This window comes from Oncorhynchus nerka, linkage group LG28, assembly GCF_034236695.1.
Source record: "Oncorhynchus nerka isolate Pitt River linkage group LG28, Oner_Uvic_2.0, whole genome shotgun sequence".
NCBI lineage: Eukaryota > Metazoa > Chordata > Actinopteri > Salmoniformes > Salmonidae > Oncorhynchus > Oncorhynchus nerka.
Genome location: NC_088423.1, coordinates 31507712 through 31717764, shown reverse-complemented (window position 1 = coordinate 31717764; position 210053 = coordinate 31507712). Strand labels below are relative to the sequence as shown.

The window sequence follows — 210053 nt, the reverse complement described above, 5'->3', positions numbered from 1 at the left end:
CACGATTTTCATTTACGCAAATATTCGTAATCAAAATGGGTATTTGCCCTCCAACATTTCCATGCAAATAGGCGGTATGGTCACTACAGCTTCTCAGTCATTACTGCTACTCATGCACTGCACTATTATACCAACTGTTCAAATATTGTTGTAAATAAACAATAGGCTATTCAGCTAGGTGTCAATAGATGTCCTCAAATCACGAACAGCTGAGGTACAATGACCACCACAAACAGATTGCTGATGTGAAATCTCTCTGAAACTCTCAATGCACCCATAATGATAACGATTTTACCTTATTTGATTCAATAGGCTACAGCCTCTATTATGAGTCAGACTCTTTTGGCAGCATGCATTTGACCCTCAAGCTCAGAGCACTGCTGTGACATGCCTCTCTCACACTGTTTCAAAAAAAAGGTTGGAGTAAGAAATGATAATGGAGCCTCCTCTCACTGTCTCTGGGGGTTGTACAATTGTGCTGTTTATCCTATGGTCTCTGTGGGTTTCCTTCACTTCTTGTCTCATCCACTGCCGTCTGACACTCACTGTTATAAACCACACCTCATTCACACCATCGTCCTTGATATTAGATGCTGTGTAGGCTACCAGAGGGAATATCCGTTAGAGTGTGTTGCATTAGTCAAACTGATCATGATGAACATCCTGAACATCCTCAGATTGTCATGTTGTTTGAAACCCTTTGACTCCCCCTGGGGTACTGGATAGGGGGTCTGAGGGTAGTGTCCCCAACCTGTTGGTTAGCTGTTGCAGGTATATTCAGGAAGGAATCAGACTAGTTACACACCCACACACACACGTTCCACACCCTTCTTTACCCACACACTCTGTTATGTTAAGACAGAAAAAAAAACGGATTTCATAGATCTGATAAGCCATTCAATGGGCATCGGGCAGGAATGTCTTGTTAGAGGCTGAGATTGTGTAAGGACAATACCCATATATAGTAACAGGTGGGTGGAGTGAGTGATACACGAGCATGGATTAAAGCTATACTCAGTCAACCCACCCACCAAAGTAAGCCTTTCACACTTGACTGCCGTTGTTTAAAGCTGAGATATCAAAACGTGTGTGAGACATGCTAGTCACACTTGTTGAGATCTACGTGGGAAGAAGTGAGACACATCAAGAAAAAGCATCTGAGCATGTAAGTTTGATAACGTTATTCTAACGTTATTAACGGGTATCGTTATTCAAAGATCTTGAAATATCTTCAGATATGCACATCTCAGGTTGACATGAAGGCATATAATCTATGCAAAAGTTAATATTAGGATTTCGGCCCTAATGTTTAAGTCATCCAACTGAGGAACTGCAACTGGATGAAAAAACATCTAGCACACACACTGAAGAGGAAGTGAAGAAATAGATGTCTTCACCGTGTGTATCTGTGGTATCGGTATCTGTGGTATCTGTTTCTGTGTGTGTGTATTGTAGCACATTGTGATAAAACAAAGTTCACAACTCAAACTGAATCTTTCCGCTGCTCTATGTTCTCTACATTCTTCAGTCTGAAACTGCCATCATTGAAGTTGTTTGTGGTGACGTCAAAATTAGGGGTGTTGTACAACACAGTCATCAGCGATTGGATCATCTCTAACCAATCAGAGTATCAAAGCCAATGATGAATTTTCACAATGCCACTTTACCCATTTGTCTTCTGGCTCTGGCCCAAACCATTGGTTTCTGGGGCCAATCAGAATGGTTAGAATGTGTTTGCGTTCTAAAAATCATTGAGTAGGTACTCAGACCCAGACTCATTGAGGAGAAAAAACTAACGACTGTGGGCATGGCTTAGCGTTTGGCCAGAACAAAGAGTTTGGGTAGCCAGGCAAGACTTCAAGGTCCTAAGGTCACACAGTACTCTGACGCATGCAGCTCGATACCTGACAAGTATCTCAAGAGGGAAGAGAAACAGGTGGACCATAAACGAAAAAGAACATGCGGGAAAGAGAGAGTGGGTGTAAACAGGCATAAGAGCTTTAAATATCACACTGTAATATTGTTTGGGTTTTTCTGACAATAGACCTATGTGTGTGTAAAAATCAAAACCTCAAATTTGTGGAGCACATTGTGCTGTTGAGGAACAATGACAACAAGGATTAAAGCTTTGATCTTGAAGATCTTGAATATCCTTTCAACGGCTCCTATATCAATGAGAGGAAATTAATTGTACAGACCTTTCATACAACATTTATATGTAGTTCCTCTAGCCTCCACGCTACCGCCCCTACAATTTAGGCCTATATAACAGAACAGTGCTATACAATACATTTCAATGCAACACCTGCTTCCCTTTGTGCTAAGGTGTAACTCCACACTGACCCTGATTCTCAGGTCATGATGAGAGTTGGCATCAGAGCCAGGACTGAGAGACTGAGAGACGTGGTCCTGGCATCAGAAAGACTGAGAAACTCTATCACTAGGCCATCAGTGTCACGTTCTGACCTTAGTTCTTTTATTATGTCTTTGTTTTAGTATGGTCAGGGCGTGAGTTGGGTGGGTTGTCTATGTTCTGTTTTCTATGTTGTGTTTGCGTTTGGCCTGGTATGGTTCTCAATCAGAGGCAGGTGTTGTTAGTTGTCTCTGATTGAGATTCATACTTAGGTAGCCTTTTTCCACTTGTGTTTCGTGGGTGTTTATTTTCTGACTTTGTGTATGTCACCAGACAGGACTGTTTCGTTTCGTATCATTCTCATTGTTATTTTTGTTTTAGTGTTCTGAGTTGAATAAATATCGTCATGAACACGTACCAGGCTGCGCTTTGGTCCGATCCTTGCGACTCCTCGTCAGAAGAAGAGGACGAGCGTTACAATCAGACTGTTGAACAGCCATCACTAGCCAGCTACCTGCCTGGTACTCAGCCCTGCACCTTGAGACTAATGCCCCATGTATATAAAGTAATTGAACACTGGTCACCTCATATTCTGTTTATACACTGTTTACTCACTGTGTACTGTATGTATATACTGTATTCTCGACATAGGTCATCCTATTATATACACTAGTGTACATACCATTTTATTTTCCAAATGACATTTGGTCTATACACACCACATTTATATTATCGCTCTAATATATTTAATTGGAATGTTATTTCTTGTTTAAATTTGTTTGATTATTGTGTATTTGCGAGACATTCTACTGCACTTTTGAAGCTACAGTAGTAACATAAGCATTTCACTGCACCTGCAATAACACCTTAAAATCTATGTACGTGATCAATCAACTTTGATTTGATTAAAGCGGTTTTGTTTGAAGAGATAAAGGAAACACCCAGTTGGTTGGCTCCTCTGTATACAGGGCCATAGGATGCATTTGATGAGGTGATATCTCTCGCTTTAACAGGGTCTACTGGAGAGTGTCTCAGGGGTTTCAACATGACCCAGTTTATCACACTGAAGCCTCTGAAGCTTAAGAAGCACTGCTTCCATGTCATCCTGGGACAGCTAGGCTTTCTCTGTGAAGAAGATAGGGTGGACATTGAATAAACATAAGGCATAGATTGGCAATTGAAACTAGTGTGTTTAGCCTACCGGTATTACTGAGGTGGGCAAATAATCGAAAGTACACAAGGACAGCATATAAAACTGAAAAGGTGAGGAAATATTGGGTTTCATAATGTTACTGTACATGTGAACTGGACACACCCAAGCTTGAAGCATAGAGAGTCTGAATCCTTCTGTTTAGAGCTATTGATTTTGCAGAGGAGGGCATTGGTAATGTGTGTTTCAGCAGAGCAAAACACCTTGGACATGTTCAGAATCAGGAGGCCCAATATCCAATTTAAAACATTGGTTAGATAGACAAACAGAGACCTGCCACATTTACTAGTTTAGTACTGAGGGAAGCACAGGTGCCTGGTGCGAACTTAATTAGGGAGGAAGGGATCATAGTAATGGCTGGAACGAAATGATTGGAATGGTCTCAAACACATGGTTACTCTTCACTTCATTCCAGCTATTATTTAGAGCTGTCTTCCCCTCACCAGCCTCCTGTGGAGGGAAGGCTTCCGCCTGACTGTAGTTATGATTCTCAGTCAATAATACACCACTGTCTATAAGCCTATGGAGTGGAAAGCTGTTCGACTAAGCTGGAGGACCTTCTCAGCTCTAGGATGAATTCAAGTCTAGCATCTTAGTGGGAACTTTAGAGAACTAGATAACAGACTAAAGTATGCAACATATAGCAGGGGCCTTACAAATATGTGAACTCTAAATCGTGTGCTGTGGTAACACTTTAGGAAGTTTTGAAAATGGGTCCCAGTATGGTGCCTGAGGCTCCGTTGGAGATTGGTTTGGTAGAAGGCCTGTGGTCTACCAGGGGAGGTGGATGGTGCTGTGATCGTTATCTCTCCCCAGCTGGGGGAAAAACAGCTTCTTCTGACACTTTTAGGAGATTCTCATCTCTGCCGCTATAACTTGGGGCAGGAGAGTTGTGTCAGGACCTCAGATCTTCTATCCCATCTGTGAAAGGCCCAAAGAATCATCACTGATTGCATTATGGCCGCTGGATTTCTAAATGTTTATCTTGTTAACAGCACCGACTTACATATACAGTATATCCCTGACAAATGAGGATTAAGTCAAAAGAGAGCAGTTACTGTTTCAGTAAGTGTGACATCATTTATGGTCCCCAAACAGTTACTCATACTGACCGCACAGTCAAACATTATATGAGTTAGCTGTTAGTGAAGGAGAAGTTTTAATCTTCTTCTAGAAACGCATATGTATCTGAAGGCCACCGAGATCGAATTGGAATATTGAAACAATGTTGCAAATGTCGGAGAGACAGACTGAGGTTTATACAAATCTCTGCTGTAGAAAACTACATGTTAGTCTAACAGAAATGGGAGATAATGTCTCGATGCTTTTATAGTGGCGATCAAGTTTATACCTTCCCTGCCGGGGCTGATGAGACAGTGGATTGCGCAGTTAGTAAATAGGTATTTTCTGACTTTATTGAACAGATGACAGTGGGGAAAGATAGAGACAGGTTGTGTCAAAGAGCAGTAGGCCGGATTCAAACCTATGCCGACCGTGTAGACGTGCCGCAGGCAGGCGGCTTAGACCGTTGGACCACCGTAGTCCATGAAAGTAGTACACTTAGTACATTTAGGATGCCTACATAGTGAAGAAAATGTATAGAAAACTTGTCTATTTATTTGACCAAAGAGACAATAATTCCCTCATAATTCGTTATATGGAATTTTACTAGACTATCTAGGTTATGTATGTGATTATCTTCCATATTTCATATATCGTGACTCTATACCATGGGTCATCAGTCAGTTTTATGTCAGTCAGGGGATTTTTTAAATGTGTTCAAACAACATATCCAGTGACAAACTCTCTTTCTAATCCCCTACACCTCACCACCAGTGTGTTGATGTGGTTCCTATAGTAACAGCTGTCATTTTCAAACTTCCACTGCCCACTCATCTGCTTTCTGAATAGTCATTTAAATATACAGTACCAGTCAAAAGTTTGGACACACTTACTCCTTCAAGGGTTTTTCTTTATTTTAATTGTGAAATAACACATATCGAATCATGTAGTAACCAAAAAAGTGTTAAACAAATCAAATATATTTTAGATTTTAGTTTCTTCAAATAGCCACCCTTTGCCTTGATGACAGCTTTGCACACTCTTGGCATTCTCTCAACCAGATTATTTTCCAACAGTCTTGAAGGAGTTCCCACATATGCTGAGCACTTGTTGGCTGCTTTTCCTTCACTCTGCGGTCCAACTCATCCTAAACTATCTCAATTGGGTTGAGGTCGGGTGATTGTGGAGGCAAGATCATCTGATGCAGCAATCCATCTCTCTCCTTCTTGGTCAAATAGCCCTTACACAGCCTGGAGGTGTGTTGGGTCATTGTCCTGTTGAAAAATAAACGATTGTCCCACCAAGCGCAAACCAGATGGGATGGAGTATCGCTGCAGAATGCTGTGGTAGCCATGCTGGTTAAGTGTGCCTTGAATTCTAAATAAATCACAGTGTCACCAACAAAGCACCCCCACACAATCACTGCCTCTGACCGCAAGGCACTACAGAGCGTAGTGCGTACGGGCCCAGTGCATCACTGGGGCTAAGCCCCCTGCCATCCAGGACCTCTACACCAGGCGGTGTCAGAAGAAGGCCCTAAAAATGGTCAAAGACCCCAGCCACCTCAGTCATAGACTGTTCTCTCTACTACCGCATGGCAAGCAGTACCGGAGTGCCAAGTCTAGGACAAAAGGCTTCTCAACAGTTTACCCCCAAGCCATAAGACTCCTGAACAGGTAATCAAATGGCTACCCAGACTATTTGCATTGTGCCACCCCCCCCCCCCCCCAACCCCTCTTTTTATGCTGCTGTTACCCTCTGAGTACCATATATGCATAGTCACTTTACCTATAGATTCATGTACATACTACCTCAATTGGGCTGACCAACCAGTTCTCCCGCACAGTGGCTAACCGGGCTATCTGCATTGTGACTCACCACCCGCCAACCCCTCTTTTACGCTACTGCTACTCTCTGTTCATCATATATGCAGTCACTTTAACCATATCTACATGTACATATAGTGTCTGTATGTAGCCTCGCTACTTTTATAGCCTCCATACTGTATATAGCCTGTCTTTTTACTGTTGTTTGATTTCTTTACCTACCCATTGTTCACCTTATACCTTTTTTGCACTATTGGTTAGAGCCTGTAAGTAAGCATTTCACTGTAAGGTCTACACCTGTTGTATTCAGCGCACGTGACAAATAAACTTTGATTTGATTTGATTACCTCCTCCTCCATGCTTCATGGTGGGAACCACACATGCAGAGATCATCCGTTCACCTACTCTGCGTCTCACAAAGACACTGTGGTTGGAACCAAAAATCGCACATTTAGACTCATCAGACCAAAGGACAGATTTCCACCAGTCTAAAGACCATTGCTCGTGTTTCTCGGCCCAAGCAAGTCTCTTCTTCTTCTTAGTGTCCTTTAGTAGTAGTTTCTTTGCAGCAATTCAACCATGAAGGCCTGATCACACAGTCTCCTCTGAACAGTCAAAGCTGTGTAGAAATTATAATGGACCTTTGCAGCTCGCTAATAATCACCAAAATTAAAGATAGACAGTCAGGGATTATTGAAAATTCCACAATTTATGGATTAAGGACAATCTTTTGCAAATTTTGGCTGTGAGGATAAATCAGTGCGGCCCTCCGGACCTTGTAGAAGACCAAATGCTGCCCCCGAGCAACCTTCCACCCGACTGAATAATATACTCTACAAATCTTGCCATTAGCCCGATGCAATAAAATATATATAGGTTCAAGAACAAGAATGTTATTCTCATCCAATTAAATCCAGCCCAACCACACACACCTTGTCTTCCTCCATGCTAGGAAGATGAACAGTGAAGCAAAAGTAGATTTAGCAACCTGTTAAAATTCAACACCCCCATCTCTCCAAGAGACTAAAAAGGCTTAGGACTGACTTCAGAATTAAAAGTTTTTGTAAATTGAACCAAGGAGAGTTACTATAGCAACACTGCTGCCAATGGCCTTTGACTTGAGTCTCTTAGCAGATTTGACAAAAGGGTAGTACTCACTTGGTTCAGATGAGAATGAACTCACACTGCTTACAGCTAGAGTAGCCACAAATTGAAATAGGCCACGTGAGATGAATCCAAAAGTGTGACAGGCGCAGACGGAAAAAATACTATTGGGATTTCATTAGTATTCAATGATGTGCTGAAGGACGTTAGTTTGACAGGCAACTCATTTAGGATGCCACCCTTTCCATTTTGTCCATGATGGTATGGCACAATGAAACACTCCACCCTATATCTGAGGAGACTCGCTGACTTGTATTTGCTCATTGGTTAGAGTGCCTTGGTTCAGCCTTTGCCTAAGATACACATCTGGTTATTTTACTTGTGGTAGAAAACAAACACAAGTAGCCATTCTTAGGCCAGATAGGCAGGTGTTTTCTCCTGATTTCCCCAACAATTCTCAACTTCTCCTGAGGCTTTTTCTTACACAGCCCATCACTGTAATACAATTTTCAAAACAAACTACAAGCACCAGACAGACCTGCCGTGGTGATATTTAATGTTTTCCAGTTGAACGAGGAATAATTCATGTTTTCTGCTCTGACAATGAAGAACTCCAATTAAAAGATTGTAGCAAGTGAATGTTAAATTGTAGTTCTAGAAATGAGACAAATATATACAAACATTGCTATCTACAGTATATCAAATTGAGCTTTTTAAAATTGTATAAACGGTCTCTCTTGCCAGACAGTGACTGTGGGAAGAGAGACTACACTAGGGCTCTCCAACCCTGTTCCTCGAGAGCTACCGTCCTATAGGTTCACTCAAACCCTTATCATCACACATTATTCTAATAATTAGCTGGTTGATAAACTGAATGCTGTTAGTTACAACTTGGGTTGGAGCGAAAACCTACAGGAGGGTAGCTCTCCAGGAACAGGGTTGGAGAGCCCTGGACTAGACAAGTACTGCCATTCAGAGGAACAAAACACAAAACGTGTCATTCTCTGCAGACTCCCAACAGTAGTTTGATATGGATTCATTCAGAATCATTCAGTTAAGAAATACTGCAACCTGATTTACCATCCATTGATTATATGGACCCCTACACACTGGTTATACAAATGCTTAGAAGTGTATTCTAGTTCTATTGCCCAAAAACAGTACTTTCTTTCCTTTGTATGGGCATTTATCTGGTCTCTGGACTAAATGGAGAAGTCAGAGAAATTTTGAAAAGGGGAAGGAAAGGGAAACATAACGCTCCCACAAACCTGATTGTTCATTTACTAGAACGTGCCTTCAGAAAATATTCACACCCTTGACTTGTTTCACATTTTGCTGTGTTACAAGTTAGGATTAAAATGTATTTAATTATAATTTTTTGTAAATGATCTACACAAAATACTCTGTAATGTCAAAGTGGAAGAAAAATTATAATATTTCTATTTCGTATCTTTATAATATATATATTTTTTAAGTCCTAGTCCTTGTCGATGACAAGCATACTCATAACATGATGCAGCCAACACGCTTGAAAATAAGAAGAGCGGTACTCAGTGACACTCAGTGTTTATTTTATTGAATATATAAAACATACAAATCTACTTGCAGTGAAGCCACTCAATATATACATCACATTAGTCATCAACAGTGTCCCATCCAGAGCGACCCACAGATGAAACCAGTGTCAACAATGCAAAAACCAGAGGACAACAAAAATCATAACAGCAAGGCCAACTGAATATGTTTGAGTGCATTTGTGGCACTATTTACATGTGTGCACGTGTTTGCATTTGAATGAGTGTGTGTGTATATGCATGTGTACAAACACCTGCACGGTATCAGCCTCAGGCAAACAGGCATTAACTCTAACAATACTGCCCCTCAGTGTCATTCAAACATATTTTTTGTTATGTTTTATTTTGACTTTATTTTTGACCGTCATTCTATCCCCCGCCCAGCAACTCCACTCCCACTTGTCTCCAGTTCCACATCCCAACCCTCAGCTTCTCTCTGCCCATCCCATCTATTTCTGCTGGCCACCCTCTTCAGATTTCTTCGCACCACATATATTTCAACTATGCTGTGATGTTTAACATACAATTTGAATCTAATTTAATAGAATCCACAGACTGCAAGTTAAAGATAAATACTTTCACTAAGAGTATTAGTATATTAGTAATTGACTGGCCCGGTCTCTCCAGATCTCACAACTATTTCTACAATTCATTTTAGATCAATGTTCCTGAACCTGAGACCAGAAACAGGCTGAGGGCAGTACCAAAACAAATGGTCTATTGATTCTGTATCCTCACAACAAAATCTGCAGAGCTGCGATGATTGTATGCCACAAATATTCAACATTTTGTTGGTGGCAAGAATTCTGTACAATAATTTTAGCTGTAAAGCAAAGTCTTGAATCTTGTGTCGTACCTGTACCATGTAATTGGTTCATCAAAAATCTCTTCCCAACTATTTTGCAATCTGTATGGCACAGCTGTCAACATGTGTTGTGTTGAATTTACCCCAAATATAACCCTTTGTATTCAGGACATCAAGTTAAAAAACAAATTGCCACATTTTTTGAAGTTTTACTTTAGTCCCTTATTGCAAACGGGATGCATGTTTTGGAATATTTTTTATTCTGTACAGGCTTCCTTCGTTTCACTGTCATTTAGGCTACTATTGTGGAGTAACTAAGATGTTTCATTTTTACCCATCTACCAATAGGTTCCCTTCTTTGCGAGGCTTTGGAAAACCTCCCTGGTCTTTGTGGTTGAATCTGTGTTTGAAATTCACTGCTCAACTGAGGGACCTTACAATTATCTGTGTGTGTGTGTGTGTGGGGGGGGGGGGTACAAAGATGAGGTAGTCATTCAAAAATCTTGTTAAACACTTATTGCACACAAGTGAGTCCATGAAACTTATTAAGCACATTTTGACTCACATACTTATTTAGGCTTGCCATAAAGGAATTGAACACTTGTTGACTCAAGATATTTCAGCTTTCATTTTTTATTAATTTGGAAAACTTTCTACAAACATAATTCCACTAACATTATGCGGTATTGTATAGGCCAGTGACACAACATCTCAATTTAATCCATGTTAAATTCAGGCTGTAACGCAACAAAAAGCGTAAAAAGTCAAGGTTTGTGAATACTTTCTGAAGGCTCTGTACGTCAAGGTAGAAGAGGTAATATAATGGGTGTTTTCATTGAATTGCAAGAGTCCAATATTGAGTCCCATAATCAAAGATCACTCCAGTGAATACCAATGAGATACACAATTAATACATTCCAGGGAGTTGAATACATACAGTAGCTGCCAAATAAATTGTCACCCTTGCACTTTTCCTAAATAATTCTCTATTTAGTTAGTTTAGTTTTTGGACGCTGGGTTGAACATTGGACTCAAACACCTGATAATCTGCTGATTTCATGATGCCATGCGCACTTTCAAGGCCCCAGTATCAGAGGCAGCAAAGCAAACCCACAGCATTATCAAACCACCCTCATCTTTAATTGTGCTCTTTTCATTGAATGCTTAATTTGGTCACCAATAAACACAGCACTGATCTGTATTGCCAAAGAGCTTTAAATTTGTTTCATTTGTCCACAGAACATTTTCCACAAGATTAAGGCTTGTTGAGATGGGTTTTTGAGAAATTCAATCAGGCTATCTTGTGTCTCCTTCAGCAGTTTAGTCTTCCTATTTTTACCTATGACCAAATGAAGCTTACAAAGAAAAGAACACCCTCCCTACAATCAAACATTGGGGAGGTTTGATAGTGCTGTGGGGTTGCTTTGCTGTCTCCGGTACTGGGGGCCTCGAATATGTGCAAGACACAGTATCATGAAATCAGCAGACTACCAATGTTCGACCCAGGGTCCAAAAACATACTCTGTTGAAGGTTGTGGGTCTTCCAGAAGGACAACGGCCCTAAACACACATCAACAACACCATGGAATGGTTTAAGAAGAAACACTGGACTGTTCTAGAGTGGCCAGCGAAGAGATGAGGTCTGAATCACATCCATAACCTATGGCGAGAGCTGAAAACAGCAGTTGGTGGAGGGCATCCCTCAAACATTGAAGAATTAAAACAGTTTTCTGCTGAAGATTGGGCCAAATTGCCAGTAGAAAGGTGCAGCAAGCTCATTGATGGCTACAATAAGCATTTGTTGGCAGTTATCAAAAGTTATTCTAAATGTAAAATGATTTGATAAGAAATAGGGAGAAAAAGTCCAAGGGTGACAATATTTTGGGCCACAACTGTAAGAGTAATGGAGCAAAAGAGACCCTGCCTACCCAACAACAAAGGAAAGTGGAAACTAATTTACTTATGCATGTACTGTACTATTTATGTAAGTTTAAAGCCTAATTTGAACAGGGCCCAAAGCCAACTTCAAATGGTAGTTTGATATTACAATGTTTAATGCAGTAAAAGTCCAGCTGTAAAGAGGGGAACAAAGCAATGTGGAGGATATGAACTCATCACCTCTAATCATGTCATCATCATCATCATTTTCATTTCAAAGTCATTACCTGTCCATCTCAGATTGGTTCTTGAATACTACAAAATCAACCTTCTGATTTGAGTGTAAACAACTCCTGTTCCGTGTTGCTCCATCCTTTCATCAGCAAAGGATCAGCTCTGATCAGCGGCTGGGATTCTGATTGGTCGATCCCTGCATGATGCTGACCCCTGATTCCCCACCCCCCTCCTCTCCGTCAGGCGGTGGAGAAGGTGAAGCGGGTGACGTGGCGGTACTGCTCCCCTGGTCTCAGCAGAGCATCGGGGAAAGAGGCCTGTTCATAAACATAGGGTCACAACGTCAAGGTCCCACCCGAAGAACAGGACACAGGAGGGTCACATTGAAGACAGAAGCAAGGTTTCTGTCTGTGTCGTCTTTTGGAAGACTCATTGGCAGGCTAAAACTGGTTGCTAGGTACATGCAACTGTAGAATTGGTTGCTAGGAGGTTAGGAGTGAATATGGAGGAGGTCTTTCTGTTGGCCCAATGTGTGACATGACAGACAGCTACATTGAGTCAGTATCTCAATGTGAGGTTCAATGGATGTGCTGAACGAACAAACACACCCCAATTCAACGTGTATTCCACGTTGGTTCAACCAGTGTGCGCCCTGTGGGACACAAACAAACGTACACCCGCACACATGGTGTTTCCCATCACATGGACACGGTCAGGTTTAAGGAATGGAGAAGTATCTGAACAGAAAAAGGGAACTGAGGTTAAAACATGGACTGGCTGACATTGTTCAGTCTGAAGAAGACAAGAGGCAGAGTTCAGTTCAAACCTCTCCATGTGAGGGTGTGTGTGTGTGACTACCACTCTCTCCTCATCTCCTGTTTTGACTCATCCTGCACCCTGTGTTCCCACCCACACTCTCCTTTCCTCCCCCTCACCCTGTTTGCTCCAACTGCAGTGTTCTCTGGCTCCCGTATGCGCAGCGGTTTGATACTGTATGTATGTATGCATGTATGCAAATGGAAGTGCTTCTCAATCTGTCATTTGCCTGTGCACTTTGTTCTTGAGCTCAATCCAATGCAAATGGCCGTATCTCTGCATGGGTCCCTGCCTCTCCTACAGTACAGAAGGGCAGGGGCCAGACCTGGCGCTAGCGAACTCTGAATGTGACCCACGTAGCGGCAGGCAACTCAAATGGCTGTAATTACCGGACAGCAAACCCACCAGCAGCTGTTAAAATCTCAAGCTGACAGCACTTTTGCACTGTTTGCACTGTAGCTGTATCCAATCTACCAAGACGGCAATATTTTAAGGGTACTGTACTGTACATAAGTCCTCAACTGGCAGCTTCATTAAATAGTATCCGCAAAACACCAGTCTCAACGTCAACAGTGAAGAGGCGACTCTAGGATGCTGGACTTCAAGGCAGAGTTCCTCTGTCCAGTGTCTGTGTTCTTTTGCCCATCTTAATCTTTTATTTTTTTGGCCAGTCTGAGATTTTGGCCAGTTTGAGATATTTTTCTTTGCAACTCTGCCTAGAAGGCCAGCATCCCGGAGTCGCCTCTTCACTGTTGAGGTTGAGAGGGTACTATTTAATGAAGCTGCAAGTTGAGGACTTGTGAGGTGTCTGTTTCTCAAACTAGACACTAATGTACTTGTCAACTTGCTCAGTTGTGCACCGGGGCCTCCCACTATTCTTTCTATTCTGGTTAGAGACAGTTTGCGCTGATCTGTGAAGGGAGTAGTACACAGTGTTATAAGAGATCTTCAGTTTCTTTGCAATTTCTCGCATGGAATAGCCTTCATTTCCCAGAACAAGAATAGACTGACGAGTTTCAGAAGAAAGTTATTTGCTTTTTGCCATTTTGAGCCTGTAATCGAATCCACAAATGCTGATGCTCCAGATACTCAACTAGTCTAAAGGCCAGTTTTTTTGCTTCTTTAATCAGAACAACAGTTTTCAGCTGTGCTAACATAACTGTAAAAGGGTTGCTGATAATGGGCCTCTGTATGCCTATGTAGATATTCCATAAAAAATCTGTAGCTTCCAACTACAATAGTAATTTACAACATTAACAATGTCTACACTGTATTTCTGATCAATTTTATGTTATTTTAATGGACAAAGCTTTTCTTTAAAAAACAAGGACATTTCTAAGTGACAACAAACTTTTGAACGGCAGTGTATGTATTTAGGGATGTGTGTGTGTGCATGCCTTCATGAGTGCTTGTGATTCCCTCTGTTTAAGCTAGCCTTGTTAGCCAGGTTTCAAACACTCTTCTTGCCTATATGCAAATACCCACATGGAGTACGTAAACACTTGGAATGACAGAAATGGGGCTCATAGACCTGTACAGATCAAATCAAATGTTATTGGTCACATACACGTGTTTAGCACTCATGAAGGCATGGCAAGTGGTACCGGAGCACCAAGTCTGGGTCCAAGAGGCTCCTAAACAGCTTCTACCCTCAAGCCATAAGACTCCTGAACATCTAATCAAATGGCTACCCAGACTATTTGCATTGTTGTTTAATGGCTTGTAAGTAAGCATTTCACTGTAAGATCTATCTATACCTGTTGTATTCGGCGCATCTGGCAAATAAAATTGGATTTGTTATTGTGGGTGTAGCGAAATGCTTGTGTTTCTAGTTCCGACAGTGCAGTAATATCTAACAATTTCACAACAAATACCTAATACACATCTAAGTAAAGGAATGGAATTAAGAATATCTAAATATATGAATGAGCAATGTCAGTGCGGCATAGACTAAGATACAGTACATAGTATAGAATACAGTTGTACTGGTCCTTCCTCCTGCTCATATTTAATTCACTCTACTGACACTGTGGGCAAGAAGAGAAGCTGTGAAACTAATCTCCACAAGGCTAGCACAGCAAGAGGAATGGAGGAACAGGATTTATGGAAATCAACCTCATGCAGCCTTCTCCTACTTAAAAGGCCAGTCTTCCAGCCCAGAATTCAATTTCTCAGAGTTTGATATGGATGGATGTTAAGACAAAGAGAGCCTAGAGAGAAAGATGGATAGAGGTGAGGCAATAACGTGCAGGGCAGGCGAGAAAGGACAGAGAGAGAGGGAGAAACAGTGATGGAGAGAGAAAGAGAGAGATGGGGAGGAGAGAGAAGAGACAGTCCAGGCGAGGGAATGAGTTACAGTGAGGACAGAAGAGAGGAGTATACAGTGCTCAGTAAATCTTTCATGGTCTCCATAGCAGGCACTCCCGTTATAAGCTGATGCTGTGATTACTCAAGCAACAATTACTGCCATATATCTGCTGGCAGCACAGGGGGCCAGCAGAAAGAGAGGGGCAGAGTGCATTATAACTACAGAGGAGGATTGGACAGCCTTCACATTTTGCTGCCTTAAAATGAAATCTAATAAGGTATTACATTATATTTTTTGTCCTATAGATTTACACAACCTACTCCACAAGTGAAAGAAAGTTAGAGAACATTTTCCACTTAATAAAATAAATGAAGATGTCTTAATTGCGTATGTCTTGATGTCTTCACGCCCCAGAGTTAATGGTGGAAGCACCTTTGGGAGCCATTACAGCTGTGAATCATTTTGAATCAGATTCTACCAACTTTGCCATTACAGCTGTGAATCATTTTGAATCAGATTCTACCAACTTTGCACAACTCTTAGCTAGGGCTGTTGCAGGCATGAAATTGTCAGCCGATGATTGTCAAGCAAATAACGGTCGGCCTCACGGTAATTGACTGCTAATTAACATAAACACATAAGCTTCTCCTGGCTTCTACACATTAGAGTTAAGTGAATGCCAAGAGTGTACAAAGCTGTCAAGGCAAAGGGTGGCTACACTGAATGATCTAAAATAGATTTAGATTTGTTTAACACTTTTCTGGTTACTACATGATTCCATGTGTTATTTCATAGTGTTGATGTCTTAACTATTATTCTACAATCTAGAAAATAGTAAAAATAAAGAAAAACCATTGAATGAGTAGGTGTCCAAACTTTTGACTGGAACTGTATATTCCTGACGTAAATCTGATTAAAACAAATGGAAGACAAGCTTTGCATATTGCTGTCCATCAATGATTCCCAACCAAATTTACTGAGCTTGAGCAATTTCTACAAATTGTGCCTTCAGAAAATATTCATACCCCTTTGACTTATCCCACATTTTGTTTTGTTACAAAATGGACTTAATATATGTTTTTCTCACCCATCTTCACACAATACCCCAGTGAAAACATGTTTCGACATTTTTGCAAATCTATTTCAAATTAAATAAAGAAACATCTCATTTACATAAACATTCACACCCCCGAGTCAATACTTTTTATTAACACTTTTGCAGAGATTACAGCTGTGAGTGTTTCTGGGTAAGTCTTGGGTAAGAGCCTTCCACACGGATTGTACAATATTTACCTATTATTCACATCAAAATTCTTCTGTCAAATTGGTTGTTGATCATTGCTAGACAACCATTTTCAGGTCTTTCCATAGATTATCATGTAGATTTAAGTAAAAACTGTAACTCGGCCACTCAGGAACATTCACGGGTCTTCTTGGTAATCAACTCCAGTGTAGATTTGGCCATGTATTTTAGGTTATTGCCCTGCTGAAAAATAAAATAAATGAATCTCCCAGTGCCTGATGGAAAGCAGACTGAACCAGGTTTTTCTCTAGGATTTTGCCGGTGCTTAGCTCCATTCTATTTATTTTTTATCCTGAAAAACTTCCTAGTCCTTAATGACTTCAAGCATACCCATGTAATATGTTCTATTGGATTTGCCACAAACATAACACTTTGTATTCAGGACACAAAAATATGTATTGCTTTACCACATTTTTTGAAGTATTACTTTAGTGCCTTGATGCAAACAGGATGCACGCTTTGGAATGTTTATATTCTGTACAGGCTTCCTTCTTTTCACTCTGTCAATTAGGTTAGTAATGTGGAGTAACTACAATGTTGTTGATCCATCCCAGTTCTCCTATCACAGCCAATAAACTCAGTAACTGTTTTAAAGTCACCATTGGCATCATGGTGAAATCCCTGAGCGGTTTCCTTCCTCTACAGCAACTGAGTTAGGAAGGACGTCTGTATCTTTGTAGTAACTGGGTGTATTAATGCACCAGCCAAAGTCTAATGAATAACTTCACCATGCTCAAATGGATATTCAATGTCTGCTTTTTTTAACCCATCTACCAGCAGAATACCACCCTGTATCCCACTGCTGGCTTGCTTCTGAAGCTAAGCAGGGTTGTGGTGGTTGGTCCCTGGATGGGAGACCAGAAGCTAAATACCCAATCTAGCACTCATATGGTCACCTAATCATCCCCAGCTTACAATTGGCTCATTCATCCCCCTCTCCCTTGTAACTACTCCCCAGGTCATTAATGTGAATTTCTTCTCAGTCAACGTGCTTGGTTAAATAAAACTCAACCAATAGGTGCCCTTCTTTGCGAGGCATTGGAAAACCTCCCTGGTCTTTGTGGCAATCTGTGTTTGAAATTCACTGCTTGACTGAGGGACCTTACAGATAATTGTATGTGTAGGGTACAGAGGTGAGGTAGTTAAGCCAGCACCATCCCACTGCTGGCTTGCTTCTGAAGCTAAGCAGGGTTGGTCCTGGTCAGTCCCTGGATGGGAGACCAGATGGTGTAGGAGGGCCAGTAGGAGGCACTTTTTCCTCTGGTCTAAAATAAAATATCCCAATGCCCCAGGGCAGTGAGTGGGGACACTGCCCTGTGTAGGGTGGGATGTTAAAACAGGTGTCATTAAAGATCCCATGGCACTTATTGTAGGGGTGTTAACCCTGGCTGAATTCCCAAGCTGTCCTCCAGACCATCGCAGTCACCTAATCATCCCCAGCTTACAATTGGCTCGTTCATCCTCCTCTCCCCTGTAACTATTCCCCAGGTTGTTGCTGTAAATGAGAATGTGTTCTCAGTCAACTTACCTGATAAATAAATAATTCAAAAATCATGTGAAACACTTATTGCACAAAGAGTGAGTTCATGGGACTTCTTAAGCACATGTTTGCTCTAACAAAAGGGGTTGAATACTTGTTGACTGAAAACACTTCAGCTTTTCATTTTTAATTCATTTGTACAAATTTCAAAAAACATCATTCCACTTTGACATTATGGGATATTGCGTGTAGGGCAATGACAAAAAAGCTCAATTTAATCAATTTTAAATTCAGGCTTTAACACAACAAAATGTGGAAAAAGTCAAGGGGTGTGAATGCTTTCTGAAGGCACTGTATGTTGCCCTAACAGTTGTGCAAGGTTGGTAGAAATGGATTCAAAATGTTTCACAGCTGTAATGGCTGCCAAATGCGCTTCCACCAAGTATTAACTCTGAGTTGTAAGCACATATGCAATCAATACATCTTTCACTTTGAAAATGTGAACTAGGTTGTGTAGATTGATAAAAACATTTACTGTGCAAGGGGTTTGTTGACTTTCACTAGTGACTGTATGCGGTCTACAGTGCCTTGCGAAAGTATTCGGCCCCCTTGAACTTTGCGACCTTTTGCCACATTTCAGGCTTCAAACATAAAGATATAAAACTATAAAGGGGCTGAATAATTTTGCACGCCCAATTTTTCTGTTTTTGATTTGTTAAAAAAGTTTGAAATATCCAATAAATGTTGTTCCACTTCATGATTGTGTCCCACTTGTTGTTGATTCTTCACAAAAAAATACAGTTTTATATCTTTATGTTTGAAGCCTGAAATGTGGCAAAAGGTCGCAAAGTTCAAGGGGGCCGAATACTTTCGCAAGGCACTGTATATGGGCAGTATACATATGGGCAGTATATCAAACATTAGCAACGCTTTCCCTCACAACAGCTTTAATTCGTTGGGGTATGGACTCTATAAGGTGTCGAAAGCATTCCACAGGGATGCTGTCCGATGACTCCAATGCTTCCAACAGTTGTGTCAAGTTGGCTGGATGGCCTTTGGGTGGTGAACTATTCTTGATACACATAGGAAACTGTTGAGCGTGAAAAACCCAGCAGCATTGCAGTTCTTGACACAAACCGGTGTGCCTGGCACCTACTACCATACCCGGTTCAAAGGTACTTCAATATTTTATCTTGCCTATTCACCCTCAATGGCACACACACAATCCATGTCTCAAGGCTTAAAAATCATTCTTTAACCCAACTCCTCCCCTTCATCGACACTGATTGAAGTGGATTTAACAAGTGACATCAATAAGGGATCATAGCTTTCACCTGGTCAGTCTATGTCATGGAAAGAGCAGGTGTTTTTAATGTTTTGTATAATCAGTGTATATGATTTGCTGCTTTCTGCAGCACACAAACACAACCTCATCAGATTTAAAAGGTATATCAATAACAAATGTCTGGTTCTTTAAAATGCATGATTACAGGGGCCAAAGTGTACATGTACAGAGCAAGGGCAAATGTTTCAATAATAATGCCATAAAGTCCATGAGGCGCTCATCTCTCTATACTGTATTTCCAACCTATGTGTAAAACTGTACTAGTGAACTGCTGGTCAGCTCAGCCATGCAGGAGTGTAACTCTAGCCAAGGGCAGCCAGCTCACTGATAAGCAGAAGGTGCCCAATGAATCAAGAGCACAAGAAGTCAAAGCACTCTATTACATTGCATGCTACAGGGATTAGGGGCTCTGGCGACAAGGAGAAAACTCAATACTTGGGCTGTCCCCGACTAAACATTTTTTTTTTATTGTCGTCCAGTTCTTTCGACCAATCGATTGGTCGAAATGTTTAAACTTATTTTTGTGTATATAGGCAGACACACTCTGTGTTTGAATAAAATCAACTACATATGCACTGAGCTTGTCTGATGCTTTAATAAGCACACGGTTTTTATCAAATAATTAAGACACACAAATGACTCAAGAACGAGCCCAACAGTCACACCGTGTTAAAAAAATAACAGTGAGTCTGCTCTAACGGGAAAAAAATTATAGCATATCAAATATTAAAAACAGCCAAATCTGTGACATTGCTTTATCCGACATTTTGACGTTGCATGCGGCTTGGTGCTCACAGAATCACTAGGCTGTTAAACAAACACTCAAACAGGTAACAGAAGCTAGCCTTATTTCTATAGATATACATGGATGATTTATAAAGCCATGCACATTTAACAGAAAGTCTATTGATTATAGACATAATTAAATTGGGGTTACCTCTCTCCTCAATTGTCTTAGACAATTAGGCTAAGGCCAGGGCTGTTTCCTCGTCTCTGCTGCCTCCACCACATTGTTCTCAATCCTAATGTGCTGATTTGTTATAAAATAATATTCGATTTATTAGTGTTGAACAATTATTTTGCATAACACACCCAGTCACACACGCGCACCTACACACTTTCCACCCGTTCTCCATTCCCCCTCTCCTTCCATCTGTAAAGTGGCCTCTTCCCCTCCCACACACTTCTGACCACAATCAATTTCCCATGATTCCAATCTGTGCTCTTACAAAATCTCCATCAACTCACGGAACCTGTCCTCTGCTCTTACACAACCTTCCTAAACTCCTTTACATCAATATTATATGCACCACGCCCTTGAATCTCTTCTATACACCAACTACAATCTCTACATTATGCTTTTACTGCCTATACACCAACTACAATCTGCATATTATGCTTTTACTGCCTATACACCAACTACAATCTGCATATTATGCTTTTACTGCCGATACACCAACTACAATCTCAACATGATGCTTTTACTGCCTATACACCAACTACAATCTCTACATTATGCTTTTACTGCCTATACACCAACTACAATCTGCATATTATGCTTTTACTGCCTATACACCAACTACAATCTGCATATTATGCTTTTACTGCCTATACACCAACTACAATCTGCATACTATGCTTTTACTGCCGATACACCAACTACAATCTCAACATGATGCTTTTACTGCCTATACACCAACTACAATCTGCATATTATGCTTTTACTGCCTATACACCAACTACAATCTGCATATTATGCTTTTACTGCCTATACACCAACTACAATCTGCATATTATGCTTTTACTGCCTATACACCAACTACAATCTGCATATTATGCTTTTACTGCCTATACACCAACTACAATCTGCATATTATGCTTTTACTGCCTATACACCAACTACAACCTCCACATTATGCTTTTACTGCCTATACACCAACTACAATCTGCATATTATGCTTTAACTGCCTATACACCAACTACAATCTGCATATTATGCTTTTACTGCCTATACACCAACTACAATCTGCATATTATGCTTTTACTGCCTATACACCAACTACAATCTGCATATTATGCTTTTACTGCCTATACACCAACTACAATCTGCATATTATGCTTTTACTGCCTATACACCAACTACAATCTGCATATTATGCTTTTACTGCCTATACACCAACTACAATCTGCATATTATGCTTTTACTGCCGATACACCAACTACAATCTCCACATTATGCTTTTACTGCCTATACACCAACTACAATCTGCATATTATGCTTTTACTGCCTATACACCAACTACAATCTCTACATTATGCTTTTACTGCCTATACACCAACTACAATCTCCACATTATGCTTTTACTGCCTATACACCAACTACAATCTGCATATTATGCTTTTACTGCCTATACACCAACTACAATCTGCATATTATGCTTTTACTGCCTATACACCAACTACAATCTACAATCTATACACCATTATGCTTTTACTTTTGCTGCCTATACACCAACTACAATCTGCATATTATGCTTTTACTGCCTATACACCAACTACAATCTCTACATTATGCTTTTACTGCCTATACACCAACTACAATCTCTACATTATGCTTTTACTGCCTATACACCAACTACAATCTCTACATTATGCTTTTACTGCCTATACACCAACTACAATCTGCATATTATGCTTTTACTGCCTATACACCAACTACAATCTGCATATTATGCTTTTACTGCCTATACACCAACTACAATCTGCATATTATGCTTTTACTGCCTATACACCAACTACAATCTGCATATTATGCTTTTACTGCCTATACACCAACTACAATCTGCATATTATGCTTTTACTGCCTATACACCAACTACAATCTGCATATTATGCTTTTACTGCCTATACACCAACTACAATCTGCATATTATGCTTTTACTGCCTATACACCAACTACAATCTGCATATTATGCTTTTACTGCCTATACACCAACTACAATCTCCACATTATGCTTTTACTGCCTATACACCAACTACAATCTCTACATGATGCTTTTACTGCCTATACACCAACTACAATCTCTACATGATGCTTTTACTGCCTATACACCAACTACAATCTCCACATTATGCTTTTACTGCCTATACACCAACTACAATCTGCATATTATGCTTTTACTGCCTATACACCAACTACAATCTCTACATTATGCTTTTACTGCCTATACACCAACTACAATCTGCATATTATGCTTTTACTGCCTATACACCAACTACAATCTGCATATTATGCTTTTACTGCCTATACACCAACTACAATCTGCATATTATGCTTTTACTGCCTATACACCAACTACAATCTCTACATTATGCTTTTACTGCCTATACACCAACTACAATCTCTACATTATGCTTTTACTGCCTATACACCAACTACAATCTCTACATGATGCTTTTACTGCCTATACACCAACTACAATCTGCATATTATGCTTTTACTGCCTATACACCAACTACAATCTGCATATTATGCTTTTACTGCCTATACACCAACTACAATCTGCATATTATGCTTTTACTGCCTATACACCAACTACAATCGAGTTACGCCATTCGAACCGTGAAACGTTTCTGCTCTCATGTATACCATCTTCTAACTGTAACTGACTGCCATTGCCTTTAGGTTCTGCTTTACACGGAACCCAAACCGGCTGTGCGCGTGCGACATCGTGCATAAATGTATTTTGTCCCCCCACACCAAATGTGATTACTTCACGCAGGTTAAAATATCAAAACAATCTCTGAACCAATTAAATTAATTTGGGGACAGGTCGAAAAGCATTCAACATTTATGGCAATTTAGCTAGTTAGCTTGCTGTTGCTAGCTAATTTGTCTTTGGATATAAACATTGAGTTGTTATTTTACCTGAAATGCACAAGGTCCTCTACTCCGCCAATTAATCCACACATAAAACGGTCAACCGAATCGTTTCTAGTCATCTCTCCTCCTTCCAGGCTTTTTCGTCTCTTGACTTCATATTGCGATTGGCAACTTTCATAAATGATTTGCATTACCGCCACTGACCTCGTTCGTATAACCAATGAGGAGATGGCACATGGGTACCTGCTTCTATAAACCAATGAGGAGATGGGAGAGGCAGGACTTGCAGCGTGATCTGCGTCAGAAATAGAACTGATTTCTATTTCAGCCCATGGCAACGCAGACGCTCGTTGGCGTGCAGCCTGTTAGACTTCAACTCACCCGTTACAGCTCATCAAAGCATTACACATAATTACAAAGCAAGTATGATGAGGATGATTCACCATATGAAGGTCTGTTGATCAGTATAAGTCCATTTGATTTTACTTTCATGAGAAAAATCTGTATGTAACTAAACTGCTGGGCATTTGCAATGTTAGATACAAAGATAATCTAATGAACTTCTAGGCTTAATTTTTCAGTAGCAGTGTCATTTATCATTTAGTTAATGGACACATCATTAATGTCGTACCTTAACAGTAGTTATTCAAAAAAATACTAGAGTGGTGAATGAATAAGTCAAGTCTTATTAGAGATAATGGGCTGTGAGGAGAAGGCTCAGGAACAATTCAAATGTGTGTGTGTGTGTGTGTGTCTTAGCAGCCTGCCTTGCACTGATTAAAATACATGTCGACCCACCAGACTTAAATAGGAGAAGAGTACTGACAGTGTGTAATGTTCCTTGTCAATACAAAGTCTACAGCAGCAGTAGTTAAGCCCATAGGCAAACCACGAATGTGGCTAAACATCAACTTTCATTCTGCAAGTATTTCTCTATGGTTCCTGCCTACACAGACTACTATTATTGAACCATGGCCAAGTTAGCTGGCTCTTGCTCTCCCCTCTACCGCTGATCTACTCCATGCATTAGTGAAGGACTACCTTAAAGGACAGCGTACCTGGTTGACAGCGTCAGGCCAGTTCTGTGTCTCCAGGCAGAAGGCACTGTGTTTAGGATAAGAGGCCCCACCCTTTCCTTTAAAAGAGCCATCCAAGAAGTTGGCTGTGTAGAACTGGACGCCGGGCTGAGTGGTGCTGACCTCCATAACACACCCACTCGCTGGGTGAAATACCCTAAAAAGAGAGAGGGAGGGCAGAGGTGAGGGTATGGTAGGAGACAGACAGTCACTCAGTTTTCAAGGTTGTAGCTCAGGCACTGTGCAGTGTTCATGCATTTCTATGCTCTGAAAGAGCACTACTGATGCTTTATCAAGAAAACAGCAAGACTGAACTGTACAGCCCAACATAGTTTGGCCTCACCTTGCACACATGCGCTCTGTCCAAGCATCTCCAGGGGATGACAGACAGAAGTTGTGGTCGAACCCAGGCCCAGGCACTTCTTTCAGCCGTGGTCCAATCAGAACTGGCCTCCGAAGGTCAAAGGGTGTGTGCTCCACTGGTCTGACCTCGCCTGTAGACAGAGCAGGGATAGAGCTGGGTATGACAGTTTTGACATGAATAGGGCTGAGGACCTGGACACATCACCTAAATTAACTGGCAAACATCCAACGCCAATAGGCTTTCAAATTCATTAGCAAGGAGACAGAAAATGAACTGAGAAAGACACACATCACTATTGAAACAGTGACGATATTTGATTATGTCAAACCATCTAAAATAAACCGACATTAAGCTCCCAATTCCATTGAATGTATTCTCCCTTTCCTTTAGGAAATACCTTTGTAACATAGAGAGTGACTTTAGGAGGTGGTATGAAGGACAAACAGCCCCTTTCTCCTTGACAGCATACTAATGTCAGATCACATTCTCGGTCTTATTAAATGCTGAGCAACTCAAAGGCTTCTCAGAGAGCCTGCCCACCCCCAAACCACCTCCTTGTTGATCCCCTTGCAATTTCACAGGCCAAAAATATCGCCATGACGAAAGTGGCTATCAATCAGATCGGCTTCCTCATTTATCCAGTGTCTCAACAGGAACTGAGACAGGAAATTAAACTAGTGACATGATACAGAGGGCCTTTCACATGCACAACAAAAAACTATCCAAACAGACAACACAGAGGAGAAACAAATACAACCACAAAGATGACTTAATTAAGTGATTACCTATGAAGAAAAATAACGTGAAGGTTCCTCAAGGTTCTATCAAGTGGCAAACTGGTTTGTGGGATGTATTCTAGTCTGGATCAGTGAGTTGTAAACTGGTTTAGAGTGTTTAGGGGCTGTTGGTATAACGCTTGATGTTCTGGTATGGTAAGAAGCATCTTAGTACGGACTAGAGGGCAGCAGGTGCATTTGTGTGGTGGGAGGGGGGTTGGAAGGGATAATGGATTCTAGATTAGTGTCTGGTTTTCCATTCCGATTTCGATGCATTTTATGTTTTTGCAAGGACACAATCGTTCATTTTCTCTCTCGATCTGGAGGTATCAGTCTGGGTTCGCATCTGACCACCTGACCTCTAACCCCTGGGCCATTCAAAATGAAAAATACACAGGTGCTCCAACAGGCTCTTACTATCAATTTCAAACAAACAAACAGAGGCATCAGCTGGAGCAAGCAGAACATGTATCTAGAATCTCCATGGACTAACATTTACTCTAAATCCCAAAGCCCAATTTACTGCGGCTCCAAAACCGACTCTAAAAATAAACAGTCATTAACTATTCTGTCTGCACCATTAGGCCATCCCACGGGGCGGACTGGTAATTGAACTGTAATGAATGTGTTTATTTAAAGGTCTGCGAGAGCTTGGATAGGTTAATCTGGAGTACGTTAATGATTATTCTAAAACTCAACAGCGTTAGACCTCTGTCTAGTAGTGATAGTCTCATCTTTAGGAGAGGAGAAAGAGAGAGAGAGAGGGGAAAAGGAGACTGACATTGATAAAGACAGACAGAGTCGGTAGAGAGAGATAGATGACTCCTGTATTTAGGAGAAGAAGAACTGGCTGTCAGTCACTCTGCTATAATGGCCATTTATCCCTTCTACAAACAAAAAAAAGACTAGGATTCACCATATAGTCCTCCATATGTGTGGTATTACCATTCAAATGACCCTGGCAACATTAACCAATAGGCCAAAGGCCTAACCAACTTCTATTCTATCCGTTCCTAGAGAAAAGATGACTGTTCTGTGCAAATCATTCACATTTTCATTGCGGACTGTTTTTGTGTAATTTAGGCACTCTAGGAAAAGATGGAAAAATCATTATTTCACACTACATTTTAGGCAGTGCTGTGGTCCCTCCACTCATGTGGGTGAAACATATCCGTTTCTCTGTGGCGTAACGTCATGCAGACATTGCTAATGGAGCGACGCTTGGACTCCCTACTAAATTATTACTGAGTCGTGCTGCTCTCCCCAGCTGCTCTCGCTCTGCTGATTAAGCCTGATGGAAGATTACAGCCTGAATCCCATCAATCCACTTCCATTATGTTGCACTGTGTCAAGTCTTTGACATCCAGTTAACAATCTATAGTCTTATTCAGGCGATCTAGTATTGTCTAGCCTCATGCTGTGCCCTAAATGTTATACTAAAGTCAGAGAGAGGGAGAGAGCGAAAGATTACATTTTGGCTGAAATTGCTTTCTGCTATATAATCAATTCAGTCAACTGATAAAGTAGGGGGTTCTTATCAGTGTGTGTTGATGCAGACTTTTAAGGCCTTAACCTAAATCTTTCCCAACAGTTGTTTAACCATTTTTTTTGTTACTCTTCTACAGATTATAATTTGTAGAGCGAGAAACAGTGCGAGGGTCCTGGAGCACACTCAATCTGAAGACTGAAGGGAAACAGTTGTCTGCTATTTGATGCATCTGACTCTAACATGCATCAGTCAGAGTCGTATTTCTGAGTTTGGAGAACATTGTTATCACAAATTTGCTCTCCTAGAACAGAGGCCCACAGGTTGTGTCTGTCTGTCAGTAAGAACATATAACCACAGCTTCCTGACAGCTCAGTGTGTCTGTCTGCAGGGTGAGGGTCACACAGACAGGTCAACACCTCATCCTCATTATACACCTCAACAGGGTAGGAGACGTGATGCACACAGAGTAAAGGCTAACTTGACTAGTGCAAACATTCTCTCTTTAATACAAACTTATTCCAATTAAAAATCATTCAGCTGAGTCATGTTGTGTATGTCTGACATGCTCACTTCTGAGAGGTTGGGGTTAGGATAGGGCAGGTAATATTCTATCCATGTAATTATCCTATCTGGTATTTTACTCCAGGAGCTTTTGAGACTATTCTATAAAAAGCATTTTTTTCCCCTTGTGATACAAATATAATTTATTTAAAAGAAAAGTGTATTTTTCTCTCTTACCAGTGGGGATCATGACGTCATCTACAGGCAAATATGTCGGAGCGTTGATGGACACTTCATGGTCGTATATGTCAGCTGAGCCCTGCGCGCGCGCGCACACACACACACACACACACACACACACACACACACACACACACACACACACACACACACACACACACACACACACCTTGTTACCATGCTGATGGATGCTATTAAACAAAGCTCAGTTAGCGTTAGACTAAAAAGCACCTCAATCTCAGCCCATGCACACTTCTGAGACACTGTCACTCAGAACGTGCACTCTCTTGAAACACTTTCATTCAATAACCCTGTTACCACTCCGTTGACAGCAGAAGAGACAAGGAGATACTGAGGAGGAGGTGCGTATGTGTATTCCACAACATAATGCCTGTGGGCAGTCAATAACCAATCACACTGCAATCCCAAGATGACGTCTGATTTAAATACTGACACAGAATAACACAGCTAACAATATAGAAAGCGTCTGCTTTTCTCAGCCACCAAGGAGCCTTACCAGTGATTGGCTGGTTCTATCCATACATTTTTAACATGATTTCACTGCATAATTGTCTGACAGAGGACAGCTCCTCCTCATCGTCCTACCTGTCCAGCCAGGTTGAAGTAAGAGTGGTTGGTGAGGTTAATGGGGGTGGTTCTAGTGGAGCGGGCCTGGTACTGGATGCTCAGTGTGTCCCCCTCCAGGGTGTAAGTGACAGAGGCCTGCACCTCCCCGGGGTAATTCTGGTCTCCGTCTGGGCTGGTGAGGGTGAGCCGCACCCCACCCTCCACACCCTCACTTCCCCATATCACCTGGAACATAAACAGCACAGGGGCAAATCAATAAATCAATTACATTTGAGTCCTTTAGCAGACGCTCTTATCCGGAGCGACTTACAGGAGAAATTTGGTTTAACTGCCAAAAAAGTGATTCCCCAGTTCTGCCTCAAATCCATGAGCTAATCCTGTATGAACTAGAGCTGAATTCAAATCTTACAAACAATGGAACACCTTTGTTATCATCTCCCAGCATTATTGTGTTTGACCTTAATCCACCGTCTAAATGTTCTGAAAGTGTTCTGATCCTCCATGGCCCACACTGCAGCTGAATGTTATAATAGGCACGTTCAGTTACTAGAGAGAGGAAGGGAACGAGAGGAAGGGAGGGACAGAGACACAGAGAGGAGAGAAAGGGTGCGATGGGAGATAGACAGCTAGAGGGAGAGAAAGAAAGATAAGAGACAGCAGTAGAGGGGTATAAAGGGGGGGGGGGGGGACAGAGTAGGGTGAATTGGTCATAGGAGGAACCTGTCAATAGGGAGCCTGAAGCGCAAGGACAAGATGTACTAACAACAAGCTAAAAATGGGGTAGCATGCATCTGCAAGGCTCTGATACATCTCCTGGAGCTAATCTCTCTCCAGCCTTCCTTCTACCCCCCTCCCACACTTTCTGCATGCCCATTCTCTCCCTTGCTTTCTTTCTGTACCACAGCAATTCTTCCACCTCTCTCTCAGTGGAGTGCACCGTCAAATCTCCCCAGCAGCGCTTATAAAAATAAGTATTTGCTCCACTGACAGCAGCCAATGTCAAACACTGCCTGCAGTTAATGTGAAGCCCCTTTGATTGACAGCTGGCTCTGGCCCTCTGTAGCTTACTCTCAGCTTGAAATAGGAATGTCATCAAGACTTAAAGTATGATGCAATTTTCTGTTTGCCGCTCCTTTTATAATCCATCAGTTTGTCATCTCCATCATGGTGCTACCAGTGCTACCTGCTATTTACAACTAGCAGCCCTTCAGGGTGCTAGGGGATGAGTCATGGTGTGATCTGGAGGACACCTGTGGCTTAGCAAAAAGAACAAGAGTGGCCTCTGCATCTGTCTGTAAACAAATCTTTCCATGCTAATTGAGAATGCGACAGTTGCTAAGTGACCACAGTCAGGCCTGGTTGCCATCTCTCTTCAGCGATTACATTCCACTACTTGCCACTCCATAACAGAAGCCCACCATGTCATTGTCGTGTGGCCTTGGTTTCTATCTACAACAGATGTGAATGAGATCAATCTGTGGTCCAAGACAAGCGTGTGAATTGAATGGTGACACTGATTTGTAACCAGAGGACTTCTAGCTGAGTTTAAAAGTGTGGGCTCAGGATTTTGGGCTCATGAGTAATCAACTTGACCTGAAGAAACATTGGGCACTATGGGGTCTATGGGTGTATGAATAAAAAAAGCCTGGATGAGACATGATATGAATAATTCATGATGTTATCTCTTGTATCCTTGGTGATCGGAACAGGAATGACGACAATTTGAATTTATATCATGCAATTGCAGTGTTCTTGGCGCCGCATGGATAATAGAGTCCGACCCCCGAGGTGAAAATGGAATGATGAATATGACTGATCTATCACAACTCAGTCTGAGCTCTGGTTTATCAAATATCACTGCTCTTCTCTGGATAAAACAAAATATATTATTTTAAAAGTTGTTGAAAGAAAACTAGGACTGCTTTTGACTTTAACAATATTTCTGTTGTTATACCACATTTTCACACTTCTGATACAATCTCCCGGGGAGATGTAATCAAAGAGAATAATCTGATTGTGAATATTCGCAGCAGACTTCAAAGGCGCTAATGTTTGATCAAATCTGGGAAAGATGGAGCTGAATCTGCTAAAAGACTATCCCAGACATCTCACCAGCCAGATGGAACTATAGAAAGGCTGTTGTGTCTGTCCTCTCTCTAGCTGGAGAGTGCAGGGGCTTAGATAGCTTTCTCTTTATGGAGCAGTTAGCAGATACTATAGCCGAGTGCTATTTCCGGGGGCCATTAGCCGAGTTTATAATGCCTATAATTGATTCAGTTGTAATGACGCAGTAGTGAACACTGAGGCCTACGGTTGGATGGTAACGGTGTTTTGTGCAGCACAGCTTAAAGTGGATCCATCCATGGCTTCCATACAGGGCTGATTAAAAGGCATGTAGTGTGACCGACGGGGGAGAACACTCATAATGTGCTGACCACAGAGAAAAACACAGGAAGCATTTTTGTCTAGCAGATTATTGAACTCCTTCGTATAACAACAACATACAAAAAATATATGATTTATTTAAAAAAGATTGATCCTACTGCTGCAATAAGGCATTTACAGTCGTTCCCTTTGGGCTCTTTATTCCTGTGTATTCTCCTGAAGTCACAGCGCAGCGCCGAGATATGAGGAAAATCAAGGTAATCATTGAGAATGGACTGCACCTCCTACACACTGCAGAAGACGGATTATACCCAGGTCCTCTAAAGAAAGGTTAAGAAAATGTCTCCTGCCCAGTCATTCAGGCTTTTAACAGCACCAGGTTGCTGTCATCATGACAGACACTACTTAGACACTTCAATTGCTCTTTTGCACACTTGTCCAGCACTGTCGTTTTTTACTTATTTTCATTTGGGGGTAATCAAGAATGATCTCAACTCATCTGTGTAAGAGAGTTGTCAATACAGTAGTCATGTTGACGTCTACACTACGGTACTTAAATAGTGTTAGTGAATCCCGTCTTAGTATGCAAGTGCATTCCATCGAGATACTTCAACTTCCATTTCTATGCTGCAGTCTGTGTGTTTCCATGGTTCTGTTGGTTGTTTTTACCTTGCTGAAGCCCCTCAGTCCTCCATGGAGGGAGTTAGGTCCATTATTGATGGCCAGTTGATAATCCTTCCCGTCGACCACAAATCTGCCCTTGGCGATCCTATTGGCTACCCGGCCGATAACAGCACCAAAGTACTTGGGGTTGGCCAGATAGCCTGCAATAAAACAGTTGAGCCGTGTCATTGTTTCTCATTCAAGAGTCACACAGATATCGCACATAAAACAGCACATTGGCTCAGTGTTTACCATGCGCATCACATAAAACACTCTAGAGACTTTAATATTTGTAATAAAACTCTTAGCAATAATCAGCACAAGCTACACACTCTCTCTCTCTCGATTGGTGCAGGCTCTTTGCTTTTAGTTGTCATATCATTTCACCATCCTGTTATCAATTCCTCCCACCTTTCAGTTTTGATGAAACCATCCATTTTTTATTTTCAGAGGCTGACTTCTGTGTGTCTCCTGCTGACTTCAGTATGTCAGAGACACACTCACATTAGCACTTTAAAACTAATTTTAAGTCATCAGGAGGTCAGTAGGTCAAAGGTCTGATTATGCCCCCACTCCCAGTTCAGAGACTGCATGTCAAACGATTTACCCCTATTGAGCATAGCTAACATATGTCAAACACCGACCTGGTATCGGAGCATTTTGTACTATTCTGTACGTAAATCCAAAACACGCCTTTAGTTTCTGTACGTCCATCACCCATTTCATATGATATGTTATGAATTACAATTTGTATTATATGTTAAGAATTAGCTAAATGTGCAATATGTTCTGAATTCTAGCTTGGTCGCTAGGTGGCTAACGTTAGCTAGACTAGGGGTTGGGGTTAAGTTTAGGAGTTAGGTTAAAGGGTTAGGGGGTTAGCTAAAAGGGTTAAGGTTAGGGGAAGGTTAGCTAAAAGGGTTAAGGTTAGGGGAGGGTTAGCTAAACGGGTTAAGGTTAGAGTTAGGGGAACGGTTAGCTAAAAGGGTTAGGGGAAGGGTTAGCTAAAAGGGTTAAGGTTAGGGGAAGGGTTAGCTAAAAGGGTTAAGGTTAGGGGAAGGGTTAGCTAAAAGGGTTAAGGTTAGGGGAAGGGTTAGCTAAAAGGGTTAAGGTTAGGGGAAGGGTTAGCGAACATGCTAAGTAGTTGCAAAGTAGCAAGTAGTTGAAACGTGGCTAGTTAACTAAAATTGTCCTTGATGAGATTTGAATTCGCAACCTTTGGCTTGCTATATGTATTAAGTAGTTTAGGAGTTAGATTAAGGATAGCTTAAGGTTTAGCTAACATGCTAAGTAATTGTAAAATAGATTTTAAAATGTAGTTGAAAAGTTGCTCAAATGTCCTTGAGATTTGAACTGGGCGGTCGTTGCTAGAAGTTCGCGTTATACACCAACCCTTGTTTTTCTATTAAGTAACCATCTGTCCTATGTAACCATACCAAACATAACAAATCATTCAATTGAGTGTCCCGGATTTACATTTACTATGTTACGTCTAGTCTATGAGACCAGGCTGCGAACACTGGAAACTTCCAGTTATTGCGCTAACATTAGTTAGCCATTGGCTCGCTAAACTACCTCTAACTTCCTTCATACTGGACACAGACACATAGAAATGGTATCTACGATGTCATCTGACTCTGGAGAAGTAGATAAAGGAATCATTGGCAAAATCCCGAAGTATCCCTTTAAGTCAGCTAAGCATGGAGGAATTCAAGATCAGCACTTACCCTCAAGATCATCATAACCCAGAACGATGTCATTGACCTCTCCATTCTTGCCTTTACACTTGATGGCTGTTATGATGCACCCTAGTGTTATGATTTCCACTGTGATGTTAGACGATTTCAGAATCCATTTCTGTACACGTCCTTCTCCCGGTACCTCACCGAATTCCTCCATTAGTACCAGTGCCATGTTGCCTCAACGTCAGACTTATCTTTGACACGATTTCTCACTTTGATCATATGAACTTGCACGCGGAAATGGTAAATTGTCGTCAATGGGCAATAAAGAAACAATAGGCTTGTAACATTCTCACGTCACAAGAAACTTTATTGCAAGTTCCAAATGAAATCACGTGCGTAAACTGCTACACTAGAACACAAACCATGGACTTTGCAATACAATGTACAAATGTTCAATGTTTATGATATTTGCGTCCGTATTTTATGACGTAATGATTGATGTCATCAGAAGAGGACAGAATATTTGTAGTTCTATACATTAACAGGAGCGTGAGGTTATTGCAGTATACCTACAATACATATCAGTATATGTATTAGTAAGTAAACGTAACTGTTTTCACACGATTAAGTAGACCCACAATAAATGTAATAATATACATCTTATTCAGAGATTAAACTGACAGAACCAAGAAATTAATCAATTTGATCTGTTTTCCAAGTTCTCCATTCCTGTAAATGATCTCATCAGTCGTTTGTGTGTTGCGGTCCCAGATGCCCTTTCCTGATGGCCATTATGGCAGCACATGTTTTAGGCAGCTGTGCTCTTGCAGGATCTAATCCCATGGTCCACTGCATCTGATGATCTACTTTCACTGTTGCTCGGCCATGCCTTCAGTAGAGGGCACAGAGGGCAGATCCAGTCATCTCTCCCCAGAGAAACAGACAGGGTGTTGAGATGCCATGAACAACAATGGGTTTTGTCATCTGGTGTGATGTAACAATGTTAACTCCACATCCACTGGAGATGTCATGTCACACCTGAGGGGCTTTTTCCTACCCACATGACAAAAAAAAAGGACATTCCTACCATTCAACAACACATGGAAGCATTCTGAAGGTGGAGCACAGTGAGTGATGTTTTTTTTAAAGCTCCCCCTCTTCCCTTCCTATCAGCAGCCGTGGTGGAGACCGAGGCCAAATTGGTTCAATTAAGATAATCATTATTTTAATCAGGTAGCAAACCACTCAAACAGCCTCCTGAGACGGACAAAGACTAAAATAACCTTCAGTCAGAGAAAGAGAGGGGGGTGGGGAAAGAGAGACAAAACGAGAGGGAGGGTTATATCTGAACTCTGACAGAACAAAGCATCAGGCTGACCACTTACAGATAGAGAAATTCATTGCTGATTTATAATTATGTCAAATGCAATGCTTTACTCTTCTACACTGTGCTGATAACCACAATTATTCCATCAAAAAAGTGTGTGTGTCTGTCTCTGTCTGATGTGTGTCTAACTACAGATATCTGTATGGGAACCATCAAAGAGCAAACATTCCCAGAATTGAGCTAGCAGCTGAATCACAGTCTGAACTGCAGCCCCTGCCATGATGTAGCCTGCTAATCCAATATTCACTGGCAGGGATGGTGTATCAAAGGTGCACAGTGACACCTTAATTTTCACATCACATGGATGGAGAATAATAATGTGTTGTGATTCAGCTATACCTACAGTGCCTTGCAAAGTAATCATCTCCCTTGGCTTTTTTCCTATTTTGTTGCATTACAACCTGTAATTTAAATGGATTTTTATTTGGGTTTCATATAATGGAAAATAGTCCAAATTGGTGAAGTGAAAAAAAAAAAAAAAACTTTACAAAAAAATTATACAAAAGAAAAACAGAAAAGTGGTGCTTGCATATGTATTCACCCCCTTTGCTATGAAGCCCCTAAATAAGAACTGGTGCAACCAATTACCTTCAGAAGTCACATAATTAGTTAAATAAAGTCCACTTGTGTGCAATCTAAGTGTCACATGATATGTCACATGACCTCAGTACATCTACACCTGTTCTGAAAGGCCCCAGAGTCTGCAATACCACTAAGCAAGGGGAAACACCAAGTAAGCGGCACCATGAAGACCAAGGAGCTCTCAAAACAGGCCAGGGACAAATTTGTGGAGAAGTACAGATCAGGGTTGGGTTACAAAAAAATATCAGCAACTTTGAACATCCCACGGAGCATAATTAAATCCATTATAAAAAAAATGGAAAGATTATGGCACCACAACAACCCTGCCAAGAGAGGGCCGCCCACCAAAACTCACGGACCATGCAAGGGGGGCATTAATCGGTGAGGCAACAAAGAGACCAAAGATAACCCTGAAGGAGCTACAAAGCTCCACAGCGAAGATTGGAGTATCTGTCCATAGGACCACTTTAAGCCGTACACTGCCCCAAGCTGGGCTTTATGCAAGAGTGTCCAGAAAAAAAATCCATTGCTTAAAGAAAAAAATAAGCAAACATGTTTGGTGTTCGCCAAAAGGCATGTGGAAGACTCCCCAAATATATGGAAGAAGGTACTCTGGTCAGATGAGACTAAAATTGAACTTTTTGCCATCAAGGAAAATGCTATATCTGGCGCAAACCCAACACCTCTCATCACTCAGAGAACACCATCCCCACAGTGACGCATGGCGGTGGCAGCATCATGCTGTGTGGATGTTTTTAATCGGCAGGGACTGAGAAACTGGTCAGAATTGAAGGAATGATGGATGGCGTTAAATACAGGGGAATTCTTGAGGGAAACCTGTTTGTCTTCCAGAGATTTGAGACTGGGATGGAGGTTCACCTTCCAGCAGGACAATGACCCTAAGCATACTGCTAAAGCAACACTCGAGTGGTTTAAGGGGAAACATTTAATGTCTTAGAATGGCCTAGTCAAAGCCCAGACCTCAATCCAATTGAGTATTGTAGTACACCAGCAGAACCCATCCAACTTGAAGGAGCTGGAGCAGTTTTGCCTTGAAGAATGGGCAAAAATCCCAGTGGCTGGGGGGGGGGGTGAATATTTATGCACGCTCAAGTTCAGTTTTTCTTGACTCATTTCTTATTTGTTACACAAAAAATATTTGCCATCTTCAAAGTGGTAGGCATGTTGTGTAAAATGATACAAACCCACAAAAAAATCTATTTTAATTCCAGGTTTTAAGGCAACAAAATAGGAAAAATGCCAAGGGGGGTGAATACTTTCACAAGCCACTGTACCAACAGGGGAAAAATGTGTCTGAATCAGTGTTTCAGATACCTACTGAAGAAGTTCTGGCACTGGAATTATGTGACAGAAAAGCGAGTGCCCTTTATAAAATACAGTCCGCATAGGAATCTGTTGTGCACTTAGCAGACTCTACATCAGTTTCTTTCATATTGGTTTTTGATACATAGCAGCAAGCTTATTTCAAATAAATTCATACATACTGGACTGCCAACAGTTCCATTATCAAAATATGTCTTCATCAAAATACACAGAGGTTGAAGTCTAGTCTGTGCGGTTTTGAATGGGCTGTCAGAGGAAATCATATTGCTGCATCGACCATTAATTAATCAGCACACAGATCTCTTAAAACTGACACTTAAATGGGTGAATAGACAATGTAAAATATGTAATACCCACATTTATAATATGGTATGTTGAGTCAAAATAACTTTTATCAAACATTTGAATAAAGCAGATGCTGTGTTTTTGAACTATGTTCAAGTGACTTTACATTACCATGGAAAAAATGATTCAAATCAAATTTATTTATATAGCCCTTCGTACATCAGCTGATATCTCAAAGTGCTGTACAGAAACCCAGCCTAAAACCCCAAACAGCAAACAGCCCCAAACAGCAAACAATGCAGGTGTAAAAGCACGGATTAATTGTATGTTTTGGTCACAATCATTATTTTAATGCAAATGCTTGAGAACAAGTACCTGCACTGGTATCAGTCAGTGGTAAATGAGAGCCAACCCAGAGTTTAGTTCAATAGCTCCATCTGTTGATGGGATGTGTTCATGACAAAACAACCCCCTGGGTATTTTGTTGCCGTAGGCTATCAATTTCACATTCTGTTTCCACTACAAGACCATGGTACTTGCCTACGGCGCAGCAAGAGGAACTGCCCCTCCCTACCAGGCTATGCTCAAACCCAACACCCCAACCCGAGTACTCCATTCTTATAAAAACATTTTAACCGCTTTTTGTCCCCAATTTCGTGGTATCCAATTGGTAGTTACAGTCTTGTCCCATCGCTGCAACTCCCATACCGCCTTGGGAGAGGATAAGGTTGAGAGCTGTGCGTCCTCCGAAACACAACCCAGCCACTGCTTCTTGACACAATGCACATTTAACCCGGTAGTCAGCTGCACTAATGTGTCGGAGGAAACATCGTACACCTGGCTACCGTGTCAGTGTGAAATGCAACCGGTCCGCCACAGGAGTTGCTAGTGCAGGATGGGACAAGAACATCCCTGCCGGCCAAACCCTCCCCTAACCCAGACAACACTGGGCCAATTGTGCGCCGCCCCATTGGTCTCCCGGTCGCCTGCAACAGAGCCTGGACTCGAAACCAGGATCTCTAGTGACACAGCTAACACTGCCCGAGCACTGCCCGAGCTCCCGCTCAGCCCAATCAAAGCTCTTCTCCATCCTGGCACCACAATGATGGAACCACATCCTTAACAGTTCTGCCAACAAGAAATTCTGCTCCCAGACATTGATACAAAGCAACAAAACAACTAGGGCTTTACAATGACGGTGAAGACATAGGAAAATCTTGGGGTTAAGTGCATTAAAATCTTCCTAGAATTTGGACGTACATAGTGTTGGACATGCCACCATTCTCAGAAAAAATAAATATCTTATTTGAATGAAAACACACTGCTATTGGAAATTTTAACATAGTTTAGTTAAAGCATCGGTGTATGTGATCTAACTGCTAAAATGTTTGATCAAAATGTATACACATATAATGTCTAGGGACATAAAATACTATTTATGGAATGTCCCAGTTGATTCCATACCTTTCCAATAACAACTAATTCTGATCCCCTTTCATTTCTTTCTGAAACGTTCACACAAGAGACAATCGTAATGTCCATTTTTCATCTGCACGACTGAATAATAGGCTACTATATCTATCTCTGAAATACAACTTGAAGAGATTCAAGACATTGGCAAAAAGTTTTGAAGAATATGGAAACACGGTAGTACATTTCTTGGAATGATTTCCGTCCCTTGGCTATGAGCCACTGTCGCATGTCTCCTACACAGGCATTGGGTGGAAGTAAAACACCTGCTGTACATAGTGCTCCTTAACCAAAGATCAGTAGTACTGATTTTATGTAGCAGCTGTAGACAAGGTACTCTTTCCGGGGAGATGACGAACTCTCCCTTCTGCAGCTCCACGTTAACCTGTCCCCCTCCGAACAGAACCAGGGTGTACACTGACACCATGCTGCAGTCTCTGATGAACACATGGCTCGTCTTCACCTTCTCATGGTACACCATGTAGAGGCTGTCATAGTGGCCCCGGAAACCACCACTTAACCAATAAACTAAAGCAAAACAAAAAAATAGCTTGTGTGGTTGTTTTGGATTAACTTTTTAGTTACTGTAAAATAGTATTGGTTATGTCTCTGTAGTTTATTCTCACTGTGCGAAAGTTGTAACGTGTAGTTGATGGAGGAGGGGTGTACGTGGACACAGCCATCATTCTTGGTCATGTAGTGCAGCTCGTCTTCATCTTCACTGCGCCTTTACTGGTCTGTTTGAACTTCTCATGAGGAGACCTCACCTAGCACAGTAATCAATGGCTTAGCTAAGGTACATATACTGAGCAAAAATATAAAACGCAACATGTATAAAGTGTTGGTCCCATGTTTCATGAGCGGAAATGAAAGATCCCAGAAATGTTCCATATGCACAAAAAGCTTATTTCTCTCAAATGTTGCGCACAAATTTGTTTACATCCCTGTTAGTGAACATTTCCATTTTGCCAAGATAATCCATCCACCTGACAGGTGTGGCATATTAAGAAGCTGATTAAACAGCATGATCAGTACACAGGTGCACCTTGTGCTGGGGACATTAAAAGGCCACACTAAAATTTGCACTTTTCTCACACAACACAATGCCACAGATGTCTCAAGTTGAGGGAGTGTGCAATTGGCATGCTGACTGCAGGAATGCCCACGTGAGCTGTTGTTGGCTAAAGCTTAATGTTCATTTCTCTACCATAAGCCGCCTCCAACGTAATTTAAAAAATGTGGCAGTACATCCAACCGGCCTTACAACCGCAGACCACATGTAACCACGCCTGTGGGATCGTCTGAGACCAGCCACCCGAACGAACAGCTGAAATAAACTGTGGGTTTGCACAACCGAATAATTTCTGCACAAACTGTCTGAACCCAGGGTCTTAACCTGACTACAGTTCGGCGTCGTAACAAACTTCAGTGGGAAAATGCTCAACTTCGATGGCCCCTGGCACGCTGGGGAAGTGTGTTCTTCACAGATGAATCCCAGTTTCAACTGTACAGGGCAGATGGCCGACAGCATGTATGGTGTCGTGTGGACAAGCGGTTTGCTGATGTCAACGTTGTGAACAGGGTGCCCCATGGCCCATGCCTGGAAGCTGAAAATGTCCCAGTTCTTCTATGGCCTGCATACTCAGACAAGTCACCAATTGAGCATGTTTGGGATGCTCTGGATCTACGTATACGAAAGCTTGTTCCAGTTCTCGCCAATATCCAGCGACTTCGCAAAGCCATTGAAAAGGAGTGGGACAACATCCCACAGGCCAGAATCAACAGCCTGATCAACTATGCAAAGGAGATGTTCAACTGTTCTGCCTTATTATTATTCGACCATGCTGGTCATTTATGAACATTTGAACATCTTGGTCATGTTCTGTTATAATCTCTACCCGGCACAGCCAGAAGAGGACTGGCCACCCCACATAGCCTGGTTCCTCTCTAGGTTTCTTCCTAGGTTTTGGCCTTTCTAGGGAGTTTTTCCTAGCCACCGTGCTTTTACACCTGCATTGTTTGCTGTTTGGGGTTTTAGGCTGGGTTTCTGTACAGCACTTTGAGATATCAGCTGATGTACGAAGGGCTATATAAATACATTTGATTTGATTTTGATTTGATGTGTCGCGCTGCATGAGACAAATGTTGGTCACACCAGATACTGACTGGTTTTCTGATCCATGCCCCTACTTTTTGTTTAAGGTATATGTGACCAACAGATGCATATCTGTATTCCGGTCATAACTTGCAGGCTTGTTTTCGAGTTGCTGTGCGTTTTGTTGCCAACCTATTTTTGCTACCTGACAACTTTACGGTTTTCACTTTTTAATTACCGTTCATATATTTATTTATTTTTTCCTCAACTTTTTCACTCCGGACGCTTTATCTGGACACGATTCGTCAGGACCTCCAACAGCCGAAGCTAAGTAGTAACATTAACATGATGCCTTCTAATTGCAGCCGCTGTACTCGCCTTACGGCGAGGATAGCTGTGCTGCAAGCCCAGCTTCAGACGCAATCGTTAGGCAAGGGTAATTTCAGTGTAGGAAAGGATGAAACAGCGTCTGTGCCACCAGTAAGTACAGATAGTAGTATAAATCCCCTGGCACAGTCCCCGCAGCCGGACAACTTTCTCACGGTTTCTGGAAGGAAATGCTGTAGGAACGCTCAACCGGTGTCGCTCATTCAGCCGACAGAAACTTTCAACCGGTTTTCCCCATTAAGCAGCGGGTCGGAGTCAGAGGCCGATTCTTCTCTGGTCTCTACTCCTCCCGTTACGGGGTCTGAGATGCCGAAGCTTCCCACCATTAGCTCTGACAAATTGAAAACTCTAGTCATTGGCGACTCCATTACCCGCAGTATTAGACTTAAAACGAATCATCCAGCGATCATACACTGTTTACCCAGGGGCAGGGCTACCGACGTTAAGGCTAATCTGAAGATGGTGCTGGCTAAAGCTATGCCACTAGCACAGTCAGTGTAGTCAGCTCAGCTATCACCATTGAGACCGTGTCTGTGCCTCGACCTAGGTTGGGCAAAACTAAACATGGCGGTGTTCGCCTTAGCAATCTCACTAGGATAAAGACCACCTCCATTCCTGTCATTACTGAAAGAGATCATGATACCTCACATCTCAAAATAGGGCTACTTAATGTTAGATCCCTTACTTCAAAGGCAATTATAGTCAATGAACTAATCACTGATCATAATCTTGATGTGATTGGCCTGACTGAAACATGGCTTAAGCCTGATGAATTTACTGTTTTAAATGAGGCCTCACCTCCTGGCTACACTAGTGGCCATATCCCCCGTGCATCCCGCAAAGGCGGAGGTGTTGCTAACATTTACGATAGCAAATTTCAATTTACAAAAAAAAAATGACGTTTTCGTCTTTTGAGCTTCTAGTCATGAAATCTATGCAGCCTACTCAATCACTTTTTATAGCTACTGTTTACAGGCCTCCTGGGCCATGTACAGCGTTTCTCACTGAGTTCCCTGAATTCCTATCGGACCTTGTAGTCATAGCAGATAATATTCTAATCTTTGGTGACTTTAATATTCACATGGAAAAGTCCACAGACCCACTCCAAAAGGCTTTCGGAGCCATCATCGACTCAGTGGGTTTTGTCCAACATGTCTCTGGACCCACTCACTGTCACAGTCATACGCTGGACCTAGTTTTGTCCCATGGAATAAATGTTGTGGATCTTAATGTTTTTCCTCATAATCCTGGACTATCGGACCACCATTTTATTACGTTTGCAATTGCAACAAATAATCTGCTCAGACCCCAACCAAGGAACATCATTAGTCGTGCTATAAATTCACAGACAACACAAAGATTCCTTGATGCCCTTCCAGACTCCCTCTGCCTACCCAAGGACGCCAGAGGACAAAAATCAGTTAACCACCTAACTGAGGATCTCAATTTAACCTTGCACAATACCCTAGATGCAGTTGCACCCCTAAAAACTAAAAAAAAATCTCATAAGAAACTAGCTCCTGGGTACACAGACAATACCCGAGCTCTGAAGCAAGCTTCCAGAAAATTGGAACGGAAATGGCGCCACACCAAACTGGAAGTCTTCCGACTAGCTTGGAAGGACGGTACCGTGCAGTACCGAAGAGCCCTTACTGCTGCTCGATCATCCTATTTTTCTAACTTAATTGAGGAAAATAAGAACAATCCGAAATTCCTTTTTGATACTGTCGCAAAGCTAACTAAAAAGCAGCATTCCCCAAGAGAGGATGACTTTCACTTTAGCAGTGATAAATTCATCAACTTCTTTGAGGAAAAGATTATGATTATTAGAAAGCAAATTACGGACTCCTCTTTAAACCTGCGTATTCCTCCAAACCTCAGTTGTCCTGAGTCTGCACAACTCTGCCAGGACCTAGGATCAAGAGAGACGCTCAAGTGTTTTAGTACTATATCTCTTGACACAATGATGAAAATAATCATGGCCTCTAAACCTTCAAGCTGCATACTGGACCCTATTCCAACTAAACTACTGAAAGAGCTGCTTCCTGTGCTTGGCCCTCCTATGTTGAACATAATAAACGGCTCTCTATCCACTGGATGTGTACCAAACTCACTAAAAGTGGCAGTAATAAAGCCTCTCTTGAAAAAGCCAAACCTTGACCCAGAAAATATAAAAAACTATCGGCCTATATCGAATCTTCCATTCCTCTCAAAATTTTTAGAGAAGGCTGTTGCACAGAGACTCACTGCCTTCCTGAAGACAAACAATGTATACGAAATGCTTCAGTCTGGTTTTAGACCCCATCATAGCACTGAGACGGCACTTGTGAAGGTGGTAAATTACATTTTAATGGCATCGGACCGAGGCTCTGCATCTGTCCTCGTGCTCCTAGAACTTAGTGCTGCTTTTGATACCATCGATCACCACATTCTTTTGGAGAGACTGGAAACCCAAATTGGTCTACACGGACATGTTCTGGCCTGGTTTAGATCTTATCTGTCGGAAAGATATCAGTTTGTCTCTGTGAATGGTTTGTCCTCTGACAAATCAACTGTAAATTTCGGTGTTCCTCAAGGTTCCGTTTTAGGACCACTATTGTTTTCACTATATATTTTACCTCTTGGGGATGTTATTCGAAAACATAATGTAAACTTTCACTGCTATGCGGATGACACACAGCTGTACATTTCAATGAAACATGGTGAAGCCCCAAAATTGCCCTCGCTAGAAGCATGTGTTTCAGACATAAGGAAGTGGATGGCTGCAAACTTTCTACTATTAAACTCGGACAAAACAGAGATGCTTGTTCTAGGTCCCAAGAAACAAAGAGATCTTCTGTTGAATCTGACAATTAATCTTAATGGTTGTACAGTCGTCTCAAATAAAACTGAAGGACCTCGGCGTTACTCTGGACCCTGATCTCTCTTTTGAAGAACATATCAAGACCATTTCGAGGACAGCTTTTTTCCATCTACGTAACATTGCAAAAATCAGAAACTTTCTGTCCAAAAATGATGCAGAAAAATTCATCCATGCTTTTGTCACTTCTAGGTTAGACTACTGCAATGCTCTATTTTCTGGCTACCCGGATAAAGCACTAAATAAACTTCAGTTAGTGCTAAATACGGCTGCTAGAATCCTGACTAGAACCAAAAAATTTGATCATATTACTCCAGTGCTAGCCTCTCTACACTGGCTTCCTGTCAAAGCAAGGGCTGATTTCAAGGTTTTACTGCTAACCTACAAAGCATTACATGGGTTTGCTCCTAACTATCTCTCTGATTTGGTCCTGCCGTACATACCTACACGTACGCTACGGTCACAAGACGCAGTCCTCCTAATTGTCCCTAGAATTTCTAAACAAACAGCTGGAGGCAGGGCTTTCTCCTATAGAGCTCCATTTTTATGGAACGGTCTGCCTACCCATGTCAGAGACGCAAACTCGGTCTCAACCTTTAAGTCTTTACTGAAGACTCATCTCTTCAGTGGGTCATATGATTGAGGGTAGTCTGGCCCAGGAGTGGGAAGGTGAACGGAAAGGCTCTGGAGCAACGAACCGCCCTTGCTGTCTCTGCCTGGCCGGTTCCCCTCTTTCCACTGGGATTCTCTGCCTCTAACCCTATTACAGGGGCTGAGTCACTGGCTTACTGGGGCTCTCTCATGCCGTCCCTGGAGGGGGTGCGTCACCTGAGTGGGTTGATTCACTGTTGTGGTCATCCTGTCTGGGTTGGCGCCCCCCTCCTTGGGTTGTGCCGTGGCGGAGATCTTTGTGGGCTATACTCAGCCTTGTCTCAGGATGGTAAGTTGGTGGTTGAAGATATCCCTCTAGTGGTGTGGGGGCTGTGCTTTGGCAAAGTGGGTGGGGTTATATCCTTCCTGTTTGGCCCTGTCCGGGGTGTCCTCGGATGGGGCCACAGTGTCTCCTGACCCCTCCTGTCTCAGCCTCCAGTATTTATGCTGCAGTAGTTTATGTGTCGGGGGCTGGGGTCAGTTTGTTATATCTGGAGTACTTCTCCTGTCCTATTCGGTGTCCTGTGTGAATCTAAGTGTGCGTTCTCTAATTCTCTCCTTCTCTCTTTCTTTCTCTCTCTCGGAGGACCTGAGCCCTAGGACCATGCCCCAGGACTACCTGACATGATGACTCCTTGCTGTCCCCAGTCCACCTGGCCATGCTGCTGTTCCAGTTTCAACTGACCTGAGCCCTAGGACCATGCCCCAGGACTACCTGACATGATGACTCCTTGCTGTCCCCAGTCCACCTGGCCATGCTGCTGCTCCAGTTTCAACTTCCACCTGACTGTGCTGCTGCTCCAGTTTCAACTGTTCTGCCTTATTATTATTCGACCATGCTGGTCATTTATGAACATTTGAACATCTTGGCCATGTTCTGTTATAATCTCCACCCGGCACAGCCAGAAGAGGACTGGCCACCCCACATAGCCTGGTTCCTCTCTAGGTTTCTTCCTAGGTTTTGGCCTTTCTGGGGAGTTTTTCCTAGCCACCGTGCTTCTACACCTGCATTGCTTGCTGTTTGGGGTTTTAGGCTGGGTTTCTGTACAGCACTTTGAGATATCAGCTGATGTACGAAGGGCTATATAAATAAATTTGATTTGATTTGTATTCCCAGTCATGTGAAATGCATAGATTAGGGCCTAATTTCCTATGAACTGTAACTTTGAATTTGTTGCATGTTGCATTTATAATTTTTGTTCAGTGTACATTATACAAGTACTGAGCTGTTGATCATACTGGATGGGTAAAGGCTCACCTGAACTAAATTGGGATAAAGGGCAGCACAGAGCAACCTGATGTTGTCAGAGTTGAGGTTGGCCTGTGGAGAGAAAGAGTGAAATGATTAACTTGCAAGATTTATGAACAGATTTTATGTGACAATGCAGCATTTAAATTAATCATTTGCAGCTCAGGAACGAGTCGTTCTTTTTGAACTACTTTTTACTGACTTGAGTCACGATTCCTTTTTCTGAGTGACACATTCATTTTAGTTGTTCATTTAACCTGCTGGCTGCAATGAATCCTACAGCAGGATTAATATGCGCTCCCGGCTAGGCGGCTCCGGAGACCACCGACTGTCTATCTCGGCAAGCGGTACCAGTACACCAAGTCTGGAACTAACAGGACCCTGAACAGCTTCTACCCCCAAGCCACAATACTACTAATCAAATGTCTAACCGGACTACCTGCATTGACCCTTTTTTTGAACTAACTCTCTTACACGGACTCTATTCTATGCACATACACACTGCAACACACACACACACATAACATGCACACATATGCGTACTGACACCACACAGGCTGCTGCTACAGCTCAGTCTATTATCTATTTAGTTGTCTAGTCACTTTACCCCTACTGATATGTACATAGCTACCTCGTACCCCTGCACATCAACACGGTACTGGTGCTCCCTGTATAAAGTAATTTCATATTTTACTCGTTATTGTTAGTCACTGTGTACTTATTCCTCGTTTTACTATTTATATATTTTTTTTATCTTTAACTCTGCATTATTGGAAAAGGACCCGTAAGTAAGCATTTCACTGTTGTTTACGAAGCATATGACAAATAAAATTGGATTTGATTTTACATGTGGGCGCAGGAAAATAGATCATGCTCCAGGCAGAATAGAGAAGACCAATACATGTTTTGATAATTGATGGCATGGTTCAAGAACGAAATTGCAATGAATTTATTGTTGAATGTTATCAATGAACACAGCTTTGCAGAACCAAAACATACACAGCCTGCCTCTGCTCAAAAAACGTGAACTTGGGGGCTGCTGCAGTTTGCGAATGATGTTGTGCAGAAGTCAAGCAATGGCATTCTGCCATTGAGTTGTTCACAATCTAGTCCGGTTGCGGCAGCAACTAGACCTTGTTTCAAAGGTATACATGATGTTATTTGTATGCCTAGCAATCAAAAATGTACATTGCTTGAAGCACACTTTTACAAGTCTCAGTCACAAATGACAGCTCCTATAAGCCCCTACGGTGAACGAGAGGCTTGAAGAATCCTAATTATTTGGTTTATTATTCATTGTTCGCTGGTAGTGTCCTGGGCGCTATGGGCATTACAGAATCCAATGAACTAAATGAGTCTAAAGATTTGTTTGTTTGACTGAACGAGTTGAAAAGATCCAAGTCAGTAAAAAGAACCCAACTTCCTATCACTCATTTCTATCATGGATATATCTTAGGTACTGTATAATTCTGATTGAAACATAAGTGTGTGTGTGTGTTCTACCTCGCAGCCCCTAGCCTCCAGGACACCCTCAGTCCATTTGGCAGCCATTCTCTCCATGACTCTGGCCCTCCGTCCCTCCTTGACAAAGACAATGTCAGACAGCAGCTCCGTAAACTGCCTCTTCAGACTGGTTATCTCCTGCAAACCACAAAGCACATCTCAGACTCTTGCAAGTACCGTACAATACAACACTGTAATAATGCCACCTGTCAGGAAAGATGCCACAGAACAGTATCTGACCTGTAAGGCCCTGCCAGGCAGGAAGTTCTCTCAGCAGTACTGAAACCAAGCCTGGTTCACGTTCTTGGCTGCACCACACCAGCCGTGTGCAACAGCAACACATTACATTAGACAGTCACATGTCCACAGCAGATCATCTGTATTCTACCCGGTGTTTTAGTTGGTTCTACATCTTGCATTGCCACTCAGAACATGTACATCGGTGTCTCAAGGCAAATGCAATTTTTCATAGCTGGTTCAGGTATCATTTCAGTATTTCTGGCATTAGTGTTATAGTGCTAGCGTGTGTTAATATTCGTGACATGGCTAGGGGATAAACAGTAGAGAGAGGTTCAGGTCTGCCCAGTGTGCCTAGCCCCAGTGTGTCAAGTACAGTACCTTGTATCCCTGCAGCAGGGCCAGATGGTCACTGTTAGCCAGGGCGTAACTCAGCTTATTCTCATTGGCCTCCTCCCTCTTATCCCAAGGAGACACCTGGCCACAGGAAGAAAACACTGCAGGAGAGGAGAAAAAGAAGATAGTGAAACTTGTGACCGTCTGTGTGAAAATGGAAAGCCTCACGGGATTTCACATTTCTACTCATTCCAATTCAACCCAAAGGCTCTGATAGACTGCCATTAGTAAACTCAGGCTGGCAGCGTCTGTGAGGGCAGGGTCCAGGCAGCGGGAGATGGCACCAAACAGCATGAGTTTGCTAACAAACGTCCATGGGCAGACAGGCCAGGTGGGAGTTCAGAGGGGTGAGCTTCTCGTCGGCCGTCAGAGCCCCCAGGTCTTGCAGACATTGCTGGGCCGCGTCCAGACTGCCCATGGCTAGGGGCATCCTCCGAGAGAACAGACTCCAACAGCCGCTCCACAAACACACGCAGGGTCTTAATCCTGAGAGAGAGAAGGAAAGTGGGGATAGAGAGAGAGGTGGAGAAAAGGGGCAGTGTTGGGAATTTCAAAGTGAAAATATGTTTGCATTGGTGACAACATGTCATGAGTATCTACATTGAAAATCCAGGGAAGGTTCAAATGAATGTCAGTGGTTAAATAGAGAGACAGTGCCTGGTACATGAGTAAATAACACAAATTGGTCACTTAAGAGCACCATTGGCACAGTGCTGTAGTTAGGTGATATTAGAAATGATTTAACTATTATTTAACCAGGTATGTTGACTGAACACATATTCTCATGTACAGCAACAACAGGGGATGATTAGGTGGCCATGATGGTATGAGGGCCAGATTGGGAATTTAGACAGGCCATCGGGGTTAACACCCCTACTTTTACAATAACTGGCATGGGTGACCACAAAGAGTCACGATACCCGTTTAACATCCCATCCGAAAGACAGAACTCTACACAGAGCAATGTTCCCAATCATTGCCCTGGGGCATTGGGATATTTTTTTAGACCACAGGAAAGAGTGCCTCCTACTGGCCCTCCATCACCACTTCCAGCAGCATCTGGTCTCCCATCCAGGACCAAGCCTGCTAAGTTTCAGAAGTCAGCCAGCAGTGGGATGCAGGGTGGTAATGCTGCTGGCAAAGGATTTTGACTAAGTTGTTTAAGTTGACAATTATTTACTGGAAGACTGGAATTGGTCAGTAGCGCAGTCCTCAGTAGAAAAGGAGCGGACTTTGGTGAGAGCAACAGTCAAATTTTCAGTGTCAATGGTGTATAAAATTCCTTCATAGTGAATCTCGGCCTTCGAGATTAGGCAAATTTTACTCCCGATGTAGGGAGAGTCCTGTAATGGTCTGCTTGCCTGAGGCAGAGCTGCTCCGAGGGGGATCTCTGGCAGCTCTGTTCAGCCAGCTGGTGTTGGAAGCAGTGGATGGTGAAGAAGTAGACCCCCGAGGCCAAATGGCCTGCTCACCCCCCCCTCTGCAGGGCATTGGCATGGGTCACTCACGACTCCTCCAGGCTCCCCAAGCTCTTCGAAGCGTTGTAACTGAGGGGAAAGACAGCGAAATAACACTCACATGCCGTCTAGCTCAGTGTGTATTATAAGCAGCCAAATATGCACTGCTATCAATTCATTGGTTCACTCCTTATAACAGGTTAGTATAGAAAATATATGTGTTGTACACATTAATATAGTTTGCACTTATCGAATGTGCTCTCATCAGAACTTGACAGTTATGGAAACCAGTTGAGAGTATTGAAACACGGCCCCTGTCTGCAGAGACATCCGAGGGTTTAGAGGTCAGAGGTTACAGTACCTTTTCTCCTTTATCTTCCCCGAGTCGACCATGTCATTGATAGTGCAGGAGGTCTCTGCGAAGTTGGTGGTGATGATGATCTTGGTGACCAGCTGAACACAGCCTGCTGCTCCTCGTTAAACAGGGGCGATTGGACCTCCCGAGTGATGCAGGGGTTTAAGCGTCACTACAAACCCGGGTTCGATCCCAGGCTGTGTCACAGCCGGCCGTGACCGGGAGGCCCATGAGGCAGTGCACAATTGGCCCAGCGTCGTCTGGGTTAGAGGAGGGTTTGACTGACAGGGATTTCCTTGTCCCCTCAAGCTCTAGTGACTCCTTGCGGCGGGCCGGGCGCCTACAAACTGACTTCGGTCGCCAGCTGGACGGTCATTCCACCGACACATTGGTGCAGCTGGTTTCTGGGTTAAGTGAGCAGTGTGTCAAGAAGCAGTGCGGCTTGGCAGTGTCGTGTTTCGGAGGACGCATGACTCTCGACCTTCACCTCTCCCGAGTCCGTAGGGGAGTTGCAGCGATGGGACAAGACTAACTACTAATTGGATATCATGAAATTGGGGAGTAGAAGTACAAAAAAAAAACTAAAATAAATAAATAAATACAAAAAATGTAAAGAAAAGAAAAAGATAGTGATGAGTAGAGCTGGTACATCACACACCTGACACACAATCACACGCACTTTACTACACACACACACACACACACACAAACACACAACTATCACAACCACATATTTATGCAAAACTCCACAACTCATAATTCTAGCAATCCTGCAAATTCATCCAGAACACACACCCTGTATTTAAAACCTGGCTCCCATGTTGAACATCCTGTTTCTGCAAAACTCCACAACTCATAATTCTAGCAATCCTGCAAATTCATCCAGTACAGTGCTCCCTGTATTTCCCTACCTGGCTCTGTTCCAGTTGTTGAACATCCTGTTGGTCTGGAGCTGCTCATAGAGCGTTTTAATCTCAGCCAGGCCCACCAGCACCTACATACACCAAGATGCTTGAAGGATGTGGATGGTGTGTGGTGGGGTAGATAGTGTGCATCGGTACCTGGTATGTGGATGGTGTGTGGTTGGGTAGATAGTGTGCATCGGTACCTGGTATGTGGATGGTGTGTGGTTGGGTAGATAGTGTGCATCGGTACCTGGTATGTGGATGGTGTGTGGTTGGGTAGATAGTGTGCATCGGTACCTGGTATGTGGATGGTGTGTGGTTGGGTAGATAGTGTGCATCAGTACCTGGTATGTGGATGGTGTTGCAGTTGTTGTAGTACAGGGAGAAGCAGTCAGCTTTCAGGGTGGCACTCATCAGGATGAACTTCAGTTCTGGGCTCTGGACCATCAGATCCTTCTCCACCAGCAGGAGGAAGTCACTGAGGGAGAGGGATGGAGAGAGAAATCAAGATGAGACAACTGGCACAATAGTGAATGAGTCTATATGCTGTTGGCTTACGAGGGGGCGCTTATGCATACTCATAAAGGAGGCGCTCGGGCACCTCATCCACTATGATACGAGAGATCCCTGTGAGGTCTGCGTCCCCTCCAGCCTCCTCAGCAGCATTCCTGTGGTGCATTACAGCAGCCTGGTAGAGGGAGGAAGGAAGGAAGGGGGAGGCATAGAGTGAGTGAGAGAGAGAGAGAGAGAGAGAAAGAGAGAGAGGAGAAAGAGAGAGAGAGAGAGAGAGAGAGAGAGAAAGAGAGAGAGAGAAAGAGAGAGAGAGAGAGGAGAAAGAGAGAGAGAGAGGAGAGAGAGAGAGAGAGAGAGAGAGAGAGAGAGAGAGAGAGAGAGAGAGAGAGAGAGAGAGAGAGAGAGAGAGTAGAGAAAGAGAGAGAGGAGAAAGAGAGAGAGGAGAGAGAGGAGAGAGAGAGAGAGAGAGAGAGAGAAAGGGAGAGAGAGAGAGAGTACAAGCTTAATTGAAGTTCAACAACAGCTTTAACTGGAATGCCAGGTTATGTGAGCGTGTGAACAACATTGAGTTCCACTGACCCCGATGGTCTCCAGACGGATCTGGTAGCCCCTGAGTTACCGAGGCGTTCTATACCGCTCCTGTGCCACCCTGTCGGCCACAGAGATGGCAAAGATACAGCAGGGCTGGGTGCAGATGATGCTAGCCACCTGGTCGGCAGGCCCACTCAGAGACGCATCCAAAGTGAACTAACGGATCTGGGTGGTCTTACCACACCTGTAGAAGACCAACACAAAGACATCAGATCTTAACACCAAGTTAACATCAAACATAGAACACTGCAGCATGCAACACATCTAATACCATCATTTCACATCAGCAGGTCCTTCTCATTCCAGTCAGCCAGCTTGAGTCTCTGCTGCACGATGGAGGTGAAATGCCTGGATGACTGGCAGAGAGAGGAACAGTAACAGGGGATTAGGTGGAGCAAACAGACATTCCAATATCATCACCAGGGACATGACCACTTATGATTTTAGCTGTAAGGTTTACAGGCATGACTACCGGTAGTATTGGACAGGACTGATAAATCGCAATTCCCCCATAACACCAATAGATGGCGCTAAATAGCTGCTTACATTTCTCTCTTGTTCTGTAGTCAGCCTTAGTGTTTTTTCGGGTTGACTAAGTCTCTCAGCTGCATGGGAAAATGTGTCGAATTGCAGGAAATTTGCTTAAAACGACAAAAACGTCTCTCAGCTACATGGAGAAATTATATTAATTACAGAAAATTGGCCCTGCTACGCCCCCACCACCTAAACTTTTTACCCCTTTTCTCCCCAATTGGTAGTTTGTCTTGTCCCATCGCTGCAACTCCCATACGGACTCGAGAGGTGAAGGTCGAGAGCCATGCATCCTCCAAAACACGACCCTGCCAAAATGCACTGCTTCTTGACACACTGCTTGCTTAACTCACCAATGTGTCGGAGGAAACATCGTCCAACTGGCGACCATATCAGAGTGCATGCGCCCGGCCCACCACAGGAGTCGCTAGAGTGCGATGAGACAAGGACATCCCGGCCAGCCGAACCCTCCACTAACTCGGATGACGCTGGGCCAATTGTGCGTCGCCTCATATCTCTCCCATTCGCGGCCTGCTGCGACACAGCCCGGGTTCGAACCCAGATCTGTAGTGACGCCTCTGCAGTGACCTAGACCGCTGCGCCACTCGGGGGGCCCTAAGACCCTTTTTTGATCCAGAGAAAACCCTGGTAGTGACAGCCCAGAATGAAGTACACTCTCTACTCTACCTGTTTTCTCCTGAATTCTCGACACAGTTTGATGTTCTCTTGCTGATGGCCCTCTGTCTTCTCTTCATGCCTTTTCACCATTTTTTCCTCCGGTTGACATACAATGCCTTCGGAAAGTTTTCAGACCCCTTGACTCTTTCCACATTTTGTTATGTTACAGCCTTATTCTAAAATTGATACAAATTCTCAGCAATCTACATACAATACCCCATAATGACAAAGCGAAAACAGGTTTTTAGACATTTTTGTTAATTTATAAAACCATAAAATAACAGAAATACCTTATAAGTAAGTAAGGTATAATACTTATACTTATAAGTATTCAGACCCTTTGCTACTCGAAATTGAGCTCAGGTGCATCCTGTTTACATTGATCATCCTTGAGATGTTTCTACAACTTGATTGGAGTCCACCTGTGGTAAATTCAATTGATTGGACATGAGTTCTAAAGTCACACACCTGTCTATATAAGGTGCTCCAGCTCATACTCTGTAAAGCTGAATTCAGGCTGGCTCGCACTGGGTCTTGGGGGCCCGAGGCGTTCCCCTTGGTGGGCATCTGGTGCTTATACTTGCACTTGGTTCCAAATCTGCAGCCAGCAGATGTCCCGAAAGTGAACGGGGGCCGCCGGTGATAGTGCAGGAGGTCTGGGTCCAGAGTGATGGTCCACATGCTGTTGGCAATACGCTCGGTGAAGCGGTTGCCGTAGATGGCGGTGAGGGCCAGAGACTCCTGCTGATACCTGCAGAACTTTCCTATGGCAAACAGTCCTATGACTGGCTTGGGTGTGGGCCACCGTTCGTCCTCTGAGTCAGGATCATAGACAGGGCTCTCCACAGGCTCATTAGGTTCCAGAACTGCACTTCCTCCTGGTAATCCAGCTAGTCATACTCTTCCTCTTCATCATACTCCTCTGCTTCTTCACTGAGAAAGAACAGGTGTGTTAAGATTATGTGATGTTATTAGTCTGTTCCAGTCAAAAAGGTGAGTGACACCTGATACATCACAGTGCAACTACACAAACCTCTGCAGAGAAGAAAACAACAACCCCTGAATACCAACACATTTTCCAATTCTTCCAATATTATACAGAGACCCCAGTATTCTGAAGGCACTCCAGTATACAGGCTCTCTTCCTATGTTATGAGAACGCTCACTCATAAGGCTTGTTGTCATAGTCCTAGGTCTGCAGCTCTCTCAACAGCTCCTTCACCTGCTCCTGGTTCTTATTGGTAATGAAGATCTTCTGCATGGGCAGCTTGCCCATCATCTCTGCCAATGCCCCTTCCGACTCTGCTAAACGGGCCTGCACCACCGCCACCCATTCCTCTGCCTGAGGTGGGCCTGTGGTGAGAGAAAGAGAAATGTGTTTATTATTCAGGTTTATTCCACAGTTTAAAGGATAAGAGCTAATATCTAACTAATTATTTTAAGAGGAGTGCAGTATAAAACCTGACTGACTATTCAATTGCACAACGCATTGCCAGCCAAATATGTTATGTGGATTATGCGTCAGACATACCACTTGCATTACTGTAGCACTAGGTTCTTTTGCAGTTGCTCATTTCACTTCCTAATCTGGATTTCAGTTTTCAGTTCAGATGACACATACAGTAGAGCAGGTGGACATCATTTTTGTAAGGCACGGTGTCGGTGCCTTGAAAGTAGTAGGAACCGGCTAGCTAAAATGTTACTTTATGGCTGACGAGACACACGTTTACAGCGTGTTTAGTTCATAACACTTCTTGGGTTGTCGGCAAACTAGATAATTGACCAGAATGACCACTCAACAGTGCATTGTCACAGCCAGCTAGGACGGAGGATTGCTAGCCATTAGCCATAAAATAGATATCAGTAGGTCGGGAGGCACATTGTTTCTTTCTGTATGGGCAAGAGGACAATTAGTCAATTATTTTGCTATTCAAAAAACAATTTACTATCGAGAAAAATAATGCATAAGAGAAACGGATAGCAGGTTATTTATCCAGAGACCAAGACAATTTACAACTACACCGTCTTTCTCATTGGTTAATCAATCAGAGGTCAAAGTTTATTTTCCGGGTAAAGGCTGTGTAGAGTTACCATGGTAATATAACGTTTAGGAAATGCATCGTAACAACATCAGCTAGACCAGCACGAAAAAATTGAATAAGATATAGCCATAGTCATGTTTGAACTAGCAACAAATCCGAAATGTATTGACTAGCTTGACAGCCAGCTAAAGTTAGTTAAAAGCTCTAACTATATTGAGTAAATTCAATTTGACGAAGCATTACTAAAATGTCAGGTGAGTAACGTTAGCCAGTTACCGTACTGTATAGCCAGCATAATACAGAAATAGCATAGCTACAACATAATGTCATTATTAAAGTGTTTTTCCTGCAGAGAAGAAAAAAGGAAAGGTCACAGAAAGCGAAGGTAGGCAGAGACCAGACTTGGACATCTCAAGATATCTGCTTTTTTTTGGTGTGTAAATATTGTATGTTTGTGCTTAAGGCGAACTATTAGCCATATGTCGCAGTCTTAAACTCCACTCACATATTTATTTTCAGATGAAGGGAATTTGCAAGTATCCTACATTTTCCCAAATGGTGACAGATATGGTAAGTGCTCATATTGACACAGTAACATTAAATGAATGATTCTAACTGTTATAACGAGCTGCATTACTGTGGTCATCACCAGAAGGAGAGTGCTGCGGGTCCACAGAGGGAGTCGTGGTGAGGCGTGGTATGGGCAAACACACCTCAGCCAGTGGTGTCACCTACACTGGAGAGTGGCATGATGACAAGGTATGTGTGTGCGAGTGCATGGTCGAGTGTAGGCCTATGTTAGGACAGAATTGATAGGGATTGGTATTTGGATTAGCGGGTCATAGTTTTTGTGATGTCTGCTGTGAGTGACCAGTGCTCCCTCTATTCCAGATGAATGGCAGAGGGACTCTGGAGCATCCCTCTGGGGCCCTGTATGAAGGGGACTTCAAAGACAACATGTATCATGGCACAGGGACATACAGCTTCTCTGATGGGACCAAATACTGCGGCAGCTTCAGCAAGAACAGGTGAACCCATTACTTTAGCGTGTTAACTTTTTCCTGTCATATTTTGATATGATAGTGAATAATAGTTTAGGCCGATGGCTAGTGAATAATAGTTTAGGCCGATGGCTAGTGAATAATAGTTTAGGCCGATGGCTAGTGAATGATGGCTCTATTGGGTTTTTTAATAGGTTGGAGGGTGACGGGGAGTTCATCGACTCTCAGGGACTTGTTTGGATTGGAGGCTTCCACAACAAGGCAGCTCCTGGATTGAAACTTAAACTCAGCATGTAACCCATGACATAATGTGAGATAACAACTCTAATTTATCTTACATTTATGAACCTTTATTGAATATAGATAAAAAATATATATATATTCAAAAGAACAAAATTAGACTCCAGTAAGAGATTTTAAAGGCACCAAATGAAATGAAACACACAATGTCCATGTTCTTCCCATAACACTCCTGCAGTGACACCTGGTCTCTTTTACTTGTAGGAAAGACTTTAGTAGTCAGCGTATGACAGTGTGGTGAACACACCTCATGGCATCGTGCAATGAATGAGTCATTGCTTTGAGTCACACAGCCAAGAGTCCTCTTTGGAGGTGCTGAAACACAGTCTGTGTGTGTGGCTGTGTAAGCCTCAGTTAAGCTAAAACTATTTCTACTACAGTTTATTTGGAATCTTTTAACTCTTCATAAACAGCGTACAAATCTAGATCGGTGGAGGAATCCATCAATGTTCTGTTTCTTGAACGCCAACAAGAATGTCTCTTTACTACCACTGATGTCACTATAATGTGTGTGTGGTATAATTTATATAGTTCTTTTGCTTAATGTGTTCATCTGGTGTTAACTGAATTTGTTGAACAAAGTTATGTGATGAATTCCTCAATAAGATGTGTGGTGGTTATGTCCATAAGTGTCTTCAGTAAATCATCAAACATCTGCCGAGAGCATAGAACTGTGTTTCCTTTTCTTTCGTAGTTGTGTATTTTGAGTAATGTCTTTTACATTTTACTTTTTTTTTTACCCCTCTGACTAAACAAGCAGAGGTCAGAGCATCGCCTGGCCTTGTCCATTTGTTGTTCACAGATGTTGGTCCTTCCCTCTCCAACCCAAAGCTAGCCTGGAGTGCTGGGGGTGGTTTTGTATGGTTGGAGGTAGCATGGCGCATGTACTGCATCACGCAACCAGCGTATCAGATCGGTGGAGAATATTCCCATATGCTTATTAGGGCACTCCACAAACACACAAAGAATCAGAACATTGTTCACAGGAAGGCCTTGATTTGTGGGAATAGTATGCTCTTCATTGAAACACACATCCTTTTGTTGAGCATCTGAACTAGCTTTTCATCCCCAGTGGACCTGTGCTGCAGCCATCCAAGCACAAGGCCAGAACTTGTGACACTGGTAATAAGGCTATGCTACATAAGGAGAGGCAACACACACAACTTCCTGTTTTCTTGGAAGACCGCAAGCTGTGGAAGGAGTGATCAGTTCAGAGATTTTAGAAACTGTGCCCGCTGGCATCATAAGGCACGTAGTCCTCTCCTGCAGTCAATGACCAAAAGTGCCATTATTCATATTTTTTGTAATTACATAATGAAGTTTTTTTTTTTTTTTACTGATGAAAATCCTGTGTTTCTATGTCAAACAGTTGTTATATTTCAGTCTTCTCTGATGTAAATAAAGTTTAATATTGGGATGCAAACTCCCAATTGAATGCATTTCAACTCTATCTGAAGTGGAACAGGTGTCTTAAAAAAAAAAATAAATAGGCCCATAATCATGTATGTGAGGTGTGTCAATTTGTTTAAGACAAGCTCCCGAGTGGCGCAGTGGTCTAAAGCACTGCATCTCAGAGGTGTCACTATAGTCCCTGGTTTGATTCCACGCTGTATCACATCCGGATGTGATTGGGAGTCCCATAGGGCGGTGCACAATTTCCACAGCATCGTCCGGGTTCTATTTTTAAAAGACTACCAAGAATCACTGTGTGACCCTGATTTAGCCTACTGCAGTAAAAGGCTAATCACACTGACTCACTCACACAACGCTGACAGAATATAATGTATTACATTTGTACAGTACAAGAAAAAATGGACACAACTAGAGAGGGCAACTGACACAGAACACAGCTGATGCTAAAAGGGACAAGGAGCACAGCTATCAACAAGCCTTTCTAAAGAGAAAAGGGCTGAAAGCCTGATTCCCCCAGGGAGCTGAACTTGGTCCTGGGGGTGTGGAGGAGCGTAAATGCCATCACTATATACAGTATTAACATTAACCCTACTAGAGTCTGATACCAATAACACACTCATTCATAGAGACCCACACAGTTTTAAAAAAACATTGGGGAAAGGTGAATCCTTGTGTGTATCAGTGAATCCAAAACACATACCCACTATACAGTAGAAACACTGCACAAACATGCTGATGTAAAAATATACTACAGCATCATATGCAATAGGCCTACTTAATTGTGTTCATAACACACAACACACTGAAGCACATCACACATCACTGTTTCTAACAGTAACATACAGACACAGTCATTAAGGAAACTTGGCCAAATACTGTATGGAATCACATAGAAAATGTACAATGACTAAAATGGCATCATATCCTGACTACCTTTTGCATGTCACCCGCCTGAGCTGACCAGATCCTGTGTCACAGTTCTGTTTGATCTGTTCTATGAAATTGGGCATTCATGTTAAGGGGAAAATTGAATCAGCTGTCCAATTGTCTCCTCATGAAGGAGTGTCAAAAGCCCTCAAGCTCTACCCCTCTCTTCCATCTCTCTCCCTCTCTCTGTCTGCCCTCTCCCACCATCATTCCACTTACTGTACACAAGGGCCCTTTTTGTGTGGAAGATCATCAGACTCACATGGTTTAGAGCGAGGGTTCGGCAGGACAGTGTTCAGAGGAGGACAGAACAGAGGAGTGCCTTGAACACTAAAACTACACAATCCTGTTTGTGGTCTAGGTAGGTGGGCACAGGAACTATGGAAAACAGCAAGACAGAAGGTAAATTCTGGTTCTATAATCAAGATGGTGATGGTTTTGTGTTTTTATGATTTGTTGGTAGTCACATGGTTTATAGAGATGCTACAGTAAAGAAAAATAATTGTATTGTTGATGTGGAATATCTTTGGTGTGCTGTGCGTAACAGATTGTTTTATGTGTTTGAACTGGTTACATGGACAAATACGCTTTTTATGAAACCTGTTGTTGATGGACAGTTATTGGAAAAATATTGAAACAAAGTTGGTATGCTTGAATTTCTCATTCAATGTTCTTCGGCATTACATGACTATCTGACTATCCAATGTCTTAAGAACTGGTTATTAAGTGGCAAAACTCTGACGCATGATACAACCATTGGAAGACTTGAAATTTGGTCCAAATTAGTTGTCTTTGAATGATCTTTTACATTGTTATTTTTTCAGGAAATTTGCTATACATGTATTCCTGTTCAGAATACGTCCTTCCATCACAAGCTCAAATGCATAATGTATGATTAAGCAGACATTTAAAATGACCTTTAAATGCTGCTCGCTGATTGGACATTTGGCATTTGAACAGAAACAGATTGAGTTCAGTAGGGTATTTCCACTATGGTACAACTGTTTGATGACACAAGCCTTGTGTACCTTAACATTACATGTATAATTTCAGTGTTTGGGTAACTTGTAAGGGTTCACTCTTACATTATTTACTGTGCATAGGCTGCAAAATGAGACATTGTGTTGGACATACCACATGACTATAGGATTTGTCTTTATCATAGTCTATTTGGTTCTGTATCTCCAAATAATGGTCTGTCTGAGTAACTGAGGATTTTCTCCATAGTGATGTGTGAGTGACAGGGAGATACAGTAAATCCATATTGATGTGTGATTAACTGATGGCCTTGACTTCTAGAACAAAACCAGGAAATGGAGGAGGCCAACCTAGAGATTTTTCAGGTAACCAGCTCTATAGTCAGTCCCTTTGCAAGAGACACACTGCCAGAGAAATGGGAATAGCCTCGGCTACGGCCTGTCTCTAATCTTATTATATGTAAATGCACGTCAATGGACTGGTATACAGTATGTTCTAACAAAATGCTACAGATATGTAAAAATATCGTAACAGTACAGCTGTAAGGTACAATATAATACACAGACGTTGTTGCACTGCTGTAAGGTACTGTATGTGTTGCGTATGTACTGTATTGTAATGCACTCTAAAGTAGTGAGCAGAGGCAGGGTATTGCACAGCAACACAGAGATCACATCTGTACATCTGTAAAGAAGGGCAGCTGCCCTAATGAATCTGCAGCCTGATGGCTTTCACATGACCGTATCCACAGAGTAGAGGAGTGAAGAGAAGATGACTGGGGCTGGCAGCAGCCTGAACCCCTGTCTGTTCACATGAGCTGATTCACTTATCTCTGCAGACTAAATTCAATAACCCAACATCCTAAGAACGGCAGCTACACCAAAGGAGAGAAAAAATGGAATCACTGCTGGCATATAACAGAAGGGGGAAAAAGAGAAATTGGGACACTCCAAACGACAACAACAATGAAAAAGATAACGAGGATATTGTGACTCAGTGGGGAGCGTTGTAGGAAACAAACCCTGTGGCAAAATGAGCTGTGACCTAGCTGACCTCTGATACACTCTTAGAAAAAGGCTTTTTGGGGTGTCCCCATACGAGAACCCTCTAGAGTGTTGGGCCAGTAACCAAAAGATTGCTAGTTCTAATCCCCAAGCCGACATGGTAAAAAAAAAAATCCATGTGCCCTTGAGCAAGGCACTTAACCCTATTTTCTCCAGGGACGCTGTTGATCATTTCAGATCCTGGCCGTGACTCCACTCTCCGAGGGTGTCTCAGGGAAAAAAACATTTCAGATCCTGGCCGTGACTCCACTCTCAGAGGGTGTCTCAGGGAAAAAAACATTTCAGATCCTGGCCGTGACTCCACTCTCAGAGGGTGTCTCAGGGGAAAAAACATTTCAGATCCTGGCCGTGACTCCACTCTCCGAGGGTGTCTCAGGGGAAAAAACATTTCAGATCCTGGCCGTGACTCCACTCTCCGAGGGTGTCTCAGGGGAAAAAACATTTCAGATCCTGGCCGTGACTCCACTCTCCGAGGGTGTCTCAGGGGAAAAACATTTCAGATCCTGGCCGTGACTCCACTCTCCGAGGGTGTCTCAGGGGAAAAACATTTCAGATCCTGGCCGTGAGGGTGTCTCAGGGGAAAAAACATTCCTGACTCCACTCTCCGAGGGTGTCTCAGGGGAAAAAACATTTCAGATCCTGGCCGTGACTCCACTCTCCGAGGGTGTCTCAGGGGAAAAAACATTTCCGATTCACGCATGCGTATTAATACACACTTGTACATGTGTAAAGTAGGACAAATATAAGCACCCACAAAAGTATTACTACTATGGTTAAAACAGCTAAGTCATTTATTCACCCACTCATATGGAACCAATGTAGCATTTCACAGTTATGTTCTGGACATTTTGGAGCCATTAGCAATGTCACAAACAATCATATCACTGTAGTAACGGTTGTTACATCCTGACTGCTAACCTCTGACCTGGTGCTCCAGCTGCAGTCCTTGGTGGCAGAGCTGCGTACGTTGCTGCAGGGGGTGTTACAGGACATGGCTGCGCTGCAGCAAAGGGACAGCAGTCTGGAAGAGAGGGCTCAGGCACACCAGAGAGACCTGGATGACAGGATCATGGGAATCAGGAACTCGCTCAACACGTTTAAGGTACCGTACTCCCCACATGACTTGATGCATCCTCACTGATATCTGAAACCAAAAATGTGCCTGTTTGTCATTCTGCTGTTTGTCATTCTGCTCATACCATACAAGTGGACTACAGTAAAACCAGTAACAGTTTCTAGCAATTCAAGCAGGATGTTTAACACACAAAATAAGTGTTGCAGTATGTAGCTATCTGGTACATGGTACATGTGAATGTACATTGTGAATGTAGCTAGATATCATAGTGATGTGATTGTGCTATACACAGTGGCCAATTTATTAGATACACCCATTTACTACCGAGTCAGACCCCCTTTGCCTCCAGAACAACCTGAATTCTTTGGAGCATGGAAACATTGCTCAATTGGTATCAAGGGACCTAACGTGTGCCAGGAAAACATTCCCCACACCATTACACCACCGCCACCAGCCTGTACTGTTGACACCAGGCAGGCTGGGGCAATGGACTCATGCTGCTTATGCCAAATCCTGAATCTGCCATCAGCATGACGCAACAGGAACCAGGATTTGTCGGACCAGGCAATGTTTTTCCACTCTTCAATTATCCAATGTTGGTTATCACATGCCCACTGGAGCCACTTCTTCTTGTTTTTAGCTGATGGGAGTGGAACCCGGTGTTGTCATCTGTTGAAATAGCACATCTGTGACAATGATCGATGAGTTGTGCATTTCGAGATGCTGTACTGTGCATCACTTGCATGATTCTTGCCATTCCCCTTTGACCTCTCTTATCAATGAGCTGTTTTCGCTCACAGGACTGCATCTGACTGGATGTTTTTTGTTTCTCGCGCCAATCTTGGTAACCCTAGATACTGTCGTGCGTGAAAAGCCCAGGAGGCCGGCCGTTTCTGAGATACTGGAACCGGCGCGCCTGGCACCGACAATCATACCACGTGAAAAAGTCGAGAGTTCACCCATTCTAACATTCAATTGAACAGTGATTAAATGCCTTGATGCCTGTCTGCCTGCTTTATATAGCAGTGTGACTCACTGTCTGTAGGAGCGAAACCATTTTCGTGAACGGGGTGGTGTACCTAATAAACTGGCCACTGAGTGTATGTCCTGGTTGTGCTTAGGAGGACCTGAGCAGTGCTCTAACCCAGATAAAAGAGGTTAGCAACAGACAGAAAGAGCTACAGGATGGCCTGGAGTTCCTCCAATCAGAGAACAGCAGAGAGATCCGGCCCATTCAACAGAGGTGTGTGACACACACGTAGCATGCACAAACATTCACACACATACTTTCTTCACCTGAAATGAACTCACCATTCCCCTTGGTTTTGTCAGAAAAAGTTCCAAAGGGGACTGCCATGGGGAGGGCCATGAGTGTCTCTCCAACCAGACAGAGCTCAACGTCATCCAGCATTACTTCGCCAGCCTGCCCAGCATCTCTCCACACAGGAGCATAGCCTCGACACAGAGTGAGTTATACCTCTGAGGGACAGACAGAATCCATAGCAGATCCTGTATGTGTGTCATCGATGTACTGACTAGCTGGTCCTTACCCATTGGGCACAGACGTCAATTCAACGTTTATTCCACGTTGGAAAACATTGCCTCAACCACTGTGTGCCCTGTGGGTTATGGTTAGCCATTGAACATACTTGCTTTAGCTGAATCAAATACCCGGCGGCTGTATAGGGATGTTACAGCACATGAAATCAATCAGAGACAGCGGAATCGCATTGACAATGCTTGTGTTTTCTCCCTGTGTGTGTACTGTGTGTGGTGCAGCCTCTAACTCAGAGCAGGAGGCAGCCAGTGGCCTGCCCCAGAGGGGTCAGTCTAAGTCTCCAGTGTGGACAGAATCGAAAGAGAGCCGGGACGACACGGATGCACAGAGTGCCTCAGAAAACAGTGAGGCACATCACCACTGACGTTACACACAGTGACTTATTCCCTTGTTACATTACAGAGCCCTACATTAAATTATTTTGTAGTCTATAGACTTATTCTCATTTAATATGTCACAGCTGTGTAAAAAGCACACTTATTTTATTAACCTTCATTTCCAGTGGTGGCCTGAGAACAACAATTCAAACAATGTGAGCCACACATTCAGGAATGATCACTACAAAATTACAGTTACAACATTTCAAATAAATTACATTACATTCAGAAAGGGTAGTGGAAACGAATATATACAATCAATCAATCAATATACTATATATATATATATATATATTATCAGAGCCCTGAATTCCCCTTTTGGGACCAAACAAATCTAGTTTTAAAGTGAACTGTGGGGCATAGTAACTGAAAGCAGTCTTCCCTAACGCAGAGATCATCAGTGGAACCTCTAGTACCAACCAGTCTTGAGAGCGAGTATCATACTTACTCAGTTTAGAAGTAAGGTGAGGTAGTAAGGGAGTTTATGGAGAAGTGCTTTATATACGAATCATAGCCAATGTTGGACCCTTCTGCTAGTCAGAGACACCCAGCCAACAGAACTACAGTATATACAGTTGAACCGGTTCAGTTGAACCAGTTCAACCAGCCTGATCTCACAGACTAGAGGTAACATAGTACATGTAAATCTGGGACACTGAAATTACATTTGGTATGGTTACATAAAACAGATTCGTTCAGGGTGGATGGGTGGGCATATAACACAAACATCTAGCAATCTAGCAAAGGCTAATTAGCAACTTTTCAACTACTTACTTATTTATAATAATGTAATAGGAATTGAAATTCGTAACATATCAAAAGAAATGGGCGATGGACAGCCACAAATGAAAACAGTTGAAGTCGGAAGTTTACATACACCTTAGCCAAATACATTTAAACTCTGTTTTTCACAATTCCTGACATTTAATCCAAGTAAAAAAAAACTGTTTTAGGTCAGTTAGGATCACCACTTTATTTTAAGAATGTGAAATGTCAGAATAATAGTAGAGATAATGATATATTTCCGCTTTTATTTCTTTCATCCCATTCCCAGTGGGTCAGAAGTTTACATACACTCAATTAGTATTTAGTAGCATTGCCTTTAATTGTTTAACTTGGGTCAAATGTTTAGGGTAGCCTTCCACAAGCTTCCCACAATAAGTTGGGTGAATTTTGGCCCATTCCTCCTGACAGAGCTGGTGTAACTGAGTCAGGTTTGTAGGCCTCCTTGCTCGCACTCGCAAATTTTCTACAGGATTGAGATCAGGTCTTTGTGATGGCCACTCCAATATCTTGACTTTGTTGTCCTTAAGCCATTTTGCCATAACTTTGGAAGAATTCTTGGGGTCATTGTCCATTTGGAAGACCAATTTGCGACCAAGCTTTAACTTCCTGACTGATGTTTTGAGATGTTGCTTCAATATATCCACATCATTTTACTGCCTCATGATGCCATCTATTTTGTGAAGTGCACCAGTCCCTCCTGCTGCAAAAGCACCCCCAAAACATGATGAAACCACCACCATGCTTAACAATTGGGATGGTGTTCTTCGGCTTGCAAGTCTCCCTTTTTCCTCCAAACATAACGATGGTCATTATGGCCACACAGTTCTATTTTTGTTTCATCAGACCAGAGGACATTTCTCCAAAATGTACGATCTTTGTCCCCATGTGCAGTTGCAAACCGTAGTCGGGCATTTTTATGTTTGTTTTGGAGCAGTGGCTTCTTCCTTGCTGAGCGGCCTTTCAGGTTATGTCAATATAGGACTTGTTTTACTTTGGATATAGATAATTTTGTTCCTGTTTCCTCAAGCATCTTCACAAGGTCCTTTGCTGTTGTTCTGGAATTGATTTGCACAAATACATTTTCATTTTCTGGAATTTTCCAAGCTGTTTAAAGGCACAGCCAACTTAGTGTATGTAAACTTCTGACCCACTGGAATTGTGATCAAATCAAATCAAAGTTTATTTGTCACGTGCACCGAATACAACAGGTGTAGATCTTACAGTGAAATGCTTACTTACAGGCTCTAACCAACAGTACAAAAAAGGCATTAGGTGAACAATAGGTAAGTAAAGAAATAAAAACAACAGTAAAAAGGCAGTGACAAATAACAGTAGCAAGGCTATAAAAGTAGCGAGGCTATAAAAGTAGCGAGGCTACATACAGACACCGGTTAGTCAGGCTGATTGAGGTAATATGTACATGTAGATATGGTTAAAGTGACTATGCATATATGATGAACAGAGAGTAGCAGTAGCGTAAAAGAGGGGTTGGTGGGAGGTGGGTGGCGGGTGGTGGGACACAATGCAGATAGCCCAGTTAGCCAATGTGCGGGAGCACTGGTTGGTCAGCCCAATTGAGGTAGTATGTACATGAATGTATAATTAAAGTGACTATGCATATATGATAAAGAGAGAGTAGCAGCAGCGTAAAAGAGCGGTTGGGGGGGCCACACAATTCAAATAGTCATTTGATTACCTGTTCGGGAGTCTTATGGCTTGGGGGTAAAAACTGTTGAGAAGCCTTTTTGTCCTAGACTTGGCACTCCGGTACCGCTTGCCATGCAGCAGTCTATGACTGGGGTGGCTGGGGTCTTTGACAATTTTTAGGGCCTTCCTCTGACAATGCCTGGTGTAGAGGTACTGGATGGCAGGTAGCTTAGCCCCAGTGATGTACTGGGCCATACGCACTAGCCTCTGTAGTGCCTTGCGGTCAGAGGCCGAGCAATTGCCGTACCAGGCAGTGATGCAAGCAGTCAGGATACCTCTCGATGTTGCAGCTGTAGAACATTTTGAGGATCTCAGGACCCATGTCAAGGACCCATGCCAAATATTTTTAGTTTCTTGAGGGGGAATAGCCTTTGTCGTGCCCTCTTCACGACTGTCTTGGTGTGTTTGGACCATTCTAGTTTGTTGGTGATGTGGACACCAAGGAACTTGAAGCTCTCAACCTGCTCCACTACAGCCCCGGGGCGTGCTCGGTCCTACTTTTCCTGTAGTCCACAATCATCTCCTTAGTCTTGGTTACGTTGAGGGATAGGTTGCTATTCTTGCACCACCCGGCCAGGTCTTTGACCTCCTCCCTGTAGGCTGTCTCGTTGTTGTCGGTTGTGTCATCTGCAAACTCAATGATGGTGTTGGAGTCGTGCCTGGCCATGCAGTCGTGGGTCAACAGGGAGTGCAAGGAGGGGACTGAGCACGCACCCCTGGGGGGCTCCAGTGTTGAGAATCAGTGTGGCAGATGTGTTGCTACCTACCCTCACCACCTGGGGGCGGCCTGTCAGGAAGTCCAGGATCTAGTTGCAGAGGGAGGTGTTTAGTCCCAGGATCCTTAGCTTAGTGATGAGCTTTGAGGGTACTATGGTATTGAACGCTGAGCTATAGTCAATGAATAGCATTCTCACATAGGTGTTCCTTTTGTCCAGGTGGGAAAGGGCAGTGTGGAGTGCAATAGAAATTGCATCATCTGTGGATCTGCTTAGGCGCTATGCAAATTGGAATGGGTCTAGGGTTTCTAGGATAATGGTGTTGATGTGAGCCATTACCAGCCTTTCAAAGCACTTCCTGGCTATGGACAGTGCTACGCGTCTGTAGTCATTTAGGCTGGTTGCCTTTGTTTTCTTGGGCACAGGGACTATGGTGGAAGAGGATTACAGTGAATACACTGATATAGTGAATTATAATCTGTCTGTTAACAATTGTTGGAAAACTGACTTGTGGCATGCACAAAGTAGATGTCCTAACCGACTTTCCAAAACTATAGTTTCTTAACAATAAATTTGTGGAGTGGTTAAAAAACAAGTTTTAATGACTCCAACCTAAGTGTATGTAAACTTCAACTGAAAGTCAGTGTGTTGCTTCTTTTGCGTGTGTGTGTGTGTGTGTGTGGTGTGTGTGGTGTGTGTGTGTGTGTGTGGTGTGTGTGTGTGTGTGTGTGTGTGTGTGTGTGTGTGTGTGTGTGTGTGTGTGTGTGTGTGTGTGTGTGTGTGTGTGTGTGTGTGTGTGTGTGTGTGTGTGTGTGTGTTAGATAAGAGGCAGATAGCTGCCCTGGAGCTGTTGGAGTCAGAGAGGGTGTATGTGTCGTACCTGTCTCTCCTGCTGAAAGCCAACATCACCTTCAACAGCACAGAGGACCTCCACACCAAAGACAAACGGTACTGTACCACTGACGGTTATTATTTACACATGTATGTGAGATGTACAGTGCCTTGCAAAATTATTCATCCCCCTTGGCGTTTTTCCTATTTTGTTTTATTACAACTTGTAATTTAAATAGATTTTTATTTGGATTTCATGTAATGGACATACACAAAATAATCCAAATTGGTAAAGTGAAATTTAAAAAAATAACCAAAAAATTCTCCAAAATAAAAAACGGAACAGTGGTGCGTGCATATGTATTCACCTCCTTTCCTGTGAAGCCCCTAAATAAGATCTGGTGCAAGCAATTACAGTGGGGCAAAAAAGTATTTAGTCAGCCACCAATTGTGCAAGTTCTCCCACTTGAAAACATGAGAGAGGCCTGTAATTTTCATCATAGGTACACTTCAACTATGACAGACAAAATGAGGAGAAAAAAATCCAGAAAATCACATTGTAGGATTTTTTATTAATTCAATGTGATTTTCAGGATTTCTTTTTTTCATTTTGTCTGTCATAGTTGAAGTGTACCTTTGATGAAAATTACAGGCCTCTCTCATCTTTTTAAGTAGGAAAACTTACACAATTGGTGGCTGACTAAATACTTTTTTGCCCCACTGTACCTTCAGAAGTCACATAATTATCTAAATAAAGCCCACCTGTGTGCAACCTAAGTGTCACATGATCTCAGTATATATACACCTGTTCAGAAAGGCCCCAGAGTCTGCAACACCACTAAGCGGTACTATGAAGTCCAAGGAGCTCTACAAACAGGTCAGGGACAAAGTTGTGGTGTCACGGTCGTCATAATGACCAAGGCGCAGCGTGATAAGCGTACATAACTCTTTTAATGAAAAGAACGACCACTGAACAAACTATACAAAACGTGAAGCTATATGACTAGTGCAAACAGGCAACTAAACATAGAATAATAACCCACAAACTATGCAAGGAATATGGCTACCTAAATATGGTCCCCAATCAGAGACAACGATAAACAGCTGCCTCTGATTGAGAACCAATCTAGGCAACTATAAACATAAAAACATGTAGACTAGGAAAACCCCATAAACATACAAAAACTCCTAGACAATACAAAACTACACAAACCACCCTTGTCACACCCTGACCTAACCAAATAATAAAGAAAACAAAGATAACTAAGGTCAGGGCGTGACATGTGGAGAAGTACAGGTCAGGGTTGGGTTATTAAAAAAATATCAGAAACTTTGAACATCCCACAGAGCACCATTAAATCCATGATTAAAAAATGGAAAGAATATGGCACAAAAACAAACCTGCCAAAGACACCAAAACTCATGGACCAGGCAAGGAGGGCATTAATCAGAGAGGCAACAAAGAGACCAAAGATAACCCTGAAGGAGCTACAAAGCTGATGTGTTTTATATCCATCTCCTTTGTCTCTCTCCAGGCCATTCCCCAGTTCTCTACGTTTCCTCATCCAGCAACACCTGGAGCTGCTTCACACCCTGCAGGAGAGGGTGCTCAAGCGCCAGTGGCAGGGCATCATGGGAGATGTATTCATGAGGCTCACCAGCAAAGAGGTATTCATTTTTTCACAGCCACCAATGACCCATGAAGTCATGGAAAGGAGCCTTCAAGGGTTTAACCCAGACCAGGTAAACTGACCTAGAGAAACTCAGGGCTCTACTCTAGTGATTGTGCCACAGTCTGGCCGCAAACTACATTACCCCTCACATACAGTATCCAGTCTATTAGGTGCTTATTGTATTAGGACCAATGTGATTTAAGTGGGTGGGACTGATTGAACGAGGGAAATTAATTGATTGGTGGCGTTAGCAGTTAGGGCCCCCAGAGGAGACTGTCCAGGGGAAAGGCTGTGACTCAGATCTGGCGCTAGGATAAAGTGACTAAGGGGGGGCAGTTGAATTCGGTGAGGCGGCACAATTTTGGGGGGTTCTTGCATTGGAATTATATTGAATTCTGCTTATGTCACACTAAACATAAAGTGCCAAGACTCTAAACATTCAAATGCCAAGACTCTGAGACTATTGATTGAGTGCTTGAGTGGCAGGTTTGGCGCTTAATCTGTAGCCTATCACCCCTGCACTGTATCAGCACAATGGACAGCGCCTTACACACTAAAGTACGTGTCAAACTCATTCCACGGAGGGCTGAGCATCTGCGGGTTTTCGCTCCTCTCTTGCACTTGGTTTAGGAATTAAGGTCACTAATTAGTAAGGAACGCCCCTCAACGGTTGTCTAGTATTAAATTGAAAGGAAACACTAAACACTTGCAGACACTTGGCCCTCCGAGGAATGAGTTTGACACCACTGCACTCAAGCAAGTACATATTGGTAGTGAATACAGGCTACAAGATAGATAAGGTAATTCACCTATTACAAACAGCCTATGTGAATGCAGCCGTACACACTGCTGTCTTACCAAAAATAATGCAAACTAAATGCTGAAAATAGTAGCCTAGTCATTTATGCATGAAAACAAAAATACTGAATAGCAGTTTGCCTTAGAATACCGACAACTGTGAATGCAAACCGAATAAAACAGCGGTGCCAAGTAGTAGCGGTGCCAAAATATCAGATCAAAAAGGCATGACAATCTATATTTAGGCTAGTTACATTAACAGTAAACAAACACAGTAAACAAAAGGTGAATGGAGATCCAAATAACCAAAACATAGTCTACAGTCTACTACAGTGAGATGCAGCCTGGCTTGACTAACAAATAACCAAAACATAGTCTACAGTCTACTACAGTGAGATGCAGCCTGGCTTGACTAACAAATAACCAAAATATAGTCTACACAGTCTACTAACAAACACCAAAAGATAGCAGCCTACAGTGAGATGCAGCCTGGCTTGACTAACAAATAACCAAAACATAGTCTACAGTCTACTACAGTGAGATGCAGCCTGGCTTGACTAACAAATAACCAAAACATAGTCTACAGTCTACTACAGTGAGATGCAGCCTGGCTTGACTAACAAATAACCAAAACATAGTCTACAGTCTACTACAGTGAGATGCAGCCTGGTCTACTACAGTGAGATGCAGCCTAACAAATAACCAAAACATAGTCTACAGTCTACTACAGTGAGATGCAGCCTGGCTTGACTAACAAATAACCAAAACATAGTCTACAGTCTACTACAGTGAGATGCAGCCTGGCTTGACAAACAAATAACCAAAATATAGTCTACAGTCTACTACAGTGAGATGCAGCCTGGCTTGACAAACAAATAAGCCTTCAGGCCCGCTTCAAACATGGAAAACCATGTCGCTCATGAGTAAAGCAACACATTGTTATATGGCACAATACACTTCTGTAATTCAAATTTGACCCAAGTAATCAATTAAGCAGTGCTAGCCTACCTTAAACATGTTTCCAATACATACAGTTCCATTTACAACCATGAAAACCAATAGGCTACCAAGAAATCCATAATAGAATGTATCTATTTCTATGTTGAAACATACCGATATGTAGCAATACCCAGGGGCATCATTCAGCAGTAACCAAGTATTCCAGCCCTCTCAAGGGTAGCAGGTAGCCTAGCGGTCAAGATTGTCGTGCCAGTAACCAAAAGGTCACTGGTTCGAATCCATGAGCTGGCAGGGTGGAGAAATCTGCAGTTCTGCTATGTGTTTCTAGGTTTTGTAGTGAGGTAGATAAGCGTTTCCAATGACATCATCAACCAATAAGTAGGCAATAATTGGTTAAAATCACACAATGCACACCAATGATGTCAAAACACAGAAACACACAGTTTTCACATATATTGATTACATTTACATTTACATTTAAGTCATTTAGCAGACGCTCTTATCCAGAGCGACTTACAAATTGGTGCGTTCACCTTAAGACATCCAGTGGAACAGCCACTTTACAATAGTGCATCTAAATCTTTTAAGGGGGTGAGAAGGATTACTTTATCCTATCCTAGGTATTCCTGAAAGAGGTGGGGTTTCAGGTGTCTCCGGAAGGTGGTGATTGACTCCGCTGTCCTGGCGTCGTGAGGGAGTTTGTTCCACCATTGGGGGGCCAGAGCAGCGAACAGTTTTGACTGGGCTGCGCGGGAACTGTACTTCCTCAGTGGTAGGGAGGCGAGCAGGCCAGAGGTGGATGAACGCAGTGCCCTTGTTTGGGTGTAAGGCCTGATCAGAGCCTGGAGGTACTGAGGTGCCGTTCCCCTCACAGCTCCGTAGGCAAGCACCATGGTCTTGTAGCGGATGCGAGCTTCAACTGGAAGCCAGTGGAGAGAGCGGAGGAGCGGGGTGACGTGAGAGAACTTGGGAAGGTTGAACACCAGACGGGCTGCGGCGTTCTGGATGAGTTGTAGGGGTTTAATGGCACAGGCAGGGAGCCCAGCCAACAGCGAGTTGCAGTAATCCAGACGGGAGATGACAAGTGCCTGGATTAGGACCTGCGCTGCTTCCTGTGTGAGGCAGGGTCGTACTCTGCGGATGTTGTAGAGCATGAACCTACAAGAACGGGCCACCGCCTTGATGTTAGTTGAGAACGACAGGGTGTTGTCCAGGATCACGCCAAGGTTCTTAGCGCTCTGGGAGGAGGACACAATGGAGTTGTCAACCGTGATGGCGAGATCATGGAATGGGCAGTCCTTCCCGGGAGGAAGAGCAGCTCCGTCTTGCTGAGGTTCAGCTTGAGGTGGTGATCCGTCATCCACACTGATATGTCTGCCAGACATGCAGAGATGCGATTCGCCACCTGGTCATCAGAAGGGGGAAAGGAGAAGATTAATTGTGTGTCGTCTGCATAGCAATGATAGGAGAGACCATGTGAGGTTATGACAGAGCCAAGTGACTTGGTGTATAGCGAGAATAGGAGAGGGCCTAGAACAGAGCCCTGGGGGACGCCAGTGGTGAGAGCGCGTGGTGAGGAGACAGATTCTCGCCACGCCACCTGGTAGGAGCGACCTGTCAGGTAGGACGCAATCCAAGCGTGGGCCGCGCCGGAGATGCCCAACTCGGAGAGGGTGGAGAGGAGGATCTGATGGTTCACAGTATCGAAGGCAGCCGATAGGTCTAGAAGGATGAGAGCAGAGGAGAGAGAGTTAGCTTTAGCAGTGCGGAGCGCCTCCGTGATACAGAGAAGAGCAGTCTCAGTTGAATGACTAGTCTTGAAACCTGACTGATTTGGATCAAGAAGGTCATTCTGAGAGAGATAGCGGGAGAGCTGGCCAAGGACGGCACGTTCAAGAGTTTTGGAGAGAAAAGAAAGAAGGGATACTGGTCTGTAGTTGTTGACATCGGAGGGATCGAGTGTAGACATATATTTATTATATTACATTACATTACATATATTATATTAATATATATATATATATTGATGTTGGGGTCATGCTGGAGATGATCAATATGAAGTTGAACTATAAAAAATGTCCCTCTAACCCCCAACAACAACTGCTACCCTGGCGGCCGATGACAATTAAGGCAGCCCCCGCACCTCTCTGATTCAGAGGGGTTGGGTTACATTTTCCCGGTTTTCATGGGAACCCAAAGGAGTCATACCTAACCACACCGGTGGCTTTACATAGCCCCCCCTACACACATTCTGTCCATTGTGCTGAAACAGTGCAGCGGAGATACAGATTTTGTGCCTACCTTCATTTAATAATTTGTACTTTTTTGCCATTTTAATGTAGGGACATTAAACTAAAACTGAGGGGTCACAAGTTTCAACTAACGGGTCTAAGCCCCCTTTTTTACCCATCGTGGAACCACAGTGCATCTCCTCACCAATTACACCATCACATGTTGAGTCCTTAAAATGAATCACAAGATCACATCTGACACTCAGGAGAGACATGGGGATTGGGGAGAGAGGATAGATTTAGTCTCTGTCTATGTTCCAGATCATTTCTCTGTCTGTCTACACTCTATGACCCTATCTACTGAGTTTCAGTGACTGACTGACTGTGTCTGTCTACACTCTATGACCCTATCTACTGAGTTTCAGTGACTGACTGACTGTGTCTGTCTACACTCTATGACCCTATCTACTGAGTTTCTATGACCCTATCTACTGAGTTTCAGTGACTGACTAACTGTGTCTGTCTACACTCTATGACCCTATCTACTGAGTTTCAGTGACTGACTGTGTCTGTCTGTCTGTCTGTCTGTCTACACTCTATGACCCTATCTACTGAGTTTCAGTGACTGACTGTGTCTGTCTGTCTACACTCTATGACCCTATCTACTGAGTTTCAGTGACTGACTGACTGTGTCTGTCTACACTCTATGACCCTATCTACTGAGTTTCAGTGACTGACTAACTGTGTCTGTCTACACTCTATGACCCTATCTACTGAGTTTCAGTGACTGACTGTGTCTGTCTGTCTACACTCTATGACCCTATCTACTGAGTTTCAGTGACTGACTGTGTCTGTCTGTCTGTCTACACTCTATGACCCTATCTACTGAGTTTCAGTGACTGGCTGAATGTCTGTCTGTCCACTCTATGACCCTATCTACTGAGTTTCAGTGACTGACTGTGTCTGTCTACACTCTATGACCCTATCTACTGAGTTTCAGTGACTGACTAACTGTGTCTGTCTACACTCTATGACCCTATCTACTGAGTTTCAGTGACTGACTGTGTCTGTTTGTCTACACTCTATGACCCTATCTACTGAGTTTCAGTGACTGACTGTGTCTGTCTGTCTATCCACACTCTATGACCCTATCTACTGAGTTTCAGTGACTGGCTGAATGTCTGTCTATCTACACTCTATGACCCTATCTACTGAGTTTCAGTGACTGGCTGAATGTCTCTCTGTCCACTCTATGACCCTATCTACTGAGTTTCAGTGACTGACTGACTGTGTCTGTCTACACTCTATGACCCTATCTACTGAGTTTCAGTGACTGACTAACTGTGTCTGTCTACACTCTATGACCCTATCTACTGAGTTTCAGTGACTGACTGTGTCTGTCTGTCTGTCTGTCTGTCTACACTCTATGACCCTATCTACTGAGTTTCAGTGACTGACTGTGTCTGTCTGTCTACACTCTATGACCCTATCTACTGAGTTTCAGTGACTGACTGACTGTGTCTGTCTACACTCTATGACCCTATCTACTGAGTTTCAGTGACTGACTAACTGTGTCTGTCTACACTCTATGACCCTATCTACTGAGTTTCAGTGACTGACTGTGTCTGTCTGTCTGTCTGTCTGTCTACACTCTATGACCCTATCTACTGAGTTTCAGTGACTGACTGTGTCTGTCTGTCTGTCTACACTCTATGACCCTATCTACTGAGTTTCAGTGACTGGCTGAATGTCTGTCTGTCCACTCTATGACCCTATCTACTGAGTTTCAGTGACTGACTGTGTCTGTCTACACTCTATGACCCTATCTACTGAGTTTCAGTGACTGACTAACTGTGTCTGTCTACACTCTATGACCCTATCTACTGAGTTTCAGTGACTGACTGTGTCTGTTTGTCTACACTCTATGACCCTATCTACTGAGTTTCAGTGACTGACTGTGTCTGTCTGTCTATCCACACTCTATGACCCTATCTACTGAGTTTCAGTGACTGGCTGAATGTCTGTCTATCTACACTCTATGACCCTATCTACTGAGTTTCAGTGACTGGCTGAATGTCTCTCTGTCCACTCTATGACCCTATCTACTGAGTTTCAGTGACTGACTAACTGTGTCTGTCTACACTCTATGACCCTATCTACTGAGTTTCAGTGACTGACTGTGTCTGTCTGTCTGTCTGTCTGTCTGTCTACACTCTATGACCCTATCTACTGAGTTTCAGTGACTGACTGTGTCTGTCTGTCTACACTCTATGACCCTATCTACTGAGTTTCAGTGACTGACTAACTGTGTCTGTCTACACTCTATGACCCTATCTACTGAGTTTCATTGACTGACTGTGTCTGTCTGTCTGTCTGTCTGTCTGTCTGTCTGTCTGTCTACACTCTATGACCCTATCTACTGAGTTTCAGTGACTGACTGTGTCTGTCTGTCTGTCTGTCTACACTCTATGACCCTATCTACTGAGTTTCAGTGACTGGCTGAATGTCTGTCTGTCCACTCTATGACCCTATCTACTGAGTTTCAGTGACTGACTGTGTCTGTCTACACTCTATGACCCTATCTACTGAGTTTCAGTGACTGACTAACTGTGTCTGTCTACACTCTATGACCCTATCTATTGAGTTTCAGTGACAGACTGTGTCTGTTTGTCTACACTCTATGACCCTATCTACTGAGTTTCAGTGACTGACTGTGTCTGTCTGTCTGTCTACACTCTATGACCCTATCTACTGAGTTTCAATGACTGGCTGAATGTCTGTCTGTCTATACTCTATGACCCTATCTACTGAGTTTCAGTGACTGGCTGAATGTCTGTCTGTCCACACTCTATGACCCTATCTACTGAGTTTCAGTGACTGGCTGAATGTCTGTCTGTCCACACTCTATGACCCTATCTACTGAGTTTCAGTGACTGGCTGAATGTCTGTCTATCTACACTCTATGACCCTATCTACTGAGTTTCAGTGACTGGCTGAATGTCTGTCTATCTACACTCTATGACCCTATCTATTGAGTTTCAGTGACTGACTGACTGTGTATGTCTGTCTGTCTACACTCTATGACCCTATCTACTGAGTTTCAGTGACTGACTGTGTCTGTCTGTCTGTCTACACTCTATGACCCTATCTACTGAGTTTCAGTGACTGGCTGAATGTCTGTCTGTCCACACTCTATGACCCTATCTACTGAGTTTCAGTGACTGACTGACTGTGTCTGTCTACACTCTATGACCCTATCTACTGAGTTTCAGTGACTGACTGTGTCTGTTTGTCTACACTCTATGACCCTATCTACTGAGTTTCAGTGACTGACTAACTGTGTCTGTCTACACTCTATGACCCTATCTACTGAGTTTCAGTGACTGACTGTGTCTGTCTGTCTGTCTGTCTACACTCTATGACCCTATCTACTGAGTTTCAGTGACTGACTGTGTCTGTCTGTCTGTCTACACTCTATGACCCTATCTACTGAGTTTCAGTGACTGGCTGAATGTCTGTCTGTCCACTCTATGACCCTATCTACTGAGTTTCAGTGACTGACTGTGTCTGTTTGTCTACACTCTATGACCCTATCTACTGAGTTTCAGTGACTGACTGTGTCTGTCTGTCTGTCTACACTCTATGACCCTATCTACTGAGTTTCAGTGACTGACTGTGTCTGTCTGTCTGTCCACACTCTATGACCCTATCTACTGAGTTTCAGTGACTGGCTGAATGTCTGTCTATCTACACTCTATGACCCTATCTACTGAGTTTCAGTGACTGGCTGAATGTCTGTCTATCTACACTCTATGACCCTATCTACTGAGTTTCAGTGACTGACTGTGTCTGTCTGTCTGTCCACACTCTATGACCCTATCTACTGAGTTTCAGTGACTGGCTGAATGTCTGTCTATCTACACTCTATGACCCTATCTACTGAGTTTCAGTGACTGGCTGAATGTCTCTCTGTCCACTCTATGACCCTATCTACTGAGTTTCAGTGACTGACTGACTGTGTCTGTCTACACTCTATGACCCTATCTACTGAGTTTCAGTGACTGACTAACTGTGTCTGTCTACACTCTATGACCCTATCTACTGAGTTTCAGTGACTGACTGTGTCTGTCTGTCTGTCTGTCTACACTCTATGACCCTATCTACTGAGTTTCAGTGACTGACTGTGTCTGTCTGTCTGTCTACACTCTATGACCCTATCTACTGAGTTTCAGTGACTGACTGACTGACTGTCTGTTTGTCTACACGCTATGACCCCATCTACTGAGTTTCAGTGACTGACTGTGTCTGTCTGTCTGTCTACACTCTATGACCCTATCTACTGAGTTTCAGTGACTGGCTGAATGTCTGTCTATCTACACTCTATGACCCTATCTACTGAGTTTCAGTGACTGGCTGAATGTCTGTCTGTCCACACTCTATGACCCTATCTACTGAGTTTCAGTGACTGACTGACTGTCTGTTTGTCTACACTCTATGACCCTATCTACTGAGTTTCAGTGACTGACTGTGTCTGTCTGTCTGTCTACACTCTATGACCCTATCTACTGAGTTTCAGTGACTGGCTGAATGTCTGTCTATCTACACTCTATGACCCTATCTACTGAGTTTCAGTGACTGGCTGAATGTCTGTCTGTCCACACTCTATGACCCTATCTACTGAGTTTCAGTGACTGACTGTGTCTGTCTGTCTGTCTACACTCTATGACCCAATCTACTGAGTTTCAGTGACTGGCTGAATGTCTCTCTGTCCACTCTATGACCCTATCTACTGAGTTTCAGTGACTGACTGACTGTGTCTGTCTACACTCTATGACCCTATCTACTGAGTTTCAGTGACTGACTAACTGTGTCTGTCTACACTCTATGACCCTATCTACTGAGTTTCAGTGACTGACTGTGTCTGTCTGTCTGTCTGTCTACACTCTATGACCCTATCTACTGAGTTTCAGTGACTGACTGAATGTCTGTCTGTCCACTCTATGACCCTATCTACTGAGTTTCAGTGACTGACTGTGTCTGTCTGTTTGTCTACACTCTATGACCCTATCTACTGAGTTTCAGTGACTGACTGTGTCTGTCTGTCTGTCTACACTCTATGACCCTATCTACTGAGTTTCAGTGACTGACTGTGTCTGTCTGTCTGTCTACACTCTATGACCCTATCTACTGAGTTTCAGTGACTGACTGTGTCTGTCTGTCTGTCTACACTCTATGACCCTATCTACTGAGTTTCAGTGACTGGCTGAATGTCTGTCTGTCTACACTCTATGACCCTATCTACTGAGTTTCAGTGACTGGCTGAATGTCTGTCTATCTACACTCTATGACCCTATCTACTGAGTTTCAGTGACTGGCTGAATGTCTGTCTATCTACACTCTATGACCCTATCTATTGAGTTTCAGTGACTGACTGACTGTGTATGTCTGTCTGTCTACACTCTATGACCCTATCTACTGAGTTTCAGTGACTGACTGTGTCTGTCTGTCTGTCTACACTCTATGACCCTATCTACTGAGTTTCAGTGACTGGCTGAATGTCTGTCTGTCCACACTCTATGACCCTATCTACTGAGTTTCAGTGACTGACTGACTGTGTCTGTCTACACTCTATGACCCTATCTACTGAGTTTCAGTGACTGACTGTGTCTGTCTGTCTGTCTGTCTACACTCTATGACCCTATCTACTGAGTTTCAGTGACTGACTGTGTCTGTCTGTCTGTCTACACTCTATGACCCTATCTACTGAGTTTCAGTGACTGGCTGAATGTCTGTCTGTCCACTCTATGACCCTATCTACTGAGTTTCAGTGACTGACTGTGTCTCTATGACCCTATCTACTGAGTTTCAGTGACTGACTGTGTCTGTCTGTCTGTCTACACTCTATGACCCTATCTACTGAGTTTCAGTGACTGACTGTGTCTGTCTGTCTGTCCACACTCTATGACCCTATCTACTGAGTTTCAGTGACTGGCTGAATGTCTGTCTATCTACACTCTATGACCCTATCTACTGAGTTTCAGTGACTGGCTGAATGTCTGTCTATCTACACTCTATGACCCTATCTACTGAGTTTCAGTGACTGACTATGTCTGTCTGTCTGTCTACACTCTATGACCCTATCTACTGAGTTTCAGTGACTGACTGAATGTCTGTCTATCTACACTCTATGACCCTATCTACTGTGACTGGCTGAATGTCTCTCTGTCCACTCTATGACCCTATCTACTGAGTTTCAGTGACTGACTGACTGTCTGTCTGTCTACACTCTATGACCCTATCTACTGAGTTTCAGTGACTGACTAACTGTCTGTCTGTCTACACTCTATGACCCTATCTACTGAGTTTCAGTGACTGACTGTGTCTGTCTGTCTGTCTGTCTACACTCTATGACCCTATCTACTGAGTTTCAGTGACTGACTGACTGACTGTCTGTTTGTCTACACGCTATGACCCTATCTACTGAGTTTCAGTGACTGACTGTGTCTGTCTGTCTGTCTACACTCTATGACCCTATCTACTGAGTTTCAGTGACTGGCTGAATGTCTGTCTATCTACACTCTATGACCCTATCTACTGAGTTTCAGTGACTGGCTGAATGTCTGTCTGTCCACACTCTATGACCCTATCTACTGAGTTTCAGTGACTGACTGTCTGTCTGTCTGTCTACACTCTATGACCCTATCTACTGAGTTTCAGTGACTGGCTGAATGTCTCTGTCTGTCTACACTCTATGACCCTATCTACTGAGTTTCAGTGACTGACTAACTGTCTGTCTGTCTGTCTACACTCTATGACCCTATCTACTGAGTTTCAGTGACTGACTGTGCTGAATGTCTGTCTGTCTACACTCTATGACTATCTACTGAGTTTCAGTGACTGACTGAATGTCTGTCTGTCCACTCTATGACCCTATCTACTGAGTTTCAGTGACTGACTGACTGTCTGTTTGTCTACACTCTATGACCCTATCTACTGAGTTTCAGTGACTGACTGTGTATGTCTGTCTGTCTACACTCTATGACCCTATCTACTGAGTTTCAGTGACTGACTGTGTCTGTCTGTCTGTCTACACTCTATGACCCTATCTACTGAGTTTCAGTGACTGACTGTGTCTGTCTGTCTGTCTACACTCTATGACCCTATCTACTGAGTTTCAGTGACTGGCTGAATGTCTGTCTGTCTACACTCTATGACCCTATCTACTGAGTTTCAGTGACCTGAATGTCTGTCTATCTACACTCTATGACCCTATCTACTGAGTTTCAGTGACTGGCTGAATGTCTGTCTATCTACACTCTATGACCCTATCTACTGAGTTTCAGTGACTGACTGACTGTCTGTCTGTCTACACTCTATGACCCTATCTACTGAGTTTCAGTGACTGACTGTGTCTGTCTGTCTGTCTACACTCTATGACCCTATCTACTGAGTTTCAGTGACTGGCTGAATGTCTGTCTGTCCACACTCTATGACCCTATCTACTGAGTTTCAGTGACTGACTGACTGTGTCTGTCTACACTCTATGACCCTATCTACTGAGTTTCAGTGACTGACTGTGTCTGTCTGTCTGTCTGTCTACACTCTATGACCCTATCTACTGAGTTTCAGTGACTGACTGTGTCTGTCTGTCTGTCTACACTCTATGACCCTATCTACTGAGTTTCAGTGACTGGCTGAATGTCTGTCTGTCCACTCTATGACCCTATCTACTGAGTTTCAGTGACTGACTGTGTCTGTTTGTCTACACTCTATGACCCTATCTACTGAGTTTCAGTGACTGACTGTGTCTGTCTGTCTGTCTACACTCTATGACCCTATCTACTGAGTTTCAGTGACTGACTGTGTCTGTCTGTCTGTCTACACTCTATGACCCTATCTACTGAGTTTCAGTGACTGGCTGAATGTCTGTCTATCTACACTCTATGACCCTATCTACTGAGTTTCAGTGACTGGCTGAATGTCTGTCTGTCTACACTCTATGACCCTATCTACTGAGTTTCAGTGACTGACTGTGTCTGTCTGTCTGTCTACACTCTATGACCCTATCTACTGAGTTTCAGTGACTGGCTGAATGTCTGTCTATCTACACTCTGACCCTATCTACTGAGTTTCTCTGGCTGACCCTATCTACTGAGTTTCAGTGACTGACTGACTGTGTCTGTCTACACTCTATGACCCTATCTACTGAGTTTCAGTGATGACTGTGTCTGTCTACACTCTATGACCCTATCTACTGAGTTTCAGTGACTGACTGTGTCTGTCTGTCTGTCTGTCTACACTCTATGACCCTATCTACTGAGTTTCAGTGACTGGCTGAATGTCTGTCTGTCCACACTCTATGACCCTATCTACTGAGTTTCAGTGACTGACTGTGTCTGTCTGTCTGTCTACACTCTATGACCCAATCTACTAAGTTTCAGTGACTGGCTGAATGTCTCTCTGTCCACTCTATGACCCTATCTACTGAGTTTCAGTGACTGGCTGAATGTCTGTCTGTCCACACTCTATGACCCTATCTACTGAGTTTCAGTGACTGACTGTGTCTGTCTGTCTGTCTACACTCTATGACCCAATCTACTAAGTTTCAGTGACTGGCTGAATGTCTCTCTGTCCACTCTATGACCCTATCTACTGAGTTTCAGTGACTGACTGACTGTGTCTGTCTACACTCTATGACCCTATCTACTGAGTTTCAGTGACTGACTAACTGTGTCTGTCTACACTCTATGACCCTATCTACTGAGTTTCAGTGACTGACTGTGTCTGTCTGTCTGTCTACACTCTATGACCCTATCTACTGAGTTTCAGTGACTGACTGAATGTCTGTCTGTCCACTCTATGACCCTATCTACTGAGTTTCAGTGACTGACTGTGTCTGTCTGTCTGTCTACACTCTATGACCCTATCTACTGAGTTTCAGTGACTGACTGTGTCTGTCTGTCTGTCTACACTCTATGACCCTATCTACTGAGTTTCAGTGACTGACTGTGTCTGTCTGTCTGTCTACACTCTATGACCCTATCTACTGAGTTTCAGTGACTGACTGTGTCTGTCTGTCTGTCTACACTCTATGACCCTATCTACTGAGTTTCAATGACTGGCTGAATGTCTGTCTGTCTACACTCTATGACCCTATCTACTGAGTTTCAGTGACTGGCTGAATGTCTGTCTGTCCACACTCTATGACCCTATCTACTGAGTTTCAGTGACTGGCTGAATGTCTGTCTATCTACACTCTATGACCCTATCTACTGAGTTTCAGTGACTGGCTGAATGTCTGTCTACACTCTATGACCCTATCTACTGAGTTTCAGTGACTGACTGACTGTCTGTCTGTCTACACTCTATGACCCTATCTACCGAGTTTAAGTGACTGACTGTGTCTGTCTGTCTGTCTACACTCTATGACCCTATCTACTGAGTTTCAGTGACTGACTGTGTCTGTCTGTCTGTCTACACTCTATGACCCTATCTACTGAGTTTCAGTGACTGACTGACTGACTGTCTGTCTGTCTACACTCTATGACCCTATCTACTGAGTTTCAGTGACTGACTGTGTCTGTCTGTCTGTCTACACTCTATGACCCTATCTACTGAGTTTCAGTGACTGACTGACTGTCTGTTTGTCTACACGCTATGACCCTATCTACTGAGTTTCAGTGACTGACTGTGTCTGTCTGTCTGTCTACACTCTATGACCCTATCTACTGAGTTTCAGTGACTGGCTGAATGTCTGTCTATCTACACTCTATGACCCTATCTACTGAGTTTCAGTGACTGGCTGAATGTCTGTCTGTCCACACTCTATGACCCTATCTACTGAGTTTCAGTGACTGACTGACTGTCTGTTTGTCTACACTCTATGACCCTATCTACTGAGTTTCAGTGACTGACTGTGTCTGTCTGTCTGTCTACACTCTATGACCCTATCTACTGAGTTTCAGTGACTGACTGTGTCTGTCTGTCCGTCTACACTCTATGACCCTATCTACTGAGTTTCAATGACTGGCTGAATGTCTGTCTGTCTACACTCTATGACCCTATCTACTGAGTTTCAGTGACTGGCTGAATGTCTGTCTATCTACACTCTATGACCCTATCTACTGAGTTTCAGTGACTGACTGACTGTCTGTCTGTCTACACTCTATGACCATATCTATTGAGTTTCAGTGACTGACTGACTGTCTGTCTGTCTACACTCTATGACCCTATCTACCGAGTTTAAGTGACTGACTGTGTCTGTCTGTCTGTCTACACTCTATGACCCTATCTACTGAGTTTCAGTGACTGACTGTGTCTGTCTGTCTGTCTACACTCTATGACCCTATCTACTGAGTTTCAGTGACTGACTGACTGTCTGTTTGTCTACACGCTATGACCCTATCTACTGAGTTTCAGTGACTGACTGTGTCTGTCTGTCTGTCTACACTCTATGACCCTATCTACTGAGTTTCAGTGACTGGCTGAATGTCTTCTACACTCTATGACCCTATCTACTGAGTTTCAGTGACTGGCTGAATGTCTGTCTGTCCACACTCTATGACCCTATCTACTGAGTTTCAGTGACTGACTGACTGTCTGTTTGTCTACACTCTATGACCCTATCTACTGAGTTTCAGTGACTGACTGTGTCTGTCTGTCTGTCTACACTCTATGACCCTATCTACTGAGTTTCAGTGACTGACTGTGTCTGTCTGTCTGTCTACACTCTATGACCCTATCTACTGAGTTTCAGTGACTGGCTGAATGTCTGTCTGTCTACACTCTATGACCCTATCTACTGAGTTTCAGTGACTGGCTGAATGTCTGTCTGTCCACACTCTATGACCCTATCTACTGAGTTTCAGTGACTGGCTGAATGTCTGTCTATCTACACTCTATGACCCTATCTACTGAGTTTCAGTGACTGACTGACTGTCTGTCTGTCTACACTCTATGACCCTATCTACTGAGTTTCAGTGACTGACTGACTGTCTGTCTGACACTCTATGACCCTATCTACTGAGTTTCAGTGACTGACTGTGTCTGTCTGTCTGTCTACACTCTATGACCCTATCTACTGAGTTTCAGTGACTGACTGTGTCTGTTTGTCTACACTCTATGACCCTATCTACTGAGTTTCAGTGACTGACTGTGTCTGTCTGTCTGTCTACACTCTATGACCCTATCTACTGAGTTTCAGTGACTGGCTGAATGTCTGTCTGTCTACACTCTATGACCCTATCTACTGAGTTTCAGTGACTGGCTGAATGTCTGTCTGTCCACACTCTATGACCCTATCTACTGAGTTTCAGTGACTGGCTGAATGTCTGTCTATCTACACTCTATGACCCTATCTACTGAGTTTCAGTGACTGACTGACTGTCTGTCTGTCTACACTCTATGACCATATCTATTGAGTTTCAGTGACTGACTGACTGTCTGTTTGTCTACACTCTATGACCCTATCTACTGAGTTTCAGTGACTGACTGTGTCTGTCTGTCTGTCTACACTCTATGACCCTATCTACTGAGTTTCAGTGACTGGCTGAATGTCTGTCTACACTCTATGACCCTATCTACTGAGTTTCAGTGACTGACTGACTGTCTGTCTGTCTACACTCTATGACCCTATCTACCGAGTTTAAGTGACTGACTGTGTCTGTCTGTCTGTCTACACTCTATGACCCTATCTACTGAGTTTCAGTGACTGACTGACTGACTGTCTGTTTGTCTACACGCTATGACCCTATCTACTGAGTTTCAGTGACTGACTGTGTCTGTCTGTCTGTCTACACTCTATGACCCTATCTACTGAGTTTCAGTGACTGGCTGAATGTCTGTCTATCTACACTCTATGACCCTATCTACTGAGTTTCAGTGACTGGCTGAATGTCTGTCTGTCCACACTCTATGACCCTATCTACTGAGTTTCAGTGACTGACTGTGTCTGTCTGTCTGTCTACACTCTATGACCCAATCTACTAAGTTTCAGTGACTGGCTGAATGTCTCTCTGTCCACTCTATGACCCTATCTACTGAGTTTCAGTGACTGACTGACTGTCTGTCTGTCTACACTCTATGACCCTATCTACTGAGTTTCAGTGACTGACTGTCTGTCTGTCTGTCTACACTCTATGACCCAATCTACTAAGTTTCAGTGACTGGCTGAATGTCTCTCTGTCCACTGTGAGTTTCAGTGACTGACTCTGTGTCTGTCTACACTCTATGACCCTATCTACTGAGTTTCAGTGACTGACTGACTGTCTGTCTGTCTGTCTACACTCTATGACCCTATCTACTGAGTTTCAGTGACTGACTGAATGTCTGTCTGTCCACTCTATGACCCTATCTACTGAGTTTCAGTGACTGACTGTGTCTGTCTGTTTGTCTACACTCTATGACCCTATCTACTGAGTTTCAGTGACTGACTGTGTCTGTCTGTCTGTCTACACTCTATGACCCTATCTACTGAGTTTCAGTGACTGACTGTGTCTGTCTGTCTGTCTACACTCTATGACCCTATCTACTGAGTTTCAGTGACTGACTGTGTCTGTCTGTCTGTCTACACTCTATGACCCTATCTACTGAGTTTCAATGACTGGCTGAATGTCTGTCTGTCTACACTCTATGACCCTATCTACTGAGTTTCAGTGACTGGCTGAATGTCTGTCTGTCCACACTCTATGACCCTATCTACTGAGTTTCAGTGACTGGCTGAATGTCTGTCTATCTACACTCTATGACCCTATCTACTGAGTTTCAGTGACTGGCTGAATGTCTGTCTACACTCTATGACCCTATCTACTGAGTTTCAGTGACTGACTGACTGTCTGTCTGTCTACACTCTATGACCCTATCTACCGAGTTTAAGTGACTGACTGTGTCTGTCTGTCTGTCTACACTCTATGACCCTATCTACTGAGTTTCAGTTACTGACTATGTCTGTCTGTCTGTCCACACTCTATGACCCTATCTACTGAGTTTCAGTGACTGACTGACTGACTGTCTGTCTGTCTACACTCTATGACCCTATCTACCGAGTTTAAGTGACTGACTGTGTCTGTCTGTCTGTCTACACTCTATGACCCTATCTACTGAGTTTCAGTGACTGACTGACTGTCTGTTTGTCTACACGCTATGACCCTATCTACTGAGTTTCAGTGACTGACTGTGTCTGTCTGTCTGTCTACACTCTATGACCCTATCTACTGAGTTTCAGTGACTGGCTGAATGTCTGTCTATCTACACTCTATGACCCTATCTACTGAGTTTCAGTGACTGGCTGAATGTCTGTCTGTCCACACTCTATGACCCTATCTACTGAGTTTCAGTGACTGACTGACTGTCTGTTTGTCTACACTCTATGACCCTATCTACTGAGTTTCAGTGACTGACTGTGTCTGTCTGTCTGTCTACACTCTATGACCCTATCTACTGAGTTTCAGTGACTGACTGTGTCTGTCTGTCTGTCTACACTCTATGACCCTATCTACTGAGTTTCAGTGACTGGCTGAATGTCTGTCTGTCTACACTCTATGACCCTATCTACTGAGTTTCAGTGACTGGCTGAATGTCTGTCTGTCTACACTCTATGACCCTATCTACTGAGTTTCAGTGACTGACTGACTGTCTGTCTGTCTACACTCTATGACCCTATCTACTGAGTTTCAGTGACTGACTGACTGTCTGTCTGTCTACACTCTATGACCCTATCTACTGAGTTTCAGTGACTGACTGACTGTCTGTCTGTGTCTACACTCTATGACCCTATCTACTGAGTTTCAGTGACTGACTGTGTCTGTCTGTCTGTCTACACTCTATGACCCTATCTACTGAGTTTCAGTGACTGACTGACTGTCTGTTTGTCTACACGCTATGACCCTATCTACTGAGTTTCAGTGACTGACTGTGTCTGTCTGTCTGTCTACACTCTATGACCCTATCTACTGAGTTTCAGTGACTGGCTGAATGTCTGTCTATCTACACTCTATGACCCTATCTACTGAGTTTCAGTGACTGGCTGAATGTCTGTCTGTCACACTCTATGACTATCCTGAGTTTCAGTGACTGACTGACTGTCTGTTTGTTTCTATGTGACAGTGACTGACTGTGTCTGTCTGTCTGTCTACACTCTATGACCCTATCTACTGAGTTTCAGTGACTGACTGTCTGTCTGTCTACACTCTATGACCCTATCTACTGAGTTTCAATGACTGGCTGAATGTCTGTCTGTCTACACTCTATGACCCTATCTACTGAGTTTCAGTGACTGGCTGAATGTCTGTCTGTCCACACTCTATGACCCTATCTACTGAGTTTCAGTGACTGGCTGAATGTCTGTCTATCTACACTCTATGACCCTATCTACTGAGTTTCAGTGACTGACTGACTGTCTGTCTGTCTACACTCTATGACCCTATCTATTGAGTTTCAGTGACTGACTGACTGTCTGTCTGTCTACACTCTATGACCCTATCTACCGAGTTTAAGTGACTGACTGTGTCTGTCTGTCTGTCTACACTCTATGACCCTATCTACTGAGTTTCAGTGACTGACTGTGTCTGTTTGTCTACACGCTATGACCCTATCTACTGAGTTTCAGTGACTGACTGTGTCTGTCTGTCTGTCTACACTCTATGACCCTATCTACTGAGTTTCAGTGACTGGCTGAATGTCTGTCTATCTACACTCTATGACCCTATCTACTGAGTTTCAGTGACTGGCTGAATGTCTGTCTGTCCACACTCTATGACCCTATCTACTGAGTTTCAGTGACTGGCTGAATGTCTGTCTATCTACACTCTATGACCCTATCTACTGAGTTTCAGTGACTGACTGACTGTCTGTCTGTCTACACTCTATGACCCTATCTACTGAGTTTCAGTGACTGACTGACTGTCTGTTTGTCTACACTCTATGACCCTATCTACTGAGTTTCAGTGACTGACTGTGTCTGTCTGTCTGTCTACACTCTATGACCCTATCTACTGAGTTTCAGTGACTGGCTGACTGTCTGTTTGTCTACACTCTATGACCCTATCTACTGAGTTTCAGTGACTGACTGTGTCTGTCTGTCTACACTCTATGACCCTATCTACTGAGTTTCAGTGTCTGTCTGTCTGTCTACACTCTATGACCCTATCTACTGAGTTTCAGTGACTGACTGTCTGTCTGTCTACACGCTATGACCCTATCTACTGAGTTTCAGTGACTGACTGACTGTCTGTCTGTCTACACTCTATGACCCTATCTACCGAGTTTAAGTGACTGACTGTGTCTGTCTGTCTGTCTACACTCTATGACCCTATCTACTGAGTTTCAGTGACTGACTGACTGTCTGTTTGTCTACACGCTATGACCCTATCTACTGAGTTTCAGTGACTGACTGTGTCTGTCTGTCTGTCTACACTCTATGACCCTATCTACTGAGTTTCAGTGACTGGCTGAATGTCTGTCTATCTACACTCTATGACCCTATCTACTGAGTTTCAGTGACTGGCTGAATGTCTGTCTGTCCACACTCTATGACCCTATCTACTGAGTTTCAGTGACTGACTGACTGTCTGTTTGTCTACACTCTATGACCCTATCTACTGAGTTTCAGTGACTGACTGTGTCTGTCTGTCTGTCTACACTCTATGACCCTATCTACTGAGTTTCAGTGACTGACTGTGTCTGTCTGTCCGTCTACACTCTATGACCCTATCTACTGAGTTTCAATGACTGGCTGAATGTCTGTCTGTCTACACTCTATGACCCTATCTACTGAGTTTCAGTGACTGGCTGAATGTCTGTCTGTCCACACTCTATGACCCTATCTACTGAGTTTCAGTGACTGGCTGAATGTCTGTTTCACTCTATGACCCTATCTACTGAGTTTCAGTGACTGACTGACTGTCTGTCTGTCTACACTCTATGACCCTATCTATTGAGTTTCAGTGACTGACTGACTGTCTGTCTGTCTACACTCTATGACCCTATCTACCGAGTTTAAGTGACTGACTGTGTCTGTCTGTCTGTCTACACTCTATGACCCTATCTACTGAGTTTCAGTGACTGACTGTGTCTGTTTGTCTACACGCTATGACCCTATCTACTGAGTTTCAGTGACTGACTGTGTCTGTCTGTCTGTCTACACTCTATGACCCTATCTACTGAGTTTCAGTGACTGGCTGAATGTCTGTCTATCTACACTCTATGACCCTATCTACTGAGTTTCAGTGACTGACTGACTGTCTGTCTGTCTACACTCTATGACCCTATCTACTGAGTTTCAGTGACTGACTGACTGTCTGTTTGTCTACACTCTATGACCCTATCTACTGAGTTTCAGTGACTGACTGTGTCTGTCTGTCTGTCTACACTCTATGACCCAATCTACTGAGTTTCAGTGACTGGCTGAATGTCTCTCTGTCCACTCTATGACCCTATCTACTGAGTTTCAGTGACTGACTGACTGTGTCTGTCTACACTCTATGACCCTATCTACTGAGTTTCAGTGACTGACTGTGTCTGTCTGTCTGTCTGTCTACACTCTATGACCCTATCTACTGAGTTTCAGTGACTGACTGTGTCTGTCTGTCTGTCTACACTCTATGACCCTATCTACTGAGTTTCAGTGACTGGCTGAATGTCTGTCTGTCACACTCTATGACCCTATCTACTGAGTTTCAGTGACTGACTGTGTCTGTTTGTCTACACTCTATGACCCTATCTACTGAGTTTCAGTGACTGACTGTGTCTGTCTGTCCGTCTACACTCTATGACCCTATCTACTGAGTTTCAATGACTGGCTGAATGTCTGTCTGTCTACACTCTATGACCCTATCTACTGAGTTTCAGTGACTGGCTGAATGTCTGTCTGTCCACACTCTATGACCCTATCTACTGAGTTTCAGTGACTGACTGAATGTCTGTCTGTCTACACTCTATGACCCTATCTACTGAGTTTCAGTGACTGACTGACTGTCTGTCTGTCTACACTCTATGACCCTATCTATTGAGTTTCAGTGACTGACTGACTGTCTGTCTGTCTACACTCTATGACCCTATCTACCGAGTTTAAGTGACTGACTGTGTCTGTCTGTCTGTCTACACTCTATGACCCTATCCTAGTTTCTACTGACTGTGTCTGTTTTTACACGCTATGACCCTATCTACTGAGTTTCAGTGACTGACTGTGTCTGTCTGTCTGTCTACACTCTATGACCCTATCTACTGAGTTTCAGTGACTGGCTGAATGTCTGTCTATCTACACTCTATGACCCTATCTACTGAGTTTCAGTGACTGGCTGAATGTCTGTCTGTCCACACTCTATGACCCTATCTACTGAGTTTCAGTGACTGACTGACTGTCTGTTTGTCTACACTCTATGACCCTATCTACTGAGTTTCAGTGACTGACTGACTGTCTGTTTGTCTACACTCTATGACCCTATCTACTGAGTTTCAGTGACTGACTGTGTCTGTCTGTCTGTCTACACTCTATGACCCTATCAACTGAGTTTCAGTGACTGGCTGAATGTCTGTTCTACACTCTATGACCCTATCTACTGAGTTTCAGTGACTGGCTGAATGTCTGTCTGTCCACTCTATGACCCTATCTACTGAGTTTCAGTGACTGACTGTGTCTGTCTGTCTGTCTACACTCTATGACCCTATCTACTGAGTTTCAGTGACTGGCTGACTCTCTCTGTCTACACTCTATGACCCTATCTACTGAGTTTCAGTGACTCTGTCTACACTCTATGACCCTATCTACTGAGTTTCAGTGACTGACTAACTGTCTGTCTGTCTACACTCTATGACCCTATCTACTGAGTTTCAGTGACTGACTGTGTCTGTCTGTCTGTCTACACTCTATGACCCTATCTACTGAGTTTCAGTGACTGACTGTGTCTGTCTGTCTACACTCTATGACTATCTACTGAGTTTCAGTGACTGGCTGAATGTCTGTCTGTTTGACCCTATCTACTGAGTTTCAGTGACTGACTGTGTCTGTTTGTCTACACTCTATGACCCTATCTACTGAGTTTCAGTGACTGACTGTGTCTGTCTGTCTGTCTACACTCTATGACCCTATCTACTGAGTTTCAGTGACTGACTGTGTCTGTCTGTCTGTCTACACTCTATGACCCTATCTACTGAGTTTCAGTGACTGGCTGAATGTCTGTCTGTCTACACTCTATGACCCTATCTACTGAGTTTCAGTGACTGGCTGAATGTCTGTCTGTCCACACTCTATGACCCTATCTACTGAGTTTCAGTGACTGGCTGAATGTCTGTCTATCTACACTCTATGACCCTATCTACTGAGTTTCAGTGACTGGCTGAATGTCTGTCTATCTACACTCTATGACCCTATCTACTGAGTTTCAGTGACTGACTGTCTGTCTGTCTACACTCTATGACCCTATCTACTGAGTTTCAGTGACTGACTGTGTCTGTCTGTCTGTCTACACTCTATAACCCTATCTACTGAGTTTCAGTGACTGACTGACTGTCTGTCTGTCTACACTCTATGACCCTATCTATTGAGTTTCAGTGACTGACTGACTGTCTGTCTGTCTACACTCTATGACCCTATCTACTGAGTTTCAGTGACTGACTGACTGTCTGTTTGTCTACACGCTATGACCCTATCTACTGAGTTTCAGTGACTGACTGTGTCTGTCTGTCTGTCTACACTCTATGACCCTATCTACTGAGTTTCAGTGACTGGCTGAATGTCTGTCTATCTACACTCTATGACCCTATCTACTGAGTTTCAGTGACTGGCTGAATGTCTGTCTGTCTACACTCTATGACCCTATCTACTGAGTTTCAGTGACTGGCTGAATGTCTGTCTGTCCACACTCTATGACCCTATCTACTGAGTTTCAGTGACTGACTGACTGTCTGTCTGTCTACACTCTATGACCCTATCTACTGAGTTTCAGTGACTGGCTGATGTCTGTCTGTCTACACTCTATGACCCTATCTACTGAGTTTCAGTGACTGACTGAATGTCTGTCTGTCTACACTCTATGACCCTATCTACTGAGTTTCAGTGACTGACTAACTGTCTGTCTGTCTACACTCTATGACCCTATCTACTGAGTTTCAGTGACTGACTGTCTGTCTGTCTGTCTACACTCTATGACCCTATCTACTGAGTTTCAGTGACTGACTGACTGTCTGTCTGTCTACACTCTATGACCCTATCTACTGAGTTTCAGTGACTGACTGTGTCTGTCTGTCTGTCTACACTCTATGACCCTATCTACTGAGTTTCAGTGACTGACTGTGTCTGTCTACACTCTATGACCCTATCTACTGAGTTTCAGTGACTGACTGACTGACTGTCTGTCTGTCTACACTCTATGACCCTATCTACTGAGTTTCAGTGACTGACTGTCTGTCTGTCTGTCTACACTCTATGACTATCTACTAGTTCTGACTGACTGACTGTCTGTTTCAGTGACCCTATCTACTGAGTTTCAGTGACTGACTGTGTATGTCTGTCTGTCTACACTCTATGACCCTATCTACTGAGTTTCAGTGACTGACTGAATGTCTGTCTGTCTACACTCTATGACCCTATCTACTGAGTTTCAGTGACTGGCTGAATGTCTGTCTGTCTACACTCTATGACCCTATCTACTGAGTTTCAGTGACTGACTGACTGTCTGTCTGTCTACACTCTATGACCCTATCTACTGAGTTTCAGTGACTGACTGTGACTGTCTGTCTGTCTACACTCTATGACCCTATCTACTGAGTTTCAGTGACTGGCTGAATGTCTGTCTGTCTACACTCTATGACCCTATCTACTGAGTTTCAGTGACTGACTGAATGTCTGTCTGTCTACACTCTATGACCCTATCTACTGAGTTTCAGTGACTGACTTGTCTGTCTGTCTACACTCTATGACCTATCTACTGAGTTTCAGTGACTGACTGACTGTCTGTCTGTCTACACTCTATGACCCTATCTACTGAGTTTCAGTGACTGACTGTGTCTGTCTGTCTGTCTACACTCTATGACCCTATCTACTGAGTTTCAGTGACTGACTGACTGTCTGTCTGTCTACACTCTATGACCCTATCTACTGAGTTTCAGTGACTCTATGACCCTATGACCCTATCTACTGAGTTTCAGTGACTGACTGTCTGTCTGTCTGTCTACACTCTATGACCCTATCTACTGAGTTTCAGTGACTGGCTGAATGTCTGTCTGTCTACACTCTATGACCCTATCTACTGAGTTTCAGTGACTGGCTGAATGTCTGTCTGTCTACACTCTATGACCCTATCTACTGAGTTTCAGTGACTGACTGACTGTCTGTCTGTCTACACTCTATGACCCTATCTACTGAGTTTCAGTGACTGACTGTGTCTGTCTGTCTGTCTACACTCTATGACCCTATCTACTGAGTTTCAGTGACTGGCTGAATGTCTGTCTGTCTACACTCTATGACCCTATCTACTGAGTTTCAGTGACTGGCTGAATGTCTGTCTGTCTACACTCTATGACCCTATCTACTGAGTTTCAGTGACTGGCTGAATGTCTGTCTGTCTACACTCTATGACCCTATCTACTGAGTTTCAGTGACTGACTGACTGTCTGTCTGTCTACACTCTATGACCCTATCTACTGAGTTTCTGACTGACTGTCTGTCTGTCTACACTCTATGACCCTATCTACTGAGTTTCAGTGACTGACTGTGTCTGTCTGTCTGTCTACACTCTATGACCCTATCTACTGAGTTTCAGTGACTGACTGACTGTCTGTTTGTCTACACTCTATGACCCTATCTACTGAGTTTCAGTGACTGACTGTGTCTGTCTGTCTGTCTACACTCTATGACCCTATCTACTGAGTTTCAGTGACTGGCTGAATGTCTGTCTATCTACACTCTATGACCCTATCTACTGAGTTTCAGTGACTGGCTGAATGTCTGTCTATCTACACTCTATGACCCTATCTACTGAGTTTCAGTGACTGACTGACTGTCTGTTTGTGTCTATGACCCTATCTACTGAGTTTCAGTGACTGACTGTGTCTGTCTGTCTGTCTACACTCTATGACCCTATCTACTGAGTTTCAGTGACTGGCTGAATGTCTGTCTGTCTACACTCTATGACCCTATCTACTGAGTTTCAGTGACTGACTGACTGTCTGTCTGTCTACACTCTATGACCCTATCTACTGAGTTTCAGTGACTGACTGTGTCTGTCTGTCTGTCTACACTCTATGACCCTATCTACTGAGTTTCAGTGACTGACTGACTGTCTGTCTGTCTGTCACACTCTATGACCCTATCTACTGAGTTTCAGTGACTGACTGACTGTCTGTCTGTCTACACTCTATGACCCTATCTACTGAGTTTCAGTGACTGTCTGTCTGTCTGTCTACACTCTATGACCCTATCTACTGAGTTTCAGTGACTGACTGACTGTCTGTTTGTCTACACTCTATGACCCTATCTACTGAGTTTCAGTGACTGACTGTGTCTGTCTGTCTGTCTACACTCTATGACCCTATCTACTGAGTTTCAGTGACTGGCTGATGTCTGTCTATCTACACTCTATGACCCTATCTACTGAGTTTCAGTGACTGGCTGAATGTCTGTCTGTCACACTCTATGACCCTATCTACTGAGTTTCAGTGACTGACTGACTGTCTGTCTGTCTACACTCTATGACCCTATCTACTGAGTTTCAGTGACTGACTGTGTCTGTCTGTCTGTCTACACTCTATGACCCTATCTACTGAGTTTCAGTGACTGACTGTGTCTGTCTGTCTGTCACACTCTATGACCCTATCTACTGAGTTTCAGTGACTGGCTGAATGTCTGTCTGTCTACACTCTATGACCCTATCTACTGAGTTTCAGTGACTGGCTGAATGTCTGTCTGTCTACACTCTATGACCCTATCTACTGAGTTTCAGTGACTGGCTGAATGTCTGTCTACACTCTATGACCCTATCTACTGAGTTTCAGTGACTGACTGACTGTCTGTCTGTCTACACTCTATGACCCTATCTACTGAGTTTCAGTGACTGACTGTGTCTGTCTGTCTGTCTACACTCTATGACCCTATCTACTGAGTTTCAGTGACTGACTGTCTACACTCTATGACCCTATCTACTGAGTTTCAGTGACTGACTGTGTCTGTCTGTCTGTCTACACTCTATGACCCTATCTACTGAGTTTCAGTGACTGGCTGAATGTCTGTCTATCTACACTCTATGACCCTATCTACTGAGTTTCAGTGACTGACTGAATGTCTACACTCTATGACCCTATCTACTGAGTTTCAGTGACTGACTGACTGTCTGTTTGTCTCTATGACCCTATCTACTGAGTTTCAGTGACTGACTGTGTCTGTCTGTCTGTCTACACTCTATGACCCTATCTACTGAGTTTCAGTGACTGACTGTGTCTGTTTGTCTACACTCTATGACCCTATCTACTGAGTTTCAGTGACTGACTGACTGTCTGTCTGTCTACACTCTATGACCCTATCTACTGAGTTTCAGTGACTGACTGACTGTCTGTCTGTCTGTCTACACTCTATGACCCTATCTACTGAGTTTCAGTGACTGACTGTGTATGTCTGTCTGTCTACACTCTATGACCCTATCTACTGAGTTTCAGTGACTGACTGACTGTCTGTCTGTCTACACTCTATGACCCTATCTATTGAGTTTCAGTGACTGACTGACTGTCTGTCTTCTGTCTACACTCTATGACCCTATCTACTGAGTTTCAGTGACTGACTGTGTCTGTCTGTCTGTCTACACTCTATGACCCTATCTACTGAGTTTCAGTGACTGGCTGAATGTCTGTCTGTCTACACTCTATGACCCTATCTACTGAGTTTCAGTGACTGGCTGAATGTCTGTCTGTCCACACTCTATGACCCTATCTACTGAGTTTCAGTGACTGGCTGAATGTCTGTCTGTCTACACTCTATGACCCTATCTACTGAGTTTCAGTGACTGACTGACTGTCTGTCTGTCTACACTCTATGACCCTATCTACTGAGTTTCAGTGACTGACTGACTGTCTGTCTGTCTACACTCTATGACCCTATCTACTGAGAGTTTCTGTGTCTGTCTGTCTGTCTACACTCTATGACCCTATCTACTGAGTTTCAGTGACTGACTGAATGTCTGTTTGTCTACACTCTATGACCCTATCTACTGAGTTTCAGTGACTGACTGTGTCTGTCTGTCTGTCTACACTCTATGACCCTATCTACTGAGTTTCAGTGACTGGCTGAATGTCTGACTCTATGACCCTATCTACTGAGTTTCAGTGACTGGCTGAATGTCTGTCTGTCCACACTCTATGACCCTATCTACTGAGTTTCAGTGACTGACTGACTGTCTGTTTGTCTACACTCTATGACCCTATCTACTGAGTTTCAGTGACTGACTGACTGTCTGTTTGTCTACACTCTATGACCCTATCTACTGAGTGTCAGTGACTGACTGTGTCTGTCTGTCTGTCTACACTCTATGACCCTATCTACTGAGTTTCAGTGACTCTGAATGTCTGTCTACACTCTATGACCCTATCTACTGAGTTTCAGTGACTGACTGAATGTCTGTCTGTCTACACTCTATGACCCTATCTACTGAGTTTCAGTGACTGACTGAACTGTCTGTCTGTCTACACTCTATGACCCTATCTACTGAGTTTCAGTGACTGACTGATGTCTGTTTGTCTACACTCTATGACCCTATCTACTGAGTTTCAGTGACTGACTGACTGTCTGTCTGTCTACACTCTATGACCCTATCTACTGAGTTTCAGTGACTGACTGACTGTCTGTCTGTCTACACTCTATGACCCTATCTACTGAGTTTCAGTGACTGACTGACTGTCTGTCTGTCTACACTCTATGACCCTATCTACTGAGTTTCAGTGACTGACTGTGTCTGTCTGTCTGTCTACACTCTATGACCCTATCTACTGAGTTTCAGTGACTGGCTGAATGTCTGTCTGTCCACTCTATGACCCTATCTACTGAGTTTCAGTGACTGACTGTGTCTGTTTGTCTACACTCTATGACCCTATCTACTGAGTTTCAGTGACTGACTGTGTCTGTTTGTCTACACTCTATGACCCTATCTACTGAGTTTCAGTGACTGACTGTGTCTGTCTGTCTGTCTACACTCTATGACCCTATCTACTGAGTTTCAATGACTGGCTGAATGTCTGTCTGTCTACACTCTATGACCCTATCTACTGAGTTTCAGTGACTGGCTGAATGTCTGTCTGTCCACACTCTATGACCCTATCTACTGAGTTTCAGTGACTGGCTGAATGTCTGTCTATCTACACTCTATGACCCTATCTACTGAGTTTCAGTGACTGACTGAATGTCTGTCTGTCTACACTCTATGACCCTATCTACTGAGTTTCAGTGTGACTGACTGTCTGTCTGTCTACACTCTATGACCCTATCTACTGAGTTTCAGTGACTGACTGTGTCTGTCTGTCTGTCTACACTCTATGACCCTATCTACTGAGTTTCAGTGACTGACTGACTGTCTGTCTGTCTACACTCTATGACCCTATCTACTGAGTTTCAGTGACTGACTGACTGTCTGTCTGTCTACACTCTATGACCCTATCTACTGAGTTTCAGTGACTGACTGTGTCTGTCTGTCTACACTCTATGACCCTATCTACTGAGTTTCAGTGACTGACTGTGTCTGTCTGTCTGTCTACACTCTATGACCCTATCTACTGAGTTTCAGTGACTGGCTGAATGTCTGTCTGTCTACACTCTATGACCCTATCTACTGAGTTTCAGTGACTGACTGACTGTCTGTTTGTCTACACTCTATGACCCTATCTACTGAGTTTCAGTGACTGACTGTCTGTCTGTCTGTCTACACTCTATGACCCTATCTACTGAGTTTCAGTGACTGACTGTCTGTCTGTCTGTCTACACTCTATGACCCTATCTACTGAGTTTCAGTGACTGGCTGAATGTCTGTCTATCTACACTCTATGACCCTATCTACTGAGTTTCAGTGACTGGCTGAATGTCTGTCTGTCCACACTCTATGACCCTATCTACTGAGTTTCAGTGACTGGCTGAATGTCTGTCTATCTACACTCTATGACCCTATCTACTGAGTTTCAGTGACTGGCTGAATGTCTGTCTATCTACACTCTATGACCCTATCTACTGAGTTTCAGTGACTGACTGTGTCTGTTTGTCTACACTCTATGACCCTATCTACTGAGTTTCAGTGACTGACTGTGTCTGTCTGTCTGTCTACACTCTATGACCCTATCTACTGAGTTTTGACTCTGAATGTCTGTCTGTCCACACTCTATGACTGAGTTTCAGTGACTGTCTGTCTGTCTGTCTACACTCTATGACCCTATCTACTGAGTTTCAGTGACTGACTGACTGTCTGTTTGTCTACACTCTATGACCCTATCTACTGAGTTTCAGTGACTGACTGTCTACACTCTATGACCCTATCTACTGAGTTTCAGTGACTCTGTCTGTCTACACTCTATGACCCTATCTACTGAGTTTCAGTGACTGACTGAATGTCTGTCTGTCTACACTCTATGACCCTATCTACTGAGTTTCAGTGACTGACTGAATGTCTGTCTGTCTACACTCTATGACCCTATCTACTGAGTTTCAGTGACTGACTGTGTCTGTCTGTCTGTCTACACTCTATGACCCTATCTACTGAGTTTCAGTGACTGGTGATGTCTGTCTGTCTACACTCTATGACCCTATCTACTGAGTTTCAGTCTGACTCTGTCTGTCTGTCTACACTCTATGACCCTATCTACTGAGTTTCAGTGACTGACTGTGTCTGTCTACACTCTATGACCCTATCTACTGAGTTTCAGTGACTGACTGACTGTGTCTGTCTGTCTGTCTACACTCTATGACCCTATCTACTGAGTTTCAGTGACTGACTGTGTCTGTTTGTCTACACTCTATGACCCTATCTACTGAGTTTCAGTGACTGACTGACTGTCTGTTTGACTCTATGACCCTATCTACTGAGTTTCAGTGACTGACTGTGTCTGTCTGTCTGTCTACACTCTATGACCCTATCTACTGAGTTTCAGTGACTGGCTGAATGTCTGTCTGTCCACACTCTATGACCCTATCTACTGAGTTTCAGTGACTGACTGACTGTGTCTGTCTACACTCTATGACCCTATCTACTGAGTTTCAGTGACTGACTGACTGTGTCTGTCTACACTCTATGACCCTATCTACTGAGTTTCAGTGACTGACTGACTGTGTCTGTCTACACTCTATGACCCTATCTACTGAGTTTCAGTGACTGACTAACTGTGTCTGTCTACACTCTATGACCCTATCTACTGAGTTTCAGTGACTGACTGTGTCTGTTTGTCTACACTCTATGACCCTATCTACTGAGTTTCAGTGACTGACTGACTGTCTGTTTGTCTACACTCTATGACCCTATCTACTGAGTTTCAGTGACTGGCTGACTGACTGTGTCTGTCTGTCTGTCTACACTCTATGACCCTATCTACTGAGTTTCAGTGACTGACTGACTGTCTGTCTGTCTACACTCTATGACCCTATCTACTGAGTTTCAGTGACTGACTGACTGTCTGTTTGTCTACACTCTATGACCCTATCTACTGAGTTTCAGTGACTGACTGTGTCTGTCTGTCTGTCTACACTCTATGACCCTATCTACTGAGTTTCAGTGACTGGCTGAATGTCTGTCTATCTACACTCTATGACCCTATCTACTGAGTTTCTGTCTGTCTACACTCTATGACCCTATCTACTGAGTTTCAGTGACTGACTGTGTCTGTCTGTCTGTCTACACTCTATGACCCTATCTACTGAGTTTCAGTGACTGACTGTCTGTCTGTCTGTCTACACTCTATGACCCTATCTACTGAGTTTCAGTGACTGACTGACTGTCTGTCTGTCTACACTCTATGACCCTATCTACTGAGTTTCAGTGACTGACTGACTGTCTGTCTGTCTACACTCTATGACCCTATCTACTGAGTTTCAGTGACTGACTGTGTCTGTCTGTCTGTCTACACTCTATGACCCTATCTACTGAGTTTCAGTGACTGACTGAATGTCTGTCTGTCTACACTCTATGACCCTATCTACTGAGTTTCAGTGACTGACTGACTGTCTGTCTGTCTACACTCTATGACCCTATCTACTGAGTTTCAGTGACTGACTGTCTGTCTGTCTGTCTACACTCTATGACCCTATCTACTGAGTTTCAGTGACTGACTGTGTCTGTCTGTCTGTCTACACTCTATGACCCTATCTACTGAGTTTCAGTGACTGTCTACACTCTGACCCTATCTACTGAGTTTGTGACTGTGAATGTCTGTCTGTCTACACTCTATGACCCTATCTACTGAGTTTCAGTGACTGACTGACTGTCTGTCTGTCTACACTCTATGACCCTATCTACTGAGTTTCAGTGACTGGCTGAATGTCTGTCTATCTACACTCTATGACCCTATCTACTGAGTTTCAGTGACTGACTGTGTCTGTCTGTCTGTCTACACTCTATGACCCTATCTACTGAGTTTCAGTGACTGACTGACTGTCTGTCTGTCTACACTCTATGACCCTATCTATTGAGTTTCAGTGACTGACTGACTGTCTGTCTGTCTACACTCTATGACCCTATCTACTGAGTTTCAGTGACTGACTGACTGTCTGTCTGTCTACACTCTATGACCCTATCTACTGAGTTTCAGTGACTGACTGACTGTCTGTCTGTCTACACTCTATGACCCTATCTACTGAGTTTCAGTGACTGGCTGAATGTCTGTGAGTTTCAGTGACTGGCTACACTCTATGACCCTATCTACTGAGTTTCAGTGACTGACTGACTGTCTGTCTGTCTACACTCTATGACCCTATCTACTGAGTTTCAGTGACTGACTGTCTGTCTGTCTGTCTACACTCTATGACCCTATCTACTGAGTTTCAGTGACTGACTGACTGTCTGTCTGTCTACACTCTATGACCCTATCTACTGAGTTTCAGTGACTGACTGTCTGTCTACACTCTATGACCCTATCTACTGAGTTTCAGTGACTGACTAACTGTCTGTCTGTCTACACTCTATGACCCTATCTACTGAGTTTCAGTGACTGACTGACTGTCTGTCTGTCTGTCTACACTCTATGACCCTATCTACTGAGTTTCAGTGACTGACTGACTGTCTGTCTGTCTGTCTACACTCTATGACCCTATCTACTGAGTTTCAGTGACTGACTGAATGTCTGTCTGTCTACACTCTATGACCCTATCTACTGAGTTTCAGTGACTGACTGTGTCTGTCTGTCTGTCTACACTCTATGACCCTATCTACTGAGTTTCAGTGACTGACTGACTGTCTGTCTGTCTGTCTACACTCTATGACCCTATCTACTGACCCTGTCTACACTCTGACCCTATCTACTGAGTTTCAGTGACTGGCTGAATGTCTGTCTGTCCACACTCTATGACCCTATCTACTGAGTTTCAGTGACTGGCTGAATGTCTGTCTATCTACACTCTATGACCCTATCTACTGAGTTTCAGTGACTGGCTGAATGTCTGTCTATCTACACTCTATGACCCTATCTACTGAGTTTCAGTGACTGACTGTGTCTGTCTGTCTACACTCTATGACCCTATCTACTGAGTTTCAGTGACTGACTGAATGTCTGTCTGTCTACACTCTATGACCCTATCCTGAGTTTCAGTGACTGACTGACTGTCTGTCTGTCTACACTCTATGACCCTATCTACTGAGTTTCAGTGACTGACTGTCTGTCTACACTCTATGACCCTATCTACTGAGTTTCAGTGACTGACTGACTGTCTGTCTGTCTGTCTACACTCTATGACCCTATCTACTGAGTTTCAGTGACTGACTGACTGTCTGTCTGTCTACACTCTATGACCCTATCTACTGAGTTTCAGTGACTGACTGTGTCTGTCTACACTCTATGACCCTATCTACTGAGTTTCAGTGACTGACTGACTGTCTGTCTGTCTACACTCTATGACCCTATCTACTGAGTTTCAGTGACTGACTGTGTCTGTCTGTCTGTCTACACTCTATGACCCTATCTACTGAGTTTCAGTGACTGACTGTCTGTCTGTCTGTCTACACTCTATGACCCTATCTACTGAGTTTCAGTGACTGGCTGAATGTCTGTCTGTCTGTCTACACTCTATGACCCTATCTACTGAGTTTCAGTGACTGACTGAATGTCTGTCTGTCTACACTCTATGACCCTATCTACTGAGTTTCAGTGACTGACTGACTGTCTGTCTGTCTACACTCTATGACCCTATCTACTGAGTTTCAGTGACTGACTGTGTCTGTCTGTCTGTCTACACTCTATGACCCTATCTACTGAGTTTCAGTGACTGACTGACTGTCTGTCTGTCTACACTCTATGACCCTATCTACTGAGTTTCAGTGACTGACTGACTGTCTGTCTGTCTACACTCTATGACCCTATCTACTGAGTTTCAGTGACTGACTGTGTATGTCTGTCTGTCTACACTCTATGACCCTATCTACTGAGTTTCAGTGACTGACTGACTGTCTGTTTGTCTACACTCTATGACCCTATCTACTGAGTTTCAGTGACTGACTGACTGTCTGTTTGTCTACACTCTATGACCCTATCTACTGAGTTTCAGTGACTGACTGTGTCTGTCTGTCTGTCTACACTCTATGACCCTATCTACTGAGTTTCAGTGACTGACTGTCTGTCTACACTCTATGACCCTATCTACTGAGTTTCAGTGACTGACTGTCTGTCTGTCTGTCTACACTCTATGACCCTATCTACTGAGTTTCAGTGACTGGCTGATGTCTGTCTGTCTACACTCTATGACCCTATCTACTGAGTTTCAGTGACTGACTGACTGTCTGTCTGTCTACACTCTATGACCCTATCTACTGAGTTTCAGTGACTGACTGACTGTCTGTCTGTCTACACTCTATGACCCTATCTACTGAGTTTCAGTGACTGACTGACTGTCTGTCTGTCTACACTCTATGACCCTATCTACTGAGTTTCAGTGACTGACTGTCTGTCTGTCTGTCTACACTCTATGACCCTATCTACTGAGTTTCAGTGACTGACTGAATGTCTGTCTGTCTACACTCTATGACCCTATCTACTGAGTTTCAGACTGACTGTCTGTCTACACTCTATGACTGAGTTTCTGTGACTGTCTGTCTGTCTACACTCTATGACCCTATCTACTGAGTTTCAGTGACTGACTGACTGTCTGTCTGTCTACACTCTATGACCCTATCTACTGAGTTTCAGTGACTGACTGTGTCTGTCTGTCTGTCTACACTCTATGACCCTATCTACTGAGTTTCAGTGACTGGCTGAATGTCTGTCTATCTACACTCTATGACCCTATCTACTGAGTTTCAGTGACTGGCTGAATGTCTGTCTGTCCACACTCTATGACCCTATCTACTGAGTTTCAGTGACTGACTGACTGTCTGTCTGTCTACACTCTATGACCCTATCTACTGAGTTTCAGTGACTGACTGACTGTCTGTCTGTCTACACTCTATGACCCTATCTACTGAGTTTCTGACTGAGTTTCATGTGAGTTTCAGTGACTGGACTGAATGTCTGTCTGTCTACACTCTATGACCCTATCTACTGAGTTTCAGTGACTGGCTGATGTCTGTCTATCTACACTCTATGACCCTATCTACTGAGTTTCAGTGACTGACTGCTGAATGTCTGTCTATCTACACTCTATGACCCTATCTACTGAGTTTCAGTGACTGACTGACTGTCTGTCTGTCTACACTCTATGACCCTATCTACTGAGTTTCAGTGACTGACTGACTGTCTGTTTGTCTACACTCTATGACCCTATCTACTGAGTTTCAGTGACTGACTGTGTCTGTCTGTCTGTCTACACTCTATGACCCTATCTACTGAGTTTCAGTGACTGGCTGAATGTCTGTCTGTCTACACTCTATGACCCTATCTACTGAGTTTCAGTGACTGGACTGACTGTCTGTCTGTCTACACTCTATGACCCTATCTACTGAGTTTCAGTGACTGACTGACTGTCTGTCTGTCTACACTCTATGACCCTATCTACTGAGTTTCAGTGACTGACTGACTGTCTGTCTGTCTACACTCTATGACCCTATCTACTGAGTTTCAGTGACTGACTGACTGTCTGTCTGTCTACACTCTATGACCCTATCTACTGAGTTTCAGTGACTGACTGAATGTCTGTCTGTCTACACTCTATGACCCTATCTACTGAGTTTCAGTGACTGACTGTGTCTGTCTGTCTACACTCTATGACCCTATCTACTGAGTTTCAGTGACTGACTGTGTCTGTCTACACTCTATGACCCTATCTACTGAGTTTCAGTGACTGACTGACTGACTGTCTGTCTGTCTACACTCTATGACCCTATCTACTGAGTTTCAGTGACTGACTGTGTCTGTCTGTCTACACTCTATGACCCTATCTACTGAGTTTCAGTGACTGACTGTGCATGTCTGTCTGTCTACACTCTATGACCCTATCTACTGAGTTTCAGTGACTGACTGACTGTCTGTCTGTCTACACTCTATGACCCTATCTACTGAGTTTCAGTGACTGACTGACTGTCTGTCTGTCTACACTCTATGACCCTATCTACTGAGTTTCAGTGACTGACTGAACTGTCTGTCTGTCTACACTCTATGACCCTATCTACTGAGTTTCAGTGACTGGCTGAATGTCTGTCTATCTACACTCTATGACCCTATCTACTGAGTTTCAGTGACTGGCTGAATGTCTGTCTGTCTACACTCTATGACCCTATCTACTGAGTTTCAGTGACTGACTGACTGTCTGTTTGTCTACACTCTATGACCCTATCTACTGAGTTTCAGTGACTGACTGTGTCTGTCTGTCTGTCTACACTCTATGACCCTATCTACTGAGTTTCAGTGACTGACTGACTGTCTGTCTGTCTACACTCTATGACCCTATCTATTGAGTTTCAGTGACTGACTGACTGTGTCTGTCTGTCTGTCTACACTCTATGACACTATCTACTGAGTTTCAGTGACTGACTGTGTCTGTTTGTCTACACTCTATGACCCTATCTACTGAGTTTCAGTGACTGACTGACTGTCTGTTTGTCTACACTCTATGACCCTATCTACTGAGTTTCAGTGACTGACTGTGTCTGTCTGTCTACACTCTATGACCCTATCTACTGAGTTTCAGTGTCTGTCTGTCTGTCTACACTCTATGACCCTATCTACTGAGTTTCAGTGACTGACTGTCTGTCTGTCTACACGCTATGACCCTATCTACTGAGTTTCAGTGACTGACTGTGTCTGTCTGTCTGTCTACACTCTATGACCCTATCTACTGAGTTTCAGTGACTGGCTGAATGTCTGTCTGTCTACACTCTATGACCCTATCTACTGAGTTTCAGTGACTGACTGAATGTCTGTCTGTCTACACTCTATGACCCTATCTACTGAGTTTCAGTGACTGACTGACTGTCTGTTTGTCTACACTCTATGACCCTATCTACTGAGTTTCAGTGACTGACTGAATGTCTGTCTGTCTACACTCTATGACCCTATCTACTGAGTTTCAGTGACTGGCTGAATGTCTGTCTGTCCACACTCTATGACCCTATCTACTGAGTTTCAGTGACTGGCTGAATGTCTGTCTATCTACACTCTATGACCCTATCTACTGAGTTTCAGTGACTGGCTGAATGTCTGTCTATCTACACTCTATGACCCTATCTACTGAGTTTCAGTGACTGACTGTCTGTCTGTCTACACTCTATGACCCTATCTACTGAGTTTCAGTGACTGACTGACTGTCTGTTTGTCTACACGCTATGACCCTATCTACTGAGTTTCAGTGACTGACTGTCTGTCTGTCTGTCTACACTCTATGACCCTATCTACTGAGTTTCAGTGACTGACTGAATGTCTGTCTGTCTACACTCTATGACCCTATCTACTGAGTTTCAGTGACTGGCTGAGTTTCTATGTGACAGTGACTGACTGTGTCTGTCTGTCTGTCTACACTCTATGACCCTATCTACTGAGTTTCAGTGACTGACTGACTGTCTGTCTGTCTACACTCTATGACCCTATCTACTGAGTTTCAGTGACTGACTGACTGTCTGTCTGTCTACACTCTATGACCCTATCTACTGAGTTTCAGTGACTGACTGTCTGTCTGTCTGTCTACACTCTATGACCCTATCTACTGAGTTTCAGTGACTGACTGACTGTCTGTCTGTCTACACTCTATGACCCTATCTACTGAGTTTCAGTGACTGACTGTCTGTCTGTCTGTCTACACTCTATGACCCTATCTACTGAGTTTCAGTGACTGACTGAATGTCTGTCTGTCTACACTCTATGACCCTATCTACTGAGTTTCAGTGACTGACTGACTGTCTGTCTGTCTCTATGACCCATCTACTGAGTTTCAGTGACCCTGTCTACACTCTATGACCCTATCTACTGAGTTTCAGTGACTGACTGACTGTCTGTCTGTCTACACTCTATGACCCTATCTACTGAGTTTCAGTGACTGACTGTGTCTGTCTGTCTGTCTACACTCTATGACCCTATCTACTGAGTTTCAGTGACTGGCTGAATGTCTGTCTACACTCTATGACCCTATCTACTGAGTTTCAGTGACTGCTGAATGTCTGTCTGTCTACACTCTATGACCCTATCTACTGAGTTTCAGTGACTGACTGTGTCTGTCTGTCTGTCTACACTCTATGACCCTATCTACTGAGTTTCAGTGACTGACTGTCTGTCTGTCTACACTCTATGACCCTATCTACTGAGTTTCAGTGACTGACTGACTGTCTGTCTGTCTACACTCTATGACCCTATCTACTGAGTTTCAGTGACTGACTAACTGTCTGTCTGTCTACACTCTATGACCCTATCTACTGAGTTTCAGTGACTGACTGTGTCTGTCTGTCTGTCTACACTCTATGACCCTATCTACTGAGTTTCAGTGACTGACTGTCTGTCTGTCTGTCTACACTCTATGACCCTATCTACTGAGTTTCAGTGACTGGCTGAATGTCTGCCTGTCTACACTCTATGACCCTATCTACTGAGTTTCAGTGACTGACTGACTGTCTGTTTGTCTACACTCTATGACCCTATCTACTGAGTTTCAGTGACTGACTGTCTGTCTGTCTGTCTACACTCTATGACCCTATCTACTGAGTTTCAGTGACTGGCTGAATGTCTGTCTGTCTACACTCTATGACCCTATCTACTGAGTTTCAGTGACTGACTGAATGTCTGTCTGTCTACACTCTATGACCCTATCTACTGAGTTTCAGTGACTGATGTCTGTCTACACTCTATGACCCTATCTACTGAGTTTCAGTGACTGACTGACTGTCTGTCTGTCTACACTCTATGACCCTATCTACTGAGTTTCAGTGACTGACTGACTGTCTGTTTGTCTACACTCTATGACCCTATCTACTGAGTTTCAGTGACTGACTGTGTATGTCTGTCTGTCTACACTCTATGACCCTATCTACTGAGTTTCAGTGACTGACTGACTGTCTGTCTGTCTACACTCTATGACCCTATCTACTGAGTTTCAGTGACTGACTGTGTCTGTCTGTCTGTCTACACTCTATGACCCTATCTACTGAGTTTCAGTGACTGACTGTGTCTGTTTGTCTACACTCTATGACCCTATCTACTGAGTTTCAGTGACTGACTGACTGTCTGTCTGTCTACACTCTATGACCCTATCTACTGAGTTTTGACTGACTGTGTCTGTCTGTCTGTCACTCTATGACCCTATCTACTGAGTTTCAGTGACTGACTGACTGTCTGTCTGTCTACACTCTATGACCCTATCTACTGAGTTTCAGTGACTGACTGTCTGTCTGTCTATCTATGACCCTATCTACTGAGTTTCAGTGACTGACTGTGTCCTGTCTGTCTACACTCTATGACCCTATCTACTGAGTTTCAGTGACTGACTGAATGTCTGTCTGTCTACACTCTATGACCCTATCTACTGAGTTTCAGTGACTGACTGAATGTCTGTCTGTCTACACTCTATGACCCTATCTACTGAGTTTCAGTGACTGACTGACTGTCTGTCTGTCTACACTCTATGACCCTATCTACTGAGTTTCAGTGACTGACTGACTGTCTGTCTGTCTACACTCTATGACCCTATCTACTGAGTTTCAGTGACTGACTGAATGTCTGTCTGTCTACACTCTATGACCCTATCTACTGAGTTTCAGTGACTGGCTGAATGTCTGTCTGTCTACACTCTATGACCCTATCTACTGAGTTTCAGTGACTGGCTGAATGTCTGTCTGTCTACACTCTATGACCCTATCTACTGAGTTTCAGTGACTGACTGACTGTCTGTCTGTCTACACTCTATGACCCTATCTACTGAGTTTCAGTGACTGACTGACTGTCTGTCTGTCTACACTCTATGACCCTATCTACTGAGTTTCAGTGACTGACTGTGTCTGTCTGTCTGTCTACACTCTATGACCCTATCTACTGAGTTTCAGTGACTGGCTGAATGTCTGTCTATCTACACTCTATGACCCTATCTACTGAGTTTCAGTGACTGGCTGAATGTCTGTCTGTCTACACTCTATGACCCTATCTACTGAGTTTCAGTGACTGACTGTGTATGTCTGTCTGTCTACACTCTATGACCCTATCTACTGAGTTTCAGTGACTGACTGACTGTCTGTCTGTCTACACTCTATGACCCTATCTATTGAGTTTCAGTGACTGACTGACTGTCTGTCTGTCTACACTCTATGACCCTATCTACCGAGTTTAAGTGACTGACTGTGTCTGTCTGTCTGTCTACACTCTATGACCCTATCTACTGAGTTTCAGTGACTGACTGTGTCTGTCTGACTCTATGACCCTATCTACTGAGTTTCAGTGACTGACTGACTGTCTGTCTGTCTACACTCTATGACCCTATCTACTGAGTTTCAGTGACTGACTGACTGACCCTATCTACTGAGTTTCAGTGACTCTGTCTGTCTGTCTACACTCTATGACCCTATCTACTGAGTTTCAGTGACTGACTGACTGTCTGTCTGTCTACACTCTATGACCCTATCTACTGAGTTTCAGTGACTGACTGACTGTCTGTTTGTCTACACTCTATGACCCTATCTACTGAGTTTCAGTGACTGACTGTGTCTGTCTGTCTGTCTACACTCTATGACCCTATCTACTGAGTTTCAGTGACTGGCTGATGTCTGTCTGTCTACACTCTATGACCCTATCTACTGAGTTTCAGTGACTGACTGAATGTCTGTCTGTCTACACTCTATGACCCTATCTACTGAGTTTCAGTGACTGACTGTCTGTCTGTCTGTCTACACTCTATGACCCTATCTACTGAGTTTCAGTGACTGACTGTGTCTGTCTACACTCTATGACCCTATCTACTGAGTTTCAGTGACTGACTGACTGACTGTCTGTCTGTCTACACTCTATGACCCTATCTACTGAGTTTCAGTGACTGGCTGACTGTCTACACTCTATGACCCTATCTACTGAGTTTGTGACTGACTGAATGTCTGTCTGTCTACACTCTATGACCCTATCTACTGAGTTTCAGTGACTGGCTGAATGTCTGTCTATCTACACTCTATGACCCTATCTACTGAGTTTCAGTGACTGACTGACTGTCTGTCTGTCTACACTCTATGACCCTATCTACTGAGTTTCAGTGACTGACTGACTGTCTGTTTGTCTACACTCTATGACCCTATCTACTGAGTTTCAGTGACTGACTGTGTCTGTCTGTCTGTCTACACTCTATGACCCTATCTACTGAGTTTCAGTGACTGACTGACTGTCTGTCTGTCTACACTCTATGACCCTATCTATTGAGTTTCAGTGACTGACTGACTGTGTCTGTCTGTCTGTCTACACTCTATGACCCTATCTACTGAGTTTCAGTGACTGACTGACTGTCTGTCTGTCTACACTCTATGACCCTATCTACTGAGTTTCAGTGACTGACTGACTGTCTGTCTGTCTACACTCTATGACCCTATCTACTGAGTTTCAGTGACTGACTGTGTCTGTCTGTCTACACTCTATGACCCTATCTACTGAGTTTCAGTGACTGACTAACTGTCTGTCTGTCTACACTCTATGACCCTATCTACTGAGTTTCAGTGACTGACTGACTGTCTGTCTGTCTACACTCTATGACCCTATCTACTGAGTTTCAGTGACTGACTGTGTCTGTCTGTCTGTCTACACTCTATGACCCTATCTACTGAGTTTCAGTGACTGACTGACTGTCTGTCTGTCTACACTCTATGACCCTATCTACTGAGTTTCAGTGACTGACTGACTGTCTGTCTGTCTACACTCTATGACCCTATCTACTGAGTTTCAGTGACTGACTGACTGTCTGTCTGTCTACACTCTATGACCCTATCTACTGAGTTTCAGTGACTGACTGATGTCTGTCTGTCTACACTCTATGACCCTATCTACTGAGTTTCAGTGACTGACTGAATGTCTGTCTGTCTACACTCTATGACCCTATCTACTGAGTTTCAGTGACTGACTGAATGTCTGTCTATCTACACTCTATGACCCTATCTACTGAGTTTCAGTGACTGACTGAATGTCTGTCTGTCTACACTCTATGACCCTATCTACTGAGTTTCAGTGACTGACTGACTGTCTGTCTGTCTACACTCTATGACCCTATCTACTGAGTTTCAGTGACTGACTGACTGTCTGTTTGTCTACACTCTATGACCCTATCTACTGAGTTTCAGTGACTGACTGTGTCTGTCTGTCTGTCTACACTCTATGACCCTATCTACTGAGTTTCAGTGACTGGCTGACTGTCTGTCTGTCTACACTCTATGACCCTATCTACTGAGTTTCAGTGACTGACTGAATGTCTGTCTGTCTACACTCTATGACCCTATCTACTGAGTTTCAGTGACTGACTGACTGTGTCTGTCTGTCTACACTCTATGACCCTATCTACTGAGTTTCAGTGACTGACTGACTGTCTGTCTGTCTACACTCTATGACCCTATCTACTGAGTTTCAGTGACTGACTGACTGTCTGTCTGTCTACACTCTATGACCCTATCTACTGAGTTTCAGTGACTGACTGACTGTCTGTCTGTCTACACTCTATGACCCTATCTACTGAGTTTCAGTGACTGACTGACTGTCTGTCTGTCTACACTCTATGACCCTATCTACTGAGTTTCAGTGACTGACTGACTGTCTGTCTGTCTGTCTACACTCTATGACCCTATCTACTGAGTTTCAGTGACTGACTGACTGTCTGTCTATCTACACTCTATGACCCTATCTACTGAGTTTCAGTGACTGACTGATGTCTGTCTGTCTACACTCTATGTCTGTTTCTGACTGACTGACTGTCTGTCTGTCTACACTCTATGACCCTATCTACTGAGTTTCAGTGACTGACTGACTGTCTGTCTGTCTACACTCTATGACCCTATCTACTGAGTTTCAGTGACTGACTGACTGTCTGTCTGTCTACACTCTATGACCCTATCTACTGAGTTTCAGTGACTGGCTGAATGTCTGTCTGTCTACACTCTATGACCCTATCTACTGAGTTTCAGTGACTGACTGACTGTCTGTCTGTCTACACTCTATGACCCTATCTACTGAGTTTCAGTGACTGACTGAATGTCTGTCTGTCTACACTCTATGACCCTATCTACTGAGTTTCAGTGACTGGCTGAATGTCTGTCTGTCTACACTCTATGACCCTATCTACTGAGTTTCAGTGACTGACTGACTGTCTGTCTGTCTACACTCTATGACCCTATCTACTGAGTTTCAGTGACTGACTGACTGTGTCTGTCTACACTCTATGACCCTATCTACTGAGTTTCAGTGACTGACTGACTGTCTGTCTGTCTGTCTACACTCTATGACCCTATCTACTGAGTTTCAGTGACTGACTGTGTCTGTCTGTCTGTCTACACTCTATGACCCTATCTACTGAGTTTCAGTGACTGACTGACTGTCTGTCTGTCTACACTCTATGACCCTATCTACTGAGTTTCAGTGACTGACTGTGTCTGTCTGTCTGTCTACACTCTATGACCCTATCTACTGAGTTTCAGTGACTGACTGTGTCTGTCTGTCTGTCTACACTCTATGACCCTATCTACTGAGTTTCAGTGACTGACTGTGTCTGTCTATCTACACTCTATGACCCTATCTACTGTTTCAGTGACTCTGACTGTCTGTCTGTCTACACTCTATGACCCTATCTACTGAGTTTCAGTGACTGACTGACTGTCTGTCTGTCTATGACCCTATCTACTGAGTTTCAGTGACTCTGTCTGTCTGTCTGACTATGACCCTATCTACTGAGTTTCAGTGACTGGACTGAATGTCTGTCTGTCTACACTCTATGACCCTATCTACTGAGTTTCAGTGACTGGCTGAATGTCTGTCTGTCTACACTCTATGACCCTATCTACTGAGTTTCAGTGACTGACTGACTGTCTGTTTGTCTACACTCTATGACCCTATCTACTGAGTTTCAGTGACTGACTGTAATGTCTGTCTGTCTACACTCTATGACCCTATCTACTGAGTTTCAGTGACTGACTGACTGTCTGTCTGTCTACACTCTATGACCCTATCTACTGAGTTTCAGTGACTGACTGTCTGTCTGTCTGTCTACACTCTATGACCCTATCTACTGAGTTTCAGTGACTGACTGACTGTTTGAGTTTCAGTGACTCTATGACCCTATCTACTGAGTTTCAGTGACTGACTGACTGTCTGTCTGTCTACACTCTATGACCCTATCTACTGAGTTTCAGTGACTGACTGTCTGTCTGTCTGTCTACACTCTATGACCCTATCTACTGAGTTTCAGTGACTGACTGACTGTCTGTCTGTCTACACTCTATGACCCTATCTACTGAGTTTCAGTGACTGACTGTCTGTCTGTCTGTCTACACTCTATGACCCTATCTACTGAGTTTCAGTGACTGACTGAATGTCTGTCTGTCTACACTCTATGACCCTATCTACTGAGTTTCAGTGACTGACTGACTGTCTGTCTGTCTACACTCTATGACCCTATCTACTGAGTTTCAGTGACTGACTGTGACTGTCTGTCTGTCTACACTCTATGACCCTATCTACTGAGTTTCAGTGACTGACTGAATGTCTGTCTGTCTACACTCTATGACCCTATCTACTGAGTTTCAGTGACTGACTGCTGAATGTCTGTCTGTCTACACTCTATGACCCTATCTACTGAGTTTCAGTGACTGGCTGAATGTCTGTCTGTCTACACTCTATGACCCTATCTACTGAGTTTCAGTGACTGACTGACTGTCTGTCTGTCTACACTCTATGACCCTATCTACTGAGTTTCAGTGACTGACTGACTGTCTGTCTGTCTGTCTACACTCTATGACCCTATCTACTGAGTTTCAGTGACTGACTGAATGTCTGTCTGTCTACACTCTATGACCCTATCTACTGAGTTTCAGTGACTGACTGACTGTCTGTCTGTCTACACTCTATGACCCTATCTACTGAGTTTCAGTGACTGACTGACTGAATGTCTGTCTGTCTACACTCTATGACCCTATCTACTGAGTTTCAGTGACTGACTGACTGTCTGTCTGTCTACACTCTATGACCCTATCTACTGAGTTTCAGTGACTGACTGACTGTCTGTCTGTCTACACTCTATGACCCTATCTACTGAGTTTCAGTGACTGACTGTGTCTGTCTGTCTGTCTACACTCTATGACCCTATCTACTGAGTTTCAGTGACTGACTGACTGTCTGTCTGTCTACACTCTATGACCCTATCTACTGAGTTTCAGTGACTGACTGACTGTCTGTCTGTCTACACTCTATGACCCTATCTACTGAGTTTCAGTGACTGACTGACTGTCTGTCTGTCTACACTCTATGACCCTATCTACTGAGTTTCAGTGACTGACTGTCTGTCTGTCTGTCTACACTCTATGACCCTATCTACTGAGTTTCAGTGACTGACTGACTGTCTGTCTGTCTACACTCTATGACCCTATCTACTGAGTTTCAGTGACTGGACTGAATGTCTGTCTGTCTACACTCTATGACCCTATCTACTGAGTTTCAGTGACTGACTGACTGTCTGTCTGTCTACACTCTATGACCCTATCTACTGAGTTTCAGTGACTGACTGACTGTCTGTCTGTCTACACTCTATGACCCTATCTACTGAGTTTCAGTGACTGACTGTCTGTCTGTCTGTCTACACTCTATGACCCTATCTACTGAGTTTCAGTGACTGGACTGAATGTCTGTCTGTCTACACTCTATGACCCTATCTACTGAGTTTCAGTGACTGACTGAATGTCTGTCTGTCTACACTCTATGACCCTATCTACTGAGTTTCAGTGACTGACTGACTGTCTGTCTGTCTACACTCTATGACCCTATCTACTGAGTTTCAGTGACTGACTGTGTCTGTCTACACTCTATGACCCTATCTACTGAGTTTCAGTGACTGACTGACTGTGTCTGTCTACACTCTATGACCCTATCTACTGAGTTTCAGTGACTGACTAACTGTGTCTGTCTACACTCTATGACCCTATCTACTGAGTTTCAGTGACTGACTGACTGTCTGTCTGTCTACACTCTATGACCCTATCTACTGAGTTTCAGTGACTGACTGTGTATGTCTGTCTGTCTACACTCTATGACCCTATCTACTGAGTTTCAGTGACTGACTGACTGTCTGTCTGTCTACACTCTATGACCCTATCTACTGAGTTTCAGTGACTGACTGACTGTCTGTCTGTCTACACTCTATGACCCTATCTACTGAGTTTCAGTGACTGACTGACTGTCTGTCTGTCTACACTCTATGACCCTATCTACTGAGTTTCAGTGACTGACTGTGTCTGTCTGTCTGTCTACACTCTATGACCCTATCTACTGAGTTTCAGTGACTGGCTGAATGTCTGTCTGTCCACACTCTATGACCCTATCTACTGAGTTTCAGTGACTGACTGAATGTCTGTCTGTCTACACTCTATGACCCTATCTACTGAGTTTCAGTGACTGAATGTCTGTCTGTCTACACTCTATGACCCTATCTACTGAGTTTCAGTGACTGACTGTCTGTCTGTCTACACTCTATGACCCTATCTACTGAGTTTCAGTGACTGACTGACTGTCTGTTTGTCTACACGCTATGACCCTATCTACTGAGTTTCAGTGACTGACTGTGTCTGTCTGTCTGTCTACACTCTATGACCCTATCTACTGAGTTTCAGTGACTGACTGACTGTCTGTCTGTCTACACTCTATGACCCTATCTACTGAGTTTCAGTGACTGACTGACTGTCTGTCTGTCTACACTCTATGACCCTATCTACTGAGTTTCAGTGACTGACTGACTGTCTGTCTGTCTACACTCTATGACCCTATCTACTGAGTTTCAGTGACTGACTGTGTCTGTCTGTCTGTCTACACTCTATGACCCTATCTACTGAGTTTCAGTGACTGACTGACTGTCTGTCTGTCTACACTCTATGACCCTATCTACTGAGTTTCACTGACTGATGTCTGTCTGTCTACACTCTATGACCCTATCTACTGAGTTTCAGTGACTGACTGACTGTCTGTCTGTCTACACTCTATGACCCTATCTACTGAGTTTCAGTGACTGACTGACTGTCTGTCTGTCTACACTCTATGACCCTATCTACTGAGTTTCAGTGACTGACTGACTGTCTGTCTGACTGTTTCAGTGACTGGCTGAATGTCTGTCTGTCTACACTCTATGACCCTATCTACTGAGTTTCAGTGACTGACTGACTGACTGTCTGTCTGTCTACACTCTATGACCCTATCTACTGAGTTTCAGTGACTGACTGTGTCTGTCTGTCTACACTCTATGACCCTATCTACTGAGTTTCAGTGACTGACTGACTGTCTGTCTGTCTACACTCTATGACCCTATCTACTGAGTTTCAGTGACTGACTGACTGTCTGTCTGTCTACACTCTATGACCCTATCTACTGAGTTTCAGTGACTGACTGACTGTCTGTTTGTCTACACTCTATGACCCTATCTACTGAGTTTCAGTGACTGACTGTCTGTCTGTCTGTCTACACTCTATGACCCTATCTACTGAGTTTCAGTGACTGACTGACTGTGTCTGTCTACACTCTATGACCCTATCTACTGAGTTTCAGTGACTGACTAACTGTGTCTCTCTACACTCTATGACCCTATCTACTGAGTTTCAGTGACTGACTGACTGTCTGTTTGTCTACACTCTATGACCCTATCTACTGAGTTTCAGTGACTGACTGTGTATGTCTGTCTGTCTACACTCTATGACCCTATCTACTGAGTTTCAGTGACTGACTGACTGTCTGTCTGTCTACACTCTATGACCCTATCTATTGAGTTTCAGTGACTGACTGACTGTGTCTGTCTGTCTGTCTACACTCTATGACCCTATCTACTGAGTTTCAGTGACTGACTGACTGTCTGTCTGTCTACACTCTATGACCCTATCTACTGAGTTTCAGTGACTGACTGTCTGTCTGTCTGTCTACACTCTATGACCCTATCTACTGAGTTTCAGTGACTGAGTTTCAGTGACTGACTGTCTGTCTGTCTACACTCTATGACCCTATCTACTGAGTTTCAGTGACTGACTGACTGTCTGTCTGTCTACACTCTATGACCCTATCTACTGAGTTTTTCATGTCTGTGACTGAGTTTCAGTGACTGACTGTGCATGTCTGTCTGTCTACACTCTATGACCCTATCTACTGAGTTTCAGTGACTGACTGACTGTCTGTCTGTCTACACTCTATGACCCTATCTACTGAGTTTCAGTGACTGTGTCTGTCTGACTGACTGTCTGTCTACACTCTATGACCCTATCTACTGAGTTTCAGTGACTCTGTCTGTCTGTCTACACTCTATGACCCTATCTACTGAGTTTCAGTGACTGACTGACTGTCTGTCTGTCTACACTCTATGACCCTATCTACTGAGTTTCAGTGACTGACTGACTGTCTGTTTGTCTACACTCTATGACCCTATCTACTGAGTTTCAGTGACTGACTGTGTCTGTCTGTCTGTCTACACTCTATGACCCTATCTACTGAGTTTCAGTGACTGCTGAATGTCTGTCTGTCTACACTCTATGACCCTATCTACTGAGTTTCAGTGACTGACTGACTGTCTGTCTGTCTACACTCTATGACCCTATCTACTGAGTTTCAGTGACTGACTGTGTCTGTCTGTCTGTCTACACTCTATGACCCTATCTACTGAGTTTCAGTGACTGACTGAATGTCTGTCTGTCTACACTCTATGACCCTATCTACTGAGTTTCAGTGACTGACTGACTGTCTGTCTGTCTACACTCTATGACCCTATCTACTGAGTTTCAGTGACTGACTGACTGTGTCTGTCTGTCTGTCTACACTCTATGACCCTATCTACTGAGTTTCAGTGACTGACTGACTGTCTGTCTGTCTACACTCTATGACCCTATCTACTGAGTTTCAGTGACTGACTGACTGTCTGTTTGTCTACACTCTATGACCCTATCTACTGAGTTTCAGTGACTGACTGTGTCTGTCTGTCTGTCTACACTCTATGACCCTATCTACTGAGTTTCAGTGACTGACTGACTGTCTGTCTGTCTACACTCTATGACCCTATCTACTGAGTTTCAGTGACTGACTGTCTGTCTGTCTGTCTACACTCTATGACCCTATCTACTGAGTTTCAGTGACTGGCTGAATGTCTGTCTATCTACACTCTATGACCCTATCTACTGAGTTTCAGTGACTGGCTGAATGTCTGTCTATCTACACTCTATGACCCTATCTACTGAGTTTCAGTGACTGACTGACTGTGTCTGTCTACACTCTATGACCCTATCTACTGAGTTTCAGTGACTGACTGACTGTCTGTCTGTCTACACTCTATGACCCTATCTACTGAGTTTCAGTGACTGACTGACTGTCTGTTTGTCTACACTCTATGACCCTATCTACTGAGTTTCAGTGACTGACTGTGTATGTCTGTCTGTCTACACTCTATGACCCTATCTACTGAGTTTCAGTGACTGACTGACTGTCTGTCTGTCTACACTCTATGACCCTATCTATTGAGTTTCAGTGACTGACTGACTGTGTCTGTCTGTCTGTCTACACTCTATGACCCTATCTACTGAGTTTCAGTGACTGACTGACTGTCTGTTTGTCTACACTCTATGACCCTATCTACTGAGTTTCAGTGACTGACTGTGTCTGTCTGTCTACACTCTATGACCCTATCTACTGAGTTTCAGTGACTGACTGACTGTGTCTGTCTGTCTGTCTACACTCTATGACCCTATCTACTGAGTTTCAGTGACTGACTGACTGTCTGTCTGTCTACACTCTATGACCCTATCTACTGAGTTTTTCACTGTCTGTCTGTCTACACTCTATGACTGAGTTTCAGTGACTGCATGTCTGTCTGTCTACACTCTATGACCCTATCTACTGAGTTTCAGTGACTGACTGACTGTCTGTCTGTCTACACTCTATGACCCTATCTACTGAGTTTCAGTGACTGACTGACTGTCTGTCTGTCTACACTCTATGACCCTATCTACTGAGTTTCAGTGACTGACTGTGTCTGTCTGTCTACACTCTATGACCCTATCTACTGAGTTTAAGTGACTGGCTGAATGTCTGTCTGTCTACACTCTATGACCCTATCTACTGAGTTTCAGTTACTGACTATGTCTGTCTGTCTGTCTACACTCTATGACCCTATCTACTGAGTTTCAGTGACTGACTGACTGTCTGTCTGTCTGTCTACACTCTATGACCCTATCTACTGAGTTTCAGTGACTGACTGACTGTCTGTCTGTCTACACTCTATGACCCTATCTACTGAGTTTCAGTGACTGACTGACTGTCTGTCTGTCTGTCTACACTCTATGACCCTATCTACTGAGTTTCAGTGACTGACTGTGTCTGTCTGTCTGTCTACACTCTATGACCCTATCTACTGAGTTTCAGTGACTGACTGAATGTCTGTCTGTCTACACTCTATGACCCTATCTACTGAGTTTCAGTGACTGACTGACTGTCTGTCTGTCTACACTCTATGACCCTATCTACTGAGTTTCAGTGACTGCTGAACTGTCTGTCTGTCTACACTCTATGACCCTATCTACTGAGTTTCAGTGACTGACTGACTGTCTGTCTGTCTACACTCTATGACCCTATCTACTGAGTTTCAGTGACTGACTGACTGTCTGTCTGTCTACACTCTATGACCCTATCTACTGAGTTTCAGTGACTGACTGTGTCTGTCTACACTCTATGACCCTATCTACTGAGTTTCAGTGACTGACTGTGTCTGTCTACACTCTATGACCCTATCTACTGAGTTTCAGTGACTGACTGACTGTCTGTCTACACTCTATGACCCTATCTACTGAGTTTCAGTGACTGACTGAATGTCTGTCTGTCTACACTCTATGACCCTATCTACTGAGTTTCAGTGACTGACTGACTGTCTGTCTGTCTACACTCTATGACCCTATCTACTGAGTTTCAGTGACTGACTGACTGTCTGTCTGTCTACACTCTATGACCCTATCTACTGAGTTTCAGTATGTCTGTCTGTCTGTCTACACTCTATGACCCTATCTACTGAGTTTGTGACTGACTGACTGTCTGTCTGTCTACACTCTATGACCCTATCTACTGAGTTTCAGTGACTGACTGACTGTCTGTCTGTCTACACTCTATGACCCTATCTACTGAGTTTCAGTGACTGACTGTGTCTGTCTACACTCTATGACCCTATCTACTGAGTTTCAGTGACTGACTGTGTCTGTCTACACTCTATGACCCTATCTACTGTGACTGACTGTCTGTCTACACTCTATGACCCTATCTACTGAGTTTCAGTGACTGACTGTCTGTCTGTCTGTCTACACTCTATGACCCTATCTACTGAGTTTCAGTGACTGACTGACTGTCTGTCTGTCTACACTCTATGACCCTATCTATTGAGTTTCAGTGACTGACTGACTGTGTATGTCTGTCTGTCTACACTCTATGACCCTATCTACTGAGTTTCAGTGACTGACTGACTGTCTGTTTGTCTACACTCTATGACCCTATCTACTGAGTTTCAGTGACTGACTGTGTATGTCTGTCTGTCTACACTCTATGACCCTATCTACTGAGTTTCAGTGACTGACTGTGACTGTCTGTCTGTCTACACTCTATGACCCTATCTACTGAGTTTCAGTGACTGGCTGAATGTCTGTCTATCTACACTCTATGACCCTATCTACTGAGTTTCAGTGACTGACTGTGTCTGTTTGTCTACACTCTATGACCCTATCTACTGAGTTTCAGTGACTGACTGACTGTCTGTCTGTCTACACTCTATGACCCTATCTACTGAGTTTCAGTGACTGACTGTCTGTCTGTCTGTCTACACTCTATGACCCTATCTACTGAGTTTCAGTGACTGTGAATGTCTGTCTATCTACACTCTATGACCCTATCTACTGAGTTTCTGACTCTGTCTGTCTATCTACACTCTATGACCCTATCTACTGAGTTTCAGTGACTGACTGACTGTCTGTCTGTCTACACTCTATGACCCTATCTACTGAGTTTCAGTGACTGACTGACTGTCTGTCTGTCTACACTCTATGACCCTATCTACTGAGTTTCAGTGACTGACTGTGTCTGTCTACACTCTATGACCCTATCTACTGAGTTTCAGTGACTGACTGACTGACTGTCTGTCTGTCTACACTCTATGACCCTATCTACTGAGTTTCAGTGACTGACTGACTGTCTGTCTGTCTACACTCTATGACCCTATCTACTGAGTTTCAGTGACTGACTGACTGTGTCTGTCTGTCTGTCTACACTCTATGACCCTATCTGACTGACTGAATGTCTGTTTCACTCTATGACCCTATGACTGAGTTTCAGTGACTGACTCTGTCTGTCTACACTGACCCTATCTACTGACCCTATCTGAATGAGTTTCACACTCTATGACCCTATCTACTGAGTTTCAGTGACTGACTCTGTCTGTCTGTCTACACTCTATGACCCTATCTACTGAGTTTCAGTGACTGGCTGAATGTCTGTCTATCTACACTCTATGACCCTATCTACTGAGTTTCAGTTACTGACTATGTCTGTCTGTCTGTCTACACTCTATGACCCTATCTACTGAGTTTCAGTGACTGACTGACTGTCTGTCTGTCTGTCTACACTCTATGACCCTATCTACTGAGTTTCAGTGACTGACTGTGTCTGTCTACACTCTATGACCCTATCTACTGAGTTTCAGTGACTGACTGTGTCTGTCTACACTCTATGACCCTATCTACTGAGTTTCAGTGACTGACTGACTGTCTGTCTACACTCTATGACCCTATCTACTGAGTTTCAGTTACTGACTATGTCTGTCTGTCTGTCTACACTATATGACCCTATCTACTGAGTTTCACTGACTGTGTCTGTCTACACTCTATGACCCTATCTGAGTTTGTCTGACTGTGTATGTCTGTCTGTCTACACTCTATGACCCTATCTACTGAGTTTCAGTGACTGACTGACTGTCTGTTTGTCTACACTCTATGACCCTATCTACTGAGTTTCAGTGACTGACTGTGTATGTCTGTCTGTCTACACTCTATGACCCTATCTACTGAGTTTCAGTGACTGACTGTGTCTGTCTGTCTGTCTACACTCTATGACCCTATCTACTGAGTTTCAGTGACTGGCTGAATGTCTGTCTGTCCACACTCTATGACCCTATCTACTGAGTTTCAGTGACTGACTAACTGTGTCTGTCTACACTCTATGACCATATCTACTGAGTTTCAGTGACTGACTAACTGTGTCTGTCTACACTCTATGACCCTATCTACTGAGTTTCAGTGACTGACTGTGTATGTCTGTCTGTCTACACTCTATGACCCTATCTACTGAGTTTCAGTGACTAGCTGAATGTCTGTCTGTCCACACTCTATGACCCTATCTACTGAGTTTCAGTGACTGGCTGAATGTCTGTCTATCTACACTCTATGACCCTATCTACTGAGTTTCAGTGACTGGCTGAATGTCTGTCTATCTACACTCTATGACCCTATCTACTGAGTTTCAGTTACTGACTATGTCTGTCTGTCTGTCTACACTCTATGACCCTATCTACTGAGTTTCAGTGACTGACTGACTGTCTGTCTGTCTGTCTACACTCTATGACCCTATCTACTGAGTTTCAGTGACTGACTGTGTCTGTCTACACTCTATGACCCTATCTACTGAGTTTCAGTGACTGACTGACTGTGTCTGTCTACACTCTATGACCCTATCTACTGAGTTTCAGTGACTGACTGTGTCTGTCTACACTCTATGACCCTATCTACTGAGTTTCAGTGACTGACTGACTGTCTGTCTACACTCTATGACCCTATCTACTGAGTTTCAGTGACTGACTGACTGTCTGTCTACACTCTATGACCCTATCTACTGAGTTTCAGTTACTGACTATGTCTGTCTGTCTGTCTACACTATATGACCCTATCTACTGAGTTTCAGTGACTGACTGACTGTCTGTCTGTCTACACTCTATGACCCTATCTATTGAGTTTCAGTGACTGACTGACTGTGTATGTCTGTCTGTCTACACTCTATGACCCTATCTACTGAGTTTCAGTGACTGACTGACTGTCTGTTTGTCTACACTCTATGACCCTATCTACTGAGTTTCAGTGACTGACTGACTGTGTCTGTCTGTCTGTCTACACTCTATGACCCTATCTACTGAGTTTCAGTGACTGACTGTGTCTGTCTGTCTGTCTACACTCTATGACCCTATCTACTGAGTTTCAGTGACTGGCTGAATGTCTGTCTGTCCACACTCTATGACCCTATCTACTGAGTTTCAGTGACTGACTGACTGTGTCTGTCTACACTCTATGACCCTATCTACTGAGTTTCAGTGACTGGCTGAATGTCTGTCTCTATGACCCTATCTACTGAGTTTCAGTGACTGGCTGTCTGTCTACACTCTATGACCCTATCTACTGAGTTTCAGTGACTCTGAACTGTCTACACTCTATGACCCTATCTACTGAGTTTCAGTGACTGACTGTGTCTGTCTGTCTGTCTACACTCTATAACCCTATCTACTGAGTTTCAGTGACTGGCTGAATGTCTACACTCTATGACCCTATCTACTGAGTTTCAGTGACTGGCTGAATGTCTACACTCTATGACCCTATCTACTGAGTTTCAGTGACTGGCTGAATGTCTACACTCTATGACCCTATCTACTGAGTTTCAGTGACTGGCTGAATGTCTACACTCTATGACCCTATCTACTGAGTTTCAGTGACTGACTGTCTGTCTGTCTGTCTACACTCTATGACCCTATCTACTGAGTTTCAGTGACTGGCTGTCTACACTCTATGACCCTATCTACTGAGTTTCTGACTCTGTCTGTCTGTCTACACTCTCTGACCCTATCTACTGAGTTTCAGTGACTCTGTCTGTCTACACTCTATGACCCTATCTACTGTCTGTCTGACTGTCTGTCTACACTCTATGCTACTGTCTGTCTGTCTGTCTACTGAGTTTCAGTGACTGACTGACATGGTCTCACACTCTGACCCATCTCTGTCAGTGACTCTGCTATGACCCTATCTATCTACTGAGTTTCAGTGACTGGCTGAATGTCTGTCTGTCTACACTCTATGACCCTATCTACTGAGTTTCACTGACTGACTGTGACTGTCTGTCTGTCTACACTCTATGACCCTATCTACTGAGTTTCAGTGACTGGCTGAATGTCTACACTCTATGACCCTATCTACTGAGTTTCAGTGACTGGCTGAATGTCTGCCTGTGTTTCTAATTCTCCATCTTGTCTGTCTTCAACAGAGTGATTTCCTGGACTTCTATGTGTCGTATCTGAAGGAGCTGCCTGAATGTCTGTCTGTGGTCAACATGTTGACCACCACCTCACTAAAAGCAGCCGGCCTGTTTGAGGTAAATAAAGCACGCTGAACAACCAGGCAGTATTGACCGCAATCATGGCCTTGGGCAGATGTTTTGGGTTGTGGGTGTTTTAGCTTGGGTTACTCCGCTCATACAGGAGTAATAAAGGCCTAGGATTTTTTTTTGTATTTTTTTCATATGCAGCACCCTCAGTATGTCCACAATCACTGCATAGAGCTACCCACAGAGAACAACTCACAGTAGTGCAGTTATCCAGAAAGAAAGGGAAATCATGTTACGAATTATCGTTTAGTAAATCTCTGACATTTCGATGAACAAAGAGCACATGATGAACATACCTGAGTGAAGTTTTTTTTGACATCTTATCCCCAGTCTTTATTACTCTGTAAACTTTTCCGACAATTGATTTCACATGACTTCAGTGTAGACTTGTGCCAACTGACTGTCTCTTCTCTGATTGACTGTCTGATGTTCCAGTGTGACATCAACGGGGACGAGACGACACGCCCCTCTCTCCACACTCTGCTTCTCCAGCCAGTGCAAAGGATCCCTGTGTACCTTCAGCTGCTGCAGGTCAGGCTCCATGACACTCACATCTGATACATACAGTACACCACCAACACAACATAGGTATTTAGAAAAGAGAGTCCTCACCATCATAGTATGTTATCTCTAATCAGAGTGGTGGTGACTGTATAAACTGCTCAGGTTAGTGCCAGGTTCACATCCCAGATAGCACATTTGATTGGTTGGAAGTTGTGGGAATGTATGTTTTTTTCATATTGGTTGTGGAACAAAGCTTTATGTTTCCTGAGAACAGAAGTAAACATTTTGCTGTTCTGGTAATGTACATTTTTATGTTGCAGGGAGGTTCTGAGAATGTTTCACTCCGGTTCCCTGAAAGTTTAGGTTTTATTACCACTCTGATAATGGACATTATAGGTTATCTGAAGGTAATTAAATAACGTAAAACTTTCACTGAATGTATCAATGCGACTTTTAATAACACTGCTAGCTTATTTTGGGTTAACTTTTTTGAACGCCAAGCACAGATACAATAGGATACATGGAAACTAATTTGCCTAGGCATTAATCATGCAAACAGTTATTTTGTTATTGTGACCAGTGGTGGAAAAACTATCCAATTGTCATACTTGAGTAAAAATAAAGATACCTGAACAAAAATTGACTCAAGTAAAAGTGAAAGTCACCCAGTAAAATACTACTTGAGTAAAAGTCTAAAGTATTTGGTTTTACATGTTCTTAAGTATTAAAAGTGAATGTAATTGCTAAAATATACTTAAGTATAGATTTGTTTACGGATAGCACTGGCATATTCCAACACTCAGGCATAATTTACAAACAAAGCATTTGTGTTTAGTGATTCTGCCAGATCATAGGCAGTATGGATGACCATGGATGTTCTCTTGATAAGTGCATGAATTGGACCATTTTCCTGTCTCGCTAAGCATTCAAAATGTAACAAGTACTTTTGGGTGTCAGGGAAAATGTATGGAGTTAAAGTACATCGTTTTCTTTCGGAATATAGTGAAGTAAAAGTAGTCAAAAATATAAATAGTAAAATACAGATTCCTCACAAAACTACTTAAGTAGTACTTTAAATTAGTTTTACACCACTGATTGTGACACTGATTGTGGCATCAGAAAGATTCAAACCTATGATCTTCTGTTCTCTATCCCTTCTGTTCTCTATCCCTTCTGTTCTCTATCCCTTCTGTTCTCTATCCCTTCTGTTCTCTATCCCTTCTGTTCTCTATCCCTTCTGTTCTCTATCCCTAGTCCACTGAGCCACCAGGATGAAGCTAGCTGTTTCACATACATAGCTGTTCATTTTAGTCTGTTCAACCAACCAGGAAACAAGCACTCATAGCCCCCGAATAGCAGCACTGTAGAAACTATCACACTCAACGGAACGACTTGATTAGTGTAGTGTCAACAACGCAGCCACTGCCAGCTAGCCTACAAAGTCAACAACGCAGCCACTGCCAGCTAGCCTACTTCAGCAGTACGGTATCATTTTAATCATTTTAGTCAATAAGATTCTTGCTACGTAAGCTTAACTTTCTGAACATTCGAGACGTGTAGTCCACTTGTCATTCCAATCTCCTTTGCATTAGCGTAGCCTCTTCTGTAGCCTGTCAACTATGTGTCTGTCTATCCCTGTTCTCTCATCTCTGCACAGACCATACAAACGATCCACAACGCGTGGCCGCGGCCACCCTAATCTGGTGGTCCCAGCGCGCACGACCCACGTGGAGTTCCAGGTCTCCGGTAGCCTCTGGAACTGCCTGCTGCCAACAAGGCAGAGTTCATCTCAGCCTATGCCTCCCTCCAGTCCCTCGACTTCTTGGCACTGACGGAAACATGGATCACCACAGATAACACTGCTACTCCTACTGCTCTCTCTTCGTCCGCCCACGTGTTCTCGCACACCCGAGAGCTTCTGGTCAGCGGAGTGGTGGCACCGGGATCCTCATCTCTCCCAAGTGGTCATTCTCTCTTTCTCCCCTTACCCATCTGTCTATCGCCTCCTTTGAATTCCATGCTGTCACAGTTACCAGCCCTTTCAAGCTTAACATCCTTATCATTTATCGCCCTCCAGGTTCCTCGGAGAGTTCATCAATGAGCTTGATGCCTTGATAAGCTCCTTTCCTGAGGACGGCTCACTCTCTCACAGTTCTGGGCGACTTTAACCTCCCCACGTCTACCTTTGACTCATTCCTCTCTGTCTCCTTCTTCCCACTCCTCTCCTCTTTTGACCTCACCCTCTCACCCCCCTACTCACAAGGCAGGCAATACGCTCGACCTCATCTTTACTAGATGCTGTTCTTCCACTAACCTCATTGCAACTCCCCTCCAAGTCTCCGACCACTACCTTGTATCCTTTTCCCTCTCGCTCTCATCCAACACTTCCCACACTGCCTCTACTCGGATGGTATCGCGCCGTCCCAACCTTCGCTCTCTCTCCCCGCTTCTCTCTCCTCTTCCATCCTATCATCTCTTCCCTCTGCTCAAACCTTCTCCAACCTATCTCCTGATTCTGCCTCAACCCTCCTCTCCTCCCTTTCTGCATCCTTTGACTCTCTATGTCCCCTATCCTCCAGGCCGGCTCGGTCCTCCCCTCCCGCTCCGTGGCTCGACGACTCATTGCGAGCTCACAGAACAGGGCTCCGGGCAGCCGAGCGGAAATGGAGGAAAACTCGCCTCCCTGCGGACCTGGCATCCTTTCACTCCCTCCTCTCTACATTTTCCTCTTCTGTCTCTGCTGCTAAAGCCACTTTCTACCACTCTAAATTCCAAGCATCTGCCTCTAACCCTAGGAAGCTCTTTGCCACCTTCTCCTCCCTCCTGAATCCTCCTCCCCCTCCTCCCTCTCTGCAGATGACTTCGTCAACCATTTTGAAAAGAAGGTCGACGACATCCGATCTCGTTTGCTAAGTCAAACGACACCGCTGGTTCTGCTCACACTGCCCTACCCTGTGCTCTGACCTCTTTCTCCCCTCTCTCTCCAGATGAAATCTCGCGTCTTGTGACGGCCGGCCGCCCAACAACCTGCCCGCTTGACCCTATCCCTCCTCTCTTCTCCAGACCATTTCCGGAGACCTTCTCCTTACCTCACCTCGCTCATCAACTCATCCCTGAAGGGCTAATCCCTTCCGTCTTCAAGAGAGCGAGAGTTGCACCCCTTCTGAAAAAACCTACACTCGATCCCTCCGATGTCAACAACTACAGACCAGTATCCCTTCTTTCTTTTCTCTCCAAAACTCTTGAACGTGCCGTCCTTGGCCAGCTCTCCCGCTATCTCTCTCAGAATGACCTTCTTGATCCAAATCAGTCAGGTTTCAAGACTAGTCATTCAACTGAGACTGCTCTTCTCTGTATCAAAAAGCGCTCCGCACTGCTAAAGCTAACTCTCTCTCCTCTGCTCTCATCCTTCTAGACCTATCGGCTGCCTTCGATACTGTGAACCATCAGATCCTCCTCTCCACCTTCTCCGAGTTGGGCATCTCCGGCGCGGCCCACGCTTGGATTGCTTCCTACCTGACAGGTCGCTCCTACCAGGTGGCGTGGCGAGAATCTGTCTCCTCACCACGCGCTCTCACCACTGGCGTCCCCCAGGGCTCTGTTCTAGGCCCTCTCCTATTCTCGCTATACACCAAGTCACTTGGCTCTGTCATAACCTCACATGGTCTCTCCTATCATTGCTATGCAGACGACACACAATTAATCTTCTCCTTTCCCCCTTCTGACGACCAGGTGGCGAATCGCATCTCTGCATGTCTGGCAGACATATCAGTGTGGATGACGGATCACCACCTCAAGCTGAACCTCGGCAAGATGGAGCTGCTCTTCCTCTCGGGGAAGGCCTGCCCGTTCCATGATCTCGCCATCACGGTTGATAACTCCATTGTGTCCTCCTCCCAGAGCGCTAAGAACCTTGGCGTGATCCTGGACAACACCCTGTCGTTCTCAACTAACATCAAGGCGGTGGCCTGTTCCTGTAGGTTCATGCTCTACAACATCCGCAGAGTACGACCCTGCCTCACACAGGAAGCGGCGCAGGTCCTAATCCAGGCACTTGTCATCTCCCGTCTGGATTACTGCAACTCGCTGTTGGCTGGGCTCCCTGCCTGTGCAATTAAACCCCTACAACTCATCCAGAACGCCGCAGCCCGTCTGGTGTTCAACCTTCCCAAGTTCTCTCACGTCACCCCGCTCCTCCGCTCTCTCCACTGGCTTCCAGTTGAAGCTCGCATCCGCTACAAGACCATGGTGCTTGCCTACGGAGCTGTGAGGGGAACGGCACCTCAGTACCTCCAGGCTCTGATCAGGCCCTACACCCAAACAAGGGCACTGCGTTCATCCACCTCTGGCCTGCTCGCCTCCCTACCACTGAGGAAGTACAGTTCCCGCTCAGCCCAGTCAAAACTGTTCGCTGCTCTGGCCCCCCAATGGTGGAACAAACTCCCTCACGACGCCAGGACAGCGGAGTCAATCACCACCTTCCGGAGACACCTGAAACCCCACCTCTTTAAGGAATACCTAGGATAGGATAAAGTCATCCTTCTCACCCCCTTAAAAGATTTAGATGCACTATTGTAAAGTGGCTGTTCCACTAGATGTCATAAGGTGAACGCACCAATTTGTAAGTCGCTCTGGATAAGAGCGTCTGCTAAATGACTTAAATGTAAATGTAATCAAGTTTCACCAATTAGTGGGTGCAGCCAACACACATGAACACACCTAACAAGATAGAGGATCGAGAGAGTTTTCCTGACCCTGAGAATGGAATGTAAATGTTTTTAAATGAAATCATTAATTTTTTCTGAACGTTACTAAAGTTTTCTTCATGTTCTTAGACCAGAATGTATATGTTTTTAAATAACATTCTTAGAATGTTTTCTAAACATTAAAAATTTTCTTGTGGTTTTTCTGGAACATTTTCTTCATGTTCTGAGAATGGAATTGAGTTAATTGATGTCAATATGTAGAATTGAACTTTTTTGAACTGTCCCAGAATATTACCAAGAACTGACATAAAAGAGAACCATACATTCACTTAAGTTACATTTTTTATTTTTTTAGAACATTCCCAGAATGTAGTAAAAATATGACATTAAATAGAACTTAATGGGAACTTGTGTGGAATGTTCTGTGGAAGTACTGAAATTCCTACAGAAGAACATTGTTTCGTTTGCGGAACTATTTGAGAACATTACCGATATCAAACCAGTCGGAGTACATTCCTAGAACATGACCAGAAATTAAATTAAATGTAACCACGTTTGAACTTTTAGGAAACGTGTCAAAGTAATTAAATACCAAGAAAATTGTTTTTTTCCTTAAAAATGTGCTGAGAATATTCAAAAGCCAAGCAACTATCCTGCACTATTTACAGAAAGTTGTGGGAACGTTGTATGCAAAATAACCACACTCCCACCAAGCTTTAAGAAACACATGTTTCTCAGAAAGTTATGTGCTAGCTGGGATAAGTCAATAGCATCCCTGTGTGGCCTGTTTTGGTTTCAGACTCTGTTGAAGCAGACGGATGCAGAGCACCCTGACTACTACCTGCTGCTGGTGTGTATCCAGCAGGTCAGAGCCTTCACCACCCAGTACGCCCACCTACTGCAGCACAACAAAGAGCTGCTCCTGCACAACCGCAAAGAGCTCAAGAGGTCAGCTTCTGATCCAGGCTCAGATTTGGTGTTTTGGTAAGATTGTGCAGATGGGGACAGGATTCAGATGGACTGGTCTGAGGTCAATGAACTGTGATGATATACCTTACAGACAAATAAAGAAGAACTCTGTGAGGCTAATGCCACGTTCACGTGCTACTCGAAACTAGGAAACTCTGAAATGTCCAACTTGCTAACTGGTTGAACGCGGCACATGTATAACTACAACCAGTTAGCAAGTCGAAAATGTCAGTTTCCTAGTTCCAACTATCATGTGAACGAAGCACAAATATAGTTCCAACCTTGTTCTTGTTGCAGGTCAACTATGAAGCAGTTCTTCAAAAATGTGGACTGTGGTAACGTGATGCAAGCCAATGAGATGGGCTCCCCTTACCCCACCAGCAACGCAATACTGTGAGTTATGTTCTGACTACACTCAGCCATTAATATTAGCAGTCAGTCATTAATGCATTGATTAACTAACTCTCTGTCCCGCTGACAGCCTCTCCCTCTCCCCTCACAGAGAGCATGGCAACCAGGTGAAACGCAGCAAGCAGAGGCACCTGGAGCAGATCCAGTCTAGACGCTTCCTGGACTGGGAGAGCGAGGCTCACCACTCCGACTCCCCCATCCCATTTTTCTCCCCTGACACCAACCCTCGCCTCAAACCCCCAGGCCTGCAGAGTATCCCTGAGATGGGGTCATCAGAGCAGCTGCCCGGCAAACGGCTGACCCCGGGCTCAGCCCTGTCCGATGCTCAAGGTGAGTTCCTTCGCCCTGGGGACCCTCCAGGCTTGGAGGGGCTGTATGAGGATGTGGACTCGTCCCTCCACAACGTGTCCCTGTTCGACCACTACTCCAGTGCTTCGTCCGACTCTAGTATCGACATCGCCTTTGTGCGCTGCCCTAAGAGCCATCAGGCTGTTCGCGAGGTCTACAACAGAGGGGGCAGCCGGGGGAGCAGGTACAAGCTGCCTGGCCGGGGTTGCGTGTCGACAGACGAGGCCCAAATGATGCAAGCTCACCACCACCGCCCCCTGCAGGCCGCTCAGTGTAAGAGCAAATCCCTGAACGGGTTGCAGCTGGACAGCACTGTGAGTGGGGACAGTGGCCCCAGACATCTGTCTGACCACCTGAGGGACCACGGGGCCCACCAACATGCCAAGCTAGAGAGGCAGTCCAGTAATAAATATCACCCACGCAGCAGCAAGAGCCAGAGCAGCAACAACAGCCCCATCAGCCCCCCGCAGCACAAAGCAGAGCCAGAAAGACAGATAGCAGCCACTGACAAGGAGCTGCATAACAACCACAACAAGGTGGGCATCAGGGAGTGGCTGGATGGAGCCCACAGTTAACAAGCAGTGGGGTTGAGTTTATGAGAAGCCCTAAGATGGTTGTTCATTTTTAGATGGAAAAGGGGTGGGTCAGCCATAGAAATAAATGTGAGTGCTATGCACTGCTGGGAGGTGTGTGTCAATTTGGGGCCTATTTGTAACTAGTATGTACTATGTGTGTGATATTGTTATAGACCTCTGGGTGTCTGTATAACAAATATTACTCCTTTATGTAGGACTCTGGGAGCCCACCCTGGGGGGAGGAGCCAAGATGGAAGGCTGAGGCGAATTACCACACCCCCTTCAGTGAGAGGAGCCGGAAACAGGAGAAGGGAGGCTTCCGTAGCTCCTTCAAGAAGCTCTTCAAGAAAAAGTAAGATACACTGTATCTGCTTATCAGCAGCACTTTACACCACGATTCATTTGAAGTTGAATAAACAATGTTTGTCAAATACATGATGGAATGACTCAAGTAATGCTGTATGGGGTATCAAGTTTTTTCAGACTATTAGCGTTGCAGTAACCTCATATATACTGTGTCCTCTAGGTCGGGGGGAGGAGAGAAAGACAAGACAGACAGCCAGAACTCTAGTGATCACGAGGCAGGCAAGACCCCAAGAGTCACCCACCTAGGCATCGAAGGTGGGACTGCCGTGTGAAAAGTGTGACTAGAGCGTCACCAGCAGAGAAACACATTGCTCTGAGAAAGGCTTCAAATAGGTGCCAGTGGAATTCTAGGGGTATATAGACAGTGTACAAAGCATTAGGAACACCTGCTCTTTCCATGACAGACTGAGCAGGTGAACGCTATGATCCCTTATTGATGTCACTTGTTAAATCCACTTCAGTGTAGATGAAGGGGAGGAGACAGGTTAAATAAGGATTGTGTATGTGTGCCATTCAGTGAGTGAATGGGCAAGACAAAAGATCTAAGTGCCTTTGAATGGGGTATGGTAGTAGGTGCCAGGCGCTGAACTGCAGCGCTGCTGGGTTTTTCACGCCCAAGTCTCCCATGTGTATCAAGAATGGTCCACCACCCAAAAGACATCCACTGTGGGAAGCATTGGAGTCAACATGGGCCAGCATCCCTGTGGAAAGCTTCCAACACCTTGTCGAGCCCATGCTCTGGCAAATTAAGACAGAATGTTGAGGGCAAAACCCAATATTAAGGTGTTCCTAATGTTTTGTACACTGTGTACAGTGCAATACAAACTATGTATATAAAACATGCTGGAAGACCAACAGACATTGACCTACTGTAAAAATGCTGTATAGGTTTCTTCATTTTTAAGTTAGTAGTTTCCAATTTGAGATCTCTTCCATATCCATGGAGAAAATATATTTTGCATACAGTATACTCATTAACATAAAGAAATGTGCCATCAAGAAAATCTCTATCCCCAAATCAAAATAGAATGTAAATTGTGACAAGACTTAAATTAAACAATAAGTCTGTTGTAATCAATATTTGTCATACCTCGTCATAACCAAAGAATGTCTGAAAACGATCACACAAGTTAGTGGCTGCTTAACAGTTCTTCCCTTTTAAAAATGTGCAACTTATCTACAAAGCTAGCAAACTAGACAATGTGAAACTTATTCAACATTTATTTTGCATTTCAATCAATATTTCTCTACGACAAACAGACACACAAGCTTCAGTTCCTTCTTTTAATGTGTTAATCTGTTACACATTTGAAACAAAATATAGGCAATTATACAGTATGTAAAACCAACAGATTTTATTTTACACTATATACATATAATGTGCATTGCAATATGAAAATGATAATGCGCCAGAAAGGAAGTTAGTTTGTCCATAATCATTACACATTCCTACTGTGTAAATTAAAACCAACATGACTCTTGTAGTGTTTTTACTGACTTTGTTTTCTTCTTCTACACAACTCGTTTCCTTTTGTTCAACATTGCACGAGGTAGAGACACCGCACTAATTTTGGCCATAAATCGAGAACACATTTTGGCATTACATTACAAAAAAAATGTAACATTCATATTCTTTTTACATCTTCACTGAGTCCAACAGTAAGGAATGTGTTTTGTCTATTTGACTATAGTGTATATGATCGATATTACCATTGAGAATTACATGATGAAACGGTGGTGATCAAAACAGTACCGCTAGAGTCCGTTTAAGTTTGACCTTTGACATTTCTCCCTCCACCGTCTCATTATGGTATTTCAGTAATGTTCAGTGAGTGTTCCATAATAATTCTACCTATGCTAATGCAACCCCTGTGTCACAGCTTGTGAGAACATATATATGTATACTTAAAGTTTACAAGCACATATACAGTTACATACAACAGCACTTTTCTTTTCTTCAAATACCTTTTTGTGCAAATTTTAACACCAGTGATCCCACAGTATTAAAAAAAGCATACAACTTAGCTGGGAAGTAAGCCTGCAATTAAAACAGTTTGAAATGTTCATCTCATAGAGTTATAAATGGAAGCTAAGAATGAAATGGTTGATCTCCCATTAGATATTTCTCAAAGCGAGTTCCCACATTTGGGATGCCGATGCGTGCAGAATGACATTACCAGTAAGTAGGACTTTCTTGCTGCTCAGACTTAGCCAAACCTCAGAGGGGATCAAGTCCTGTCCCTTGTCACATGATTAGAGAACAAGAAGTCATTTTTAGTGCTCAAACTGACCCCCTGAACCACCCTTTTAAATCTTTACAGTCTCCATACCGGTACAGAACACCTATCTACATGACCAGTCTTTAGTTTACAACCCCGGAGTAGCCAGGGTCCCTTTCTGCGAAAAAAATACTACATTTATATTTACAATTAAATAGAGGTCAATTAAGCACTTGTGTGGTATGGGCTAAGATGCTAGCAGTGGTGGCAACACTTAATTCTAAAATGAAATCATATAGAAGTCATCCAGTTCTTTGTTACATGCCACAATAAATATAGGTGTTAAAAGGAAGTAAGAGGCAAGTTGGAAGTGGACCCTTGAAGGACCAGTCTCATGTGAAGCTAAAGCAGTAGTCTGTCTGTAGTGTCTTGTGTAACCAAGATGCTGTGTGGTGTGATCAGTAGCTGTTCTCGTGTCCAGCCAGGATGTAGAGGTTGCTGGCTGCTGTGGGGTTGTCAGTCGGCCTGCTTTCCAGCACCACCACTCTGAAACACAGGTTCAGTTCAGACTCACACTGTGAAAATATATGTCCCAGAGGGGACCAGGAGGATTACAAATGTAAGCCTCACAAACAGAGAATGCATTTTCACACACCAACAGACACCAACACCCCCCCAACATGCACAATCCCAAATCCTACCAATAGACTACTCAAGCACCATAGGCAAAGTCCATCATGTTAAGGTCAAAGTTCTGTAACAGAGTAGTCACTGACCCAAGAAAAAGGTAAGCTTGCCAAGCATCCATTCCAACTCTATGAATAAGAAACCCTGACACTTCCATGCACTGGCCACCAGAGTACCCTTTCCGCAATCATAGGTTTACTCCCAGTAGGTGGTGTTACCAGAGTAACCCAGCAGGGGGAAACATTGAGGGAGATGTGTTAAAGTAACTGTCCAGTGAAAATCTAACTTATTCTGTTAACTGATACCCAAACAATGTTGTTGAATCATCCTGTTCTCATTTGTGCCAAATCAACTTGGAGAGAAAAACCCCACAAAGAAACCACCTACAGTACAGGTCAAATGCTTGCCATTTCCTCAGAGGATGAGCTGGCCAATCTGTGGTCTACCTGCATGAATATTTTGAACGACTGGTATATACCCCCGCATTATTTTGCTGTTGGGGTACACACACACCATTCCAACACAGAGAAGCTGCTTTTTAACATACTCCATTAAACCATTTTGGAAGGACTATTTCACTCATATTTTAATGAATTATAGGTCATATTTAATACATTCTGGAAACAGTGGACAGTTACTTTAAAGTGTGTTAAAAACAAAAAGATGTCATCACAAACTCCAAACCAATAGGTTCAGACAAAATTGGAACATTAGAGTCCCAGTTCCCCCCTCCCCACACACACACACACAGATGGGATGAAATCCAGGGTCCCCACAGGGGACATCCATGGATCAGAAAGCTTGTAGGCTAGGTGAGGCCTGGAGTGACCCGGGGAGCAGTAAGTATACCTGGGCAGATTGGCGGCTCCCTCCTGCCCTGAACTGTCGTGCTGAGAGTTTCTTCATTCACAAAATCAAACAAGCCATTAAGTAGACAAGCAAGCATAAAACCAACAACTAACACCAGAGAATTCAGGCAATCAGGATTCTATACTACTGCAGTAGATCGTTAGAAAACAAACCGGGTATCACGACGACACCCATGTTAATATCATTGCCAGTGTAAAAACGAGTGGGAGTGTGTGTAAGGTCTATCTTGAGACAGGTGTGCCAGATAAGGTGACCTTGAGCATCATGGACCCCCTTACCCACCTGTCAGATCCAAGCAGGCTGAAGATCCGCGTGTTATCAGAGATCTCCTGGGTGATCTGGGGTGGAAACAGATCATATTCAAACACATACAACATAATGAAATGGTTTCAAGTTATAAAACAGAACCGGGATTGAACATAGTATTTTTTTTTAAACCCTCCGTGTACACAAACAGACAACTAACAATGCCCTCAACTTACCTCATTGGTCTTGAAACTCCGCCCTTGCATGCCATGCCTCCAAAATGCCAGAACGCTATCTTGGAGACACACTGCAAAGACATGTGGGTGTTACACTGAACCATAAAAAGCACAAGTAGGAGGTGAGATAAATGCTTCACGGGAAAAACGCTCAGGATATTGAATTATCTTTCTGCATAGAGCTCTATACACAGATGGAAATATCCAACTTTAGCACAACAGAACCGCGTCTTTGAAATAAATCCAGAATCATTTCAAATGTATATTTAATAAAATAACCTCATCTTTGGTGTCTTTGGGCTGGGTAGAAGTGTGAATGACATGGTTATGGAAACGTACCTATCGCCTCGATCTGGAAGTTAAACGTCAGCTCAGCAGACAACTTCCTGCTGGACTTCAACCTTCCTTGTAGGTTCACTATCTTTATACACCCTGATCACAGAAAAGAGTTCATCCATAATGGTTACAGTAACATATTCATAAGTTGGAATTTCTCATTTGAGTGAGAAGAAAATCATTATTTGTGTTAGTTCAGCGGACGGGGGGGGGGTAAAACGTACTGTCCAGACAAACTAAGATGGTGTCCCTCTCCAACTGGGTGACGTGGATAACACAAGTCTGGGGCGTATCTGAGTGGACAGAAAAACATCTCATCATCAAGAACAACCAATGTCCTAATGAAGATAATCATCATCGTTGCGACCACGTGCCACTGACCGGCCTCTGTGAACCAGGAGGAGGTTGAGTTGGGGTTGACCGTGCCGAAGCGGACCACTTGGCTGAGCTCGATGCCCTTGCTGACGGCCACACAGATGAGCGGGTACTGCTGATCCGGCACCACCAGCATCTCAAACACCTCCAGGGGACAGGGCAGGGGGAAGTCTATGTTCTACAGGAGACCAGAGAAGATAGATCAAGCATCCTGTCCCACAAGAAATCACCCATTATCATGTACTGACAGGAATAATTTCAACTCGGTTTGAGAGACAAGCAACGTTGACATGCTATTTTAGTTAATCGAATCAGCTTTCCATAACAGGACTGTGTTAAGTTTATCCAAACATGAAAGGTCCCATTCTAACCCTTTACATGGTCAGTCCACCCAAGAATAACCAGAACCCAACGCTGATTTACCTTGATGAGCATAAACTTCTGCATGGGCTCCACCCACTCCAGCAGAACCACACTGGACTGGAACGCACCACACAGGTACTTGTGACCCGTGTAGGGATTCCTCACTGCACACAAACACACACATTCAAGGTTTTTCACAAATCTCTCTCTGAACTCGTGCTATACTCTATCAAAAATGATGTCTTGTGCATTATTTCAGACCCATCCTCAACTTCTTATTCAGTTGTGCCGTAAGTCAAGAACAACGCCAAGCAGCACTTGATAATACATTTAGCAGACGCCATCATCCAAAGTGTGCATACATTTTTCTATGGGTGACCCACACATGTGCACTTACCCACGCAGCACTTTTGGCACCCTTTTGTGTCTGGAATCTTATTGGATATGGCAAATTTCCTATGAGGATCATAAGGAACAAGAAATCCGTTTTCTATGCATCATCTAAAAACCCCTAAGTTCAAACCCAAATGAATGAAAAGGCCTTAGATATCCTACCGTGGAATCATCTTGTCTGGGAGTTTGTGTGTGGGAATGGCCATGGGTAACTTCTGCATTTGCCGGGCATGCTCGAACAGACCAGCTACGTTATGAGAGTAGAGCTGAGAGGCTTTTCCTGAAAGCAATAACAAAAGCATATTTTCAGCTAGACTTCTAAACCTTTAAAGGGCAATTTATGACACAGTAAAGAAAGAGAGAAAAGATCTGCCTTCAAAACACACTTCACATGGTAAGATTATATCTTCAGAAGGGCCAGACATGTTTTAAACAAAGAAAGTCCGGCCAAATTTTCCAAAGTCAAGGTTTTAAAGGCAAGTGCCTCTCTTCAATGTTAACCTTTTTTTGGCAGAGGAACGTCAATTACAGCAAAACCATTACTAGATAGAGAACAAACAACAAAAGTAAGACACAGCACAGGTCCAAGATAGTCTTACCAGATATAGAGAGCAGGCAGTTGTTCATAACATAAAGCCAAGTGCACCGGCGGGGAAAGAGCTGGGGACAGAAGGGGATGGAGAGAGCCAATGAAGAGTTGATGACAACATTCACAATCCTCCATTGAAGAAATATAGAAACCTTCAACCAGAACAAACCTGCTCCATGGACGTCTCGTGCAGTTCGTTCAGGTTTAAAGTGTAGATTCCCTCCTCGGCACCAAATATCAAATATTGGTCTGAAACGACGACGAAACAAAGAGCCTTTTAGTCATGTTCATCCAAATAATCGTCTTGGCAACTATTCCTGTAATAAGTCATGACAATAAAGATGTCAAAAAAAAGAAAAGTGATACTAATGTTGTTTTTTCCCCAGTGTCCTACCTCTGGTGTCTGGGTTGATCCAGGACGTGGCACAGTGGATTTTCAACGGGCAGCCGTTGAACACCTTGGAGAAACAGGCCCCCATCTGAGCAGCAAGGAGAATGGAGGTTGGAAAATTGGAGGGAAGCCAAACATGAGATTTTTCTTCAAAGCTCTCGTCTTGAAAGCTTTATCTGAGGGGGCAAACCCCCTATTTGACGTTGGTTCATAAGATCATGGTGTGTCTGTAGAGAAGGCATCATACTCACATGGACCTTGGGTGTGGGTGGGAGGCCATTACTGATAGGCTTCTGAAAAACAGCGGGAGACACATAAAGGGCGAGACAGATTAGGTGGATGATCACTGGACCACATTTGTTTTAGACGAGTGGTCGCTGATGAACGGCTTTAACAATAATAATCAGTGTGGCGATGCCCTAGTGTGGAAGGAAAGGGAATGTATTGAAACGTCACTGTTAATAAGGTGAGTGTGTGGGATCAGGGGGCATTACCGTAATGTCCTTCTTGTCTTTCCGTATGGGGACACTAGGGGGCATGGTGGACTGCCTCTCTGTAGCACTGTCCTTCTCTCCATTCTGGTGAGAGTTCAATCCATTACCTGCAGCGGGAAACATGTTTATTACACACATCTCGTGTGTGTGTGTGTGTGTGCGTGCGTGCGTGTGTGCTTGCGTGTGTGTGTGTGCTTGCGTGTGTATGTGTGCTTGCGAGAGAGTTCTCCACATGCAGTACATACTGGAATCTAATCACAGCTAATCAATAATGGAATATGTTTTGATGGGATTACAACAGTAATCAAACGAAGTGATTTGACCGTGCTAACACACTGAACGGAGAATGCATTCCCAACGCTTGATTATATTCAGAGAGTCAGATTACATTTTGATTGCCTCACTGAGAACATGATGTCAACGATGGGAGGAGGCGGCTGGATTTTGGTGACAGACAGGGTCACATGACTGCAGCAACAACACTGCACTATGTAGATCTACAGACAGACAGAAGAAAGGGAAGGAAGGATGGGGAGGGGGCGCTAGACTCTATGGACACTGATTGATGGGAATAACAACCAATCAGGGAAGGGCGATAGGCTATGGGGCTACCAATTGGCTGGCCTTACTCTCATCCTCCAACACCTCTTCCAACTCCTCTTCTGTGTGCGGGGCGTGAAGCCACTCCCAGAAATGTCTAAAGCTCCCATCATCATTCCCCTCGGGCTCTGAACCAGCCTGGCTCTGTGTGCTCTCGTTACCTAGGCTACTGCGTCTGTGGGGGGGCAGGCGTGGGGGTGGAGGGCGTGGGGGTACGTTTGAGGAGGTGGTTCGGGCAGGGCTCTCGGGTACGGGGCAGCGCTTGATGGTCCCCCCTCCATCATCCTCTCCCTGGGACGGGCTCTCCTGGGGCAGACAGATGGACTTGGGCTGGAGGGAAAGAGAGAGAGAAAGAGCGAGAGAGAGAGAAAGAGCGAGAGAGCGAGAAAGAGCGAGAGAGAGAGAAAGAGAGAGAAAGAGCGAGAGAGAGAAAGAGCGAGAGAGAGAGAAAGAGCGAGAGAGAGAGAAAGAGCGAGAGAGAAAGAGCGAGAGAGAAAGAGCAAGAGAGAAAGAGCAAGAGAGAAAGAGCAAGAGAGAAAGAGCGAGACAGAGAGAGCGAAAGAGCGAGAGAGAGCGACACAGAGAGAAAGAGCGAGACACAGAGAGAAAGAGCAAGACACAGAGAGAAAGAGCAAGACACAGAGAGACAAAGGTCGACAACAATCTCTAGCGTTTGAATAATGCTTTCCCTATTATTACTCATTTGTCAAGCTCGGTTTACCATCTAACAAATAGAACATTTAACATCAATAGTTTCAATTAGGACAGCAGGAGTCAATCACCACCTTCCGGAGACACCTGAAACCCCACCTCTTTCAGGAATACCTAGGATAGGATAAAGTAATCCTTCTCACCCCCCTTAAAATATTTAGATGCACTATTGTAAAGTGGCTGTTCCACTGGATGTCTTAAGGTGAACGCACCAATTTGTAAGTCGCTCTGGATAAGAGCGTCTGCTAAATGACTTAAATGTAAATGTAAATGTAATTAGATTTGAGAGAAAATATTGGTGTTTGCAAATCTGAATTTAGCTTGAGGGTCCGTTCCGCGAAATAGAAGTCTCTGATTATGACCCAAAACGCTGCAGTATGATAATATGCTAGTGGTCCTACCTTGGGGGGCAGTGGGGGTGGGACTTTGGGCCTCATGATGGTACTGTGTTTGCTTGAGGGAGAGATTGAGGTGGGTTAGGTTTGTTAGATAGTGGCAAGGTTCCACACAGACAGTTATAAAACATGTTTTTCAAAAAAAGTGTATACACAGTGTCACATCGCAGAGTGACAGATGAATAAACCCAGGAGTGTCTAATATCACACAGCGCAGTGTTAGACAACAGACAAGTGTTGGACAAGACAACAAAAAGGTGTCTGTCAACCACCACCAGTCAAATTACACCACATGTTAGCATTTCCTTGAACAGGATATCCCAAAGGCCCAATGTAACGTGTATGTACAGTCTGATCCAATCCAATCAGTAACCACCATCAACCCCTCAATCATGACGGATATAGACATGGCACCAATCAAACGGCGTAACAAGTTTAGGTCGCCAGGAGAGAGCACAAACCTCAGGTGGGAAGGGTTAAGAGGGTTGGGAGGACCCCGAGACATCTATGGCGACAGAGGGGTGAGGATACAAGCAGAGAGAACCACACATCGGGAGCAGATGGCAAACAGGCAGTAAAGAACACACACACACTGAGATCAGCAAGCATGTAAGCAGGTCGCATAGAATGATGAACACACACCAGGAAACAGATGAGGAATGGCAGGGTGCAGGGTGACGCACAGTTGGTGAGCACTGAACCCAAACATGACAACGGTTCATCGTCTCACAGATGTAAGCAAATAGGAGCCCAGTTAGCCAGACTGCTTAGGGGAAGCAACCTGAAATGCATCAGAACCTTTCCATAGTTCTGCTCAACGCGAACTGTGGGAGGGAAGCAGGGCTACCGGAGGCGCAGAGAAAGACGGAGACGGGGTATTTGGTAAGGGAGGGAGACGCAGGGGCGTGATGGTGGAGCATGCGGCATGAAGATGCGTGAATGAAACTGGAGAGGTAGCCTTCCCTCTTCCCCCTCAGAGAGGGCGGCTAGACTAGAACACGAGAAGGACTTACTGTTGAGTTTCATCACCATCATCACCACCATCATCATCATCGGTCTCTAAATGTGTCATGTGACCCCTGAGGAGACGGAGATAGATTGGGGGTGGGGGGGGGGGGGCGGCTCAGTGAGACTCACAGCAACAGGGAAAGTCAGAGCTGCTCTCCTCTTTCACCCACTGGGAGGAGGAGACACTGGCGGAAATTAACTCCACTACATTACTCGCAGAACTAAATAAACTACATAAAGGTAGAGTTTAAAGAACTACATGGCTATAGAACTGAAACAAACAGAAATAGTGCTAACTAAACCTATATTTAGCTAATTTTACTCTTCTTCTGTATAGGCCTTGGTGATTTCACTACACACTAACTGGAGAAGGCTTAGACTAAGTCATTATGTCAGTATATAAGCCATGCGTTGTCAAAGTGCACTGTGTCTGGTGATCACACAGCGCAGCCTGTCCTGTTTGTAAGCACTGAACAGCAATGGACAAAACAAAGCAGAGTCAAACCATAACGGCAGCAGTCGGAGCAGATTAGCTTTGCGTGACACTGATTGGCTGGATTAGTCCTGCGTTAACACTGATTGGCTGAGCTGATGGGGGGGGGGGTTAGGGCATGTCCGCGAATCAAATACCAGAGCAGTTGGAGGTGGAGCCATGAGGGGCGTGGCCTAACTCACCTCTGCTTAAGCTCCTCCTCCACTGATTTGAGAAGACTCCTGTCGGAAAACGGGTGGAATGAACAAGGGAGAAGTGAAGAAGAGGAGAAAGAAAATAACTCTGTGACTGAATCGCACATGACATGAGTAAAGGCTCTCCCTCTCTCAGGGGGGGGGTTGACCTAAATTAACATGGCATTCTTTAAGGCTACAGGGCAAAAACACATGGAAACCACAGACGATACATTCAGCGTGTTGGCGTGTGTGAGAGTACGTGAGTTTCATCACAGCGGAGCGGACATCACAACCCATCCAACATTGACCTTAGCTACTCAAAGCTGTACACTCATCGGGGATGTGTGATGCTGTCAGGTCAGCTGTGTGTAGGCAACAGTGTTTGTGTACGCAGGTGGGCGTGAATGACAGCGGAACTGAGAATATAAACCCTATGAGGCTGTCCGGTGAGAGAAGGGCAAAGGAATGTGGACATCAATTGTTCAGGGATCAAATAACAGAGTGCCTCAAATCTGATAGGTGTATTGAGTTGAGTGGCTTCTCAATATCCTCTCGCCTGATTTACTCCATACACTTATGAAAACACCATCTATCATTCCATCCCATCCGGTTTATGGAGCACATCCTTCTAAATACACATGGTTTAAACAGCAGCGAGTCTTGTCTCTTGCCCTTTCACACACACAGTGCTTACAGCGCACTTCTTCTGAGCCGACCTGCGTTCCAGGAAAGGTGTCATGAATAAATGATCAGACACCTTTCTCTTGACAGGAAGCCACCTCTCAGTACCACACCACCATCTGCTAGGGCTAATCCCTTTGTACAGATAAGAGAAGAGGAGAGGGGGTGGGGCCAAGGCAGGGAGATTGGGGGAGGTGAGGAGATTTGAGAGAAGAAGAGAGGAGAGGCGAGGGGATAGGGAATAGGGGAGGGGTGGAACAGACGTGGAAACCCAGAGTGAGTGACTTACTTGTTTTCTCCCATTAGGCTTGGAGATTCCTGTCCATACTCCAGTTGAAGGTCCTAGAGAGATACACATATCAAAATGACATGATTGTTTCTGAAACACAATGACACACACACAATGTGGAACGTTACCATGGCTGAGGTTACCTACTGTACGGCATCAACTATGTTAGAGCTGAGACACACATACACACCACACCTAAAAACACGTAGAGAGAGAAGGCAGGGACTGGTGGAACCCCAGGGACTCCCAGGTCACATTGATGACACTCATGAGCAGGTCATACAGGACATTACAGGACCTTGACTAGATGAGAATAACACCCTTTGGGCGGGCAGACAGAGCGCCCATAGAGAGCTGAGGACACCACAGGTCGGAGGTCACCACTGCTGTTGCTTAGAGAAACACCGCTTCGATTTACGATAGATGTTTCTAACGTGCATGTGTGATAAACGTTAAGGGATATGACAGCATTATGCACTATGGATCTGCAACAAGTAGACCAACAACCGTTCAGTGGGTGCTTATATTTCTCCTATTGTACAAGTGTATGCATATGTATCCAACTCCCCCTGAGACACCCTCGGAGAACGGAGGCCAGGGTCTGCCGTTAGCAACAGCAATCCTGGAACCAGTTACTGGTCCAACGCTCCAACAGCTAGAACACATGCCGTCCATGACTAGATGAACATGAATGACATGAATGGAAACCATCAACGCTATGTGAAGGTGTAGCAGTGCACGGGGCCATACAGAGGCATCTCAGCACAACTAGCTGCAAAGGTATGGGCGAAGGGCGGGTTTCATGGTATGTGTGCGTGCGCACTGCAGCAATGCGGCTGACTTTACTGAACACTTATTGGCTGACACTGCGGGTCCATCAGCTCAGTGGACATATTGATTTTCCAGCGAGGATATAGATACCTGTATTCCCCCTTCACAACCAAGTGACCGACCCCGACTCCTATAGGCGAACGCACCGCAAAACGACACGTCCATACTACATTGAGCCGGAGAGAGCTCGGCTAACATATTCTTACTTATGCTGACAAACTGACATATCCTGCTGCCTCACGTCACATCAATACATTCCCCAGTATGGATATGTGACAAAGGAACAAGAGGTCTAAGTTTAACAGTGACTGGGGTCAGTGGTCTGAGTCAGCGATAATGTTTGGGCAGGAGGAGACAGCGGGGGACTTTTGATGGCAGCTTAGGGCTTGATCTGGTCCCGCTCTAACAGGCCACGGAACTCAGGGTTCCAAGTCAGTCACACATGTTTTCCCCAAGGAGGTGGTTCATCCACCCATATGCTGTCCAGAGATATCGGTCTCCCTAAATCCCTCCAGACATCCCTTTAATCCCTCCATTCCACTCACTCTTGAAATTGTTTTCTTCCATCCCTTACACACACACACACACACACACACCTCTAGAGCCTTCGATGTGCCGGTGAGGTCTAACAGGTTGTGTGGCCGAAGGCTATACAGTAAAAACATCATAAAACAGGAATAACAACGAAAAACACCAGCCAATGAGGCGAAGACAGCTTCACAGACACAGATGAACAAACAGTTACTGACATCCAATAAACATAGACACTGAAAAGAAACACGAGCGAGACAGGAAAAGGGCCAACTGAAAGAGGACGGTTAAGCGTTACGAAGCAGAGAGATGACCCAGAAGGAGAAATGGAGAGATGAGGAAAATACCAGATTAGATCTCGCAGTGTAGTACAGCTCTTCTGCACAGTCCAAAAATGGGTCAGAGTCAGGCTGTTCAGCAGGCAGAATGAGAAAGTCCCGTTAATTCAAAAGTTAATGTCATCCAATCAGAGAAAGGCATTAAAGCATAGGAGAGGAGGATGGGTAAGAGAGGTAGGGAGTGAGGGATGAGAGTGGAGGGGAGAGAATAGGGGTGGCCATGCATGCAGTGTGTTAACCCTGCACTGAAACATCAGCAAGAGGTGCAGGTTAGTACAAGTGTGAGTAGCATTCAGACAAATTTAGGAGACAACGTCAAGAAATATGCTACACAGGGAGATGGATCACGTGGATGACTTGAGATGAGATATGCAGTAATTGTGAGCGTGATTTAAAACTGTAGCAGAGTCTCAACTGAAGGGGCCTGTCCACAATGTTGTCACCTACACACAGGGTTCAGCCACAGTAGTATCAGGGGGACACTACAGGACCAGGTCACTCACCGGCTCATGATGGGGCTCTGTCTCCTTCCTCAGCGGAGGGTCAAACTTCACCTGGCCAACTGGGGGTGGGGGAAGAAAGAGCGATCAAGAAAGATACAATTATAGAGTGGGGAGGGAGAGAGAGAGGTAGGGGAGAAGACAAAGAAAGAGGGAGGGAGGGAAAGAGAGAGGAACATCAGCCATGTACTCTAGAAAGAAACAAACCTGTCGGAGTTGACTGGTGTTCTAGTAGGAGTTCAAGTTTAACTGTGCAGCTGCAGGTTAGAGATATATGAGTGAGAGTGCTGAGGTGCTTTAACAGGGGAGTGTGTGTGTGTGTGTGTGTGTTTCTCTCTGTGATCCTTCACAGCATGGTTTGAGGAGCCATTAATCTATGGAAGCTGAAAAATAGATTATACTCATGCCAATGTTAATCCTGACAGACAGAGGTTAACTAAAGTACGATTACCATGAACTCGCAGAGAATTTAATGTGCCAGATTAACTTCTCTATGGTAGGTGGCAGCATTCAGATGCATCATTTTGGATGAAAAGCATGCCCAAATTAAACTGCCTGCTACTTGGGCCCAGAGGATATGATATGCATATAACTGGTCGATTTGGATAGAAAACACTCTAAAGTTTCCAAAACCGTTAAAATAGTGTCTGTGAGCATAACATAACTAATTTGGCAGGCGAAAACCTGAGAAAAATCCATTCAGGAAGTAGTTTTTTTATTTGTATTTTTCTATTCAATGCCATTACAGTATCCATTGACTTAGGACTCAAGTTGCAGTTCCTATGCCTTCCACTAGATGTCAACAGTCTTTAGAAATTGTTTCAGGCTTCTATTCTGATAAATGAGAGAGTAAGACCAGTCTGAATGAGTGGACCCTGCCGTGTCACAGAGCTTCTTCATGCGCAATCCCGAGAGCGCGCCTCTTGTTTACCTTCTATATTGACGACGTTATTGTCCAGTTGAAATATTATCGATTATTTAGGCTAAAAACAACCTGAGGATTGAATATAAACATTGTTTGACATTTTTCTATGAACTTTACGGATACAATTTGGATTTTTTTGTCTGCGTTTGAGCCTGTGGATCACTGAAGAAAAAACGCAAACAAAACAGAGGTTTTTGGATATAAAGAGAAAAGGAACAAAAGGAACATTTATTAAGTAAATGAATGTCTTGAGTGCAACCATATGAAGATCTATTTCTGACTTGTGTAAATCTTCTACTTGGCTGATTACTGTTTGTAATCATTTGTCTGCTGGGCCATGTTCTCAAATAATCGTAAAGGTATGCTTTCGCCATAAAGCATTTTTAAAATCTGACACCGTGGTTGGATTCACAAGAAGTTAATCTTTAAATCCCTCCATTCCTATGTAAAATATGTTTTGTTTTCTGAATTTTTATAATGAGTACTTCTGTATTTGGCGCTCTGCAATCTCACCTGATGTTGGCAAAGTGGGACGCTAGCATACCAAAAACAGCAGACTGGGATAAAATGGAATAAACCATAGCCACAGACTGAATGGAATCCAGATGATTCACAAACTAAGCATGATTTGTAGTCCAGGAGTAGGCTCAATCTGGGTCCGGGAAACAGGCCCTTAGTCACACATATAGAAACTTACAGTTGATCTCAGACAGCGTCTTCCCTTCCCTTGTGCTCCTGCTGGTGGAGCGAATCCGATGGGGAACAGACACTGGAGACTGTCCGGAAGAAAAAACATACGACCTTAACAGACAAGATCATCATCATCACGCACAAAAAACAAAAACTGCATTCCTCAGTCCAATAACTGTAGTCTTATTAAATCCTGTGCGAACTTTGCTACATGGTAAAAAAAAAAACATTCAACATCACTCTCATTGAGGGGAAAGGAGAGTGCTGATCATAATAGATCTTACTGTCTCTAAGATGTGTATATTTCATATGTTCTCAATCTACAGGTGTCTCAAACCCAGTCTGGTTTTTAGGGTGAGAAGGGACTGAACCCGTTCTGACCTCTGACCTACACTACATTACCAAAATTATGTGGAAACCTGCTCATCAAACATCTCAATCCAAAATCATGGGCAATAACAGCCTCAACTTTTCTGGGAAGGCTTTCCACGAGATGTTGGAACATTGCTGCAGGGACTTGATTCCATTCAGCCACAAGAACATTAGTGAGGTCGGGAACTGATGTTGGGCGATTTGGCCTGGCTCGCAGTCGGCGTTCCAATTCATCGCAAAGGTGTTAAAGTTCTTCCACACCGATCTCGACAAGCCATTTCTGTATGGACCTCGCTTTGTGCACGGGGACATTGTCATGCTGCAACATGGAAGGGACTTCCCCAAACTATATCTTCAAAGTTGGAAGCATAGAATCGTCTAAAATGTAATTGTATGCTGTAGCGTTAAGATCTCTTCACTGGAACTAAGGGGCCTAGCCCGAACCATGAAAAACAGCCCCCGACCATTTTTCCTCCTCCACCCAACTTTACAGTTGGCACTATGAACTGGCGTATGTAACATTTTCCTGGCATAAGCCAAAACTAGATTCAGCCATTGGACTGCCAGATGGTGAAGCGTGATTAATCACGCCAGAGAATGTATTTCCACTGCTCCAGAGTACAATGGCGGCAAGCTTTACACCACTCCAGCAGACACTTGGCATTGCTCATGGTGATCTTATTCTTGTGTGCGGCTGCTCGGCCATGGAACCCCATTTCATGATGCTCCCGACGAACAGTTATTGTGCTGATGTTTCTTCTAGAGGCTGTTTGGAACTCGGTAGTGAGTGTTGCAACCGAGGAACTCAACGGTCCCATTCTGCGAGCTTGTGTTGGCTACCGCATCACAGCTGAGCCGTTGTTTCTCCTAAGGGTTTCCACTTCACAACAGAACTTACAATTGACCGGGACAGCTCTAGCAGGGCAGAAATTTGACAAACTGACTTGTTGGAAAGGTGGCATCCTATGATGGTGCAACATAGAAAGTCACTGAGCTCTTCAGTAAGGCCATTCTACTGTTAATGTTTGTCTATGGAGATTGCATTGATGTGTACTCAATTTTATACACCTGTCAGCAACAGGTGTGACTGAAATAACTGAGTCCACTAATTTGAAGAGGTGTCCACATACTTTTGTATATATAGTGTATGAGTCAGGGACAATGAGAACAATGACCCAGTCACAACAAGCTCCATGGCAGCAACAGAACACAGCATAGACAGACCGCACTGAAAGCAGGCAAATAAACCATGGCAACGCAAGGCAGCAATAGATGTCTTAGCAACAACACATGCAGATTAAGGAGAGCTCAAATTCACATCAGTGGACATTCCTTTTACCAGTCTTCTGAGACCAAACGCATACTAATTTACACATAACATACTTAAAATATGTTCTTCAGTGATTTGTTTTTAACTTTCCTATTGAAAAGTGATATCCCAAGCACCAATACAGTCAATTACACACACACTGAAGAGTAAACATTTTGAAAACTGAAAACTTCAAGGAGATGGTTTGTTGGGAGGTCGTGATGTCATCAGCCTGCCCCTTGCTTGAGGACCAATAGAGGAGCAATAGAGAACAAAAGAGGTACTTAACAAAAGACGTGGCAAAAGATGTGTCAATGTAAATGGTCTGGGTGGCCATTTAATTCATTGTTCAGGAGTCTTATGGCTTAGCGGTAGAAGCTATTAAGGAGCCTTTTGGACCTAAACTTGGCCCTCCGGTAACGCTTGCTATGCGGTAGCAGGGAGAACAGTTTATGACTTCGGTGGCTGGAGTATTTGACCATTTTTAGGGCCTTCCTCTGACACCGCCTAGTACATAGGTCCTGAATGGCAGGAAGCTTGGCCCCAGTGATGTACTGGGCCATACACACTACCCTCTGTAGCACCTTACAGTCGGATGCCGAGCAGGCTGTGACGCAACCCGTCATGATGCTCTCGATGGTGCAGCTGGAGAACATTTTGAGGATTTGGGGACACATGCCAAATCTTTTCAGTCTCCTGAGGGGGAAAGGGGTTTGTCGTGCCCTCTTCACGACTGTCTTGGTGTGTTTGGATCATGATAGTTTGTTGGTGATGTGGACACCAAGGAACTTGAAGCTCTCGACCCGCTCCACTACAGCCCTGTCAATGTTAATGGGGGTCTAATCGGCCCGGCTTTTCCTGTAGGCCACGGTCAGCTCCTGTGTCTTGCTCACGTTGAGGAAGAGGTTGTTGTCCTGGCACCAGGTCACTGACCTCCTCCCTATAGGCGGTCTTATCCTTGTCGGTGACCAGGCCTACCACTGTTGTTTTGTCAGCAAACGTAATGATTGTGTTGCAGTCGCGCTTGGCCACACAGTCGTGGGTGAACAGGGAGCACAGGAGGAGACTAAGCACACACCCCTGAGAGGCCCCCATGTTGAGGATCAGCATGGCAGATGTGTTGTTTCCTACCCTTACCACCTGGGGGCGGCCCGTCAGGAAGTCCAGGATCCAGTTGCAGAGGGAAGTGTTTAGTCCCAGGGTCCTTAACTTAGTGATGAGGTTTGTGAGCACTATGCTGTTGATCGCTGAGCCGTAGTCAATGAACAGCATTCTCACATTGGTGTTCCTCTTGTCCAGGTGGGAAACGGTACCTCAGTTTGACCTCATCTCAGCATATCAATCAAGTTCTAGTTTCTATATGTTTATGCACTAAACACACCCTTGGCCTAGCTAGACAAATCACAAGCTTGTTAACATTAGCTTTAACAAACGAACGCACATACAAAATAGAAGGTATGTACAACATGTAACAAACATGTATATACACAAGGTGTGTGAGAGCGAGACATTAAAGTGTTACATATAGTATGCCATCTGAATTTATTCTCACAGTTTAACTGTGCCCCTATTCATGCCTAAAACACACCCAAAACACTCTTCAAAATCCCTCATGCAAATACATTTAACAAATGAAGTAACAGCAACTCCATAAGCAAGGTTCAATGACGAGACCCAGTCCAGTCTACCTGAGCACACACAGACCGGTGTTAGTTAGTTCTCTGTTTCTACAGGTACTGATCACAGTGGTGCAGTTGTAATGCCGGCCACATTGGTACCTTCTTGCGCATGGCAAAGCGAGGTGCTCGCCGAGCACCTGGGGTGATGGGAAGGAAGTGGCCCATATATTTAAACTGAGGAAGAGGATGAAGAAGAGCAGAGAGAAAGGTAATGGAAAAGGGAGGAAAGATGTAGGACTCTGACAATTAAGAGATCAGCATGATTGGACGAACTAAATGCGTAGAGACCAATGAGGACAGGTGTCAGTCTTATCCTGCTATTAGATTTGGGAAACCTGAAGAGATGGAGAGGTTGGAGATGTGGGTTAGGGTGGTGGGGGGTGACTCTACCTCTGGTTCTGGGTCGTCATCGTCAAAGTCGTTGTATGTGGTGTGGTCTGGGTTGTTGGATTTGTCCAGCAGTTCGATGGCCAGGGTTCGACTGAGAGGCTGTGACACAAACGGGTGCTGTGGACACAGGAAGGGGACGCGAGGTCACAGCCTACAGACACTCTTATCCTGACAGATACTCATATCTAGTGTTTCCCTCTAGACTGGGAGTACCTGTAATAGTTTCTCTGCTGTTGGCCTCTTCTTGGGATTTTTCGTCAGGGACAATTTGACAAAATGATGGAAATTATTTCCCCTTTCATAGGAGATAGAAAATATACATGTCAGAGCATTTAAGTTTATAATATGAAGAGAAAATTGTTAACCTGAGAATTAAACCTGTTCCTCACTATTCACTTACCATTTCACTTTGTCTTTCAATTTGGGTGGCTGGAAATTACTCTTTGTCATCAAGAAAAGGGCCCTAGGAAGAAAGGAAACAGACTTGGTTTCTAGAACAAAGTACATTAGTCGTAACAATGTGATTTCTAAGTAAATAGAGGAATCTACCACTGGGTGGTTTGAGCCCTGGGTATAACAAAACATTATCTTCATTTTTAAGTACATTGGTAAACAGTTTATAATAGCAATAAAGCACCTCTGGGGTTTGTGGTATATGGCCAATATACCACAGGTAAAGGCTGTATCCAGCCCTTAGAACAGCCCTTAGCCGTGGTATATTGGCCATATACCTCACCCCCTCATGCATTATTGCCTAAATAAATATCCAGCATCACAGTCATAAGGCTTAATTCGCACATCCCCCTACAAACACACAGACTCACCTCATAGGGTGCAGGTCGAACATGGGAGGCTGCAGCTCGGCAAGCTCGATAGCTGTGATGCCCACGGCCCAGATATCACACAGCTGGTTGTAGCCCCCCTTCCTCTCCACGGCTGCCACCTCTGGAGCCATCCTGATAGGATGAGAGGAGGGAGGGAGGCGAAAGAGAAAAAGAGAGAAAAAAAACAGTACTTATGAGGCATAGACCAACAATCACTCAAGGCAATCAAATACAATCATAACACTGTCCAGAGCAATATGAATGGTCTGTCACAATAAGTCAATGAACCATAACATCATGGCAGAGTCTATCCAGAGTATGACATCGAGGGGAGGGGCCAGGGGAGACGCTCACCAGTATGGTGTTCCAATGAAGGACTTCCTCTTAGCCAGCGTGGCAGTGATCTGTGCTGATACACCAAAGTCAGCTAAGGAGGGAGAGGGAGGAAAATGAGCAAAAAGATCAGATGTATTGTGAGATCTCATTCTAATAGGTACTCAAGGTGAGGCTTTGGGAACTAACATGTCTGATTGAGGGGAAAGTAGTGGTTGTCCGTGGCCTTACCTAGTTTCACATAGCCGTTGTCTGTCAATAGAATATTTGCTCCCTATGAGGAAAAGTAATAGGGCCAGGCAAAAAATACCATCAACATTTCAGAGATATCTTTTGCAAAGATGAGTAAGGAGTGAAAGGCAATCGTCTCTACTCAAAAGCATGCTTATTACTATCACTGACATGGCTTTACCTTAATGTCTCTGTGCATTTTGCCTTTGTTGTGGAGATAGTACAAACCCTGTAAGTAAAAAACAAACAGCAAAACACGTTCTCATTCAATCTGACCCATAGATGCCCATGGCACTGGCAGCAGGGGTAAAAACATACCTGGAGGGTTTCCCGTGACATATACGCAATCTGAGACTCAGACAGAGGCCCCGTCACTGGACAGAAGGGAGGAAGAGATGAGAGTTTAGAAGAGCTATCCAATGTGTATCAAGCAATTCATACACAATTTAGAGTTCAACACCAGTTGATTCACTTAGAGTGCTATTTACTGTGCTGGCTGACTGGCTTAAGTGTGTGAGTGAAAAATGTGGATATTGATTGCAACAAGCTTTCATTTATTGTGCTTCATGGTCTGTTTTTAGATGAAAACACAGCTATTCTGTTAGGGTGACTGTGAGCATGGGTGAATGCATAGGTTGCCACAGTATGAGCGAGTTTGTGAGTGTGAGAATGTGTGTCCTACCATGATAAATATCCTGCAGAGATCCTCCTCCGCAGTACTCCATGCTGATCCATAATTTATCCCTCCTGGAGAAGGGAAGTGATACACTCCCTGTCAAAATCCCTCTCAACAGACCACAAGTCAGCAAGACTCAAAGCTAGAGCTGGGCAATACATCTAATTAATTTGAATTTTTTTGTATGTATTCCCGCTTGTTCTCATGTTGTCTTTTTGGTCTCTTCTCATTCGCTCCTTTTGTGCACCTATCCATTTGCACCAGAGACCTGTATATAATGACGAGATGCTCACGTCTCCGCCCTAACAACGGGAATGGTCGTCCAAGCTTAGATTCAAAATAAGCGCATGAAATAGCTGTATTATTTGAGTCCAACTTCAGAGAGAGATGTACTGTCTATCCATACCTGATCTATCAGTATGCCAGTCTTACCGGAGATAGCTACCGAAGTAGGCCACGATGTTGGAGTGTTTGCAGTCCTTCATCATGATGATCTCCTGCTGCACCACCTCAAAGTCCTCACCTGTCAATCAAATAGTCAGTCAGCCGATCAACATGTTCATTATTACATGATCAAGCCATAAAGCGTTAGCCTGGTGGCTAGATCCGTTTGTGCTTTAGCCAACTCCTCTGACATGTTGTCGTCATGCCGTACAACAGAGATGGCAGTTTAAGCAGAAACAGACATGGCTACCAGGCCAATACAGCAGATTTTCATCTCAGGATACAAACACCAACACGTTACATCATTTCAAATTCATGCAGATGGTAAACATGATAGAACTTGTTTTGAGGCTGTAGTGTCTACAGTAAATATATTGATGCAGGAAGTGAAGGCACTGCAGCACTAACTGCATCAGATCCAGCTATTTTAGGACGCCTTCAAAACGCTGGGACATGACTAAGAGCCAGGACTTATACAAAATGACAGCACATCTCAGCATGGATAAAATAGCTAAAATACCATTTCAGCGGGGTACCAGCTTAGAAGTAATCTTATTTAAATGTCAAAACGTCTATTTCTCCATATACATTTGAGTAATTTAGCAGACACTATTACCCACACAGGACCATCTATATGCTGTATAGACTTTTAAAGTGAGACACACACATCCACATACAGTACACTCACATCCATCCACACTCAGAACCATCTTTGACAACAGTCAGAATGGATATGGGTGAATATTGTTGAGTTGGCATCTCCACACATGGGCCTACATAGCCCCCTTAACGTCATCACATCCTTTGACCCGAGGTGAAGCGCTACCGTCTGATGGATACCCTGGCTTGGGCTCTGTGTGTCACATGTCAAGCCCTTCAGATCTGTGAATGTCTAAGCGAATTAGTGCCCTTCCTGACCCATATCTCCAAGGCAAAGCTCTGTTACTATGGTAACGAGTCTGACCCCAGGGCCCCAGCAGCTATACTGATAGGAATTGTTGAAGCACATAGTGGACAAAAAGGCATACATGCTAGGACACATCTACAATCATTCACATAAGCCTTATAAACTAGTTATGTATGGAGAGGTTTAACCCTTTCCAGTCATTAAAACCTGCTATAAATTCATGTGGGACAGTTGGCAAATTATTAAATCATGCCAAACCCTGAATAACCACCTATATCCTTCTAGTGCCCTGAGCTGTCAAGCAGCCACACAGCTTGCTAATTGCTAACACTGTCACATGACAGGTGGGGCTACAGTACCTTCAGAAAGTATTCATATCCCTCGACTTATTCCCCATTTAGCTTTGTTAGCCTGAAATCAAAATGGATTACATTTTTGTCATCACCCATCTACACACAATACCCCATAATGAATGTGAAAACATGTTTTGTTTTGCGCAAATGTATTGAAAATGAAAAACAGAACTCTGTCATTTACATAAATATTGATATGTCTGAGTCAATACATCACCTTTGGCAGCGATTACAGCGGTGAGTCTTTCTATGTAAAGTTTAAGCTCTGCAACACCTGGATTATACAGTATTTGCACATTATTATTATTTTTATTCTTCAAGCTCTGTCAAGTTGGTTGGTGATCAATGCTAGACAGCCATTTTCAAGTCTTGCCATAGATTGAGACAATTTATGTCAAAACTAACTAGGCCACTCATGAACATTCAATGTCATCTTGGTATGCAACTCCAGTGTATATTTGGCCTTGGGTTTTAGGTTATTGTCCCACTGAAAAGGGGAATTTGTCACCCAATGTCTGTTGGAAAGCAAATAAACAGGTTTTCCCTTTAGGATTTTTCCTGTGCTTAGCTTTATTGTGTTTTTTATTCTAATAAACTTGCCGATGACAAGCATACCCATAACACGATGCAGCCAGCACCATGCTTGAAAATGTGAAGAGTGGTACATTGGAATTGCCCCAAACATGAACGCGTATTCAAGACAAAGTTAAATTTCTTTGACAAATTCTTTACGGTTTTACTTTGGTGCCTTATTGGAAACAGGATGAATGCTATGGAATATTTTTATTCTGTACAGGCTTCTTTCTTTTCACTCTTATTTAGGTTAGTATTATGGAGTAACTACAATGTTGATCCAACCTCAGTTCTCCTATCACAGCCATGAAACAAACTGTTTTAAAGTCACTATTGGCCTCATGGTAAAAATCGATGAGTGGTTTCCTTCCTCTCCGGCAACTGAGTTAGGAAGGATACCCACATCTTTGTAGTGACTGTGTGATACACCATCCAGAAGTGTTCTTAATAACTTCACCATGCTCAAAGTGATATTCAATGTCTGCGTTTTTACCCATCTACCAATAGGTGCCCTTCGTTGCGAGACATTGGAAAACCTCCCTGGTCTTTGTGGTTGAATCGGTGTTCGAAATTCACTGATCGACTGAGATAAAGATAATTGAATGTATAGAGGACAGAGATGAGGTAGTCATTAAAAATCATGTTAAACACTATTATTGCACCCAGAGTGAGTCCATGGAACTTGTTACGCAAATATTTACTCCTGAACTTATTGAGGCTTGCTATAACAAAGAGTTTGAATACTTATTGACTGAAGACATTTCAGTTTAATGGGGTATTGCGTGCAGACAAGTGACACAAAATCTCAATTTAATCAATTTTTAATTTAAGCTATAACACAAAAAGGTAGAAAAAGTCAAGGTGGGTGAATAATTTCTGAAGGCACTGTATGTCCTCCAGCTATACCACAGTGTTTATACCCCGATGCTGCAGCATGACAACTTGGCTCTGTGTCAGAGATGGCTGTGATGGGTCACCGCTCAAGCACTACAAAAGGGCAACAAAAAAGGAAAAAAATAAAGAAATAAAATTCATAGGTTACAGCACAGAGGTAAAAGGAGGATTGTAGGGCAAATCCTGAATGAGATCCAATTGCCGTTTACAGGCTTTTGCCTAAATCATGCATTGACGTCAATAAGATCTTGACATGAACATTTGGAGTTGTGCACGCGGATCTCCGAGGACTCGACCCTAGGAGAAGTAAAAATAAATCTGAAGATGAAGTGCAAACACAGTGCCGTGTTATTAGGCTTCGATGTTTGTCTTTTAATGCGGAAAATGACAGGTGCACCGCTGCAAAGGCTTATCAAATGAAGCTCAAGATTCTTTAAAACCTGTGTCAAGGTAATGATACATAGCTTACCAGTGGAGGAGTTCATAATCACTGAGAGGAGCAGAGAAAGAGAGATTTCAATTGGATAGGAAGTATTTCACATGAAACATTTCAGGAGAATTGATAATCCTCACTGCAGGGTTCAGTCATTCCGTTCCTGCCTTTGAAATCCATACCCAGCCCATCAGATGCTCCGTCCTGCATAACTAACATTCCAGACAATCAATCACTTAAGACTGAGCCAAAACAGTACTAAACACTGTTCTGGCATGCATACACACACTACTTGAAATACTATATAATTTGATCTGAGAAGTTAAGCAAATTTATTGCACCCAAATTGGCCATTTTAAATTACAGGGTTCGTATAATATTCAATAAATGTATTACCTAAGATTCAAATTGGACCAAACATTTTTCAAACAATTATTAGACATTACGAATACAAAGAAATTGTAAAAAAAAAAAAAAACACCAATGGACCCCCACCCCACCCCACCCAAACAACACGGAGAATTTATACTATATACATGTCTGACAAGTAGTATCGAGCTTTGGCTCGGAACATTGTTTCTTCATGCTATGTAATATACAGTGCATTCGGAAAGTATTCAGACCTCTTGACTTTTTCCTCATTTTGTTACGTTAGAGCCTTATTCTAAAATGGATTAGATTGACGAGGGAGGGGGGGGGGACGACGACGACGACAATCTACTCACATTACCCCACAATGACAAAGCAGGTTTTTAGAAATGTTGCAATTAAAAATATATATATTTTTAGTGGAAACATTTACATAAGTATTCAGACCCTTTACTCAGTACTTTGTTGAAGCACGTTTGGCAGCGATAACAGCATAGAGTCTTCTTTGGTATGACAAGCTTGGCACACCTGTATTGTGGGAATTTCTCCCATTCTTCTCTTGAGATCCTCTCAAGTTATGTCAGGTTGGATGAGGAGCGTCGCTGCACAGCTATTTTCAGGTCTCTCCAGACATGTTCGATCGGGTTCAAGTCCGGGCTTTGTCTGGGCCACTCAAGGACATTCAAAGACTTGTCCCGAAGCCACTCCTGCGTTGTCTTGGCTGTGTGCTTGATGTCATTGTCCTTTTGGAAGGTGAACCTTCGCCCCCAGTCTGAGGTCCTGAGTGCTCTGAAGCAGGTTTCATTAAGGATCTCTCTGTACTTTGCTCCGTTCATCTTTCCCTTGATCCTGACTCGTCTCAGTTCCTGTCAATGAAAAACATCCCCAGAGCATGATGCTGCCACCACCATGGTTCACTGTAGGGATGGTGCAAGATTTCCTCCAGGCGTGATGCTTGGCATTCAGGCCAAAGAGTTCAGTCTTGGTTTCATCAAACGAGGGAATCTTGTTTCTCATGGTCTGGGAGTCCTTTAGGTGCCTTTTAGCAAACTTTGGTGTGGAGGCCAGCTCTAGGAAGAGTCTTGGTGGCTACAAACTTCTTCCATTTAAGAATGACGGAGGCCACTGTGTTCTTAGGGACTTTCAATGCTGCAGAAATGTTTTGGTACCCTCCCCCAGATCAGTGCCTCGACACAATCCTGTCTCGGAGCTGTACGGACAACTCCTTCGACCTCATAGGTTGGTTTTTGCTCTTACATGCACTGTCAACGGTGGGACATTGTATAGACAGGTGGCTACCTTTCCAAATCATGTCCAAACAATTGAATTTCCATTCCATTTGCACAACAGCATGTGAAATTTATTGTCAATCAGTGTTGCTTCCTAAGTGGACAGTTTGATTTCACAGAAGTGTGATTGACTTGAAGTTACATTGTGTTTAAGTGTTCCCTTTATTTTTTTGAGCAGTATATAAAATGGTGTGTAGACAGCATACGAGTAGAAAAGGTGTTTACAGCAGTAGTTATATATATATAACTAGAAAATGGTATATACACAGTACCACTAAAAGATTTGGACACACCATTCAAGCGTTTCTCTGTACTTTAATTATTATTATTATAATTTTTTTACATTGTAGAATAATAGTTCAGAGATCAAACTTACAAAATAACATATGGAATCATGGTGTAAACAAAATCAAAATATATTTTTCGATTCTTCAAAGTAGCCACCCTTTGCCTTGATGACAGCTTTGAACACTCTTGCCATTCTCTCAGCCAGCTTCACCTGGAATGCTTTTACAACAGTCTTGAAGGAGTTCCCCCCGCACTTGCTGGCTGCTTTTCCTTCACTCTGTGGTCCAACTCATCCCAAACGGTTTGAGGTTGGGTGATTGTGGAGGCCAGGTCATCTGATGCAGCACTCTCCTTCTTGGTCAAATAGCCCTTACACAGCCTGGATGGCGGTGTGTTGGGTCATAGTCCTGTTGAATTTTTTTTTTATAGTGGGACTATGCCCAAACCACATGGGATGGCGTATCGCTGCAGAGTGCTGTGCTGGTTAAGTGTGCCTTGAATTCTAAATAAATCACAGACAGTGTCACCAGCAAAGGGCACTGTCACACCTCCTCCTCCATGCTTCACGGTGGGAGCCACACATGTGGAGATCTTCCTTTCACCTCGCCCGCGTCTCACAAATATCAGACCAAAATGACAGATGTCCACCGGTCAAATATCCATTGCTCGTGTTTCTTGGCCCAAGAAAGTCTCTTCTTCTTATTGGTGTCCTTTAGTAGTGGTTTCTTTGCATTAATTCGACCATGAAGGCCTGATTCACACAGTCTCCTCTGAACAGTTGATGTTGAGATGTGCCTGTTACTTTAACTCTGAAGCATTTATTTGGGCTGCAATTTCTGAGACTGGTAACTCTAATGAACTTATCCTCTGCAGCAGAGGTAACTCTGGGTCTTCCTTTCTTGTGCGGTCCTCATGAGAGTCTGAAAATATAAAGAGAGCCGCACACTCTAGGAGCTTAGATGCAAAAATGTAATTACCAACGTTTCGACAGCCAAGCTGTCTTCATCAGGGTAGAATTATAAAAGTTCATTTGTGGAATTTCTTTCCTTCTTAATGTGTTTGAGCCACTCAGTTGTGTTGTGACAAGGTAGGGCTGGTATACAGAAGATAGCCCTATTTGATAAAAGTCCATATTATGGCAAGAACAGCTCAAATAAGCAAAGCGAAACGACAGTACATTATTACTTTAAGACATGAAGGTCAGTCAATACGGAAAAAGTATCTTCAATTGCATTTGCAAAAACCATCAAGCACTATGATGACACTCATGAGGACCACACAACCACACAGAACGGGACCACCGAGTGCTGAAGCGCGTAAAAAAAAAAAAAACGCCTGTCCTCAGTTGCAACACTCCCTACTGAGTTGCAAATTGCCTCTGGAAGCAACATCAGCACAAGAACTGTTCATCTGAGCTTAATGGGATTCCATGGCCGAGCAGCCGCAAACAAGCCTAAGATCACGGTGAGCGTCGGCTCGGGTGGTGTAAAGCTCGCCTCCATTGGACTCTGGAGCAGTAGAAAAATGTTCTCTGGAGTGATGAATCGCACTTCACCATCTGGCAGTCCGACGGACGAATCTGGTTTGGCAGGTTCTTATCGTTATTGGTAATCAGGTCTAACACTCGTGTCGTCAGCAAACTTGATTCAGTTGATGGGTGAACACGGAGTACAGGGGAGGGCTGAGCACAGACCCTTTGGGCCGCCTGATATTACCAGGTTCTGAGCACGGTGCTGGTTTCAGCAATGTTAAAGGGATAGTTCACCCAAATTACATATTGATTTCCTGACCCTGTACCCAGTCTATGGAGAAGGTATGACAGAAACCCATGCTTTAGTTATGGTACCTATGTTAGCATTTTCACACTTTATGTCCAAATAACCCATAAGTATCTAAATGGATTGTGTAACTCAATGACGTTCCTTATAGATGATTTGGATATGCAGGGTGTAAAATGCTAAATCTGTACCATTGACTTGCATTGGATTTAATGCCTCAAATGCTAAAAAGTTAGCATTTAAAAAGAATGGCCAGGTAAACAAAACCAAAGAACGTGTTGTAGTCATACCTTACCAAATTGCAGGAACAGCACCACCTTGTGGTCAGAACCGGGTAATATCAGGATGTAACAACTTCAATTACACATTTCTCTGAAGGAAAAGACCACAAAAAAACCCACTAAATTCACTGAGAACACATTACATAGGATGAATAAACAATACTCCGTGCCACAGTTCCACACTACTTGTCAGACAGAGAGAACTAGATAACGTATACTTAGGTTGGGATTGGGAGGGGGGTCCGTGGGTGGCTTTTGTAAATTTCTTTGGATTCCTTGTGTTACTCATTGTAAGAAAAAAGCTCGGTCCCAATCAGATGTTATGTACTATATTTATTCAATATTCTATGAATCCTATACATTAAAATGTTGAATGTGTGCAATCAATTAGCTTATATTTCAACAAAATAATGTTGCAGGAATCTTACCTGTTTCTAAATACAGAAATAATTTCAGAACAAAATCGGATGGTGTGTGTGTCATGGCTTGCTGAAATGACATGGAACGACCCTGTGGCCCGTATAGGACTGGATTCACCTAGAATCAATAGTAGCCTGTTCACTGTGAGGATTTAAAATGTATCTTCATCACACACTAGTTTGTTATTCAAGAACCCAGTAAATCTTGACATGTTCTGATGGGTGCTCCAGTCCAAACGGCCAAACATACGTAACACCCTGGTGGTTCCGTAGGGACACTTATGTTTAATCAGTCTGATCAGTCTCCATTAGCAGTTTCACTGCAGAATGCTGCTGCAGGTAGACAAACCTTAGGTAACACACAGCCTGCCCCCTGGCAAAGTATTCAAAACAAAAAGTACAACTTTCTTCTAAATAAAATGTATGGCAGCGGTGTTTGTTGGGACAGTGAGACCTGTAAGGATTTGCATACGTAAACGTGGATGGATGAGAAAAACACCCCATTTCAGCTGCTTATTCCAGCTTACTGTTCGAGAACTGTCTGAAGTCATCAAAGCTAAAGACCTTTTCTCAAAGCTAAGCAACGCAGTTGTCAACAGAAGGGAAGCTTGAGAATAAACCTTGAAGCATGTAAGGAAAAGCACTAGTCTGAAGTATGACATTTCCATATCTCCTGAAGCCAAACTCCATAAGCTTGTGCTGTAGTCACCCCATTATATAAATACAGGGCGAGGGTAACACACCAAACATAAACATACACCCACATCGTGACAAACCTACTAAGAAGCAGACATTTGAAAACGTGCACACACACACAAGAGGTAACAGAGACACTGGAAAGAATGGGAGTACATTCTCAAACACCCTTAAGTTAAGAGAAAACTAAAAATAAAGTTATAGCTCCAGTGAAGAATAACATAATCCTCCGACTGTGACAACTACATTTCCATGGAGTATGCATCCGCAATGGCCTTTTTACAGGACGACCAGCCTGACAGCTAGCCTGACAGCTAGCCTGGCGACAACACAGAGAGAGAAGAATAACAACTAACCACAGATGGATCGTTCCCCTCTTAACGCTCAACGTGTGGCTAAAAGTTGAACATTAAGACAACACCAACATCGTGTCTCTGTGTAGGAGAAGGCAAATGAGGTGTAATATACAGCCAATGAGTTTAAGACAGTTTAGGCTAACAAGCTGACCCCACCACTCACGGTGCAAAATAAATGTACACATACACTAAAAAATTAGGGGTTCAACAAGGGTTCTAAGACCCTCAAAGTTTTTTTTTTTAACAACCTTAGGGTTCTTGGCACTGAAAATTGCCCCCAAAAGGTTCTTCCAAGAACTCCATAGGAGGTGTTCATCGAGGAACCTCCTTAGTGGGGGTTCTTGCAGGAACATTGAATTTGAAAAGGACAACAGGTGCAGGCACTTAAGCGAAACATTAAAAAAGAAAATCTCCTCAGTTTAAAGTCTGTCCCTTGTTTGATCTAAATTGATAGTTTTATGATGATACCATCTATCTTTTCATATTTTGTGCATATCTTTCTAAAACAGAATATGTTGAAGGCTAGCTGTATTGGGTGCAGATGACTGAACTGCTCACTTTTGTGTCTGTAGGTATACAGACGAGGAGGCATACAAAGGTATATGAATTGGTACTGGAATGTTATGCAGATCACAGTTAGCATCCTCCTCCCTTACCTCGTCAATAAATATCCCATAGGCCTCTACATTATGGACAAGGTATGTGTGTGAAAACCATTATCAAAACAGTTTTTAAAAATTCACATTTACCACAAAAAAACAGGTTATGAACACTGTCCTGTGCATGTTTTGTTAATCTGTATAATTGCAAAAACAATTTTTATTAATTCACAAACTTCACCCTCCCGACACCTCTGATGAATATAACATGAAACCTGTTCATTCACCATGCACTGCTAAATCATTCTGGCTATGGATACGGAGATCATCAACACGCCAGAGGATAAACCCATTGGACAAGGGGCTCTGCTGAGACTTGAACTCATATATATATTTTTTAATTGTCACTAAAATCATAATGAACACGGACAGAAAGTGTTATTATGCATATTAATATTAATAATAGGGGATGGGGGGGTAGTTAAAAATTGAACCCCAAAAGGAATTGTCTTGGTGGTCTCAAACTTCTTCCATTTAAGAATGATGGAGGTCACTATGTTCTTGGGGACCTTCCATGCAGCAGAAATGTTTTGGTACCCTACCTCAGATATGTGCCTCGACACAATCCTGTCTCGGAGCTCTACAGACAACTCCTTCGACCTCATGGCTTGGTTTTTGCTCTGACACGCACTGCCAACTGTGGGACCTTATATAGACAAGTGTGTGCCTTTCCAAATCATATCCAATCAATTGAATTTACAGAACACATGATTTTGTGTGACTCAAAATGGGTCAAAATTCTAAAAAAAAGAGCCAGGGAAAAAAAGTGCATTTCAGGAAAATCAAACTTTATTTGTCACATGGGCCAAATACAAAAAGTGTAGACCTTACTGTGAAATGCTTACTTACAAGCCCTTAACCAACAGTGCAGTTCAAGAAGAGTTAAGAAAATATTTACTAAATAAACAAAAAAATGATCAAAAGTAACAATAACGAGGCTATATACAGGGGGTACCGGTACCAAGTCAATGTGCAGGGGTACAGATTAACAGAGGTCATTTGTACATGTAGGTAGGGGTGAAGTGACTATGCATACACAATAAACAGTCAAATAACAACCCAATGCTTATATCACAGGACAAATTAGCTAGCAACAGCAAGCTAAATGTCCATTAATGTTTCATGTGTTTTGACCTGTCCCAAAATGAATATAGTTGGTTCAGAGTTCGTTTTGATATTTCAACCTGGTGTCCTGATGGCGTCTGGTGTGGATGTTCAAAATCAACATCTAGACAGTATGTAACGCTAGGCTAAGATATCAAACGTAATGCTATTGAAAACCACTGGCCGTCAGCTCTTTTCCCACATTTAGGTCATGGCTCTAGGGTGTCAGCTGGGCATGACAACTACACATACTGCACTCCAATAGAGTCAGCAATAAGATCCAACCGGTTTTCAGGGGCAGGTGAGCAGGGGCTTCCAAGTAGGTTCTAAAAGGAGAGGTGAACCCATGTGGTGGTCAGTCTACCTGCACAAACTCTATGTGACTGCACAGTCTCCTCAGGTGGGAAGCAATGATGCAGAGTGTGCAGAAGGGTGTGTGTGTGTGTGTAGCGAGTATATTCAACACTGCACTAATGCAATCTGCAGGCCTGCTACTGAGCTGTCCCTATCAATCAGCTGAGACAAGCCTGACTCCACCAGGGCATCACTGTAATCGCTCCCAGCGTGAGCGTGTCACATCAGCCACGGTTCCTGGCTTCTTTTGACCCCCCTTAAAAAAGTACCATTAAAAATGGACACAGACTAGCATTCTCCATGTGGCAGCCTTTACATTTTTTATTTCACTGCCAATTAAAGCAATGTTGAAAGCATTCCATGTGTTCCTAATGTCTTATCTGGTACCTAGCATACACTGGGTGCATTCCAATTCCTCATCTCTCTTAATGTTTCATCTTTAACTATTAGGCCTATAACAGAGACATTAGGTGGCAAAGCTCATTCTTTCCTTCAGATTAAATTCATAGCAACTGAAAAGATAGACTATATTCAAAATATAAATCTCAAAAGATGTGAACATCTTTCGTCAAGTTAGATGCAGAGGGACAAGGCCCACATACAGGAAATAGTCTAAAAAGCATCTTGGTACAGTAGACAGACTAGGCTACTCCCTCACTTCTCTACAGATGCATCTCTTAAGAAGATCACGCCATCAAAATACTCAGAGGGGATTTAGTCTACTTAAACTGAAAAACTGAGATCAGGATGTTATCTTGTAAACTAAGCCTCATCCTCTTTGTGGTGCAAGAATGAAGATTCGTGCGCTCAACAAAAATATGTTTAGTGTGCAACAAAAATAAACTCAACAGGCAACACGCATTCAACAAAGCTTTCAGTGTGGGAGGAATGTAAACAAAAAAAAGATAGATAGACCGTTCTATGAAGGAGGAAGCGGAAACTGGGACACTGCGTGTGAGTTTGCTGCATGATATTTCCTTTGGCCCTCGAGCTGTGCTGTAGACTTGGGAAACTGACCGGAATGTACCGGCCACGATACACTTCCATTAAAGGGCTTTGAATATGTGGCTCAATAATTCAATATAGGCAGAAAGATCAACACTAGAGGAGAGATGTTTGAATGACGATGCTCATAATTTACAAGCAAAAACATCAAATAAATGTTTAAAGTTCCATTTAATCATTAATTCAGTGTACTGTGAACCAACATCTGGTCGAGAATCATAAAATGCACACATTAGACTTCAATTGTTCACTAAGACAGAGACAAGACCTTGTCTTTCTAAGGGATAATTAGAATTCAGCTGCTGGTGAGATTAACAAAATAACCAATTGGTTATGACTCTGCAACAGAAGGTGACAAGAGATGGCCGACTGTAAATGGGTTTGTAAAAGACTGGTGAAACAGGGTAACAGTGGATGACAGACCGGGATAAGAGACGAGACAAAGGAGAAGGAAGGAAAAAGAGAAAGGGGAAGAAATTAGAAGTCGGGAGAGGGAAATGTTAGTGATGATGACACATGGCAGAGAGAGAAGAGGGCTTACCAGGTTCCAGCTTAATGACTTTAATGGCAGCCAACTCCCCAGTGTTGACATTACGGGCCTGGAGAACAGATGAAACAAAAAAAAGAGCATTTATTAGCCAGCTGTCAGTAAGGAGTAACACAGTGGGCTTTAGAGCGGACTGGCCTCTGTCAGACCAACACTGTTTTTAAGCCTGAGAAAGTGTATGTGAGCAGGCTGCTACTGCAGGATAACACTGCTTACCTGCCAACTGGCCTTGCAGGCTAACACAAGCACATGTATCCAAAGTATTGTATGATAATAGAATGATATATTTTTGTAGCTTATGCCAGAATCTATGTAAAGAGATGTGTGTGAGTTCAAGAGGCAAGTAAAGAGTCAAACACATTTGTTTGAACATGGATATTACTGAAGATGGATGATTCACCTTTGAAAAGCAAATAAGCTCATAGACATTACAACACTTATCAGTTCAAACAGAAGCTTATTGCATTCTAAAACATCAGACTGAGAATGTTAGTTGTTGCACAAATCACACAACCTAAATGAAAATCAAACAAACAGAGATGGAAACAGACTGAAAACATTGGCATTCCTTGACTGAAAGTCCATTATTATGCCTCAGAGAAATCTAACATGAGCTAGGCTTCTATCCAACTGGAGACAGATTTTTCACGCCAGGATTCTAAAACTTGCATAAAAACAATATGCACATTTCCCAACCAGAGAAGTGTTTCCATCAAATTGACGTGTTGCAGATGAAAGGCTGTGCGGTGATGAAGCAGTGCACATGAAATAATATTTGAGGTTAAATTCCCATTTATCGAATAAAATAATACTTCAATGGGTTTCCATAGCTCATTTCCCCTCTGGTCTTGGGACGTGTGCTCTAGGCAACAGCTTGCAGATACAGTGCGGGTAAAGCCTACATGAGATTATTATGGACAAAAAGCTAGACTGATAAAAACTTTGTCAAAACAGCAGCCAAGCATAGATCATCATGTCACCAGAATAAGACCCTCAATATTTATTGGAGTATCAACCTCATCACCGTGCACTTTCACCACTCAGTGAAGTTCCTGTCTGATTTCATCGGTAGCCTAATAAAGAGCATACTTTCCTGAGTTGTAGCGGAAGGACCACACAATATCATCATGTGGGGGGGGGTCACAATTGTTTGTAGACTTGTTTACATGAATATGCATGAAACAAGCCATTACGCTTCGTATGCTATTACGTATAAATATTAATTAACAAATGAATAAATGCCAGGTTGGAGAGGATGTCGCATTTTCATGTTGACAACATTAACGGAGTCAAAATGAAGATATATTTCATAACTTATCATTGTCTGTTGGCTTTTCTGCAGCTAACATTTTTTAAATATATTTCCTATTTTGACGCACAAAACCATTTAAACAAAGTCTAATGGGTTTTCTCCCACTTTTCCTGAAATATTTGCATATCACAACCCCTGCTGTTGCGGTCATTCGATGGCTATGGCATATGTTCTTCAAAGATAGATATCTAGTTTTGCCTAAGCTACTGAAAAAATCCCTTTTACAAGATTAAAATCATGACAGGAGCGTTTGATTCTTATTTAAAAAAGGATGGAGTCCAGACAGGCTAATTTTGGAAACTTTCTGAATGGACATGGAGGCCCGAGAGAGAGAATCAGGCGAACTCAAGCACACTCCCGTAAAAGCACCTGTCAATCAAAGCCACCAGCGTGTCAGACAAAAAAAAACTGAATATTTATCCTTTCCTTAAAATGTATTTAAAAAACCTAGGCCTACCTTAGGCTTTCCGAAAGTAAGCTATAATGAATTGACAAGGGAAGTATGAAGGTGACGGCTATGCTATAGTAAAAACAACAACTTCACCATAGCCTATTTATCAGCGACGCTGATGATCGAGGGGCGAGTGTTGGAAACTTTTTTCAAATAATGAGGATTATGATCATTTGAATGGAAGAAAAAAATATATACTTTGTTGACTTACTGTGTGATTTTTATTTGATTAGGATCCCCATTAGCCGGGGGGATCCTAATTGTTCTGGAACTGGGGACTGTGAAAGTGAAAAGACCCATGGTGGCATGTCTGGTGGAGTGAGTGAGGCGTCAGTGTTGTGTGTATGTTGACTATTCAAACAATTTAGATATTTCCAGAACAATGTTTCTTAAAAAAACAAAAAGTGACTCAGTCAAAATCATTGGCATATACAGTACCAGTCAAAAGCTGACACACCTACTCATTCCAGGGATTTTCTTTATTTTTACTATTTTCTACATTGTAGAATAACTATGAAATAACACATACGGAATAATGCAGTAACCAAAAAAAGTGTTAAATATATTTTATATTTGAGATCCTTCAAAAGTAGCCACACTTTGCCTTGATGACAACTTTACACACTCTTGGCATTCTCTCAACCAGCTTCACGAGGAAGTCACCTGGAACGCATTTCAATTAACAGGTGTGCCGTGTTAAAAGTTAATTGTGGAATTTCTTGAGCCAATCAGTTGTGCTGTGACAAGGTAGGGGGTATACAGAAGATAGCCCTATTTGGTAAAATACCAAGTTCATATTATGGCAAGAACAGCTCAAATAAGCAAAGAGAAATGACAGTCCATCATTACTTTAAGACATTAAGGTCAGTCAATCCCAAAAATGTCAAGAACTTTGAACGATTCCTCAAGCGCAGTCACAAAAACCTGATGAAACTGGCTCTCATGAGGACCGCCACAGGAAAGGAAGACCCAGAGTTACCTCTGCTGCAGAGGATAAGATCATTAGAGTTACCAGCCTCAGAAATTGCAGCCCAAATAAATGCTTCAGAGTTCAAGTAACAGACACATCAACATCAACTGTTCAGAGGAGACTGCATGAATCAGGCCTTCATGGTCGAATTGCTGGAAAGAACCCACTACTAAAGGACACCAATAAGAAGAAGATACTTGCTTGGGCCACAAAACACAAGCAATGGACATTAGACCAGTGGAAATCTGTCCTTTGGTCTGATGAGTCCAAATTTGAGATTTTGGTTTTCAATCACTGTCTTTGTGAGACGCAGAGTAGTTGAACGGATATCTCCACATGTGTGGTTCCCACCGTGAAGCATGGAGGTGTGATGGTGTGGGGGTACTTCGCTTGTGACACTGTTGGTGATTTATTTAGAACTCAAGGTACACAACCAGCATGGCTACCTCAGCATTCTGCAATGATATGCCATCCTATCTGGTTTGCGCTTAGTGGGACTATCATTTTTTCCCCCAACAGGATAAGGACAACACACCTCCAGGCTGTGTAAGGGCTATTTGACTAAGGAGAGTGACTAAGGAGTGCTGCATAAGATGACCTGGCCTCCACAATCACGCAACCTCAACCCAATTGAGATGGTTTGGTATGAGTTGGACCGCAGAGTGAAGGAAAAGCAGCCAACAAGTGTTCAGCAAATGCAGGAACTCCTTCATGAATGTAGGAAAAATCATTCCCCGTGAAGCTGGTTGAGAGAATGCCAAGAGTGTGCAAGGCTATCGGCAAGGCAAAGGGTGGCTACTTTAAAGAATATAAAATATATTTAGATTTATTTAACACTTTCTTGGTAACAACATGATCCCATGTGTGCTATTTCATAGTTTTAATGTCTTAACAATTATTCTACAATGTAGAAAATAGTAAAAAATAAAGAAAAACCCTTGAATGAATAGGTGGGTCCAAGGTACTTTACATTTATTTAAATTTTATTTAACTTGGCAAGTCAGTTAAGAACAAATTCTTATTTACAATGACAGCCAACTAATTACGGTTACAGAATTTCCACTTGGGCGAGGATAATAGAAACGCAATCAAAGCCTATTGGATAACAAGTTGGTTTTAACCAGGACAGAATCATTTATAACTGACTTTCTCCAACATAACATAGGTACAGCAGATCCATTTATTGTAGGGGACATTTTTAAAATGTGCATTTATTCAAAACTCATTTGTAAAACAAAAGCAATTTATGTCAAGAGTTCATATTAAAAGGAAATTGAGGGACTATCAGTACAGATGGCAATACACTACCATATGAGGCACAGAATAAGTTAGAGAAAAAACAAAAAAAACTGGAGGAACTGAGTGCCTTCGGAAAGTATTCAGACCCCTTGACATTTTCCACATTTTGTTACGTGACAGTGTATTCTAAAATGGATTAAAAACAAAAAAGCCTGAGCAATCGAAACACAATAACCCATAATGACAACATGAAAACAGGTGTTTAGAAATGTTAGCAAATTTATTCAAAAGTGCAGTGCATGTCAGCAAAAACCAAGCCACGAGGTCGAAGGAATTGTCCGTAGTTTTCCAAGACAGGATTGCGTTGAGGCACAGTTCTCAGGAAGGGTACCAAAACATTTCTGCAGCATTGAAGGTCCCCAAGAACACAGTGGCCTCCATCAATCTTAAACGGAAGCAGTTTGGAACCACCAAGACTCTTCCTAGAGCTGGTCGCCCAGCCAAACTGAGCAATCGGGGGAGAAAGTTGGACAGAGTAGAGTAGAGTACAGAGAGAATTGATGAAAACCTGCTCTAGAGTGCTCAGGACCTCAGACTGGGGGCAAAGGTTCAGTTTTCAACCGGGCAATGACCCTGAGCACACAGCCAAGACAACACAGGAGTGGCTTCGGGACAAGCCTCAATGTCCTTGAGTGGCCCAGCCAGAGTCCGGAGTTGAACCTGATCAAACATCTCTGGAGAGACCTGAATATAGCTGTGCAGCGACGCTCCCCATCCAACCGGACAGAGCTAGAGAGGATCTGAGGAGAAGAATGGGAGAAACTCCCCAAATACAAGTGTGCCAAGCGTGTAGTGTCATAACCAAGAAGACTCGAGGCTGTAATCATTGCCAAAGGTGCTTCAACAAAGTACTGAGAAAAGTGTCCAAACTTTTTTTGCTTTGTCATTATGAGGTATTGTGTGTACATTGTTGAGGATTTATTTATTTAATCCATTTCAGAAGAAGGCTGTAACGTAACAAAATATGGAAAAAGTCTAGGGTTCTGAATATTTTCCAAATGCACTGTATATGTTTTGACCGGGACAGTTTACAATTGAAGGTAACACCAAGTAATATAGTCTCCTCAACTTGTTCAACAGCAACACCATTTATTACCAGATTCAGCTAAGGTCTAGAACTTAGTGAATGATTTGTACCAAATACAATGCTCTTAGTTTTAGAGATGTTTAAGGACAGTTTATTTCTGGCCACCCATTCCAAAACTGACAGACTCTTTGTTAAGGGTTTCAGTGACTACATTAGCTGTGGTTGCTGATGCGTATATGGTTGAATCATCAGCAAATATGGACACACATGTTTTGTTTAATGCCAGTGGCAGGTCATTGGTAAAAATAGAAAAGAGTAGAAGGCCTAGAGAGCTGTCCTGCAGTACACCTCACTTTGTGTTTGACATTAGAGAAGCTCCATTAAAAGAAAATCCTCTGAGTTATATTAGATTGCCATATCATGGATTCAGAGCGGAGGTTGAAAAGCCATAACACAAATTCTCTCAACAACCAGGTTATGGCCAATAATATCAAAGGCTGCATAGAAATCTAACAGTACAGCTCATAATTAATTTCAGTCAGTGCAGTACACATTGAGCGCCCTTCTCTAAAAGCATGCTGAAAGTCTTCATTGTTTTACAGAGAAATAGCATTGTATTTGGTCTAAACCATTTTTTCCAACAGTTTGCTTAGAGCTGGCAGCAAGCTGATAGTTCTGCTGTTAGAACCAGTTAAGGCCGCTTTACCACTCCAGGGTAGTGGAATGACTTTGGCTTCCCTCCAGGGCTGAGGACAAACACATTCCTCTCTAGGCTGAGGGGGAAAAAATACAAATACTGAGAAGCCCAGATGGGCACTTTCCTACATTTGATATTCGTGAGAAGCAGGCCAGGTACTTCTATGCGTGTTCAGGGGCAAGCTCTCCGTCAACATCACCAGGACAGAGAAACCAGGCACACGCTCATTGTTCATATGGAGCACGGAAATGACATGAAATAAATCAAAACTGGTTTCTCACAAGTGTAGCAGGGTGTGAACTAGAGGTCGACCAATTAAATCGGAATGGCCGATTAATTAGGGCCGATTTCAAGTTTTCATAACAATCGGAAATCTGTATTTTTGGACACTGATTTGGCCGTTTTTTTTACACCTTTATTTAATATTTATTTAACTACGCAAGTCAGTTAAGAGCTAGAGGTCGACCGGTTATGATTTTTCAACGCCGATACCGATTATTGGAGGACCATAAAAGCTGATACCGATTAATCTGTATTTAAAAAAAAAAAAATATTCGTAATAATGACAATTACAACAATACTGAATGAACACTTATTTTAACTTAATATAATACATAAATAAAATCAATTTAGCTTCAAGTAAATAATGAAACATTCAATTTGGTTTAAATAATGCAAAAACAAAGTGTTGGAGAAGTAAAAGTGCAATATGTTCCAAGTAAAATATGTGCCATGTAAGAAAGCTAACGGTTCAGTTCCTTGCTCAGAATATGAGAACATATCAAAGCTGGTGGTTCCTTCTTCCCAGGTAAGAAGTTTTAGGTTGTAGTTATATGAATAATAGGACTATTTCCCTTTACCATTTGTATTTCATTAACCGTTGGATGTTCTTATAGGCACTTTAGTATTGCCAGTGTAACAGTATAGCTTCCGTCCCTCTCCTCCCTGGGCTCAAACCAGCAACACAATGACAATTAACACGCGCTAACTAGCTAGCCATTTTACTTCGGTTACACAAGCCTCATCTTGGGAGTTGATAGGCTTGAAGTCATAAACAGCGCAATGCTTGACGCACAACGAAGAGCTGCTGGCAAAACGCACAAAAGTGCTGTTTGAATGAATGTTTACGCGCCTGCTTCTGCCTACCACCGCTTAGTCAGATACTTGTATGCTCAGTCAGATTATATGCAACGCAGGACACGCTAGATAATATCTAGTAATATCATCAACCATGTGTAGTTAACTAGTGATTATGATTGATTCGTTTTTTATAAGGTAAGTTTAATGCTAGCTAGCAACTTACCTTGGCTTACTGCATTCGCGTAACAGGCAGTCTCCTTGTGGAGTGCAACGAGAGAGAGGCAGGTCGTTATTGCGTTGGACTAGTTAAATGTAAGGTTGCAAGATTGGATCCCCCGAGCTGACAAGGTGAAAATCTGTCGTTCTGTCCCTGAACAAGGCAGTTAACCCACTGTTCCTAGGCCGTCATTGAAAATAAGAATGTGTTAGCTGACTTGCCTAGTTAAATAAAGATGTTAAATATTATAATAATATCTTTTTTTTTTTTAAATAGGCAAATCGGTGCCCAAAAATACCGATTTCCGATTGTTATGAAAACTTGAAAGCGGCCCTAATTAAATCGGCCATTCCGATTAATCGGTTGACTTCTATTAAGAACACATTCTTATTTTCAATGATGGCCTAGGAACAGTGGGTTAACTGCCTCGTTCAGGTCGGGGGATCCAATCTTGCAACCTTACAGTTAACCAGTCCAACGCTATAACCACCTGCCTCTAGTTGCACTCCACGAGGAGACTGCCTGTTACGCGAATGCAGTAAGCCAAGGTAAGTTGCTAGCTAGCATTAAACTTACCTTATAAAAAACGATCAATCAATCATAATCACTAGTTAACTACACATGGTTGATGATATTACTAGTTTATCTAGCTTGTCCTGCGTTGCATATAATCTGAGTGAGCATACAAGCATCTGACTGAGCAGTGGTAGACAGCAGCAGGCTCGTAAGCGTTAATTCAAACAGCACTTTCGTGCGCTTTGCCAGCAGCCCTTCATTGTGTGTCAAGCATTGCGCTGTTTAGGACTTCAAGCCTATCAACTCCCGAGATGAGGCTAGTGTAACCGATGTGAAATGGCTAGCTAGTTAGCGTGGTGCGCGCTAATAGCGTTTCAAACGTCACTCACTTTGATACTTGGAGTGGTTGTTCCCCTTGCTCTGCGTGGGTAACGCTGCTTCGAGGGTGGCTGTTGTCGTTGTGTTCCTGGTTCGAGCCCAGGGAGGAGTGAGGAGAGGGACGGAAGCTATACTGTTACACTGGCAATACTAAAGTGCCTATAAGAACATCTAATAGTCAAAGGTTAATGAAATACAAATGGTATTGAGAGAAATGGTCCTATAATTCCTATAATAACTACAACCTAATACTTCTTACCTGGGAATATTGAAGACTCATGTTAAAAGGAACCACCAGCTTTCATATGTTCTCATGTTCTGAGCAAGGAACTTAAACGTTAGCTTTCTTACATGGCACATATTGCACTTTTTTACTTTCTTTTCCAACACTTGTTTATGCATTATTTAAACCAAATTGAACATGTTTCATTATTTACTTGAGGCTAAATTGATTTTATTGATGTATTATATTACGTTAAAATAAGTGGTCATTCAGCATTGTTGTAATTGTTATTATAACAAATATACATATTTTTTGTAATTAAAAAAAAATTATATATATTTTTTTAACGGCTGATTAATCGGTATCGGCTTTTTTTGGGGGGGGGGTCCTCCAATAATCGGTATCGGCGTTGAAAAATCATAATCGGTCGACCTCTAATGTGAACTCTATATTTCCACTGCGAGAATGAGAATGGTAAATTACTGTAATTAACACATGCATTAACATAAATTAATGTATCCAAATGACAGGGATTAAATGTAAATAGCCTGTTTTAGAAATAGTAGGCTACCACATGGGCATTCATAAAAGTGCATTGCGGTCCAACACTAAAGCCTAGGCCACTATCCTATTTAGGTCGCATGGTTAAATAAAGGTGAAATAAATGAATACAATTGTGTGGATAAGAGGGCGGCCATTTTATTTGTCTCACCTTGAGCGGCATATCGGCCAGGACCTGATTAGAGTCGATTAGTCTATAAATTAAGAAAATATTCCGTATCAAATTATACCATGCCAGGTTGGCGAGGATTGGTGCATTGTCCATTTGACACAAGAATTGCACATTATAGACCTCATTGCCAGAACAACCTTGTTGACTGCTGTTGAGTAATTAATTAAGTCAGACACATCAAACCTTCTTTTGAAGACCGATTTATTTAAGAGCAAGCAATAAAAAAGTGCATGTATAAAACAAAGTTTTTTACTGAAGTGACGTAGCCTATAGCACTCCACACCCCTGCACATCTAGCGGTTTAGCTGCTCGAGCATCAAACGGACAGTTGGAAAGAGGAAGAGATGTAGACAGTTTAATAGACAAAGCTAGCAAAACAATTGCTTATTAGTTTAGTAATCACTTACGGTATTAGGTAAAGTTAATCGACATTAAATTAAAGTTAATCTAATGTTTTGTAAATCCTAAAATATGTTGGCCATAAACGTTTGACGGTCATTTTATTTTCACGACGGTCTTAATCCTTAACCGTCAGTTACACGGTTATTCAATTAGCGTCACAGCCCTAGATGGTAATTACATCAATATTTGCATATTAAAAAGGCGTTTCCACAGCCTTTTCTCACATCATTTATTTTACGACAAAACAATCCCACCGTGTCTAATGTATTTAGTTTGGTCAACATTTGGAACGTTTACATACAAATTAGCTGTTTCCATCAAGCATATCGTGGCAATTTTTATCTGATGTACTTTGATTGGAAAACAAGGTTGGCTGTAAACCTGGTTATGGTGAGTGATTTGAACTCGTCCCCTAATGTCAAATGTCTAAGCCACTCCAAACACTCCCTTTGACTATGATTCTAACTCAACACAGCACACCAGAGTAGGCAAGATGACTCACTCTGTGTTAGTCTTTTCAAAGCCCACTCAGTCAGGCTTCTCTGTCTGAAGAGAGTTGATTCAAATCTTGCGAAAGCTTGATGAGCAAAATTCATAGTTTACCAGCCCCCCCACATCACCCATCCTGGCTTAGGCCTAATGCAGTTAAGACTGGACACAAACAATAGATTATGAGTTAATTTAGGAACTGCTTGGAGGAAGGAGGAGAATCTTATCAACCCTGTAATATACATCCAATATCGCATTAGTCTTCTGGTCTGACAATGCATAATTTCATAGCCCACCCCTCCATCTTTATGACACACTGATTGTTGATGTCTGTTCAACATCAAGGTCACATTCTGGAGGGTGCCACACACAGAACCCTGCAGCTATAACTAATGAATAGAGCGGATTCCTTTGATGTAGACTATTCTACATAATATATCAGAACGTTGCACAACGGCGTTGAGACTTACTGAGCCACCTGTCATCATCATTCAAGCTAGCTAAGCTCAATCATTTTAAATCTTTCCTTCCCTCCCCTCTCCACCAGTCTCGTTCTCCCCTTCCCTCTTGCAAGCTGATCCTTTAATGCTGCACATATACTCTCAGGGTAGCTCCAGTAGCCAAGCCCTGTGCTGCAATATCCAGATCAAGTCTTCTCAATCATCACACACACCCACTGGGTAGTCACTCATGTGACTACACATTACTCCTCCTAACCGTGTTCACTTGACTCCACTCATTACAAAAAGCGCGGATGAAGACTGGGCAAGCAGTAAGCTCCCATCAGCACTCTGCTAACACATCATGGGAGCACTGAGCAAGTCAATCGCAAGGTCAGAGTTCAGCTACCACAATCACGGGGGGCTCCCAGCATCAGAGGAGAGAAAACAGCATGAGCATCCAGGTATACTGATCACTGGATGAATTACAGGAAAGCAAGTTACATAGTCACTGATAAAGACTGAGCTGCACTTTATGAACCAGCATGGTGAAGCATAAGGGTCATTCCACCCCAAAAAGAAATTGTACAAATTGTAAGATAATCATTCCTGAAACTTTTTGTTTAAATATAATTTGATCTAGGAAATTGTTATTTACAATCATAGCCTACCGTGGAACAGTGGGTTAACCACCTTGTTCAGGGGCAGAACGACAGATTTTTACCTCGTCAGCTCGGGGATTCAATCCAGCAACCTTTTGGTTACTGGCCCAATGCTCTAAACACTAGGCTACCTGCCACCCCAAAAGATTCATATAATTTGGACCATCATTTTTCTCAACAATGAACAAGACATGAGGAAAATGTTCCACTAAATGCCGATGTTTCTGCAACACCATTTTATCCATTTTGCTGGTCTCTTGTGAGTATTAAATGGATCACAACATTTTCTTTGCAACTTTGGGTAGAAAACCAATAGATTTAACTCGTGAAAAAATAAATTGTGTGGTTATCCTCAAAATTCAATTCAGACCTCCATGAAAGCAAATCAGTTTGTCCTTCTCTTAGGCTTAATCTGTGTCCAGGAAACAGCCCATGTGTTGCGTGGTTTACTCCCTTAAAAAATGGTCTGGATTAGTAAAACCATTCCTGGTGAACAAGCAAACCATTGAGCTACTGCAGCTCTAATGGTTTCAATGTTATGGTCTGTAAAATGTCTTCAAAATGCTAAAAGTCCCAAACAATGTATAGTGGTTTTGCAATGGTAATGGGTTGGCTGTAATGGGAAATGTCACTAAACACACTACATATAAAGATATTTTCTAATTAAATCAGAACAGGACATCCATTCCATTTAACTACTGTTGTATATTATTTATTTATTTCATGTAATCTTTTTCACCCCTTTTTGTCCCCAATTTCGTGGTATCCAATTGGTAGTTACAGTCGTCTCGTCACTGCAACTCCCGTACAGACTGAGGAGAGGTTGAGAGGTTGAGAGCCGAGCGTCCTCCGAAACACAACCCAACTGCACTGCTTCTTGACAATGCCCACTTAACCCGGCTGCACCAATGTGTCGAAGGAAACCACCTGGTGACCGTGTCAGCGTGCACTGCGCCCGACCCGCCACAGGGGTTGCTAGTGCGCGATGGGACAAGGACATCCCTGCCGGCCAAACCCTCCCCTAACCCGGGCGATGCTGGGCCAATTGTGCGCCGCCCCATGGGTCTCCCGGTCGCAGCCGGCTGCGACAGAGCCTGGACTCGAATCCAGAATCTCTAGTGGCACACCTACCACTGTGATGCAGTGCCTTAGACCACTGCACAACTCAAGAGGCTGACTAGTTCATGTTGGACTATTCAAAGAGAATTAGGTTGAAGCACAAGAGACAAGCCAAATTGATACAAGGGTGTTGCAGTAGCAGGAACATTTGTGGACAAAACCTGATAATTCCACACCCATTCATTGTAAATAATGCAAGCAACTTCAAATGGCAAAGTTCGGGGGAAAAAAACACCCACCAGATTCACAGGGAATATTGTACATAGGATGAAAAAGCAATACTCCAAGCATTAGATCCACACTACTTGTAGGGATGGGTATGAGTAATCAAGTACTCTAATTGACGTCAAAACACGACCTTTAACCAGATATCATATTTTTCAAATAGTGTAAAACAATTTGGTCTAAAATCAGTCTTGAAGACCACGTTAATTTGCTTTGACTGTTCAATTTGTACATGTGCATTTGCGGGACACAAAAAAAGAAACCAAGCAACACAGTTCAGCTCATTAAATCCCCTTTCCCCTCTGTCTCAGTCACTCAATTGCATTCTGACCTCTCTGTCTACACACACGTGCTTTGTGCACTTACAGAATGAAATGCCTATTAAAAACATAGTTCGGAGGCGAAAGAAACGCACACCTGTTTAGGCGAGGTGCTGGTTAGCGGAGTAAAACACTTGGGGGGGAAAAAGGAGAGCAGCACACGAAGAGCTCAGATGCAATAATTGAATAACCATCATTTCAACAGACAAGCTGTCTTCATCAGGGATAGTGAGCTCCTAGGGTGTGCGACTCTCCTTTTCTTTTTCATGTTTTATGAAAACTTAGTGAGGACCCTACAGTACTTTGCGAACTGCTAGTGGCATTTAGAATTGTTAGCCTAGGCTATTACCTCCCTAAACATTCAGGTTCCACACTGAAAATATGCAAAAGCATTAGTTTTATAAAGACAAAGCGTATTTTTCAGAATCACTAAGCCAAGTCTACTCACCAAACAGATGTCCTGGCCATAATTCATCGCCATGCAGTGTTTAATGTAGAATAGTTACATTCCAAGGAACATAAACTCAAATCAAACATCTGTACATCGAAAAGACAGATTTGCAACCTTGAAAACTTTCAACTTTCCAAATTGAGCCCCCTTTCAAATTAAATACCTATTTTAGACTACCTGTTTCAGGCGCAAATCATTGACACTATGCTGTTAAATTAGATTATATTCCATTGTGTTTTTTTACTAGAAAATAGGTGTCTTGGCTGTGATAAGGGCTCAGGAACTAAGAACGTTGTGTCTGCTAAATTAACAAAAGGCTATGCCATTGCACAGCCACCAGCTTCTACAAGCAAGCGCCACACTGCTGAGGTTACTACCTTTTTGAAGATTGAGTTCCACGATATACTAACCTGTTGATATTAGTTTCAATTCATCAATCTTAAAATGGCACTTATTTGTTTTACTGACTTAATATGAGGAATTTGGCAATTAGGATTCGTTATCTGTAAAGGTTACGATAAATTAGACATTGTTGTTCACTGTTGGCATATAGATAAATGCTCCACATATCTTTTTTCCAGTGCTACTCGTTCTAAAAATAGCTTCTCTTTCACCATTCGAATAATCGAAGAAAAAAATAAGTACTTGGTCAAAAAGTCAAATGCCTATCCCTAACTACATTGAACAAAAATATAAAAAGCAACATGCAACAATTCATGTTTTTACTGAGTTACAGTCAAGGACTGCAAGGAAGAAGCCACTGCTCCAAAACCACCATAAAAAGCCAGACTTCAGTTTGCAACTGCACATGGGGACAAAGATAATACTTTTTGAGAAATGTCCTCTGGTCTGATGAAACAAAAATAGAACTGTTTGACCATAGTGACCATAGTTATGTTTGGACGAAAAAGGGGGAGGCTTGCAAGCCAAACAATACCATCCCAACAGTGAAGCACGGGGGTGGCAGCATGGGGGTGCTTTGCTGCAGGAGGGACTGGTGCACTTCACAAAATAGATGGCATCATGAGGACAGAAATCTGTGTGGATATATTGAAGCAACATCAAGACATCAGTAAGGAAGTTAAAGCTTGGTCACAAATGGGTCTTCCAAATGGACAATGACCCCAAGCATACTTCCAAAGTTGTGGCAAAATGGCTTAAGGACAACAAAGTCAAGGTATTGGAGAGGCCATCACAAAGCCCTGACCTCAATCCTATAGAAAATTTGTGGGCAGAACTGAAAAAGCGTGTGCGAGCAAGGAGACCTACAAACCGGACTCAGTTACACCAGCTTTGTCAGGAGGACTGGGCCAAAATTCACCCAACTTATTATGGGAAGCTTGTGGAAGGCTACCTGAAACGTTTGGCCCAAATTAAACAAATTTAAGGGCAATGCTACCAAATACAAATTGTGTATGTAAACTTCTGACTTCAACTGTATATTTTTTTTTCTTGTGCATTTTGCCATTTTCCTCATGACTCCTGCATGCTATGTTGACTATGAACTTTCTTTACCAAACTGTGGGACAGACTTTTTTCCCCCCACACTCGGGACTCTTGACTATTGGTTACAGTCTTTTGGCCTCCCATCCTAGTCTAACCACCTCTCGCCGGCTTTGTATACATGTTACCTGATGAAATTGCTGAACAATATGATCTTGTTGCCATCTGATGCACATTCAGATGTCATAAATCAGCACTGTAGAGCTCTCCCTGTACTATGAACTCTCTCTGTCCTATGAACTCTCTCTGAACTCTCTCTGTCCTATGAACTCTCCTGTCCTATGAACTCTCCCTGTCCTATGAACTCTCCCTGTCCTATGAACTCTCCCTGTCCTATGAACTCTCCCTGTCCTATGAACTCTCCCTATGAACTCTCCCTGTACTATGAACTCTCCCTGTACTATGAACTCTCTCTGTCCTATGAACTCTCCCTGTACTATGCCGTGCCTTGATTGTATTACTGTTGATGATATCTGGAAATGTGCATGTACACCCTGGCCCATCTATAGTTGCTAGCCCCAATTCTGACTTGTGCTCTGATATCTGCTTCACTGATTTCTGCTCTCGTAAAAGCCTGGGTTTTCTGCATGTTAACACTAGAAACTTATTATCTAAAATGGATCAATTGAAAGTGTTGGTTCACAGCTCCAATCCAGATGTGTTGGTCATTACTGAGACGTGGTTAATAAGGAAGAGTGTTTTGAATACTGATAACCTTCCCGGTTATAACCTTTTTCAGCAAGACAGATGGCAGTCTTTACCAAGGATTACCTTCAGTGCTCGGTTGTCTCTACCAAGGGGCGGCAGTGTAGCCTAGTGGTTAGAGCTTTGGACTAGTAACCGAAAGGTTGCAAGTTCAAATCCCCGAGCTGACAAGGTACAAAATCTGTCGTTCTGCCCTTGAAGAGGCAGTTAACCCACTGTTCCTAGGCCGTCATTGAAAATAAGAATTTGTTCTTAACTGACTTGCCTAGTAAAATAAAGGTAAAATAAAAAAATAAAATAAAAGTCTGTCCCCAAACAATTGTATGACTCCAAACACCCAGAAATGGCTTCTCTTCTTAATGTTATCCTCACAAATAATCCTGATAGGTTATTACAGAGAACACCAGACTGATTCCTTAGTGATCACTGTTTTACAGGCTGTGTTCGTAATGGCTGCTCAGTGATACAAATCAGGACAGGTTGTCCTAGACACTTGCTAAAAACCTTTAATGAGCAAGCCTTCCTTCATGAACTGACCTCTGTAAAATGGTAAAGAATCAGCTTGATCCCCTCTGTCAAAGATGCTTGGACCTTCTTTTTTTAAACATTTTCAGTGGTATTGTTAACAAACACGCCCCCATAAAGAAAATTAGAATAAAAAAAAAAACAGGTTCAGCCCCTGGTTCGACCGTGATCTTGCAGAGTTACTCCACCTCAAGAATTGCATTTGGCAAAAGGCTCGGCACAAGCATACTCAGGCTGACTGGCTCTCGTTCAGGCAAATGAGAAATACGTGCACTCAGGCTATCCGGAAGGCCAAAGTTAATTACTTTAAGGAGCAGTTTGCTCTCTGTGTGTCTAACCCAAAGACGTTCTGGAAAACAGTTAGACCTGGAAAATAAACCCTCCTCACAGCTGCCCATGTCCCTTAAAGTTGATATGGTTGTTACTGACAAGAAGCACACGGCTGAGCTCTTCAATCACCACTTCAATTAAATTCTATTTTGCTAATTCTAATTCTATTTTGCCCTGTTTATCAAAAGTGTTTGAAAAACTAGTCAATAATCAACTGACTGGCTTTCTTGATGTCTATAGTATTCACTCTGGTATGCAATCTGGTTTCCACTCAGGTTATGGATGTGTCACTGCAACCTTAAAGGTCCTCAATGATGTCACAATTGCCCTTTATTCTTAGCAATGTTGTGCTGCTATTTTTATTGAATTGGACAAAGCTTTTGAAACGGTAGACCATTCCATTCTTGTGGGTCGGCTAAGGAGTATTGGTGTCTCCGAGTGGCCTTTGGCCTGGTTTGCTAACTACCATACTCAAAAAGTGCAGTGTATAAAGTCAGAACATAGTCTGTCTCAGCCAATCCTAGGCCCAGGCTCAATCCTAGGCCCCACCCTTTTCATAATGTACATCAACAATATAGCTCAGACAGTAGGAAGCTCTCATCCATTTATATGCAGATGATACAGTCTTCTACTCAGCCGGCCCTGGATTTTGGGTAAAATGCTCTACAACAAAGCTTTCTTAGTGTACAACAAGCTTTCTCTACCCTTAATCTTGTTCTGAACACCTCCAAAACAAAGTTAATATGGTTTGGTAAGAAGAATGCCCCTCTCCCCACAGGTGTTATTACTACCTCCGAGGGTTTAGAGCTTGAAGTAGTCACCTCATACAAGTACTTGGGAGTATGGCTTGATGGTGCACTGTCCTTCTCTCAGCACATATCAAAGCTGTAGGCTAAAGTTAAATCTAGACTTGGTTTCCTCTATCGTAATCGCTCCTCTTTCACCCCAGATGCCAAAATAACCCTGATTCAGATGACCATCCTACCCATGCTAGATTACGGAGGCCTCATTTATAGATCGGCAGGTAAGGGGGCTCTCGAACGGCGAGATGTTCTTTACCATTCGGCCATCAGATTTGCCACCAATCCTCCTTATAGGACACATCACTGCACTCTATACTCCCATTTAAACTGGTCATCTCTGTAACCTGTCGCAAGACCCACTGGTTGATGCTTAGGTATTAAACCCTCTTAGGCCTCACTCCCCCCTATCTGGGATATCTACCGGAGCCCTCATCCTCCAAATAAAACACCGTTCTGACAGTCATATTCTGTTAAAGGTCCCGAAAGCACACACATCCCTGGGTCGCTCGTCTTTTCAGTTTGCTGCAGCTAATGACTGGAACGAGCTGCAACAAACACTCAAACCTCAATCTCTTCATTCAAAGAATCAATCATGGACACTCTTACTGACATTTGTGGCTGCTTTGCGTGATGTATTGTTGTCTCTACCTTCTTGCCCTTTGTGCTGTTGACTTTGCCCAATAATGTTTGTACCATGTTGTGTTGCTACCATATTATGTTGTGTTGGTACCATGCTTGCTATGTTGTTGTCTTGGGTCTCCATGTAGTGCTGTGTTGTCTCTCGTCGGGATGTGTTTTGTCCTATATTTATAATAAAAAAATATTTTATCCCAGCCCCTGTCCCCGCAGGAGGCCTTTCGCATTTTGGTAGGCCGTCATTGTAATAAGAATTTGTCTTAACTGACTTGCCAAGTTAAATAAAAGGCTAAATAATAAATAAATAAATAAATATCTATGGATTTCACATGACTGGGCAGGGGCGCAGACATGGGTGGGCCTGGGAAAGCATAGGTCCAGCCACTGGAGAGCCAGGCCCAGCCAATCAGAATGAGTTTTTCCCCACAAAAAGGGCTTTATTACATACAGAAAAACTCCTCAGATTCATCAGCTGTCTCAGTGGCTCGTCTCAGACCATCCCGCAGGTGAAGAAGCCAGATGTGGAGGTCCTGGGCTGGCGTGGTTATATGTGTCTGAGGTTGAGGCCGGTTGGACGTACTGCTAAATTCTCTATGACGACATTTATCTCTTATCCTCTTGAGTGTAGGGGGCAGCATATTCATGTTTGGATGAAAAACGTACCCAAATGAAACTGCCTATTTCTCAGGCCCAGAATATGCATATAATTGTCAGATTAGGATAGAAAACACTCTAAAGTTTCCAAAACTGTAAAAATATTGTCTGTGAGTATAACAGAACTGATATTGCAGGCAAAAACCTGAGTACAATCCAACCAGGAAGTGCTGTTTTTCCTGAAACCTCTCTGTTCCATTGCATGCCTTCCCTCCCTTTAAAGGGATATCAACCAGATTCCTTTTCCTATGGCTTCCACATGGTGTGAACAGTCTTTAGACATAGTTTCAGGCTTTAATTCAGAAAAATGAGCGAAAAATATCACATCGCGTCATTGGATGGCTGGGTGCCAGCAGAGTTTTGCATGCGTGAGCAGCTTGGAGCAGACATTTTCTCTCTCACTCCTATTGAAAATGCTACAGTCCGGTTGAAATATTATTTATTATTTATTGTAAAAACAACCTGAGGATTGATTATAAAAAACGTTTGACATGTTTCTACGAACTTTACGGATACTATTTGGAATTTTCGTCTGCCCCGTCGTGACCGCTCGAGCCTGTGGATTTCTGAACAAAACGCGCCAACCAAATGGAGGTATTTTGGATATAAAAATAATCTAGATGGAACAAAATTAGCATTTATTGTGTAACTGGGAGACTCGTGAGTGCAAACATCCGAAGATCAAAGGTAAGTGTTTCATTTTATTGCTTTTCTGAGTTTCGTGACCAATCTACTTTGCTGCTAGCTGTTTGTAATGCTTTGTCTGCTGAGAGAGATGTCCTAACATAAACGCTTGGATAGCTTTCCCCCGAAAAACATTTGTAATTTTTTATCTGACACGCCAGGTGGATTAACAACAAGCTAGGCTGTGTTTTGCTATATTGCACTTGTGATTTCATGGAAATTAAATATTTTTAGTCATTTAATTTGAAGCTCTGCAATTCAGCGGATGTTGACGAAAATGATCCCGTTAACGGGATGGGTGCGCCAAGAAGTTATGGTAGAGAAATTAACATTGATTCTCTGGCAACAGCTCTGGTGGACATTCCTCTAATTGCATGCTCCCTCAAAACCTGAGACATCTGCGGTGTGGTGTGACAAAATTGTCCATTTTAGAGTGGCCTTTTGTTGTTCCCAGCACAAGGTGCACTTGTGTAATGATCATGCTGTTTAATCAGTTATTTAATCCATCCACCTGACAGGTGTGGCAGATCATCTTGGCAAAGAAGAAATGCTCACCGACAGGGATGTACACACATTCGTGCACAAAATTTGAGAGAAATAAGCTCTTTGTGAGTATGGAATATTTCTGGGATCTTTATGCATTTCAGCTCATGAAACATGAGACCAACACTTTACATGTTCCGTATTTTTCTTCAGTATACTTAGACATAGAGAACTGATACTTTATACTGGTTGTTGGGGTGGGATTGGTGTAGGGTGTGTGTGTGTGTGGGGGGGTCCATTGGTGGCTATTGACCATTTTATTGAATTCCTCATGTGTTACTCAAATGGTAGGAAGAAGTTTGGTCCAAATCAGATGTTGGTTACTATATTTATTGAATATTATGTGAATACTATAAATTAACAAGGTCAATGTGGGTGCAATCAATTTCTCAGATCAATTAAAATGTCAACAAAACAATGGTCACAGGAATTAATGGTTCTTACTACAGAAATGATTTCGGAACAATCTGTGATGGTAGGTGTCATGGCTTGCTGAAATGACATTGAACGACTCATAAGTAAAACATAGCTTTACATTAAAATCCATAGCCTATTTGTGGTAGGCTATATTGCCTGTGTAAATTAGAATATTTAAAACAAGAGGAGATAGCTCTTGCCATATTTTATGGCAAGAGCTATTTCAAAAACATGCACCTACACTGGCACACACACAAACGAGTACATGTTCGTGTCTCCAGGTGGAGCTCACAGTACGACGGCTCAGATCTGGTCCAGATGAGAGATTAGAGGGGGAACAAACAGAACCACAGGGACTGGACTACTAGAAATACCACACTATTTAAAATGACAAATCTTTAGGCTATTCACTACAGACCTACTTCCTATTCTTAAAAATATGAGTCTGTAACCAGAAATAAAGTCAACACATGAGCATAACATGTGCAAGACCTGTTAAAAAATAAAATAATAATATGCACAGTATTAGTGATATTAGTGGGATAATGGTGTTAGAAATAGTGTGGCGGGAGGAATAACATATTACACATAGTTAAGAAAGTATGTGGCTTCAGAACGTTGGGTGGAAAAATATTTCCTCCACTGAGCTCTGGCATTTACAGAGTCTGCACAAACTGCAGACAGCAGAGTCAGTTCTCTCTCATCCCCTCTTTTGCAACAGATTCAACTCCTTACTTGAGTGAGACTTCACCGTCACCCTCATCAGCACTGGTTGTTTACTTTAAACCCTGGTACCAGGTTTGAGCCTGTTGGGGTGTATCCTATCCTTCCTATAACAAAGCACAGTATATTGTCCACCTTTTCCATACCTACAGTATAGACCAGTGGAGGCTGCTGGGGGAGGACGGCTCATAATAATGGCTGGAACGGCACGAATGGAATCAAACTATGTGTTTAATGTATTTGATATCATTGCAATGACTGCGCTCCAGCCATTACCACGAGACTATCCACCCCAATTAAGGTGCCACCAACCTCCTGTGGAGTAGACTATCCTTGCTATACCAGGCACACAACATTACCCAAAGTATGTGGACACCTGCTCATGGGCATTAATATGGAGTTGGTCCTTGCTACAACAGCCTCCACTCTTCTGGGGAGGCTTTCCACTAGGATGTTGGAACATTGCTTCCTTTCAGCCACAAGAGCATTAGTGAGGTCGGGCACTGATGTTGGGCGTTTTGGTCTGGCTCGCAGTCGGCATTCCAATTCATCTCAAAGGTGTTCGAAGGGGTTGAGGGCAGGGCTCTGTGCAGGCCAGTCAAGGTCTTCCACACCGATCCCAGAAAACATTGTCATGCTGAAACAGGAAAGGGCCTTCCCCAAACTGTTGTCAAAAGTTGGAAGCACAGAATCGTCTGGAATGTAACTGAATGCTGTAGTGTTAAGATTTCCCTTCACTGGAACAAAGGGGCCTAGCCCAAACCATGAAAAACAGACCCAGACCCTAATTCCTTGTCCACCAAACTTTACATTTGGTTCTATGCAGTCGGGCAGGTAGTGTTCTCCTGGCATCCACCAAACCCAGATTCGTCTGAGTGAAGCATGACTCATCACTCCAGAGAATGTGTTTCCACTGCTCCAGAGTCCAATGGCATCAAGCTTTACACCACTCCAGCCGACGGTTGAAATTGGACATGGTGATCTTAGGCTTGTGTGTGGCTGCTTGGCCATGGAAACCCAATTCATGAAGCTCCCAACAAACAGTTATTGTACTGACGCTGCTTCCAGAGGCAGTTTGGAACTCGGTAGTAAGTGTTACAACCAAGGACAGACAACTTTTACATGCTACTCTGCGGTCCCGTTCGGTGAGCTTAACAGCACTTACAGTTGACCGGGGAAGCTCTAGCAGGGCAGAAATTTGATGAACTGACTCGTATGAAAAGTGACATCCTATGACGGTGCCACATTGAAAGTCACTGAGCTCTTCAGTACAGGCCAATTTCATGTAATTGTCCTCTTGCTCAGTTGTGCACCGGGGCCTCCCACTCCTCTTTCAATTCTGGTTAGAGCCAGCGCTGTTCTGTGAAGGGAGTAGTAAACAACGTCAATTTCTCGCATGGAATAGCCTTCATTTCTCAGAATAGACTGACGAGTTTCAGGAGAACGTTCTTTGTTTCTGGCCATTTTGAGCCTGTAATCGAACCCACAAATGCTGATGCTCCAGATACTCAATTAGTCTAAAGAAGGCCAGTTTTATTGCTTCTTTAATCAGAACAACAGTTTTCAGCTCTGATAACATAATTGCAAAAGGGTTTTCTAATGATCAATTAGCCTTTTAAAATGATAAACAGGGATTAGGTAACACAAACGTGCCATTCGAACACAGGAGTGATGGTTGCTGATAGTCATTTACAACATTAACAATGTCTACACTGTATTTCTGATCAATTTGATGTTATTTTAAATGGACAAAAAAAACAATTTCCTTTCAAAACAAGGACATGCCCTAAGTGACCCCAAACTTTTGAACGGTAGTGTATATCATATAGCCTACTGGTCTGAGATTATATTTTGTTTGAGGTTTGTACATTTGTTAAAAGGCCGTCACTCAACATTCCATTTTCCTTGGTCACCCTTACAGTAAGTTAAGCTGCATCTCACTAACATTTACTATTCACCGACCTGTTCCTGAACTGAAACCCTGAAGCCTCTATCACTGAGGGACACACTACTGGAAAGACACCTGTATGCAGGAGTCAGGACAGTAAAATGCAGCCTTGACATTGCAGTAACAGCATGGATAGAAGAGGTTGAGAATGATAAACACGGTGTCTGCGAAAGACTTGATCTGATTGAACCTGAGACTTCGAGACTAAATGGGGTCTGACAGCTAGGTGCAGGAGACTATGTACTAGAGACCGATAAAACACCCAGTCTGGACAGAGAACCGCAATTCTAATTATATGGATCAACACCCCGTCTGGACAGACCTCCCAGACAGAATAGCCTATTTCAAACTGCAGACAGAAATGAAATGATCAGACAGAATGGGATACACCAGAACAGCCAGTCTACTAGGACAGGTATGAGAAAGTATGAAGACTGACATACACAGAAGCCATGTGACATTATATTTAACCTCTCATTAAGGCCCTTATTTTGAGCTGAAACCAGTCATGGAACATCTGCCTTATTAGATTCACCAGCCTTCAGATTCAGACAAACACTGAGGGCTCACTGAGCATAACGAACAAAGCCATATTCATAGATACGAAACACTGCACTACTCCAGCATCCCAGAATAGTTGGCAGGCTGACTAAAAAGGCTTTAGTTGTGATGTCACCATTGAGAGAGGCAATGATGGAAAGATCGAGAGGGATAGAGCGAGACAGGGAAAGACAGAGAGCCCGCCATACACCCATGGGAGGACAAGGCAAAGAGAAACAAAGACAAAGAAATAACTATTTCAACAGACAAGTTCTGATCAATAGAAGAAGCTCCACAGACAGCCAGCAAGATCTACACTATGCCACATACATCACCGATGCTGAGATCGACATGCATGTACTGTAGATACAAGGAACACTGATGTAGACTGCAGATGCCAACTTGCCTTTTCCCGGCAGTGGGTCCATTCTAAATATAGGAGGTGGCCGTTGTGGTGGGAGCGTTACAACTGACTAGCTGTGATCGGGGACCAGCTTCAGGACAGCAGCCCTGCAATATTCATGAAGCCAGTGGAGCTCATCATGGTATGGAAAAAAGGAGTACAAAGTGTGGAAAAAAAGGGATGTGGTACATGGAAATCTGGGAACTTGGTTCATGGAAAACCAGGCATTTAACATATGGAAAAGGAGACACTTTTTGGGAGGGAAAGAAAGCGGCAGGCCGACACTCCAGGCAGAGAGCTGTGTGAGGGCTACAAAGTAGACATGGGCCTAGCTGGCAGGGCAGAGGACTGCAGAGGCTATAGTGGAGGCCAATGTTGGCAGGCATGCTAACTGCCAGCCTACACCTTAATCTATAGATCCCATGAACATGAGGCAAAATATGAAAGTGCAGCAAGACATCAAACACAGCACACTCATTCAAGAGGGGGAGAGAGGAGTAAATTAGGTGTGAAAGGTGTGTGTGTGTCCTGTGTCTCAAAAACAGGAGGCTGCCGAGGGGAGAACAGCTCATAATAATGGCCAGAACAGAGAAAACGGAATTGTATCAAACACTTGGAAACCATGCATTTGATACCATTCCACTTTATTCCGCTTCTATCATTACCCCGAGCCCCTTCTCCCCAATTAAGACGCCACCAACCTCCTGTAGTCTCAAAGGTTTCTGTGGTCTAAACCCACAGGTTCATTAGCTGGGCTATGAGCGAATATCAACTTGTTAAGGATGTTGCGAATTTTCTTAGCTTTTTGTTAAAAATCGCGCAACATTTCAGCGCCCTGCTATTCATGCCAGGAATATAGTACATGCATATGTTTAGTGTGTGTGGATAGGAAACACTCAGACGTTTCCAAAACTGTTTAAATCACGCCTGTGCCATTTACAGAACGTGCGTTGCGTCGATTAGTGCATGAAAATCTGTTCACTGAAAATGGAAACATATATTCTTCCGCGGCGACAGGCAATTGTTAAAAGCGAACAGAATTACATAGAGCCGAGTTCTCATTGGCTACAGCTTCCCCATGTTGTCTAGAGTCACGTCATTTGTTGCGCAATAGATTCTTGGTCTAACCGAAACAAAGGAACTCCTTTCCTACTGTCCCCGCCCAGATTTTGGTTCGGCTTTTTCAAGACAGCAATTTTTCCACAGGAAAGCTAATCCTTTCACATTTTTATCGCTTAATAACGTGTACTAATACCTAAAGTTGCATTACAAAAGTATTTCGAAGTGTTTTGTGAAAGTTTATCGTCGACTTTTTGAATTAAAAAAAATGACGTTACGTTATGAAACGCAGTTTTTTTTCCGTTGATCACACAGTCTACATATAATGATATCTAGGCTATATATGGACCGATTTAATCGAAAAAAAGACCCAATAGTGATTATGGGACATCTAGGAGTGCCAACAAAGAAGATGGTCAAAGGTAATGAATGTTTTCGATTTTATTGTGCGGTTTGTGTAGCGCCGAATATGCTAATTATTTTGTTTACGTCCACTGCGGGTCTTTTGTGGTGTTACATGCTATCAGATAATAGCTTCTCATGCGTTCCCCGAAAAGCATTTTACAAATCTGACTTGGTCGATAGATTCACAACGAGTGTAGCTTTAATTCAGTATATTGTATGTCAATTTTAATGAAAGTTTGAGGTTTATCAACCTCTATGGTGGCGCTCTTGAGCATTTCTGCTGATTGTGGTCCCCACTTCGGTACCACGTCCATAACAAGCCATTTGCATTTCTGGGTAACAATTAAGAAGCTTACTGTGATTGTTTTAAATCAACAAAAATAGCTTCTTAGCAAAGAGCGATTTCTCAAGCAAGAATTTTGCTTGGACCGTCTGGGAGTGGTCTGAGTGGGAAGAGGAAACCCATTAGTCATTGGCAGAGGTTTGGGACTCGATTATTGGTCGATCAATTAATGTACCGCCTGGTAATGTCTCCATCCCACCAAAACAGGCTGAAATTTCATGCAGTCTTTTCAAAAACAGCTCTTACACTAAAAGGGTATTATCATAATTTTCACAGTATTATTCCAACCTCAGTGTAGAAATATACACTCACCGGCCAGTTCATTAGGTACACCACCTCATTCACTATAAGGGACCGCTCCTACAGACAGGGAGTCAGGTGGCCTTGGCTTGCTATACAAAGCAGATAGGAATTGAGGCAGTCAGCAACTGTTCGATTGAACATTGGGCAAAACAAGTGACTTTAGTGACTGAGTATGGTATGTTCGTTGTTGCCAGATCAGCAAACTTACGGTTAACTAGTCCAACGCTCTAACCACCTGCCTCATGAGGAGCCCGCCTGTTACGCGAATGCAGTAAGAGGCCAAGGTAAGTTGCTAGCTAGCATTAAACTTAATCAATCATAATCACTAGTTATAACTACACATAGTTGATGATATTCCTAGTTTATCTAGCGTGTCCTGCGTTGCATATAATCGATGCAGTGTGCATTCGCGAAAAAGGACTGTCGTTGCTCGTGTACCTAACCATAAACACCAATACCTTTCTTAAAATCAATACACAGAAGTATATATTTTTAAACCTGCATATTTAGCTAAAATATATCCAGGTTAGCAGGCAAAATTAACCAGGTGAAATTGTGTCACTTCTCTTACTTTCATTGTACGCAGAGTCAGGGTATATGCAACAGTTTGGGCCGCCTGGATCATTGCAAACTAATTTGCCAGAATTTTACATAATTATGACATAACATTGAAGGTTGTGCAATGTAATAGGAATAATTAGAATGATGGATGCCACCCGTTAGATAAAATACGGAACGGTTCTGTATTTCACTGAAAGAATAAACGTCTTGTTTTCGAGATGATAGTTTCCGGATTCGACCATATTAATGACCCACGGCTCGCATTTCTATGTGTTATTATGTTATAATTCAGTCTATGATTTGATAGAGCAGTCTGACTGAGCGATAGTAGGCACCAGCAGGCTCAAAAGCATTCATTCAAACAGCACTTTCGTGCGTTTTGCCAGCAGCTCTGCTGTTTATGACTTCAAGCTTATCAACTCCTGAGATTAGGCTGGTGTAAAGATGAGATGTGAAATGGCTAGCTAGTTAGCGTGGTGTGCACTGATAGCGTTTCAAACGTCACTCCCTCTGAGACTTGGAGTAGTTGTTCCCCTTGCTCTGCGTGGTAACGCTGCTTCGAGGGTGGCTGTTGTCGTTGTGTTCCTGGTTCGAGCCCAGGTAGGAGCGAGGAGAGGTACGGAAGCTATACTGTTACACTGGCAATACTAAAGTGCCTATAAGAACATCCAATAGTCAAAGGTATATGAAATACAATGCTATAGAGAAATAGTCCTATATTTCCTATAACTACAACCTAAAACTTCTTATCTGGGAATATTGAAGACTCATGTTAAAAGGAACCACCAGCTTTCATATGTTCTCATGTTCTGAGCAAAGAACTTAAACGTTAGCTTTCTTACATGGCACATATTGCACTTACTTTCTTCTCGAAAACTTTGTTTTCGCATGATTTAAATCAAATTGAACATGTTTCATTATTTATTTGAGGCTAAATTGAATTTATTAATGTATTATATTAAGTTAAAATAAGTGTTCATTCAGTATTGTTGTAATTGTCATTATTACAAATAAAATAAAATATTTTTTTATTTTTTTATTGGCCGATTAATCAGTATCTGCTTTTTTTGTCCTCCAATAAATCGGTATCGGCGTTGAAAAATTATAAATCGGTCGACCTCTAGTTTACAGAGAACGGTGCGACAAACAAAAAAACATCCAGTCAGCAGCAGCCGTGTGTGAAAACAGCTCGTTGATAGAGGTTGAACAGGTCAACATAACAGCGTAGAACAACAGTGGTATACAGAACAGCATCTTGGAATGCACAACTCGTTGATCCTCGTCACGGATGGGCTATTGCAGCAGACGACCAAACCAGGTTTCACTCCTATCAGCTAAAAACAAGAAGAAGAGGCTCCAGTGGGCACATGATAACCAACACTGGGCAATTGAGGAGTGGACAAACATCACCTGGACCATGACAGTGAGTTCAGTTTATTTGGAGGTACCTGCACAGTCCCCAGACCTCAACCCTATAGAGCATCTATGGGATGAGATGGAACAGGCTGTTGTTTCACAGCATCAATGTACCGTCGTCCAATCTGCAACAACTGAGTGATGCCATTGCGTCAGCATGAACCAACATCCCTGTAGAACGTTTCCGACACCTTGAAGAATGCCCCGAATAATTCAGGCTGTTCTGGAGGCCAAAGGGGGTCCGACCCAGTACTAGATGGGTGTACCTAATAAACTGTATATAAAACAGGACAATCACGTTTTTGACTGCCCTACGACTTTAAGCTACAGCCCAGACTTTCTGATCCACACCCATCACACCAGGTTTACATCATAAAGCCAGAGGGACAAGCACCTCTCTGTTGAAGGCAGAGTGAGAACACAAAATGTAGTCTGTAATCAAAGACGTAGCTATGTGGCAAACATAGGCCTAATATTTCTGCCCAGCAGAGGCCTGCTACCACTTGTCCCTGGCAAATGAGTCACTTGAAAATACAAGACACATGTAGGGCCTATAGGTTACACAAGCCTTTGTTGACTGTGAGCCTTCCCATTGACAGGCTAATTTAACTCTACTGTTGGCTGGATAGACATGAAGTAGTAGGCCTAGGATAATCCTTGGATTAAAATCCACTTCCCTCCCTCCCTTTCTAGGTCTCTCTCTCTCTCGTAGATGTCTGGCCCTCCACTGGTGATGCCTTTTCAGTGATGACTCAAGGTATGACGGTTCATAACATGGTGCTTTGTGTGGGAGGCTCGACGCCATGAGCACTGCCAAGCTGGGCACTGAACACATGGCGAACATGAAGCGTAATGAAAACATTTACATTTTACATTTAAGTCATTTAGCAGACGCTCTTATCCAGAGCGACTTACAAATTGGTGCATTCACCTTATGACATCCAGTGGAACAGCCACTTTAACCTGCTTAGAATAACAGTCAGGCATTTGGTTCACCCTCTTTTTCCTGGTCTCTCTCTACAGAATAAGTATGAATATTGCCATTCAAAATGTGGAACTGCACTGGGCTGAGTATCTAGATCTAGGCCTACATCCATATTTGTGGCTGTGAGGTTTCAATAAACCGTCTCAGTAAGTTTGAAGGTTTAAGTTATTGTATCTCTTGTGATTGTGGGGGACCATTGGACAGAGAGCCATGATGCCCAGTGTCTGTGAGCTCATTCCGTGCAGGGATCAAATCCAGGCTGCAAGTTTGGCTCCCTCGCTCAGTTCAGGCAGCCAGCCTTAAAACCCAGGCTTATCCTGGGAAAACTGGGTCACTGAACTTTCCCCCTATCTGCTACAGAAACAGGAATCAACCACACATCAGTCAGTCATTGGACCACAAATGTGTATGAGCCAAACAAACATAACTTTAATGGAAATAAATAGAAAGCACCCAACCATTGCACTTTTAAACTTAATGAATAACAATTGCACTTAAAAAGCCATATCCCCACCACCACATCTTAAACACCTATATATAGGCCTCCTTGCCCTAGACCCTGAAAAAGAACAGGTGATCTGAGTGAGAAGGGCCTGTAAAGTGCTCCACCTGTCCTCCCACCAACACACACCCCACAGAGAACACTTAAGGGCTGGAGACAAATGCTATCTGACAAGCAAGACAAGAGCATGCAGATGCTAGCTTGGTCTCAGTGTGTGCGGCAGGTGGGGAGTGAGCCGTCTGTGGGTGCGCGCAAGAGACTCTCCTCCCTAATGCATGTTTAGGCTTTATACCTAGATCCTAAAAACAAGCAGATAGACCTATGGAATCCCCTACTGGATGGCCAGAACAATAAGCAGCGAGTCAAACTAAGACTGAGGATGTATTAAAGAATGGACCGTGCACTGGCAACGTAGGACAAAGCATGAACACACATCCAATCAGACATCTCAGTGGTCAGTACATGGACAGCATTCAATAGACTCTCTGACAGCACTTCACTCTGTGATGAATGGCCTACCCAAAACACCCTCTTCCCAGTCTTGTACTGGGCTGTGAAGTTTCTTATCCCACACTTCACAAGTGGACGCTACGTTAGAACCGTGTGTGAATAGAGGCACACGCTCCGAAAAGAAGGAAATGCTAAACTCCTGAGGAACCCAAAGAAAACAATCCCCTACTGTGTGTCTCACCTTCTAACCCTGTCGTTCACATACAACAGGCCTATTAACCTGCTTAGAACAAACTAAATGGTCTACACTGCCAACCTTATAATGCCCTGCTCCCAATCCCACCCAAAAAACCTTACTGAACTTCTGACCTCCTAAACAGAAACAGTAAGCATGGAACCAGGGCAGTAGAACACAGCAGTCCAGCATGATATTACCGCATCGATATTCAAATATATGAATGCTAATTAATGCATGTTTTATAACATCTTAACGAATGGAGTTGACAATGAGGTGACATTTTGAAAGAGAAGCACATCTTTTTGACCAACACAGCTGACAAGACAACAGTAACACACTGTAGCCCACATCAAACACATTCTTATTGGGACGGGAGGCAGATATCACCACCCTGTCATATCTCCTGATTCTCTCCCCATTGTCCACACCTAGTACTGGTCTAAATCGGCACACATCATTATATCTTAACAAGTACAGTGGCGAACCACACTGAGGGTGTATGAGCAACTTCATTGCCTTATGGGAGGAGAAATGCTTGGCTCAGCATGTTTTAGTGTGTTGTGTTTTCTTGTGGATCCAAGGTAAAACATATTAGGCTGTTACTGTACATTGCACTGGTACAATAGATACAAAAATACAAGGAACATGCCTGAAGATAGCGAAAAGTGAGTTTGGGCTTATGTCCAACAGTTCTAATGAGCAAACAACTAGAAGAAAACAATCCTGGTCCAAACAGGATGGCCACTGTAGACGGTTCTGCAAGGTCTGATTGTGAACACATCCAGCTGAGGGTCTGACCAGGCTTTCTCCTCTACCTCTTCCTTTACAGGATCAGTCTTAAACAATGGATGGCAAATCAAATCAAATCAAATCAAATTTATTTATATAGCCCTTCGTACATCAGCTGATATCTCAAAGTGCTGTACAGAAACCCAGCCTAAAACCCCAAACAGCAAACAATGCAGGTGTAAAAGCACGGTGGCTAGGAAAAACTCCCTAGAAAGGCCAAAACCTAGGAAGAAACCTAGAGAGGAACCAGGCTATGTGGGGTGGCCAGTCCTCTTCTGGCTGTGCCGGGTAGAGATTATAACAGAACATGACCAAGATGTTCAAATGTTCATAAATGACCAGCATGGTCGAATAATAATAAGGCAGAACAGTTGAAACTGGAGCAGCAGCACAGTCAGGTGGACTGGGGACAGCAAGGAGTCATCATGTCAGGTATGGCACAGTTGCACACACGCATAGGAAGTCAGGACCACTGCATTCTAGCCTGCCGAGCTGTGCCGCGCACATTTCACATGCATTCACTATGATCAAGGGGATAACAACTCCATTCTTAAAAGCATAGCGCGGCAAATGACATTAGGCTAAAATGTCTTCATCTGTTGGCTACATTTGATAAGGTCATAGTCTCTGCTCTGTATAGTGATTGGTTACTGTAAACAAATGTAGGCCTTCTTCAAATTCCTTTTAATCCAATGAACTGTCATCCAATACTCAAAATACTTTGACAAACCACTAGGGATGGGCAACTCCTGTCCTCAGGGGCCAGAGTAGTGTCACACTTTTTCTCCATCTCCAGCAAACAGCTGATTCAACTAATTGCATTCTAAACTGAAGATCATGACTAGTTGATTATTGGAGTCAGGTGTGTTAGCTGGGGCCAAAGCGTGACACCAATCAGGCCCCTGAGGACTGGAGTGTCCCATCCCTGCATCATGTCAACAAGATTGTTAATGGGCCTACTCTGGGTGAAGTGAAGATTATACTAGGTAGACAAATAGCTAAATATTCCAGTTGTTTATTTGACTGAACCTGCATAATGAATCAGTGTTTGAAGATGTAATCTGTAATGGTTGTCACTGCCTCCCACAATATTGTGGTTCATTTATAACAAGTAGGAGTGAATGGTTTAATCAACAAAAGGAAAGACGGTAATTGACACCATAAACAGTATTGCAAAGTCCCGAAACAAACCGTATCATTGTGTTCATTAAATAGAATCCAATTTACTGTTTTTAGGGCTAAAATCTAATTAAACTTGAATATTCATAGCTTTCCCTTGTTGCCCGATTGAGCCTGTAGGCGCTGGGCCTTGTCTGTTGTGTGGAACCAGACTGAATCCTTCGGGGATATTCTACCACAATATAAAGACACTAACAAAAAGGCACCTCCAATGACCAAGGGTGACTACGGGCTGTGTAATTATGTTGATCAAAACAGAACGAGAGGAATGATCTGTTGGGCGCTATTGCGATATGGAATTCTGGCCAGGGAGGGTTACCTTCCACCGCTCCAAGCAAAGCTATTCACCAGCACTTGAGCGACAGGTTTTTAGTGTCAAACCCGTAGTATGCTTTCTAGTGTGTCATTAGGTAAGTTTGAATATTCTGTCGTAACAATGAATGTAACGTGCGTGTTGTTTTTACTGTCACAATGTATCAACATAGCTAAGCAAGTTAGCTACTGGCTGCTATTGCTGCAGTTACCTTGTAGACATCTCCGTATGTCCCGCTTCCTATCCGCTGAATTAGCTCGAAATCCTCCTGCGGATTGCGCCTGGACAGGTCGACGCAGGAATTCATCTTTAGAACTCCAATTTATGGTTCCGAATGGTATGGTTGAACGTCACCAATACTAAAAATCGAAGAAAACAAACCTAAAAACATACAGCGTCAGAAAAGCACAGCCAGCCACTGAAACTTCAACATGGCTTCCAATGCTCAGTGGGCATGCGCAAAAATGCAGCTCACATTCTCCATTAAAAAAGCAGGCTGAGCGAAAGTGTCCAGCAGCTTTACAGTGCCGTGGCAGTCTGGCAGATGGCTGACTGACAATAAAGACTGAATGAAATAGGCTATGGCCGGAAAATTATATGGGCCCCAAACTCCTTGGCTTTTATAAAAATGTAAGATTGGTGTAGGCTGGTGCTTGGGGCTTAATTATTTCTGAATGCATTTATGGAAGGGCTTTTGGGAGTGATTTCGACAGGAGACCTATACAATGTCCACAAAACTGGCTAGATTTAAAAAAATATATATATATACATTTAACCGAGCCCCCATGTTTGTGTATTCAAAGGTCTTGTTCAACTCCATTATTAAGTCAATCACTACTACTATTACTCAATTGATCATATAACATTATATACATTGGTTTGTGACAAGAGGGATAGGGTTAATAGTTGAAGGGGAGATGAGCAGGAGATCATCATTGTCCTCTATAGGGGGTGTTAGTCCACGGCTGGGTACTTTCATTAGCCTTTTAATGTTGTGTGTGTGTCACATGTTGGTTACGCAAGAAGAGCTGGGCCAACTGGTGCAACCTGTCAATCTTTCGCCACTCATCAACCCCCAGTAAAGATGTTTCAAGGAGGAAGTCTCCCAAGGAAGATTGGAAGGGAAAATCAGTCAACCTTTAATGCAGGGGTGTCCGAACTCATTTTGCCCCGGAGGGCCACACTGAAAATGTGTTTTTCCTTGCCGTCAAAATGTGCAACAGAAAAAATAGTGGTCTATTTATCGTCTTTTTGCATTTTTTATGCTCCCCGGCTGTCTAGTGATTATTAGTGAGCTGGAGAGTCAAGAAACTGTATGAATGTAGGTCCATTGACTGTGCACAGCACAGGAGGCTGCTGAGTAGAGGATGGCTCATAATAATGGATGGAATGGAGTTAATGGAATGGTATTAAACACCTGGAAACCATGTGTTTGATGTGTTTGATACCATTCCATTAATTCTGTTCCAGCCATTACTATGAGCCGTCCTCCCACACGTCGCCAGTGGTGCACAGTGACTATTAGCAAGCTGGGCAGTAAAGAAACTCTATGAATATAGGTCCATTATCATTTCTATACAGATTTGATTTTAGTCATTTTAAAGTATATTGAGTTCGCTTCCCCTCAAAAAGTGTACAAAAATATACTGAGTGTACAAAACATTAAGAACACCTGCTCTTTCCATTACAGTTTGACCAGGTGAAAGCCATGATCCCTTATTGTCACTTGTTAAATCCACTTCAATCAGTGTAAATTAAAAAGGGAGGAGACAGGTTAAAGAAGGATTTTCAGGCCTTAAGACATGGATTGTGTATGTGTGCCATTCAGAGGGTGAATGGACAAGACAAAAGATTTATGACATTCAAATTAGCATGGTATTTTAGCGTTTGGTATGGTTACATAAGACAGGTTACTTAATGCAAAAATGGAGGGTGGATGGGCCGGCGTATAACCCAAACGTCTAGTAACCCAAAAGGTAGCGTGTTCAAATATCATTACGGACAACCCTCACCCCTAACCCAGGTATACAGCTATATGACCGAATACAAACAGTGCAGCTATTCCCTCCGCAAGGCTATCAAACAAGCTAAGCGTCAGTACAGAGACAAAGTAGAATCTCAATTCAACGGCTCAGACACAAGAGGCATGTGGCAGGGTCTACAGTCAATCACGGACTACAGGAAGAAATCCAGCCCAGTCACGGACCAGGATGTCTTGCTCCCAGGCAGACTAAATAACTTTTTTGCCCGCTTTGAGGACAATACAGTGCCACTGACACGGCCTGCAACGAAAACATGCGGTCTCTCCTTCACTGCAGCCGAGGTGAGTATGACATTTAAACGTGTTAACCCTCGCAAGGCTGCAGGCCCAGACGGCATCCCCAGCCGCGCCCTCAGAGCATGCGCAGACCAGCTGGCCGGTGTGTTTACGGACATATTCAATCAATCCCTTTACCAGTCTGCTGTTCCCACATGCTTCAAGAGGGCCACCATTGTTCCTGTTCCCAAGAAAGCTAAGGTAACTGAGCTAAACGACTACCGCCCTGTAGCACTCACTTCCGTCATCATGAAGTGCTTTGAGAGACTAGTCAAGGACCATATCACCTCCACCCTACCTGACACCCTAGACCCACTCCAATTTGCTTACCGCCCAAATAGGTCCACAGACGATGCAATCTCAACCACACTGCACACTGCCCTAACCCATCTGGACAAGAGGAATACCTATGTGAGAATGCTGTTCATCGACTACAGCTCGGCATTCAACACCATAGTACCCTCCAAGCTCGTCATCAAGCTCGAGATCCTGGGTCTCGACCCCGCCCTGTGCAACTGGGTACTGGACTTCCTGACGGGCCGCCCCAGGTGGTGAGGGTAGGCAACAACATCTCCTCCCCGCTGATCCTCAACACTGGGGCCCCACAAGGGTGCGTTCTGAGCCCTCTCCTGTACTCCCTGTTCACCCACGACTGCGTGGCCACGCACGCCTCCAACTCAATCATCAAGTTTATGGACGACACAACAGTGGTAGGCTTGATTACCAACAACGACGAGACGGCCTACAGGGAGGAGGTGAGGGCCCTCGGAGTGTGGTGTCAGGAAAATAACCTCACACTCAACGTCAACAAAACTAAGGAGATGATTGTGGACTTCAGGAAACAGCAGAGGCAACACCCCCCTATCCACATCGATGGAACAGTAGTGGAGAGGGTAGCAAGTTTTAAGTTCCTCAGCATGCACATCACAGACAAACTGAATTGGTCCACTCACACAGACAGCATCGTGAAGAAGGCGCAGCAGCGCCTCTTCAACCTCAGGAGGCTGAAGAAATTTGGCTTGTCACCAAAAGCACTCACAAACTTCTACAGATGCACAATCGAGAGCATCCTGGCGGGCTGTATCACTGCCTGGTACGGCAACTGCTCCGCCCTCAACCGTAAGGCTCTCCAGAGGGTAGTGAGGTCTGCACAACGCATCACCGGGGGCAAACTACCTGCCCTCCAGGACACCTACACTACCCGATGTTACAGGAAGGCCATAAAGATCATCAAGGACATCAACCACCCGAGCCACTGCCTGTTCACCCCGCTATCATCCAGAAGGCGAGGTCAGTACAGGTGCATCAAAGCTGGGACCGAGAGACTGAAAAACAGCTTCTATCTCAAGGCCATCAGACTGTTAAACAGCCACCACTAACATTGAGTGGCTGCTGCCAACACACTGACACTGACTCAACTCCTGCCACTTTAATAATGGGAATTGATGGGAAATGATGTAAATATATCACTAGCCACTTTAAACAATGCTACCTTATATAATGTTACTTACCCTACATTATTCATCTCATATGCATACGTATATACTGTACTCTATATCATCAACTGCATCCTTATGTAATACATGTATCACTAGCCACTTTAACTATGCCACTTTGTTTACATACTCATCTCATATGTATATACTGTACTCGATACCATCTACTGTATCTTGCCTATGCTGCTCTGTACCATCACTCATTCATATATCCTTATGTACATATTCTTTATCCCCTTACACTGTGTATAAGACAGTAGTTTAGGAATTGTTAGTTAGATTACTTGTTGGTTATTACTGCATTGTCGGAACTAGAAGCACAAGCATTTCGCTACACTCGCATTAACATCTGCTACATCTGCTTGATTTGATTTGATTTGATTTTGATTTTAAAGTTAGCCATCTAGCTAGCGTTAGCCAACTAGCTAACATTAGCCACAAAAAATTGCAATTTGTAACATATCACACAAATTGTAATTCGTAACATCATATGAAATGGATGGACATCCACAAATTAATACATACCATACAAAACAAACAAATCCGAGACACTCCGTTTAGTTAATGCACAGAATAATACCAAATGCACTGTGACCAGGTTGCGGGGTATGGTAGTAGGTGCCAGGCACACCAGTTTGTGTCAAGAACTGCTGGGTTTTTCATGCTCAACAGTTTCCCATGTGTATCAAGATTGGTCCACCACCCAAAGGACATTCAGCCAACTTGACAACTGTGGGAAGCATTGGACTCAACATGAGCCAGCATCCCTGTGGAACGCTTTCGACACCTTGTAGAGTCCAGGCCCTGACGAATTGAGGTTGTTCTGAGGGCAAAAGGGGGAGGTGTGTGCAACTCAATATTAGGAAGATGTTTTCTGTGTGTGTGAAGCAACTTCAGCACAGAAACTGCTCGTCGTGAGTTTCATGAAATTCGTTTCCATTGACAAAAAGCCGCACACAAGCCTAAAATCCCCATGCTCAATGCCAAGCGTCGGCTGGAGGGGTGTAAAGCTTGCCGCCATTCGACTCTGGAGCAGTGGAAACGCGGAATGATGTATCACGCTTAACCATCTGGCAGTCCGATGGATGAATCTGGGTTTGGCAGATGCCAGGAGAACGCTACCTGTCTGAATGCATAGTGCCAACTGTAAAGTTTGGTGGTGGCTGTTTTTCCTGGTTAGGGCTAGGCCACTTAATTCCAGTGAAGGGACATTTTTAAAGCTACAGCATACCAAGACAATGTAAACGGTTCTGTGTTTCCAACTTTGTGGCAACAGTTTGAAGAAGACCCTTCCTGTTTCAGCATGACAATGCCCCCGTGCACAAAGCGAGGTCCATACAGAAATGGCATGTCGTGATCGGTGTGGAAGAACTTGACTGGCCTGCACAGTGCCCTGACCTCAGCCGCATCGAACACATTCGGGATGAATTGGAATACCGACTGCGAGCCAGTCATCAGTGCCCAACCTCACTAATGCTCTTGTGGCTGAAAGGAAGCAAGTCCCCACAGCAATGTTCCAACATCTAGTGGAAATCCTTCCCAGAAGAGTGGAAGCTGTTTTGTCACACACACACACACAGTACTGTGAAAAAGTTTTAGACAAGTGTGAAACAGTACTGTAAAGTAAGAATGCTTTCAAAAATTGACCTATTAATAGATTATATTCATCAATTAACTAAATGTAAAGTGAGTGAACAGAAGAACAATCTAAAAACCAAATCCATATTTGGTGTGACCACCCTTTGCTTTCAAAACAGCATTAATTCTTCTAGGTACACTTGCACAAAGTCAGGGATTTTGTAGGCATATACAGTGGGGCAAAAAAGTATTTAGTCAGCCACCAATTGTGCAAGTTCTCCCACTTAAAAGATGAGAGACGCCTGTAATTTTCATCATAGGTACACTTCAACTATGACAGACAAAATTAGAAAAAAAAATCCAGAAAATCACATTGTAGGATTTTTTTATGAATTTATTTGCAAATCTGCAGCATGACAACAACCCCAAACATTACAGCGAAGGCCAGTAAGAACTATCTTCAGTGTAAAGAAGAACAAGGAGTCCTGGAAGTGATGGTATGGCCCCCACAGAGCCATGATCTCAACATCATCGAGTCTGTCTGGGATTACATGAAGAGAGAGAAGCATCCGAGGCTGTGGATTGTTCTCCAGGATGTTTGGGCCAACCTACCTGCCGAGTTCCTTCAAAAACTGTGTGCAAGTGTACCTAGAAGAATTGATGCTGTTTTGAAGGCAAAGGGTGGTCACACCAAATATGGATTTGATGTAGATTTTTCTTTTGTTCACTCACTTTGCGTTTTGTTAATTGATCAATTTAAACTATTTAACATGTCTATTTTTGAAAGCATTCTTACTTCACAGCATTTTTTCACACCTGCCTAAAACTTTTTCACAGTACTGTGTGTGTGTGTATACAGTTGAAGTTTACATGCACCTTAGCCAAATACATTTAAACTCAGTTTTTCACAATTCCTGACATTTAATCCTAGTAAAAATGTACTGTTTTAGGTCAGTTAGGATCACCACTTTATTTTAAGAATGTGAAATGTCAGAATAATAGTAGAGAGAATTATTTATTTATTTCGTCACATTCCCAGTGGGTCAGAAGTTTACATACACTAAATGAGTATTTGTTAGCATTGCCTTTAAATTGATTAACTTGGGTCAAACGTTTCGGGTAGCCTTCCACAAGCTTCCCACAATAAGTTGGGTGAATTATGGCCCATTCCTCCTGACATAGCTGGTGTAACTGAGTCAGGTTTGTAGGTCTCTTTGCTCACACACACTTTTTCAGTTCTGCCCACACATTTTCTATAGGCTTGAGGTCAGGGCTTTGTAATGGCCACTCCAATACCTTGACTTTGTTGTCCTTAAACCATTTTGTCACAACTTTGGAAGAATGCTTGGGGTCATTGTCCATTTGGAAGATCCATTTGCAACCAAGCTTTAACTTCCTGACTAATGTCTTGAGATGTTGCTTCAATATATCCATATAATTTCCCTTCCTCATGAAGCCAACTATTTTGTTTAGTGCACCAGTCCCTCGTGCATTAAAGCACACCCACAACATGATGCCGCCACCCCGTGCTTCACGTTTGGGATGGTGTTCTTCATCTTGCAAGACTCCCCTTTTCCTCCAAACATAACGATGGTCATTATGTCCAGACAGTTCTATTTTTGTTTCATCAGACCAGAGGACATTTCTCCAAAAAGCGTGGTCTTTGTCCCAATGTGCAGTTGCAAACCGTAGTCTGGCTTTTTATTGGCGGTTTTGGAGCAGTGTCTTCTTCCTTGCTGAGCGGCCATTCGGGTTATGTCGATATAGGACTCGTTTCACTGTGGATATAGATACTTTTGTACCTGTTTCCTCCAGCATCTTCACAAGGTCCTTTGCTGTTGTTCTGGGATTGATTTGCACTTTTCGCACCAAAGTACGCTTATCTCTAGGAGACAGAACGCTTTGTTTTTCCTGAGCGGTATGACGGCTGCGGTGTTGGAGTGGTGGAAAAACAAGTTTTAATGACTCCAACCTAAGTGTATGTAAACTTCTGACTTCAACTGTATATATAGTACCAGTCAAAAGTTTGGACACACCTCCTCATTCAAGGGTTTTTCTTTATCTTTACTATTTTCCACATTGTAGAATAGTAGTGAAGACATCACAACTAAGAAATAAAACATCTAGAATCATGTAGCAACCAAAAAAGTGTTAAACAAATCAAAATATATTTTAGATTCTTCAGAGTAGCCACCTTTTGCCTTGATGGCAGCTTTGCACACTTGGCATTCTCTCAAACAGCTTCATGGGGATATTTTCCCAACAGTCTTGAAGGAGTTCCCACATACAGTGCCTTGCGAAAGTATTCGGCCCCCTTGAACTTTGCGACCTTTTGCCACATTTCAGGCTTCAAACATAAAGATATAAAACTGTATTTTTTTGTGAAGAATCAACAACAAGTGGGACACAATCATGAAGTGGAACGACATTTATTGGATATTTCAAACTTTTTTAACAAATCAAAAACTGAAAAATTGTGCGTGCAAAATTATTCAGCCCCTTTACTTTCAGTGCAGCAAACTCTCTCCAGAAGTTCAGTGAGGATCTCTGAATGATCCAATGTTGACCTAAATGACTAATGATGATAAATACAATCCACCTGTGTGTAATCAAGTCTCCGTATAAATGCACCTGCACTGTGATAGTCTCAGAGGTCTGTTAAAAGCGTAGAGAGCATCATGAAGAACAAGGAACACACCAGGCAGGTCCGAGATACTGTTGTGAAGAAGTTTAAAGCCGGATTTGGATACAAAAAGATTTCCCAAGCTTTAAACATCCCAAGGAGCACTGTGCAAGCGATAATATTGAAATGGAAGGAGTATCAGACCACTGCAAATCTACCAAGACCTGGCCGTCCCTCTAAACTTTCAGCTCATACAAGGAGAAGACTGATCAGAGATGCAGCCAAGAGGCCCATGATCACTCTGGATGAACTGCAGAGATCTACAGCTGAGGTGGGAGACTCTGTCCATAGGACAACAATCAGTTGTATATTGCACAAATCTGGCCTTTATGGAAGAGTGGCAAAAAGAAAGCCATTTCTTAAAGATATCTATAAAAAGTGTTGTTTAAAGTTTGCCACCTGGGAGACACACCAAACATGTGGAAGAAGGTGCTCTGGTCAGATGAAACCAAAATTGAACTTTTTGGCAACAATGCAAAACGCTATGTTTGGCGTAAAAGCAACACAGCTCATCACCCTGAACACACCATCCCCACTGTCAAACATGGTGGTGGCAGCATCATGGTTTGGGCCTGCTTTTCTTCAGCAGGGACAGGGAAGATGGTTAAAATTGATGGGAAGATGGATGGAGCCAAATACAGGACCATTCTGGAAGAAAACCTGATGGAGTCTGCAAAAGACCTGAGACTGGGACGGAGATTTGTCTTCCAACAAGACAATGATCCAAAACATAAAGCAAAATCTACAATGGAATGGTTAAAAAATAAACATATCCAGGTGTTAGAATGGCCAAGTCAAAGTCCAGACCTGAATCCAATCGAGAATCTGTGGAAAGAACTGAAAACTGCTGTTCACAAATGCTCTCCATCCAACCTCACTGAGCTCGAGCTGTTTTGCAAGGAGGAATGGGAAAAAAATTCAGTCTCTCGATGTGCAAAACTGATAGAGACATACCCCAAGCGACTTACAGCTGTAATCGCAGCAAAAGGTGGCGCTACAAAGTATTAACTTAAGGGGGCTGAATAATTTTGCACGCCCAATTTTTCATTTTTTTGTTAAAAAAGTTTGAAATATCCTATAAATGTCGTTCCACTTCATGATTGTGTCCCACTTGTTGTTGATTCTTCACAAAAAAATACAGTTTTATATCTTTATGTTTGAAGCCTGAAATGTGGCAAAAGGTCGCAAAGTTCAAGGGGGCCGAATACTTTCGCAAGGCACTGTATGCTGAGCACTTGCTGGCTGCTTTTCCTTCATTTTGCGGTCCAATTCATCTCAAACCATCTCAATTGGGTTGAGGTCGGGTGATTGTGTAGCCCAGGTCATCTGATGCAGCACTCCATCACTCTCCTTCTTGATCAAATAGCCCTTACACAGCCTGGAGGTGTGTTGGGTCATTGTCCTGTTGAAAAACAAATTATAGTCCCACTAAGCTCAAACCAGATGGGATGGCGTATTGCTGCAGAATGCTGTAGTAGCCATGCTGGTTAAGAGTGCCTTGAATTCTAAATAAATCACAGACCATCACACCTCCTCCTCCATGCTTCATGGTGGGAAACACACATGCGGAGATTATCTTTTTCACCGCCTCTGCATCTCACAAAGATATGGCGGTTGGAACAAAAATCTCAATTTTGGACTCATCAGACCAAAGGACAGATTTCCGCTGGTCTAATGTTCATTGCTTGTGTTTCTTGGCTAAAGCTAGTCTCTTCTTCTTAGTGTCATTTAGTAGTGGTTTCTTTGCAGCAATTTGACCATGAAGGCCTGATTCACGCAGTCTCCTCTGAACAGTTGATGATGAGATGTCTATTACTTGAACTCTGTGAAGCATTTATTTGGGTTGCAATGAGGTGCAGTTAACTTTAATGAACTTGTCCTCTGCAGCAGAGGTAACTCTGGGTTCCTGTGGCGGTCCTCATGAATGCCAGTTTCATCATAGTGCTTGATGGTTTTTGCGACTGCACTTGAAGAAACGTTCAAGCTCTTGATATTTTCCAGATTGAATGACCTTCATGTCTTAAAGTAATGATGGACTGTCGTTTCGCTTTGCTTATTTGAGCTGTTGCCATAACATGGACTTTGTCTTTTACCAAATAGGGCTATCTTCTGTATACCACCCCTACCTTGTCACAACACAACTGATTGGATCAAACGCATTAAGAAATAAAGAAATTCCGCAAATTAATTTTTGTAACGGTTGTCGTTGGTGGAAGAAGGAGAGGACCACGGTGCAGCGTGGTACGTGTTCATGATCTTTTAATTACACTAGTACAAAAAGAACAAAACGGAACAAACGAAACAGTCCTGTCTGGTACAGAGACAGAAAACAACTACCCACAACTCAAGGGCGAAACCAGGCTGCCCAAGTATGGTTCTCAATCAGAGACAACAATTGACAGCTGCCTCTGATTGGGAACCATACATTTACATTACATTTACATTTAAGTCATTTAGCAGACGCTCTTATCCAGAGCGACTTACAAATTGGTGCTTTCACCTTATGACATCCAGTGGAACAGCCACTTTACAATAGTGCATCTAGGTCTTTTAAGGGGGGGGGGGGTGAGAAGGATTACTTTATCCTATCCTAGGTATTCCTTAAAGAGGTGGGGTTTCAGGTGTCTCCGGAAGGTGGTGATTGACTCCGCTGTCCTGGCGTCGTGAGGGAATTTGTTCCACCATTGGGGGGCCAGAGCAGCGAACAGTTTTGACTGGGCTGAGCGGGAACTGTACTTCCTCAGTGGTAGGGAGGCGAGCAGGCCAGAGGTGGATGAACGCAGTGCCCTTGTTTGGGTGTAGGGCCTGATCAGAGCCTGGAGGTACTGAGGTGCCGTTCCCCTCACAGCTCCGTAGGCAAGCACCATGGTCTTGTAGCGGATGCGAGCTTCAACTGGAAGCCAGTGGAGAGAGCGGAGGAGCGGGGTGACGTGAGAGAACTTGGGAAGGTTGAACACCAGACGGGCTGCGGCGTTCTGGATGAGTTGTAGGGGTTTAATGGCACAGGCAGGGAGCCCAGCCAACAGCGAGTTGCAGTAATCCAGACGGGAGATGACAAGTGCCTGGATTAGGACCTGCGCCGCTTCCTGTGTGAGGCAGGGTCGTACTCTGCGGATGTTGTAGAGCATGAACCTACAGGAACGGGCCACCGCCTTGATGTTATTTGAGAACGACAGGGTGTTGTCCAGGATCACGCCAAGGTTCTTAGCGCTCTGGGACGAGGACACAATGGAGTTGTCAACCGTGATGGCGAGATCATGGAACGGGCAGTCCTTCCCCGGGAGGAAGAGCAGCTCCGTCTTGCCGAGGTTCAGCTTGAGGTGATGATCCGTCATCCACACTGATATGTCTGCCAGACATGCAGAGATGCGATTCGCCACCTGGTCGTCAGAAGGGGGAAAGGAGAAGATTAATTGTGTGTCGTCTGCATAGCAATGATAGGAGAGACCATGTGAGGTTATGACAGAGCCAAGTGACTTGGTGTATAGCGAGAATAGGAGAGGGCCTAGAACAGAGCCCTGGGGGACACCAGTGGTGAGAGCACGTGGTGAGGAGACGGATTCTCGCCACGCCACCTGGTAGGAGCGACCTGTCAGGTAGGACGCAATCAGCGTGGGCCGCGCCGGAGATGCCCAACTCGGAGAGGGTGGAGAGGAGGATCTGATGGTTCACAGTATCGAAGGCAGCCGATAGGTCTAGAAGGATGAGAGCAGAGGAGAGAGAGTTAGCTTTAGCAGTGTGGAGCGCCTCCGTGATACAGAGAAGAGCAGTCTCAGTTGAATGACTAGTCTTGAAACCTGACTGATTTGGATCAAGAAGGTCATTCTGAGAGAGATAGCGGGAGAGCTGGCCAAGGACGGCACGTTCAAGAGTTTTGGAGAGAAAAGAAAGAAGGGATACTGGTCTGTAGTTGTTGACATCGGAGGGATCGAGTGTAGGTTTTTTCAGAAGGGGTGCAACTCTCGCTCTCTTGAATACGGGAGGGACGTAGCCAGCGGTCAGGGATGAGTTGATGAGCGAGGTGAGGTAAGGGAGAAGGTCACCGGAGATGGTCTGGAGAAGAGAGGAGGGGATAGGGTCAAGCGGGCAGGTTGTTGGGCGGGCGGCCGTCACAAGACGCGAGATGTCATCTGGAGA

The 210053-nt window shown here is 43.3% G+C and overlaps 4 protein-coding genes and 1 pseudogene across 20 annotated transcripts; 2 read left to right on the top strand and 3 right to left on the bottom strand.

Moving 5' to 3' along the window:
- Positions 1-10551: 10551 nt before the first annotated feature.
- On the bottom strand, positions 10552-33413 carry galm (galactose mutarotase). The gene is made up of 7 exons (XM_029640410.2): positions 32991-33413; positions 31270-31424; positions 28234-28440; positions 27625-27706; positions 24601-24751; positions 24240-24414; positions 10552-12363 (listed from the first exon to the last, which is right to left on the bottom strand). Exons 1-7 carry the CDS (start codon positions 33175-33177, stop codon positions 12286-12288), a joined length of 1035 nt encoding a protein of 344 aa, XP_029496270.1. The 5' UTR covers positions 33178-33413; the 3' UTR covers positions 10552-12285.
- A 4815-nt stretch (positions 33414-38228) lies between these two features.
- On the bottom strand, positions 38229-53914 carry LOC115113859 (putative ATP-dependent RNA helicase DHX57; annotated as a pseudogene).
- A 600-nt stretch (positions 53915-54514) lies between these two features.
- Positions 54515-57200, top strand: morn2 (MORN repeat containing 2). Of its 2 annotated transcripts, none has more exons than XM_029640409.2 (6): positions 54515-54720; positions 54819-54851; positions 54986-55036; positions 55122-55225; positions 55358-55494; positions 55662-57200. In XM_029640409.2, the coding sequence occupies exons 1-6, from the start codon at positions 54714-54716 to the stop codon at positions 55762-55764; spliced, it is 435 nt and encodes a 144-aa protein (XP_029496269.2). In that variant the 5' UTR covers positions 54515-54713; the 3' UTR covers positions 55765-57200. The 2 variants fall into 2 exon arrangements, with proteins under 2 accessions (XP_029496269.2, XP_029496267.2); XM_029640407.2 differs by having other exon boundaries at positions 55119-55225.
- Positions 57201-58119: 919 nt separating this feature from the next.
- On the top strand, positions 58120-134336 carry LOC115113128 (rho guanine nucleotide exchange factor 33). 4 transcript variants are annotated; one of them, XM_065012768.1, is made up of 15 exons: positions 58126-58509; positions 59407-59450; positions 61087-61251; positions 62346-62467; positions 62557-62690; positions 63004-63126; positions 67190-67316; positions 68735-68867; positions 123946-124053; positions 124501-124596; positions 130075-130223; positions 130542-130637; positions 130747-131539; positions 131794-131930; positions 132105-134336. In XM_065012768.1, the coding sequence occupies exons 1-15, from the start codon at positions 58488-58490 to the stop codon at positions 132214-132216; spliced, it is 2361 nt and encodes a 786-aa protein (XP_064868840.1). In that variant the 5' UTR covers positions 58126-58487; the 3' UTR covers positions 132217-134336. The 4 variants fall into 4 exon arrangements, with proteins under 4 accessions (XP_064868839.1, XP_064868837.1, XP_064868838.1 ...); XM_065012767.1 differs by lacking the exon at positions 132105-134336 and having other exon boundaries at positions 58120-58509; positions 130726-131882; XM_065012765.1 differs by lacking the exon at positions 132105-134336 and having other exon boundaries at positions 58120-58509; positions 130075-130259; positions 130726-131882.
- On the bottom strand, positions 133215-198303 carry LOC115113126 (mitogen-activated protein kinase kinase kinase kinase 3-like). Of its 13 annotated transcripts, none has more exons than XM_029640401.2 (35): positions 198054-198303; positions 165869-165926; positions 156766-156786; positions 153558-153648; positions 153132-153196; positions 152768-152823; positions 152631-152678; positions 152450-152492; positions 152240-152312; positions 151886-152017; positions 151462-151524; positions 151275-151356; positions 151062-151178; positions 147319-147397; positions 145700-145758; positions 145206-145268; positions 143497-143549; positions 142533-142571; positions 141863-141928; positions 140856-140907; positions 139905-140073; positions 139144-139250; positions 138901-138942; positions 138653-138737; positions 138428-138507; positions 138269-138329; positions 137832-137949; positions 137674-137732; positions 137337-137440; positions 136920-137091; positions 136763-136831; positions 136542-136634; positions 136203-136273; positions 136003-136058; positions 133215-134709 (listed from the first exon to the last, which is right to left on the bottom strand). In XM_029640401.2, the coding sequence occupies exons 1-35, from the start codon at positions 198147-198149 to the stop codon at positions 134622-134624; spliced, it is 2730 nt and encodes a 909-aa protein (XP_029496261.1). In that variant the 5' UTR covers positions 198150-198303; the 3' UTR covers positions 133215-134621. The 13 variants fall into 13 exon arrangements, with proteins under 13 accessions (XP_029496261.1, XP_064868830.1, XP_064868831.1 ...); XM_065012758.1 differs by lacking the exon at positions 156766-156786 and adding an exon at positions 135700-135750 and having other exon boundaries at positions 139773-140073; XM_029640390.2 differs by lacking the exon at positions 133215-134709 and adding an exon at positions 135284-135750 and having other exon boundaries at positions 139773-140073.
- Between the last annotated feature and the right edge of the window lie 11750 nt (positions 198304-210053).

Coding starts and splice junctions, on each gene's coding strand:
- LOC115113126 (XM_029640390.2), bottom strand. CDS start 198,149: ATGAATTCCTGCGTCGACCTGTCCAGGCGCAATCCGCAGGAGGATTTC. Junction 151,357..151,461: donor TTGAAAGACAAAGTGAAATG/GTAAGTGAATAG, acceptor CTCCTATGAAAG/GGGAAATAATTTCCATCATT. Junction 145,759..147,318: donor GACGCTGTCTGAGATCAACT/GTAAGTTTCTAT, acceptor CCCCACCCCCAG/TTGGCCAGGTGAAGTTTGAC.
- galm (XM_029640410.2), bottom strand. CDS start 33,177: ATGGCACTGGTACTAATGGAGGAATTCGGTGAGGTACCGGGAGAAGGA. Junction 27,707..28,233: donor ACTTCAACCTGGCTGGACAG/GTAGGACGATGA, acceptor GCGCGCGCGCAG/GGCTCAGCTGACATATACGA. Junction 24,415..24,600: donor ACAGAGCGCATGTGTGCAAG/GTGAGGCCAAAC, acceptor CTCTCTTTTTAG/GGTATTTCACCCAGCGAGTG.
- morn2 (XM_029640407.2), top strand. Junction 54,852..54,985: donor AAAGGTCACAGAAAGCGAAG/GTAGGCAGAGAC, acceptor ATTTATTTTCAG/ATGAAGGGAATTTGCAAGTA. Junction 55,037..55,118: donor CCCAAATGGTGACAGATATG/GTAAGTGCTCAT, acceptor GGTCATCACCAG/AAGGAGAGTGCTGCGGGTCC.
- LOC115113128 (XM_065012768.1), top strand. CDS start 58,488: ATGGAAAACAGCAAGACAGAAG. Junction 58,510..59,406: donor GGAAAACAGCAAGACAGAAG/GTAAATTCTGGT, acceptor CTTGACTTCTAG/AACAAAACCAGGAAATGGAG. Junction 59,451..61,086: donor CCAACCTAGAGATTTTTCAG/GTAACCAGCTCT, acceptor CTGGTGCTCCAG/CTGCAGTCCTTGGTGGCAGA.